The 269,772-nt window shown below is 50.6% G+C and overlaps 7 protein-coding genes, 1 non-coding gene and 1 pseudogene across 33 annotated transcripts; 4 read left to right on the top strand and 5 right to left on the bottom strand.

Annotated features, from left to right (window-relative positions):
- Positions 1–2,516: 2,516 nt before the first annotated feature.
- LOC114694089 lies at positions 2,517–3,674 on the bottom strand (annotated as a pseudogene).
- Positions 3,675–40,695: 37,021 nt separating this feature from the next.
- Positions 40,696–80,487, top strand: Emid1 (EMI domain containing 1). 9 transcript variants are annotated; one of them, XR_005092062.1, is made up of 16 exons: positions 41,165–41,293; positions 48,245–48,358; positions 48,705–48,808; positions 58,507–58,584; positions 59,535–59,596; positions 62,742–62,862; positions 63,234–63,323; positions 64,075–64,221; positions 65,287–65,385; positions 65,531–65,583; positions 65,923–65,985; positions 66,090–66,134; positions 69,969–70,013; positions 75,753–75,837; positions 76,977–77,067; positions 79,772–80,487. XR_005092062.1 is itself a non-coding variant. In XM_037208106.1 (15 exons), the coding sequence occupies exons 1-15, from the start codon at positions 40,811–40,813 to the stop codon at positions 76,982–76,984; spliced, it is 1,341 nt and encodes a 446-aa protein (XP_037064001.1). In that variant the 5' UTR covers positions 40,699–40,810; the 3' UTR covers positions 76,985–77,067. The 9 variants fall into 9 exon arrangements, 8 of the variants coding, with proteins under 8 accessions (XP_037064003.1, XP_037064001.1, XP_037063999.1 ...); XM_037208106.1 differs by lacking the exons at positions 41,165–41,293; positions 79,772–80,487 and adding an exon at positions 40,699–41,037; XM_037208104.1 differs by lacking the exons at positions 41,165–41,293; positions 76,977–77,067 and adding an exon at positions 40,711–41,037 and having other exon boundaries at positions 48,711–48,808.
- Positions 80,488–80,676: 189 nt separating this feature from the next.
- Rhbdd3 (rhomboid domain containing 3) lies at positions 80,677–87,157 on the bottom strand. Of its 5 annotated transcripts, none has more exons than XM_028870621.2 (9): positions 86,789–87,157; positions 86,438–86,589; positions 85,712–85,929; positions 83,897–83,932; positions 83,390–83,579; positions 82,333–82,716; positions 81,459–81,621; positions 81,088–81,372; positions 80,677–81,003 (listed from the first exon to the last, which is right to left on the bottom strand). In XM_028870621.2, the coding sequence occupies exons 5-9, from the start codon at positions 83,535–83,537 to the stop codon at positions 80,826–80,828; spliced, it is 1,158 nt and encodes a 385-aa protein (XP_028726454.1). In that variant the 5' UTR covers positions 83,538–83,579; positions 83,897–83,932; positions 85,712–85,929; positions 86,438–86,589; positions 86,789–87,157; the 3' UTR covers positions 80,677–80,825. The 5 variants fall into 5 exon arrangements, with proteins under 5 accessions (XP_028726454.1, XP_028726453.1, XP_028726456.1 ...); XM_028870620.2 differs by having other exon boundaries at positions 86,718–87,157; XM_028870623.2 differs by lacking the exon at positions 86,789–87,157 and having other exon boundaries at positions 81,088–81,333; positions 86,438–86,711.
- Positions 87,158–87,237: 80 nt separating this feature from the next.
- Ewsr1 (EWS RNA binding protein 1) lies at positions 87,238–115,243 on the top strand. Of its 7 annotated transcripts, none has more exons than XM_028870606.2 (18): positions 87,243–87,337; positions 91,852–91,888; positions 92,021–92,072; positions 94,218–94,341; positions 94,839–94,856; positions 99,303–99,489; positions 101,394–101,561; positions 103,369–103,580; positions 104,534–104,714; positions 107,424–107,461; positions 107,993–108,025; positions 108,381–108,499; positions 112,230–112,359; positions 113,332–113,454; positions 113,823–113,985; positions 114,221–114,318; positions 114,463–114,715; positions 114,841–115,243. In XM_028870606.2, the coding sequence occupies exons 1-18, from the start codon at positions 87,325–87,327 to the stop codon at positions 114,878–114,880; spliced, it is 1,989 nt and encodes a 662-aa protein (XP_028726439.1). In that variant the 5' UTR covers positions 87,243–87,324; the 3' UTR covers positions 114,881–115,243. The 7 variants fall into 7 exon arrangements, with proteins under 7 accessions (XP_028726446.1, XP_028726445.1, XP_028726439.1 ...); XM_028870607.2 differs by having other exon boundaries at positions 107,427–107,461; XM_028870610.2 differs by lacking the exon at positions 94,839–94,856 and having other exon boundaries at positions 87,244–87,337.
- Positions 115,244–119,197: 3,954 nt separating this feature from the next.
- Positions 119,198–124,036, top strand: Gas2l1 (growth arrest specific 2 like 1). Its single transcript, XM_028870624.2, is given in 7 exon segments — positions 119,198–119,302; positions 119,985–120,637; positions 121,865–121,972; positions 122,056–122,152; positions 122,238–122,409; positions 122,732–122,898; positions 122,901–124,036. Coding segments are annotated over 7 exon segments (2,076 nt in total). The 5' UTR covers positions 119,198–119,274; the 3' UTR covers positions 123,752–124,036.
- A 129-nt stretch (positions 124,037–124,165) lies between these two features.
- On the bottom strand, positions 124,166–126,726 carry Rasl10a (RAS like family 10 member A). Its single transcript, XM_028870625.2, has 3 exons — positions 125,911–126,726; positions 125,027–125,151; positions 124,166–124,795 (listed from the first exon to the last, which is right to left on the bottom strand). The coding sequence occupies exons 1-3, from the start codon at positions 126,127–126,129 to the stop codon at positions 124,528–124,530; spliced, it is 612 nt and encodes a 203-aa protein (XP_028726458.1). The 5' UTR covers positions 126,130–126,726; the 3' UTR covers positions 124,166–124,527.
- Positions 126,727–147,025: 20,299 nt separating this feature from the next.
- Ap1b1 (adaptor related protein complex 1 subunit beta 1) lies at positions 147,026–205,531 on the bottom strand. 8 transcript variants are annotated; one of them, XM_028870627.2, is made up of 23 exons: positions 205,306–205,531; positions 180,602–180,664; positions 177,322–177,427; positions 174,351–174,486; positions 173,225–173,470; positions 171,908–172,098; positions 170,686–170,907; positions 168,395–168,515; positions 167,162–167,257; positions 165,811–165,926; positions 165,358–165,523; positions 160,338–160,436; positions 159,470–159,729; positions 158,806–159,007; positions 158,199–158,219; positions 157,527–157,688; positions 152,404–152,549; positions 150,737–150,866; positions 150,400–150,484; positions 149,784–149,870; positions 149,543–149,697; positions 148,933–148,941; positions 147,026–148,071 (listed from the first exon to the last, which is right to left on the bottom strand). In XM_028870627.2, exons 2-23 carry the CDS (start codon positions 180,636–180,638, stop codon positions 147,997–147,999), a joined length of 2,868 nt encoding a protein of 955 aa, XP_028726460.1. In that variant the 5' UTR covers positions 180,639–180,664; positions 205,306–205,531; the 3' UTR covers positions 147,026–147,996. The 8 variants fall into 8 exon arrangements, with proteins under 8 accessions (XP_028726460.1, XP_028726461.1, XP_037064006.1 ...); XM_028870628.2 differs by having other exon boundaries at positions 147,027–148,071; positions 205,257–205,464; XM_037208111.1 differs by lacking the exon at positions 205,306–205,531 and adding an exon at positions 204,790–204,964 and having other exon boundaries at positions 147,027–148,071.
- LOC114694116 lies at positions 151,895–151,989 on the bottom strand. Its single transcript, XR_003734648.1, has one exon. It is a non-coding gene; the product is annotated as a small nucleolar RNA SNORD125 (small nucleolar RNA).
- A 41,771-nt stretch (positions 205,532–247,302) lies between the features above and the next one.
- Nefh (neurofilament heavy) lies at positions 247,303–257,765 on the top strand. Its single transcript, XM_028870626.2, has 4 exons — positions 247,303–248,324; positions 250,086–250,285; positions 251,283–251,407; positions 255,402–257,765. Exons 1-4 carry the CDS (start codon positions 247,442–247,444, stop codon positions 257,173–257,175), a joined length of 2,982 nt encoding a protein of 993 aa, XP_028726459.1. The 5' UTR covers positions 247,303–247,441; the 3' UTR covers positions 257,176–257,765.
- The last annotated feature ends 12,007 nt before the right edge of the window (positions 257,766–269,772 follow it).

Raw genomic sequence — 269,772 nt, forward strand, 5'->3', positions numbered from 1 at the left:
CTCAGGGCCTGAGGAGGCCCCACCCCAGCACCGAGGCAGGAGGGCTGACCACGCCCGTAGGTCAGGGCATGTGCTTAGACCTGAGAGCTCAGGTTCCATTCGAACCCCTCTTACCATGGGGCCTCTGTGCCCAGGACATTGGGTTGTAGGTCTCTACCTGCTGCACATCATTAGTTAAATGGTAGCTGTTGCTTTTATTCTAGAATATACCTAGGGGTTAAGAAAACAGATGTGTAAGCTTGGTGTCTGGGCAGGAAGAAGAGCCACCCTGTGATAAAGACAGGTAAGTCGCAGGTATCATAAAACCCTGGTGAGTTTTACATGGTTGGAGTCCAGTGATGTCAGTGTGGGCCATCAAGGCAGGGCTACTGGGCATTGGACAGACGGCCTGAAAGCCCGCAAGACTCTGGTCTGAAGAGCACCTTCTGTGCTAATACCCTTATATCCTTGGCTGAGTGTGGGAGGCGGCCCCAGAAAGCTGCGGGGACAGTGTTAGGACACTGAGGCAGGTGAGAGGACCGAAAGGGGACCGAGATGGGTCAGGGCTTTCCCATAAGCCAAGGAGCCAACAGCAAACCCAGCTGCCTGTTGAGGTGGGCTGCCTGAGGGCTGGCTGCTCCTCTGAGTCCCAACTCTAGATTCTCAGGAGTTGATTTGACTGCATTGAGTGTCCCCAGCCCCGCAAGGTCTTCCTGGGGCACAGGCCAGTCCAGCCAAAGAACCCCACCTGTTCAGAATGGTGTCCAGGACCCCTGGTCAAAATGCAAGACCCTAGCCCAGTCCCAGGCCTGTCATACCAGCTTCCCCTGGGAAGTGCCCATCATGTCTGGCCACTGCTTCATCCATTTGGGAATGTTCACTGCAGTCAGTTCTGGAAGGAATTATCCACACAGCCAGCTTCTTGTAGTCCCCACTTTGTCTACCAATGGGACAGGGCTCATTTGTTACTCAGCTGCAAAGACTTCCGGCCTGAGACGCGTCACAGGACAGAGGAGTGTGGTAAGCTGTGAGCAACATGGCGGGTGTTCCCAGAGACTTCTCTAGAACCTGTGCCCTCTCCTGATTCTGCCCCAGGGGGGACACATCTGCCACCTTTGTGGTGACCACACCCTGGAAGGCCAGCTCAGCTGGAGTGTTTCTCTTTTCTGAGCTTTCCTGTTTTCCGAGAACCACTGTCCTTCCGTGATGAGAATATTTGTAATGGCAGGAAATGGCTGGTGAGAACATGTGGGGCGGCCTTGCTGATAGATTTCAGACGCACTGGGCAACAACAGAGTAATAAATGAATGAGACCAGAATGTGCCACTGTCCTGCCCAAAGAACCCACTTCGGGTTGAGACAACAGGAAGAGCCCCCCAGGCCCATTTGAATAGAGTTTGGGGCCACCTGACCTTGACCTGAGGTGTCACACTTCCCCACAGCCTCTGATCCATCACCAGGGCGGCTCCAGTCCCATCCTTTGTTACAGGGCAGGGGAAAGGCTGGACAAAGGTGACCTTGTCTCCAGACTTGCGAGTCACATGGCCATATCCTCTCCCAAGTGGGCCATGTCTGTTGAGGCTGTAGGCAGACTCTGGGGATCGGAGAACTGAGACGCCTTTGTTCCTCCGGGTCCCCACAGGGGTATGTTTTTGCTCAGCGGAAGGGGACACTTTGGGGATAGACTGTGTCAGCTCTAGAATACATCAACTTCAAGGACAGCAGCACTTGCCTGCAGCCAGAAGTCACTTCTGCTCTCTAGCTGCTCTCAGAGCCCCAGGCCCCCACAGAAGGGGCCTCCACCTGCTACTGGAAGTGGACAATGGATTGGACATGGAATCCCATCTCCAGGGCGGCCAGCTGCAAGGACACCCTGGGAAGTGAACCTGTCAGCTCTGTGGGGGCGGGGCGGGGGGCTGGGGTTCGGGAGGAAGGACTTCAGAAGACAGGAGATTGGAGGCTGGAGGTCCTCAGGAGAACACAGAAAGGTCTACATTAGGCAGGCTTTTGCAGGAGTAAAGCGACGGAATCTTCTCCACTCACGGCCAGGAACGGAGCCGCTACCACTGCTAATTCCAGCCACTAAACAAAGCATGATCGGGGACACTGTTTCATGCGCTGATCGTGGGATTATATCTTGTTAAGTGGAGGAGGCTGCAAGGAATATTCAGACCTCCAATTTAGCCAAATACAGGGGCAGTGTTTTAAGGGCTTGTGTGAGCTGGGGGAAGCTGCTGGACATGCCGGGGCTAGTCACAATGGCGCAGATAACTCCCGCTCTCTACAGTACTGACTGTGGCTCTGATGCTGTGCCAAGCGCTTCACAGACATCACTCGATCCTTCCTTTGTTTGTTTGTTTGTCTGGCATTTATCACTGGTCAAGATGACCTACGAGCTTGAAGTCTTTCAAAGGCCCCAAGATTCTTTTGTTTGTTTGTTTTTTGTTTTTGTTTTTAGAGACAGGGTTTCTCTGTGTAGCCTTGCACCTTTCCTGGAACTCGCTCTGTAGCCCAGACTGGCCTCGAAGTCCCAGAGATCCGCCTGGCTCTGCCTCCCGAGTGCTGGGATTAAAGGCGTGCACCACCACCGCCCGGCGGTCCCAAGATTCTTGTGCTGAACCAGACAAAACAAAGAATGCCCATCAAGCCAAAGTCCACCAGCCACTAGAACAGCCATTTTCTGTTGACAAGTGTCCCTTGAGGTCTGAGGTGGGATGCCGAGAATCATCCAGTCTACCTTGGGACTGTAGAAGACAACTATCATTTTTCCTCAATCATTATAGGAATTTTTTTTCTTAAAGAGAAGTGATCCTTTTTCTCCATGCCTCTCATATAAAGCTGACTGAGTTGACTGCTTTGGAGAAGAGATGAAATCCACATCCTTTTCTGATTCCTCCGACTCTTCCTTGGCTGAGGCCACAGCAGCAGCAGGAACAGCCATGGTGGCAGTAGCCACAGAGGCAGATGTGCCAGCTAAGAAGTCTTGGCGGGACCTTTTCAGCAAGTGGGAAGGTGTCCTCTGTGTCAGCAAAGCCAGGACCCAGGTGTATGCTTTGATGAGAGAATATGGTTCTGAGGCTGTGACTGGGTAACCAGTCTGCAAACATGGTCAACACTCCAGGAAGCCCGAGCAGAGTCTGCTCGGTGATGTCAAGCACTGTGGGGCTGTAGATGCTGCTGGTGTCGAACTGCTGGGGGATCAGCCCGGAGGAGAAGTGGGAGATCTTCGCTGAGGGCAGCAGCGTGCCTTCACTGGCTCCCACCTCTGGTCCTCACCAGCTGCACATCTCTCGGAATGTCAGTGGGACCCTGGGATTTTAGTGTGATGCCTAAAGCCTAGAAGAAAGAAAGTTCTGGGGTGCTGCGGTGACCTTACATGGGCTGCAGACGGCACCTTGTTGGCCAGCAGCAGGTTCCTGACCTCAGTGAGGTCCTCCTTGTGAACACCAAGTCCATGTCCTCTGGATGTGTGGCCAGTTCCTCCACAGCTGAGTGGGTTTCCAGATGTTCCTGGTGGCCTTGCACAGCACGGTGTTGTTGCCTGTTGGCACCACAGCCTTCCCTCAAAGGGACGTGCAGGTCCGCAGCCTTACCGGGAGCCCAGACTGTCTGCTCCCACAGTGAAAACGTTTGGAGTTGTCATCCAAAAGTTGTGAGTAGTTGGACTTCCAGGTTGCCCTGCCTTCCGTGGGCATCATGGGGATGCGTCAGGGATCTCCACAAAGGGTTTCACCACCATGGTACCGTAAGAGGATGCCCGGCAAGAAAGCCCCTGGTTGCACGAGCAGATTAACCAGAGGAAAACACAGCAATCTCAGAGAAGGGGTCGAGCAGGGGAGGTCATGGCCAGGATGCAGGATTGAGCCAAGGTCCAACAACTCCAAAACGGGAGCTCCTGCCTCCTGCTGTCCTACAGCGCCCCTCACTGAGCACAGGAGTCCCCGATAGCTCATCACAGATGTGTCCAGGCGGCCCAGGAAGAGTGTGGGCTGGGACGAAGACGTAATCTAACCTATTCCTGTTCCTCTATTTGAGGACAGACACTCCTTTAAGAATCAGATGAGGGATGAAGAGATGGCTCAGCAGTTAAGGGCACTGGTTGCTCTTGCTGAGGACCTGGGTTCAATTCCTGGCACCCACATCTGTAACTTCAGCTTCAGCAGACAGATGTGCACACATGTAGTGCACAGACATACATACAGGCAAAACGATATACATTTTTTTAAAAGAATCAAATGAATGTATGCAGCCCCTTCCCCCAAATGACGGCACCCGCAGAACTTTGCATGACAGCCCTGGAGGTGCAGACATCGGGAAGCCCTCCATAGACTTCAGGCTTGTGGCTTATCTCCTCAGTAAGCCATGACAAACTGGGTAACAGCAACCATGGTAGTGGGCTTGGATCCATCTTACAAACCATTTACACCCAGGGCTTGGCAGTCTGCTTACTAAATACCCCAATACTAAATATTTCATTATTTAATCTATTTCAGAATTTAAGGAACACTTAATATTATGGGCTGGAGGTGGCATGTGTCCTACAGTGCACATGTGAAGGTCAGCAGACTACTCTGTATTCGGTTCTCCCACTTTCACGTGGATTCTGGGTCTTGAATCTAGGTCACCAGGCTTTCACGACAAATACTCCCTCTCACTTGCCTTCCTGCACAGCTTGGGTCCCAGAACCGTGGTGAGGGGTGTTGAAGGAATGAAGACACACAGACCCAGGAACACAGATGGACGGGGGTCTCTGCTGGGAAAGCCGCAGCAGCCGGGAAGCTCAGCACGTTATTCTATCCATTTGAAAAGGAGGCAGGGTTATTCCACACAGCTGGACAAGGAAATGGGGCTATCACATACAGATAAACAAGGAGGTAGGGTTATCATATGCTCTGGACAAGGAGGGAGGTCAGCTCATCTCAGTAGGAGCAGTCTCTGTAGGGGAACCGTCTTTGGTGGAGAAAGCTACATGGACATTTCCTTCGCACAGTGTCCACATTCACACTTGGACCCCAGGAAAGCTCTGCCATCCCTCTGAGCCTCCTCACCCATGGAAGCCTTTTCCATCCCTGTGGAACTAAAGCACCGGGGTCCCTGACATGGCCATGCTCACGTCAGCAACACAAGTTCCTCAGGACTTCACTTGTTTTCGACTCTTACCTTCTGAGCCAACTTGCCGGCCTGTTGCTCAGTAGTTTGCTTGGTTGTTTTTGGAGACAGGGTTTCTCCGTGTAGCCCTGGCCGTCCTGGAACTCCCTCTGTAGACCAGGCTGGCCTTGAACTCACAGAGATCCACCTGCCTCTGCCTCCTGAGTGCTGGGATTAAAGACATGTATGTGCCTCAGCAGATAAAGGTGCTTGCCCCAAGCCTGACAATCTTGGGAACCACACAATGAAAGGGGAAAACCAGTTCTCACAAATTGTCCTCAGACCTCCACATACATGCCATGATATACCCAGGCACACCCTCCCCAATAAATGTAATACAATTTATTTATTTGTTTATTTATTTATTTATCTATCTATCTATCTATCTATCTATTTATTTATCTTTTTTTATTTTATTTTTTGGTTTTTTGAGACAGGGTTTCTCTGTGTAGCTTTGTGTCTTTCCTGAATCTCGCTCTGTAGACCAGACTGGCCTGGAACTCACAGAGATCCGTCTGGCTCTGCCTCCCGAGTGCTGGGATTAAAGGCGTGCGCCACCACCGCCCGGCTACAATTTTAAATGTAATAAGAAAAAGATGGACACCAATTTCAGTCACCAAAAAGGCCCGTGGGTAAAAGTGCCTGCCCTGCTTGCTTGGTGCCTGAGTTCAGTACCCAAACCCATGAGCTCCCAAAAATTGTTCTCTGCCTACAACATGCATTTGCACATGTGTGCATGTGTACACACACAATAATTTTCTTTAGTTTTTTGAGACAGGGTTTCTCTGTGTAGCCCTAGCTATCTTGGAACTCACTCTGTAGACCAGGCTGGCCTCGAACTCACAAAGATCCGCCTGTTTTTGCCTGGGATTAAAGGTGTGCACACCACCTGGCAAAAAAAAAAAAAAAAAAAATTTAAAGAGAAACCAATTTTACAAAACTTGGACGATGTCATGAGATACCACCTTGATCCCCGCCCCCAACAATGAAAAACATGTGACAGCCCTTTGCTTAGGGACCATGTAATAGCAGGTGTCTGCCCACAGGCCTTTGCTCGCTCACTGTCTTCTTAATCCCCACAGCAACTGTATGGATTAGGTCTGGTCTCCGCCCCGACTCAGATGGAAGAAATGTGGTTCCGAGTTTAAATAACTCATCCTTGAAGCACTCGTCACAGCCGGCTTGCTTTCCTGAGAGACAGCATGGATGAGTCTGGAGTGTGGGGAAGGGGAAGGAGGCATGGTGGGGGAGCAGAGGGGACCGGGCTGGGGACCCACACACACCCCATGCAGCATCCTGGCCCGAGAGAGCACATCCTGCTCCCTCAGTCTGGTCTGCCCAGCAGGGGAGGGCAGCTGCCTTCTGGGGTTGTCTGTTCCTGCCCCACCCCCAGCTCCGAGGAAGGAGCCCAGATCCAGGACAGCTGGCCGCCCTCACAGTGGTTTCCAGCCCAGGTTCTTTTCATTAGAACCAGTGTGCCACCCTCCACAAGTCTTTGTCTCCTCTGTAACACCCATGGGTTGGGCCCGCCCCCAAAGCCTCCCAGCCCAGCCCCGGGGTAAAGCCCTTCCCGCCCTCGGGGAGACCCCTCCAGTCTCGAGGAGCTTGCTTGTCTTTCTTCTGCAACTGAGTGAGGCAGAGGGTGGCCTTGGATGGCCAGGATGGGCCACAAGATCCCCTCCATCTCAGCGGACTCTCCGTCCCAGAAACACTCCCAGCTGGAGCCGTGCGTTATTTGGGGACACGTGCAGGACGCAGCTTCATGTCACACCCTGTGCACGTGACGTTGGCCAAATGACCTTCCTTTGCCAAGGAAACCAGGGATTTCCTACCAGAGAAACCTGACTCTGGCAAGGCTCAAGGCAGACTCTGCCGCCACTGCTTCCCAGACCTCAGCCAAGCTACCGTCCAAACTCCACGCTCCCATTTATTACGTAAGCAGAACACAGCACCATATGGTGGCGCTCCAGAAATCCCTGCAGCTGGGAGGCCGAGAAAGAGGATCATGAGTTCAAACCCAGGGTATGCTCCATAGCAAGACCTAGTAAACAAAACAGAGCACCTCATATTTAGCTCAGCCACTGGCCTGTGCCTTGTTTGGTTGTTTGTTGTTTGTTTCCAAGACAGGGTTTCTCTGTGTAGTGTTGTCTGTCCTGGATCTCGCTCTGTAGACCAGGCTGGCCTGGAACTCACAGACATTCACCTGCCTCAGCCTCCTGAGTTCTGGGATTAAATGTGTGTGCTACCATGCCCAGTCTTTTTAGATAGATAGATAGATAGATAGATAGATAGATAGATAGATTAATTTCATGTGGTGTTTTGCCTGTATGTCTGTGTGAGGGTATCAGTGTGTCAGATCCCCTGCAACTGGAATTATAGACAATTGTGAGCTGTTATGTGGGTGCTGGGAATTGAACCTGGGTCCTCTGGAAGAGCAGCCAGTGCTCCTAACCGCTGAGCCATCTCTCCAGCCTTGGCCTATGCATTCTTAACACGTTTTAATGGTTTTTAGCAGTAACTAAGGATCAAAGTCAGGAGAAGACCCATGGTCCCTATTCTTGTGATTTGATTGGTTGATTTTGTTTTGTTTTGAAAAATGATCGCATGCAGCCCAGGCTGGCCTTGTACTTGCTGTGTAGCTGAGGTTAGCCTTAAACCTGATCTGATCCTCTTATCTCTACCTCCTGAGACCTGGGATTACAGACACACCACCATGCCCAGCCAGTGGTCCCTAGTCTGAAAATCAGGGCTGAGTCCCAAACCAGCCCTCACAGGGACTTTGAATGAACACGCCTTGGGTGGACGTGGCCTCGGATCAAATGGCAGGAACAACACACACGCAAGGGCAGTGTGCTTCTTAGAAAGGAACTCCTGCCGGCAGTGGTGGCGCACGCCTTTAATCCCAGCACTCGGGAGGCAGAGCCAGGCGGATCTCTGTGAGTTTGAGGCCAGCCTGGTCTACAGAGTGAGATACAGGAAAGGCGCAAAGCTACACAGAGAAACCCTGTCTTGAAAAAACAAAACAAACAAACAAAAAAAACCAAAAAAACTCCTGACTTGGTTCCTGTCCGATGTCCCCTCAGTACACTCAATATAGGGTGTGTGTGTGTGTGTCTATGTGTGTGTGTGTCTGTGTGTGTGTCTGTGTATGTGTGTGTGTGTCTGTATGTGTGTATGTGTGTGTGTGTGTCTGTGTGTGTGTCTATGTATGTGTGTGTGTGTGTCTGTGTATGTGTGTGTGTGTGTGTCTGTGTGTGTGTCTATGTATGTGTGTGTGTGTCTGTGTATGTGTGTGTGTCTGTGTCTGTGTGTGTGTGTCTATGTGTCTGTCTGTGTATGTGTGTGTGTATGTGTGTGTGTGTCTGTCTGTGTGTCTGTGTGTGTGTGTGTGTCTGTGTCTATGTATGTGTGTGTGTGTCTGTGTATGTGTGTGTGTGTGTGTCTGTGTCTGTGTGTGTGTCTGTGTGTCTGTCTGTCTGTCTGTGTCTGTGTGTCTGTATGTGTGTATGTGTGTGTGTGTTAGGCCATGTGTGCATGTGGAGGTCAGAGGACCACTTGAGTGCGTTGGTTCTCTCCAGTGTGGGTTCTAGAACTCAGGTTGTCAGGCCGCCCCAGACCCCCCCCCCTTATTCTCTGAGACAATCTCTCACTGCACCTGGGGCTGGCTTCGCCTGTCAGCCCTGGGGTTATAGGGGTGAGCCTTTGTTTGTGGGTGCTGGGAAGGGAACTTGGTTCCTCTGCTTGCTCAACACTGAGCCCCCCGCCCCAGACCCCACAGCCATGTGAGTGTCGCCTGCCCTTCATTTCAGGGACGCGTCTGCCGGTGAGCTCGGCCTTGCTGCCTTCTTCCTTCAGCGAATCCCATTGTCTTTTGCTTCCGTTAAGGCTGTGATTCTCAACCTTCCTAACACTGCGTCCCTTTAATACGTTCCTCAGGTTGTGGTGACCCCCCCCCCCAACCATACAATTATGTTTGTTGCTCCTTCAGAACTGTCATTTTGCTACTGTATGTTTTGGAGATTGCCGAAGGGGTCGCGACTCCCGGGTTGAGAACCGCAGGATGAAGGGCACAAACACAGACGAACTTGAATGACTTCCAGTTCCTCCCAGGCCCCAGGTGGGCAAACAGACGGCCGAGGCACCTGGCCCGGCTGGCGGCCTGGCTCCCGGCCTGCACAGCTCTGGCAAGCCTCAGGCCTGCTGAGAAGCCCTGGCCGGCCGGGGAAGCCTTGCTCACTGTGCCTCCCTGTGGCGAGATCTGAGATCGTGAGGAAATGTGCGCTCTGGACCTCAGCTTCCAGACACCGCCCCTGCCTCCTGCATTGAAGTCCTGAGTTTCTTGGCCTCTGGATCCTAAGCCTGGACGCTGCGCTTACACTTTCCCCTCACAGTGACAGAACCTCTCACACTTGGAAGAGGAAAATGGTACACACACACACACACACACACACACACACACACACACACATGCACACACACACCCCTAATGTCAGTTACTCTTATGTCCCTGTAACAAATACCCAACGGAAAACAGCCGGGGGTGGGGGGTGGGGGGTGGGGGGTGGGGGTGGGTGGGATTCCTTTCCTTCATGGTTTCTGAAGTCCAGTCCTTCACACTGAAGAAAACATGACGGAGAAGAGGTGTTGGCATCACAGAGTCCAAGGGTGAGGCCCACGCAAGACATCCCCCTGTGCATCTCCTTGGAGCCAGGAAAGGCATCTTTCTGCTTATCAAAGGAGCCCAGTCATCAGCAGGCATGTGATGGGATCAACCATCCTTATCGATGAAACTCAGTGTCGCCCTGAAGTTAACTGGCTAATGCACATGACAGGGTCCCCATCATGAACACATAATGTCATATAACAGTGTGTGTGTGTGTGTGTGTGTGTGTGTGTGTGTGTGCCATATAGTCTCAGTCTCTCTCTCTCTCTCTCTCTCTCTCTCTCTCTTTCTCTCTCTCTCTCATTTGCTTTTTCAAGACAGGATTTCTCTGTGTAGCCCTAGCTGTTCTGGAACTCGCTCTGTAGACCAGGCTGGCCTCAAACTCACAGAGATCTACCCGCCTCTGCCTCCTGAGTGCTGGGACTAAAGGCGTGTGCACCACCACACCCTGCCAGTTTCTGTCTCTTAAAAAACAAAACAAAAACTTATTGGGCTGGAGAGATGGCTCAGAGGTTAAGAGCATTGGTTGCTCTTCCAGAGGACCTGAGTTCAATTCCCAGCAACCACATGGTGGCTCAGGACTGTCTATAGTGGGATCTGATGCCCTCTTCTGGCATAAAGGCATATATACAGACAGAGCACTTATATACATAAATAAATAAATCTTAAAATTTAAAAAAAAAAAAACATTTATTTATATTTGTATGTGTGTGAGAACCTCTGTGAGTTTTTGTATACCACGTGCATGCAGGAGGCCAGAGAAGGTGTCAGATCCCTGGAACCGGTGTCCCAGGTGTTCGTGAACCACCATGTGGGTGCTGGGAACCAAATCCTGGTCCTCTGCAGGTTCAGCCAGTGCTCTCAACGGATGGCCGCCTTGCAGCCCCGCTGTTTGTTTGTTTGTTTGTTTATTTATTTATTTTTATCGCGTGTATGCGGTGGTGTGGTGGGGAGGTGGCGGGTATGTACGTGTAAATGTCTGTTTCTTCCGGAGCTGGAGTTACCGGTGGTTGTGAGCCATCCATCACGGGTGCTCAGCTAAGTCGTGTCTCCAGCCTCCCTCATGCCCTTCAAAGACGGAGTCTTGGTGGCCCATACTTCAGTTCCAGCACTGGGGAGGCAGAGGCAGGCGGATCCACATGAGTTTGAGGCCAGCCTGGTCTACAAAACAGGACAGCTAGAGCCACACTGGAAACCCTGTCTCAAAAAGCAAAACACAGAGCCTTGTTAGGTTGCCGGGTTAAAGGATGTGTGCAAGGCTGCGTGTGCAAAGGCTGTGTGTGCAAGGCTGTGTGTGCAAAGGCTGTGTGTGCAAAGGCTGTGTGTGCAAAGGCTGTGTGTGCAAAGGCTGTGTGTGCAAGGCTGTGTGTGCAAAGGCTGTGTGTGCAAAGGCTGTGTGTGCAAAGGCTGTGTGTGCAAAGGCTGTGTGTGCAAAGGCACTAAAGTCGCAGCCAAGCTGTCAGTGGGCACCTCTGGAGAGGCCGGAGGAAGTGGGGGCTGGAGGAGGAGGAAGGGGAAGGGGAGGAGGAGGAAGGGGAAAGGAGGAAGAGGAAGGGGGAAGAGGAGGAAGGGGGCAGGGGGAGGAGGGGGAGGAGGAGGAAGAGGACAGGAGGAGGAAGGGGAAGGAAGAGGGGGGAGGAGGAGGAGGGGGGAGGAGGAGGAGGGGGAGGAGGAGGAGGAAGGGCCAGGAGGAGGGGGGGACAGGAGGAGGAGGTGGGGCAGGAGAAGGAAGGGGAGGAAGAGGAAGGGGGAGGAAGAGGAAAGGGCAGGAGGAGGAAGAAGGGGAAGGAGGAGGAAGGGTCAGGAGGAGGAGGGGGGAGGAGGAGGAGGAAGGGGCAGGAGGAGGGGGGGACAGGAGGAGGGGCAGGAAGAGGGGCAGGAGGAGGGGGACAGGAGGAGGGGGGACAGGAGGAGGAGGGGGAGGAGGACGGGCAGGAGGAGGGGGAGGAGGAGGAGGGGCAGGAGCACTCCCACTGTATTTGATGTCTTTCCTTGTGGCTCAAATCTTTTGCATTTATGAATTTCACGCACCATTTTGAAAATACCACGACATTGATCTTAAAAAGAATGGGGAGGCACTAAAAGCATGGGCAATGTAAGTGTCCCTGTCCCTCAGAGACAGCAGCCATGCACATTTCCAGAGCACGAAGGAGAAGGAGAATCGTGTACCCTGCTTGGGCAAGTCACCTAGGGCTCTGCCAAAGTTGCTGGCCTGGCACCGCTTTGCTGCCCAGCATTACCCACGCCACTGTCCCGCCTCACCCCAAATCACCCCCCAGAGACACCTGCTGGGGCGAGGCACATCCCCAAAAAAGTTCTTTTCTTTGTAAACTACAAAATAAACATCTCCAGCCCCCACCCCCACCCCATGCCGCTGGCAATACACGTGTTTATGTCTTTGGAAAGAGAAGGAGAGGGATGAAAGAGAGAGAGAGAGAGAACAGCTTTGGCAAGGTCGCCTCCAGCAGATGACGCCAAGTCAGTAATGAGCCCTCAGCATTTGGGACGTTTGGCCTGCCAGGGGGTCTGCAGCAAGTTGATGGAAGACAGCCGAGGGAGGCTCCAAGGCCTTGGGATGCCCTCTGGAAGGAGGCTGGCAGCATCTTTAAAACTGAATCAGGCTCTGGGGGCCCATGCCCAGAACGCTTCCCACACCAACCCTCAAGGCGCAAGCGCAAGCGTAAGAGTGGGCAGGGTTGGCTTGCGGAGGAGCGGGGAGTCTGGTCACCCTGATGGCTCCTTAACACCTGAGGAGCATGCCTCCTGCTGAGCTGGACACACTGTCACTTCATTTGACCCTGTGGGGCTTGACGCAGAGATCCCAGTCAGGCCTTCTTGGGGGTGTAACCAGGGAATGAGAAGGGCAGCTGTCACCCAGATGCACATGACTACAGAATCTCGTCACCAAAGGCTTAGCCTTCTCTCTCTCTCCATCAGGGACACTGAGGCCAGAGAGCAGAATCTGTTCTGCAGGTCCCCGCGTTGGTCAGTTTCCTGGCACGGTAGCAGATGTCTGAGGATGAGGATTGACCAAAGGCTAACCTGGGCTTGTAGAGTTCGAGGTTGCACCCGTGGCCAGTGACCTGTGGCAGCACGTTACGGTGGCAGCACGTGCCGAGGAAAAACTGTCACCTCTTGGCCCGGCAGCAAGACAAGAAGGAGGAGCAGGCCGTGGTGGCCCATCTTGAATGCCAGCAGAGTTCAAGGCCAGCCTGGTCTCCAGAGCAAGTTCTAGGGCAGCCAGGGCCACACAGAGAAACCTGGTCTTGAAAAACCAAAGAGAGGGAGAAGGAAAGAGGTCCCCCCCAACCCCCCTACCTCTGCGCCCCCTCTCTGTGGTCCCCTTCAAGGGCACACCCCCTACAACATAAAGACTTCCCACTAGGCTCCACCTCTTAAAGTACCACTGCCTCCATATACCAAAAAATCGGGAGTCAAGTCTTCAACACGCGGCTTTGGGAGACATTGCAGACCCAAACTGTAGCAGTTTAACCATGACTTTTCCCACCACGTATCCATGGCTGCATGGAGAGTGTAGAAAGAAGCGGACTAGGAAAACGGGGTTGAGGAAGAGGGCTCCATCTGGATGAAGACTCTCCAGGGCTGCTGCTTTGAGGTCACCCACGCTTGGACACCTGAGCCTTGGTGGAGTGGAGCTTTAGTTTGCCACTGAACCCTTAGGAGGGAGGTAGACCTTCCCAGCTCCCCGGGGAAGAAATTCTCATGTCGTTCAAACCACAGCTCCAGCTCTGGCTGGAGAGGGTCACACAGTCCTGCACCAAGGGGCAGATTCATGGAGGGATGCTCGCTAACCAGGAGGTCAGGAGGAGAGGTCACGCCGGTCAGGAATCTAGCTCTACAAGAAAGAAAAGGACATTGGGAAATGAATGGGGGGGGTGATGCAAACCTGTGGCACCAGAGAATTCTTAGGGAGCAAGGACTCAGGCTGCAGCTCATAGGGCTGGCTTCCCGGGCAGACGACCTTGGCAGTCTCAGGCCTGTGTGTACTCAAACGGCTCCAGATTTGGCTCTGGGTGTCGGCCTCCTGAAATGCTTCATTATTTTTCCAAGAAGAAACTGTATATTTTCATTTTACATTGGTGCCCACAAACTACTGTCAGCCCTGAGTCCAGAGAACCCCACTGCTGAGGTTGGGCCTGATTCCCTTCTAGCACATACCACACACATATTCGTGTGCACACCAAACTTGTGTACTCACCATACATGCATACACTCCCCAGTACAAGCATGCCCTCTCAGTCTTCTCTCTCTGACACCGCATGGCTCTTTTTTTTTTTTTTTTTTTTCCTTTTGAGACAGGGTTTCCCTGTGTAGTTTTGGTGCCTGTCCTGGATCTCACTCTGTAGCCCAGGCTGGCCTCGAACTCACAGAGATTGGTCTGGCTCTGACTCCCGAGTGCTGAGATTAAAGGCCTGCGCCACTGATGCCTGGCCATTTTTAAAAACTATTTATTTTTTATTTATTTTATGTACACTGGTGTTTCACCTACATGTGAAGGATGTTGGATCCCCTGGAACTGGAGTTACAGACAAATGTGAGCCTCCATGTGGGTGCCGGGAATTGAACCTGGGTCTTCTGGAAGAACAGCCAGTGCTCTTAACCACTGAGCCATCTCTGCAGCCCCCACATGGCTCATTTTACCCACAGTTATTTACTGAGCATCATAGGAGCCTGGCATGTGATGAGCTGGGGACGAGGAACCCCTGTGACTTACAACAGCCACACGGTCTTTGGTTTTGTGCCTCGGTGGGGGCTGGCCCTCTGGAGGTTACTTGTCCTACCTCCTGTTCACTGAGCGTGAAGGACTCCCCCCTGACCTGGGACTCTGGCCTACACAGCGTGTTGATCGTCGGCCTCGTTGATCATGGTCTAGAGCAGTGGTTCTCAACTTGTGGGTCTTGACCCCTCTGGGGTCACACATTAGACACTTACAATTCGTAACAGTAGCAGAATTACAGTTATGAAGTAACAACTAAAGTGATTGTATGGTTGGGGGGTCCCCACAACATGAGGAACTGCATTAAAGGGGCGCAGCATTAGGAAGGCTGAGAACCGCTGCTCCAGAGCGTCTAGCGAGTCTTAGGAGCCGCAGAAGTCATAGAGGCCCGTCCTCTCAGCCACAGTGAGATGAAGCTTTCAGAGATCAAGAGAGACTACGATCAAAGGGTTTTGATGTCGGGCTTTCCTTCCTGCCTCAGGCTGTGGTAAGCGGCTGTGATACGCACATCCTGCTTCCTGCCTCTGCTGGCAGCCAGATTCTCTTCATTTCGTTGGTTTTTTTTTTTTTTTTTTTTTTTTTTTTAAACCACATCGTGCCAGGGCCTTGGCAAGAGCTCGCCCTTGAGTTTTGCAGACAGCATCTCACTGCGTAACCCAGGTAGCCTCAAACTGGCCATCCTTCTGTCTCAGCCCCAGAGACGCTGTGATTACAGGTCTGCAGCCATGCCCTAATCAGGAGCTGACTTCTGCGGGCCTGGGGCCTGGGCCTCGGCGGTGCTACACAGGCACGCTCCTACTGATGGTCCCCAGGTCTATTTCAGTTTAACCTCGCCTCAGTTTTCCTAGTGATGGAATTGCTGGCCTTTGCCACCAGCCTGACTCAGCAGCCAGATTTTCTTTGGCCCAGGCAATTCAGAATTCTGTAGTGATGTAACTCACCTGGTCTCAGGCGAGGCCCAGAAAGACCTGCCTATAAAACAGCCCAGCCATGTGGGCTTCGGAGGGCCAGGTGGAGCTGCCTTCTCAGACAGGGACAGTGTGCTCAGGATGACCGGGTCACAGCTCTGCCACTTACTTGAGACAGGACTAATACACCCTCCTGACCTCCTCTGGGACCCGAGCCGTGAGCTTCCTCCTGTTTCTCATCAAAACAGTGGGCAGGACTAAGGCACCCAGTGGGTAAACTGCTTGTCACACAGCATGAGGGCCTGAATTCAGATCTCCAGCACCCAGGTTAAAAAGCCACGTGTGGTGGCTTGTATCTGCAGTCTGAGCCCTGAACAAGAGCCTCCCTGGGGCTTGCTGGTCAACCAACCTAGGCAATCAGTAACTCTGGGTTCAGAAAGACCCTGCCTCAAAAAATAAGGTGCAGAGTGAGTGTCTACCTGACATCAACCACTGCCCTACACACACACACACACACACACACACACACACACACACACACACACTCACACCCCACAGCAGGAAACCATAATGACAGGTTGGAAAGAGGGCTTCCCATGGGCACTGGCCCTGATTCTCATGCGTTTTCCCCGGAAGGCCTTGGAAAGCCATGAGTGGTTTGTGTGGATCAGGGGGCCACAGTTGTCTGATCCCATGGGAGGATCTGTCCCTCAGTGTAGACTTTGGCCCTCCCAGGAGCAAGAGGTATGTTGGCTCCTGTCCCTGGGAGTCCTTGTGACTGACTGTTGTCGCTGCTGAGGACTTCAGAGTGTAAACTGAAGCGTTCCTGGAGCCTTGAGCTGGACACCCCTCCTGCTACCCCGTCTATGGTTACTTCAGCCAAGGATCTTTGGCACTGGGAGGGCTCCTGCCTCCTTCAAGGATGTCAGGTGGAGCCCACACCTGGTGGGGAGGCCTCGGGCCCTTCAGGGAGACTATGAGAGAGCCTCATTGGTCTGGCAGGCCCGAGGGGGTGTTTCTGATAACGTGCATTCCTGAGGAACAGGTCCAAGTACGACATCTTGACCACACTCTGGAAAGATGGCACGGGTGGTCACAGCTGGAGACCCACCCTCCTGTGGAGGCATCCCTGAACAACCTGGGCAGGCAGCCCACCTCACCTCACCCACTTCTTCCAGGACAGGTGGCTCATGCCTCGTGGGTGCTAGTGCTGGCACGTGGAACGGTCACCTCTCTGGTCCTTGGGCTCCTGTTGGCCCATAAACAAAGGGTGTGTAAGCCAGTGTGCAATGCCTTGGTGGCCACCTGAGGAAGGAGAGGTCTCAGTCCCTGGCTGCTGGCACTGGGCGAGGCAGAAGACATCACAGGGCCAGTAAGTGGCAGACCACTGCTGCTCACATAATGGCCGGGAAGTGGACGACGTCGAAAGGGAGGGACCAGGGCCAGGAATACCCTCAGGGCGTGCTGACCACGGCCTACTCCCGCCCACATCAAGGTCATCACATTACAAAACCATCAGTGGATTAACCCAGGATTAGGTCGATACCCCCAAGACCCTGTCACCTCTCCAAAGCACCAGCAGCCGAGGACCAAAGCCTCAAACACACAGCTTTCAGTGGACATCGTGTATCCAAACCCTACCAGGAGGTTCCCGTGAGCACTCGGAATCCTCGGCACTGCCAAGGTCAGGCTGTTGCCATCTCCCACAGAGGGACGGCAGCCACATCGTCTCCCCTTTCCTTGTCTCTCTGACCCCTGCAGACTAGACAGCCCCTCCTGTTGGCAGTTTCTCTGTGCTTCTAGAGTAATGGGGCCTCCTATGGCCCGTCTGCCACTGGCCTTTCCAGCTCATGAATAGTAAGTCAGGCTAGGGGTTCAGCTCCAGGGTAGGGGCTCACCTGGTGTGCACAAGCCCTGAGTCAGACCCCTAGTGCAGCAAGACAAAACCAATCTCATTAGTAACATCCAGCCGGCCTAGCCTTGCCATGCCTCAGGTGCCCGGATGTACACACCACCCCCCCTTCTCATGCTCAAAGGACTGTCACCACGGCCCGCTCCCAGCCCTTGACTCTCAGACACGCGTATAACATCTTTCCAAATTGAGGCCCATTCCTTAGTCTGGGCACCCCACTCTCAAAGGTACTTTGGGGAACGCCCACACCCCTGGACAGGGGCTCTGCTCTTTCCTGTCCTCTTGTTCCCCACCCTCTGCAGAGAGGGTTCATTGAGATGATCAGAGGGCGGAGGCAGGTACAAAGATGGCACTCTGCTCCCCTGCCTCAAGACCTAGTCGGTCCTAGTGACTACAGGGTCTTCCTGTAGCTCCAGCTCTCCAAGACGCCTCTTCCCGCTGGCTGGCCTCAAACTCACGGTGATCCTCACATCTCGGCCTTCCGAGTGCTGGGCTTATAGGCACGGGTCACCATCCCTTGTTTTCTCTCACTTTTAAAAAAGATTTATTATTATTGTTGTTGTTGTTATTAATTTGGTTTTTTGAGACAGGGTTTCTCTGTGTAGCCCTGGCTGTCCTGGAACTCACTCTGTAGAACAGGCTGGCCTCGAACTCGCTGAGATCTGCCTGCCTCTGTCTCCTGAGTGTTGGGATTCAAGCATGTGCATTTTTAATTAATGGGGGGAGGTAATGTGCACATGAGTGCAGATGCCCACAGAGGCTGGGGGAGTCGGATCCCTTGGAGCTGGAATGTAGCACACACCTTCAATCCCAGCACTCAGGAGGCAGAGGAAGGCAGATCTCTGGGGGTTCAAAGGCAGCCTGTTCTAGATAGACCCTGTCTCAAAAGGAAAAAAGGAAGGCATAATCTCTCCCTCCTTAAGGTCCCCAGCTTTTTGCCCATTCACATCTGCTGCTGTCTTCCCCAGGTGTCGACCTGCTTCCTGTTTCTTTTCACATCTCATAAACGTTTGGTAAACACTGACTGGATATCTTCAGTAACAGACTCGAACAACTCCCCCACTCTCCGGGGCATGTTGCTGTCTTCCTGTCTTAACTGACTTGGTTGGGTTGATTTTAGTGAAGTCTGGGTCTCTGAGAAAGTATGCCGGCTCCCCTGGGCATGCGCAGGGTCATCCCGGGACCCTCCTTGTCCTTCCCTGGCTTTTCACATAGCTACGTAGCTGTCTTTGTTGGACTCACACTGTGATTGGTTCCAGGGATGATGGATTGGTCTCCTGGAGTGGAAACCATTCCTCAGACGATCTAATCTAATTAAATCAGGCCCCCTTTATGGGGGTTCTCTTTGAGAGTTTTTACAGTCCCTTGAGGGATCCACTCAATTGTTGTTGGTTTTTTTTCCCAAAAAAAAGCCGTGTGTGTGTGTGTGTGTGTGTGTGTGTGTGTGTGTGTGTGTGTGTGCGCGCGCGCGCGCGCGCGCACGCGCCTGAAGAGGCCAGAAGAGGGTGTGGATCCCCCGGAGCTGGAGTTGTGCACCCCCTGACCTGGGTACTGAACTCAGGTCCTCTGAAAGAGCAGCCAGTGCTCTTAACCCCTGAGCCATCTCTCCAGCCCCGATTGTCTCTTTCCATCCTGTGACTGTCTAGCTGGCCTGTGTCTTAGCTTGCCCCCCTCGTGGAGGTATTTATGGCAGCCTCCTCTCAATTCGCTGCTGCTATCTGCGTCTAAATCGCCTGTCACCAAGATCTCCACCGTGCTCAGCCTTGAACTGCCGACTCTCAGACCCACAGGAAGTGAATTCCCTTGGAAGTGCTTTAGCTCTCCCGGCTGTCTCTGGTCTAACCTCTGCACGGCTGCTCTGCACCAGGGTTCTCTCAGAGCGACACCCTGCCTTGTGAAGGGGGCTATGGGCAGGGCAGCCCCCTCACGGCATGGAACCTCTACCCTGTGAGCCCGCAGGAGTGAAGGCAGCCGGTGCACGTGGCTGCTGTCCCTGAGGCAGGCCTTCCACACCACAAGGGAGGCTGGCGACAGAGTCCCAGGCCCCCAGCTGCTTTTCCCACATTTCAGAGCTGGGGGTGCATTATGTGTCCTGCCCTTCCTGGGGAGAGAGGGAGGAGCTGTTCTCAGCCACCTCTACCATGATGCTGGACCCAGAGGGGGGGGGGAGGGGAGGAGGAGGAGGCCTTGCTGTTCGGAGATTCAGTCAGGTGGTCTCTTCATTTGCTTCAGTAGGTGTTTCTCCATTCCATGTGTCCTTATTTAGGACAGTTCCCAAAGATCCCGAGTGTTCTGCCCAACGGTCTCCACTAGCTATATATAGCCGTTTCTCTGGGAGACAGTCACCCCCACCACCGTCTCCGAATATTCAGTATAACGAAGCAGAGTAACAAAAACATGGCCATGCCCCGGTGAGCTGTCTCCCAGGAAGGTAGGGTGACTCTGCCAGACAGTCGCTATTGTTCTCCCCATTAGCAGAGTGAAAAGGTAAAAGCCACCGGACACCATCCAGCCTGCAGTCTTGAACAGCTGTAACAACACAAGAGGACAACCAGAGCCGGGGTGCCCGGCAGGTCCTCACACCACCTGCGCAAGGCTGTTCACAAGGCAAGATGCTTCTGGACTGCTGGCCCCCCAAAGATGTGTCCCCATCGAATCCCTGAATCCCTGGACCCTGGGAAGGAATCCTTAGCTGGAAAAGCGGTCTTTGCAGATACAATTAGATGGAGGGTCCGGAAATGAGATGGTCTCCTCAGACTATCTGAGCGGGCCCCAAATCCAAGGACAGCTCTTCCTCAAGAGGCACCAGCAGTCAAGTATTCTGGCGCATGCCTTTAATCCAAGGCTTGGAAGGCAGAAGCAGGGGATCGCTATGAGTTCAAGGCCAGCCTGGTCTACACAGCAAGTTCCAGGCCAGCCGGTGATACATAGTGATATCCTGTCTCAAAAAACAGCAGTACGGGTGGGTGGGAACAGCGCCATGAGAGAAGCAGGCTAAGGCACAGGCCAGGTAGACGTTGACAGGAAGGGACAGCCGCGGGGCTGAGAGAGGGCTCAGTGGTTCAGAGATTGTGGCTTCCAGAGGACCTGAGTTTCAGGTTAGCCGGAGCGCTGCAGAGAGACCCTGTCTCCAGCAGGGGGCAGGAGACCGGAGGGCTGGTAAGACAGGTCGGCAGTCAATGTCCTACCACACAAGTCTGAGGGCCTGAGTTTGATCTCTAGAACCCACCATAGGAGAGCACTGACGCCCACAAATTGTCCTCTGCCCTCCATCTGAGTGCCAATGGCACGCTGACACCCCCCCCCCACATACCCATACCTCCACCCGGCCCACCCCCAACCTGCATGAGCATGCCCATATACACAATAAAAGACAAAGGGAGCCTCCTGGGGAGAAGCTGAGGAGGTAACTGTGGGGACTGAGGTGGAGCTGGACCTGCTGGCCCACACCTGGGATCCCAGCACCGGAGGCTGAGGCAGGAAAATCGGAGTTCACCACTGGTCAGAGCTTGTCTAAAGCCAAGCCAGAACTTGTCTAAAGAAGAAAGGAGGCCGGGAGTGAGGAGGCCACACGCCAAGGAATGCCTGTTTAGACTGCTGTAACAAAACTCATTGGCCCGGAAACTCAGAAACAACAGAATGTAATGCTCAGGTCTGGAGGCTGCGAAGTCTGAGACCCAGGTACCTGCAGATTCTGTGTGGGGTGAAGATTGTCCCCAGCCTCCCAGAGTTTATTGCCTTTGGGCTATAAAAAAGCTCCCCTGGGCCTAACTTGTAAGGCCGGGAATCCCAAAGACCAGGCCTCGGGTATGTTACAATATGTCGCTGTGGGGATTAGATTTCAGCATTTCGATGGGAGATGGGGGCATTCAGACCCTGGCACCCGGGCAGGAGCCGCAGGAGCGGAGAGGGCAAGAGTTCACACGGTGCCGGAGAGATGGCTCAGTGTCCACGGTGCCCACGCTAGTGCCCGTGACTCCAGGCCCAAGGGCTCTGCACCCCCTTCTGGCCTCCATGGGAATACACACACACATACATCATTTAAAAAATAAATAAATAAATAAAAGGCTGGCTGCTCTGTGGCCCTAGTAGCCCCTCAGAACTTTGGTTGTTTTAAGCCTGAGTGTGTGGTAACTTGTTGCATTATCCTTGGGAAATTAGTGCAACGCGTATAAACACATGTGTGCGAGGACGTGTGTACACTCTCATGGATGTGTGCACTGTGTGTGCATGCTTGTGGAGGCCAGAGGCCAACGGTGGGCAATCCTCCCCAGCGGCGCGCCACAGCATGATTGTTATTTTGGCAGTACGAGGGATCGAACCCGAGGCCTCAGGCATGTAAGGCACCTACCGCTAGGCTCCAGCCTGGCACACATGAGCCATGGGAAGTGCATCCGGGTGTCACACTCATGTGACATGGTGATGGTGACTTTACTTGTCCCACATATCTCGGTCACGGTATGTTCCTGACTCAAGGCCTGTGTGCCCATGGCTCTTCACCCAGGAATGACAGGCCCTTTCATCCTTCAGCTCAGCCTGTGAGGATCCTCTCTGTACTCCTTCGCCCGGAGCCCTGGCACCTGGATTAGGCAGGTCCCCCTCCCCCAGAGCCCTGGCACTGGATTAGGCATGTCCCCCTCCCCCGGAGCCCTGGCACCTGGATTAGGCAGCCCCCCCTCCCCCAGAGCCCTGGCACCTGGATTAGGCAGGTCCCCCTCCCCCAGAGCCCTGGCACCTGGATTAGGCATGTCCCCCTCCCCGGAGCCCTGGCACCTGGATTAGGCAGGCCCCCCTCCCCCAGAGCCCTGGCACCTGGATTAGGCAGGCCCCCCTCCCCCAGAGCCCTGGCACCTGGATTAGGCATGTCCCCCTCCCCCGGAGCCCTGGCACCTGGATTAGGCAGCCCCCCCTCCCCCAGAGCCCCGGCACCTGGATTAGGCAGGTCATGCCAGTTATTTTCTGCTGTACCTTCACGCTGTGCCCTCACAGGTCATAGCCTGGTTTCTCTCATATCTTCCAGTTTGCAGCTGGTCCCACCAGCCTCCTACACTGGCCACGCAGCACCTGTGCCTGCCTGGGCAGACGTAGGTGGGATGAGTGAATGGTGCCAGGGATGATGCCCAAGGCCACAGAACTGCCATTGAGTCTCCTCGGATTCAAGCCCACCACATCCCACCCGTAGCAAAATTTCCAAGCTGCCATTAATTCAGACCCCACACACATGGTTCTTGGAGAGAAAGCCACTCGGACAATCTGAGCCTTTGTGGGAGCAGTGGGAGGCCACTCGCATGGAAGCCAGCCTCACATCAGCCGCCGTTTCAGAACCATCAGCTCCAAAAATTAGGGATTCCACAGGCGTGCTCGGAATCTCTGGGCCCAGCAATGAATTCATGGGAGATTAAAGGATTGTTGTGTCTCTGATACATTATTATGCGGAGTGGGCTTTGCTGAGGATTTCACAACTTGAACCAGAATCCTCATTAACTGGGACCTTTTATCTGTGTGCAATTTCTAGTAGAGATGGGTTAGGAAGTGAGCTGGTGCCTCCCCCAGGCCCATTCCAGGGGTGCCCTGATGCACACCCCGCCACCGGGCTCTTCTGAGGATGGTGTGGCCATCGGCCAGCTTCCTCAGCTTTACAGGTAAGCACCAACTCTATCTGGCCTCTGGGCCTCTGGAGTCCCCATCTTCCTAATAGTGACTTCACCATGTAGAATGATGACCCCCCCCAAGGTGGCCTTTGGAGCCTCCGTGGCATGTGGGGAGCTGGAAGACCAGGGGGTATGGGTTTGTGTGCAGCCGACCAGGGCCTGGGCCGAGTGTGGCTGTCTTCTGTTGCCCATGGTAAGCAGGCTCTGGCCTCTCCAGCACCAACCCCCGCTCCTAGGAGCTGCCTGGAAATGTTGGGGCTCCCTTGGGCAGCTTCCATCCTGGCTGTATTGACAACAGAAACTTTGTGGGGGATATCTCCAGGGCCCTCATCAAATGCTGGCTGAACCACCTTGAAGTTAGCGTGGAAGCTTCTAGCATTTTAGCAGCTCCTTCCCTTTGTCACCTGGGTTTAAATGCACGACACTTGTGCACACAGCTGCTGCCTTTCCCTAGTGAGGCCAGGTCTCTGCTCCCCAGCCCAGGTGGCTCCCAGGCCGAGCAGAAGCCAGGTGGCTGCCCTTCCTGCCCTTTGTATAGAGTGTTTTTCTGGAATGCTGCCATCTCTATCTAGAAACTCTGGAAACAGAACAGGAATTGGGTCAGGGTTCCAGGCATCCCTAGGAAAAGTATTCCCCAAAGGAGAGTGCCCTAGAGAACACTGTCTCCAGGCTTCCTTCCTCCAGGCCCCTGAGGTCTGCTTTCCCTCAGCCCTCCAGCCAAGAGCACGGCAGTTCACACAGCCCAGTGCGGCTAACGCTGTTCCTCACCCACCTGTCTCTGGCTCACACAGTCCAATGCGGCTAACGCTGTTCCTCACCCACCCGTCTCTGGCTCGTAGGAAAAAAAAAGACCAACTGTTAATGCATGTGGGGAGACTGAGCCCTCGCCACTTCCTGGCAAGAAGGTTAAGAAAACAGCCTGGGGACTCAGCCCTGTGACCCCACTCTGCTTCTGGGTGTGTCCCCCCCCCCAACACCGAACACAGGACCTCATCGAAATCAGGCATGCTGATTGCCTGGAACTCTGGGCCGCCTGGTGTTTACGTGCCCGTGTTCACAGTGCTTACCTCACACTAGCCAAAGCGAGGGACAATCTCGGTGTCCACCGACAGATGAATGGACGACTGAAATGTCTGCCACAGCCGTACACTGAAGCCTCGTCATGGGTGTGCCGTGGGGACGCTCTGCTGAGCAAAACAAGCCAGACACAGAATGATAAGCGCTGTGAGAGTTCTCTCATATGAAATAGTTCCAGTAGAAAAATTAGAAATGGCGGCAGTTGGGGCCTGGGAGAGGGGCGTTAGTATCCAACCGATGCAGACTTTTTTTTTTTTTTTTTTTTTTTTTTTTTTTTTGCATTGGTGTTTTGCTGCATGTATGACTGTGTGAGGATATCAGATCTTGAGTTACAGACAGTTGTGAGCTGCCATGTGGGTGCTGGGAATTGAACCCAGGTCCTCTGGAAGAGTAGTCAGTGCTCTTAACCACTGAGCCATCTCTCCAGCCCCCCCCCCCCATGCAGACTTTTAATTTCAAAATGAGAAGCGTTGTCAGGCTTGGTGGCGATCAGCACTCAGGCGGAGGCAGGAGGAAGGCTAGTTCCAGTCAACGTGGGCTGCAAAGTGAGTTTGAGCCTAGGCCAGATTCAACTATATAAGATTCTCCCTCAAAAAAAAGAAGGGGGGGCTGGGATGTAGCTCAGTGGTAGAGCACTTGCCTAGTACATGCCAGGCTCTAGGTTCAATCCCCAGCGCCCCCAGAGAGATGGAAGAACAGGGCAGAAGCATCCCGAGAGGATGACAGAGAAACAGGAGTGTTTTCCCACCACAGTCCACTCTGAAACAGCTCAGATGGTAAACTTCATAGTGTGTGTATTTTACTACAATAATAATAATAAAAACGCTAGAGGAAACTGGCATGTGCTACTACCGAGTGAGCTTTCAAGACATGATGCTGAGTGGAATGTGCACGCCTTTGATCCCAGCACTGGGGAAGCAGAGGCAGGCGGATCTCTGTGAGTTCGAGGTCAACCTCATCTACAGAGCGAGATCCAGGACAGTCAGGGCAATACAGAGAAATATTGTCTCAAAAAACAAATCTCGAATGGTATGACTCCACTTGCATGAGGAATCAGAGTGGCCAGACTCATGTAGAAAGCAAAAGGGTAAGAAATGGGGACTTCTTTTGAGTTTTAAATTAAATTTTATTTATTTTGTGTATGTATGTGTAGGTGTGTTTGTGTGCATACCATCATACGTGTGTGGAGGTCAGAGGACAACTCGCAGAAGTCAGTTTTCTCCTTCCACCATGTAGGTCCTAGGGATTGAACTCAGGTCGTCAGGCTTGGTGGCAAGCCCCCTTACCCACTGAGCCGTCTCACTGGCCCTGAGGAGTTATTTTTAATGAGCATAGAGTTTTAGTTGTTTGGGAAGAGCCGGTGTGGTGGGGCACACCCAGAATCCCAGCACTCAGGAGGCTCAGACAGGAGGATGAAGAGTTCTGAGCCAGCCTGGGCTACAGAGTGAGACCCTATTTCAAAAAAGGTCAGGCCTGGGCTACCCTCACAGGAGTGGGCTGGGGCTCTCCTGAGACTGTTTATTGTTGGGGCTTCCTTTCTCCTTGACTTCCACTTCCAGCTCCGGGATTCTGTTAGAGCAACATAAGACAGACTAAAGTCAGTAGTTGATTACGAGTTTGTTTTTTTTTTTTTTTTTTAATCCCTTTATTAAGCATCCCGGCATTCATAGCTGCTTATCGATTTGTGGCAGCAGCATTTTGAAGTAAATTCTATCACACTCTCACTTCACCAATGTGATGACTAAGACAGGGAGGCCAGAAGCCTGGTGTGAGGAGCCAGCGGCGGGGCCGGGATTCAACTGGAGGCCATCGACTTGGGGGCTGGCCGTCTCACGGCGCCCTTCCAGAAACCCTGCTCAGAGTTGCCCCCAGGGCCCAGCAAACAGGCTCCAGATGGCCGCTCCCCACTCATCAGGCTGGGCTCAGCTTGAAGCCCCCAGCCATTTTCTAAATGTATCCCAGAGGCTGCTCTGGGAATGTCTGGGACTCTCCCCTGCTGGGGCGGTAGGGACGGAGGAGGCCCTGGCCACACCAGCGGGGACAGTCAGTCAGAGGGGCCTGGAAGGAGTTGGTCCCAGTTCTGGCTTCATCTGTGCGCTCCTGGAGGCCCTGAAGCCTGGGTCCTCACACATGGGCTCACTCTGTTCCCTCCCACAACACAGAAGGGAGAGAAAAACAGCAACTTTTTTTAATTTTATTTCATTTTTTTTTTAACTTTTAAACAGTTTTATTGAGGTAGCATGACATAAAAAATAAGAATATCTTTAAAACAAATAACTTGGCAAATTTTGATACATAGATACATTTGTGAGACATCATCTTAGCCAATAGAGTAGACTTTTTTTTTGTTTGTTTGTTTTTTGTTTTTTTTTTTTTTTTTTTTTTTTTTTTTTTTTTGGTTTTTCGAGACAGGGTTTCTCTGTGTAGCTTTGCGCCTTTCCTGGAACTCACTTGGTAGTCCAGGCTGGTCTCGAACTCAGAGATCCGCCTGGCTCTGCCTCCCGAGTGCTGGGATTAAAGGCGTGTGCCACCACCACCGCCTGGCTATAGTAGATATTTTTGTCACTTGCCAAAGTAACCTTGTGTCCTTCTCTAGTCCTTCCTCACCCCACTCCATCTTCTGCTGATCCCCATACTCCACTATTGAATTTTGAGGGACTTCTGGATAGAAGTCTTTTTTTTTTTTTTTAAATGCCAAATGCCGTTTATTGAAGGAGGGAAGAGGTCTTAAATACAGGCTTACAGCACAATGGGAGAACCCCGGAGGGCAGAAGTTTGCTACGGATGTTTTACAATCTTGCATCTAAGCTGTTAACGCCCATTATGCAGGATACATAGACAAGGAACTTCCCTTAAGCCTTCAGAAGGGTGAAACCCAGCAGGGAATTAGCATAGGGAGGATATCAAGGTCAAGGTCAGCAAGCAAGGCAACAGTTACCCAAAACAGGGGCCAGGACCCTGCAGGTCCCCCTTTTACTAAAAAATGAGCTTCTGACTTAGGTTGAGTGGGACGTCAGCAGGTCACCTTACCCGTCATGGAGACGCCTGCCCAGGCCACACAGGTGCTCAAAAAACAGCAACATTTTAACAGTTTTTAAAATTTGTTTTATTTTTGTGTGGGGGTGGTTTTTTTTTCTGCATGTATGTATGTGTACCATGCACATGCAGTGCCCGCAGAGGCCATCAGATTCCCCTAGGACTGGAGTTATAGATGGTTGTGAGCTACCATGTGGGTGCTGGGAGTCAAACCCAAGACCTCTGGAGGAGCAGTCAGGGCTTATAATGACTGAGTCATCTCTCCAGCCCCCTTACATTTGTTTGTTTGTATGTTTGTGTCTGTCGTGACATCTGTGCGTTTGTCTGTTGTGACATCCATGTGTCTGTCTGTTGTGACATCCGTGTGTCTGTCATGACATCCATGTGTCTGTGTCTGTTGTGACATCTGTGTGTCTGTCTTGACATCCCTGTATCTGTTGTGACATCCATGTGTCTGTCTGTCGTGACATCCGTGTGTCTATCATGACATCCATGTGTCTGTCTGTCGTGACATCCGTGTGTCTATCATGACATCCATGTGTCTGTCTGTCGTGACATCCATGTGTCTGTCTGTCGTGACATTCGTGAGTATGTCATGACATCCATGTGTCTGTGTCTGTCGTGACTTCTGTGTCTGTCTTGACATCCCTGTGTCTGTTATGACATCCATGTGTCTGTCTATTGTGACTGTGAGACCAAAATGAGCCATCTTCGAAATAAGACCAAAATGCTTTCACCCTAAAATTAAGGCCTAAGATTTCTCCTTTTGAGAACAGGCCAGAAGTTACTGAGACCAGTCAGTTCAGATTCCAGAAACCAGGAAGTGTAAAAGTACAGAGTCACAAGGTAGTCAGGAGGTAATGGCTACCGGACTATGGAATGTCCTCTCCCTGGCCCCCTAGGCAACTGCTTGACCATAGAATGTCCCAACCCTAGTTTCCATAGTGACTGTGTAATCACCAGATGCCCCCATCTGGGGGCAGCCAATGAAAAATGGTGGTGGGCAACTACTTCCTTAGAAGGAAAACTGAATCCACTGCGTTGGATGCATTGGACGAAGTCCCTGCCTAGGCTTGTATTGCTTTTGGATATCCACGATTAAACCTTGCTTTTGCATTCCGGCATGCTCGTCTTTGGTGGTCTCTCTGGGGGTCACGATCTGGGCACAACAGTGACATCCATGTGTCTGTCTGTTGTGACATTCGTGTCTGTCTATCTTGACATCTGTGTGTCTGTCGTGACATCCGTGTGTCTGTCTGTCGTGACATCCATCTGTCTATCTTGACATCCATCTGTCTATCATGACATCCATGTGTCTGTCGTGACATCCGTGTGTCTGTCTGTCATGTACCTTCCTTGCAGTTGCCCTCCTCTTATTCCCTCTCCCACTGCTCTGCTTTGTTGTTGGGGGTTTTGCTCTTTTGGGGGGCCACCACCCAGTTCCCAAATAAATCACACAGAGGCTTATTCTTACTTATGAATGCCCAGCCTCAGCTTGGCTTATTTCTTGCCAGTTTTTCTTAAATTATCCTGTCTACCTTTTGCCTCTGGGCTTTTCCCCTTCTTTTACTTCTGTAAATCTTACTCTTACTCTGTGGCTTTCTGTGTAGCTGTGTAGCTGGGTGGCTGGGTGGCTGGGTGGCTGGGTGGCTGGCGGCTGGAGTCCTCCTCCTCCAGCTACCTTTCTTCCTTATTCCTTGATCTTTTTTCCTCCCAGATTTCCCTTCTATACATTCTCTCTGCCTGCCAGCCCTGCCTGTCTTCTCTCCTCCCTCACTATTGGCCATTCAGTTCTTTGTTAGACCATCAGGTGTTTTACACAGGCACAGGAACACAGCTTCACAGAGTTAAACAAATGCAACATAAACAACAGTAACACCTTAAAATAATATTCTCCAGCACCCCCTCCTCCCGCAGACAGCCCCTTCTACTCTCCTGTCATGTGTATTTCTAGCCAGATCTGCTGTGCAGACAGCATGGGCATTTGTCTTTCTGAGTCGGGCTTATTTCCCTCAGCATGCTGATCCCTACTCCCATCCATTTTCCTGCAAATGATGTAACTTTGTTCTTTGTCGATGAGCAGAACTGTGTATCAGACCCACCTTTTCCCTCTTCACCTCCCACAGATGGGCTTCTAGGCTGGCCCTGCATCCCAGCTACTAAGAGTGGAGGGCGATAAGCATGGATAGATGCGGGTGTCTGCTGCTGCAGTCTGTCAGGTATGTACCTGGAGTTGATCTCTGGCTCATAGGACGGCTCCATCTTTTGTTTTCTGAGGACCCTCCACACTGATTTCCATACTTGTTCACGTTCCCTCCAGTACTGTGCAGGGGTCCCCAGCCACACCCATGCCCATCAGCAGCAACACTTTCTCTTCTGGGCAGTTCTCAGTCTCACAGCTTTGGTGGCTGGAAGGCTGAGGGGTGGGCTTCTTGAGTGCCAAAGGGAGACTGTCCTTTTGCGCTCCTGATTTCTGCGGGTCCTGGCCACCTCCTCCCTGCCTTCATATTCTTCTACCCAGGCCTGAGTTCCATGTTTACAAACAGTCATAAGGAATCAAGGTACACACACACACACACACACACACACACACACACACACACACACACACACACACAGTTTAGCCACATAGGCACTGGAAGGCGCCACTAGCAAATCACTCCAGATGAGTCTGAACTACCCCCACCCAAACCTGCCACCCTGCACTGGGGATGGGGGGTGGGGCCTTCCCTGGGGCTCATCATCTCCATGTAGGAGGAAAAGGGCCCCCACAACTGCAGTGAGCTAAAGGCAGGGCCTCTCTCTCTCTCTCCCTCTCTCTCTCAGTGTGTGTGTGTGTGTGTGTGTGTGTGTGTGTGTGTGTGTGTGTGTGTGTGTGTTACAAGAGCAGGAATGGAGCTGAGCTAGCCCAGTGAGGACTAATCCCAGCACTTTCAAGGTAGAGGGAAGAGGATCAGGAGTTCAAGGTTAGCCTCAGCTACATAGGAATTTCCAGGCCAACCTGGGCTATGCAAGATCATGTGTCAAAAACAAACAGAACCAGAATGGATCTCTGAAAGTTCTGCAGACCATAAGTGTGAAATCAGGACTGCTTTCCCTCTGAAACCTATGGGGGGGGGCGGGGATTCTTCCATGCTTCTAGAAGTTTCTGATAGCACCAAGTGTTCCTGCTCTGTGGCTCCATTACTTAAATCCCTGTTTCCCTCTTCCCATGAACACACACACACACACACACACACACACACACACGCACCACTCCCATCTAGGTCTTGCTGTGTACCCCACACTACACAAGAACTCCCGATCCTCCTGCCTCAGCCTCCTTCGTGCTGGTTTGCAGGCATGTGCACCATCCTGTCTGGTTTGTGTATCTCTTATAAGGACACTGGTCTTTACAGCCTCCCCCAAACCCCCCAAAATCTTGGACCCTTAGTCATATCTGCTGAGACCCTTTTCCAGAATAAAATCACTACACACCATCGTAGGGACACTACCTCCTCCAAATCTTAGGGGACACCACCTCCACCTCACCCACAACCTCCCCTGAATCTTAGGGAGCACCACCTCACCCATGACCTCCCCTGAATCTTAGGGGGCACCACCTCACCCATGACCTCCCCTGAATCTTAGGGAACATCACCTCACCCATCACACCTCCCCCGCTCCAAGCACTATCATCGATGGGTGGCTGGGTGGGTCGCCCTTCCCTGGTCTCAGCCTCCAGCACTGATAGAGGAAAACGGACCCACGTTCCCCACATACACTCTGACAGTAGCTCCCAGGACAGCAGGAATCCGCTCAGTCTCAAACCCTCTTGGTCCCGTCTGGCCTCTTTTGCTTAGCGCTTTTGCAAAGGACATCCATGTTGTATCGGGTGCCAGCACGACTCCTTTCCATGGTTGAATTGTGTGAATAGCACCTGTTTTGTCTCCTCACACATCTTTGGGGATGTTTGGGCAGTTTCCCTTTTGGTTAGCCTGTATATTGAGCATACACCTGAAAGCGGTGAGTCTATTTTTAACTTTAAAAGAAAAAAAAAAAAACTTTTTTTGGATCAATGCAGGAATCAAATCCTTGGGTTTATTTACCTTTTTTTTTTTTTGGTTTTTCAAGGCAGGGTTTCTCTGTGTAGCTTTGCGCCTTTCCTGGGACTCACTTGGTAGCCCAGGCTGGCCTCGAACTCACAGAGAGCCGCCTGGCTCTGCCTCCCGAGTGCTGGGATTAAAGGCGTGCGCCACCACTGCCCGGCTCCTTGGGTTTATGTATGGTATCACTGAGCTTCACCGGCAGTCTAAACTTAAAATTTAATTACAATGTAGTAATGTCACAAGTAACAAATTGGAAATGAGAAAATGTTGGCACAGACGTAGTGTCCACAGGGACATCTGGGGTCCCTCCTCGTCAGATGTTCCTTCATATTAGCTGACTCTGAGTGTGGAGCAGCCACAAGCACAGAAATTGCGGCAACCCCTGCCCGGCACAGAGGGCTGTGCTCGGACTGCGCGTGTGGCTATGAAGGAAGTCATTCAGCGTAGAACCAGCTTTGACTTCAAAGGACAAGCAGAAGCCGAAAAAAGGAAGCTTTTCACTGCGTTCGGTGGGACAAAAGTCCTGAAGCCAAGCCTGGGGGCAGCATTAAGGCAGGATGGCCGGGTTGCCGGAGATTCATTTTCTTGTATTTGTAAAAAACCGACTCAGTGGCATTATATTGACATCATGTTTTACTGCTCGAAGGTTCTAATTAGCCACTGAAGGGTGACCGTGGAAAAAGAATGATTTCTTGAAGGTCAGCGATTGTCAAGCAGAGTCCAATCAAGAAGGCGTCTTAACTCCTGAGGACGTCTCAGAATGGGATTTGGGGGTGAGGCTGTGGGGAAGGCTGAGCCGGAAGCAAGCAGGAGCCTCAGTCCTGAGGGGAGGAACGAGAGAGCAGATAGAGCAACACTCCGACGAGCACGAGGCCCTGGGCTCAAGCAACAGCACCTCAAAAAGATTTCTCTCGTGGGGAAGCGGTGGCTCACGCCTTTAATCCCAGCACTCAGGAGGCAGAGCCAGGCGGATCTCTGTGAGTTCGAGGCCAGCCTGGTCTACAGCATGAGATCCAGGGCAGGCACCAAAACTACACAGAGAAACCCTGTCTTGAAGAACCCAAGCCAAACAAACAAACAAAAGATTTCTCTCTGACATTGTGCCAGGTGTGGTTGGCAGGCAGCTGTCTCAGCTGTCTGGAAGGCCTGGTCTACATAGTGAGTTCCAGAACAGCTAGGGCTATATAGTGAAACCCTGTCTAAAAAAAATAAATAAACAAAAATTCAAATTAAAACCACTCAAACTGAAAAACCTGAAATTCTGCACCATTCCTGATGAAGTCTCCTGCTGCATAAACACCTACTGTGTTCTTCATTCCCAAAGCAATGCTTTTTATTTTATTTATTTATTCATTTGGTTTTTCGAGACAAGGTTTCTCTGTGTAGCTTTTGGAGCCTATCCTGGGACTCACTTGGTAGCCCAGGCTGGCCTCAAACTCACAGAGATCTGCCTGCCTCTGCCTCCTGAGTGCTGGGATTAAAGGTGTGCGCCACCACCACCCAACTGCAATGCTTTTTAATTTTTACGTTATATACATAGGGGGTTTGTTTGTTTTGTTTTGCCTGCATACGTGTGTACCACATGCATGCAGTGCTCCCAAATGCCAGGAGAGGGCATCAGATCCCCTGAAACTGGGATTGGAGGCGGTTGTGCACCTTCGTGTGGGTGCTGGGAACCAAACCTTCCTCTCTAGCCCCCCTAAACAGTGACTGATCCTTCCAATGAGGATTCTCCAGCCTTTTAAAAGGCGTTCTGCTCATTCTAGGAAGTTCTGCCTGTATATGGGAAGCACTCCTGTGGGCTGCCTGGCAAGCAGTAGGCCCAGTCCCACTCCATCACCCGGAGCAGACATTGCTGACTACAAAAATCCTTGGAGACGGTCTGTCTGTTCCCGAAAGGCATTTTCTAGGAATGGACGAGGGATTGACGGTCCTTCCTGCGCAGGAGGAAGCCAGCTCCACCTAGTGGCAACGTTTGCTAATTGCAGGCAGAGAGCCTTCTACCCAGAGTCAGGTTTGTGAGCACAAGCGTGGTTTGTGCCAATAGTTCAGTGTGCTGAGGGTTGAGGTAGGACAGTGAGTTTCAGGCCAGCCTAGGTTACATGAGTTTTCCTTGCTTTGGCTAGAAATATTGACTGGTCAATAGACGTACTTCAGGAAACAGTGGGTAGGAACCTCAATTCTCCCTCGGCGTTCCCCCACAAAGGCCGGCCTTTATGTGCCAGTTTCTCATTCTGTACACTACGTACAACACACTTTGAGCTCCGCGTGGGCTGTATTTCCTGAGCACCTCAGTGCAGGGTCCCGGAGCTAAATCCAGGCTAAGCCTGGCTCAGCGGCTGTCAGCTAGACTGTGGTCCACACACCCTGGCCTCCCTCTCCAGAGCCAAGTCCGTCCTCCCGGGGCTGTGACCACGCAGCAGGACCAGATAAAGACTCCATGCTGCACCACGGAATGCAGACCCGGACGGCCCTGCTTCCGGCTCTCCTGCCCCCACAGTTACATCCCTCCCTTGGTTTTGATGCCCAGGCTTCACCTCTCTCCCGTGTCCTTCATCCCTGTCTCTCTCATCTCTATTTCCATGTCCCGTGTGGTCTGTCTCCTGTCCCTCCTTTTCTGCCATGGTCTTCACTCCTTCTCTTCCTTCTCCTCCCTCCTTGGAGCCAGGGGAGGACACCAGCTCTGTTCCTCCAGTAGACTTCGGGTAGGAGAGAAGCCCTGGCCAGGCTCTTGGGAACATGCTCTCTCTTCCGGTCACAATCCCCCTCTCCCCGCGTTTCCAAGAGGCCTCTAGTCAGATGAGCCCCGAGCTCTGGGAGCCCTAGGTGAGGCCTGCTGAGGACCAGCACAGAGGCTCCTAGGTGGGTGTCCCTCCTTAGGAGCTGTTTCTGGGCTTGGGGACATGTACCAGTCTTTTTTTTTTTTTTGGGGGGGGTGTCAAGACAGGGTTACTCTGTGTAACAGTCTAAGCTGTCCTGGAACTCGCTTTGTAGACCAGGCTGGCCTCAAACTCACAGAGATCCACCTACCTCTGCCTCCTGAGTGCTGAGATTAAAGGCATGTGCCGCCGCCGCCGCCGCCGCCGCCGCCACCCGGCTGACCTGTCCTTTTCTTTTGGTCCACCAACCAGCTCCCAAGTCATGACACAGAGACTTCTTAGTTATGAATGCTCGGCCTAGCAGTTGTGGCTAATCACGTGTTCACGTTTGTGCAGCCTTGCACTTCACGTCCCATGCACCATTCGGCGTGGTTAAGTGAGAGGCTCCAGCATGGAGGTCCCAGAGGCAGTGTTGTGTCACTACCACGCAATTGCCGGCATTTTCTCCCCCAGAGACACCTTCCGAGGCCTGCCTCCATGGCCGGGGGCTCCCTGTCTGTGCCTCTGCATTTGTCGCCTGTGACTGATTCTCCCCTCAGCAGTGTGCAGGCTGGCCGTCCGGTCCTGGGCCACAGCCCCTCCGTGTATGTGTGCACACCACTGCCTGCTCACCCCTTCTTCTTTGAGGTGCCGGGGCAGCACCTCGGCGGCCTCTTGCATGCCAGGCAAGCACTCCACCAAAGGCTGGCTGTTGGAGACAGGATCTTACGTAGCCCAGTCTGACTTTCACCTCAAAGCAATCCTCCTGTTTCTACTTTCCAAGCTCTGGACTCACAGGCCTGTGCCACCTCACCCACCGGCTTTGTTGAGACAGAGTTTCACTAAGTTACTCTTGAACTTGGGGTCTTCCTGCCTCTGCCTCCAAAGCAGCTGGGACTACAGAGGTGAGGCACCACCCTGGATACACTTTGATCTTTCTCATGGTAATGCAGTATCCCACTGGGGTGGGGTGGGGGTGGTAGGGAGGGTGGGGAGGGTGGGGAGTGGGGTGCAGTTGTCAGCCTCTTGTGACGGGCATTTAGAGTGTTCCCAGATCACTGCTGCTATAGCCAGCTCCTTGTGTCCTTTGCAAATCCAGCTGTGAGAAACTTCTCACTGTAAAATGGCTGGGTCAGGGGTGTACAGCTGATATCGTGCTATGAGTTGAAAGGCTCCGAAAAGAGCACCCACGAAGGTGACATGTCCCCACATCCTTGCCACCACATCTTATTCAAATAAATAAGTCCCCGGCATCAGTTTTGCAGGGTTCTACCTGATGGTGCTTTCAACTTCTGTTTTGTTGTTAGAGGCAGGATCTGGTTGTGTGGCTTGTCTTCTCCATTGCTTGTATTCCTCCCCCGCTTTTGTCCTGTTGTTTTCCTGTTGTTTGTCATTCTGAAATCACCATCTGTTCACAACTTTAGTCTGTGTGTCTATTGCATTATCAATCAAATGTTATTGGTTCATAAGAGCTCTTTACATGTGGAGGAAAAAAACAGCTTTTTTTTTTTTTTTTGACAGCATCACATCATGTATTCCTGATTGCCCTGGAACTCACAGAGATCCGCCTGGGATTAAAGGCGCACACTGCCACCACCCGTCCTAGAAGCAGCCTCTGTGATCTGACTACAGGCTGTACATGAATGTTGTTTCTTTTTATTTTTCTGTGCAGCAGTTTTTTGTAGCCGAGGATATTTTGCATGATTTGTATATTTTCTAGAACTCTTAGAAAGATTGCCAAGGGGGTCTAGAATCTCTGCCTGTTTGTGACCCAGCAGGGGAAGCAGACAGACATTCAGGTGGTTGTAGCTGGGGAAGGCCAGTGGATGCATGGCCTTTTGGGTTTGAGACAACTTCAGGGGATGATGTCCGAGCTGAGATGGGAGGAAGGGATGGGTCTTGCAGGCAGGGGGAGGGATGGAAGAGGCCTTCCATAGGCCGGAAAGCTCCCAGTAGGCTGGGCACTGGGAGACGTTTAGAGGCTGCCATGTGTGGAGACAGAGGGAAGACATATGCAGCTCTCTCCCTGGGGAGAACAAGGCTCGCCTCATATACCCATACACCTCACATGGGTCCCCTGCCTTAAGGAGGAACCCAAGGCTTGGAAGGTCAGAGACAAAGTGAGAGACCATGGAGACCAGGGCCTTGTCCACAGGGTACGGGTAGACTGCAATGGACCAGAGAACAATAGAGAGGGGACCCAGAGCCTCCTGACAGGCTGGATGGAAGGGGAGAGAGAGCCGGCAGCAAACATCTGGACCCCACCCATCCAGCTGTTCATCTGCCTCAGCCTCCCTGGGCCAAGTCCTGGGCTAGCATCGATGTCTCTCGTGGCGTGATTACCTAAAGGGCCCCTTGAGATGACTCAGACCAGCCACAGGCAGCCAGAGCCACTGCCAGACGGGCAGACTCCCACCCCGGGAGCTTGAGAGGTTGAGCACCCTGGCCCTGCCCCCAGGCTCCCATGGGAACCGACACCAACAACGTGGGGTCCTCTTTTCCAAGTACCCCTCCTCCTGCGTGTCTGTCTCTTTTCCTCCCCCCCCCCTCGCCGGCTCCTCTTCTGCATATTTCTGGCTTGCTCCATCACGGCCTCTGCCCCGGTTCCTCTTCTGCATATTTCTGGCTTGCTCCATCACGGCCTCCGCTTCTCATTTTCCAGGATGTGTATAGGGATTGAGGTGGGTGGGGTCTCATGCAGCCCAGACTGGCCTTGAACCCTCGATCCTCTGCCTCCACCTCCCAAGTGCCAGTGTTACAGGTGTGTGCCACCCCACCCGGCTGCTGTCTCCTCCTTCTCTGAGTCCCCCACCCCCCACACACACACCCCACTTTCTGCTACTTGGTTTTCCACATTCCTTCAAAGCAGCCTCCATTGATGAGAACCATTCAACTCCCCCCCCAGGGAGGGGGGAGGTCAGGAGAGGGGCCTCCCAGGGCCTACTCAGTGCCACCTGGGACTAACATGGCAGCCAGCAATTTCAGGCTCTCTGGTGTGAGCATTGCCTCTTCTCTCCCTCTACTCTTCCATATCCAGCTAACTTCGGGGAGCCATGGTCTTCATCTGAGACGCATCCAGCAGGGGCGGACTTGACCTCACTGCAGCTGGGACGCGCACACCTTTCCACGCTGAGGAACACATTTGTGGGCCCCAGGGTCAGCAAGCAGCCTTCTGACCAGCCTTGTCACTATTGATTTAGAATTGAAACCCGGTGGAACCTCAGTTAATGTCCCTTCATCCCAACTTTAAATGACACTAAATACATCAGCCACTCGGCTGCAGTATGGATGCCCAAAAGGCTCTTCTCTCCACTCCTACATCCTCAGTCCACACTTGCAGAGTGGTACGAAACGAGAAAGAACCCCGGAGGGCAGCTAGGTAGCCGTGTGGAGGATGCGGGCCAGAGGAAAGACCGAGGGAGAAGGGAAATGGACGTTGTCAGAAGACTTCTATCTCTACCCCTTTGTAGTTAAAAGAGCACATTCCAAGTCCTCCTGTTACCCCCATCTTCCAGATGGGGAAACTGAGTCCGGAAAAGTTCCAGTAGATGACTGAGAACCCTCCAGGGGAGACGCGCTGTCCCACCATGCTTTCTGGTGACTTGTGCTTTGTCTGCCACCCTTAAAGCCCAGGCTGCTCCTCTGGAGGGTTCCAGAGAAGGGCAGGAAGCCCCTCAGTTCTAATTTATGATTTCCTGACAGTTTCCTTCCCCTGCCCGCCAGCCCCAGCTGGGTGAGAAGAGCAGTTCACTTTAGGGCAGCTGCAGCCTGTGGGCTGAGTTCACCCACCCACCCAGCCAGAGTGCCTCCTTCGCCCACCCCTGGACACAGCCAGTCCTCACCAGCCCGAGGTGCGAGCTGGCGCTTTCCCAGCCTGGAAGGATCTAGAAGGCCCTGCCTTTGATCTGAGTAGCCTTTGATGGCAGATATATGGTGCCTGAACGCCTGGGGCTGTGGGCATGGATCAGATCTGCCAGGGCCCTGTTGCTGGGCACAGGGCTTCAGTGCAGCCTGGGCTAGGAGGCGGTCTCATGGGACAAAGTGGGGTCAGGAACAGTCACGAGCTGAGGTCCAGCTGGAGCTCCCAGGGGAAAGAGGCCATGACCTAGGTTTGTTTGGGACAAAAGCATTTCCTGTTTGGACAAGGCTGGGTGGGTGGCTGTTCCCCGCACCCCATGGCCAGCTCTAGGAGGTTCACGTGTGTGTCCCCTGTGGTCCCCCAGTATGTGGATCCAGGTCCCTACATGTCTTCTTCAGTCCAGATGGGAGCCCAAGTTTGTGCCAAGTCCCCTCGCCCCAAAGAAGCCTCCTGCAGGACTTGGCTGGAGGAGGTAATATCATCTGATTACCAGCGCAGGGTCCTACCCCCCACTCTCCAGCAACCCCGGAGGTGTCCCCACACCTGGGGACAAATTGCCCACTCCCGGTTGGCAGAAGCTTGGGCAGGAGACAGAGCAGGCAAACTGCTTAGCACAGCCTGGCCTGTGGTCAGCTGGGGGTCTCGGGGGGACAGCAGGAGCTGCTAGCATTGCTGGGAGCTATGATCTGGGATTGGCAGGCAAGGAGACGGGGCTGCTCGGGAGAGGCTTCAGGCATAGGGACAGGCCCTAAAACATCAAGCCAACACCAGCACATGCGCGCGCGCGCGCGCGCGCACACACACACACACACGCACACGCACACGCCCGCGCACACACACACACACACACACACTCAGTGAACATGGAAACCTCCACTAAACCAAAACCAAAAGCCCCTCCCTGGAGACACATCCTGCCTTTCTGCGCCTCTGTAGAGAGACCCAGAGAGCCCGCTGTTCACCCACATCGGCTTCCAAGCCCTAACCACCTCAGGGAAACCAAAGCTCTCTCACTTTCCCAGGAGAGGGGAAGAGATTTGTCTTGGGTCAGACGGCTCTCGGTGGGCCCAGAACAGCCTGGTTGTGTTATAAATCAATATTCCAGACTCTGGGGCTCTGGCCTCAGTAAGTCAGGCCCTTCCCTGGTGTGAAATGTTAATAAGAGCTCTTTGGAGTCTCATGCTGGGAAAGGGATCTTCGAGAGCTGCTGTGTTTGGTGGGTCAATTAAGGAATGTGGATGTCCTAACTCACAGGAGTGTCTCAGACATGCTGCTAATGGCTGCTGGGGCCTCCTGGCTGCCTTCTGGCTTGTTGAAAGTGCTGCAGCATGCTCTCCGCTGTGCCCCTGGGGTGATGGAGTTTGATCCCGGCCACTTGACTGGGACCTCAGACAGACCTGGGCCCTGCAGTGGGACCAGCACGTAGGGGTGGAATCAAGCTGCTGATCTGCCTGTGGGGACAAGGCAAGGTGACAGACTCAATTCCCAATACTGTACAAAGTAAGACAAGCAAAACCCCCAAGGCCTAGCCAGTGAGGCAGGGGACTGGCTGATTTAGTGTCAGAAGACAGCATATACCAAGTGCCAGCAACCTCAATGAAGGAGACAGACACCCCTTTGGGGCAAAGTTAGGCCCGTGGTCATGCCCTTGGAGGAGGCTGAGCGGGCATGAGAAGTAGGGACATCATAATCCTGCTCAAAGACCTATAAGGACCAATCAAAAAACTGAGGTTCAGACACAGGGAGGACTGTGTAAGTCAGTGTGGCCAGACTGTCAAGAGACAAGGTCTGAACTCAGCATCTATCTGGCCCCTCGGAGACAGGGATGGGGCTCTGTCTTCCACTCAGGACTCTGGTTATGTCTGGGTCCTGACTCTAGCCCAGGACCTGCTCCTGCCCACGGGTCCAGGAGAGGCAATCCAGCAATCAGACTGTTTTTGATTCCTTCAGAGATGGGCGAGCAACCAGGAGATGGCCCTTGCCCAGCTGATCTGGGTCCCACGCAAGACTGAGCAGGACAAGGGTTCCCTGCTCCAGGCTGCTCACTCCCACCCCCGCCCCAGGTGGGGGTAGACACTCTGCTGAGAGTTCCCTTGGTAACTCTGCGCTCATCAGGTAGCACACACTGCTATCAAAAATACATACTAGAGCTGGGCACAGTATCAAACACCTTTTAATTCCAGCACTCAGGAGGCAGAGACAGAAGCAGACAGATCTCTGTGAGATGAAAGCTAGCCTGGCCTACATAATTAGTTCCAGACCAAGCCAGGGCTATATGGAGACACCCCATCTCAAAAAAGAAACAAAACAAAACATACTACACACACACACACACACACACACACACACTACACATACACATGCATATACAAACATGCCATGCACTCATACAAGCATCCCACACGTACACATACACATGCCCACCACCCAAGCACATACATTGCACATTCAAATATGGCAAACATAAGCACACATTGCCCGTGCACACACAGATGCAGCACATGACATGTATTTGGCACCGTTCATGCACACAGCATCATGCATACACACAAACATCGTCTCATATCTGCACAGGATCCTGCTCACACAACACACACACACACACACACACACACACACACCTACTACGCCTCACGGAACATGCTTGAGTCCCACCCGGACCCCTCCACTCTCAGCCCGTCCTTGCTGTACAGAATGGGAAACTGAGGCCCACACCAGAATGCTGCCTCTTCTTGTGCTTATGAGGCCCCCGACACTGAGATGCAAGGGTTGGAGCCCTGAGGCTGACTCTGCGGGTCCCCTCTCTGGGCCTCCGTGTCCTCACATGTAAAGCAGCCTGGGCCTGGGCGTCTTCTGCGTCACTTGGACAACTTTGCCGGCCCAGCACAGAGTGATGAAAAGCGCCAGCTCGGGCAGGATGTGCGGGGTGAGATGCCCGGGACAATGGCACAGCTCAGGAAGCCTTTGTTGGGTCGACTGGGCGGATCCCGCATGTTTCGGGTTCCTCGGAGATGTCAGAGCGGGTGCCTCGGGGCGTGACTACTCGGGAGTGGTGGGTTCGGGTCCTGGCAGCGTCCGGGGGCCGCGGCCAGGGCCTTGGTCTCCCGGTCCGTGGCGCAGGTGGGCACCTGGAGGGCGTCCTGGCGGGGGCGCGGGCGCGGGCGGCTTCCGGGTTGGCGGGGGCGGGGGGCGAGGGGCGGGCGAAGCCGAGCGCCCCCGCCCTGCTCCGCCCGGAACCGGCTCTGCGCGACCGCGGCAGCGGCGGGGACGACAGCATGGGCGGCCCGCGGGCCTGGACGCTGCTCTGCCTCGGGCTCCTGCTCCCGGGAGGCGGCGCCGCGTGGAGCGTCCCGGGCGCCCGGTTCTCCGGTCGCAGGTAAGTCTCCTCTAGGTCTGTGCAACCCCGGGACAGGGGTGGGGAACCGGACCCCAGCTCCGTGCAACCCCGGGTCTGAGACGGGGAACCGGACCCCAGCTCCGTGCAACCCCGGGACTGAGACGGGGAATCGGACCCCAGTTCCGTGCAACCCCGGGACTGAGACGGGGAATCGGACCCCAGTTCCGTGCAACCCCGGGACTGGGACGGGGGACCTGACCCCAGCTCCGTGCAACCCCTGGACTGGGATAGAGAACAAGACCCTAGCTCCGTGCAATCCCGGTACTGGAGCGGAGACCTCTCTCCCACATCGGTGGCAGTCCGGGACTGAAGCAGGGGTTCTCATCTCCATACCATAAGGGTGGGGGCGGAGACCTGGTCACCCAGTGCTCTGGAGAGCCTGCTCACCTACCCATGTAGGAAAGGACAGACAGCCTCCCCTGCTCCACCCCTGAGATCCCAGAGCCACCAGAAGGTAAACCGATGCCATTGTAACCAACCCCCACCCCACACACCCAGGACTTCTGTGGGCCTGGCCCAAGGGCCCCGTTCCTGCACGTGTAAAATGCCAGGGTCACCCTTTCGCCAGCCATTCAGGGCTCCCCCTCCCCTTTTCCCTGTTGCTGGCTTTTTTTAGTGCCCCATCTATTTATTTCGCTTGGAGGAAGGCCTGGGGTGGAGTCTGCGCAGTGGGTCAGTGTCAGAGGCCCCCCCTGGGACCTGGCATTTGGTTGGAACTCCCAACAGCCTGTGACTCTCTGCCGGCCTTTGTGGAGTCTTTCCCAGGACAGGGTCCTGTGGGGCCTTTTCTAGACAGTGTCTTTCAGGACTGAAGAATGTAGGGAAACCCGCCCCCATTCCATAGAGGAGCAAACTGAGGCCAGTGACGGCCCACGGGCTATTAGTGGAAGAGCTGGCATTCAGATTTGCCTTCTGGTCTCGATGGCAGAGTCTGAACCTGCCCCGGCCCCGGCCCCTGCTCAGCCTGCAGCCCCTGGCCCCGTCTCCGGGACAGACCATGGGGACTAGCCAGGCCTCTTGGGCCTTTCAGCCCATTCAAAGGCCTGTGAGGGCCCCGACCCCCTGCGGACTCGGTTCTTTCATTCTTTTCAGAAATGTCCCTTTCTCAGTGGTCAGAGGCCAGCAGGTCCCCGGGCAGCTAACGAAGCAGGTGACCTTAGTAGGCCCAGAGGGTAGAAGCCGCAGAGGCATCGGGGGCCAGAAGAGCAGTTAGTTGTCTGGCATGGGGACAGCTGTGTGGCAGGCGTCACAGCACCACCTACCGTGTGCCAACCACAGCTGGTTTGGGTTGGCACTATTCCTACATCTGTAGCCTCTAGAACCTTCCCAGCTGCGGTCCCAGGCTCCTTCTTCTTGTGATCTGTCTCATAGAGAAACAAAGGTCCGGAGATTACCTGTCCCTGTCCGTTGAGCGAGCCCCCAGAATCCCAGATGCTGACGCGAGAAGGATTAGGAATCTGGGCTTCCCAGAGTCAGACGGGGTGATGGATGAGAAAGCTCACAGCCATAGTCCCCACCCGCCAGCCCAAGGCCACACCTTCCCGGCTGTCCTCGGCATCCCCCGGGGCTTCCTGTGTGGGAACTTTGCCTGTGGGCAGGTATCTGGCCTTCACTAGGGTCCGCTTCGGTCTCTTTACAGAAGGCGGTCACAGCGGTCTGTGTCACACAGTGTTCTCACTCCCATTTTGTAGACACAGAGAATCACAGCCGCGGGCCTCAGTTTCCTCTTTTGCTTGGTCTTGTGTTTGAAGGTCTGCTCTGAGAGTGAAAACCAGTGCAGGCCGCGCACATGGATTCCCACTGTGACCAACTTTCGGTAGGGTAGGGACCTAACACTGGAGTTAGCTGTGGTCCCGGCTGCCAGGACTTCCCCCTCATGGCCCTGTCCCAGCATCTTGGAGACAGCAGCATGGGGATGTCGCGCCCCAGTCAGCCCTCCCTCCACTCCCAGCCAGGCGCCCCAGGCACCCCTTGGCAGCTGAGGGACTGAAGGCAGAAAAGGGGCTTTGTGCCTGAGGAGGGGGTGGCCTGGGAAGGCATCCAAGGGGCCACCCCAACCCCAGGAATGTGGTGAGACTCTGAGCCCCCTGCAACTAGGGTGCCCAGGGGCTGTGCGGGGCCACCTTGGAACACGTCGAGGCCGCCAGTCGGCGTCCCCTAGTAGGACTGCTTCCTGCCTCTCTGTGCCGTCCCCCCCAGGCTCAGCCCTGTTTCTCTGAACAGCTCCTGCATTCACAGATCCCAGTCTATGCCCACATGGCTAACCCCAGGCAGGTGCCCTCTCTCAATGCCCTGGCTGTCATCAGCCATGGCTGTCTGTGACACCTCAGGCCAGGAAGAACTGACCCCAGGTAGGGCTCACCGAGCACTTTGCGTGGAAGCCATTCTGCTCTCCCCATTTGCAGATGGGCACAACAAGGTCGGAGCCGGTCAGGACCATGTCCGTGACAACGGCAGGAGACTGCATCGCAGTACTGGAGCTGCACGCTGGTGCCGTTCGGGGGCTGGCTCTTCGGCGTCACCCCACCCCCACTGGCCTGTCTCCGTTCTTTCCTCTCCTTTTCATAACGGCCCTTGGCCCCCGGCCCGCTTGGCTGCCTCCTGCAATTAGTTCCTATCGCTGTTCCGGATCACAGCCCTGGGCCCTGTGGGGACAAAGTCCCCTGGGCCCCTCGACACAGGGAGTGGAGGGCGGCGTGCAGGTCCACTGCAGAGGACCGCCGCCCGTGCCAGGCTGAGCTGGTCTGGCCTGTTTTTATTCCCTTCTCAGCGGCCTCTGGAGGCTCTGGAGGGGCTGAGTGGGCAGAGGTGGGGGACCAGGAAGGGATGTGTTGTCTCCTCCCGGCCCTGCCGGTGACCCACCTCACAGCTCAGCCTCACCTGACTCCTGGGCACCTTTATCCCTGACCACGCCTCGGAAGGAAGTCCTCAGGGATGGCAGGGTATCTGAGTATTGCATCTCTCTCTGAAAACCTTGAGTTTTGACTTCTCTGCCCTGGCTGCTGTGTTCTCGGTCATGAAGTCATTCAACAAACACTTCTGAGCAGCCCTGAGTTGAATTCATCCCAGCACTCACGGAGGAGAATATAGCTCAGGGCTACTGTGCGTGGCTGAGGAGCCCTCAGTCCTGCCTGGACCTTGGGATTAAGACTCAGAGGCTGAGTGGGAGTTGCCAGAATAAGGAAGCAGGGCTCTACCAATAGATCCTGAACATCCAACGTGGGAAAGGGGCAGCATGGCCCATGAATGCTCAATAGATGTGAGCCGCTCGAAGGACGGAAGGAACGGGGCTTGCGGGACAGTGGGGGGTCGTGGTGGACTTTGGGGTCCATGGCAAGCGGTGACCATATCCGATACATGCTTTGCAAAAGGCTTCTTACAGAGACCACTGAGATGGCTCAGCAGGTGAGTGCTGTTCAGTTCCCAGGACCCACCTTAGAAAGAGCAAACTACTCCCACAAGTTGGCCTCTGACTTCCATACACAAACTTGGCATGCACACACACACACACACACACACACACACACACATACACACACACGCATACAATATGCACGTACATGCACGCACAAATGTACATGCACATACATGCATACACATACATACTTACATGCACACAAATATGCAAATGCACGTGCAAACATATATACATATACACACATACATGCATAGGAATGCATACAGTCATACACACACACACACACACACACACACACCAAACCTCCCGCTATTTCTGGAAGTGGGCAAGGGCAAGGCTTGGGTTTGTGCTCTGGCCCCTGAGGCCGACCACCAGATAGAGAAGGCAGTCTGCTGTGGACCTTGAACTCCACCTGGTTTGAGTGTCCTTCCTGTGTAAAAACATCTGGCTAGCTACTGGCTCCAGATGTCCCACACGGGATTCAGGCCGAGTTCGGCAAATAGCTGGGAACAGCACGAAACCGTTAATTAAGGAAGACAAAGAAGCTCCTGTCCCCTGCCCCCCAAAAGAACACCTGAGATGATCGCAGGGTTTCTAGGACTGCCCCAGCCTAGTTCAGAGCTGGGTGTGGGGGGTGCATGTGAAGTGTGGCTGTGTGTGCTTGTGTGCACACACGCTCTAGTGCCTGTGAGCCCTGCCGGGCCTGCCTCTGCCAGGGTGTGTGTGTGCACACGTGTGCATGGTGAGACTATCTGGCACTAAGGTCAGAGGACATGACCTTAGTCTGTCTGTCCACAGGGAGTGTGTGTGTGTGTGTGTGTGTGTGTGTGTGTGTGTGTGTGTGTGTGTGTGTGACACATTTGCATGGTGGGCAGTCTTTTCTTCAGGAACATGTGAAAATGTAAAAAAAATTTGTTAAAAAATGTTTTAAAAAAACAATGAGGGGCCGGGCGGTGGTGGCGCACGCCTTTAATCCCAGCACTTGGGAAGCAGAGCCAGGCGGATCGCTGTGAGTTCAAGGCCAGCCTGGGCTACCAAGTGAGTCCCAGGAAAGGCGCAAAGCTACACAGAGAAACCCTGTCTCGAAAAACCAAAAAAAAAAAAAAAAAAACAATGAGGGGACAGAGCCCCAGTGATCACGCCCTGCTCCATCTTGTCCCTGCAGCTCATTCCCTGCGGCCTCCCAGGATCCCCTAGCATGGCCACCCATCCAGGGCCATTGAGGTCACCCATGAGCTGCAGGCTCCGTACAGACTCCACCTGACCTCCAGTGTGGGCCTTGATCTTCACATACAAGTCCATGTGTGTTGTGGGTCTGTGCACGTCCTCACCACCGGCACATTTCCAAGCTTTTGTAGGCACACATGCCCTCGAGAGTGCTTCCATCAGTGTGTGCACACCAGCATCCCCATGCTGAATGTGTGTTTCGGTGTGTGTGTGTGTGCCTGTGTGTGTGTGTTGGTGTGATGTGTCACACGTGTGTGGAGATCAGAGGTCAACTCTGGGGAGTTGGTTTTCTCTTTCCACCTTTATGTGGTTACGAAGGATTCAACATAGGTCATCGGGGTTTGCCTCTGAGCCATTTGCCATTCTATTTTATTTTTCTGAGGTGGGAGTCTTGTTTTGTCGCCTAGGCTGGGCCAAGCGATCCTCAACCTCAGCCTCCAGGGTACACACAGTGCAGGTCAGACCACCGGGCCTAGCTAGGGAGCATCATCCGTTTCCCCCCACTCCCTGACGCTCAGACCCCCTGTGGTTAACCCCCACTCCCTACACCCCCTTATCATGTAGAATTAGACCGCTGGGTTGTGCTTGTCACCACTGTGTGTGTGACAGGTCAGGTACCGCCTACTGATCCCGATGTCCCCTCTGTGAGGTAGCTAGATACAGTGTCTAAGCACAGATGACCGACCCATCAGGATACCGAACTGCACACACTGGGCACTTACTATATGCTAGGGGTATATAAATGGTTCTCTACGAAGCCAGAAAGACATGCCTCCATTCTAGAGAGGAAACTGAGACCCTGGGAGGAGAAGACAACATGTCACCAAGCTGGGGCCACAGAGCCAGATTTGAGCCCAAGAATGTGGCCAGCGGGGCCTGGCCTTTGACTCCATTCCGGGGCCTTGGTTCTCATCTCCTCCGTGTGTTGGTTGAGACATGGTTGGTGGCTCTGTGAAGGCACCGGCCTGGGAACCTGCTGACCTTGGGCTCAAGGCCGTGAAGGGTAGTCTGCAGGGGAAGACAGCCCAGGCTGAGAAAGGCCACCTGACACCGTCTCCGCCTTCCTGAGCCCCAACAAATTACCCTGGGCTCCTGACCTCAGGCTGGGCTGAGGGCTGCTGAGCACCTGGAATGTCCCTGTCCCCTCCCTGCCCCAGCCCAGCGGCCCCCACCCCCACCCAGCTGCCCTAGCTCCACCCACAAGGAAGGGAAAGTCTCAGTCTGTGGGGCTGAGGACTGTCCCTTAGCCCTCTGGCCTCGCCGCCAGAACCAGCCAAGGAGAGGAAAGTCCAGGGAAGGGACAGTCACGCTCAGCAGGAGCAGGGAGGTGAGTATCGTCACAGCGCTGGGAATGGTACAAACCTAGGACTAGCTTGAGCCGCTACCAGACCATGGCGGAAGGCTAGGCCCTGTGGACTAACCTGAGAACCCGCTGTCACACACAGCCCAAAGCTGCAGAGCAAGGGCCCTTCCGAAAAGGGCGAGAGCTTGTAAAATGGCACATGCCTGCGGTCCCTGAGTTAGGAGGCAGAGGCAGGAGGATTGCTGAGACCAGCGTGGGATACTTACTGAGAACCTGTCTTAAATAAACAAGGAAAAATAAAGAGATAGCTTCCGTGCCTGTGTGGCTAGGTGCGCACCACCCTAGCTTAAACTATCCGGGTCAAACCGCCACCCCTGGGGCTGGCCGCTGTCTACCTCAGACACTGGCCGGAGCCTGCTCATTGCCCTTGCTGCCCACGAGGAGCTGCCCTTCCTTCATTTAAGTCTTGCACCCTGATGAAAGGGCCGCTTCCCACACGGGGAGACCGAGGCTCTGGAGCTGAGTGCTCTCTCTGTGGGTGGTTGTTGGTCACGGCCTCAGTGCCCGCTCACCCCAGAGCCTGCCTCTTCACCCCTGACTGGAAATGTTTCTCCTGAGAAATAACTTTGAAAAGGTATGCTTCGAAAAGGCTTCCACTGGTGGCAAGGGGTGACGGCAAGGGGTAGCTCAAGGTTAAAGTCCAGAAACGAGGAGGCAGAGCCCCGATGATCACGCCCTGCTCCATCTTGGCCCCTGCAGCTCATTCCCTGAGGCCTCCCGAGATCCCTTAGCATGGCCAACCCCATCCAGGGCCACCGAGGTCACCCATGAGCTGCAGGCTCTGTGGAGACCCCAGCTAAAAGGCACAGAGAGCCCAGTGGTTTCCCTGCCTGGGCTCCGGAGAACACATGGTCCCCTTCACCCAGCCTCTTGGAGTCCTGGGCCTGCCGCTTGAGCGTCCTCTCTGTGGGTTTTGTCTCAGGAACTGGTGCTCCTACGTGGTGACCCGTACTGTCTCCTGCCACGTGCAGAATGGCACCTACCTCCAGCGGGTGCTGCAGAACTGCCCGTGGCCCATGGGCTGCCCTGGGAGCAGGTGAGTGTCACTGTGGTAGGGAGGGAACGCTGTCTCTTCAGGGTGGGGCACAGCATGGGCAGCGAAGGCCTGAGTGATCTCAGGAAGTCTGGGGGCCTCAGGAGAGGTGAGACAAAGGCAGGCATTGTGGAGGGAGGAAACTTCAGGGCCTCTGCACGGAGGGATCGTTCTAGAGCCGTGAGCAGCACAGTCCAGCCAGCCGTTGAAATCCAGACCCCATGGCCAGGGTGGGCAGTAAAGAGCTAAAGCCAGGGGTGGAATGGAAGACGAGGGCACCAGGGCGCCCAGGGCAGCGGGAAAGCTGGTGGAGGACTGTCTGAGCTGGGACCCCTGGCTTGTCTTTCAGCTACAGAACTGTGGTGAGGCCCACGTACAAAGTGATGTACAAGACAGTGACTGCCCGCGAATGGAGGTGCTGCCCTGGACACTCGGGGGTGACCTGTGAGGAAGGTAGGAAAGCCTGGGACCTGGGACCGTTTGTGAAGTGCCTCCCATTCAGACGATGCCTTCTGTCCCCTCATGGCGACAGCTGGCCTCTAAGGGGCCCGGGGAATTTTCATATCTGCTGTGTCGTCTCCTTCTAATTTTGAGATCTGTTGTGTCGCCTTCTTTTAAGTTATGCCGTCCCAAGTCTTTCCTTCTAACTTGTGTCAGCCAGCTTTCTGTCAATATGACAAAATACTTCGTGCACTGCATTTACATAGCTAAGGTTTATTCCGCTTCACGTTTGGAGCTTCCAGCCCAAGACTGCTTGGCCTGAGGGCTTTGGGCCCATGGGCAAGACAAGACATCATGGCGGGAGTACATCTCATGGCTAATGCAGAAAAGGAGCGGATGTGGGTTCAGGTTCTAGTGCCCTGTAAGTGCACGTTCTCAGTGGCCTAGAAGTCTCCCACTGGACCCACCTCCTTGTAGTCTTGAACTTTCTTTTTTTTTTTTTTTTTTTTTTTTTTTTTGGTTTTTCAAGACAGGGTTTCTCTGTGTAGCTCTGGCTGTCCTGGAACTCGCTCTGTAGACCAGGCTGGTCTTGAACTCACAGAGATCCGCCTGCCTCTGCCTCCCAAATGCTGGGATTAAAGGTGTGCGCCACCACCACCCGGCTAGTCTTGAACTTTATGTAGCCAAGGATAACCTTGAACTTCTGATCCTCCTGCCTCTGCCTCTCGAGTGCTGGTTTACAGGCGTGTCCCACCATACCCAGGTGCTTCATGCATGTGGGGCAAACATTCTACCAACCGAGCGACATCCCCAGCCCATAGACCCCACCTTTCCAAGGGTACACTGAGTGCTGCTCTGAGGACCACAGTCTCAATATCTCAGCCTCTGGGGACCTTCACCATCCAAGCTCTGCACTGGGAAGCTCTGCACTGGGGGACCCCATCCAGATGTTCCCACAGGATATCAAAGCCTGAGCCATTCCTTTGAGTCAGCTAAGAAAGAGGGACAGTGCCCCCCACCCTGCGGCAGGAGAGACTAAGACCCCACAAGGTCATGGGTGCTCAGAGCTACTTGGCAGAGCTGGAACTCAACCGCTCTGCCTGGTTCTGTTGTCTTGGGTCTTTGGGGTACACTCATGTGCAGAATGTGTCCCATCCAGGGGGACCCTTTCACACACTGCCCATCTGCATGTTCAGCGTGGGGTGGCTCAGTCAGTACTGGAGCCTGCAGCTCTCCTGGGCCTTCCTGCCTCTTGCGCTCCAACCTGCTTTACTTGCCCGGCTGAGCCTACAGCAGCAGATGTGAAAGAACTTCATTCCCAGGCATGACCCTGGCGGGGGGTGGGGAGGATTCAGTGGCCCAGAACCAACCTGAGACCCTGGCCTTAGAGAAGACCCCTACAGCACAAGATTGTGTCCTGGGTCCCGAAACAGGGATATGAAAGTGGAACTCTGCATCAGGGGAGCTGAGTGAAGCAAACCCCCCACCCCACCCCACCCCCGCCCCATCCCGCCAACTCATGCTGGAGAAACTGAGGGCAGAGAGGTGGAGCTGAGGGCCCAGAGTCCGTTGTGAACGGGGATCGAGTGCTTGCCTCGCCTATACAAAGCTCTGGGTTCCAGCCCTATCATGGAGCTGTCTATAGGAGAAGATTTGCCAGTTCTGTGGCAGGGGTCTCGCGTGGAGCTGCAGAGAAATGGGGTGTATGCCCTAGATCAGGCACCCTGCTGAGGGAACCCTGCCGTCAGGGGGAGGCTAGAAGCCTGGACCAGTGCCTTCCTCACCAGTGGAGAGAGGGGAAGGTTCCAAGGGTAAAGAAAAGCCAGCTGCCAGGGTGCTGAGGAGACCACAGGGGTGCTGTGGGCAAGTCCCAAGGTGTGGGAGCTCAGGTGAGGCCTTATCAGACAATGGCTACTGTGTCCTTGGGGCCTTGATGAGCAGGGGAGGGTAGAGGACATGTCGAGGCAGCTGCTGAGGCTGTGTGCCAGACCACTCCCAATGTCTACCGCTCTCTGTGGGGCCTTCAAGTCCCAACCTGGGCACAGGGTACCCAGGGCTTCCTCGCCAGGCCGGCTTCACCATCCACTCGCTGTGGGAACGCTGAGCTCGGAACTCCCCAGGCATCATACAAGAGCCCTGGCCTGGAGGACTGAGTCCATGCAGTGTGCCTGTTCAGAGTCGGGTGGGGTGAGGTGGTGGCGCACACCTTTAACCCCAGTCCTTGGGAGGCAGAGGCAATCGGATCTCTGAGTTCCAGACCAGCCAGGACCGCATGGTGAGAGCCTATCTCAAAACAAAACAAAAACAGAGTGTGTGGGGGTCTTCAGTAAAGGGCACCAGACTGTCGGGTCCACTTACGGCAATCCAGGCTCCCCGTCTGAACCTCAGGGTCCACACCCATGAGACAGTTGAGTTTGAGATTGGAGTCTGCTTTTCCAGGCGTTGTTACTGGGGTGAGGGGGTGTGTCGGGTTTCGTGATGGGACAAGAGGGCTGTTCCCACCTACAAGGCTGAGGAGAACAGAAGCCCGATCCAAATGTTCTGGAAAACTGTTCTGGGAGTGGGGGTGGGAGGCGTGGGGACACTGCTGGCCCACCCTGGGCCCTGCCCTTCCTCTTACAGCTGGATTTAGGCCATGCTCACCCAGCTGCTTCCCCTGATGACGGCTGCTCCTGTGGCCACCCCATAGCTGTGACACGACCCACAGCTTCACCGCCAGCAGCGGCAGGGACTGGAGCAGCCGCAGAGGAAGAGACCGTTGCCGTTCCAGATTTTTTTCTAAGGGGGTGGAGGGGACAATTGTGCCTGGCATCTTTCACACACTCCAGATAAATCTTCCTCTCCCCTCTGTGCTGGGGGCACCATGGTGACCCAGCAGGTACGGGGACCCATTGCCTCAGCAGCGGCTCAGAAGTGAGTGGGATGGTGGGATGGGGACGTTCGTGCTGTGATAGTGAGTGAGGACAGTCTCAGTCACCAGTGGGGTCCCATGTTACAGATGGGGATTATGAGGCTCAGAGAGGAGAAGGGACCAGCCTGGGGTCACACAGCATGTAAGAGCTAGGGTTGAGATCCACCCATCTTTTGGTCCTTTCCAGGCTTTGGGAGGAGGCAATATGGGTAAAAATGACCTGGCTCAGGCTCTGCCTGGCCACCTACTTGTGGAAACAATGGATGAGAAAGATCCAAGGCCAAAGTATACTACGCAGGCCGGGCAGGCAGAGAGCTGGCGCAGTGCCTGGCTGGAAGCGGAGCAGAGTGTAGCGGTCACCTCTGGGCCAGTGTCTGAACCTGTGCAGAGGGCGGAGAGGCTGCCACCCCCTCCCTGCCCCTTCACCCCGAGACTCTGCTGCAGGGCTCCCTACAGACTTACTGCCCACCAGTCCCATAGTCCAGATGATAAAAATAAGGCTCCCAGAGGGTGTGAGGGTCACATAAGGTCACAGAGTATGTAAGTATGGTGACCAGGTTCTCTCCAGCGGCATCCTGTCTCAGCCCCTCCTGCGGTGACCATGACAAGGGTGAGGAAAGCCGCCAATGTCGTCATGGTGAGGCTCAGAGAGGGGAAAGCTGTGGGCCCATTCAAGCCAGGTCGGGTTGGCTCTGGAGTAAGGGCAGAGTTCTGTGAGGCTGGTCTTAGCACCCCCAGATGGAGAAACCGGGGCTCACCCTCCTCCGTCCATGGGTTCCCTAGAGACACGTGGCTTCTCTTCCTTGGTTCACTGCCTTCCGATATGTATTTCTCTGCCCTACCTGGGACCCCCACAGCCCCTGTCCTCCATGGTGGGTACCAGAGATGGACATTGCTTGAGAACGCACAGCCCGGAGTCAGGCAGTGGTGGTGCACACCTTTCATCCCAGCACTCGGGAGGCAGAGGCAGACGGATCTCTGTGAGTTTGAGGCCAGCTTGGTCTACAGTGCGAGATCCAGGACAGGCTCTAAAAAAAAAAAAAAAAAAGGAATGCACAAACCCAAAGCCTCAGAGCAGATGTGAGACAGGTTGAGGCCACACCCTTCCAGGGCCCCTCAGCTTCTCCACTCTCTTGGGAGGGCTGGGTACATCCCACGTCTGTCTGTCTGTGCCAGCCAGGTGCCCGGTACAGAGCCAAGCCTCTGCTTTATGGGCTCCGAGTTCTGGAGGCTGACTATCCCGCCCATGGCCACCACCCATCCTCTCCCATTCCTGTCCAGAAGGCTCAGCCAATCCCAGCTCCACGCTAGTCCACCAGGGCACTGTCCTCCCACATTCCCGTGACACCCACCTTCACGCGCACACACCCTTTGCCCTGCGCTCCACTGGCCTCCCTGCCCTGTGGCCTTGCAGTGGCCAGCTTGTCTGCCTGTGGCCACCTTGGTGCTCCCAGGGAGGGCTAACTAAGCTGGCGCCCTGCCAACATGGCTCCTTCAGCTCCAGTGCCTGGGATGCGCCCGGCGCAAAGTGAGCACGTAAAAATGGAACGAAGCCTGCCCACCCTGAACAGGCCAGGAACACAGCAAGCTTTCCCAGAGGCCCCCCTCGTTGGGCTGGAGGGTTCTTAGAGCTGAGAGCCCCAGCTCTGATCCTAAGCCCTGGCTTAGGCCACTGGCTGGTCATCCGCAAATATTTACATTTACAAAGTAAATTCACACAGGAGACATGACCTAGCGAGGAAGGCTGGAGCCATGTGGTCGGTGTGGTCACGACGCCACATGGGCCTGGGGGGTTGGATGTGAACAAGCCCCCCCTCCCCGCTCTGCTCTTTAGAAGGAAAACTCACAGAGTTGAGGGAGCCCAGAGACACACCCCCAAAATGCTTCCATCCTCATTTCCAGTTTGGGGAAGGCTCGGAACCCAGCCCACCTTGGCCCTGCCCCCTGGGCCTTGGTGCTCCTCTGTGCCCTGGTCAATGGAAGGACACTTGGCACAGGAAGGGAGGCAGCTTTGGGGGACACAGGGCTAGAACCTGCGGAGCACACCAGCCTTGTAGGAGTCTGCACACTGAGCGATGAGCACGCCAGCAGGGCTTTGGCATTGGTGGGTGACCTGGTCTGTTTAGGGGGACTTCCTGGAGGAGGTGACATAGAAACCATAGGTGTAGGAATTGGGGCAGGGGAGGTCTCCATGTAGACAGCTGGGGACCTCCTAGATAGTGGGAAGTGGCCCAGAGTCAGTGGAACCTGTGAGGGCCAGCCTTCAGGGCCTTTGTAAGACACAATAAAAACGGACCTCAACCGTGAGCCTGCTTTAGAGTCTCTGGGCAAACATCAATGGGAGGGATGGAATGTCTTAACCACAGCAGGCCATGCCCCAGCCCACAGCGTCTTTACTAAGCTGTGAACATTAAAGGCCCTCTTACAGTGGGCCATGTCTCCAAAAGCATTTTTATCTGTTTATCAGAACTTTGGGAGGTTTGCCTGATTTCTGTGAATCCTGAATGAAAACAATATTTTCTAGTCCTTTTTGAGTTTTATGGTTTCCTTAAATTTTTTTTTCTCTGCTTTGTAGCTGGGTGTCTTAGTTAGGGTTTCTTTTCCTTTTTTTATTTTTTATTTTTTTTGTTTTGTTTTGTTTTGTTTTTTCAAGACAGGGTTTCTCTGTGTAGCTTTGTGACTTTCCTGGAACTCGCTTTGGAGACCAGGCTGGCCTCGAACTCACAGAGATCCGTCTGCCTCTGCTTCCCGAGTGCTGGGATTAAAGGCGTGCGCCACCACTGCCTGGCTTAGGTAGGGTTTTCATTGCTGTGAAGAGACACCAGGACCACAGCAACTCTTATAAATGAAACCATTTCACTGGAGTGGCTCACTTACAGATTCAGAGGTTCAGCCCATTGTCATCATGGTGGGGAGCATGGCAGCGTGCAGGCAGACATGGTGCTGGGGTAGTAGCTGAGAGTTCTACATCTTGCAGGCAATAGGAAGTCGACTGAGACACTGGGACTATCCTGAGCATAGGAAACCTCAAAGCCTGTCCCCACAGTGACACACTTCCTCTAACAAGGCCACACCTCCTAATAGTGCCACTCCCTATGAGATTATGGGGGCCTAACACATTCAAACTACCACACTAGGGATGGGTCCCAGGGCCTGAGCTAGGCCAGCAGCCCGTCACTGAACTAACCACACCCCTAGCTTATACTCAAACTTTTTTTTTAGATTTACTTATTTTTATGGGTCCCACACACACACATGTGTGCATGTGCACCAGATTTCCTGGAGCTGGAGTCACAGATGGTTGTGAGCCATCATGTGGGTGCTGGGAACTGAACCTGGGTCCAATGCAAGAACAAATGCTCTTAGCCACTGAGCATCTCTCCAGCTCCAAAACACCTTTTTAAAAACAAATTTTATAATCTGTGTGTGTGTGTGTGTGTGTGTGTGTGTGTGTACACCTGTGTGCACATTTGCACATGTGAATGCAGGTATCCAAAGAGACCAGAAAATGGTGTTAGATCCCTGGAGCTGGAGTTACAGGAGGTTGTAAGCCAAACGATGTGGGTGCTGGGAACCGAACTGGAGTCCTCTGAAAGAATAGTGAGTGCTCTTAACTACCGAGCCAGTCTCTCCAGCCTCACCTAAACATTTCTGAGATCAAGTCTCTCTCTAGACCAGGCCGGCCTTGAACTCACAGAGACCCACCTGCCTCTGCCTCCCAAGTGTTGGGGTTTCGGGTGTGTGCCACCATGTCCAACTAAACGTCCTTTGCTAATTGAAACTCACAATCACTTTAAGCTACTCTGTCTGTACTGCTGCTCCAGGTATGTGTGTGCATGTACATATGTGTGTATACATGCATATATACACATGTATATATGTATATACATGTATGTATGTGTATGCATATATATGTATGCATGTATGTATGTGTGTACATATATGTGGATATGTGTATAAATTGTGTACGTGTGTGTACAAGTGTGTAAGCATGTGTGTACATGTGCATGTGTGTGTGTATATTGTGTACACGTGTGTGGGCAAGCACATATGTATAAATATGGAGGCTGGAGCTTGATGTTGGGTGTCTTCCTCGCGCTCTCTCTCTCTCCTTTTCTTTTGAGACAGGGTCTGCCTCTGGCCCTGCAGCTCACTGATTCAGCTAGCCTGGCTGGCGTGTAAGCCTTAGGGATCCTCCTCCTTCCTATCTCCACCCCCCAGCGCTGGGATCAGGTGTGTACTACCACACACAGCTTTCACACGGGTGCTAAGGACTGAATCAGGTCCTCACGCTTGCACACGGCACTTCATCAATGGAGCCGTCTCCCCAGCCCCTCTGTTCATGGTTCTGGTTCTTTATGGCTCTTGGCCAAATGTCCCAAACCAAACTGTTTGGAAACATGATTTCCAGCCGCAGGTCCGCTGGTCAGTCACTCAGGGACACCCCGGGTGCTGGTCCTCGGCGCAGCTGCGTCCATCACCTGCAGTATTGGTTTGTGCTTGCTGGAGTTTACTCTTTGCTAGCCCGAGGTAGGAGTGTGCTCACAGACAAAGGTCTTATCACGGTGCTTGCAGTCCTGCAGGGCTCCCAGGACGTTCCTTGGCAGGTACAAGACAGACGAGGTCCTTGTCCTGGTGGGCAGGAGCTGGAGTCAAGGGACAGACAAGCGGTGGTCATCTGGGGAACTGCTCCAGTCAGTACATCTTTGAGGGTATGCACACACAGAGTGCTGTGGGCAAAAAGGGGAGAAGAGGCTAGCTATGGTGGTGCACACCTCTAATACTAATGCTAGGGAGGCTGAGGCAGGGGGATTGTAAGTTTGAGGCCAGCCTGGGCTACATAGGAGACCCTTCTCTAAAATCAAGAACTGATGCTAGGCATGGTAATACCTGTGATCACGACACCTGGGAGCTAGGCATGGTGGCACACACCTGTGATCATGATACGTGTGAGGCGGAGGCAGGAGGATCACAAATTCAAACTCATCCTTGACCACACAGTGAGTGCTAGGTCAGCCTGGGCTCTATGAGACAAAACTCCCCGCCCTGCCGGGCGGTGGTGGCGGCACACACCTTTAATCCCAGCACTCGGGAGGCAGAGGCAGGCGGATCTCTGTGAGTTCGAGGCCAGCCTGGGCTACCAAGTGAGTTCCAGGAGAGGCACAAAGCTACACAGAGAAACCCTGTCTCAAAAAAAAAAAAAAAAAAAAAAAAAAACTCCCCGCCCTAAAAAAAAAAGGGGGGGGATTAAAAGACAGACTGGTGCTGCTTTGGATCAGTATTTTGCAAAGAATAAAAAGGTGGCATTTTACACTCTCACCTGGGACAAAAAAGCTAAAGGACTGCAACAGGGTTTGTCTCCTGCTGGACGCCGGCCTTTCCTGCCGGGTAGAGCTGCAGAGTCCCACCCTGTCCTCAGCTCTGCTTGGCTTCCCTGAAGACCTGAGGGAGGACCATGAGTAAGTCACGTCATCCCTCTGCCTTGGGTTCCCCCAGAGGAAAGCAGGGAGGGGACCTGAGGAGGATGCCTGCTTCCCATCTGTTAGAACCATATGGTCCCATTTTGCAGTGGTAAAACCAAAACAAGACATGTGGGGGTGCCTGGGATGTGCAGGGCTGTGTGTGTGTGTGTGTGTGTGTGTGTGTGTGTGTGTGTGTGTGTGCGCGCGCGCGTGCAACTGCTGTGGCTGTCTCTTCTAGAACTGTGCTGAGCCATGCAATGCACTGGCCTGCTTCACGGTGGAATCTACTCTCCTCCGGCACCCCCATCTTGGCCACTGTCCTGGGCTGCAAGCCCCCACTCCTGTATCCTGTACGAGGTTCTTACCCCCGTACCTGAGCAAGTTACAGGTCCCTGGGACTCTTAAGAAATTGCCCAGCCTGAGCAAAAATCCCATGTGCACACTGGGACCCGGAGCAGGGCCAGGCAGCCTCCCTGCCGGGGGCTGGCCAGAGAGACCCGTCTGGTTTGGATTGCCAGCGGCGCCTCTCACTCCCTGCCTCAACCCACAGCCCATGTCCAAGCAGCCAGGCTGGTGCCTTATTTGGGTCTTGTCTCCCCCCCAGGATGACACTTCATGGCCTTAAAAGGCAGGCGCAGGGGGCTGAGGAGGGCAGTTACCACTGTTGGCTGGAGAGGCCCTCCAGCTGCGCCTTCCGTCCTTGGCTTGGCCGGCCGGTCCCTCCAGCTGTGTGGAAAACCAGGCCCATGAAACCAGAGCAGCCAGGCTGGATAATCCTTCTGGGTGCAGAGGGGGCAGACTCCTGGAACAGGCAGCCAGCCTCTCCCTGGCTTTCATTTGAACATATCACTTTGGTCTTTTCTCACTAAGTGGGGTATGGAGAGCAAGCTCAATCATTTATTGAGTATCTACTGTGTACCTGAGCCCTGTCTATGTACAGAAGACCTGTGCACATGTCACCCTCTCCTGGCCTTGCCAGATAAGAACAGAGGCCTTAGTGTTGTAGGTCAGAGAGGACAGATCCCACAGATCAGTAGGTAGAGGAGCTAAGCTTGTCCCTTGGCTCTGCCATTGGCTGGGCTCACTGGGGAAGCCTTCAGCTTATGTGTGGCCCCCACAGGTGGCCGGCCCCTCCCACCAGCCCATCGAGGAGTCAGCCTCCTTTAGTCCTGCCTCCTTATTGCTGTGTGACCCAGGGAAGTTACCCCACCTCTCTGTGCTTCTCTGTGCATTAAGGGAAGCAGAGATCCCCGTTAGGGCGCCAGCACACACGGCTGTCTGGCGGGGCAGGGCTGGCTCAGGTCAGCAGACCCTTAGCCCACTTCCCTCCATCGCAGGCTCCCCTGGCTTCCCGGAGCCCACATGGCCAGGAAGCACCATGCGGCGGATGGCAGTGCGGCCCACAGCATTCTCAGGTGGGTCCTGGGGCAGCCTGGGGCATCTCCGGACTGGAGGAGATCGAGGGTGGACCCAGGGCAGTGTGCGGCAATTGTCCCTGGAAGTCATCTGGGTCCAGAAGTAGAGGATGAAGGGTAACACGTCTTTACCTCAGCCCCTGGACAGAGAGCCTCAAGGCCGAGGACGTACCCGGAGGGGAGTCACGCTGAGACCTGTCACCCCTGGGTTTTTGTACTTCCAGCCCAACACCCCTGTTTCCTCTCTGTACTGGGGACCCAGAGGCTTCAGCCAGATGCTTTCAAACCTCACAGCTGCCCACAACACCACTCTTAGGAGTAAGAAAACCGAGAGTCCACCGAAGCCTTACCCTGCCCAGGGTGCCATAGCCAGGAGTGGGCAGCCCTGGCTCCTCTGAGCTGTGTGGGTTATTGTGCTGGGCACTCACTGCACCTTGTCACAAACTCAGTTGCCTCCAGTGTGTCATTTGTGTCACACACAGGGCTACAGTGAGGACCAGGGCCGGCAGTTTTCACACGCCTCATTAAAAAAAAAAATAATAATAAGTCAGAAAAGCTGGAGTGTGGTTCTGTGATACAGCCAGACAATGGTACCTGTGAGGCCAGTAGCATCCCAACTGTGGTCTGTTGGTCCCCAGAGCGGGTGGGCCCAGGCTCCACCCCTGCCGGGTAGGAAACAACAGAGTTTCCTGCCTGTGGCTTCTGGAGTTGGCGTTTGGATGCTGAGACCTGAGACGGTCAGAACCAGGGCCCCGGAGCCTGCAATGGGAGGAAGGGTCCTCTCTGGAGGCTCTGGAATGGAAGGAACCCCGAGGGGTGATGCCCACCTGGGCTGCAGAGTCACTGCTCCCCACAGATTAGGGTCATTAGTACCTGTCTCCCCCAAGGGTGAGGACTCTAAGGGGACCTAGGAGTTCTAGCCTTAGCCTCAGCCTTCCCCCTTCCCACAGGTTGTCTCAACTGCAGCAGAGTGTCTGAGCTGACCGAGAGGCTGAAGGCGCTGGAGGCCAAGGTGGGTGAGCAGCTCCCCTCTTGTCCTGGGCCTTGGAGACCTTGCCTCCCCCACTCCTTCCTGCACCCCCATGCCCATCCTCTGAGCTTCCGTGCTCGGGTAGACTGCTTTCCACAGGCATGGCCCATCCCCTGCCTGATGTCCATCCAGCTCTTTGTCCTCTGCTCCTCAGTTGCTGTCCCTATGAAGCTGCCGCACAGCCCACAGCCCGGTGCGCCTCCCTACAGCCCGGTGTGCCCTCCCTACAGCCCGGTGCGCCGTCCCTACAGCCTGGTGCCCTCCCTACAGCCCGGTGTGCCCTCCCTACAGCCCGGTGCGCCGTCCCTACAGCCCGGTGTGCCCTCCCTACAGCCCGGTGCCCTCCCTACAGCCCGGTGTGCCCTCCCTACAGCCCGGTGTGCCCTCCCTACAGCCCGGTGCGCCGTCCCTACAGCCCGGTGCGGCCTCCCCACAGCCCGGTGTGCCCTCCCCACAGCCCGGTGCGCCCTCCCTACAGCCCGGTGCGCCCTCCCTACAGCCCAGTGCCCGTCCTTACAGCCCGGTGCCGGTCCCTACAGCCCGGTGCCCGTCCCTACAGCCCGGTGCGCCGTCCCTACAGCCCGGTGCGCCCTCCCTACAGCCCGGTGCGCCCTCCCTACAGCCCGGTGCGCCCTCCCTACAGCCCGGTGTGCCCTCCCTACAGCCCGGTGCCCTCCCTACAGCCCGGTGCCCGTCCCTACAGCCCGGTGCCCGTCCCTACAGCCCGGTGCCCGTCCCTACAGCCCGGTGCCTGTCCCTACAGCCCGGTGCGCCGTCCCTCCAGGAGGCTGTAAAACCCCCTCCCATGAGGCCCAGCTTCAGGCAGATAACACATCCCCCAGCACAATGACAGACCCTGCCTGGCCCTCATCTTTGTCCCTTATCCTGCCCCTCCTTACCGTTATACATAAATGAAAATGCCCGTTACACATCTCACGCTATCTCAAGATAAAAAGTGTTCGAAGGTTACAAAATAAGACAGTTAAACACGATCCTGAACGTAGGGTCAGGAAAAATCAGAAATCCAGAAAACCGTTTGCAGAGACTCCCTGTGTTCCAGAGAGAAAACGGAGAGCTTTTGAGACAGGATCTCACCATGTAGCCCTGACTGGCCGGGAACTCACTATATAGACTACACTGGCCTCCTACTCAGAGGTCTACCTATCTTTTTAAATCATGTGTTTGTTCATCCATTTGTTTATTGTATGTATGCGGGGTTCTCTCCATCCAGCCCGTGGGTGTTAGGAACCAAACTCCTCAGGTCACCAAGTTCAGCGGCAGGACCTTTACTCAGAGTCCCCTCACCAGCCCCCTCTCTTCTTTTGAGAGAGGGTCTCACCTATCCCAGGCTGGCTTCAAGCTGGCTGCAGAGCTGAGGATGACCTCCTGCCGCACCTGCTCTGTGCTAGGATTGCAGGTGTGCACTATTTATGTGGTGCACTATTTATGTGGTTTATGTGGGACTAGGATCAAGCCCAGGGCTTTGTACAAGCTAGTCACGCCCTTCACCAGTGCACTAAAAGACCACCTGTTCTTTTTCCCCTTTCTTTCCTTTTTAACTGGTAGTCTTAATTAGGGTTCTATTGCTGTGAAGAGACGCCACGGCCACAGCAACTCTTATAAAGAGAACATTTCATTGAGGAAGCGGCCTACAGTTTCAGAGGTTCAGTCCATTATCATCATGGCAGGGAGCATGGCGGCGTGCAGGCAGAGATGGTGCTGGAGCAGGAGCTGAGAGTTCTTACATCTTGACTCACGGGCAACAGGAAGTGCTCTAAAACACTGGGCGCTATCTTGAGCATATATGAGACCTCGAAGTCCCCTCCACAGAGACACACTTCCTCCAACAAGACCACACCCACTCCAACAAAGCCACACCTCCTAATAGTGCCACTCCGTTTGTGGGCCCATTTTCCTTCAAACCACCACAGGTGTATTGCTGTGTAGTGCAGGCTGGTCTTGAACTCTAGATCTTCCTGTCTCTACCCTCTTAGTAATTGGGATTACAGCCATAAGCTGCCACCTTTTTAAAAAAATGTATTTCTTTGTGTATGGTGGGCATGTGAGAGTGCTGTAGTGTGTGTGTGTGTGTGTGTGTGTGTCAGAGGACACTTTGGGGTGTTCTTTTCTGCTACTCTGTGGGTCCCTGGAATTGAACTTAGGTTAGTAGGGTTGGCTGTAGGAACTTTTACCTGCTGGGCCATCTCACTGGCTCTAAGCTACCACTTTTTTCGTTTTGTTTTTCGGGACCGGTTTCTCTGTGTAGCCCTGGCTGTCATGGAACTCGCTCTGTAGACCAGGCTGGCCTCAAACTCACAGAGATCTGCCTGCCTCTGCCTCCCAGTGCTGGTATTAAAGGTGTGCGCCACCACCACCCGGCAGCTACCACTTTTTAGTCATCTTTTTCTTCCAGGGTTTCCGGACATGCGTAGACACACACTGTCTTCTTGCTCTGCTATAACCCTCCTCTGGGAACTTGTCCTGATCAGATGTGAGGAAGTTTAATAAAGTGTTAACTGTCATAGGGAAATCTGGAAGCCAGATTCCTGAAGGAGAAGGGGCAGTTACATAATTACAGACCCTCCGCTGTGAGGACAGACCACCGTCTTTTCCTGACCCTGGGTCAGGAGCTTGGCATACCTGCAGAACCTTCTTCTTTGCCCTAATGTGGGTGTGGGGTGTCAGGCCCTCCCAGTTTCCCCTGCAAAATCTCAGTGCTGCAGCACTTACTTGGCGTGCGGGAGGCAGTAGGCCAGTCTTCTGCATGCATGCACTCTCTCTCTCTCTCTCTCTCTCTCTCTCTCTCTCTCTCTCACACACACACACACACACACACACACACACACACACAGCTCCTCCCAACCCGCTGTGGAACTTTAACAGAAGCAGCATACTCTTATGGCCAGCAGACCCCATGATCACGGAACTCAACTTGGGTGGCAGGGGCATTGGGAATGACTGTTTCACGGTGCATATGATCAATGGTGACACTTGTAATGACATTCTGGGCCCCTTTGAGCCCAAGGTCTCCACTCTGCCGGCTTCTTGGGCCTCCTGACCCCCAAGGCCAAGGCTGGACTACCCTAGTGAGTTCCCAGCGCCTGCCCATCTCTGTCTTCCTCCACAGGTGGCTGTTCTGAGTGTCACAGAGCAGACAGTGTCCTCGATCCCAGCTCCCCCTGAGGACTCTGCCCTGCTTTGGGGATCCCCAGCTACCCAGGGCAGCCCTGGAGATGGAGACCTGCAGGGTAAGAGGCAAAGCAGGGTACATCCCCCCATGTGATAGTTCAAGTGGAAGAAATGCCCCATCTGACCCCTCAGGGACGGTCTTTGTCCTCCCAGCTCTCCAGTGGACCTGACTGGAAGTACCTGGGGACTCCTGAGCACTGGAGTCTGGGCAGCAGACAGTTCCAATTCAGGAGGGGGGTCTGGGATCTTCCCTCCCAGGCCCAGCAGGGGTGCTGATGCCTGCTTAACTGCTCCAGGGTTTACTAGGAGCCAGTGGGAACGGGAGGGGCGCACAACTACCTCAGGATAGTCAGGGCTGTCTGAGGGACCAGCTCGGGTGAGGGTCAAATGCAACCCCAGAGCTGCCAAGTTCATGTTCTTTACTCTGCAGACAGAGTTGATCCTTGGGAGCTGCCTGGGCCCACTGGCCCCAAGGGAGACTCTGACAGCCAGGGCTCAGTGAGGATGAGAGGCCCACCAGGTACGTGCCCACGGGGCTGCCTCCCAAGCTTCTTTTTTGTATTGTGTTGTATTGGTTGGTTGGTTGGATTTTCTTTGTTTGTTTGTTTGTTGTTGTTGTTGTTGTTGTTGCTTTCATTGTTTGAGATGGGGTCTCCCTATGCAGCTTTGGCTGGCCTGGGGCTTGTTAGGTAGACCAGGCTGGATTTGAACTCATGGAGGTCCACCTTTCTCGGCTTCCCAAGTGGTAGGATTAAAGGCGTGCGCCCCACAGCTGGCTCTCTTCAGCTTCTTTAGGCATGCCTCCTGCCAGGGGACTCAGAGGATGCTTTCAGTGGCATAGTCGAGGTGGACAGGCCTGGTCCACTTACCGGGCCGTGGCTCGCCAGCCCTGCAGTGGTGCCCGTTCATGCCTGGGCTGTGAAACTGTCTTGGTCCACTTGACTCAGGCCCTTCAGCAGACCCTGAGCTGGGCACTGGGTGGGACCAGCCCAGTCTTTGCCTCCGGGATGGGGGATAGCTAGGCCAATGAGAAACAACAGTCCCTGACCCCTCTGACCAGGTTCTGTGGAGGACACTGGGAGGTCTGGGAGCCCTATAGAAGGAAGCCCAGAACTGCTTGGCTGAGCTAGAGGGCACGATGCTGTGTTCTTCCCTGACACAGATGGCCAAGGAGGACAGGCCTATGCACTTCGGAGCCTTTGGAACCCACTGCCCCAGACTTCCTTGTCCCTGCCCACCCTGTGCCCACCAATCCCTGTTCTTAACCGCAGGTCCACAGGGACCCCCAGGACGCCCTGGCCAGACCGGAGCTGCAGGCATTCCTGGAGAGATGGGCCCTCCCGGCCCTCCCGGCCCTCCTGGGCCCCCAGGCCCTCCAGCCCCTGCTGGGCCACCCCATGCCCATATCTCCCTGCATGGTAAGTCCTCCCTGGGGTCCCAGTGGGTTGAGGCAGGGTAACCGAAGTAGCCATAACCCTGGTACCTATTACCATCTATCATGTGACATCTATCATGTGACATCGTGGGCCGGGCTTGCTCACCTGTCACCCTGTTGTTCAGCAGGTGCTGCCAATCACAAAGGAAGGTCACGTGCCACGTCCACACCCTGGGGAGAGGGAGAGGGGTTTCATGCCACACGCTCAGAAACACCTGGCATTAGGCCCTCCCCGTGCGTCAGAGCTGGCTGCAGTCCAGTGCTCAGAGTGCCGGAGAGCTCAACGTCTAACTCAAGACGTGCGCTCTGAGCTCCCAAGGCCACAGCCCTGGTCCTGCTGCTCAGGGTGGCTCCGGCCCCCTCCCCCAGCCGAGCACCAGCATGGATCCCAGGCATCTCCTGCGGGCAGCCGGGCCTGACCCACCCACACGCTGCCAGAGGTTGGAGCGGTCGGACAGCTCAGTGGCAATTTCAGCCTCAACCGCATTGTTCTTATTTATATTTTTTTAAGACAGGGTTTCTCTGTGTAGCCCAGGCTGGCCTCCAACTCACAGAGATCCGCCTGCCTCTGCCTCCTGAGTGCTGGGATTAAAGGTGTGCGCCACCACTGCCCGGCTCCCATCCTTGGTGAGTGACTGGGTACCATTCCTTATTCATTCTCTCACCTCATCGTTTATTCTGTCTCATCCTTCTTGGTTTTGCTCCTGGCCTCAGTGTCCTTGTTTGTACTGTGCCGATGACCACAGTGCCCCCCCCAGGGGAGCCCCCATGATCCTCAGTGCAGAGCCGCCTGAAACACGGTAGACAGTTGGTGAAAGGCTGCTTTCACTCTGGTGCTCATCGGCAAGGGACAGTACCGGGTGACCAGCTAGGCTGTGGCAGGGTGAGAGCCAGGGTCCCCTTCCTCTGTACCTGGCAGCAGAGACCGGTGCCCCTGTCTGTGCCGCAGGCTGTCCCATAGGGCAGCCAGAGCCAAGGCGGCAGAGGCGGCAGGCGGTGACTGTTCCTCTCCCCCAGCTCCACTCACTCACTCTCTTCCCCTTGCCAGGAGATCCATTTCTGTCTAATACCTTCACCGAGACTGGCAGCCACTGGCCCCAGGGACCGACGGGGCCCCCAGGCCCTCCGGGCCCCCCAGGGCCCATGGGTAAGTTGAGTCCAGCCTGGGGTAAGGGTAGGGGTTGATGGGAAGCAGCAGCACTGAGCTGTGGCCATTAGGAAGGAGACAGCGGGTGGGGAACTGCTCAGCCTCGAGGTCCATTCCGTTCCTGAAGACACTCTGTTTTGCTCAGGTCCTCCTGGACTTCCTGGCCCCGCGGGTGCCCCTGGGAGTCCTGGACACATGGTAAGTCATTATCCAAGTTCTACCACCCATGCGTAACTCCATTCACCCATCTGTTCATCCGTCCATTCAGTAAGTACTTTGATATGCAAAGTGCTTTCCATAAATCTTCTTAACTCAATTCACCCAACAAGAAGCATCATTATCCCTTGAGGCGGTGAAAAGGGGGATTCTTCAGGCTGCAGCCTGCACATGGGGTGGGGACGTCTGACCTGCCTGCTGCTGTGTGCTGGGCATACGATGAGGCCTGGGCCAAGCTGGGGCTCCCTCCCCATTTCCTTTATCCCCAACTCCAGTCCTACCTACCCCAGCACAAGGCTGAGGCCCTGTCTTGTTGTTCAGGGGACCCCAGGCCCTTCTGGACCCAAAGGAAGCTCTGGCCACCCGGGAGAGAAGGGTGAGAGGGTGAGTATACCGATGACCTTACGTGGGGGATTCTGGGGAGTCCCAGGGGTCCGAGATGGTAGCTCTCACCAGCTAACTTAATTCTGTTCCCTCCTCTTACATAGGGACTGCCTGGGGAACCTGGCCCCCAAGGGCTAATGGGGTTGCAGGTAAGTGATGCAATCTACCCCCTACCCACCCCTCCAGGATCCCATCATTCTAGGTTCCTGAACCTGGAGCATCCGACCCTCTGTGTGACTCAGAAAAGCTCCCCTTCATTGCTAGGACCCATGATCCATCCTTTCAACCTGTCTGGCTGTGGCTCTGTATCCATTTCTTTCTCTACATGCCTCTGTCTCTTTGACTCTATCTTTCTCTTTGGTGGTGGTGGTGGTGGTGGTGGTGGTGGTGGTGGTGGTGGTGGTGGTGGTGGTGGTGGTGGTGTTTTCTTTTTTAGTTTTTTGAGACAGGGTTTCTCTGTGTAGCTCTGACTGTCCTGGATCTCTGTAGACCAGGCTGGCCTCAAACTCATAGAGATCCTCCTGCCTCTGGCCCCTGAGTGCTGGGATTAAAGATGTGTGCCACCACTGCCCAGCTTATATTTCTCTTTTTCATTCTTAATGTAGATTCGTCCTTTTCTCCCTTTAATGTAGCCAATTTTTGCTTTATGTGTTTTGAATCTTTGTTATTAAGCAGATACATGTTCAGGATTTCAACGCTGCCTTTGCCTTTGTGGAATGAATATTCATCTCTCTAGAACACTCATCTTGGATTCTGCTTTGTTGGCTCTTAGAGGAACCACACCAATGCTGTAATGCTTGCTGTCTGTGTCTGTTGGTGCCAGTGTATTTAAAGCACATCTCTTGTAAATAACACGAGTCTTGCGTTTTCCAGAGTCTGCCGTTTAGTTCATTGATATTTTCATCATCTGCATAATTATCAACGGGGTTCTGTTTAAGTCAACCATCTGCAGTTGGTGTCTGTTTATCTGCTCTTTTCCCTGTTCCTTTTCTTGCCTTCTTCTGTAGTTATCGCTCTGCTTCTGAGCCACGTCCTCACTCACCTTCCTCAGGATAGAGCACTTTGGGGTCCATTGCGCCCACTGATAGCTTTTTAGCAATCCCCCCTTTTTTGCAATCCCTATTTCTGTTGGGGTTTTTTTCACAGTTGCTGAGAACAACATTGTCCTTCCTTCCTCACGTTACATGATTAACACATGCGTCGGTGTTAAAGCAGTTGTGAGTGTGTGTGTGTGTCACAGACTCGTGTAGGTGCATTGAACGTGTGTTCCATTCCATCCTCCCCTGTGCTGTCGCTGCTCTGTATTCTGCTCCTGCATTTACTATAACACCCCACAACACTTGTTTGGAGAGAGCTGAGAACTGACCCAGGGCACTTAGCAGCTTTGTTAGCAAGTAATCTATCAGGAAGCTACATCCTCAGACATCATCATCATCACTTTAAAGTCAGCTGGCATTAAAAAAATAAAAGATAGCCAGGCAGTGGTGGTGCATGCATTTAATCCCAGCACTCAGGAGGCAGAGCAGGCACATCTCTGTGAGTTTGAGGCCAGCCTGGTCTACAGAGTGAGTTCCAGGACAGCCAAGGCTACACAGAGAAACCCTGTCTTGAAAAGAAAAGAAAAAAAAAAAAATTTAAACGCTGCACACTCTGCAGCCATAGTTTGAAAAATTATGGTTTGAAAATATTACCAAAAATAAAACAACAAAAAATAATTCCTGAGCCCATATTGACCATGTACGGATTTTTAAAATCATTGTTCGTTTTTTTTTTTTTTCTGGTTACTGGGGATCAAATCCAGAGCCTTGCCCATGCTACGGAAGCACTCTTATCACTGTATTACATCCCTAACCATCTTTTTTATTAAGATTTATTTTTATTTTTCTGTATCTGTGTGTGAGTGTATCCCATTGGTGGTGGGGGGATCCTTGGAGGTCAGAAGAGGGTGTCATGTGTCCTGGAGATGGGGGTACAGGTAGTTGTGAGCCACCCAACATGGGTACTGAGGCCTGAACTCCGGACCTCTGGAAGTGTAGCAAGTGCTCTTAACCACTGAGCCATCTCTGCACCCCCCCCACTCCCCCATTTGAGACAGGGTCTGACTAAATTGCTTATACAGGCCCAGGTTCAAGAGCTTGTAATCTTCCTGCTTCAGCCCTTGAGTAGCAAGGATTCCACACCTGTGCCATCAGGCTCAGTTCTTATTCATTCTTAAGCAGTACAGTAACAACTGTTACAGAGAATTTACATTGGCATCATAAAGAAGCTAGAGGCAGATGAACTCTTCTCTGTACACCTACAGGTTACATACAAAGACTAAGCCTTTTATTGGGGGATTTGAACACCTGTGGATTTTGGTACCCACAGGAGAATGAATTCCACATGAATACAGAGGGATGACTGTAGTTCTAAATTTGCTGATCATGTATCATTTCTAATACTATACTTTTCTGTAGGTCCAGATTTCTGTCTGTCCTAGTTAGCTTTCTGTGGCTGCGATACACATCATCACCAAAAGCAGCCTGGGGAAGAGAAAGTTCATTTGGCTTACAGGTTACAATCCGGCACTGAGGGAAGCCGGGGTGTGAGCTCATGGCTGGAAGTAAAGCAGAGACATGGAGGAGGACAACCTACTGGCTTGGTTTCCCTGGGACATGCTCAAGCATTTAATTATTTATTTAAAAATAAATTTTCCTGGCCAGGCGGTGGTGGCGCACGCCTTTAATCCCAGCACTTGGGAGGCAGAGCCAGGCGGATCTCTGTGAGTTTGAGGCCAGCCTGGGCTACCAAGTGAGTTCCAGGAAAGGTGCAAAGCTACACAGAGAAACCCTGTCTCGAAAAACATAAATAAATAAATAAATAAATAAATAAATAAATAAATAAATAAATAAATAAAAAATAAAAATAAATTTTCCTGCCAGGCAGTGGTGTGGTAGTGCATGCCACCATACTCTTTAAAAAAATTTCTTAATCTTTAAATTTTTTTAAATTTAAATTTTTTATTTTATTTACTATTATGTGTGTGTTTGATGGGGTGGGGGGCATGTGTGGAACAGGACAGATTTTAGAAGTCATCTCTCTCCTTCCACTGTGGGTTCCAGGAATTGAACCACCAAGGCTCTCTGGCTTGCTCAGTTTCACCGAATCATCTTGATGGTCCAAAATATTTGTCATAGACATTTTATTAATTTTTTAGATTTCATTTTATGTGTATGAATGTGTTTGTGCACCACATGCATGCCTGCTGCCTGCAGAGGTCAGAAGAGGGTGTTAGATCCCCTGGGACTGGAGTTACAGATTGGTTGTGAGCCACCATGTGGATGCTGGGAATTGAACCCAGGTCCTCTGCAAGAGCAAGGAGTGCTCTTTACCTCCGAGCCACCTCTCTAGCCCTTGTCATGGGCATTTTAAATGCCTTGTCTCCTACTTACAGCACCTAGTTAGCTACGGATCTGCTTCTGTTGACTGGTTTTTCTCTTAAATGTGCATCACATTCCTGTTTTTTCATATAGCTATCGACTTCCATATGCTTAATTGGACGAGAGAGGTAATGTCTGAGGAACTCTGTTCTGTTATTTGCTTGAGAAGTGCTGAGTGCCCCAAGACAGCTAGATTACAGACCTCACTTCACTCTTTCAGGAATTGAGCTTCATCACAGAAAATCCATTTTGGGTTTGTTCTTGGTCCTAGCCCTGGCGTGTGTTCTTTAGCTTAAGGCCTGGATTTTCTGTGATTTCACGACAAAGCATTGGGTGTTTCCAAACTCTGTCTCCTATGTGATGGAAGTTATGGAAATCTGTGCTCAGTTCTACCAACCTGTTGTTTCTTCCCTGGGAGAAATCTCCCTGCCCCCAGGATCAAACCCAGCGTCTCACTTACGCTGGACAGCTGCTCCACCACCGCCATCACTCAGAGTGGTGAGTTTTTCTCCCTCACGCCGCCCCCACCCCCACCCCCACCCTTACTTCTGACTCTCCTTTCAGGGAGAACCTGGCCCCAAAGGAGACCCTGGAGAGAAGAGCCACTGGGTGAGCTGCAGCCCTGCACCTGCCTCCCCTGCCTCCCCTGCCTTCCCTGCCCTCCCCCTGCCCTCCCCCTGCCTCCCCTGCCTCTCCCCGACTCCTCCTACCTTCCCCTGCCTCCATCTGCCTCCTCTGCCCTCCTCTGCCCTCCCCTGCCCCCACCTGCCTTCCCTGCTCTCCCCTGCCTCTCCCTGCCCTCCCCTGCCTCTCTCTGTCTCCCCATCCCCCGACCTCCCTTATCTCCCCCTTCCCTCCCCCTCCCTCTGTCTCCCCCTCCCTCCCCCTGCCTCCCATCCCCTGGGTGCTCAGGAAAGAATCCTCTCACCAGTAGATGCTGGGATTGAGGGTGTCCTAGTACAGGAGCCCTGCTCCATTCGTCTCCTGGCACTCCCCGCTAGGCAGGGCCAGCCCTCCCAGCAGACCCCCCCCACACACGCTCTGTCTCTGTCTCTGCCTCTGTCCTCACCCACTTACCCTCCGTAGCCTTTCCAAGCCAAGACGACTCTGCCTGTTCCTGCTGGGCCGTTTAGGTGACCCAGACTGCAACTCCGCTTCCAGGGTCCCTCCTGCAAAGTTTTGGCTTTGTCCTATTGTCTACAGAAGGAAAGGGCCTGTGAAGACAGCATCTACCCCAAGCAGAAAAGGGACCTTAGGAAAGTCAGGAAACAAAGAAGGGAAGCACAGGGGGTCCATAGAATAAAGGGCTGGGGACCTAGAAACCAACATACACATAGAGACCCCAGGAAGCTTGGGAAGCCGAACCTTGAAACCCTTATGTATATGGACATGGTTAATGAGGGCAGGAGAGCCAACTCTGTTGTCCCCAAAAGATCTGTATGTACTAGGTACTATCACACTTCAAGCAGTCCACAAGGGAAGCCTAGAAACTGTCATATGCACAGAGAACCACGGAAAATGAGTTGAGGTGAGCTAGATACTACCAGCTACAAAGCCAACTGTAAACAATAGAAAGGAAGGTCTAGAAACTGTCACATGCATAGCAGACAGTGAGTAAATGGGAAGAGAAACCTAGGAACTGACACACTCAGAAATCTCGAGATGCATGTGAGGTCCTGGGAACCTTCAAGGTCATTGGAGATAACTAATGAACAGATCTGGGGCCTGAGAATCTACTCTGCCCAAAGACGCAAGAGCCTAGAATGAGCCATGCCCCCACATGATCCCACACCTGGCAACCGTTGCTGGCGTGAGTGGAAAATAGGTAGGGTTCCAGTAAACATCCCCACAAGAGAGAGCCTGAGTACTCTTTAGAAAGTGGCATCCTGCCTTCCTGTCGGTCCTGAGAGCCGTTGGTGAGGGTGTGGCCAGCACCGGCCACGATCCATGTCTTCACTGTTTGTCATGGAGTCAGTGATGGATACAGCCGTGGTAGTCCTCATCCCGCATGAGTGCACCTCCGTGTATCCCATGACTTCCAGGGGCCCTGCTACCTCTCCAAGACGCTTGCTTCCCCGCTCTCCAACTCACTCTTCCACTCCCTGTGGTCCCTGACCTTTGACAGTGTGGATGTGGACCCGGCAGGGAGACCCCTGGGAGCAACCCTCAGCCTCCCCTCACTCTCCCAGAGACCCTGGGTTTTTTCACCCATCCCAGAAGGTATAGGAAAAACCAGGTCACAACAGAGCCAGGCTGTGCAGTCCCTATCCCTGCATGGGGAGCCTTGGGCCACCCCAGGAGAGACCTTGAACCCAGGACCACCCAGGGGAGGGGCCCCCAAGAGGTAGCAGGACCCCCACCTGCCCACCTTCCTCTTTTTACTACCTGCATTTCTGCCCCTGCTTGCTGCCTGGGAGAGGCTTCGCTGGGCTGGAGATGCATGAGGCTTCTGGGCTGAGGGACCAGCTCGGTTGGAGGTAGGTAGGGATTCCTGGTACAGTGGAAACATCCTGTGGACACCTACAGACGCACCTCACCTACCAGCGCCCCCTAGGGGTCGTGCAGCTTTCAGAGCTGCTTACCAAGTTTAGCTGTAGCTCAGTAGTGTCACCAGGTGGCCACAGTCATGTACTGCAGGGGCTGACTGGCCTGAGTGACTCCACCTAGTTAAGAGGGAAGCCCTTATTCAGATAGGGAAACTGAGGCCCAGCTCTTCAGAGCGCGCTGGTGGCAAAGTGGGGCCAGAAGTGAAATGGGCAAAGTCATCTAAATCCCCAGAGGGGCTAGGGAGCCCACTACTGCTGAGGGCTGGGCAGTGCAGAGAGATGCTTTGCAGAGTCAGTCCCCAGAAGTCACCATGGGCTGGGGCAAACACACTGTGTCAGCAGCCACAGGACAAAAGGAATTTAGCTGTGTTGGGGCTGTAGTGCATTGGTGATGACAGGAACATAACCAGTCACGGGGTATTCAGACAGAGAAGCAGGGCCAGGGTATGCAAAGGGCCTGGGGTCAGAGTGAGCCTGGGATGTTCACGGAGTTGCCGGTACTTGGAGCAGCAGTGTGACAGGCAGGAAGCGAGACAGAGGCTAGAGGCGTTCAAACCTTAGGAGGTCCTGTTAAAGAATTCGAACTTTGGTGGACCCTGGGGCATTTGTTTAAGTATTTCTAAACTGAAAGCCAGGCATGGTGGTTCACTTTGTAATCCCAGCATTCAGCTGGCTGAGGCAGGAGGATGGCCACAAGTTCAAGGCAAACCTGGATTACAGAGTGGGATACTCAAGGATCTCAGAAACAAATAAGATTTTTTTTTTTAATTAAAGAGTGAGAGGGAATGGTGTGGTCAGGTTTTTGTTTGCAAAGTATGTCTCTGAATGCCAATATGGAGGATGGATTGGAAACAGAAAAGGAGTCGAGAAGGCCGTGGGCATCCTGATCAGAGACCAGGGGCTGTAAGTGGGAGCATGGACAGGCAGCAAGGCAAACAGTGTGTGTGTGTATGTGCAGTGTGTGTGTGCAGTGTGTGTGTGTGTGTGCACGTGCGTGTGTATACAAGTGTGTGGTTGTGTGTGCCCATGTATCATTCTCTGCCCTATTCCTTTGTGAGCTCATTATTTTTCAGCTAGGCTAGCATCCAACAACCCCCTTTCTCTGTACCTGCCCAGCGCTGAGGTTGTGGGCATTTGGGTGGTTTTTTTTATGTGAATCTGGGGCTCTAAATTCAGGTCCTCGTTCTTGGTAAGTGCTCTTACCATTGAACTATCTTCCCAGCCCCAGGATCATCCATTTTCACATCCTGCTCCATGATACTCAAAGAGGGATTACTTTGGCATGTGACCTAGTACCCCAGTACCCCAGGCTGAAATGGCAGTTCAGTGACCCATGAAGAGCTCAATCTTTTATGATATTGACAGGACAGCTGGAACATAAAGAATAGCCCCAGGGAATGAACAAACTCATAATGGACGCATTGAAGTCCTCTTAGTTGCTTAGATATTCTTATGGGGAACCGCTTCAAAGGGTTGGATGGTAAGCCAGGTGTAGGGGCTCATGTCTGGAATTCCAGGCCATGGGAGTTTGAAACAGAACTGGTGTGATTTTGGGGCTAACCTGGGCTATAGAGTTGACATTATATCTCAAAGAAAACAGAACTGCATCCCAGCATTTGGGAGGCAGAGGCAGGCAGATCTCTTGAGTTCGGGGCCAGCCTGATCTACAGAGCGAGTTCCAGGACAGGCTCCAAAGCTACATGGAGAAACCCTGTCTTAAAATTAAAAAGAGAGAGAGAGAGAGAACTGTTGTGAGTTTGAGGTTAACCTGGGCTACAGAGTGACATATCTCAAAGAAAACAGAAGGCAAGGAGGGGAGGAAGGAGCAGGATCTGGAGAGACAGCAAGCGTGAGGACCCAGTTTGGATTCCCAGGATCCACATAAATGCTGGGTGGGCTTCAAAGCCCACCCCTAATTCCAGAGCTTGGAAGGCAGGAACAGAATTACCAGAGCAAACTCTGGGTTCAGTGGAGAGTTCCTGCCTCAATAAACAGGTGGGGAAAAACCTCTGATGTCAGCTTCTGGCCTCCAGACACGTGCACACACGAGTGTGCACACAAATGTGAACACGGTGTCCATATATGCATACACACACCACACACACACACATGTCACATGAAAAGGGGGTGGGGAGGATGGCTCAGTGGGTAAGAGCACTTGCTGCACAAACAAGAGGACCTGAACCCCGATCCCTGGCACCCACACAGAAGTCGGGCATGGCACGAATGCCTGTAACCCCAGCGTTGGGAACTGGAAACAGGTGGAGCCAGACTAGCTGAAACGGCACACACTGGGTTCACCGTGAGACCCTGCCTCAAAAATGAAGGTAGAAACCAAAATAAGACGGAGGGCCTGCGGGGGCTCTGGGGTGAAGGTGCCTGCCACAAGACTGAAGGAGGCCTGCGCTTCATCTCTGGGGCTCACGTGATGCGAGGAAAGAACTGCTTCATTTAATTTGTTCTCTGATGTCCACACACATGCTAGGACCACAAGTTGACCTATGACCTCAGCACGTACACTATGGCATGATCACACACACACACACACACACACACACACACACACACACACACACATAATCAAAATCTGAAATACAATGGAGAGCGAAGAGGAAGACATTCTCCTCTGGCCTCTGTATGAGTCCTCATGGGCATATATATGCACACACATGTGCATACACACACACAAGGAGATGTGTGCATACTGTGCATCCCTTCAGTCACCCTATACTAAATGCCGAGAGACTCTTCTAGATGCTGGCCGGCCTGGGATAGTTTGGCCGTCCTGGTGCTCTGCCGGGAAACACTCACATTCTGGAAGTTGTTTAGAGAGGGGACATGAAGTGCTGGGTGAGACCATGCACCCTGTGCTCGGGAGGGAGAGAACAGACTGGGGGGCGGGCACCCAAGAGCGCTCTCTAAGTGAGCCCCTGCTTTTGGGGAGTCGGGACCCCGGTGGCTGGGGGGTCTTAGAGAAGGAGCTTGGTGGACCCACTGCCACACCCCTGGGAACACACTGGGAGGGGCTGGGCTGAGGGCTCTCCCCAAGGTGTATCAGAATGGGGGGCTGGCGCTGGCCGAGAGGGGAACAGTCTCCCCCGCTGGAGGGGACCAAGCTGGAGCCTCAGCTCGGCCGGCCAGCCCCATCTTCAACAATGCCATTCAAGAGGTTTGATTTTCACTTACTACTCACTCTGGCGTGAACGGTCACTAGCTTGATCGCCCCGATAGAGTTAGTTAGGGTGAGGCGAACGTGAGGACTTAAAGAAAAAGTCAATCTGAAGAATGTGAGTGAAGAGAGAGATTTCAAAGATAAGAATTTAAAATGAGGAGAGATAGAGAGAGGAAGAGAGAGGGAGGGAGAGGGAGAGAAAGACAGACAGACAGACAGACAGACAGACAGAGACAGAGGGCTCCCAGAGTACCGGTGGCCCAGGGATGTCACCGAACTGTGCAGAGGATGGGGAATGGAGGTGAGAGGTCAAGCTGGCTCCACAAGGCCTTGGGAACAAAATGGGTGGCAGGCTCTGGGGCAAGCAGAGGAATGCTCTCCGGAGTGGCGCAACTTGCAGCCAGTTGGGATCAAATGGAACTTTCTGAGGGGGTCTCCAGGGGTCGCTTCCTCCTGCCTTGCCTCCCTCCCATCCCTCTCCGTCTTGTTTGGCTGTCCGTGGGTCCTGGGCTGTGGTAGGTGGTTCAGGGTTACAGGTGCTTGTCCTGGGTGGGGCAGGGGCCACTGGCAAGCTTTGCGGGGTCCCCTCCTGACCCCCCGTCACGGCTGCATCTGTCTCTTTCTCCACAGGGGGAGGGGTTGCACCAACTACGCGAGGCTTTGAAGATTTTAGCTGAGAGGGTTTTAATCTTGGAAACAATGATTGGGCTCTATGGTGAGTAGAGACAGACAGACGGCCAGCCAGCCCAGCCCCTGCTTACCAGCCTCCCCCAAACCCTCCTGGGGTGTAACTGGCCTGAGTCCAGTTCTGAGGCTGAAGAAGCATAGGCTATAGAGGCTACCCCACCCTTCCCCTCTCCACAGGGGAAGGTCCTGCTCCTGGAATCATCCTTGTGCCTCTCTCTAGGTAGCGTGGGTGATGTAGTTTATAGGACTTCAGGAGCTTGGAGACAACAGAGTATGAGATTTGCAAGAAGTCATGGGCAATGAAACCAGACTCCTAAGCCACATGTGGTGGGTGGCTTATGCTTTTGATTCCAGCACTTGAGAATCAGAGGCAGGAGAATCTCTGTGAGTTCAAGGCTAGCCTGGTCTACAAAGTGAGTTCTAGGACAGCCAAGGCCATTGTTACACAGAGAAACCCTGTCTTGAAAAACAAAACAAGAAAGAAAGAGAGAGAGAGAGAGAGAGAGAGAGAGAGAGAGAGAGAGAGAGAGAGAAAGAAAGAAAGAAAGAAAGAAAGAAAGAAAGAAAGAAAGAAAGAAAGAAAGAAAGACCAGACTCTTGATCAGTGAGGGATTGTGGGTAACAGCCAGACTCTAGCCATACTGGGATCGTGGGTCATACAGTCAGAGCCCAAGCCCACAGGATTATGGATAAAGGATGTAGACTACTTGGTCTTTCAAGTCATGAACAATGCAGCTAGATCCCCAAAGTGCAGGGAACTGTGGGTGACAGAGGCAGACTCAGGACCCAGAGAACTCTGGGTAACAGGCCACTTGCCAGTTCCGACCAGCTTCCCCATAAACTTCTGGAGGCTCTCCCAGGACCGGCCTTCCTGAGCCCAGGTATCCATCCCACAGCGAGCATTGTAGTTCTAATGTGTCCTGAAGCTCCCTGTCAGGGCTCAAGGGAGCCAGATCCGTAGCCTGGCATTCACCCTCCAAGTTCCCATCCGCCTGGCTACCTGAGGAGCTAGGCACACCCTCTCCCCACCTCACTGAGGTCTGGTGGACACTGGTCCAGACCCCTGCCCCGACGCCCACCAGCATCTCTCTGCCTCCGTCCCCTTGGCTCCCGGCCCAGCCCTTAGAGGCCAGACTCGCACGTCCGCTCTTCTCAATCTCCCATCAGGCTCCTAGCTTACAGAGCTTCCTGCAACAGCAGGCCCAGCTGGAGCTCCTGGCCAGACGGGTCACCCTGCTGGAAGCCATCATCTGGCCAGGTAATGGCAGGGTGGGCAGGCAGGGGCAAACCCTCCCAGGAAGGGCCTGGGGCAGGCTTGGGCATGAAGAAGATGCCTCCCAGTGCTCGGTCTGGGCCAGAAGACACTGGATCCTTCCATTCATCAAGGAAACAGAGCCTGGCACAGGGAACTAGCTTTGCTGTTCCCGGCAGTCACCTATCAGCACAGGCTCCAACACGGCCAATAGATGGAGCCCTGCCCTTGTACGTCTTAGGGTTGGGGTAGGGGCTGGCACTGGTAGCAAAAGCCAAGAAGAGCTCAGTGACAGGGTAGATATGACTCTGGCCTGCTGGGGACATGGCTCCATGGTAGAGCACTTACCTCGTATGTACAAGTCCCTGGGTTCAGTTGTCACCATGAGGGAGGGAGACAGTTCATGAGGGGGACAGTCCAGGAGGGCTTCCTGGAGGTGGTGTCTCAGTGAAAACCAGAAGTAAATGTGGTGAGTCTGGCCATCCCCATAGAGAACCAAGTGCTCTCTCTGGGCTGGGGCCTCAGAGGTCATGAAGAGGCACTAACCAGCCTTCAGTACCCTTATTCCCCATAGCTCCATCTCTAGGATGCCAGGGCACACTGCTACCTCCCAGGGCAAAGAGTGGGTTTCCCATGTGAACGCCCCCCCTAACATAGAAGGGCAAGGATCATAGGTGATTGAACAAGCAGAGGAAGATCAGAGGTTAAGATGTCTACAGGGTTTCCTCAAGGTTTCCTGAAGGTGGAGACTAACACTGAGCAGAACTGGACTGGGAAGGTTCTAGAAGGCTGGTTCAGGCAGCATGAAAGGCAGTTAGGCTTCGGGCTGGGGGTGGGGGCCGTCCCTTCCCCCGCACCATAGCTGGGGTGGGGAGATGGGGCTGGCCAGTCACAGGTATGGGCCGCTTCTCATTTGCCCACCGAGAGTGTCCCCCCCCCTCCCCCCACACTGGCTGTCCTTTGCCCCTTCCGGCCTCTGTCCTGTCTCACAGCCCATATGCACATCCATGCCCAGAGGCCTCCACATTGTGTCCAACCTCTCCTCTCATAAAGCTAAGAACTGAGAGCCTAAGTGCGGAGGAGGTTCAGGGTTAAAACCAGTCCTTTGTGCTACAAAACCAGGAAGCAGCTGCTGAACGCTAGGCTTAGACGGCGCTGTGCCCTGCGAAGTAGCGGGGCTCTGGGGAGCGGTCTGTCAGTCACTTTACAGACTCAAAGGGGGTACCCAGGGATTGGGCCCTCCTTGCTGGACTTCTCGTGTGGGGTCAGAGAAGATGCATGGTTGTGCCTGGCTGTGAGAGGGACAGCCTTGACAGGAAATCTAACGTGAGATAAGATCTGGAGGTTAGAGTGTGTGTTGTCCAAGCCAAGAATGGTGGCTACATGCCTAAGATCCCGGCACTGGAAGGCTGAGACCGGAGGATAGCAAATTTGAGGTCAGCCTGGGCTGCTGAGCAAAAGTTTGTCAACAAAACAAAACAAAACAAAACAAACAAAACAACAACAACAACAAAAAAAGTGCACACAGCCTGTTTCTAATTCCCCACCATTAGCCATATGGCTTCTCCAAACTTCGAGCCCCTACCCTGAAGCCTCTCGGCACCTGTCCTCCATCCCCATTGCTTCCAAATGACCTGAGGGACCACTGGGAACCAAGAGCCGAACTCCAGAGTCGGCTCAGCACTTTGTCAGGTGTCCCCCCCCCCCCCCCCCGCCCAGTATAGTGCAACAGTAGATGGACAGATGGATAGCATAGAAGAGCTGACTAGGGCCACTGTGACCTGTCCTTAGCTGGCCGTGCTTGTGATAGCCCCCGATGATGGACACAGGCACCCGGGAAAAGCCAGGCCCCTCTAGTAGCCCACCCCTAAGCAGCCCCTTCCACGGGAAGTGGTCCTCTCCAAGCTTCCAACTGTCTGTCCAAGAACAGGGAAAGGCGTGGCCAAGTACCAACCCTCAGGCTCTCCCCCACTAGAAAAACAGCCTACCCTGACCTTCTCCCCAGCTTTAGGGGCTACCAAAGGATACTCATGGGCTTCCCAGACCAGAGAGCTCCTTCTTGGGTTTTGAAGGATGTTAGTTTTCTCAGGGGGCAAGCATACTATGTTTTAGGCTTGGGGTTCAGCTTACATGCAGATCAGGGCATATCTCACCACACACTCCCTTGGTAACTGACTTCGGTCTTTGTTGGTGCCGCCTAGGGCCTCAGAGTTTATCTGAAAATGTCCCAGATTTTAGAAATGAGGCAACTGGGGCCCTGATGGGGTCCAGTTTCGCTGAGGCTGTTCAGGGGCAAAGCCTGACTCTCCTAAACCCTTTCCTCCAAATGGTGCTATACCCCACGGAAAGAGGACATTTCTTCTCTAGCTTCAGTTAACTTGCTCTGAAGTTTGGATGATGCAGAATTCACCTTCACTCCAAAGAAGTCTCAAAATTATCCATTATTTGGGGAGAGTTATCCATATGTCAAACATGTAAATGTGGTGAGTCTGGCCATCCCCATTAGAGAAATCAGGCATCAGGCGGCCAGTGCTCTCTTGGGGCTGGGGGCTCAGAGGTCATGGGGAGGCACTAACCAGCCTTCAGTATCCTTATTCCCCACAGCTCCATCTCTAGGATGCCAGGGCACACTGCTACCTCCCAGGGCAAAGAGTGGGTTTCCCATGTGAACGCCTCCCTAACATAGCCTCTCTCCTCTTCCCTCCGGCAGAACCAGAGCTGGGATCCGGGGTAGGCCCTGATGGCACGGGTACCCCCAGCCTCCTTCGAGGCAAGAGGGGAGGACACCCAACCAACTACCAGATCGTGACCCCCAGAAGACGCAACGAGAGGAGCTGAGGATGGTGGTGGCTCTTCCTCCCCCAGCCTGGACTTGGCCAGCTGCCTCCAGAGACTGCCAGTTCCTATTTATTAATATCCTCAGGGACCCCTGTGCCATCTTGGCCTTAGGGGTAGGCAGGCAGGTCTCAGTGATGTCAGTCTATACTTGACAGACTAGGCAGGGACTAGTCCTGAGGGGAAGCCTCCTCAGAAGTCAGGCCTCACTTGCACCTGGTCTATTTCCCTGTGACGTGGGGTGAAAAGGCCTTAAAGGGCAACAGTGGAGGCTCAAGGCTTCCAGTGTTCCGACGTAGGGCCGGGGACTCTGCCTGGCCCCGCAGACATGTCAGGATGGGGGCACAAGTCCCAGTTCCCCCCCTCCTTAACACCTTGGGGAGTCCCGTTTCCTGGTGCTGATTCCCACCTGAGTCCAGGCTGCTTAATCCCTGACTGAATGGTTGGTGCTTCTTACTCAGTTCTACCCAAGCCCCCACCTCCCGTGTCCCAGGTGGGGACGGGGTGTGCAGAAGGGACCCCCACTCCAGGTATCTGCTGCAGATGCATGGATTGCTATGTACTGGACAATAAATGTCCCTGCCTGACCCACCCAGTTTGGTCTCTGTGTGCTCAGCCAGAGGGTCCACCTAGGCTGAGGATATTGGGACAGGAGCCCTGTGGTCCTAGACACCACAGGTCACCCTCCTGCCATCAGCCACTTCTTCACTGCTTGTCCACTCCTTCATCCTCCCCGACGCCAACACAGAAGAGCCAGACATGACAAGGGCCACTCGGAGGCCAGGTTGAAAACATCAGCTTTTATTCTTAGAAAGTGTCAGAACATGCTGGGGCCCACTCCTGCCCCCGGGGATGCCTTCAAGCCCCCAAGCCCTCAGCAGACTAGGCTAGGACTCAGGCCAGGCCCAAGACCCTCCTCTCTTCTTGGACTATGAGGGCCCAGCGCCCTTGCAGTGGGCAGGACCACTCCTCCCCTCGGTCACCAGGGCCTCAGTGTCCACCAGCCCCTCAACCAGCAGAGACACTGCACCCTCCACACGTCCTGTGGCTGCCAAGGCTACTGCGGCCTGCTCAGTGGGAAATCCCATGTGCTCCAGCTGCTGCAGCCTGTGAGATGGGACAAGGGAGAAGGTGTCAGGGCATGCATGGCTCCCACATCGGGAAGCCGCACCCCTGGCTACCCTGCCTTACCGGAGAGAAGACACGGAGGCCTTGGGCAACCACACCGAGCTCTGGGGACTCTGCACTGATGCATCAAGGAGCGAAGCCTGGATCCCTTCCTGAAGCATCTGCTCATCCAGGGCTGCCCACATCGGGCTTCCTGGAGCAAAGCTGGACGCAGCCCAGTCCGAGCCCCTCTCCGAGTCCCCCCGTGTCAGCTGCACAGGCCCTAGGCCTGGGGGAAGCTGGGCAGAGCCGTCACTGTGAGACCAGGAGCTTGGGGAAGCAAGGTAAGGAGATCCAGGGGTGGCAGGCCTGCAGGGACAGAGGTGGGTGGCCTGGGCTGCCAACCACTGTCACAACTTCCACCATCCAATGCCGAGCCCTGGTGTCACGCTCACCTCACTCCAGCAGGAAAAGTGACAGGCAGTTCAGCCAGATTGCCCGGGGTGGGAAGGAGCCGCAGTGGCCAGCCCCGGGCCAGAGTCCTGCAAAGGACACTGCCCTGTAACACCTGCAGTCTCCGCTCTGAGAGCTCCAGCCACCGGAAGGCCCCAGCAGCATCTGCCTGCCCAGGGCAGGGCGCAAGTCAAGGAAACCAAATGAACTGGGGGGAGGGGAAGGGACCATGCGTCTCCTTGCTGCACTCCCCAGGACCCCCTGAGCAGCTGAAGCCGAGGACAAAAGGGAACTGCCTACCTGGAACTACTCAGCCAGCACAGAAGCCGGCATGGGCCTTCCCCACACTCCGCTTTCCACTCTGCTGGCCAGTGCATAACCCTGTGTGCCTGAAGACAGGTGCCCCCTGGGCCAGCCAGACTTGAGTAGCTGGTGTCTGCATTCTGAACCGGTCCCCTGTGACTGCCTGAAGGGTTGTATGGCCAACCTATTTTCCCATAGCTTGGGAGCAAAGCTTACGTTGAAGATACCTGTACCATGGGCCCTAACTCGGTCCTCTGTTCCCAGAGAGCCCCAGGCTCGCTCCACCCTGAGCCTGCCTCTTTGCTAATCTTAGCTTTGATGCCTCCTTCACACATGATCCTGGTTAGTAACTTCTAGGGTCCCTTCAGCTCTCTCCAACATCCTATGGGGTCCTTTGATTGTAACTGATACCTCCTCTTGGCCATGAGCTCTGTCCCCAGCCCAGAGCATGGCTCAGAGGAAGATGTGTCACCAGACACTGCTTGGGCATGGATTCCCTAAGCCATTTCCTTCCAAGGCACCCCAGAGGCCCAGCCACAGGTCCACATGGTCCCTGGCTCAGGCAAAGGATACAGGCCAGGCCAGCAAGAAGGCCACAAAGGAGCTGCAGGAAGGGCGGCTCAGAGCTGAGTAGCAGGGTCAGGGCCAGCAGCAGCCATGGGAGCAGCCACGGTGGCAGTGTCCCCTGAGGCCACCCAGGGTAGTAACTCTGCCTTGCCAGCATGGCCAGATGGACAGGCATATATCCACAACCTCCAGCTGCACTGGACACCCCGAGGCCTGTCAGCAGCACAGCCAGCAGCCCAGCAGCCAGGGCAAGCAGGGCCGAGTTGTGCAGGAAGCGCAGGGTGCCCAAATGGCACTCCTGCCACCAGCCCAGAGTGGGCAGGAGCAGCAGGCTCAGGAGCAGGCCCGGCAGTGCGGTGTGGCCCAGAGCATGGGTCACTAGCCGGTGCACTGGGAACGAGAAGGGGGCCAGGTTAGAGGGATGGGTTAGCCTTTACGAGGGCCACCTGGTGGGCCAGCCTCCCCAACCAGAAGCCAGTATGTGAACTATCACCACTCATCACTGGTAGAGGGGACCAGAGGCTTCTCAACACCACAGCTACTCTACCCACATGCAGTCTTCTCACTAGCAACCAGCTGCCGAGGGCTGCTGTGTCCCAGGCCCAGGGAAGCTGTCTGTCAGTTCCCAAATCTTGGTTGCATCTGGTTAGTAGCACGCATTCTAATGAATCCGCCTGCTAGAACCTTGCACTCCCACAGAGCTACCTGACCTTAGAAAAATCGCTTCACCTCTCTGAACGTCATTTGGGCTCCTCAGATGTAAACTGGAGGTTTTGTGGGAAGTACATGTTTGGCAGAAAATTTTAGTTCTTATTTCCAGGGAAAGCTGTCAGCAAGAGATGCTATGAGAACTCCTACTCACAGCTTCCCACCTCTGTGCCTCCTTCAGAATCCTCTGCCCCCCTTGACTGTGGATGAGCTGGGCATGTCTGCAGGAGAACGTGCCCTGAGACACTGTCCTAGCCTCGTGACCACCACAAGGTGTGCACTGACTCCACTGACTGGCCTCAGGCCCTAGAGAAAGTCTCTAGCTTCCCTCAAGGATCATGCAGCTGGTCCTCACCCTGCCAGGGGTCCAGCAGCAGCTCTGGAGCCAATGTGAGGCTGGGACCAGCCCCCAGTAACCACAGGCAGCTCATCAGGAGCATCAGGACTGAGGAGGCCAGGGGCAGTGCCCGGGGCAGTGAGCCAGGAGAATCCCGGGCATGCATAGTTTGGTTGATGGTAGTCAAAGGTGGTCCTGAGGCTGTGCGCTGGGAATAAACAAAAAGAGTAAGAAATTATTCTTGCTGCTTTTATGTGACTCCCTCTCAACTACTTTACCAATGGCCCCACTTTACAGAGGCAGGTCCAGTAGCTTGGCCAAAGTGGGCTCAAGCCCCAAGCGGTGTGCTTATTAGCCACGTTCCTATCCCACCTGCCCATGTATCTGGGATGGGCGGGGCCATGCATAAAGTCCTGATGAGGCCAGTGTGGTAGAGCACAGCTGTGATCTTAGCACTCAGGAGGTGGAGGCAAGAGGATCAGGAAACAGGTCATTAGAGATGCAGACCAGTGAGAGAGCGCTTACCTGGCATACATGGGCGCCTGGATTTGCTCCCCAGTGCTGTAAAAAGAATAAAATAAACATTTAGGTCTTGGCTATATACTGAGTGAAAAAACCAGCCTGGGTGACGAGACCCAGTTTCAAAGAGTCAGGTGGACCCTGAAAAGGAGTCTCAGTGGGAGATACAGGGCCAAAAAAGTTGAACTGTGGCCCTTCACTGCCAAAAGGATGTGTACATTCCCCCTGGGAGTGGCAAGGTCAAGGCCAGCTCCAGTCTCCCGCTTGCCTCCCTCTGTTCTAGTGTCCAAGCCTCAGGGAACCCAGATGGCTCAGGTGCCCTCCAATGGGACAGGCAGCTGTGGGGAGCCCCTCAGTCCAAGCCGTCCAGAGTGATTCAGAACTGTGGCACTATTTCCTCCCCAGCCTTGGCCCTGGCCCTAGTGTCTGCTCCAGCCTTCTGCTGTGTGTCCGTGGGCAAGTTTCCCAACCTGGGAAATGGTGATTAAGACACGTTTTGCTTACAGGATCATATAAGAAAGGAAAAGATTGGAGGCCCACAGCTTTCTCATCTTTAAAGTTTTGTTTATTTTAAACAAAGTCTCGGGGCTGGAGAGATGGCTCAGTGGTTAAGAGCACTGACTGTTCTTCCAGAGGTCCTTTGTTCAATTCCCAGCACCCACATGGTGGCTCACAACCACCTGTAATGAGATCTGGTGCCCTCTCTGGACACATGCAGGCAGAATACTGTATACATAATAAATTAATAAATCTTAAAAAAAAAAAAAAAAAACAAAAAAAAACAAAGTCTCAACCTGGAACCCAAGCTAGCCTGCAATGTGAGATTCTCTTGAGTCTGCCCAGGCTTTGAGTACTGGGTCACAAATCTGCACCACTGCACCTGGTTCGGCCCCCAGCTCCTTCTCAATAAACCCAAAGCACCACCTCATTATTTATGGGAGGCACAGAGATTACAAATGAAGGGCCAGCTAGCTGGTCCAAGCTGGGGGGGGGGGGCGGGCAAATAGGTCGTTCCCTGCTCACAGAGCAAAGCTTTTCTCCAGTTAGGTTTCAACCCCGGACAAATGACTGAGCCTATTTAACATAGCAAAGCGGACACTGGTGTCAGGTTCTCTCAGCAGTCTCCCGGTCCTAACCTGTTACAGGGCCCTCCTGGCTGGCATCCCCCTCCCCCTCCCCTGAACTTCTCCAGCCCAGGGGGCTGGGCTGCTATTCCCTCTCTAGTCCAGCCATTTTGGTTACCCACGCTCTTTGTATGTTGGGCCTTCTGGCGCCTCCCCCTTCTCCCTTCTCCTCCCCGTCTCCCCACACGGCCCAGCTCAGGGTCATGCCTGCTCCCAGAGTTTCCTTTTTCTCTCTCTCGTTCACCTTCCTCACACCTGGCCTTTCCTCCAGGCCGCGCAATCACTCCTGAGCAGTCCTCTCCAGTCTCCCACTGGGATGACTCAGTCGGCTTCCTTGCCAAGGCCCTCCCTCGCACCTGCCAGTTTCCTAAAGGGAAACTGTGCAAACCTCCTCTGCCTGCGGCGTCCTCTCCTCCGGCCTCTCAACAGGGGTCTCCTACGCTCTGAAGCCCAGCTCCAATGTCCCCTTCCCACACCGCGAGTCTTAGCCTAAGGAGTCAAGTTTGACCTTTCGCCCAAGTGGATTGAACTAATGGAGGAAGGAGGCTCCCTCTCATCTCAGGATACTACTCTGCACATATTCAAGGCATTATATGCGTTCATTTAAAGATTAGCCTGGCCCCAGGTCCTGCCGGGGTGAACCCTGCCCTTCACCTGTGGTACTGGGTTTAGAAGAGCAGGTAGATTTCACCCTTACCTGGAGGCAGGGTCACCTACACTGAAGCTTCCTCTTGCACCTTCTCACAACCGTTCCATCCCTGAGCACTAAGGGACGGGTCCACGGACATACAGAACTGGGCCTCGAGTCCTCTGAATCAGTCTCTTCTCTTTCTTGCAGTTGAAAATGGAAACCAGGGCCTCACACATCCTAAGCAAGCAGTATCATTGAGTCTCTGTCTCCAACCGCATCTTCAACTAATAAAATGGAACTTGTAAGCATTAAGTCGTGAATCCAGCTGCTGGCCCTAGAACACCACCCATGGATGGCAGCTTTGCCCTTTCAGATTCCGACGGGCACCCCACTGAGACACTGTGCGTCCCTCGCTAACAGACCCCCGGGTGCCTGGATCTCTCACCGGAGGAAGGGCGTTTACATCAAATGGGAAACTGAGGGCCACACACCCCGCTCTCCACTCCCCTCCCGGCCTCTCGCCGCCGGGGAGCCGGCGAGCCTGGCTTTAAGCTCCGGCGGTGAAACCACTCCCATCCTAGAAAGGTGCGACACGCCTCCTTCTCCCACATGGGCTCTCGTTTCTTCCGAGTCCTCGCCCGCCATGCTACCGTGGGTCTGAGACTAGTCTGTCTGTCCGTGGTGTTAGGAACTCTTAAAAAAGCTCCCCACTCGCGAGCGATCCGCCTCAGTGTCCCTCTGGAACCCTCGCCAGGGACCTCTCAGGCGTAGGCACCATCACACCCTGCCTACCTTACTGGGAAGCCAGGAGGACAGAATGGGAAGTCAAGGACAGGGAAGATGCTTCCGGGTGGTGCACAGAGGGGGCGCCCCGGGGTCCGGGCCCAATTCAGCTCTCTAACTTTGGGGAAAGTACTCAATTTCTTGAGCCTGGGGTCTCCTTTCTGTTAAAACAAGGGTAGTGGGTGACGGATGATGACAGGGCTTCTCAACTCCGACCGTTATCGGGGCCGGATGCGGCTTTCCCCGGCCTCCCTCCCCAGCCAGCGGACCGACCGACCGACCGACCGACCTCGGTCCCCTCCCCCGCCCTCTCGGGTCACGCGTCCAAGGTCCCGAGAAGCGCGTCCTCCCCCCCCCTACCCTGGAGGAGCGGGTGGGGGGGCCCCGCCTGGGAGTCGGGCCGCCAGCTCCAGGCCGGGACCTAGGTGCCTCAAACCCACTGCGCGCACACACGGGCGCGTGATCCCGCCCGCCGATTAGTCAGCAGTTGTTCCAGGCCGGGATCCCTTCCCCCAGGCCTCCCGCCAGCCTCCGTCTCCCTCCAGGACAGACTCTTCCGAGACGGTCCCTGGAGCCAGCGGGCGCAACCATTCCAAGCCACCGGGCCTCGTGCAGGGGACCCCTCGGGTTGGTTGGTGACGCTCGCTTCCTAGCGCGCTGGCCCCCGAGGGTGCCTTTTTAACCCGCGCGTCCCGTCTGGCTCTTCAGAGAGGGCTGGGTCACCGGTTTCTGGACCGAAGAACCAGCTATCCCTGGCTCAAACCTCCTTGCCCACCCCCGTGGCCCGGCCCGATGGTAGCGTCCGAGGTTGCGGGCTTCGCGCCTGCGCAGTGCGGCGCCTAGGGGGAACGCGAGAGGGAGACGGACGTTGAGAGAACGAGGAGGAAGGAGAGAAAATGGCGTCCACGGGTGAGTGGAGTGGGATCGCGGTCGCGCTGGCGACGGCTGGGACACCCCGACTGGGGGGCGCTCGTCTCTCGGGGTGGCAGGGGTAACTGAGTGGAGTTGCCGAGAGGGGTTGGAGTCCCCCGCCGCGACCCGACGACCTCGGGGGTCCGCGTTCCCTTCCCCCTCCCCCTCCCCCACCAGGGCGGGCTGGTTCTGGAACCTTCCGGCGCCCGCGTTGCGCGCCGGGGCCTCGCGGTGGCCGGGGCGTGCGGGGGCCCGCCTTGGCCTCCTTTGTGTGGCGGTTGTGGGTGCGGGGGGCCCCCGGGCCTCCCGCCACGTGGGCGGGGCCTGCGGCCTCGGAGGCCCCGAGGGGACCGGGGCCTCGAGTCCACCCCGAGGGCGCGGGAGGCGGGGTGTCGGAGGGCGGCTCGAGGAGCCGCGGCCGGTGGCCCGCGTCACCTCTGCTCCCGCTGCTAGCCGGAGGGCGAGTGTTCCCCGCGCCGAAACTCAACGTTCAAAACAAACGCACAAAAAGGCGTCGCGAGCGTGCGAACGGAGGGGCGCCGGCCGAGGAGCGGGGGCCCCATTATCCTCCGGCCTGGCTCGGCGCGCCCAAGCGGCGCCCTGCAGGGCCCCCCCAGCCGCAAGCCCAGAGCGGGTCCCCCCAAATCCGCATTCTCCCCACTCGGGAGGCTTCGGTTTTATCATGTAACTCCACCGCCTTCCCTGCCCCCAAAAAAGCAGTGGCTTCCCGGGGTCCTTTTCTCAGCACACGGCGCGGGGATCGGTTGTGTAACAAGGCCCCGTCTGGATCCGGAGAGCAGACTCTTAACCAGAAACGCCTGGCACTTTTGATCCGGGAGACGCAGAAAGCCTCCCCCCGCACGTTTCTGTAGACCTGCTCAGTAAGCGAGCAGGCTCGTTTCTTGGCGCTGTGGAGGCCAGGGAAACGAGACCGGTAGCCAACTTTGAAAGTCGGCGGTGGGAACTCGACGATGTGATGGGTGGTGTTGTCCTTCAATGAGCCAGTGAGTGTAGCCTAGCCTTCACCAGCGGTTTGGTGCACAGTTAACTGGCACGCTGGCGCTTTTTTTTTTTCTTTTTTCTTTCTTTCTTTCTTTTTTTTTTTTTTTTTTTTTTTTGCCTCTGGAGGAATTTGGGGGTCTGATGTGGCCTTGGAGGCAGTAGGAGAAATCGAGGGGGAGGACAGAAAGAGCTCTGGGTCTTTGATTTGTGCTTGGAAAAGCTTCGAGCATCACAGTTTGGCGACGCCAAAGATGTAGGCAGTAAACAGGTAAATGCTGGCTTTTGGTACCAGGCTTTGAGAAAGATTGAGAAACTACAGCCCAGTACATCCTGGTGGGAAATGGTTTCTTCCGTGGGTCTTCTACCCTCTCTTACCCGGTAAAACCCAAGAAGGCAATTGCAGATTTTTGCTTGGTAGATCATTGCCACTTTTTAGTCATCTTTCTTCAAATCCTATTTGCTGGTAACCACCATGAACCATATTCGAGTTATAAGCATGCTCTGCTATACCCACTCTGCTGAGGGAACCTTATGTAGGACTTAGTGTCCTTTCCTGAAAAATACAGTTTAGCTAGACTTTTTCAAAGTTGTTCTTGACGCCAGGTGGTGGTGGCTCACGCTAACTTTAGTCCCAGCAGAGGCAGCCATATCTCTTGTTCAAGGCCACCCTGGTCAGTGAGTTCTGGGATAGCCAGGGCTACACAGAGAAAGCCTGTCGGGGTGGGGTGGGGGGCAGTTATCTTGAGCTCTTCAGTCCTTAAAGCTTTTTGGTCCTAAGAAATTTACCCTCCTGACTTTATTACATTATGTAGTCTAAACCTCCAAATCTCTACAGCTTGGCTAGTGGCTGCCCAGAGTAAGCCTCTGTCTTAGGGAATAGTGGTCCCCCCCACCCCCACCCCATCTGTATCTTGTAGAATAGTGCCTACAGAGTATGTCCAGTAAAGCAGAATTACAGTGCCCAAATAACAGAACAAGAAGTAAAACATGACCAACATTCTTGAGCCCTCCCTACCCATCATAGCCCCTTTGCCTGCTTCTTTATGTACATTTGGGCATAGTTTTTCAGTTGTTAAATTATCTGGCCATTGTTTCAGTGTCATGTTTGAGACAGTAGGAGGCTTGTGTGCTGTATTAGGTAGATAAACATGAGTTGGGGGGTGGTTGCTTCCCTTAACCCACCAAATCCTCCAGTTTCATGCTGATCTGAGGTCGTTAGCTTCTTCTGTATCAGCTTTGCCAATTTTACATAACTGCTCTTGTGTAAGTCTTTTGTAAACATTGAGCTGAATGCCAGTGAGTTGAAAACCATTTTTTACACAGAAACTTCAACAAAATGAAGGTTGCAATATAAGGATTTAGATGCTTTGTTGGTGTATTTTACAAATGCTACATGGAAGTGATTCACAATTTTTTATTTCGTATAAAGAATGTGACAAGTTGCTATTCATAGTTTAATCCTAGAACTTGGAGAGGAGAGGCAGGCAGAGTTTGAGGCCAGCATGGTCTACATAGTGTGTTCCAGTACAGCTGGAGCTACATAGTGAGACCCTGTCTCAAAAAAAAGGTAACATTGAAAATGCTTCAGGATTTTGGTTGAACGTTTATATTTTTGTTGTAGGTATCTTTGGGGACAGTTCACTGATAATATTGATAATGGGGCTCTGAAATTAAGGGTCTAGAGGAAGGAAAGTAGTCACATGAGGTGTAAAAAGGTAGAAAGACAGTCCACTTTTTAAGAGATGAGTTCAGGATATTGTGAAGCAAGCTTTGGATTGCATGGAGTGGGGAAGATCCCCTTTGTGAAGAAAGATGTCAACTGTTGCTTTGGGATTAGGGACTGACTGCTTTCTGATTGGAAAAGAAAGGACCCTTTTGTTCTGTCTTAATGGCAGTACTGTCTTTGAACACCAAAGAAGACGTGTTCTTGTAGAGGGGAAATAACTAGAATTATTTTAAAAAATAATTGCTCACTGGGCAGTAGTGGCACAAGCCTTTAACCCCAGCACTCAGAAGGCAGATGCAGGCAGATCTGAGTTCGAGACCAACCTGGTCTACAAAGCAGGTTCTAGGACAGCCAGAACTGTCACACAGAGAAACCCTGTATTGAAAAACAAAAAACAAAATTGCTTTGCCTTTAAAAAAAAAAAAAAAGCCCCCAAATTATCTGACTTTAATTCAGTGGTGCTTTGAAAATTTAGGCATTTATTTTCATTACTTGATACCTGTGTAGACTCGATTTAGTCCCTTTTTGTTTGTTTTTGAGACAAGGTCTTTCACAGCCCTAGCTGTCCTGGAATGCACTGTGTAGACTAGGCTGGCCTAAAACTCAACAAACCCACCTGCCCCTGCTTCTTGAATGCCGCTGGGATGAAAGATATGTGCCAACTAACCTTTGCCTTTGATATAGTATAAATTTCATATGAGAAAGAAAATGATAGCTGGACTTACAGAGAAGAAAATTTGTGGCTTTTTTTTTTTTAAGTTGAAATCATTTTAAGTTTTAGGAAATGGCAATAATGAACCTAGAGTAATTTTTTCCCTAGGCCTATTAAGTGCTTTGTCATTTTTGCCAGTTGTTAGGGTTCTGTTAACCTGGCTTCAGTTTGTGCATGCTGCTGGAGTTGGAACCCAGGGCATCCATATATGCCAGGTTATAGACTTGGGAATGTGCATGTGTTCTGACCACTGATGTACTCCCTCCCATCCTTTGCCTTGGCTTCCCTGGGGTTTCTAGCTTTTGTGTTACTCTGAAGATAGCTCTAACAGTAGGCTCTTCTTAGATTTAATAACTGTTGGGTTTTTTTTTGTCATTCTATTTCACTGTTACTGTTACAGGGAATTGTGGTTGGTCTTACTAAAATGATAAAGACTGATAGAAGCTGGACATGCTAGTAGCTCACTCCTGTAATCCCAGCACTGGGGAGGCAGAGGCAGGTGGATCTCTGAGTTTGAGGTTATGTAGAGAGACCCTATCTCAAAAACACAAAAATGCTAGGCAGCAGAGACAGATGAATCCCTGAGCTTGAAGCCACCATAGTCTACAGAGTTCCAGGACAGCTAGGACTACACAGAGAAACCCTGTCTCAAAAAAACAGAAAGTGGGGGGAAACATTCTAATACTTTTGCATTGTTCCTTTTTATATGATTGTAGACTTGGTGCTGTTTTGTGGTCTTGGTTTCTATTAGCCTTAAGATAATGATCATGTGTTTGAATTGACAGCTGGTGGCTGAGATGGGTTTATGATCATGGGAATATGCAGGATATGCGAGGTTTCCCTGCCAACTCAACTGATCTTGACCTCATTAGCTAGCACCATATTCAGACTTCTTGCATTTAACTGGCTTTTAATTGGTTTGATGTTGAGAGATGAGATGTGCTAACTGTGACTTGTGTCTGCATATAGGTCCACTCTAATCAGTTTAAAAGAATTATTCTTGTTGCCTCAATTCTGCCTCTTTCCCCTTCCTTGTCTGTGCTAATAATTTTGTTTTCTTGTTTCTTTTAGATTACAGTACCTACAGCCAAGCTGCAGCCCAGCAGGGGTAAGTCAGTTTTCTGCAACAATACTTTGTCCACAGTTAATGTTTTAGAGTACGAGGCCTTTTGTAATTGTAAAGGATAATGCACAGTTGGAATATTCTGTATTCAATTCTCATGTTTAATTCTTTTTGCAGCTACAGTGCTTACACCGCCCAGCCAACTCAAGGATATGCACAGACCACCCAGGTAATCCCAAAGACAAGGGTGTGTGGTTATATTTTCAGTAAAGGTGTTGTTTCAGTTTAGCCAGGCTGTGGTGGCGCATGCCTTTAATCCCAGCACTTGGGAGGCAGAAGCAGATGGATCTCATGAGTTTGAGGCCAGCCTGGTCTACAGAATGAGTTCTGGGACAGCCAGGGCTACACAGAGAAACCCTGTCACAAAAAAGACAACAAAAAAAGATGTTTCAGTTCGCCATTAAAACAATAGCTAACAGATCTTTTTAAAAATTATATACAAGTAACTAGTAGTAGTATTGTCTAATCTTTAAAAACTTGATAATTTTAATTTTTACAATGAGGGTTTGTTGTAAACGAAACCATTTTAAAACTGGAAATGGGCTCTTTTTGAAAAAATTTCCTGGCTCACTGTGCGGTTGTGGCGCACGCCTTTAATCCCAGCACGTGGGAGGCAGAGGCAGGTGGATCTCTGTGAGTTCAAGGCCAGCCTGGTCTCCAAAGCGAGTTCCAGGAAAGGCGCAAAGCTACACAGAGAAACCCTGTCTCGGAAAACAAAACAAAACAAAACAAAAAAACGCTAAAAAAAGGAAAGATTTCCTGGCTCAAAGTAAATATCTCACTGTAGTCTTGATCTTTCTACATATTTTATTATGCATAAATTAATTTAGTCATCATTGCAATTCTTCCAAGGAAGATCATACTAGGACCTTTGCCGATGAGAAAATAATACTGTATAGCTATTACGTTACTTGCTAGTGGTTGCACATTGACTAGTGGAGTAATTTAAAAATTACTGTTCCTCAGCTTTTGCCAGTTTGTAAGTCTGTGTAAAAACATAGGCCATGGGCAAGAGGTAGCTCCTTGGGGAAAAAGTGTTTGCCACCCAGCCCAATAACCTGAGTTTCGTCCTACAAGTCCCACATACAAGGGAGAGAACCAACTCCTAAGTTGTTTTCTGACCACCACATATACACCATGATGGTACGTGCATATGTGCCCTTCCACCAGTCAAATAAAGTAATTAAATACTTAAAAAACTGGAGCTGGGGTTCAATGGTAGATTGTGTGTACCAGCACTGCAGAAATATGGGGTGGGGGTTCAACCAGGAGTTGGGAGTCTATTTCATTGGTAGAATGTTTGATATACTGGCTCCAGCCACTATTTCAAAAAGCCAAAGGTAACAGATTCTAGAATGTATATATTGTGTATATTAGTCAAGAATTACCTCAGCTGGGTATGATAGCACAAACCTTTAAATCCAACACGAGGAAGCAGGAGCAGGTGGCTCTCTGAATTTGAGGCTAGCTTGGCTTATATAGCAAGTTCCAGGCCAGAACTACACGGTAAGACTGTCTCAAAAAAAAAAAAAAGACCTCTAATTCTGGAATGATCATGCCAAGACGCTGATATTGACTGCCATGGGAATATTTGGAAACCATGTTTCACATTTAATTGGTCTTGCAAATAAGTCTATACAAACATGTTGATATCTGAAAGAGCAACTCATTCCTTATCCAATTTTAGGTATTATTGATGTCCAAGTTAAAAACAGTAATCTTGATATACTAATAATCATAAGAACATGAAACTGTTCTGGTTCACTTTCTTAAAATAGGAGTTCATAGTGTTTGTTTTTGTATCGTGTTGAAAATCTGGTTCTTAAATCTGACAAGAGGCTGTCTGAATCTTCATTGTCTTTCTCGATGTTCAGTTGGTGCCGTCAGTTACATGCCTGTGCTCGTATTGCTCTTGAGAGCGTTTTGCTAAGCTAGGTTAACTGAGACTTTGCTTAATTATTTTTTAAGAACTTTTTTGTTTCTAGGTTTACCAAAACATGAATGAGCTTGTATAAAGCATTTATCTATGTATGTATGTATGTGTGTATGTTTCTTTTTTTTCAAGGCAGGGTTTCTGTGTAACAGCCCTGGCTATCCTAGAACTTGGTTTGTAGACCTAACTGACCTCAAACTTGCCTGCCTCTGAACAGTCATAATTTTTAAGATGATTCATCTTATTTTTAAAATTTCTTTTTTAAACCAGAAAACAGTATTTTCTACTTGATTCTCCAGCTTATGAACTAATAAATCAGTTTGTTATTTTGCTAAAATACAAGATTCTTATGAAGATACTGCATGCATTTCTTTGGAGCAGGCATATGGGCAACAAAGCTATGGAACCTATGGACAGCCTACTGATGTCAGCTATACCCAGGCTCAGACCACTGCCACCTACGGGCAGACTGCATATGCGACTTCTTATGGACAGCCTCCCACTGGTAAGGCCGGCCTTCAAGAGAAGAGACTTGGTGATAGTATTGAGGGGATTTGCTGAAAGGCCTGTTCTCTTAGGTATATATTCTGGTTCGTCTGTTGACATCTGGGGATCTTTTATTCTAGGAAGTATTTTTTCCCCTTCCTCTTAAATTCTCCTTGAGGGCTATCCAATAGAGTGTGGGTGGAATAAGGTCCAAAAGAAATTAAACTTGTATACATTGTGTATGATATACAACAAAATGGGACTAATGTAAAAGATTGTGCTCATGCTAAGAATGAGCTTAAGCCGGGCGGTGGTGGCGCACGCCTTTAATCCCAGCACTTGGGAGGCAGAGGCAGGAGGATCTCTGTGAGTTCAAGGCCAGCTTGGTCTACAGAGGAAATTCCAGGACTAATACACAGAGAAACCCTGTCTCAAAAAAATTTTTTTTTTGGTTTTCACATCTGTTTGCCTCATCTGATAGTGTACCCTCTACTTTTTGTTTTGTGCTTTCCACAGTAGAAGGGACCAGTACAGGTTTGACTATCCTGCTCATTCTTGCATGGGAAATGCTTTCCATCTTGTCTAACCCTGTAATGTTAACCCTCATTTATTTAAACCCCAGACTTTGTAACATCACACACAAGGTGCTAATGAAAAAAGCTGCTTCAGGTGCCATTTGCAGATCCATGTCATTGTATAATTGGGAGAAGGTTTTACCATTAAATTTGGCTTTTGTCAAGCCTTTGTTATTTGCCTTCCCAGAGGTATTACTCCAACTGATTTTCCTTGCTCCCTGAAAGCTAGATTGCATGATTAGATTTATTTAAGGGAACAGACTGCCACCCTGCATGTACATGTTTGTCTGTTGCATAGCACAGGCACATTTTATTTTCTGTTTAAGTGTTATAAATTATTTTAATCCATTTTCTGTTTTAAGTGTTACAAATTTTTTTAAGACATAGTGTGTTTTAAACATAAAATAGCATTCCAGGATACTAAAAAGGAAAGCTGGTCTAAGAATACATAATATGGAATATGTGAAAAATGTGACCATTTTTTGCTGTAGGATGTTGTGTGATATAAGTTGGAGATGTAAAGACTACCTTCCAACTATCTGAACTCCAAATTATATTACAGAAAAAGTACATGGCATTTATTTCATTGACATGGATTTGTGGGAAGAATTTGCTAACCTATCTTAACTACTGTCTTTGGATGGAAGTGTTTAACCTCGTGCAGGTGTGGGGAGAACTGAAACTAAAACTATAGATTTGAGAACATCTAATTTCGATTTAGCCTTTTCTATCCTTAAGCCATTTAACAAAGTCATGACAAAGTGATTTTTAAGCAGAATAGAAAGTCTAGTCCTGATTGTGAGCCCAGAAAGTATAGAACACTGTAAGCAGAAAACGATGACTTTGGTGAGCCAGACTATGTTGCATGGTCATGAGGAGTTTGTGTATACTAAGTAATTCTAAGTTACTTGTCATACCTCACTTACTCCTGCTCACTGCTTTTAGGCTGTAAGAATCAAAATTAACCCTTACGACTTAAGTAAGAGACAATGAGTAGGAAGATCCAGACACATTATTCTGAATCCCATGCTGCCTTTACACATAAAAGTCAGTGGATAATTATCACAGAGAATGCATAGAAATACGGTGTTCTCTTCTAGGATCCTAAGTGAAGCTCCAGAAGAAAGGTAGAGATAACAGCTGCATCTCACTTAACATGATTCAAACAATTCTTAAGCTGTGATTTTTACTGTTGACTGTAAACAAATTTTCTTTGTACAATGTTTCTTACCACCTTTTTCCTTGAAGAAATCACACAGATGTGCTGTTGGTCTCTTGTTTTGTTGATTTTTGTTCATTTTGCTTGGGTGCTTATGTGGGTACTATGGATTAATTAAAAAATTACTTATTAACCAGTACCTTATTATTATATTGCTATTATACAGGCTCTTACTGCAGTTTTGAGACATATAAGTTACTGTTTTTGTTGAGCTTTTGTGAATCTTATAAGTCTTGCCATGTAGGGAGAAGTTTCATAAAGAGTAATTGGATAGATGGACTTCTGTGTTTAGATGAATGCTGTATATGGTTAACTTTAGAACTTTGCAAAGAACTTTTAAATACATAGAGCCGTAGTTGGATTTTCTTTGAACCGCCAGCTCCTCAATGACACAAAGACTTCTTAATTATAAAAGCTTGGCCTTAGCGTAGGTTTGTTCCCAACCAGCTCTTAAAACTTAAATTATGCCGGGTGGTGGTGGTGGCGGCGGTGCACGCCTGTAATCCCAGCACTCAGGAAGCAGAGGCAGGTGGATCTCTGTGAGTTCGAGGCCAGCCTGGGCTACAGAGCTAGTCCAGGACAGGCTCCAAAGCTACAGAGAAACCCTGTCTCAAACCCACCCACCACCACCCAAAAAAAAAAAAAAACTTAAATTAACCCATTTATATTAGTCTACATTCTGCCACACAACTCGTTAGCTCTGCTTGGTACTCTTCTTCCCAGGGTTCCTATTTCTTCCCACAAGTTCTACCTATCCTCTCTTGTCAGCCATTGGCCATTCGGCTCTTTATTAAAATTAAACCAGCTACACAGAGAAACCCTGTCTCGAAAAACCAAAAAAAAAAAAAAAAAAAAAAATTAAACCAATCAGAAGGTGCCTAAACAGGCAAGGTAAAACAGCGACACATATTCACGGTGTACAAAAAGATTACCCCACAGCATAGGGCTCAGTGGTAGAACACTTCCCTAGCATGTATGGGAAGCTCTGGTTCTATTACTATAAAACAACAAAATCCCATCTCAGATGAACAACATGCCAACTCAGAAGTGTTTAGGGCTCTTTTGTGAAATATATTTTTATTGGTTTTTCACCAGTTTAGACAGGAAACTAATGTCTTTGTATATAATTTTAGAGTTTCTTTTGAATGTTTGAGAAGAAAGGATTATGTGCTATAAAAAGTGATACTTTATATTCAAAAAGAAGTTGAGCCAGGTTTGGTACCACAGGCTTTTAATCCCAGTACTTGGGAGGCAGGGGCTGGCTCCTGTCTGAGTTCAAGGCCAGCGTGGGCTACAAAGTTGAGACCCTGCTTCAAAGAAACAAAAACGGGCTGGAGAGATGGCTCAGCAGTAAAGAGCACTGACTGCTCTTCTAGAGGACCTGGGTTCAATTCCCAGCACCCACATAGAGGCTCACAACCACCCATAATGATATCTGGTACCCTCTTCTGGTGCAGGGACACATGCAGGCAGAACACTGTATACATCAGAAATCTGGCAGTTGAGTTATAAAACAAGGCATTACAGTAAGCAAGCCTGGACAGTTTAATGAGACTGTCTCAGTTTTTGGTGTTTTGTTTGTTTTTGGATTTTGAATACTCACTTGGCTATTTTGGTTTCTGTGGGGTTTTTTTGTGTTTTTTGTTTTGTTTTGTTTTGTTTTTTTAAGCAAGGTTCTGCTATGTAGCCCGGGCTGGTTTAGTATTTGTGATCCTGGAATGTTGGGATCACAGGCATGCACCCACAGTCAGAAATCATTTTTAACTTTAGTAAGAATTTAGATGTGAATCCTGGCATCTGGGCTAAGCTTTTAGAGTGCATCATTTACTTGAGCCTGTTGATTATGAGGAAGGCAGGCAAAGATTCAGTACCAGGAAAGGTTGTGTACTTTGAGCTCATTTAACGGCAGATTTTAGTGCTTAATCCAGTACCTGAGAACTATTTTGTGGCCATTTTTAAGTGCTATGTCATTTGCCCTTTACCTCCCGTTCTGGGACATTTTATTTCCTGTTTTGAGGGGGGTTGTCTGTTTCTTTCTAATTAATTGAGAAACTTGCTCAGGAAATTCGCTAGCAAGATGGGTCTATAATCAGGAAAAAAAATAGCACTCTCTCCTGTCCAGTTGATTTATGTGGGGGCAGAAAGAAGCCTGTTCTCCATGGCAACAGTTTTTTTTTTTTTTTTTTTTTTTTTTTTTATAGAATATTCTGTCTTGAGGTAGGAAATGTAGCTTAGTTGGTAGAGTGCTCGCCTAGCATTCATGGAGCCCTGGGTTCCCCAGTACCAATCAACCAGGTATGATGTGCCTGTGATCCCAAGGCTGGAGACTTGAGGTGAGGGGATCAGAAGAAAGATACCTTTTGCTACCTAAGTAGCAGAAGACCAGCCTAGGCTGCATGAGACTTCATGTCAGAACAACAAAATGCACACTTCACCTTTCTTATAGATAAGTTTGAAAACAGATAAGGTAATAACACATCACTAATAACGAACTGGAGAGATGTCTCAGCAGTTAAGAGCACTGGCTGTGCTTTGAGAGGACCGGGGTCCAATTCAGCACCCACATGGCAGCTCACAACTGTATGTAGCTCTAGTTCCAGAGGATCTGACACCCCCACACGTGCATGCATAAATCGATGAGTTACTTCAGACAGTACTTAAGACTTTAAAACTTTGGAGTCAGTGAGATGGCTCAGCAGATGCGGTCAATTGCCACCAAACCTAATGACCAGAATCCATGGGAGAGAACCAACTCCCAAAACTAGTCCCGTGCTTCCACATGTGCCATGGTGAACTCCCATGTGCACACACTTTATTTTTAAAAATGTAGTAAACAATGATTGAAACACTCTTTGTTGCTACTCTTCTGCAAGGAGATTTATAGGGATTCAATTTTGTGGTGCTTTAGGGGCTGGAGAGATGGCTCAGCAGTTAAAAGCACTGGCTGCTCTTCTAGAGGTCCTGAGTTCAATTCCCAGCATCCACATGGTGGCTCACAACCATCTGTAAGGCATACATGCAGACAGAATACTGTATACATAATAAATAAATCTTAAAAAAAAAAACAAATAAAAAAATTTGTGATGCTTTAAAGTGGGCAGTTTCCAAGTTGTTTTGGTAATAAATACCAAGCCAGTGCTCTGGTGAAGAGGACCTGGAGTCTAATCCAATTCTCCTTTGTTGTAGGTTATACCACTCCAACTGCCCCCCAGGCATACAGCCAGCCTGTCCAAGGATATGGCACTGGTGCTTATGACACCACCACCGCTACAGTCACCACAACCCAGGCTTCTTACGCAGCTCAGTCTGCATATGGCACCCAGCCTGCCTACCCAGCCTATGGCCAGCAGCCAGCAGCCACCGCACCTACAAGGTAAGGCCACAGTTGCCTAGTCCTCTGTTGCATCAGCTTTGGATATGAAGGAAAGAGTAACTCTGTACACTTAGACTATCTATGACATAGTTCCCTTTGATGGCCCTTTATACACTAGGTTTTGACTGTTCACACAGTCTTTACAGCAGCCAGGGTGCAGGAGGAGCACAGCATACAGGTATTCTGGTGAAGAAATGGTGCCATATGAGAGGGCCAAAAACAAGGAATGTCAGTTGTCTGGTTTCAGAACCTACTTTGGGGGAAGGAGGAGACTGTTCTGCTTTTCTAAACATAAGAAAATTGAGTCTGTGTTTTCCCACATTGTTTAACTACCAGTAGAATTCTACTTTTGGTACTTACTTTTGGTTTGTTGACCCTGTAAATTGGTAACTGCTTTCCTTTAGGAAAAAATGGAGTAGTTGATAGTACACGGTGGGTGGGTTATGCGTCAGTGAAGAAGTAGTGGTATATGACCCAGTTACCGGTAGAGGATATTTCCACAACCTGAAAGAATTACTACCTCAGTGAAGCAGTTGATGTGATTTCCTCTATGTGATGTAGTGGTTTGGTAACCACAAGTCATAGACAAATAAATTCATAACTGGGTACCCAGCTACGTGGTATATAATAAAAGAGTCCAATAAAGTTCATACTCCATGGCCGGTTGGTAGATAAGTGGTATATATTATTACTTAACAGAAGATTTCAGGTCTTTGCTTTAGACAATGCACTTAGGTGGCTTCTGCATACAGTCTTGAAGGAACAGTGAATTCTGATTTCAATGAAGACTTTTTAGGGAATAAACAAGAGACCAACTTGTAACCTAGACTTTTTATCTGCTGTAGAGGTAAGAAATTAGCTCTGGCAAACACTCGTGAAAATTACTTCTAAAATGCACAGTGAGTAATCAGAGCCACTTGTAGTTAATATCCCATAGACAGCCTGTATAGTAGTTATATTTAACTGGCTGGTTCCTAGAAGGCCCGGTTGCAGTTGACTTAGGTGTTACAAAATTTTACCGAATGTGCAAAGTCACGTGAAGCTCTCAGGCAGTGATACATCCAAGCCACAGCAGGAGGGTATTTTGTGTATCAATTAGGTTTTGATAAGTCATTGTTTTGTGCCCCGCCCCCAAGCTTAGTTTTCTGAGCTGATCACCCTTAAAAATAGCTAGCTGTCTCTTGATCAACAGTGGTTATTCCTTTCTCACTGGAAAGAGGAAGTTTATAACTTTATAACCCATTTCGTCTCAGTGAAGAAACCCGTACTTCTGCATCTTATCTGGGTCACCTGCTGATTGGTGCTTTGTTTGAGATAGTTCTAACTCAACTATGCTACTGTAGTCTTGGTGTAAACTGTTGGGGCCATGAGGAATTGGGGAGTTCCTGAGTTAGTCGGTCTGAGCATGGGTTGGGAGGTACATCCACACACCTGTCCTGTGGAGACTGGTGTGGCAAGGTTTAGTTAATTTACAGCAGGCTAAGTGTCTTTTCTAGTCTGTTTCTAGTAAATGAGTAGCATAAACCCACAGATAGTGAAAATGTATGATGCTGTGACCTTACAAATTAAACTTCAGTTTACATTGTTGTTTAGATTTCTTGTCTTCAGAAGTTCACTTTAAAAAAGGAAAGTGTCTTCTTCCCCCTCCCCCATCACTTACTCATGTTGGCGATATAACAACGAAAGCCCCTTAGTAGCTGCTGATATAGAACAAACGAAGTATACTGTTAACTTCCCTTGGTGTTCTCTTCCAGCAAATGCTGATGGACTGATACTGGGCTTATTTTCTTTATTTTCAAGCTTGGTGTTAACGTTTCATATTGCTCACAGAACTGGGTGGGGGTTCTTAACTAGGGGCTTGGGGTTGTTGAAACTAAGTCTTACTATTTTATTTCTCCTTCTAGACCACAGGATGGTAACAAGCCCGCTGAGACTAGTCAACCTCAATCTAGCACAGGGGGCTATAACCAGCCCAGCCTAGGATATGGACAGAGTAACTACAGTTATCCCCAGGTACCTGGGAGCTACCCCATGCAGCCAGTCACCGCACCTCCATCCTATCCTCCTACCAGGTCAGTCTCTCCTTTGTGGCCAGTGAGTACTATAAGAGATTTCTTTTTCAGGTTGTTGACCAGCTAGCATTGGCTTCCTTGGGTAAGATTTGTTTGTTAGTAACTCTTGACCACATATACAGTTAATAGTCAGACCTCAGTCTTGGGTTCCCATAGTAGTGTCTGGGATCTATTATAGTTATTAAACTATTCTCTAAATACTGACCAAAAACTTAATTTTTGCTTTTGTAATTATAAGTATGAGAAACAGAAATGTCTGAAACTATCTTCACAGAACCATTAGAAACTGTCTTCTCAAATAGTCACCATGGGTAAAGTCGGTACAAGACTTCCCTTCCTACCACCCATTGCAGTGCTGGGGAGGGAATCCAGGGTTGTTCATTGCTGGACAGGTACTCGAACTCTGGACTACTCCAGCTCAAGCTCTGTTGTCCTTCATATTCTGTCTCAGTTAACCATCATAGCTACAGTGTCCCAGTTTGGTTTCTTTAAAATTAAGGAAACCTGCAAGTTCTGACCTATGTCTCATTTGAGGTAAGCATCAGATGAATTGACAGTTGTGTCTTTAAAGGTTAGTTTAATTTTAGTTTTAGTTTAGTTGTAAATAACTAAACTAGTTCCTGATTTATCTGTTTCATAGGTTAACACATTGCATACAACTAGGGACGGAAGAGAGTAGGGTTTATGCTCCTGGAGAGCAGACCCGTCCCTGTGGGGTTGAACAGTTGCTCTAGCAAGTTGTACTGGTGCACAAGACTGTCAGGTTTAACAGTTGTAGAAGGGGCGGCAAATACTTAGTTTAGTTGCACATATTTATGGTTCATTGAGAGTCTTTCTTTTTTTATTTTATTTTTTTGGTTTTTTGAGACAGGGTTTCTCTGTGTAGTTTTGTGCCTTTTCCTGGAACTCACTTTGTAGTCCAGGCTGGCCTCGAACTCAGAGATCTGCCAGCCTCTGCCTCCCGAGTGCTGGGATTAAAGGTGTGCGCCACCACCGCCCGGCTAAGTTTTATTTTTAGTAGTGTATGTAGATAGATTACCTCCTGGGTAGTTTCATAGACCTAGTACCTTTTATTCAACAACCTAAGGTTTCTTACTAGTCTTTATTCTTAGATTTCTAAGGATGTTTGAAAGGTTAAAACTATAGGAAAGCAATTTTGAATCTGAAGGAAAAACTGGCATTTTGGGTGTGGCATACAGAGACAACATGTGTTCACACTGTATTACCAAGCAGCCCTGCCTCAGAACATTAAAGTCATCATTCACCTTATTAGACGACTGAAGTAGGACACTTGCCTAGTTTGTGAGGCTCTAGATTGGAGCCTTGGTGCTGCAAAAAGAAAGGGAGGCACTGGAACTGAACACCTCACTTGAGTCTGTCCTTATGCTCAATGTCATTTTTCACTGCATTAGTCATCTCTTAAGTGCACATGTACATATTGTGAACTCCTGGATTTGCCTTAAATATGGTTGAAAACAAACATTGTTTTAAATGGGAGCTCTAAACTGCAGCTCAGTGTACACATGGGTTGTTTTAATTTTCTCTCTTCCACTTAAAGCTTTGTTATTATAAGTCAAAAATGTTGCCTTGGCCAGATAGGGTGAGACATTCCTATAATCCCGCACTCAGTTGTGTGCAGGTGGAAGAACATTCTGAGCTACATAAAGTAAGGCCCATCTCAATGAAAGACAAAAGAAAGGAACTGTTAGGACACCCATGAATGTCTTGTATTCAGGGTCGTGGGAGAAATAAGGTGCTTCCCCCACTCCCCCCTTACTGAAAATTTGTTTTTTTTTTTTCCTTTCAGCTACTCCTCCTCACAGCCTACTAGTTACGATCAGAGCAGTTACTCTCAGCAGAACACCTATGGACAGCCGAGCAGCTATGGACAGCAGAGTAGCTATGGTCAACAAAGCAGCTATGGGCAGCAGCCTCCCACTAGTTACCCCCCTCAGACTGGATCCTACAGCCAGGCTCCAAGTCAATATAGCCAACAGAGCAGCAGCTACGGGCAGCAGAGTGAGTTGCTAAGAGAAAACCAAGTATGAGTGTTTGTGCTTGGAATTTCTGAAAATGGGGAGTGCTTGTTACCACTGTTTGCTTCTAGAGTCACACTCCTGGATAATAGTTTGAATGCCCCAGTAGGGATTCAGTCAGGAGGGTGGGCACGCTGCATTGAGTAAGGCTGGCATTCTTTAGGACCTGCCCTAAACCATTAAAAGTGGGAGGGTAGCTGTAGATGGCTACTATGGTTTCTGATGGCCAAATCAAAACTGTGTGCTTTTGCTTTTGTGTGAATCCAGAAAGCAGAGAGGCTAAGTCCTTTCAGAATACTGTAGTTTGGAGGGATTGTTAAGACTTTGGGAGATGATTGGGGGTGGAACTGGTTTTTACTTTCTGCTGGGGGTTGAGCCTAGAGTCTTAACATAAGTTCTACCATGGAGCCCCAGTGCTTACACTTACATTTGGAGAAGTAACTAAAACTCCATAAGTATCTTCATTTACTGTTTAAGTTCTGCCTCAATTATTGCTCTTTTTTGGGTTTTGTGGGACAGGGTTTCTCTGTGTAACCCTAGCTGTCCTTTTTATTATTTCATCTGTGTGCTTTTTTGACTAGAATGATTAAGGCTCCTTGTTGTAACTCAGCCCTTAGCCCTAGAAAACCTGGCTCTGCTTTTGTTTCTGGAAGGTAGTGCAGAGAAACTGCTTTTGGAGACATCCTGGACACAGGAACCATGGATATATTCTTTTCAGGGCACCTTTTCCCTTTGGAAGTAGTTTATTACAGCCTATGTTAGCCTTGATGAAGTAATAGTTCTTTAAGGGAACCTTCTGGTAGCAATACTTTCAGCATAGTATAGTATATATATATGCAGTTGCTTCTAGTTGAGAGGTTCATGATTCCAAGAGAAAGGATGTCAGGCAGTGGTGTAAATGTGGTCCGTGGCTTACCGATGTGACTCTTTCCTCAGGTTCATTCCGACAGGAGCACCCCAGTAGCATGGGTGTTTATGGGCAGGAGTCTGGAGGATTTTCCGGACCAGGAGAGAACCGGAGCATGAGTGGCCCTGATAACCGGGGCAGGGGAAGAGGGGGATTTGATCGTGGAGGCATGAGCAGAGGTGGGCGGGGAGGAGGACGCGGTGGAATGGGGTAAGAGCAAACCTTTTCTCCTTTTACCTAATTTTGCTTCATCCATAGGATTTTCAATGGGAAGAAGGGACTGAAAGACATAAGAAATTTATTCTACATTTCCATGGACAATCTGTTGAGGTCAAGCTATCTTCTAAAACATGGAAATGTCATTTAAGTGGCAGTTTGCTTTTTTTCCCTGCCAGTAACCTTTGTTGGGTTGGGGTGAGCAAAGAATGGCTTTGAAACTAGAGCTTTCAGTCCCCTTCATGGTGTTCAGAGGTGAGAGCCTCTTTGGGTAATAGATTTGGGATGGAACACACACAACCTTCTAACAACCCTAGGTTTTAACTAATGAACTCTGAACGGTTGTCTTAAAATACCTGGTGTATGTACTGCAGAAAAAGGATGCAGCTGTTTTCCAGTGTTTGTACCCAGAATTGTTAAACATGATGAAGACTGGCCCTGTAACCCTTAAACCATGGCCTGAGTTGGAGCACAGAACAATCTAATAACTTTTTTACAGAGTAATGTGTATGAGTATAGCATCACTCCCTATTGGAGATTGTAAAAGTCTAAATTGGTTTGACCATTGTGATTGATGGCACGATCTGGTTTAGAAAACTGTTTAGATCAGTAACGTGACCCTACTGCCTCTGCCTCCCCTTCCCTCCCTCCCTCCTTCCCTCTATCCCTCATCCCTTTCTGGTGTCTATACTTTGATGAAGGTGAGATATAATGTTGGTGGTTAACATAATCCAGATTTAGTTATGTGTGTGTTCTGTCCCTATATAAACTAGTAAAAAAAGTTATGCAGAATGTTGTAGTGAGTATAAATTTGACTGGTGCAAATTGTTCAAAGAAAAGCTAGCAATTCTTTTTTTATAGATACAAACTTAAACAATTAGGGTGACCTATTCACATACTAGCAAATTTCTATAGTGCTGAAAGATAGTTAATGTTTTGTTTATTCTGCATAACTTTAATAAACTCTTCAGTGAAATCTTTATTGGAAAAAAGTCATTTGATAACATGCAAATTTTTATGAATAATTTGAAAAGTAAAAATTGGTTTTTCTGATTTGGAGAATATTATTCCATTATAAAGGTTTCACGTCTTTATGGATTTTTTAAAATAGACATCGACACTTGAAATTACTATCATCACGTCTCAAATCACTTAGAATTCTTAGTATTTTTCAATTGCAAAAGCAGTTTGAAGTTTATTCATCTCAGTACTCCAGAAGTAATGATTCTACGACTTTGTTAGACTGCTATTAGAGGGGCCCATCTTTCTGGATGAGAAGTCTCTCCTGGAGCCATAGAAGAGACCATGGCCTACCCCATAGGTTTTTAACAGACTGTGAAGCAGTCTGTTGGATCCTGTGGGGACAGGACACGGGGCAGTTCCCTTTCCCTTTTTTATTGTGGTGTGGTGATGGTTTTCAGTGTCTGCTCCAGGTAAGGCGCTCAATGTTGTTAACATGCCCTTTTTCATTGCCTCAGTATTTTGATATTTTCATTGGCTGTTAAACGTGGAAACTTTTTAACATGCTTTGTCGCATTTATATGCTACAGGTTACAAAGTGAGAGCCTTGTATACACTTCAATACTTAAAAAGTACCCGTACTCAGTACTCAGCCGGCAGCATAATGAAAAGTGGGACTAGACACGGTGTCCATATGGAGAGGAAAAATATACATAGAATATTTAAAACAAAATGTATTCATTGTATAAATGGAATCCTTCTGTAACTTTGGTAACTGCATACTTGTTGTTTGGTAATGAACCAGAGGAGGTATAATACTCTAGAATTGTGTAACATTAAAGTGTAAACTTTGTGTTAAAAGAGAGAGAACATTTTATGGTGTGTACTTTTAAAAAAGAAGCAAAGCTGCATGCAACAGCTTGAAATTGTATATTTAGGTATTAAAGGTGCAATACTGGTTAAGAAAATGTCAGGTCTTCCCCCCTGGGGAGCTACCTTTATTTAATCCTAGAAATACTGCCCCTCCCCCCAAAAAAAAGCTGCAACTCATATTCCCTCTCCCCTCTGTATTATAGTGTGTGTATTGCCATAGTCTTCTTAACTGGTATGTCTATAAAGTTGCACCCCCAGTCCGCTGAGCCTTGCTTTTGTTGTAAATTCTCCTTTCACAGTAACTGTTAAATCCATTAGGGCCCTGGACTGTATGGCTTTATGCTGAAGATTGGCTGGATGCGTCCTCTGATGTGTGTTGTAGACATTTAATGTGGTTGTCTCCTGCTCTATTAATATACTGTTATTTGTTAGGAAACCTAGTGCCTCATTTGGAGCTCTCTTGGGAGAGGTTGAGGGTGCACCTTTATGAACTTGGAAAGGTTTATCACAGCAACTGTCTCTGCCTTCACATTTCTACACCAAGCTCCCTGGTGTTTCAGCTGATGGGGTGGGTGTTTGGGTCTAGGGTTTTTTTTTTTTCCTTAATTTGCCAAGTATTGCACTATTAATACCAGCCCCTGACATGAAAGAAACCAGCCACACTGGTGTATCCAATCAGACAAGCAAGGTTGTATATTAAGGAAATTTGAGCAAGCTGCCCAGAAGAAAGGCATAGTGACAAGATGAGAGAGATGCATTGTTTGGAGATGTGTTTAGCCAGTGCCCTTCTTCCCCACGAGCCCCCGCAAGGCTCAGAGCGGTACTGGCTTTTAAAGGGAAAGGCCTTCATTTCTTCGTTTATCCCCCCAGCAGCGCTGGAGAGCGAGGTGGCTTCAATAAGCCTGGTGGTAAGTTTTTGAGTATTACCATGGATAGTGTTTAAAAAAAAATACAGTCAGTTTTTAGAAAACTATAATTTTTACTAGTTTCATAAGTGGTTTAAAAATGATCTATACAAAAGAGACTAATGGGTACTGCCGGCATTGTCTTAGGGGTAATAAGGTTAACCTATGGTTACAAAACAAAGGGTAACTTGAAATATTGAGCAACTGCTTCTATAATATGGGGGAGAGTACAGTTTTAATTTGGTTTATGTGGAGGAAAGGTTTTGAATTTAATTTAACACTAATTTGGCACATAAAGCATTAAGAGTGTATTTGGTTAATGGTCTAGAAACAAACGAGCAAAGGAAAAAGAAAACCCTAGCAAACTTCACAAACGCTAAAGGGGCACTGCTCCATTTTAACAGTGCGGGTCATTTTGAATTAATGAGTCCCCCATCAAATGGTGGTGTAGTAGATAGCTGTGTGTGTTTGTAAGATTTGTAGCTTGCAAGGCTTGCACTGATAATATCTTGTATGATCTTTCCTGGTTGGCAGGACCCATGGATGAAGGACCAGATCTTGATCTAGGTAACTTTAAATTTTTGAACTTTACCTTGTGCTGTTTTGAGTAAAGCCATAAAAGCAAGAGTTCAGCAGCCTAGCAGACTTGTCTTGGCAAAGACAGCTTGAGACTTCCTTTATAGTTGTCTTAAAGTAACCAAAAATTTCCAACTTGATGTGTCCTTATAATTGGTAGTTCTCTTGCCTTTGTTTGATAATAATGTCCAATTGGTTAAGAAGCCCCTATTATTAGATCCTGATGGGACATGCCTGGGAGGTTGAAAAAAGAGGATTAGGAGTTTGAGGGCAGCCTATCTCCAAAAGAAAGAAGCCACTATTAATACAGAGCGGTAATTCTGTTTTATCTTATTTTCTCTGGAAGGCCTTCCTATAGATCCCGATGAAGACTCTGACAACAGTGCAATTTATGTGCAAGGTTTAAATGACAATGTGACTCTGGATGATCTGGCAGACTTCTTTAAGCAGTGTGGGGTTGTCAAGGTGAGTGGATAGTGATCAGGTGATCCAGCAGAAATTGAGCCCACAAGACACATTTGAAGTACTAAAACCATGCTAAGGATTGTTTATGAAGTTCTCGGACTCTTGTCGCTATCTTGTGGTTGTCTCCTTAAAACACTGTGTGATGCAAAGACTCTCTGTCAGGGCTGGGGGCTATAGCCATCACTGGATGGAACACTTGCCTGGCTTGCATTATACACAAGGGCCTTAGGGCTACCAAGATAAGTAGCTTCCCCTCCTGTTAGCTGGATTTCTGTGGATTTTGAGACAAGATTTCCAAGATGGCCTAATCCTTCTGCCTCCACCTTCCCAAGTGCCAGGTTTACAGTCTGGCACTGCCACACCAACCTTAGCCAGTTTTTGTAGATGAAAAATGCTAAACAGCTAGTGGTTCTATTACTAAATCTGCTGGGTTTTTAACTTAAACTTGTCTTTTTCTGTTGAGAAAAAAAGAAAAGTATTTGGTATTCCCTGAATAGTTAATAATTTAGAGACATATTTTCAAATGATCAGTTAATGGTTCAAATGCATACACAAACACAAATAAATTGTGTGATGTGTAGAGGCATTTAAACATTTATAGATTTATTTCCCAAGGTAAGATTGAAGGTTTACCAGGATGTCTGAGTTTGAGGCCAGCCTGCTATACACAGACAAACAGTCTTGAATTTTGAGAGAGAGAGAGGGGGGGGGGGAGGGGAGAGGAGAGGAGAGGAGAAGAGAAGAGAAGAGAAGAGAAGAGAAGAGAGAATCAATCTTCATGAGTTTTGTTTTTTGGGGTTTTGTTTAAGGTAGAGTCTCACTGCTGAAGCTCCAGCTGGCCAGAACTCACAGAAATCCATATGCTTCTGCCTTCCTAGTGCTTAGATTAAAGGTGTGCACCACCACACCCGATTTAGTATTCTCTAATTACTTGGCACATAACAATTGAAATCATCCTTAGACTGAATTTTATTTTCATCTTAAATGATTTGTTTTTAGTAATATTTTATTTCACATCTTACTAAGTGGCCAAATTCTGAGAATAATAAACTAGTGAATGGGGCAAGTATGGTCGGGGACAGACACATACACACACACACACACACACACACACACACACACACACACACACACACACACACACAAAACAGGGTCTCCCAGTGAAACATCTCTGGTCGTCCTGGAATTCACTCTGTAGACCAGGCTAGCCTGATCTACATAGACCCTGTCTCAAAACAGCAACAGTAAAAAGATTGACTTATTATCTTATGTGTATGAGTGTTTTGTCTGTGTGTGTGCATGTCTGGTACTCTCAGAGGTAAGAGGAAGGTGTTATATCCCTGGGACTGGAGTTACAGACAGTTGTGAGCTGCCGTGGGTGCTGAGAATTGAACCCACCACTCTAGAAGAGCAGCCAGTGCTCTAGATAGAGTGCTAATCCTTGTTTGTTGGAAGTACCTCCTTCCAGCCTTCATCTTGTTCATGTATTTGTATTCCTTTGGGGGCTAGAAGTTCTTTCTAGTTTGATTTGATTTTTGTTGTTGTTGGTTTGGTAATGTGGTGTTAGTGGTTGTTTTGTTTGTTGTTAGGGGTTTTTTGGTTGGTTTTGGTTTTTTGTTTGTTTGTTTTGTTTTTAAGACAGGGTCAATAGAGATGACCTAGAGATGGCCATGTAGACCAGGCTGATTATCTTGCCTCTGTCTCCCCAGAGCTAGGATTAAAGGCACATTGCTACCACACCTAGCTGAACTAGAAGTCCTTGGTTTGAATGTTGTTAGCTATCAGATCTGTTCTTGTTGGCTTTTTTTCCTTGTTCCTGTTTACAGGCCTGTTGTGATATCTTATTGAAAGGTTTACCCATGTGCAACTGTTTGGTTCCTTGGTACAAGCTGATTGGTAAACTTGGTGGATTTGTCCTACAACTCTATTCTGACTCTCTATAACCAGGAAGTCAGGTTCTTCTGCTTTTTCTTTCTTTACACTTACTTTAAGATCCATGTTTGTGTAATTGTGGGAGGATACATACACGAACCAAAGAATGCCTCAGGAGGTCAGAGGTGAGAATCAGGTCTCTCCTTCCCCTATATGGGATCTGGGGATTGGTCTGTGGCAGGTGTCTGGCCAGACCTCCGCACAGTTGTCCACTCTACAGTGCAAGTTTGAACTCCATCTGTAACTAAGCTATATGGATGTATCTCTGAATGTATGTCACTTCATTTTATGCATGTAGGTGCCTCCAAAGAGGCCAGAAGAGGTTGTCAGAACTGGAGCTACAGGCAGTTGCAAAGTCTGACCTTGATGCTGTAAACTGAACATAGGTCCTTTGCAAGAAAGAATACCAAATGATCTATAAGATTCTTCTCTACCTATCTTGCATGCACACACATTCACCATATGCTGTAAGGATTTTCCATTGTCCTACCCACTCTGGGCAAAAGTGAAAACCCAAATTTCTGTGCCTACATTTTATGTTTGAGGTATTGACTGTTAGCCAGGTGTGGTGTCATACGCTTCTAATCCCAGTAGTCTGGAGGCAGAAGGAGGTGGATCTCTGAGACCAACCTAGTCTATGAAGCAGGTTCCAGAACAGGCACTAGCACCTATAACCGGGTTGTACCAGTATAACAGGGCTGGAAAGAGATGGCTAAGTAAAGAAGAGCACTTAATGCTCTTTCAGGTGAGCCACAGCCGTGACTCTGTTTGGGGATCTGATATCCTCTGCTGGCCTCTGAAGGCTCATACGCACACGCACACACATTTTAAGTCTTAAGACTAAGCATCAAAGATGACTCAGTAAGATGAAAATGCTTGCCACTAAGCTTTTTTTTTTTTTTTTTTTTTTCTTCTTCTCCCCTCCCCATTTATTTATGTTGAGGTTTTTTTTTTTGAGACAGAATTTCACTGTGTAGCTCTGGCTGTCCGGGAACTCACTTTATAGACCAGGCTGGCCTTGAACTCAGATCCTCCTGCCTCTGCCTCCCTGTATGTCTAAGCCTATATAGATTGGGTATTATTCATGTGCCTGTTTGTTGTACAATATGATTTCTGAATTCAGACCGATCACATGTAGTACTTAGCTGAAGAATAAGTCATCTTTCCAACCCTAGAGGAAGTAAAAAGTTCATGTAGTATATTCCCAGTCTCATGGTTGTCATTAAGGAAGAGTTTTTTCTTTCTGTTTTTAGAGAGCTAGGGATCAAACTCTGATCCTGTTCGTGCTAGAAAAGGGCTCTTCAGTGAGCTGCATCGCTGGCCCTGGCAGTGATTTTCTTTATAATAGTTACAAGTCCTGTGAAGCCAAATCCTGGATTGGCTTAGGTGTCTCTTTGGGCACATAATGTGGGATTACTACACAGGAAGCAAGATCAGGATGGTTGGGCCAGGAGTAGGACTCATGCTGCTTGCTCTTGGTTCTGTACTGAACACAACTGAGATGTAGAGCTGAAGAATTAAGTCACTCGTGATTCTGATACCCTGAGGTGTAGAGTTAATATGTAGTATTAATATTTAATAGAAGTTGAATGAGTCTTACTTTTTTTGGGTCTCGCTGTATTGGTCTTGGCTGGCCTAGAAATACATCTGCCTCTGCCTCCTGAGCACTGGGATTAAAAGTGTGGAGCACCACACTCTGCGGGACTGCCTTTTGACAGTGAAGGGCACTTAGGAACTACTGTGAACTTGTTTAAGCTCAAATGTTACAGTCACATCCTAATTACTGTTTTATCGATAGATGAACAAGAGAACTGGGCAACCCATGATCCACATCTACCTGGATAAGGAGACAGGAAAGCCTAAAGGTGACGCCACAGTGTCCTATGAAGACCCGCCAACTGCCAAGGCTGCTGTGGAGTGGTTTGATGGTAGGATGTGCTCCCTGTCACTGAATTCTGCTTAGAACAGTTGCGTGTGTCACCTTCTGAGAGAGTATGTGCTATACTGGATACCATTAAAACACCATTCTCGAGTCTAGAAACAGAAGGCATGTACGTAACCTTTTCTGCACCACAGTATGGGAGGAAAAAGGAATTTGAGAGCGGAAACTGTGATCCACTCCAGAAAAAAGGTGTTCGCCCTGTTGCTCTTCTGCTGTTAAAGGACACGGCCATTGGCCCTGGGTCAGGCTATCCCTTTATTGTGTCTCTTACTGCAAAGCTCAAGCTGCAAGTATTCACCAATATGTACAGACCCTGGGTTCAGTTTCTAGCTCCATGAGAGAGACTTACAGAAGGGAAAACACCTTGAGTGTTTCAAGGCCCACAGCTACCCCCAAGTACTGACAGACTAGGGCGGTTGCACACCAGGCAAGTGCTCTAGCACTGGGTTTTATCCCCAGGCCTTGGGTCTTTCAAGTTTTCATTACGTGGGCAAGCTGGTTTCAGACCTGGCAGTTCCTCTGCCTCTGCTGCTGTATGCTAGAATTACAGGAGTGTGCCGCATACCTTGCTTAAATAAATATCTTTAACAGCCTTTGTTCTGACCCCATGTAGTCTAGGCTGGCCTCGAACTCCATATGTAGCTATTGATGACTTTGAGCTTCCTGATCCTTCAGTCCTCCCTCTACTTCCAAATGTTGAGATTATAGGCATTGGCTACCATGCCCAGTCTTCGGTAAGGCTGGGGATGGATCCCAAGCCTTTGTACGTGTTAAGCAAGCTCCACCAACCATAATACATCTCCAGTCATGCCAGGAAAGACCCTAGAGATTATGAGAGGGCAGGTTTATGCTTTGGGGGGTGGGCAAGTTCAGTAAGGTGGAATCTGTTGGAAAGCAGCTGCTTGGAGAGGGAAGAGTTGGAATGTGAGGATCACTCATGTTCTGTTATCTTTTCCAGGAAAAGATTTTCAAGGAAGCAAACTTAAAGTTTCTCTTGCCCGAAAGAAGCCTCCAATGAACAGCATGCGGGGTGGCATGCCACCTCGTGAGGGCAGAGGAATGCCACCACCACTTCGTGGAGGTATTCTTTGGGCACTTTGTTTTAGCTACTTTTGTGTTACTTTCAACAGTGTTGGTTTGGTTCTTTCCAGTAATTGCTGCCCTTGAGAAACTTAGTAGAGCAGTAAAATAAGAAAAGGGTGTGTCAAATTGATACTAGACCATGAGCCAACATTGCGTGTTTGTACAATGTGGGCTAAGTGGTTAGAGGGCGTGGAAGCTCCAGGGAACCTCTGCCTGGATGTCAGTTTCATTATATGAAATGCCATAGTTGGAGGCTACATGAAATTACACAGAAAGGACAACATTCATGGGCAGCACTCTGGGTCTGTAGAAGAGTTTCCTGTAGCAAAGTTGTCATGAAGAGGTGATTGACTCTTATTGTTGCAGGTCCTGGTGGCCCAGGAGGTCCTGGAGGACCCATGGGTCGAATGGGAGGTCGTGGAGGAGACAGAGGAGGCTTCCCCCCAAGGGGGCCCCGGGGCTCCCGAGGGAACCCCTCTGGAGGAGGAAATGTCCAGCACCGAGCTGGAGACTGGCAGTGTCCCAATCCGTATGTATCTCTCCCTGCAAATTAGTAGCCTGCTAGTGGTGTCGCCCATTGCCACTTGGGGGCAGGACTGTTTGGGGAGGGCTCGGATTGAGCACTCTGGTGCTTCTGGGGTGCATTGCTGCTGAGACTTCATTCAGAGCCTAGTGTGTCATACCTGGAATTCCGTGATTGTACATAGTATGTCGTGTGAATCTCTCCACCTCCCTCAGTTCTGTTGGTGATTTTCTTTGTGCAGGGGCTGTGGAAACCAGAACTTCGCCTGGAGAACAGAATGCAACCAGTGTAAGGCCCCTAAGCCCGAGGGCTTCCTCCCGCCACCCTTCCCACCTCCGGGTAGGTACAGGTTTCCTGGAGCACCTCAGCTTCCTGGTGATTGAGTAGTGTCTGCTCTAGGACAAGGATTAGCAGATTCACCAGTGTGTCCTCAGAGCCTCGGCCTCTACTCCTCTGACTCACCTGCCACTCTTCCTGCCTTAGGTGGTGATCGTGGCCGAGGTGGTCCTGGTGGCATGCGGGGAGGAAGAGGTGGACTTATGGACCGTGGCGGTCCTGGAGGAATGTTCAGAGGTGGCCGAGGTGGAGACAGAGGTGGCTTCCGAGGTGGCCGTGGCATGGACCGTGGTGGCTTTGGTGGAGGAAGACGAGGTGGTCCTGGGGGGCCTCCTGGACCATTGATGGAACAGATGGGAGGAAGAAGAGGCGGACGTGGAGGACCTGGGAAAATGGATAAGTATGTGGTGGGGAGAGCACTGCCCCTTCCCAGCCTCTGCTGCAGTGAGTCCTGGAGCACCTGGGGGCTCGGACAGGGCTCTGTGTCCTTCCTTCTTCTGTCTAACGGGTCCCTTTGCCTTGCAGAGGCGAGCACCGTCAGGAACGTAGAGACCGGCCCTACTAGAGAGACCCGCAGAGCTGCATTGACGACCAGATTTATTTTTTAAACCAGAAAATGTTTTAAATTTATAATTCCATATTTATAATGTTGGCCACAACATTATGATTATTCCTTGTCTGTACTTTAGTATTTTCACCATTTGTGAAGAAACATTAAAACAAGTTAAATGGTAGTGTGCTGAGTTTTTTGTTTGGTTTTTTTTTTTTTTCCTTTTAAAGATGGTTATTTTAAGACTTAACAATGGGAACCCCTTGTGAGCATGCTCAGTATCATTGTGGAGAACCAAGAGGGCCTCTAATTGTAACAATGTTCATGGTTGTGATTTTTTTTTTTTTAAATAAAATTCCAAATGTTTATAAACTGTCATCCTTCTCAGCCTCTGTTTTGCAGTCTCATGTTCAGTCCTTTCCAGCCCTTACTGGATGGGAGCAAGGATTAGGGTGCTCTTTGAAAAGGTGAGCCACTGGAGACCTGTTCTCATCCCCTGGCTCCTCCAGAGTGAGCTGGAATTGTTAGGCTTTACTTGTGTCATTTGCTCCCCGAATTCTGGAAGCCTGAGCCAGCCATGGGGCCTTAAGTCATTCCAACCGCCGTGTCCTCTGCAGTGCAAACAGGCCATTAGTTCTTCAGCTGCCGCCTTCCAGACTTGACTCGGGCTCCCCCACCCAGCCCACCTCCTCTCATGTTGTCTTGGTGTTTTGAGACAGGGTTTCTCTGTGTAGTTCTGGCTGTCCTGGAACTCAACTCTGTAGACCTCAAGCTCGAGATCCACCAGCCTCTGTCTCCCCAGTGCTGGGATTAAAGGCGTGTGCCACCACTGCCAGGCCTCCGCCCTGTGCCTTAAACTCAGCTGGCACCCTTCTTCCAAGAGCTGCCCCTGTTTCAGTCTAACTGGTGGAAGTAGGGCTTGCTTCTGTCACACCAACAACCATTAATACCCACACCAGCCTCCAGCTTCGTCTGTCCATTCCTAGACATGACAAACTACGGCCACCCACAAATAAATGAGGCCAGAGCAGCTTAAGGTCACAGGTCACCCAAACTTAAAATTTTGAGTGGTTTCCCACCATGCTTGGGGCAAATCCAAGGCTTCTAATCTTGGCTGTTGCCTCACTATACACCTGCTCTTACCCCCACCCAACCCCCGAGACAGGGTTTCTCTGTGTTGTTTTGGTGCCTTTCCTGGATCTCACTCTATAGACCAGGCTGGCCTCGAACTCACAGAGATCTGCCTGCCTCTGCCTCCCGCGTTGGGATTAAAGGCGTGTGCCACCACCACCCAGCCACCTGCTCTTTCTTGATCACTGCAATCAAGTGCCACAGACCAATGCCTTCTACACAGCTGTGAGGCCTAAAGTCATTGCCACCAGGCTTCTTCCAGACAAGTGTCCTAACATGTTAACCCCAAATACCTGATAGGACAGGTCAGAGAATTTAGCATTCAATCAAGTGTAGTGCTACACACTGGACTGCCGGAACTCAGGAGGCTGCAAGAGGATCATGAATTGAGGTCACAGTGAGACTCCCAAATACTGAGGACTGGAGATAGGGTAGGGCTGGGTGGTGAAACACTTGCCTATGGGTGGAGATGGCCTGAGCACTCAGGCAGTGTAAATTCTGAATCCATCATACCAGAGGATGCCTCAGAAGGGAGGAAAGGCAGAACAGCAAGTAAGATTTCCAGAATAGCTTTGTGGTCCCTCTATAGGCCACACAGCACAGATCTTGACAAAAGGGTCACGTGGGAAGTGCCCCTCAGTACAGTCAGGGTCCAGGGCAGCTTCCGGGCCATCCCAGTCTGCCTTCCTCCTGAGGGGTACAGGGACAACACTCAAGTGGACAGGTTTGAGCCTGCTGCGTTTTGTTTTCTTGGAGGACCCGGGAAGCTGATCAGAGTCATGTCCACAGCTAACAGCAGGAATCCTGATGGCTGGATGCTCATCTGGCAGGCCCAGTCTGAACCTTGTAAATGTTTGCCTGGCCCTGGACTGGGCTCAGCTCAGCTCCAGATAGACGGGAGAGAGCTTTGTATGAACTACCAGTGTACCAGACTCCTGGAGCTGCCAGGCACTGACCTGGAGCCTGCCCGTGAAGGCTTTGCTAGGGGACTCCACTGACATCACTAGACCTCTGACCACAACCTAGGCTAGCTAGGCTGCTCACTAGCACAACAGTCAGGCAATAAAACTGGCTATACTGTTAAGTTCAAGGCTAGCTAGCTAGACAGTACCACGAGATCCTCAAAACTTCAACACAAAGCAATAGGAAGCAGGAGTCAAATTCCTGCACAGCTGCAAGCTGTGTGCCTCAACCTCCCCAGTCCTCAGTTTCTCTAGTCCACAAAACTGTCATATGAGGCTGGCAAAATGACTCAAGGGATAATGAACTTGCCACCAAGCTACAATCCCCAGGATCCCACATGGGGAAAGGCAGAACAAGCTCCCAAAAGTCTGCCTTGCATGCATACCTTGGCACGTACGTACGTACGTATGTACGTACGTACGTACGTGTACACACACACACACACACACACACACACACACACACACACTCACACAGATGTAATAAAAAGTATCTGTGTATCCTATTATTGCTGGGTAGGATGGCTCATTACAGCTTGTTCCAGGCCAGGTCATTTCTCAATATCCATATCCAATTCCCCCACCTCCAGTCCCTCACTGCCTGCTGGGTGGTTTTTAGCACTTCTTCCCCCTACAGTGCTCAGCCCCAAACCTGGGATTTCTCCCTCATCTGTCCTGACACACTCAACTCACCAAGATATATCATCAGTTCTCAACAGGCAGCCAAAATCCAGCACCCCCTCACCACTCCCACCTAAAACCACCTGACTTCCTCTGAGGCTCTCTGCCCCTCCCCACCACCCCCTGCCCACCACAGCAGCCACAGGGCCGGTATGACTACGGAGTAAGCCTCCCCTGCTCCAAATTCCTCCTTAGAGGGGCCCAGGCTACAGAGTAATACTCTGCCTCAAAATAAATTAAAATGTAATAATAAGGGCCAGGCGTGGTGGAGCATGTCTTTAATCCTAGCACTCAGAAGGCAGAGGCAGGCGGACCTCTGTGAGTTCAAGGCCAGCCTGGTCCACAGAGCAAGTTCCAGGACAGCCAGAACTACACAGAAAAACCCTGTCTCGAAAAACATATTTGGAATTTTGTTATGTTTTTGAGATAGGGTCTCACTGTGTAGCCTTGGCTGACCTGGAATTCCCCATGTAGACCAGGCTGGCCTCAAAATCATAGAGATTCTCCTGTCTGTCTCCTGGGTGCTGGGATTAAAGGTGTGCGCCACCACTGTCCGGCAATAATAATTCAATAATAATAAATAAAGCCCTCTATAGCGTCCATGTCCTTTGAAAAGCATGGTCCACAAGGCCCTGTATGAGCTGCCCTAATGTCTCTACCACTCCGGCATTGCAAACCTGTCCACTGTTCTTTCTTCACTTCTTCCTTCCTTTCTTTTTTGAGACAGGCTCACTCAGTGTGAAAAACTCGCCCTCTAGATATTTCCCAGCTTCCTCCCTTACCTCCTTCCTGGATCCGAGTGAAAATTTCAGTCTTTGCACACACCCACATGTTCCAGACTCTCCCCTCAGTAACTCATTCCTCTCTCAAACCATGGGCTGCTTTCCTGACAACTGTAAGCAGAGAGCTAGCTGCCTTTGGGGTGAGACTTGGCTCACAGTAGGTGTCCAACACGTGCCTGTGATCCTTGAGAGTGCAACAAGTCAGATCAAGGCCCTACTCCTTCAGCTGCTCCCCTGGAGATGCGCTTCCTAGAGGTGATTCCCCAGTCTTCTAGGTCTAGGGAACACAGTGGGAGCTTTACCAAAGTTCTGGACCTTCAATTGGCTGGCGGTGCCCAGCCCATCGCGCGACAGCAGGGGGCAGGATTCCCCAGATCTTATGTGCTCAGGCGTGGAGTCGCCCCTGCCACGCCCCCTCCTTTATTCTATCCATCAGCCACCTGCCTATCCCTGGGCCCCAATGTCCCTGGGCCATCCTGGAGGAAGGGCATCGGGTTATCAGGCCTGCCGAGGTCCACCAGGGACGGAGGTGACTCTGCAGTCCACGGCCCCTATCGCTTCCGGGAAGGCCACTGTCGCGGAGGGAGGACAACTAAAAGAGTCCGAACCCCTCCTCGGGAGACCCAGGACGGTGGAGGCGGTCTAGGCGCCGAGTCAAAGGTCCGGAGGGCGTCCTCGGCCGCCTCGGGGCCTAAGGGACGAGAAGGACACGTCCCCTTTAAGAGCGCGGCCCCGCCCCTTCCTGGCCGGATCCGAATTCCAGGGGGGCGGGGCGGAGCCGGCGCCGGGATGCAGCGAGCTCGGGCGGCGCCTGTGTGCGGCGGTGCGGCCCGGCTCCGGCCCCGCCGGGGCGATGCTCCCCGGGGCGGCGGGTGAGCCAGGTGAGCGCGGGGACCCCCAGGACCCCCGTCCAGGGTGCCCGGAGGTGGGCCGGGCGGGGCCGGGCCTCCGCTTCCCCGGGCTGTGTGACCTTGACCGGCCACGCACCCTCTCTGGACCAGGCCGCGAGCACTGCGGAGGCTGGCGGGGGCTCTTCGGCGTCCCGGCCTTTCGAGCGCCGGCCGGGGGGGTTGCTTCTCCCAGAGGGCGGGGCCTGCCTGGGCGCCCCGATCCCTCCACCCATTGCTCCGCGACCTTCTGCCAGCGCCTGCCCCTCCTGCGCCTCAGTCTCCTCATCTGTAGAATGGAGATGCGGTCGGCGCGTTCCAGGGACGCGGCCCGTAGCGGAGGGGAGAGGGGAAGGCGGGGACTGGTGAGGGCTGGGGGCTGAGCCGTGGGAACAGCCCCTCGCCCGTCCCCACCCTGCCCCCAGCCCCCGACCCCGCACGAGCCAGGCAGCGCACCAACTCGAGGATGGGGTCCATTGGACTGAGTCCTTCGAAGCAGGTCGTGGCACTGTACCCACTTCACAGCGAGGACGAGGAGGTGTCGCGTTGGCTCGTGGCCCGCACCTAACTTAGCATTGGCCCCCGAGTGGCAGGCCGGTCGAGGTAGACCATTCGGAGCCCTTGCGGGTCTGTCTCCATAGCAATAGCAGGCCTGACCTGTGTTCCCTGCCGACAGTGACTCCCCTGGCCCTGGGCATGGCGGACCCGGTGGCGGGCATCGCGGGCTCCGCGGCCAAGAGTGTGCGGCCATTCCGATCCAGCGAGGCCTACGTGGAAGCCATGAAGGAAGACCTGGCCGATTGGCTCAATGCCTTGTACGGCCTAGGTCTGCCCGGCAGCGGTGAGGGCTTCCTCACGGGGCTGGCCACAGGCACAACCCTGTGCCAACACGCCAACGCCGTCACCGAGGCTGCCCGGGCTCTGGCCGCTGCCCGCCCGACCCGAGGTGTGGCCTTCCAGGCACACAGTGTGGCGCCTGGCTCCTTCGTGGCCCGAGACAACGTGGCCACTTTCATCGGCTGGTGCCGGGCGGAGCTGGGGGTGCCCGAAGTGCTCATGTTCGAGACGGAGGACCTGGTCCTGCGGAAGAACGAGAAGAGTGTCGTGTTGTGCCTGCTGGAGGTGGCCCGGCGCGGGGCGCGCCTGGGCCTGCTTGCCCCGAAGCTGGTCCAGTTCGAGCAGGAAATTGAGCGGGAGCTTCGGGCTACCCCGCAGGTATCCAGCGCCCCTGCTGCTGAAGAGGATGCCGCCGAGATGGTCACTGCCTCGGGGGCTCCCACCCGCACGCCCCGAATGACGCTCAATGACCTGCGGAACCTGGACGAGCTGGTGAGTCTTCTGATGTACACATGGGGTGGCCCCTGCCCAGTCTCCCCACCCGGGGACCAGATGGCAGAGCTGATGCCCACCGATCCCTGAGCCTTGGGGGCCCACCCTCTGCAGCCTGCCCCACAGAAAGGGGGGTACATATATGTTCACTGTCGGGTGTATATCTGGTCACAAAGAAATGGCTAAGCCCAGAGAAGCAGAGGTGCTAAGTGAGGTCACACAGCCCAGCTAGGTCTTGAGGCAGATAAAACCCCAGCCTCTGGCATGAGCTCCTCTTTTTTGTGTAAAATGAGCAGCAACACAGCTCGGTGCATTGCTTCATTTGGAGGAGTGTGACTTAGGCACCTTTTGGCACACGGGTGCTAGACAGACACATTGGCACCCTCAGACCTCAGGCCGAGTGCCTGCTGCCCCTGGCCTAGGCTGTATACAGTGAGTGTCTGGGGAGACCTCGCTCTGGTGTCCTGATGGAAAGCCCAGCCCCATGGCTGCTGCTGCTGCTGCTGCTGCTGCTGCTGCTGCTGGGAACAGGAAATGCTATTGGGAGCATCAGAGGTACAGGGTACAGACTTCCAGCTCCCTCCTCCTGTCCCAAGACCTAGGTGTCCCAGCCACCCCCGCAGCTGGACTGAGAGTTTCTTTCTTATCAGGAGCTTAGGACTGTGATGTGCCTGCCTAAGACCCAGGCGCTGGATGGCTGTGGGCAGCATGGATACCCTGTCCACACCCACCCCAGCCTGGGCCTGGGTCAGCCAAGGCCCCACCTGCTCATTCCCTCTGTGTCACTGTGGGAAGGGAGGAGGGTAGCCTTCCCACAGGGCCAGCCTGTCATCCATTGCCTCTGTGGACGTGTGTGCGGCTGTGTGCTTGCCAGGCCTTTGTGCCTGTTGGGGTGTGTCCCGCATGGTACCCTCTGGTTGGGATGCTCGGATGGGAGCATGGGGGCCTCCTGCCCTCATCGGGTCCTGGCTGTGGATGGCTCCAGGGCTGTCCTAGGCTTAAGACTTCAGGGTGTTTCTTCCCGGGGACAGCCCCTGGCCTGATCACAGCCCTGTCCTCTCATTCGGGTTGGCTTCCAGAACTCTCGAGAGTTCTCAGAGCCCATGCAGTATGCTGGCAAAAGGTCCCATGTGGGAGGGAGTGGGCACTTCCTCCTGCCCAGCAGCTGCTGACTTAAAACCCCAGGAGGACTTGACCCTTGACCTTCAGCCTCTTCTCTGCCCTCAGGTAAGGGAGATCCTGGGCCATTGCACCTGCCCCGACCAGTTCCCCATGATCAAAGTCTCGGAGGGCAAGTACCGAGTGGGAGACTCGAGCTTGCTTATCTTTGTAAGGGTAAGTGGGGAGGGCAGGGCGTGTCCCGCTGCTCGGGGCTGTCGGGGAGGCCCACGGTGACCTGCCTGCCCTCTGACCTGCAGGTGCTGCGGAGCCACGTGATGGTGCGCGTGGGTGGCGGTTGGGATACGCTGGAGCACTACCTAGACAAGCATGACCCTTGCCGCTGCTCCTCGTCGGGTAGGTGCCTGGTGGGGGTCCGGCCCCTGGCCGAGCGGGCTGGTCTCCGAGGCCTCGCCCTCACCTGGCGCCTCCATGTCCACAGCGCACCGGCTGCCCCCGCAGAGGGCCGGGACTTTCTCCCCGCAGAGGGGATCGCCCACTCCGAGCCCTCGCCCTGGTAGCCCCGTCCCTGGGAGTGAGCGCCGGGGCTCCCGGCCAGAAGTGACCCCCATCAGCCTGCGCAGCACGAAGGAGGGGCCCGAGGTCCCGCTCAGGTGAGAAGCTGGAGGAGCGGCCCGGGCTGGCGGGGGAGGGGCGTCCGCTGGGGCGCGGTGACTCACACCCTGGGAAAAGTTCCCGCGCGTGGGGGCGGGCCTGGCTCTCCGTCGCCATGGTAACGCAGACACACCAACAACACAGCTGGGGCGGGCTCCAGGCGGTGGCCGGTCCAACCCAGGCTTCGGAAACCTGGGGCGGGAAGTCGCGGCCTCGGCCAGGCCGCTCACTTGTCCCTGGAAGTCCCCTGGCAGAGGCCAGGCCTCAGCAGCTCGCTCCACCCGCGCCGGTGATACACATCTCTCTCGCTCCCCGCCTCAGGCCCCGAGATCAGCTGCCCCCCCTCCCCCGCTCCCGCCGCTACTCCGGGGACAGTGACTCCTCCGCCTCCTCGGCCCAGAGTGGCCCCCTGGGTGCCCGCAGCGACGACACGGCCACTGCCTCCCGCAGGGAGCGGCCCAGCCACCGGCTGACCTCGGGTGTCCCGGCCTCCCGAGACGGCCGCCCGCCCCTCGCAGCCAGTCCCGGGACCGGCTGGACCGGGGACGGCCCCGCGTGGCCCCGGGCGGCCGAGGCGCTCAGCCGTCCGCCTCCAGCCCCGGGCGTCGCGCCCGCAGCCAGAGCCGCGAGGAACAGGCGGTCCTGATGGTGCGCAGGGACCAAGACGGGCAGCACTCGTGGGTAGCCCGGGGCAGGGGTGGCGGGGGGTCGGGGGGTTCTGGAAGGAGCACCCCGCAGACACCGCGTGCCCGCAGCCCTGCGGCGCCCCGCCCTCCCCGGGGCCCCAGCCCCAGCCCCGAACTGGCTGCCACACCCGCCAGCGTTTTCCGCACGCCACTGCAGCTTGACCCGCAGCAGGAGCAGCAGCTGATCCGGCGACTGGAAGAGGAATTCTTGGCCAATGCCCGAGCCCTGGAGGCTGCTGCCAGCCATACCCCCATGGGACCCGCCCCTGACCCCCCAGCTCCGGACTCTGCTTACTGTTCGTCCAGCTCCTCATCTTCATCCCTCAGTGTCCTGGGTGGCAAGTGTGGCCAACCCGGGGAATCGGGCCGCACAGTCAATGGGCTGCCCACGCCCCGCAGCCAGGCTCTGTCCAGTTCTTCTGATGAAGGCAGCCCCTGCCTTGCTGTGGGGCGGGCGCTGGATGCAACCAGGAGCTCTCTGACTGGCCCAGAACCCTCGCTGACCTTGGCAAGGGGGCGGATGGACACACAGCCAGACCGTAAACCCTCACGCATTCCCACACCTCGGGGACCCCGCCGCCCATCAGGACCCATGGAGCTGGGGGCTTGGAATGCCCTACAGTCGGTCACCCCAAGGACCCAACCAGATTCTTGAATGTGATGGACCGGCTCAACTGCACCCATACCCCATTCCATTTTCTTTGTGGCCTTAACCTACCCTCTGCATCAGGGACCCCCCCCTCCACCTCTTGAGCACCAGACCTCATGGGACCAGACCCCACGGGACCACATGGCACAATGGGACACCTGTTGTACATTCCGGTTTCGGGGATGAGTGTTGCTATTTAATTACTAATATTATTGAATGCCTTAGAGGAGACCGGGCTACCCCGGTGTCCTGAGGACCTGTGGTCCAGTAAACAGAACCTCTGACAGTAAAGCACTGCTCCAGCTCCTGTTTTTTGGGGACTGAGCCTTCGTTATATGTTGGGATTCTAGAGTTAACTGCCTGGAGGCCAAGCCTCAACACCCTGACCTGCCTATTCCAGAACAAGAAACAGTTAAATTGTGCGTTTAAGTTGTTTTTTATTACCTGGTAAGGCATGACTTAAAAAGTGTCTCCAGTAACCAGTCCAGCACTGGAGAGGCAGAGGCAGGTGGATCTTTGTAGTTCGATGCCAGCCAAGCCTACATAAGTGAGACTCTGTCTCAAAAACAAAAGGTGTTTCCAGTAAAGCTGTAGGAAGGCTTCAAATCCCGTTCATATTCAGGTCCTTTCCATCTGTGATTGTGACCCAATAAGGTCTCAGATAAAACTGAACTTGTCCAATGATTGGGAGTTGGCTGGGTCCAATCAAGTTCAAAGGAAAGCCTGTCGGCCTGGAGACTGGGTGGGAGCCTGCTTTTAGGAGATGTCCCTGTCCACTTTGGTCACATGAGGCTGCAGCGCGCTGGATGCAGCGCCCCCTGCAGGCGCAGAGCCGGATGCGCAGGACGTGTACGCACCAAAGCACAGCGCAGAAGCTCCCGGAAGAGACGCAGCACGTGCCAATTGTATTTGGCTGAGCACTCGAGGTAGCCGCAGCGCCAGCCCCTGCGGACTAGAGTGGCCAGTGCACGACGAGGTCCGAAGCGCAGCCGCTGACGGTCCCGCTTGTTGCCCACCACGAGGATGGGTGCCTCTGGCGCGCCCGCCGGCCTGGAGGCCCGATGGATACGAGAGAGGCAGTGCTGGAGACTGCATGGCCAGAGGAACCCTCCCCGTGCGTACAAATACAGGCGGCCCCGCCTACTGCCAGAGACCCTCGGTTGTACCAAAGACCTCATATAGCAGGAGACCTTCTCATGGGCACCAAGTGTGATCCAGAAGCACCCAGACCAGAACTACCCACTCCCCTAGGCAGACCTCCACCTCCAGCCCGGCCCTCACCTGTTTTCTGCTATGCGCTGCCTCAGGGCTTTCACATAATCGAAACTGTCGGGGCTGCAGATGTCGTAGACCAGCACAAAGGCGTCTGTGTCCTGCAAGCTCCAGTCCTTAGGGTCTGGCCACTCCTGGGGGTGAAGGCTGAGGTTTACAGCTGACCCTCCTACTCCCAAACCCCATGGTTCATCCTCAGACCACATCACCTCCCAAAACTGTACACACCCTCCCTCGGGCCAGATTTCCCAGCTGTGCCTGGATCTTGTCAGGCCCTAACTCTCCTACGGCCTGGGCTCCGGCAGACTACTACCCTCCCTATACTACTACTGCTGCCTCTCCTTGTCAGTGCGACCCCCGGCCCGCCTTCCACCAGCCAGCCGGACAGGTGAAGCCTGGGCCTAAGCACCTCTCTTCTTTCCCCTTGCAGTGTTCTTCCGGCTTGTTTTACCCATTTAGCCTCCCAGGTGCTTCTCAAAGGCCAGGCTCTCCGGGAAGCCCTCAAAGGCATCCAGCGCCCAAGACCAGAGGTCTGTCTGGGACTGTGCACAACTCACTGAGGTTTTGATGCAGGGCACAGGAATGGGGGAGCAGTGGCCCCCTCTAGAAAAGATACTCCTGTGTCTGGCCCAGTGGCTTAGCTCAGGCAGTGCTGTGCCAGATGCCGATCCAGACACCAGCACTCACGGGGACAAGAAACAGCCGCGGGGTGCCTCTAGGCTGCTCTCATGCAGTGCACCGAGACACACTCTTCCTTTAGTCCCGGAACATGCTCGGGCGCCCTGGGTCAGTCCACGTGGACACGCACGTGGGCACCAAGCGCACGGACACACACACACACACACACACACACACACACACACACACACACCTGGCCACCTACAAACCGCTACCTCGAGACTTCTGGGGCTCGAGCCGGGGCTAGCGACGTCACCATCGCGGATACTCAGGTCGTAGACAGCGCCGTCGAGCAGCACGGCGGGCCGGTAGAGGCGGGGACCGTCTGTGGGCCGGTGGCGCTCGGGATAGTCACCGAACAGGAACTGGCGGATGATGGCAGTCTTGCCCACTCCCGGAGCACCCAGAACGGCCACCCGCAGGCTGCCGCCCATGGCTGGCCCGCGCCCCCGCGCCCGGCGCCGGGGAGCTTCATGAGCCGGCACCGCGCCGTGCGCGCTCTGCCCGGGACACCCGCGTCGCGCCGCCGGCAGCAAGAGGCCAGGCCCGGGGACCGAGCGGGCCGGCGGCGGCGGCGGCGGACGAAGCCGCAGCTCGGCAGGGAGAGTGGCAGGGAGAGCGCACCCGGCGCGGCGCAGACCCGCCCCCGCCCGCAGCTCTGTCCTCGCTCCGCTCCGCTCCGCTCCGGCGGGCGCCGGGAGCCGCCGCCCCAGCCGGCCGCGCGGGCGAGCAAGCGAGCAGGGCCTCCCGGAGGCGGCGATGAGGTAACCGAGCGCCCCGCCCCTCCCGGGGAGGGTCAACGGCTCAGTGACTGCCGGGCGGGCTGCCCCATTAGTGCCTAGCCCCCCCCCCAGGTGGCAACGTGCACCCCTCAGCGGTTCCAAAGCAGGAGCCCCGGGGCGCCACCTGCCCGCTCCTCCAACACCGCCCGCTGCAACCTGGCTGTTGTCCAGGCCCAGGATGGAATCAGGCCACCTGGGGTCAGACCCGACCTCGGGCTGAGTGACCTTGGGCCAATCGTCGCATTGCGCCTGGGTCTGTGTCCCCGCATGCACCAAAGGCTGACGGCTTCAAGGCTTCCTCCTGTTTCTTGAGACCCTAAGCGCCAGATCCTTTTCTGAGCTTTCCTCTGCGTCATCTTTGAACCTGAAGCCTCGGCTTGGCGTTCTTGGTTTAGGGAGGAGGAAACTGAGGCTGGAGAGAGGTGTCTCAAGGTGAGGCGGGCAGTGGAGCACTGGCCCAAACCTGCATCTCCTCTGCATCTCTTTCCACCTTCATTACACCCACAAGGGCAGATGGCCAGAAGAAGTGTCGCAAAGCACCGGCCTGGAGGGGAGTTAGAGACAGAAGGGGTTGAGCCCGCACACAAATCTCTGCTCAGCAGCTCAGCCCCAACCACGGCCTCAACAGGTCGGAGGAGAAGAAACAGATCCACCGGTCACTGCATGGAGCCCCTCACAGGGGCGCATCATGCCATCTGAATTGGCAGGGTCCAGATCCGCCTCCGAGGGTGAGCCCCGGAGCTCCTCGGCTGTCTGGAAAGTCTGGGTTTGCCCCCATCCGGCTCTGCCATCTTCACCCACTGGGAGGAAGTCCTAGGCCTCTGCCCTCCACCCAGGTACTGTGAAATGCACACTCGTGACTTTGCACCAACCAAGGTGCTCATATATCCATATTTCAAGTCTAGCCGGTCGTCAGCATAGTGAAATGAATTAAAAAAAAAAATGTCGCCGAGCGGTGGTGGCGCACGTCTTTAATCCCAGCACTCGGGAGGCAGAGCCAGGCGGATCTCTGTGAGTTCGAGGCCAGCCTGGGCTACAGAGTGAGTTCTAGGAAAGGTGCAAAGCTACACAGAGAAACCCTGTCTCGAAAAACAAAACAAACAAATAAAATGTCTCCCCCTTAGGAGGGAAGGCTCTAGAACCATTTAGATATAGGGTTTTAAAGGCATTGACAGTGTATTCACCTGACAACCAAGAGGAAGAAAGGGCGGGATAAACTGGCCTGTGAAGGGGAGGAGGCAGACACTCCCACGGGAAGCAGGTGTCAGCGGCCAGGGGGTGTCTTCCTCCTCCCAGAGCGGACCTAGGCCTTCTCTGATTTCACTCTGGCTCCATCCGCTAGGGACTGTATGTACTGCCATACTCTAGGCCTGTCCCTTCAGACTATGGACAGCTGGCGGGCTGTTTGGTTGTTTCTCTTCTCTTCCCCTTCTTGCTGGGTTTCCCTAGAAGGACTCCACTTCCGTTTCCAGGTTCCCAGGCTTCTGGGTTTTACAGCTGCTTTTTGCTTCCAGAAACAAAGAAGGGAGTAGAAGAATTCAGCCCCTTGCTCTTAGCACCCCGCGGGGAGCAGGGCGACAGCAGGCTGGTCTTTCCCTGGGACTGTGTTCTCCTAGGGCCCAGCTCTAGATGCGGCGGGTTCCCTTCCCTGGCTGAGCGCCCATGCCCGGCGTCCTTGGGAGTCCCCAGCAGGGCTGTGGGCCGGGCATCTCCGGGCCCCAGCGAGACTTCAAAGCCTGTGTTTCTCTGTTTTTGAAAGGAGTCTCACTTGTTATGCTTGGCTGCCCTCAAAACTGTAATCCTCCTGCGCCAGTCCAGTCTTTCGGGTGCTGGGACTACCCGTGTGCAGCACTCTACCTGGCTTGCACGCGCTCTTGGAACTGGAAGATGCTATCCCTGCAACGGGCCCCCAGGATCCCACAAATCCTTTGCACACCAGTTACCAACAGCAGTTCACGCTTCTCCAGGCTGGTGTAGTCGAGCCCTGAGCTCAGCTCTCTGCCCATCCGGGTGCTGAGGGAGGCAGTGATTTGGCCCGAGTGTCCATAATGTACTCCATAAACATACAGAGAAGCAGCGAGATGGAAAGTCCTGGGCTGCTTCAGACCCAGGGGTGGGGTGGGGTGGGGAGGTGTGGCGGTGAGTGAAGGGAGGCACTAGTGGACCGAATCTGAGGGACTCGGGAAGGGTCTGGGCACACACTGTCATGTCACCCAAGCAAACCCTGAGAAGTGAAGCACCAGAGAGGACTGGGAAGCAGCTGAGCAGGCCGGGGTGCAGAGCCTCTCCCAGGTTACTGCCCTGCCTCTCAGGCGGCCATGTGAAGGTCACTCTCTGTCTGTTGGGGTTTTGTTTTGTTTTAAGACGTATCTTCAGAGCTACCTACTGTGCCACATGGCTTCTTTCTGGGTAGCCTGGTTCCAGACCTTCCCTGGGTTTCCGCACTGTATCAGCTTTGGGGACCTTTGCCCTGGGCTCCCCCAGGGCACATCACGGTTCTGCCTACAATCATAACACCACCCCAGTTGTCCCAGCACTTCCTCACCTCCCTGAGGAGCTCCAAATGGGGGTCCCCTATTGCACAGACACCAGGCACTGTGTTGTCATCATGGTGGCCAGTCACCCTCCTAAAGGGAAATGGGATTTCAGTCTCAGGCACAAAGAGCCAGCTCAGGTGCTGAAGGGAGGCCTTGGTGGGCGGGCCTTCCTCCCAGAGCTGTGCAGATTGCTTAAGCTCTCCGAACCTCTCCCAACCTCCGTTTCCATCTCTAAAAGGGATGGGAACCCAGCTGGTGGTGGCAGCACACACGTGTAACCCCGAACATAAGGGGCTGTATATATAGCAGGGCCCTGTCTCAAAATAAACACAGAGGTTATTAAATAAGTTCAAATGATTGAAGTCAATAGTCTGGACCGCCTAGATTTGCTGTGGACACGATGAGATAGTACAGAGGAAAACAGTGGGATTGGAGACAGAAAACCGTACAGAGAAAACAATCCATTTCTGTGTAAGTGTGAAGATCTGTGTGTCTACATAGTAAGCAGGCACACGTTTCTAGCTCTGTCAGCTGTGAGGACCGAAGTGACCCCCTGAATAGTAACAAGCACACTGAGACCCAGGTCTAGGTCCTGTACTCTATGTTCAATGACAGGAACCAGGCTCTTTGAGAAATGGCCAGCTGTAAGGCTGGGACAGGACAAACAACCCAGGACAGCCTGGGCAGCCAGGAAAAGAAGGAAATGCCAAAACAAATAAATTAGCACAAGGATGCTGTGTCAAGGGGACAGAGTAGGACAGGAAGGGCTCCTGTGCCTGGGGCTGTTCCAGCAGTGGGATAATGTGGCAGGCTCGCTCAGGTTAGCCGGACTCATGAGCTGGGCACAGCGCGGCCTGTGATCGGGCACAGGAGTTTGAGGCCTGTCTGGAGCATCCAGCAAGAACAAAGAAACAACAGCTGGGAAGATGTCGGTCAGAATGTGCTGCACCACGAGGACCTAAGTGGGGATGCCCTGCACCCACATAAAAGCTGGGTGAGGCAGTAACCCCGGTGCAGGGATGGTGAGCACAGGAGGGTCCCTAGACTTGGACAGACCATCTCAAAAAAAAAGATGGAGCATGAGCTTCACATGTGTGCATGCTGACCCCACACATGTACACACAAATCTATGACAACCAAAAAAAGCACAAAAACGGATTGGAAGTCCAGACTTATCTGATAAAAATGATTGAATACACAAACAATCCCGACAGAATAAACTTGGTTTTCTGAGAAGAATTTCAAAGATTGTCCCCTGTCCCCATGCACTCTCGGAGCCTTGTGACTCGTTTCCTGAGAAGAGTCTGGGGGCCACAGGGCTGGGGATGGCTGGGGCGCAGCGCTTGTCTAGCACAGCTCTAGAAGGAGAAAGAAAAAATCAGAAGGAAGCTGAGTACAGTAGTGACTCAGACCTTAATCCCAGCACTGGGGAGCCCAAGGAATTCCAGTTCAGGCCCAGGCTGCACCCTGGGAGAGCTTGTCTCAGAGAGGAACAGGTGGGGAAGGAAGACAGGAAAGAAGGAAAATCAAGGCAGGTAGATTTCCGGCCTGGCATGTGCAAGGTTCCTGTTTGATCTCCAACATGAAAGAAATGTATAAACAAAGTTTATTTATTTATTTATTTATTTATTTATTTATTTATTTATTTATTTATTATTTTGTTGGCTTGTGTGAGCCCAAAGTGTCATGTAGTCCTCACACACGTGATCCTCTTGTCCGAGCGTCCTGAAGCTGGAAATAAATGCATGTCCAGAATATCCAAGAAGCATTTTTTTTTTTCCTTTTGAGACAGGGCCGCATTATATAACGTTGGCTGGCCTGGAACTATGTAGCCCAGGCTGGTCTTGAACTTGTGGAATCATTCTGCCATCTGAATTCTGGAATAACCAGGTGTGTCACTATGATCTGTTGTAGAATGCTATTTTAAGGTGTGTTACTTTTGTTTATGTTGTAAACACACTTAACTCTGTGAAGCTGTGTTACTTTGTCTGTCTAAAATACCTGATTGGTCTAATAGAGAGCTGAATGGCCAATAGCAAGGCAGGAGAAAGGACAGGTGGGGCTGGCAGGAGAGAGAATAATTAGAAGGAGAAATCTGGGAGAAGAGGAAAGAGCAAGAGAACAAGGAGAGGAGGACGCTAAGGGCCAGCCACCCAGCCACCCAGCCACCCAGCCACCCAGCCACCCAGCCACCCAGCCACACAGGCAGCCACTGAGTAAGAAGTAAAGAAAGGTATACAGAAATAGGGACAGATAAAAGCCTGGGGGCAAAAGATAGACAGGATAATTTAAGATAAGAAAAGCTGGCAAAAAAAAAATAAGCCAAGCTAAGGCTGGACATTTATAATTAAGAATAAGCTGTGCTGGAGAGATGGCTCAGAGGTTAAGAGCACTGACTGCTCTTCCAGAGGACTTGGGTTTAGTTCCCAGCACCCACATGGTGGCTCACAACTGTCTGTAATAAGGTCTTGTGCCCTCTTCTGGTCATACATGCTGTATACATAATAAATAAGTAAGTCTTTAAAAAAAAAAAAAAAGAATAAGCCTGTGTGTGTGATTTATTTGGGAGCTGGGTGGTGGGCCCTCCAAAAGAACAAAACCAACCAAGTAGGGCAGTGGTGGCGCACACCTTTAATCCCAGCACTCGGGAGGCAGAGGCAGGTGGATCTCTGTGAGTTCGAGGCCAGCCTGGGCTACCAAGTAAGTTCCAGGAAAGGTGCAAAGCTACACAGAGAAACCCTGTCTCAAAAAAACAAAAAAACAAAAAAATCATCTGGCCTTTACCAAGCACATTTATTTGTTTGTTTGTTTGTTTGTTTACTGATTTGTATGTTGTATGAGTACTGAGTATGTACGCATGCATGCTAGTACAAGTAGTACAAGTATCCTATATGTGCGTTGAAGCCAGAGGAGTATGTTGTATGTGCCCTTTACCATCATCTAAGTGATTCTTTTAATTTTTTTTTTTTTTTTTTTTTTTTTTTTTTTTTTTTTTTTTTTTTTTTTTTCTGAGACAGGGTTTCCCTGCTTAGCTTTGTGCCTTTCCTGGAGCTCACTTGGTAGCCCAGGCTGGCCTCGAACTCACAGAGATCCACCTGGCTCTGCCTCCCGAGTGCTGGGATTAAAGGCGTGCACCACCACTGCCCGGCTTAAAAATATTTTTATTGTTTTTAATTTAAAAAAAATTATGGTGCAGCCGACCAATGGTGGCGTACGCCTTTAGTCCCAACACTCGGGAGGCAGAGGCAGGAGGATCTCTGTGAGTGCCAGGTCAGCCAGGTCTACACAGTGAGAACCTGTCTAAAAAGCAAAAAACTAAACCAACAAGTGCGTCACGCGCGCGCGCTACACTCAACTCAGGCCCTTGATGCTGAGATCATTATAAGGATGCCAAGTCTACAAAACGATAGAAACAGTTGATGAATAAAACAGTATTTTTTCTCCCCAAACACTAGCTAGTTCTGAAGTTCAAGTGTGACGTAGAGGGTGCTGCTTTGTGTATATGTGTTTTGTGTTTTTTATTTTTTTATTGTTGCTTTTGTTAGTTTTTTTCTGTTTGAGGCAGGATCTCACTCTATAGACCAGTATGACCTGGAACTCACAGACATCTGCCTGTTTCTGCCTCCTGAAAGCTGAGGTTAACTCGTGCTCTGGCAGGCACACTTTGGAAAGGGCAGAAGACAAGAAGTAGCGAAGTTTCCTGGTACAGGACAGAGTCCAAGTATATGTGGAAGTTCAGTCTATGATAAAAATGCAACTGCAGATCTGTGGAGAGAGATGAATATTCAGTGTGTGGTGTGGAGGCGACTAGGGAACTGTGAAAGGGAGGGGAGGTTGGAGCCCTACTTCATTCCTACACACAGCCAGATGGAGGGGGAGTGAAATGTGAGCACGCACATCAGACAAGTACTAGAAAGAAATATAAGAAAGCTGCAAGAAAACCCAGAGATGGTTGAGAGCACTGGCTGCTCCTGCAGAGGATCCGAGCACCATTTCCAGTGTCCACGGCAGCTCTCAACTACCTGTGACACACAAACACACGCACGCACATGCACACATGCACGCACACACGCATGCACACAAGCACACACGCACATGCACGCACGCACGCACGCACACACACACACATGCACACAAGAGGAGAAAGGAAGAAGGAAAACACCGTACTGACGTGGAAGAGGAAAAAGGGGAAACAGAGTGAGGAATGAGGATGAGTCAGTAGCACGTAACCAACAACCATAAGGAAAACAGGTGCAAAGTATGAAACCACGCCCCAGAAAAGAGCAATTGCCCAGGAATGCATGAACGTAGGGGTTTAAACAGAGTATTGCTGATTGTGCTAGAGTGCACCTGGAGTCTTAGCACTTGGCATGTGGAGGCAGGAGGGTCAGTTCCTCAGTTACATGTGGACTTTGAACTTAGCCTGGACTATATGAGACTGTCTCCCTAAGAAGAAAAAAAAGTGCTGGTGAGCTGGGTGAAAACGTACTGTGCTCCAAGCCTGAGGACCTGAGTTCCACCCCCATGGGTAGAAGAGAAACCACTCCTGAAAGTTGTCCTCTGGCCTCTACACTCATGCCACGGCACACAAAACCAACAGAAAAAGTTTAATTCAAACCAATCAATCAATTAACTAAATAAAAACAAACACAGTAGGATGACATTCTTCACATGCCAGCTTGGAATATACTTGTACAATATACATGTAGACTGTACATGTTGTAGACTGTACACGTTGTAGACTGTACATGTTGTAGACTGTACATGTAGACTGTACATGTTGTAGACTGTACATGTTGTAGACTGTACATGTTGTAGACTGTACATGTTGTAGACTGTACATGTAGAATGTACATGTTGTAGACTGTACATGTTGTAGACTGTACATGTTGTAGACTGTACATGTTGTAGAATGTACATGTTGTAGACTGTACACATTGCAGAATGCACACGTTGCAGACTGTACATGTTGCAGACTGTACATGTAGAATGTACATGTTGTAGACTGTAGATGTGGAAAGCCTCGTTCCTAGCCAGTGGGAGTGTGGCTGGCAGGTCATTTTAGCTATTGCTGTCAGAAGTGCCAATGTGCCTATCTGTGACCCAGAAATTCCTATCTGGGTTATCTGCCTGAGTACACGATGAACAAGGTGCTTTCTGCAGATATGGCTCTGACAGTTTATCTTGGTTGGCAATGTGACTGGACCTGGGATCAAGCGAGAGGCAGGCCCCTGGGCACACTTTCTTGAGGTGTGCCCACTTTCTTGCATTCTGCCTGATGCCTTCACGTCTTGCTGGTGAACAGACACAGCTGACCTTTCTCAGATTTCAAATGCGGACTGGAGACTGGTGGCTGTCCAGGAATTCTCTAGGCCTTTAGCACCAGGTTGGGTGGCTGAAAATTATTTTATTTTATGTGTATGCGTGGGGGTGTTTTGTCTGTGCACCACGTTAGAAGGGTGTGAGCCATGTGTTGCTGGGAATCAAACCTAGGTCCTCTGAAAGAGCAACCAGTGCTAATTGATGAGTCACCCCTCCAGCCCCTAAATCCTTTTAATATATACTTTTCTTTCTTTCTTTCCTATTTTTTTTTTTCCGAGACAGGGTTTCTCTGTGTAGCTCTGGCTGTCCTGGATCTTGCTCTGTAGACCAGGCTGGCCTCTAACTCAGAGATCCACGTGGCTCTGCCTCCCGAGTGCTGGGATTAAAGGTGTGTGCCACCCCCGCCACCCAGTGGCTAATGTAGCTAATGTAGTCTATCAGTTGTCTCTCTAGGAAACCCTGACTAATACAGTTGTACTGGTGACACCCATGACAAGTTTATTTGAATCACCCAAGGTTGGTGCCATCTGGATCCTCTTCATCTATCTGGAGAAGGGCACAGGGATTCCTCTGTACTGTGTCAGTAACAGGAAAACAGGTATAGTGCAATGTGGAACAGTTCATTGTTGTAAAATAGTAGTTAAAAATGTGCGCCAGGCGGTGGTGGCACACGCCTTTAATCCCAGCACTCTGGAGGCAGAGGCAGGCCGATCTCTGTGAGTTCGAGGCCAGCCTGGGCTACCAAGTGAGTTCCAGGAAAGGCGCAAAGCTACACAGAGAAACCCTGTCTCGAAAAAAAAGAAAAAAAAATGTGTTACATTTGTTTATGCCGTGGAACATTTGTTTAATAATGCAAAGATGTGTTGCATTCTTTTATGTTGCATTTGTTTAACTCTGTGAAGCTGTGCTACTTTGCCTGTCTAAAATATCTGATTGGTCTAATAAAGAGCTGAACGGCCATTAGGAAGGCAGGAAAAAGGATAGGCAGGGCTGGCAGACACAGAGAATAAATAGGAGGAGAGAGAAAAGGAGAAAAAGATAGAGGAACAAGAAAAGGAGGAGAGGAGGACATCAGGGGCCAGCCACCCAGCTACACAGCCAGCCATGGAGTAAGAAGGAAAGAAAGGTATATGGAATAGAGAAAGATAAAAGGCCAGAAGTAGCACCGGGCGGTGGTGGCACATGCCTTTAATCCCAGCACTCAGGAGGCAGAGCCAGGCGGATTTCTGTGAGTTCAAGGCCAGCCTGGGCTACCAAGTGAGTCCCAGGAAAGGCGCAAAGCTACACAGAGAAACCCTGTCTCAAAAAACAAAACAAAAAGGCCAGAAGCAAAGGTAGATGGGATAATTTAAGAAAAGCTGGCAAGAAACAAGCCAAGCTAAGGCCAGGCATTTGTAGAAAAGAATAAGTCTCCATGTGATTTATTTATCTGGGAGCTGGGTGGCAGCCCCCCCAAAGAGTAAAAATAAACAACCAACAACAGTGCACTCCATTTGTTGTACACGACTGACCTCTGGGCCAAGCAACCTCCACCTGGCAGGTTTTTTGAGACAGGGTTTCTCTGTGTAACTTTGGTGCCTGTCCTGGATCTCGCTTTGGAGAGACCAGACCACTGCCCAGCCTTTTGTTTGTTTCTTAAAATTGTATGTGTCTGGTGTTTTGCCTGTGTCTCTTTGCCCAGCAACTGTGTACAGTGCTGTGGCAGTCAGAAGAGGTGGTCAGATCCCCTGGGACTGGAGTTACTGACGGTTGTAAGCAGCCATGTGGGTGCTGCAAGCCAAATCCTGGTCCTCTGTAACCTAACCTAAAGTCCTCCTAACCCCTGAGCCATCTCTCTAGCACCTGTTCTTTTTTACTATTAATTTTATTTGTTGACAGTTTCAGACATGTCTGTCATTCAGTCCGATGCCACATGCCCCCGTACCTCTCACAATTCCTCCTCCAACTTTTGTCTGGTGGGCCCGAGTTTAAGGACAGCCACCTGCATGGGTGCAGCTGCTGGGCAGAGCATGGGCAGTTCACCAGTAGCTACACCACTGAAGACATTGCTTCTCACTCCCCATCAACAGCCAATAGTTCCCCAGGGAGGGGTGGGGCCCTGTGACCCCCTCCTTCACTCATGACCAGATGTTAACAGGCCCAGTCTTGTGCAGACACGGTGTAGGCAATCTTAGCTGCTGAGGGTTCATGATTGTGGAAGTCATGTCATACCCAGAGACAGCATTTCCTGGCCCTTATCATCATCATCATCAGTTAGGGTCCTGGAGAAGTTCCATAAAAGACCACCATCCATATATGCAATCAACAAGAACGTTTTTATTCCAGCATGCTGGGGCTGCCATCCCACACAAAGGCAAAATGGCGAAGGTCCTGAGAGGAGCCTGCAGGCTCCTTTTAAGCACAGCCAAGGGGCGTTCCTAGAGCAGTTAGGTCATTTTAGATATGATTGGCTTAAGCAAGTGACAATCATATTAGCATGTTCTAATTGGCCAGGGCTTGTCAGGGGCTGCTCAGGGCTACATTTTCCATTTTGGGTCAGGCCTAGACAAGTCCCAGGCTTTGTCCTTGAGCTGCTGTGGAGGCCGGCTGGCTTGGCATGTACTGACCATGGGGCTGGCTCAGTGGCCCAGGCTTGGTGTGTCCTGTCTCCCTTGTCCCTGTGGTCAGGGGCACCAGTGATTATTTGTCCTTTGTTGGTGGCTCTTTCAGAAACTGCTTGTTCAGTCTCAGGAAACTGAAATTAAGGCCTGATCTCTAAGAGAAGACTGAGCAGCCTGTTATGGCATCTGCTTGGTCCTCTCATATCTAGCATGTTTTGTTTTTGTTGTTTTTTTTTTTTTTCCAAGACAGAGTTTCTCTGTTTAACAGCACTGGCTGTCTTGAAACTTGCTCTGTAGACAAGTCTGGCCTTGAACTCACAGAGATCTGCCTGCCTCTGCCTCCTAAATGCTGGGATTAAAGGTGTGCACCACCACCACCTGGCTCTTCTTATGTAGCCAAGCTGTCCAGGAACTTGTTATGTAGACCAGGATAGCCTTGAACTCAGATCTGCCTGCCTTTGCCTTCCAAGTGGTGGGATTAAAGGTGTGCGCCACTATGCCTGGTCTTCAAATGGCTTCCTTATTCATCCTTAGTTTTGGTCAACCCTCTCCTTAACCTTCCCCTTCTCTTTTCTTTTTCTTTCTTTCTTTCTTTCTTTCTTTCTTTCTTTCTTTCTTTCTTTCTTTCTTTCTTTCTTTCTTTCTTTTTTTTTTTGGTTTTTTGAGACAGGGTTTCTCTGTGTAACTTTGTGCCTTTCCTGGAACTCACTTGGTAGCCCAGGCTGGCCTCGAACTCACAGAGATCTGCCTGGCTCTGCCTCCTGAGTGCTGGGATTAAAGGCGTGCGCCACCACCGCCCGGCACCCTTCTCTTTTCTTATTATTTTAAAATTTGTGTGCATGTATGAGTGCTTGTGTGTGTACCACCTATGTGCAGGTGCCTGCAGAGGTCAGAAGGGATTGGCTCATAGTTGTGAGCCACTGTGTGGGTGATGGGAACCAAACCGGCATCCTCTGAAAGAGCAATAAGTGCTCTTAACCACTGAGTCATCTCTCCAGACACCCTCTACTTCCTTATCACCCCCCCCACACACACACACACTGTCCCCTGCACCCTCGTATTCCCTCCATCTGGTTTCACATTCCATGTGTTCCTGCCCTGCCCCCTTCAGGCCTCTTCTCCCCTCATGCTGGGGCCATTCTTACTGAGTGTCTCTAGGTGGATGGAGCAGAACTGTGCTAAGATTCTGCCCACGCCTGAGATGAAGGCCGAGGCTGAGGGGGGAGAGTGACCCAAGGGTGAGGCTGGTCCAGTCCTCACGTCCTCCACCCAAACTCTCAATGCCTTCCATCCCCAGGTCCTTGTTCTTCCTTGACCATTGTCCTCCATGGGGGCAGCCATCCCGTGTCCACACTTCTGGCTTCAGCAGAGAAGGGGTGGAGACAGGGAGGCCTACAAGGCCCTAGGAGGCTCAAACATGCAGACTGTGGGGGTGGTGATCCCTGCAGCTGCTCCCCAGGGGTACACGCAGGAAGCTGGGTCAGGGGAGGAAGGTAACAGGTGACAGTCTTTCTTTTCAAGGCACAAACACTGTGCTACTCTACTGGGCAGGTCGGAGGCTCAGGCTGCATTGGCCTGGGGTTTTCCAAACGCTGACTTTCAGTTAACAATGAGGTGTGTGCAGTCAAGGGAAGGGCCTTGGCTGGCTCTGGAGACTGGAGTCCCCAGAGCAGCACACACAAGGCTGAGCTGGAGCAGTGGCAGGGAACTTTCCCTCTTTTTGCAGAAGTTAGGCCAGTGGGCAGCAGTGTGAGGCGGGGCTGGTGGGGTACCTGTGGGCAGCAGTGTGAGGCGGGGCTGTTGGGGTACCTGTGGGCAGCAGTGGGAGGCGGGGCTGGTGGGGTACCTGTGGGCAGCAGTGGGAGGCGGGGCTGGTGGGGTACTTGTGAAGGACCTTCTAGAAACAGAAGTCTCTGGGGCCAGAAAGTAACCCTGCCAGAAGAGCTCCCCGGGAACCAGGCTAGTGTGAGGTTTACGACCAATGGCAGGCCTTGGTGCTGGGTAGCTGCTGTGGAACTCTTCTCTGGGTTGCTGTCCTCTTGAAATCCAGAATAGCTGTGACTGGCCACACGAGACCCTCTTCCCCGTGGAAGGAGGGGAGGGCTCATAACTCAACCCGGGAGGTGGTGCGTGGTAGAAATGGTTGTCGTTCGCGGGGGGAGGAAAAGGCAACTTCCTCAGCAGCTGGGGTAGCTGCTTGAAAACTGTCCGAGCTCCTGGAAGCAACAGTCCTTAAATTCATGGCTTTGCCATGCTAGACTTAGGTGGAATCCTTTGGTTTCTGTTGTTGGTCCCGTCTGGGTGAATGTCTATTGCTCACGTCTTCCCAGGAAGTCACACAACACTTGGTACCCAAACTGGAACGTGACTGAACCAAAGGTAAGTTGGGAGAAGCAGCTTTGCTGTCCTGCTGTGGGTGATGAGACATACAGCGAGGCTGCTCCATTTGAAGATGGAGTGTCTGGAGGAGAGGGCATCTCCTGGGGTGGCTGTTGTCTTCGGTTTGCTATACTTCTTTTATGAATGGGGTCCACCACATGAATTCAGGGATGCCCCCCTAAGCCGTTGATGAAAGGGACTGTAAGCAGGCTGTGGTGGCTCTCGTGTGACCTTTGCAGTGGGTGACAAGACATGCATTGGAGGGCCAGCTCTGCTCAGAAAGAGCTTGCCTGTGTAAGGGAGGAAGGACAATGAAAATGTCCTCACACAGCTGTTAAATTGGCACGGATGGGATGGGAGTGTGGGCTTGTCCATTTCTTACGGCGTGTGTGTGTGTGTGTGTGTGTGTGTGTGTGTGTGTGTGTAACACAAATTAATCTGTGCTTAAGAGCACTTTCTAGTATCCAACAACTCAGAACCCACAGGAAGAATGGGACAGTGAGGGGAAGTGGGAGTGCCAGGACCCATCAGATCTGACTTTAGGACAGAAGTAATAAAGCCCCACGGTTCAGCATATAGATGGAGTCCTGAATAATAGCCCTGTACAGAAGAGCTAAGAACTGGGAACAAAGTTACCTCTGAACTCTTTGAATTGCGAAGTTTTTGTTGGTTGTTTTTATTTAAAGTTTTTTAAAAAGTAGGTGTTTGTGTGTGGGCATGTGCACATGAACGCAGGTGCCCACAGAATCCAGAAGGTGTCACATCCTTTGGAGCTGGAGTGATAGGCAGTTGCGAGCTGCCTGATGTGGGTGCTGGAACCAAAGGTGAGTCCTATGGAGCCCTCTCAAGCACTGCGCCATCTCTCTAGTCTGTTATTTATTTTGAATTTTCTAAAAATGTATTTTATGCATATGGATGCTTCGTCTGCATGCATGTCTGTGTACTACATACTTTCCGCCTTTTGTCCACAGAGGCCAGAAGAGGAGGGGGTCATAGCTCTGGGATTGGAATTACAGTTGTGACCTGCCATGTGAGTGCTGGGAATCAAACCTGGTTCTTCTGGGAGAACAGCCAGTGTTCTTAACCTCTAAGCCATCTCTCCAGCCCAGTTATTTTTCTGACAAAGGGTTTGATATAGTCCAGGGTGGCTTCTTTTTTTTAAAATTATTTATTTTTTCTATTATTAGCTTGATATAGCACAAATTCTTATCCTAATAGTGAAATGTTTCACTGAGTTGCCCAGTGATTGAGTAAAATCAAAACTTACTTTAAGCCACAGTCATCCTCGGGTCCCCCTGCTATGTAGCCTCCAGAGTGGCTTCTAACTTGCTATGTAACTGAGGCTAGCCTTGAACTCCAGATCCTCCTGCCTCCACTTTCTAAGTGTTAGGAACTTTTAGATGAGAAATAAGAGAATCTCTCACTGTTTGACTTAGGAGTCCACGGGACACGGGGATGCAGAGCCATGGACTGCTGTAACTGCTCGTTCATCCTCAAGACAAAGACTGCACATAATCTGAGGCATGTATTGGAGGGAGATCAGTCCCTGAAGGACTGGTTCATACAAGTCATTAGGTTTACTCAGCCAGTTTACTGCCAGCCGAGGTCTCCAAGAATATCCTGGGCTAGAAGACAGAAAGGAAGGACAGGCAAGACTGAAGGAAGCAGCCATGTGCGAGGTGTTTTCTGATGGTCAGGGTATCAGGCCTGGCAAACTGTGGACGCAGGGGAGTCCAGTGGATTCAGCAGGGACTCGGGACGAGTAGGAGGCTTCAGTGTTGTGCTGCAAGCCGCAAAAATACATGAAGTAGGATTTCAGGCATTTATGACAAGCTAATACCTGGAAGAAGCCAAGGGCCTTCCAGAGGTCAAGCTGAGACTCAAGGAGCCTTGGTGATATTGGCTTTTGATTATTAGCCGTTTCCTATTATGAATTTCTTATGTGCTGTTGTAGCTTTCCCATCATTTATTGGGCACCATTTCTCCTCTACTAAAGGAATATTTAGATAACCTTCTGTGCTGACAGCTATGCACGGCCAGAACCCCAGTTCAAGCCTCCCTGTAATTATCATCATTGGCAGCATCCGGCCAGGTCCATCCCCAGATGGAGGAAAGTACCTTATCAGAGATACCTCTGTACTCTCTAAGAACAGACTTCAAGTGTCCGGATGAGGAAGAGACAGATGGGGAAGTACTAGCTGGGTAAGAAAGAGATGAGAAGAACCTAGTTGAGGCAGAATTAAGGTGAGAGAATTAAGATAGAACTTAGAGGGGACAGTAGATAAATATAGAGAGAAATCAGGAAAGAAAAGAGCTAGGCACGAGGACAGAACTGAAGCTGTGTGTAGATAGAATTTTATCCCAGAGGAATAAAGTAGATGGACAAAGAGCTCAGTGTACTTAGATTCTTTTCCTGAAAACAATTCTCACCGTTGGCAGTTTCTCTTTGGGCCCCCGGGAAGAAGATTATTAAGGCTGCCCTATAATAACATACAGGAGGGTTGGCGCCCTTCCACCTCCAGGTGTGGCCAGTGGCAGCAGCGACCCTGCACAGGCGCAGCTGAAATCAACCTCACTTGCCAGAAACACAAACTGAGCCTGCCAAGCCCTGAGGGGTGGAGAGATGTGCTGTGTCCCCTAGTGACACCCCAGGAGGGTTAATGTCTACAATACATAAAGAATTAAACAAAAAACTGGACATTAAGAAAACAAACCAATTAAAAAATGGGGTACAGAGCTAAACAGAGAATTCTCGAAAGATGAAACACAAATGTCAGAGAAACACTTTAAGGAATGTTCAGTATTCTTAGTCATTAAGGAAATGCAAATCAAAACTTCTTTGACAACACTAGTCAGAATGGGCAAGATCAATACACAAACTGGAAGCTCATACTGGCAAGGATGTGGAGTAGGGGAACAGTCATCTACTGCTGGTGAGAGTGAAAATGTGTACAGCCAACATGGAGATCAGGGAGGAGATCCCTCAGAAAGACGGGACTGGCTCCACCTCAAGATCCGGCGACACCACTCTCGGACATCTACCCGAACAACTCTACATCCTACTGCATAGACGTGAGCCCAGCCATGTTCATTGCTGCTTTATTCCTAAGAGCCAGAAGTTGGCAACAGCCTAGATTTCCATCAACAGATGAATGGATCAGGAAAGTGTGGTACATTTACACAATACAGTATTACTCAGCTGTCTAAAAAATGAAATTCTCAGGTAAATGGATGGAGCTAAAAAAAATCATTTTGAGTGAAGACAAATGATATGTATTTGCTTATATGTGGATGTTAGTTTTTAAGCCTTCAATGGGCACACCACAATCTGTATAACCTCAGAAGTTAGGTATATCGAGAAGACTAGGGTGGAGGAAATGATCTTCTGAGGAAGGAGAAACAGAATAGATACTTATGGGGAGGTTTGGGGGGTCTGGAACAGAAGGACTGAACAGAGGGAGTGAGGAAGGGGGGAGTGAGGGAGGGACAGCTAAACTAGGGGACATTGGAGAGGACATGTGGAAACCTACAGTAGAAGATTCTTTTTTTTTTTTTTGGTTTCTCTGTAGTTTTGGCGCTTTTCCTGGATCTCACTCTGTAGCCCAGGCTGGCCTCAACTTCACAGAGATCCACCTGGCTCTACCTCCCGAGTGCTGGGATTAAAGGCGTGCGCCACCACCGCCCGGCCTGAATACTTTTTTAAACCTTATTTTATGCATTGTGTGAGGGTGTCAGATCCCCTGGAACTGGAGTTACAGACAGTTGTGAGCTGTCATGTGGGTGCTGGGAATTGAACCTGGGTCCTCTGGAAGAGCAGCCAGTGCTCTTAACCCCTGAACCATACACACACATGTGTGTGTATGGAACCATCTCTTCATACACACACACACACACATACATATATATGTACACACACACACACACACACACACACACACACACACGAAAGAAACCTAAGCCAGGGCACAGAGGCAGAGGCAGGTGAATCTCTGTGAGTTCGAGGCCAGCCTGGTCTACAGGGTGAGTTCCAGGACAGCCAGGGCTACACAGTGAATCCCTGTCTTGAAAAACAAAACAAAAATCCACAACAAAAACCAAAACAAACCTAAATGAAATCACCAAATAACAGGGAAACAAAGCCTCAACTAGACAACTAGACAGCTCTTGCCACCAAATGAAAACTCCAGTGCCAGGAATGTGTTACATTGTCGGCCAGAGGGGCCCCATGGAAACACCAATCAACTCAGGCTTTAGTCAAGGCTATTGTTTGCTCTGCACAGAGGGATGGTAAGGTCCTGCTGCTGCAGACAGACACTTTCATACCTGACTATCCACTTTTGGGGGGAGTTGAGCTGGTGCCTCCTGAGAGCCTTCGCCCCTACTGAATGGTGTTCATGGTACTAGAAGGTACTCTGTATGCTACCAGAGAAAGGGAGACGCCAACCCAGCTCCAAACCCTTCCTCCCATCTACAGTGGTGACCTGCCTATGGGATGCACTGGTCAATAGCGGCACAAGAGCTGCGGGACTAACAACCACTCTGACTGGATGTAAGGCCCCTCCACGAGATGGAACACACGCCTCAGGTGGTCAAGAACCCGAGGCCAGATAGGCCATAGACCTGGGAACAACCAACTACTACTGTTCTGCTAAAAGAATGGAGCAATGAAATGACTCCTAGTAACAGTCTGCTATACTCATAGATCGGTGATTTGCTCAGCCACCATCAGAGAAGCTTCCATCTGCAGTCGATGGAAACAAACACTGAGATTCCCCAGCTGGACATTGTGCAGAGAGAGACCTTGGGACATTGTGCAGAGAGAGACCTTGGAACACTCAGTCCTAAATGGGACATCTCCATTAAATCCCTCCCTTCGGGGCTCAGGGAAATTTGAGAAAGATGAGGTGGAAAGATTTACGAGCCAGTGGGGATGGAAGACACCAAGAAAACAATGCCTTCTAGCCACAACCAGAGTAACACACATATGAACTCAGAGACTGTGGCAGCATGCACAGGGCCTGTACAGGTCCAAGCCAGATGGCTTCCCAGCACCGAGTGTGGAAGTGGACACGAGCTCCCATCCCTAACCAAGAAGCTATCTACAAACCACATTTAAGGGCAGGCCCCCTGTCCAGCAGTAGACAGCCAACTCAAAATGAACTCAATGGTGTTTTTGGAGGTTTTTTTTTTTGATTTAAAGATTTATTTATTATTATGTATACAGTGAGTTCTGCCTGCAGGCCAGAAGAGGGCACCAGATCTTGTTACAGATGGCTGTGAGCCACCATGTGGTTGCTGGGAACTGAACTCAGGACCTCTGGTAGAGCATCCAGTGCTCTTAACCTCTGAGCTATCTCTCCAGTCCTGTTTTTTGTTTTTTTGTCTCAATGTTTTGTCTGGGAATTTTTTACCTCACTGGTCTTTTGTTTACATAGTATGGTTCGTTTCTAGTTTGTGTTTTCTGCATATATTTATGCTGCTGCTCCTTTTCTCTTTTTTTTTTAAAGATAACTTGTTTTTATGTGCATTGGTGTTTTGCCTGCATGTATGTCTGTGTATGAATGTATCAGATTTCCTGGAACTAGAGTCACAGACAGTTGTGAGCTGCCGTGTGGGTGCTGGGAATTGAACCCGGGTCCCCTGGAAGAGCAGCAAGTGCTCTTAAGTGCTGAGCCATCTCTCCAGCCTCCTTTTTTTCTTTTCTATGGTTGTTTTGTTCTATCCTGGGTTTTTTTTTTTTTTTAATTTGTCTGTTTGTTTTCTACAGAGAGAAGGAATGCATGGAGTTGCATGGATGGGGAGGGAAAACCATGATCAGAATACATTGTACGCCAAAAAACTATTAAAAAGTTATTCAGATGCTTTATCCAAAGAAAAAAGTTTCATTATATGTTAAACTCTGAGTCTCTCTCTCTTTTTTTGTTTTTTCGAGACAGGGTTTCTCTGTGTAGCTTTAAGCCTTTCCTGGAACTCACTCTGCCACTCTGTAGACCAGGCTGGCCTCAAACTCAGAGATCCACCTGGCTCTGTGCCACCGTCACCCAGCTAACCTCTGAGTTTCTTACAAATGTTGAGAAGCACCTGAAATAATCTGCTAGGATGAAAAATATGTCTATCCAGGGTCCAGGGTCCAGGCACTGGGCAGAGCTCTTGGGAATTTTGTGGCACTGATAATACCCAACAAGGTGGCAGAAAACCCTACAACAGCCAGTGTATAAAAAACGTAAAAACAGGCTGGGTGTTGGCGGCACAGGCCTTCAATCCCAGCACTTGGGAGGCAGAGGTGAGTTCAAGGCCAGCCTCATCTACAAAGAGAGTTCCAGGACAGTTGGAACACAGAGAAACTTCATCTGAAAAAAAAAAAAAAAAAAAAAAAAAAAAGTCGGTTAAAAAGTTTAAATGATGAAGGCGCTGTGGTGGGGAAAGGCACATTCAGAATGTTTTTGGATGAAAATCCCAGTGCTAGGGATGTTCTCTTTCTACTAGTTGATGCCTTACAAATCACAAAGGTAACTGTCCCTGCTGTTGACTGCACACTAGAACTAGATATAAGTCCCTGTTGCTGAAGACACCATAAGCTGTGCTGTAGAGCATGGATAAGCCTGTGAGGGCTGGGCTGGAAGCTTCCTCCCGGCTAGCTGGCTTTCATAACACCAGGTGCTATGCAGGCTTCTGACAAGTTGCTACCAGTGGCCCTTCTCAACTTGTACACAGGCAGCATGTTAATATGTTAACATCAGCCTACCCGGCAAGATGTGCTGGAGATTCAGTAGTGGTACAACTGTTATGAGTGCAACCAATTGCTTTGCTTTCTAACTAGATTGAAGGCCTGCTCCACAGCAGGGAACCCTCGTTTACTGTCAGACAAAAGTCTGTGGCTGGTGAAGTCTTAGCTCCTAGTGGACATGTTACTGCTGTTGAGATTATTGCTGCTGTAGGCCTTGGTCAGGAAAGCTTCTTTATGCAGCGGGGGCAGTTCTCACAGCAGAGACTATTAACTGGCTGAAGTACTGAGAATAAAGGAATAAAGGACCGTTGCTTTGGTCTATTGGCACATGCTTATTCCCAAAGAGAGCATGGGAAAAAACATAAGAGCTGAACTAAGGGGCAGGTTACTGTGGGACCCTGTTCAGGCATGATATGATGACCATTACTGTCCTGAAACCAGAGTAGCTATGATCAACTGCACATGACCATCACAAAGTTGGATCCAGCAACATTACCTCACAGAAGCAGGCAACAGGAGACTCCTCCCCTCCCCAAGGGTAACAAGAGGTCAACAATGCTGAGGTGGTGTTATTCTTGGGTGGTAGAATTTCCTGTAAGTAGTACATGTTCCCTGGGCTAATTGTTTCTTTGGTCTCTTGTAAGTGCTCTTCCTGGGTGAGTCTCTCCCCAGATGACATCGCCCCAGGAAAAGACAGGCAACACTGCTCCCCCTCTCCCCCTAGGCATTCCCACTGCTCCAAGATAGCACAAAAGAGGAGGAAACTCAAATGGAACTGCATGCCCTTCCCTGGAATCAGAGGGGACACAGCATCAGCTAGGTGGGACTTAGCATCAATGGCAGGAAGGTGTCAGAGACACCAGCAGGCAGGGCAGAATGAAGGGACGGAGAATCAGGGCAGGGACCACAGTCAGGTATATGGCTTCAGCCCAGGACCCTTGCCCAGAAGAGCCTTACGACCTGACACACTGGCCAGGGACACACTTGATGTCATCATTTTTATTCGTTTTCTCTTTTTGAAAATAAGAGTAAACATACAATATATATTCTCTATTTATACGTATTAGATATAGTTACTGTGGGGTCAGCCATTTTCCCCAGCCACCAGAAGCAGTTTCTTAGGCCGGTCTTTCTTTGTAGAGGGAAAGAAGTGTGCGTGACTGCCAAAAGCAGAATCTCTTTATTATCAAACAGCAGTGACAGGCAAACCTATCACTGTTATACACACTGAGCCTGGGGAGCCAGGGGAGGGCAGCGGATGCTAGAGAACCCACAGGAGCTCCACGGGAAGCATTCCCACTGCTGCTTGCTCCACCTTTTACCCTCATTCTGTTCTAAGAGCCCTGGACTCACAGAGGGGACACCAAGGAATGTTTTGTAGGCAGTGACCATCCTCCAGGGCACAAGGGAACAGAATTCCAGATGGCTCTGGACCACGCAGGCAGTCACAGAGCACCAACTGGTATATATGGGGTATACAGTGCTGGCCCAGGTTGTTCCTCTGGGCTCGTATCTGCCCAGCACATCTGGCCCCTGGAGTCCCAAGACTGTGACAGAGCAGTAATATTGGCACCCGGACTCTACCCAAAACAGGCTCAGTGGGGAGACAGGGCAGGGATTATGGGCTGGGACCCCAAAGGGAGTTCCATGCTCACCCCCAGGCAAAGGGAGAAGGCGGAGCACCCTGTGGCCTCTGGCCCAGCTTCTGCCACTATGCTGGCTCCATTTCCTTTGATCCCACAGCAACAGCAATGGAAGAACAGCCACTGAGATACACGGAGCTATCACTCCAGGAGGGGCCTGGCCCTGCTCCGGGCCCTCAGTTAGGCTCAAGGGAGCTTCCTGGATGGTCAGGAGCCCACCTGGCCTTTCCCCAAAGGAAGGAGGAGGTCCTGCCACCCACAGGGGCTCCACATTGGGCTGGCAGAAGGCTGGGGCGGATGCTGGAGGGACTTCAGTTCTTGAGGATAGTCTCGTAGGCCTGGTATACATGCTGGGACACCTCTGGTGCTCGACACTTCAGGGAGAGCTGCAGGAGAAGAGGAGGGCGGAGAAAGAACTCACCCCAGAGCTCTTCAGTAAAGGGTGGGAGAGAGCGGGCACCAGCTGGGAAGTGAGCTTGAGTGTCTGTGCATGCACACATGGCAGGGTGGCAGCTCAGAGTGGGGCAGATGTGAGGTAAAGCAGAGGGGGTGGCCGGCACAGTCAGCTGCGGGGAACCAAACAGACTTGCAGCCCCCACACCTGCTGTCTGCCCTGCCAGCAGAGCCACTGGCAGGAGACATGATTCACGAGCTGCCGGGAGTACCCAGACCCCACCCCCCTTTTTGGGCTGTCTGCCCCTGCAACCACTGGAGGTCAAGGTTAAGAGCGACTCTGATAGGCAATCCTGGTGGGCAGAGGGTTAAGAGGGAGCAGGTCTCTGCTGGGGACGGCAAGGTGTGTGGGGCTTGCTCTGACTCCTGCACAGGAAGCAGGTTTGTGCAAGATCACCCCAGTGCTGCCTGAGGTCTGAGCCTCGAGACTCTGGGCAGAGGGAGGAAGCCAGCCAGCCTGCACTTGTACTTGAGAGCATCCGATCTGTCTGAGGCTGCAGTTAGGAAGGAGTGGCCAGCAGAATTCTGGAATTCAGCAGCAGCAGCTCGCAGAGCGGTCCACAGGCCTCCTTTTAAGGAAGGGCTCTACATACCACGCATGTAGAAGTGTGGGAAAGCCCTGGTGTTAGTAGGCTCCATGCACATCTGCTGGGCCTTGGAAGCATCACATTTAAGCAAAGCCAAGTTACAGAGGGAAGCAGAATGCATTGGGGTCAGATCGGGAGATGAGGCATGCGCAATACTGCCAGTAAGGATGGAGGTGGGGCACAAGAAGAGAGAAGCAATCTGCTAACCTCCAAGTCCTGTACCATGGCACCAGCAGGGAAGGTGGACATGTAACAATCAGACGGAGATGTGAATTACCACCACCTCAGCTAACGTCACAGCCCCACCCACCAGCGCCAAGGTCACCAGAATTGGAAGGTAATATCTACAGGGCCACACCTACCAGGCAAGGGTGCGTGGGGGAAACAAAGCCTTGACTCCAGGCCTGGGAACAGCAGTGCAGTTTACAGAATACCCAGACCCCATGAAGCTGTCCTCCGATAGCTCTGACTTGGGGTCTAGAAGTATGGTTGCTGAGAATCAGTGTGCCCCTGGCTAGGCACTCAGGCCCCCATATGGCAGCAGGGCCAAAGTCTATAACAGTGATCCTATTTCCCTATCTGAGTTCATGTGTTTATGTCTATGTGTCTTGGTGTCTTATCTGGGTAACCTGATGGGGCTGAGCTGAAGTTTCTCAAAGTTCAGAGAACCACTTCTCACACCAGGCTCAGAGACCTTGGCACAGTGCCCCTGATATCACCGTCTCCCACAGCCCAGACTAGGAATGCTGCCTGGGGGAAGTCCTGCCAGGGCAGGAGGTGGAGGGTCAGACCTGACAGTGGGTACACGAGTTCTCACCGTGAAGTTGGGGTTGCCTGGCTGGATCCGCAGCTCTGCCAGCACCCAGATGCCGTTGGTCAACTTGAGAGACTGGTAGAGCATGTCCTGGCCCTCCACATTCCTCTTGGCGACAGTGAAGATGTTACTGCTCTGCAGCTTGTTGCTTGCAGCCTCTGTAGGATCAGACAGCCATGGAAGGCTCACATTCAGTGGGTACAGGGAGAGAGTGAGCGGAATCCTGGGGGATGGGGGGCCTCACCTGTGTTGAGTGGGCAGTCTCTGATCTGGAACTGGGCTTCATTCTCGTTGGGAATGTCTTTCCATGTGGCCAAGAACATTTGCCGGTCTGCGGGGTGAGTAGGATGGGGTGAGAGATGGGATCCTCAAAACTGGCCCCTCAGCATCACATGACAGGAAATGGGTCTGGTCCCCAATGTGCCACCTGGAGCTGAGTGAAGGCACCGCCTCCTCCACAGTTGCATCTGCTTCAGCTCAGGACACAGGCTTGGTCTTAAATGCCCTCTGCTTCCTGCCTCTCCTCTCCCTTACCCTACATCTGACATCATTTTCTTCCACCTCTGTGCAGCCTGATACTCAGACATGGCCACACAGCCCAGGCCCAGCCTTCCCTGCAGCCTTCCCCGGGTTCTGGCCCCAGCACTGAGGAGATAGACACCCGGTATGGAGACTGACCTGGCTCTCTGCAGCCCATGGGACAAGCTGAAGGGTGAGCAGCAGGACATCCAAGTGAGGTGGATGTGCTCAAGGTCCCACCCCAAGGCAGAGCTGTCTTGTTAACTCTCGTACAAGCACTGGCCTCCTCCCGCCCCCTAGCTGTCATCCTGTTGAACAGCCCCAGGGCCCTCACAACTCACCCATCTTCCCATCCTCCACGAAGAGGACATGCAGTGGGTACAAGGTGCTGAAGTAGAAGACATCAATGTTGTTCTTCACAGCCACCTAGGCATGGGGGTCCCCAGTCAGTCCCCAAGGCCTGACACCCTGAGGCCCCAAGTAGGGTGCCCTGAGCAGACCTTCTCATAGAACCCTCCCTTGCAGCCACGCCCCTCTGTCCCCTAGCCCAGGTTCCGTCTGCAGCCCAGAGCACAATTCTCTCTCAGGCCTTCCGCAGATACGGTCCGCAGATACGGCTAGCACCCGTCCCAGGCCTGACCGTGAGTAGAATGGGGTCCCAGCCCTGTGGGGACACACCTGAAGATTGTTCAGAGGCTCCATCTTCATGACTGAGCCCACGGTGCTGAGAGGCAGGGAGAGCTCCACAGTCTGGTTGGGGCTGAGCGGCGCGTGCACCTGGAGCGGCGCAGCCGGGGCCAAGCCAAAGCTGAGGAGAGAGAAGGCCCGGGGGAGGAGTGGGTGCTGACGGGACAGGGCTGGCCCTCTGTGCTCCGGAGTGGGAGGGAGGTGCCGGCAAGGAGCTCCTTCATTAAGTACGCTTTCCCAAGCTCCTGACCACCCGTGCTCCACTGGCCATGTAGAGGGGGCAAGACTCTGGGACCAGCAGCACTACAGCCCAGGCCGGTTAAGGCAGCTAATCTCTGCTGCCGTTTCTCCTCTGCACTGGACTCTGACAGGCCAAGGTGGCACACCCCTGCCCTTTCTTTAGGACCTTACCCAAAACCAGGGGCCTGGACTGCAGCTTCTCGATGGCACACTGACAGCCAGGTAGTTATTGCTAAAGCCCTGACTTCAGAGGGTCTGACCAGGCCAGCAAAGAGCAGGTTTCACTGGCTGGCCTCGAACCAACCATGCCGCCAACCGCCACAGGTTCAGGAGAGCCCCGCCTCTCTGTGTGAGTGGACCAGGAAGGTGTTTCCGGAGGACACAGACTTCTGGAAGGCGAGTCACAGTGTGTGGAGGGGGGCCAGAACGAGTGCTATGTCCAGGGGAGTGCACCGCAATAGGCCGGTTTCCACCATGGTGAAAACCACAAGTGCACACAGTTCCTTCTTCCTGAGGAGACACTGACCCTCCATGCCGTCCTCCGTGGAGGACGAGAGGCTCTGCTGAAGCTCCGCTCTCTCCTCAGGCCTGCCAGACTCCAGGGGACCAGAGCTGTACCGTGGGGCCCTGCACGCCAGCTTTGAGGGAGTGCTGTCTGTCAGTGTCGGCTGGGAGCGGGCAGGGCCTTTGCCCCAGCACACGTGTGATTACCCGTTATCAGAGGAGATAACAGCTGCCCTCCTGGACTGTCAGGTCGCTCTATGGAGACCTTGGCCTAGGATCTGCTACCCAGGAAGTGTTCAATGCAGAGGGTTTGTTATAAGCAGTCATGCATCTACAGCCTCTAGTGTCCTGTGAGGGGAAGAGGCTGGGCCGCCTCAGCCTCCCCAGTCCGCGTAAGGCTCTCCTGAGGAAGCCGCCCCTTCAGTCAACTTCTTAAGGGCCAGTTTGCTCCTCACTGGAGCTGCTCAGGAAGAGGAGTCATCAAGAGGGCCGCCAAGGTTCCCAGAGAGCCTGGCCTTGCCGGCGCATGGCGCTAGCAGGCCTGTTTTCTCACCACACACAGCACAGGAAATGTGGGGGACGGGGCGGTGAGGAGCCGGGAGCACCCACTACTTATTCTCAGAGTCCTTGTCTGATCAATCTTTTGCTCTTGGGGGAGGGTGGCACCCACTTTCTCAGAGCTGTTCCCCCACACAAAAGGGACTCAGGCCTGGGAGGAGAGGCAGGTAGGAGATGATGCAGGGACTTCCAGTGGAGGGTTGCTGGCTTGGAGCTATGATTTCTGACCCAGAACTGTTCTCTGGGCAGTGGAGGAAAGTAAGTTAGGGGAGATGACCTCTCCATTCTGTCTGGTGCTTTGGCATCCACAAAGTGGACAAGAAAGTGACTGATGTTGAGTCTGGTCAGGGGCTCACCTGTTACGATTGAACTGGATGGCAAAATCTGTCATGACCTGCAGGGCTTTGTTAGTCAGCTGCAGGTCCATGGAGATGGAGCCAACCTGGCGGGTGAAGGTGCCAGAGATCTCCAGGCCTTTGGCTTTCATGGCAGGGAGCCAGACCTGTAGGGAAGAGGATGGGAGGAGCTGTGTGACTCTTCTCCACCCCAAAGTCATAGCTAGCCTGAGATCCTTTTTCTCCTTCCTCAAGGGCCTTCTGATCAACCTGCCTCTACCACTAAGGCATGATAAATAAGCTAACCCTGTAGCCCACCCAGAACCAGGACCATAGCATAGCTCTGTATCCGAGTAGTTGAGGACAGGAAGAACATCTTCAGAGGTCAAAAAAGGCAATACAGAGAAAGACTGAAGAAAGGTGAGGAGACAGATGAGCCTTGCCAGTACCATGACAAGCCAAGGTCAGAGCTGAGTATCCAACAGTATTCTGGATCCTGGCCACAGCCTGACTTCTCTTTGCCTGTTACAGCCTGTCCTTCCCTGCAGGAGATAGGGCTGGTCTTCCTCTGAAGAAACTGGCTGCACCATGGATAGTACCAAAGCAGCTCTGGCCTACCAGTGTCCTGGCTGTCCTTAGCAGGCTCAGCACAGAATGCCTGCACCAGGAACCCTGCCCTCCTCCCAGCTGCTTGCAAGGAGCTCCTTAAGGAAAGGGTTTTACTGTTCCGTCTCCACCTGCCTCAGAGCCTCGGGTGGCGCTGCACAGGGTGCTTACCAAGGAAATGGAGGAGTCAAGCCTGCCTGTGCAGAGCAACTCCAAGTGTCATCCTTTGGAGTAAGGGGCCTCTCAGGCCCTCTGTCTCCTCGGACTGGCTTACTGGCCCCTTGATAATAAAAGGCTACAGTTCACCAGACAGCTTCCGCAAGCGCCCGTGTACAAATAGCTCAAGTCTTTTCAATGCTTCTGCCTACATCTGCCCTCAGGGCTTCCACTTCTCGAGGTACCCCAGCTTCACCCAGGTGAAGGCTGCCCAGATTTCTCCTCCCTCCTTTTCACAGCAGCTAGAATTATCTTGTAAAATGCAAACACAGTCACGAACCCCTGGAAAACTCTTTTCCACTTTGCACTGGTGTTCATAGCCTAGGACCTACTCAAGGCTTGTATTGTCCCTTCTCCCCAAGATGTCCCACTTGCTGTCTCCCACTGTTGGAAAGTTCTTCTCTGTCCCCACCTCACCTGGCAGGCTCTGAGCACCCTGTGTCCCCTGGGTCAGAAACCACCAGCACTGAGTCCCCAACAAAGAAAGGCTTGGGGTAAGAGCACTCAGAAAGCTGCTAAGCCTAGCCCTAGGCATGGCTCCCACAGAACAGGCATGTGACCCTGTCTCAGCAGGTCTCTTGTGCTTGCAGAACTGGTCCTCTCCCAACTACCATGTCACATCTGACATGGCACTCTGAGGGTCACTGTGGACTCATAGAGTCTTGAGAAAGTCCCAACAGAATTAAATCTTACTGGCTGACTGAATCCCTCAACTAGCTGCTAATTCATGCTGGACCAACTTGAAGTTTTCACATACAGGGAGCGCCATGCTCCATGTGTAGGGCACATACTTACCAAGGAAGGTAGGGAATCTTGTAAAAGGGCAGACAACCCCAGCAGTAATAGTGTTATGAAGGAAGTATAGACCCTCCCTGCCACTGCGAGTGAAGGAAGCAGTACTAAGGAGGTGGGAAAGTCCTGTCCTGTGGCAAGGACTCTTCCCCAGGAGTCTGCCTGATTACTTCTAGCCCAGTCCTCACAGCCTATTACCAGCACTAAGTGTGAGCAGGTACATCATCTCTACCAGACTAGCAGTGATGCCATCAGTTAAAATCTACATACACATACACACACACACACACACAACCAGGTGGCGGCAGCACACGCCTTTAGTCCCAGCACTCAGGAGGCAGAGCCAGTCGGATCTTTGTGAGTTCGAGGCCAGCCTGTTCTACAGAGCGAGATCCAGGAAAGGTGCAAAGCTACACAGAGAAACCCTGTCTCGAAAAAACCAAAAAACCAAAAAAGAAAACAGAAGTCTCTGTGTCACCATTTGGGGGCTGGCTGGTGACCCAAAAGAAAAAGTGTGCTATGTCCTATTGACCATTTTTTATTTATGTATTTACTTAGCTTTTTTTGTTTTTTCAAGACAGGGTTTCTCTGTGTAGCCCTGGCTGTCCCGGAACTCACTATGTAGACCAGGTTGTCCTCAAATTCAGAGATCCGTCTGTCTCTGCCTCCCGAGAACTGGGATTAAAGGCGTAAAAGCATGTGCCACTACACTTGACTTTGATCAATAGTTTTCTTCTATTTATTTCATGTGTGTACATATGCACAGATGCCATGATGTGCATGTGGAGGTCAGAGGACAACTTGTGGGACTCAGTTCTTTCCTTCCACCCCGTGGGGCTCAGAGATGAACTCAAGCTAGGTAGCAAGCAGCTCTACCCTCTGAGCAATCTCACTGGCCCCAGTGAGTGGTTTCGTTTGTTTGTTTTTGATATCACATAGCTAAGGTTGGCCTTGAACTCCTGATCTTCCTGCCTCTACCTCCCAAGTATGGCTTTTGTTAGGTTTCTAATGGGTATGGTTTGGCCTGGTGCTTGGTGTCAACAATCTGTGTAGTAGACAACTAAACACGGTTTATATCACACCCTGTGCTCTCTCGATCTATTGACTGAGACTTGTGACCTTAGAGAGTATGTAGCCAGGCCTGGTAGCTCATGTCTACAATCCTATAATCTGAGCCCTCTGGAGACCGAGGCAGGAGAATTGCCACAAGATCAAGGCCAGCATGGGACTTCACAGTGAGACTCTGTCTCACAAATGGAAGGCATACAAGTGTTCTTCTCTTTGTAGCACAGTGACATAGAAGTTGAAGATTAGGCTACAGTGTCACTGCCCTGCATTTCATTCCAGATTCTGTCACTGAGCAGCTATGTGGCCCCAGGCAAAAGCCCTGCAGTTTCTCCAGCATACAGTGAGTAACAGTGGCATATGGCTGTGGGAGGAGCCAGGAGGCTGCTGCTGTGCAAGGCTGCTGCGTGCCTGGCGTCAAGCCTGCAATGCTGTCGTGTGAACCTCTCAGCCCAAGCCTGTCACAGCCTGCCTGAGGCCCTGGCTGCCACCTCTGGAGGCGAGGCCAGGTCAGGGACCTGCAGGGGCTGCCTAGGCCCTCCTCTCCAAAGACCTCTAAGGGTGGGCTATAGCTCCTGGGGTGGGAACATGGCCTCTGACCTGTGTTGTTAAAGGACTGGGCCATCGAGGTCCTTGTGGAGCTTCCCTGACACAGGTGAACCTGACCCACACTGTGCTCTCCAAAGTCCCAGGCACAGGCATTTATATGCCAAACTTGGCTGTTCTCACCCATCCTCCAACGGCTCCACCTCAGTACCTACTGTCTAGTTGCTCACATCAGAACGGCCTCAACCCCTTCAATATCCTGCTATTCCTACTGTGAGCAAGTTCTCATGCCACAGTCTCTGTCTGGGCTCCCAAAGCTGCTGTTGCTGTCTAGGCCGCTAGGAGGACCCTGACAATCTCCTTTGCCCCTATGCAACTCCATCCACACCTTCCTTAGGGCCAAAGCTCAAATCAAACCGTTTCATCATTCAGTTTAGAACTCTCCAATGGCTATCACTGACCCTGTATCATGAGCAAGACTTAATTTGGCTTAGTTATCTACCTCTAGAATCTCTAGTCTAGCAAAATGTCTTGGTGGGTGACACCCTCAGCACACTGGGTACTTGTGGGCCGTTCTCCAGGAAGCATGATGAGGTAAGGCGGTGAGGTACTATGTTTTGGGGACGGGAGACAGGAATGCTGAGCATCCTGCCATGGAACAACTCAGGCTCCCCTGCGTCCTTGGAGCACTCGCTGTATACTTACATAAGCAGAAAGAAATAGACAGAAGTTCCCAAGACTAACTCATGGGAGGGAGGGAGGGAGGGAGGGAGCCTGTTTTATGTTTTCCTTTCTCTTTCTTTGGGGGGGGGGGGCGTGGATAAAGTCTCTATTTTGTTTTGGTTTTTGTTTTTTCAAGACAGGGTTTCTCTGTATAGTTTTGGTGCCTGTCCTGGATCTCACTCTGTAGACCAGGCTGGCCTCAAACTCACAGAGATCTGCCTGGCTCTGTCTCCCGAGTGCTGAGATTAAAGGTATGCGCTACCACCGCCTGGCTAAGATCCCTCTATTATGCAGCCCTGGCTATCCTGGAACTCTATGTAGACCAGGCTGGCCTTGAAATCACAGAGATCCACTTGCCTCTTCTTCCTGAGTGCTGGGATTAAAGAAATGCCACCATAGCTGCTGTCCCTCCCTTGGAAACAGGGTCTCACTATATAGCCCTAGCCGGCCTGGAACTCACAGAGATTTGCCTCTCTCTGCCACCAAAATGCTGGGATTAAAAGTTTGCACCACTATGTCTGGTGACATTCTACCCTTGATCCTCCTGCCTCTACTTCCCAAGTACTGGGATTATAGGTTTACATCAGCACACCTGGCACCTGTTCTGTTGAGAACTTCACTGAGAGTCAGTTGCCTCAGCAGAAATTAAGAGTACCACCAGTCACACCCTCATCCTGAACTACTGATGCCACCCCTGCTTGTCATATCACAATGACAACACACTGGCATGTCCTCTAGGGCAGATTTTCTTCCTTGTCTTCTTCATAGACTGATGGAGACATGTGGTTATTTCTTAATTTCCATCCTGGGTAGAGCCAGCAGTTCCCTTCCAAGATAAGAAGCTGTCTGTGTCTGAGACACTGGATCTAACAGTCCTGAGAACAGGCACTCTGACAAGAGCAGGCATTCCCGTCCCTCCAGGCTTTCCCACAGGCAACAGTCTGTGCTGCCTTCTCCATCTTTACTCAAATGCTGACCTGCAACTGGGCAAGCGCTGCTGTCACAGACAGGTCAAAGCAGAGGCTGTCAGAACCCGGGACCATAGCTAGAGCACAGTGAGAATGAGAGACTGTCCACAGGGCTGAACCCTTCAGCTGCCTTGTCCATCCCATGATGCTGAGTTCAGTGGGAGGCCTTACCCACCCCAATTCCGTTCCCCTCTCTGCTCCTGCCAGGAGAAAAGGTGAGGGACTTACTGCTTTAGGAGCCACATAGGATCCTGAAAGGGTGCCCACGCCACTGGTCAGGTCAAAGAGGTCACTCAGGCCACTGCTGATGGGTGCTCCAAGTCTGGCTGGTGCTGCCGCCGCCGCTGCTGTCACTGTTGCTGGAGGTGCCCCAAAGTTGGTGTCTCCAATCTGGCAGAGATCAAAGACATGCATGAGAGGCAGGGACATTAGGGGCCCATGAGGAAGCCACCTGTCTTTAGAAAACAGTGTGTGTGTGTGTATGGGGGTGGGGGGTAGGAACAGGACCACTTCCACATCAACTTTAAGTTGCAGAAATAAGACTAAGTAAGGTAGGGGGAGAAGAGAGGCGGAGCACTCCTGAGTCCCACAAGCTTTGAACCTTAAGGAGTGACCTCTGGGAGAGGACTCAACCCATAAAAGGGGAGCCAATGTACATTGCTAGTAGGGGTGAGCTAAGCATAGAGGGGCTCTCTAGGAGAGCTCATGGGCTGAGGGCCAGCAGGCCTTTGGATGACAAGGCCTCACTGTCATGGGGTGGTGAGGACACTGAAGAATTTGCGGGCATGGGCCCAGGGGCAACTGCACGCCAGGAAGTCAAAGCAGAGACCGCGCAGACCCTGGCCCACCAGCCGAGGTTCAGCACAGCTGGAGAACTGGTGACCGAGGGTGGAACCGTACCCCTTCAGGCTCATCCCCCATCTCCAAGCAGAAGCAGGCAGGGTGGAGAGACAGGCAGCGACATGCAGAGAGAAAGGCCAGGAAAGAACATGAGACAAGAGAGAGAGAGAGGTTAGTTAACTGTGGCTCTCATTGGGATGGGTCTGTTCTGAGGCCCAGGTCCCCACCCTTGGAAGGATACTACCCTTCCTCGTGGCTTCAGCCTGACACCCTCACAGCCTGTGTTCTAACCTCTCTGTAGTCTGTCCTAGGGTCTCTCATGGCCAGACTACTGATACCAAGTGCAAGGTTCAGAAGCTGCCTCTGCCCAGCACCATCAGGTGCCTGAGGAAGGGCAGGAGGAGGCTCTACTCTGACCTGCCATGGAGGGCTGGCTGGGCTGCTCTCCTTAGCTGGTGTAGCCTGAGTGTAGGTGGATAAAGGCCTGGTTCCTCAGAGCTGGGAACATCCTAAGAGGACGCAGGTGACTGAGCATGGAGCGCAATCACCACTGAGGGCAGGATGAGCATCCGACACACCCCTCTTGGCTGATGATAGCACAGTGGGTCATTGAAGCCTGCTCATCTGAAGATCATCAGTGACATCATCTGGGGGACCCAGGACATACCAGGCTGTCGAGGCCACCACCAAGAAGGTCCACAGCTCCCATCTGCACTGAAGAGGCAGCCAAAGGTGGACCACTCACTGGAGGCCCAAGGTCCAGATTGAGGAGGTCACCTAACAGGTCGCCCTGGGCAGGGATGACATCAGGCTGATCACCAGAGGCTGCTCCAGTAGGGGCTGTCTCAGGGCTCTCTGTGCTCTCGCTCCTGTTGGACATAGAGAGGGTCAGGTGGGGCGGAGGTTTCGCAGTGTCCCTTCCCTAAGACAGGCACTGGGGATCCTCACTGTCCAGGGGTGCGGGTGGGGGATGGGGCATCTACATGACTGGTCTTTCTGCCTCCCTAGTCCCACCCACCAGCTGTGCACATTCTGGCTCATGTTAGAAAGGAAACTAGATACCAGCCCCCAAGACTGTCATTGGGCCGAACCAGCCACCCAGGAGCAACAGAGGTTCTGGGAACAGGTCTGTAGCACTAGAAGTCAGCTCCGCTGGCTGTGGGGTCCTCAACTGTCCAAACTCTCCACACCCACTATCCTCCCCTGTTAAATGGACAGTCTCAATGGAGTGATCCATGGACACCTAGGATGTAGTTACGCACTGGCAGGTGGCCAGAACCCTTGTTTGTTAACTAAGGCCTTCCTTCAGGCGTGCTGGCCAGTGTACTCACGAGGCAGTGCGGGGTGGCAGACTCTTGTGCACCACTCCTCGGCCACCCTCCACAAAGGCGCTGGGCGGCTTGTGGTAGACAGAGGCCAGTGTGCCAATGTAGCAGATGAGCTCGTCTAGTAGTGTTGGCTCAATAAGGTCTGTCTCCTCTGAGATGAGGGGCTTCTCCGCCAGCACCACCTCTTTGGCAGCTACAGGGTCGGTGGAGAGCAGGCGCCAGTAGATGTAGCCACGGTCCCGAAGGTCTGGGTTGTCTGAGTCCTTGGAGGGTGGAGTGGAGAAGCCTGTGTAAGTCCTTCCCAGATGAGAGAAGGGGGTCTCCCACAGACCAGCCTCAGCATCTAACAATTGTGCTTGTTTGTTTTTTCTTTTTGGTTTTTTGAGAGAGGGATTCTCTGTGTAGCCCTAGCTGTCCTGGAACTCACTATGTAGACCAGGCCTGAACTCACAGAGATCTGCCTGCCTCTGCCTCCAAGTGCAGAGTAAAAACATGTACTACTATACCTGTCTCAACCAACAATTCTGAACATAACCAAACGCTGGCCCCTAAACCACTTTAAGGGGCATATCCTAGCCCCCAACTTTCAGCAGGGTCTCCAATGCCCTATCTTTCAGTGAACTTTTCAGCAAACCTTTTGGTTCCCATATACCCCCTCTCTTCAATTTCCCCGGTGACACCACCCCATGTAGATCTGTCTGTAACTGACTCCGGGAAGTCAGGGATCTCAGGCTACTCTGGCATCAATTCCCACAGATGCTACCCTTGGGGGCGGGGTTAGAGAGAGACTGGCTCCCAGGAATAAGGCTTCTTCTGATACATTGTGGGGAGCAGCAGGGAAGTGGGGGGGGGGACGACGGGACGGCACTACCTGAGTGGCCAGACTGAGGACCTGCTGCACCAGCTCCTGAGTCTCTGTTGGCTTCTTCAGGAAGAGCTTCACGATGGCTGTCAGTAGCTGTAGCTGGACCTGCAAGGGACAAGGCAAGGAGGGTGGGGTGCACAACTTAAAAGGAGGCTTGGTAGGTCTAAGAACAGCCAGAAACCAAGAACAGCTCTTCCGGTCTTGGGGCTGCTGCTGAGGAACTTGGATGTGGAGCTGGGCATTGTACTATCTCACAGGTAGGGTTCAGCTGGGCTCCTAGATGCCTGTCAGAGCTTCAAGTCTGTAGCTCCAAAAGAGGTTTAGAGCTTCAAAAGGCAACATGTGTAACTAGTATGCTCCTTAAAGGTGTTGATGGTACCACAGAGATCCAGAAGAGCGGCTAGTAGGGCCCCACAGAGCTAGCCTGCTACCAAAGAACTACATGCCTATCAGAAGCAGGAAGGAAGCATTCCTGACTCCTCCATTTCATCATCAGGCTATCCTCAGCCTTGCTGGTGCTCCTCACTGTGGTCCTCATGCTGACCCCCAGTCTCACCCTTCCATAGTCTCCTCCATTCCCTCATCAATGTCATCAGCTATCAGGCTGCCCTATAGCTGTAAGCTTTTTCTTTCTTGTTTTAAAGTCAGGTCTCATTATGTAGCCCTGGCTGTCCTGGACCTCACTATGTAGACCAGGCTGGCTTAGAACTCATAGAGATCCGCCTGCCTCTGCCTCCCAAGTGCTGAGATTAAAGGTGTGTGCCACTACACTGAGCTGACCATGAGCTTTTGATGCAGGGGGATAGGGTCTGTCTAGCAAACTGTGTGACCCTATACTGCTTAGGCTACTGCATAGGGAACAGGAGGCACTTAAGAATGATGAGCAGCTGGTGGTGGTGGTGCAAGTTTTTAATCCCAGCACTTGGGGGACAGAGGCAGGTGGATCCCTGTGAGTTTGAGGCAAGCCTGGTCTACAGAGCGAGTTGCTGGGGCTACAGAGAGAAACCCTGCCTCAAAAAAGAAAGCGAGAGAGAGAGAGAGAGAGAGAGAGAGAGAGAGAGAGAGAGAGATATCTATGCTGGTTGAAAAAAACCACACACACAAGACCACATATGTGGTCCTTCCGAAGTCACAATCTTTTTCAGCCTGGAACAGGTCTGTTGGGGAGGTGGAAACAATGGCCCAGGCAGCTCAGCAGCTGCAGTACTAGTATCAACTCCTGCTTGTTCAGGAGGAAGGCATGCACGGAAATGCAGGGCATTTCATCCCAGCTTGCAGGGTAGTCTGACAGCAGGATAAGAATGGAGAGGATGGGCCGGGCAGATGGCTCAGGGGTAAAGATATCTGCTGCTAAGGTTGATGACCTGAGTTCAACCCCTGGGACTCACATGGTGCAAAGAGAGAACTAACTTCCAAAAATTGTCTTTGATCTCTACTCAAGCACCTTAACACTGCCCCTCAACCTCATTTAAAAAAAGAAAACAAAAGAGGTTTCTTTTGGGAATGAGTCATCCACAGCCCCTTGACACCTGCTTGTATACGGGTCTGTAGCTCCAGTCATTCACCTTTGGTCGGGGGTGGTTCATATCTGCAATCCCAGTACTGGGGAGTGGAAGCAGAAGGACCAGAAACTCAAGGTCATCCTCTGCTACCTAACAAGTGGGAGGCCAGCCCAAGATGGATGGAAACCCTGTTGCAAAAGCACCCTTCGAAAAAAGCACAAAGAAGCTGGGCGGCGGTGACGCATGCTTTTAATCTCAGCACTTGGGAGGCAGAGCCAGGTGGATCTCTGTGAGTTCGAGGCCAGCCTGGTCTATAGAGCGAGATCCAGGACAGGTACCAAAACTACACAGAGAAACCCTATCTTGGGGGGGGGGGGCACTGGCTTCTCTTTCAGAGGACTCAGGTTCAATTCCCAGCACCCATGTGGCAGCTCACAACTGTCTGTAACTCCATGATCTGAAACTCTCAAACATATATGCAGGTGAAACACCAATGCACATAAACATAAACACACATACACACACACACACACACACACACACACACACACACACACACACACACACGGGGTGGGGGGGAAGCATGGCTCACTTCAGGTGGGAGTTGGTGTGAACTTTGCAAACCACCTACAGCACTTGATTTGGAGCTAGACTAAGATCACACCTCATCTGAACTCTGGCTCTGTCACTTCCCAGCAGTCATTAAGGTTACCTGAGTTGGTTTCCTCATCTGTAAAATGGGTGTAACTCATATGGTGAACTGCAAGAGTCAAGCAGACAACCAATGGAGATAACCCTGGTGAACCATGCTGGGACTAAAGTGTGTACCACTACACCCTTTCAGGGACTTGGTAAATGGAAGGAACATGGGAAACCTGAGTTCAGAACTTCAGGGCTGTTTTCTTCCCTACAGATTCCTGACTCAGCTTTTCCTTCTGACATCCCTAATCCCTGGCTCTTTAGCAGGTTTATTCCTGTGGAGGTAGAGGCTACAAGACTAATCCAAATATTTGGCAGTTTACATATCCCCCACCCCCCAGGCAATCCTCCATAGGGCAGAAACAGTACAGGCAAGGCTTGGCTTCTTGGGAGCCACAGATGAGCGCTGGTGTTAAAATTTAAAAGTGAAGCTACATGGAGGGAGGCGGGCAGCAGTGGGAGGTGAGTGGTAATGAGAATCACTGCTAGCATTCTGCCACGGACATCTGCTGTTCTCGTTCACTTAGCGCCCACTCTGCTGGCTTTCCTTCAGACAACTGCCATTCCGTCTCTTTCAACCCATACAGGCCAGGATGAACAACTGGCCCATCAGTCTTGGTAAATGGCTCCACAAAACACAGATTTGGGGACTGCTAAGGTAAAAGTTCTTTCTCCATGGGAGTTGTTAAACTATAAGGACAGAGTCTGAACTGTTGCCTAACTGTAGCTCCTGCTTGTGGGACTGTGACCAAGGCAGAGGCCATTTAGGGTGGCAGAGATAGCCCCAACACCACAAGGCAGGAGTGTGGGAGGGAGTGTGCTGCTTAGATACATCTGTCAGCTATGGGAACTAGCATAGCAGGCCCTGCTTTTTCCTGGACCACTTCACTTTTGAATCTGATTCTGACCCAGGTCAATACTACCACTGATGAGTACTTATTATGGGCTAGACATAGGTTAAAGGTGAGCATAAAATCATTAAGCGAGGGTGAGGCTGATGAGGGGTGTGAGCTGGGGGGTTTCGGATTCCACTGCCCATGCTTGAACCCAGTAGGTTATACTGCCTGCCCGAGTCAGGAGAAGACATTCCCTACGTCACAGCTAAAGGAACAGCAATGAAGAGACACAGACCAGACTACAGCCAATGCCTTCTGAGCTGTCAAATCAAGTGAAGAGGAGGGCAGGACCATCTGAGGTGGGAGGTCAAACCAGGACCACCTCTCTACCAAACGAAATCAGGCAAAAGCTACCCAGATCTCAGGTGTGCAATCCCTTCTCTCCAGGCTATCTGCTTAAAGCTTCATTCCTGAAATGTTCACAACTCTACACCATGCTGCCTAGCCACAGCAGCCCGCTCACAAGAACAGACTAGACACACAAATGTCCATGGGCTTAAATAAAGCACACATTGACAAAGACACGCCTTCAGATATATCCTAAGGGGAGAAGGCAACGTTCGAAGAAATCTTAAGCTGCACAGTGGACTACTACAGCATGAAGTGAGAAGGAAGGAAGCGCGTGCACGCGTGCATGCGCGCGCGCGCGCGCGCGCACGCGCACACACACACACACACACACACACACACCTCATCATTTGCAGTCCCATGCTTGTCAACACTGGGCTTCCTTCTTTATTACAACTGTTTATTATTTATTCATGGGCATGTGTGGGTGTGCATGCCAGGAGACATGTGGAAGCTAGAGGACAACCTGCAAGAGTGGGTTCTCTCCTCCTACCAGGCCGTTCCCATGACTGAACTCAGCTGCCAGCCTTGGTGGCAGGTGCCTTTGCCCACTGAGCCATCTCACCAGCCTTGTTTTCACTGACAAGGAGGTCTCATGTAGCCCAGGCTGGACTCAAACTCTCGATAAGATGACCACTGACACCTGATAAACCCTGCCTCACAATGCTGGATTACATGTGTACACTGTCGCACCCTGCCTCATGCCTGTGAATCTGCCTCCTGTTGCCACTGAAAAATCAATATTCACAGGGCTTGTACGGTCATCTGTAGACACAGGCCGAGCAATGGAAACGTCAATCCCTTGACACATACTTCCAAGCTGAGGCTGGACAAGGCAAGGCTGGCTCTATCCTTACTTTCAGTTCTCATTCTGTAAAAAAGTATCCTTTTCCTCACTTAAAATGGCCCCTAAGAGCCATGCTACAGCGCTTGTCTACAAGACTGGAATGCTCTCTGTGGAGAAATATGTCCACTAGATGAACTTCAGTCAGGCACAAGTAAGTCAGTGTGGTTGGCCACTGAGTTCAACGCTAATGAGTCAATGGTAAAGATTACATGTTGACCAGCTGGTAAAAACATGTCTAGACATCATGGGACCTAACTTCATCTCTCCTGTTCAGGAACTGTGGTGGTTATGGGACACAAATGCCAAGAACAGTAAGAGCTGGCTCAACTGAACATCATGTCTGCATGCCTATCTACTGGTACATTCCTACAATCTCCATCACCAAGAGACTAAGCATGCTAGTACCTGGGACAACGATGGCCAGGAAAGCCGTTGAGGAAGAAGTTTCATTATACAGTCCCTGCAGTGTTTCTATTTTGAACCATGTCAATGTACTACCAAAGACAAACGTGAAATTAAAACAAAGCCAGAGACTTCTGACCACCGTCCACACACACTGCACTGTCCTGTGCCCTCTGAGGCACTGCTGTGGGGGAGAAGAGGGGGACACACGGAGCCTGTCAATTAATGCCCATTCACACAGCAATGCAGTAAGAGGAGGGAAGGGGATGGGGTAGGACAGGCCAGAAGTGGGCCAGGCGATCAGTAATGGGTCTGTCCGCGTGGAGGCTCACCTGGGTGCTCTCATCATGGAAACCTTCAAGGAAGCTCTCCAGCAGCTCATCTGCATTGTCAATCCGCTCAGCATACTCGCCCACTATCCAGATCATAGCAGCTCGGGCCTCAGGCTCATCCAGCGAGTCTAGGTTCTCGCACAGTGTGGCTATGACACTCTCATACCTGGGAAAGCAGGATTGAGCCAGCAGGTGAGCAGCACAGAAGTTTGGCCAATGTGTACTGGAGGGTTAGGGGCCAAGTCAGACAGGCAGCTGCCCAGACCTGGGGAGGCGATGAAGAGGGGATGTTTTAGCTGCTGGAGTTTAGCTCCTCTTATTTTGGCCTGGAGGGCCAGCTTGGGTAAAAGAAGAAAGCAAAAAGTTTCTTCTGAGAAAGCTGCCTGTGAGATGGAAAAGGAAGAGAGGAAGGGAAGCCAGGCTGCCCTCTTACCATGAGCGGTGGGCACCTACTTGTTGGGGTACTTGCGGAAGATGTCCTTAATGACCACAATGGCTTCCTGGACCACATAGTTGACCTTGGTCTGGATGAGATCAAGCAATGTGCTCACACAGCGCTCTGCAGATTGCTGTGTGGGAAGAAGAGGCAGTGTAGGCAAGATCTCTGCACACAGTTTCCAACTGGACTAATGATCCTGCCAGGGTCAAGCGGCTTCGGCCACCTTGCCCACCTTCCCTTGATAATGGGGAGGCAGACAACAAGGGCCAAACGAGGGCCCTGGATATAAAGGACACCAGCTAGAATGAGAATACAAGACAGCCAGAGGCGTAGCTCTTGACAGTGTGAGGTCACTGGGAGCTCCTCCAGGCAAAGCCCAAGGGCTCGGTGACCCCATCTGGCCCCACCTCTCTGGCTTGTTTCATAAAACTGGCTGCTATGACTAAACCCACAATGTTTCTGTACCTACTCTTTTGCTTTTCTTTCTACACACTACACAGTAGCCCAACGGGACAGGCGTAGTGGATCTCTGTTCTACCTATAACCTTGAAGTCCAACCCTAGAGATGTAGCAGGTTACTGTTAGACCTATAGTCTTGAAGTTCCAGCCCTGGGGCATGGCCTCGGGCTACTTTTAAGACTGGAGAGGCATGTAGAGCGCTTTCTTCTCTCCCTTGTGGGCTTGGATGGTATGGACTGACTCAGGCAGCAGAACAGCGTGGGACAGTACCTCAGCCTTCCAGGATCCTGTGACAATTCTCCTATTCTGTTTAGTGAGTTTTCTTTCCTAATAAATTCCTTTTACCCTTTAAGCAGACTCCCGTGGATTTCTCATTATAGGCAGATGTCTCAGGAGAGCCATAATAAACATCAAGGGAAAAACAGCTTAAATACCTCAAGGGTCCTGAGTGGGTACGACCAGCTCTCCCAGGATACTTAAGCCACCAGCAGACCCATTGAGTTCAGGTCAAAGTCAAGGAAGAGCTCCCCAGGCAGAGTGGGAGGGAATAAAATACTAGGGCACAGGGTTTAGAGTGACTTGGTAGCTCAGTCAAGGTATCAACTGAAGTATCTATCAGGCAGAGGTCCTCCCCAGACCTCTGTGATAAGTCTAACAGGAACTCCGTGAGCTGGTGGCTGCCCTGTGGCCTTAGGTAATGCTGTAGGAGAACCATCACTACCTGTTACAACCAAGGGCCTAAAGTGAGAAAGAGGCAATTTAATCTGCATAGTTGGCACCTTGGAGGCTCTGTTGGTGACCCTTGGACTTACTGGACCACAAACAGCTGCTAGGACTAGACTGGCTTTCTGTTTTCAACAACCTTCTCCCTCCCTGGCTAGGAATGGAATCCCAGAACCTACTCACCTCCACCTTGATGGCACATCGACCGATGGCACGCACCGCCTTCCGAACAAAATCCACATCTACTTCTGTAGCGTACTCTTTGAGTTCTGCCAAGACCTGTGCTCCCAACAGAAAATGGGTTGGAGGGATCTGATGGGACCTGCTAGAACACTTCGAGTGACAGGAATGCACATGCTCCCAAAGGGATGGGACTCTGGTGCCTGTTCACAAGGGACAGTCCAGCAGAGTGTCATCAGGTTCATCAAAAGGAAGAAGACCCAAAGGGAAGGTACAGTTCTTGCTTGACACTGACAGCCACTCTATCCAGGTACCTCATTCTGTGTGGGTGGTGTTGGGGATGCTAAGCAGATACTCTTCTAACCACCACACTACATTCCCAGCCTCAATTACTGCTTTTGGGGGTAGAGGGTGAGAGCAGGGGGTATGCTTTATGCACATGTGGAAGCCAGAGGACAACCTGGGGTGTCATTTCTCAGAAAAACAAACTACTTTTGGTTTTCCTTTGAGACAGGGCCTCTCACTGGCAGGCCTTGCCAGTGAGGCGAGGCTGGCTGGCTAGCCCCTGGGATTTGCCTGTCTCCACCTCTCCAGTGCTGAGATTACAAATGTACACACCAAAGTGTGTGTGTGTGTGTGTGTGTGTGTGTGAGAGAGAGAGAGAGAAAGGGGGGGGGGAAGCGGGGCCTAGGTACCCACAGAGGACAGAAGAAGGCATCAGACACCCTGAAACTGGAGTTACAGGTGGTTGTGAGCTGTCCAAAGTGGATGCTGAGAACTAAACCCATGTCCTTTGAAAAGGAGCCATCTCTTCAGCTCCCACACACAGCTTTTTAAACAGAAGTTCTGGATATCGATTTCAGGTCTTCATGACTGCCCCTGCTTTACCAACTGAACCATATCCCTAGGTGCCTATCACTTTTTAGTGAATAAATGATAGGTAATAATAGAATAAGGAGAATTTTTTTTTAGTATATATAGGGACTATAATTATGTTTCCCAAGGTAGTCTTGATCTTAGGACCCCAAGTATCTGGGACTTCAGAGGTGCATTTGTACACAGCTTGAAAACACTCTTTAATAATAAAAATAGTAGTTGCTTCTGCTTACTTACAGACCTCTAGCACCCACGACTCTCCATGAGATAAAATGTCAACAGTGAGCATGCTGACCTAGAGACACCTAGGAAATTGTCTGAAACCAAAGCTTGTGCCCCACGCCACCATACTCTGCTTGCCTGGGCGATGTTGGCCTGGGAGGCCAGGCGGATCATAATGTCCAGTTTCTCCAGCTTCACATAGATGGGGTCATTGTACTTCACAAAGAAAACCTTCATTTCATGCTTCAAGATTTCTGGCCTGGTGGTGGGGCAGGATGCCCAGAGGGGGGAAAAAAGCCGTAAGTCTCATGAGGAAGCCATTCTACATCTACTGGGGATTCCTGGGCTATCCTGGGCTAGCGGTGAAGCTTGATGCCCAGGGAGGCAGAACCATCATCATGACCGTGTGATCACAGGCAGTGGTTCTGCCTGGTTACAGCTTGCTGGATTACATCTCAGGAAGGAAAAGGAGTTTACATGGAGAGCAGGCAGCAAGCCAGGGTTCTAATCCCAATGTATGACCTCAGCCTTTGTTTCCTAACCCACGAAATGAGAATGGACTGTGCAGGAACAATTATTTCCCCAGTCCTGGGAATATTTGTCCTGTTCATTCAACGATGAGGATGGTTAACTATGCCTAGACTATTTATAAACATTATAGTTTATGCTCTAACCCTACTTTCCTTCTGGAGTCCTGAAATATTGGAGTGTGCCCCTAAGATCACCTTAGGTGCCCTGTCTCAATTAGGCTCCCTGGGAGGAAACATTCCACACATGTTACTGCTCTCTGCTGACCTTCCAATAGAGGAAAAACCCACGAGGAAGGCCTTTCATGGATTCTTCCATACTCCTCCTCATGACGCAGCTGTAGGTCACTCTGCTAAGTCTTAGATAGGAGCACAAATGACTCCTGGGAAATGCTAGTCAATCTCTGAACACCAACACAGACTCCTGCACAATAGGTCAACTCTGGGAGATGAACCGGCTAGCATGATCCATGTCTGCTGTATGAAGGCACTTGCCAGTCTGCTGAGCTATCTGAGTGCATCCACTGCTCCTCCCCACAGTCTGCTGCCCTCAAACGTACCATGCGACACATTTTCTAAGACAAGGAAATTCAGAGAGGTCACAAAGCTTGCATTTGTCACAAACTGAAAGGTTGAGAGCAAGATACTTCTGTGTCCTTCCCAGGACAGAAATTAGTAATTCTAAAACAAAGTTATAGCCAGGATGAAGCTCTGTGCTAGGAGCAGAGGAAAGAAGAAATCAAGAGTCTGTGTTATCATACAAACTGTAGAGAGCCTGGCTGAATAAGGAGCTTTTGTGGTGCTCTTTGGGGGAGGGAAGACTCTGAGGTGGGTAGTAGGAAGATGACTTCTACAGTCAAGACTTGACAAAGGCTGCCTAATCACATCGGGCTGGCCCAGGTCATGACTGGGTGACACAGACAACTTCTTAAGAGATTACTGTGTTAAATATAGCACAGGGAACCAACCCTTCATGCTGATCTAGTTCCTGTATTCTAATAAATGCAGTGACCCAAGGGCACTGGTATATAGAGACCCACACGGTAACAGCAAAGTCCTAGTCACATCACATTGCTTAGAGACTTGAACACTTTACCCAGGTCTACCCTCCAAATCTTCACAAATGTCCCAGCTCAGTAAATATTTCTGGCCCTCTCTAAGAAATATTAAGAACCAGACTGATGCTGTGAAGGGATGCTACCTTCTGAGGCATGACCACAAGGGTCCCGGTTCCCAGCAGCAGACAGCAGAAATGAGTTGCCATTGCCAAGCCCTGCTACAGAGAGGCTGGGAGGAGAATTTAGGACATAGATCCCACCCCAGCTGCAGGGCACCCTCACTCAGAGCTGCCTTAGAGGGGAGAGGTCGTTCCAGAGACACTTCAGACCCAGTGCTGCTATGGAGTTTCAGACCTTACCCGTCTATCATCAGACCCCTTCCTTGGGAGCAGTGACTTCTCTGAGTCACCCCCTTAGGAGGAAGGAAGCAGGCTGCCCAGCATTCTGTTCCACTTCTCCCCCAGGCCTTGAGGTTGATACCAAACCCAGGATCTCTCACCATCTCTAAGGTCTCCAAAATCAAGTATTTCAATGAGACCTATGAACTTTGTCCCCAAGCAAACTGAAAATCTTCAGATATCCCTGAAGGACTCTACAGACTCTGCCGCCAAATGTCAGGGTGAATCAGCACCATGCTCGCCTTTACTTATCAGCTCTCTTTAAGGCTGACCCAAGGCTTCTTAACATTGACATCCTGACCTGGGCCAGCTAGTTTTCTGTCAAGAGTCCCCTGAGGGGGAAAGTACTCTGACTGAGAACCCTGTAGTACTCTCTAGGCTTCCTGCATGGTGACAGATGAGTTTCCCTTGAGGGTCCCTGTCTCTAGCATGTCGCAAACATGTACCTTTTCTGCACGATGAGGTTGATGTTGCGCAGAGCCACATACTGCAGCTCGGGCTCTGCTGACAGCAGTGTGACCAGGGGAGGGGCTAGCTTCTTGAGCAGTGTGCCGTAGTAGTCCAGGTCCTTGGACAACATCTCCATGAACTTCATCAACACCTTCACAGCAGACAGTACCACAGCAGAGTTGGCATGGGAGAGCCTGGGAGTGACCCGCTCACAGATGCTAGGGTCCAGCCATTCCAGTAGAGCAAAGAGAGACAGACAAGGGAAAAGTCCTGTTTCACTTATCAAAATAGCATGTCTTCTTTTTTTTTTTGAGACAGGGTCTCATGCAAATGCAGATGGGCCTCAAACTTACCATGTAGCCAATGAACCGCTGAAGTCAAAGGTTGTCCCGTGCCCCACCCCCGCCCCCTTTCCTTTTTCTTCCAGTACTAGCACTGAACCTAGGGCCTCATATATGTGAGATAAGTGCTCTCCCACTGGTCTTAACATTTCTCATCCTCCTGCCTCTACCCTCCAAGTGCTGAGATTACATACACACACCACCATGCCTGGTTTACGTGGTGCTGGGGCTAGAACCCAGGGCTTCATGTATGCTTAGCCATCACTCCACCAACTGAGCTATATCTCCAGGTAGAACAGCATGTCTTCTACAGGAGGAGGGCCTTCTGGTCTGCTGCTGCCTACTGACTCTAGCAGGCCTAAAACACTGTGAGCCTCTGCTTCCTCAGCTAAGAACTGGTGTAACGGTGTCTACTTCACAGGCTTGTTGGACACTCAAGTAAAAAGAATGAATACAGTGCCTGGAACACAGTAAATGTCCCTTCTACTGCCAAAGCATTCACTCATTCGTGTCGGTCCAGACAGGCCCGGCTGGGTGAACCAGACAATTCCTTCCACCTTCCTAATTCAGTCTCCTTGTCTGTGAGATGGCTGATGATAGGATACATTTCACAGATCTGCTTTAAACATTACATAACACGGAAGGCACCCAGCAGGTCAGGTACCTACAGAATTCAGTGGCTCTGAAGCTACAAAGCTCTTGATTCAACCCTGATGGATACTTGTCAGTTCCTGGCCAGTCCCAATCTACGATCACAGCAGGCAGGGAGCTCACTGCCTGAAGCCATACAACTGACAGCATGGCTCTGGAGAGGAGAAGCAGACTGGCTCCCTTAAAGTGTGTCTGATGATGGGAAGAAAGGGGTTTGTCTGCTCACCTCTGGGCCTCACGGTCATCCTTGGGCATGTAGTTGGCCAGACAGTCCAGAATGAAGATCTGGCCCCACTCAGTGCACTCATTAAGGGCTGTCAGCAGCTTGTTGATGGACTGTGGGTTCAAGTCAAGCAGGTTGCTACTGGGATGAGACTCGGCGATCTCTGAGAGGGCAGCCACCGCGTTTGCCACCACCTGGTGGAGAGGGTGGAGGGGTAGAGGCTGGAGGTACTGCTCGAGTCAGGGGGCACGGGCTAACGACACTGGTGGGTGGAGAGGGACATCTGTAAGGAATATGACCCCACTGCTTGGTTCTGGGGCCTCACGACACTCACTCACCCAGTGACTCCTCCGTAAAGAGAACTAAGGTGAGTACAGCTGCCACTGGGAAGAAGGGAAGAAAGGCCCAGCCCCAGGCACCCGGCAGTGGAAGGCAATGCCCACCACCAGTCCAACCTCGCTCTACTGGCTAGAGCCACTCAGGGCCGTGGTTGTCAGCTGTGCTTCTCAGAGAGAGGAGAATCCTGCAGGTCTCTTCAAGGCTGCTGAGAATGGGGAACTACAGAGGGGTTTCCCGAGTGTTTCCACCAAGACAGCTCCTTTTATGTACAGTCTATGTTTTCAACTTTCCTGTATGGCACAGTATTCAAGTTAACAGTCTTTAATCTATCAGCGTTTCTGGTGGATACTGAGTGGGGGCTGTGCCCAATGTTCTGAATATTTCATTTTTCCTTACACACTTTTAAATTTAGAACAGATCTTGTTACATAGCACAGGCTGGCCTTTAACTCTCATTCCTCCTGCCTCGGCCTCCTGATTGTTGGATTACAGGCCCTGACAAACTTCACTGCAAACAAACTCTTGTCCTCACAATGAGTGAGGGGATTCGGCTTCCCACCTAACACACCCTGGTGTCCCGTGTTCCACACTACAGTACTGTCAAGTGATGCCTCTGCAACCCCACATGGAAGAGAACTACATGCTTGCGAATTACCAAGGTGGTCCTGCACTGACTGCAGAGTCACAGCTTGCCAGGCAGGTCAGGCCAGCTCAGGTCAGATATGTTACCTTCCCAAAGTCTAATGATGAGACAAACAGGGATCTGAAAGATTAGGCAGCTTTCCTAATGCCATGTAGCCAGTTTGAGAGGGTAAAAGGAAATCCAGGCCTCATTGCCCGCAAACCAGTACAAGGAGCAGACACTAGATACTCAGCAAGGCCCCCCCTTCTAAGAAAGGGGAGAGCCAGCTAAGTGTCAAGCCAGGTCTTCTTCCCAAGCAACCCAGGAGCCTGTGGGCATCACAAGGATGTTAGCACTTACCATGGGGTTAGAGTCAGAGATGAGGTCTTTAAGTGTGTCCAGGAAACCCTGGTCTTCTACCAGCTGGGCATTGATGTCATGGAGCTTGGCTACACACACAGCTGCTGTCTTGCGCACATATGGATCTTCATCCTTCAGGCACTTTCGGAGCGGTTCACACAAGTACTCTGTGATCTTGTCAACTCGGATGCAGCCCATGGTCCTCACAGCCAGGGCCCGGATGAGGGGGTTGGGGTCCTCACAGTCCTGAGGGGAACCAGTCATTGGCCAGGGGCAGGATGAATCATCTGTGGCTTCCTATTCTTCCTGGCCTCCAGCTCTGAGCAACATCAGGCAGCTGCTGTGGGATGTCCACTGACCACAGCCAACAATACTCAAAGCAAATGGCACAGAATGGATGCCAAGCACTCGCCAGATGCTGTGTGAGCGGCTCTCTACACTCTCTGGGCTGCTGCTTCCTGATGCCCTGTTTCACAAGCAAGGAAGCTGAGGCTCTTGAGAAGGTGTGTGCTCACCCTGTCAGAGGAGAGCAGCTATCCAAACTCAAATGCTCCTGGCACCACAGTCCTCAATCTTTTCTTTTCCAGACAGGCCTGGGACTCCCTATGTAGCCTAGGCTGACCTAGAACTCATAGCAATCCTCCTTTCTTAGCCTCCCAAGTGCTGGAATTACAGGCACACACAGCCACAGAACCTCTCATTTCCCCATATGTGAGCCCTAGTGGGCTAGAGTCAGTGTCCAAATTCGTGCTTTGTTCCTCATCTAGTGACAGAAAATAGAGAAAGGAGTCATGAGGCAAGGGACAGAGCTGCTCTCAGACACTTGCTACAATCTGCTCTGGCAACAGACACAGGGAGTGAGTGGCCCAGCCCAGGGAAATAAAAGGCCAATAGGCCTGGTGCCACCTCACAGGGAATGAATAAGCCATAATCTTTGGGTTCTGAGAGAGAGGGAGCCCTCTGCTGGAGGATGAGGCCCTCAGCCTGCTCAGGCAGAAGGAAGCCTGCAGGTCTGCAAATGAGCCTGAAAATTCCAGCCAAGCCAAAGTGCGCCGGCACTCCAAAGAGACAGGGACGGTGAGCAGCCTTTCCCCCGCATTCCCACTTCCACTGGGTTTCTGCTCACCTTCACAAAGGTGTTGACAGCCATGATGGCCATATCAGGCTGACTCTTGGCATAGTTCATCAAGTAGAGGTACACCAGCTTCTTTAGCTCCAGGTTGTCTGTCTGCATGCAGTTCACCACATCAGGGAAGAGGGCGCTGCAAAATCAAAGGCGCACCAGTCAAGGCTGAAGACAGAACAGGAGCTTTTCAGGCAGCTAACTGCAGGGAAGGGATTGCAGTGAGAAGTAGGAAGAAGGAAGAGAGGAGTGATCTGAAAGGCTTGCTTTCTTCATGGGGTTCAAGCACAAGAAGAGCCCATTAAAACAGCTCCACCTCTTGCTATGTTCATGACTCTGGGAAACTCCTTCCAGCCCCTAAGTATGAGTTCCTTCATTTGTAAAGAACGAGAAACAGAAATTGACCTTGAGGCTGGGGCTGAGGCTTAGTGGTAGAACACTTGCCTAGCATACACAAGGACCAGGGTTCAATTCCCAGTACTTCTCCCTACCTCCAGAAACCCACTTCTTAGTGAGGCAGCATTCCTAAAGCATCTGGTATTTGCAGAGTATCATTCTTTTTTCCCTCCCTAATACTTCATGTGGTCCCTTATATCAGGCTGCTAGTTCCAGAGCATCTCAGAGAAGCAGGGCTGAAAGGACAGGTTTGGCACTCACTAAGAACTGGCAAGGTATATAGGACACATGCTGTGTGCCAGGCTTGGTGCTAATGATTGGACACAATCCATCTCACTGAACAGCCCCAAGAAGCCGGAGGAATGTTCCCTTTTCTGGTAATTCTGAGGTTAAGAAATGTCAAACATGAGATGCCAGCTCTGACTAGGACCTTTGCTGTACTCGGTACGACTCTTCCCAGCATGGAACCCTAACTATCCCAGAGTTACAGGCCTTGAGATGAGAAATACAAGCATCAGTTTTCTGGAATGTGAACCATCACCCTCTCTCCTAATTCTTGGGCTTCTACTGCCAAGAACAAGGTCACACAGAAAATGAAGGGGGGGCACCCAACAGACCAGGTTCCTTCAGAGCTGCAATGGACAAAGTCACCTGGAAAGATGATACAGCAGCAAGAACAGAGCCACTCTGGGGAGAGAAGAGGAAGTGAAGAGCCTGAATGGCTCTCAGGCATCATCAGCAAAGCAAGCTCTTTTGACGAGGGAGAACAAAGATGTTTCCTTTGTTAGGAAGTGACAGATATGTTCCCACTGAAGTAGAATATATTTTTTTTTTCTAGAAAGAATGAGATATGGCCGGGCGGTGGTGGCACACGCCTTTAATCCCAGCACTCGGAAGGCAGAGCCAGGCGGATCTCTGTGAGTTCGAGGCCAGCCTGGGCTACCAAGTGAGTTCCAGGAAAGGCACAAAGCTACACAGAGAAACCCTGTCTCGAAAAACCAAAAAAAAAAAAGAATGAGATTTATCCAGTGACTGATGGTAGCAGATGCAGAGATCCATGGCCAAGCCCCAGGTAGAGCTCCAGGAGTCCAATCGGCAAGAGATATTGAGACCAATCGGCAATGAGTAAGAGATACTGAGACCATGATTGGAAAAAGCACAGGGACAAATAGTCAAACTAGTTGTGAACCAGTAGCTGAGGAGCTCCCAAATGGATCAGGCCCTCTGGATAAGTGAGACAGTTGATTAGCTTGATCTGTTTGGGAGGCCCCCAGGCAGTGGGACCAGGACCTGTCCTTAGTACATGAGCTGGCTTTCTGGAACCTAGTACCTATGCTGAGACATTTTGCTCAGCCTTGGTGTAGGGAGGAGGGGACTGGACCTGCCTCAACTGAATCTACCAGGACAAGCTGAATCCCCAGGGGAGACCTTGCCTCAGAGGTGGGAATGGGGGAAGGATTGGAGGGGGAAGCCTGGGGGGTGGGAGGAGGGAGGAAAGGGGGAATCCGTGACTGATATGTAAAATTAAATTAATTATAAAATAAAAAAAAGAATGAGATTTACAGATACCTAATCCTTTAAAACATATTTATAAATCATAGTTTACTAAATGTTTGTGTATTGTGTGTGTGCGCACTGTCCACCTGGGCTCCTGTGTGCCACAGTGCACATGTGGAGGTCATAGGACAAGTAGTAGAAGACAGCCATGTGGATCCTGGAGATTGAAGTCAGGTCATCAGGCTTGGAGGCAGACACTTTTACCCACTGAGGCACCTCATAGCCCCAATCCTTTTACAATCTGTCCTAAGAAGGTCTCCGCTAAGATTCTCCTAACTGGCTGCAGGAAGTCCTTGCTAAGGTTAGCAATCGGGTGGGCAATCCAGTCAGGGAGCAGCTGGACATCAGAAGCTCTGTGGTATGTGCACGGTACTACGACATACAGACAACAGTCTGGATTCTGGATTCTGGAAGGTCCAGGCTCCATATCTGGTTCTGCATTAGCCATGTGATTGTTAGGCAGTATTTTTCCTCATTCTTTTTTTCATTTATTTGGCAGTAAAAACATCACCGCACACAATGGAAAGTGTAGAGAGCCACTGAGGAAATGTATCTGAAGGTGTTCTGCAGATTTGCCAAGGCAAATATTGAGCTGTCATGAAATCTATCACTTGGAGATTTCTCAATCCAACAGGCGGTCAAACACAACTACATACAACGTGAAGACAGCCTAGAGCAGGCGCTGAGTGTCAGAACAGAGAACAACAAAAAATAAAAAACACACTTCCTGTTCTCAAAGCAAAGCAAACCAGAATCGCCAGCTGTGCTGGGTTCACCTTCCTTCCTTCTGAGAGGGCTCTGCCACACCCTTGAATGCCCAGTCTGCCTCCCTCACTGTCCTCTCTGCCTGAGCCGTTAGCACTGCGGCCTGTCGCTCCTGTGCAAACAGAACCCTGTGTTTGCAAAGGAGGCTTGTCAAAGGAGCTGAGTGAGAGAAGATGGGAGACGAGACATCTCTCCCATGAGAAGATGGACCCTAGCTCTGACAGCATCCAGCCGTCACCAGCTTGCTCTTGCATACCTGACGTCTTTGCCCACAGTCATTGATGCAATCACTTTCTTTACTGCCTCCTTCTTCTTCTCCTTCTTGTCACTGTTAAGCTCTGCTTTCAGCTCGAAGATCTCTCCTAAGGACAGGAGACAGCAATGAGCAGTCCATTTTCACCCCCAAGATGATCTCTTGCACCAGCTTCCCAGAGAACTGGGTGGAGGTAGAGAGCAGCTTTAAGCCCTTGCTTAGGGAGGACAGTGACAGTGAGAAAAGGTGAGGAGAGATTAAGGTGATGGAAGCCTGAGGCCATGTTGGACTAAAGGAATAGGAACCAAAGTCCTGGTAACCCCCTCAGCCAGCCTGCTAAAAATGCAGAGGACATGCCGGGCGGTGGTGGCGCACGCCTTTAATCCCAGCACTCGGGAGGCAGAGCCAGGTGGATCTCTCTGAGTTCGAGGCCAGCCTGGGCTACCAAGTGAGCTCCAGGAAAGGCGCAAAGCTACACAGAGAAACCCTGTCTCGAAAAACCAAAAAAAAAAAAAGAAAAAAAATGCAGAGGACAGCAAGCTCCCCTTAGCCTTCTCATTTGCCCTCATTCTCTCAAGGCTGAGTGGAATTAGGGGTGGGTGGCGGTGGGTGGTGGCTGATCTTACATGTGGCCTTTTCCTGTTTTCCCAGAACCCTGAGCTCAAACAGCTTGCTCAGGGTTTCACTTCCTCGGCCTGGAGATGGGAATTGAGCTGTTTTACAAGGGCTGCAGCATGCAATAAATTGTTCTCAAGAACTTGATGATGTAGAAAAGAAAATGAGGATGTGTGGTTGCTCCCCACCTCCACCCCATGGAGATAGTCAGGATGTGCTAACAGGTTAGATAGTAGACAATTCCAGAACCACACTAATTTTTCCATATCCTTTCTCATTTCATATTCACAATAACCTGTCTTTCCCCGTTTTACAGAAGAGCAATGGAGGCTGTTCCACAACACATGGGACAGGCTAAGGTTGGAAACCAGGTTTGTTCCTTCCAAAGCCTATGCTCTAAATAAATCCCTTTGCTTGGCTGGCCCTCCATGGACAACCCTTTGCCTCTCTGACCCCATTTTTTGCCTGTTCCTCTCTCTAGACTGGCCAATGAACTCTCTCACTCAGTCTCAGCTGTGAAATGTCCAGCTCATTGCTTGGCACTCTGTTCTGCATCAAGGACAACTGTTGATATTAATTAGCCACATGAAGAATTCTAGTCCTAGGGTTTTTTTTTTCAAGTCACTTGGGGGTGGGGGTGAGAAGGGACTGTGGGGAAAAATGCTAAGAAAGTTCTGAGTAGATTCATAATGAGAAAAAAGAAAATGAGTTTTTGTTTGTTTGTTTGTTTTTAAAATCATGACCACAAAAAGAAATTAAATACAGTTGATTAAGAACAATGACCAGCCGGGCGGTGGTGGCGCACGCCTTTAATCCCAGCACTTGGGAGGCAGAGGCAGGCGAATCTTTGTGAGTTCGAGGCCAGCCTGGGCTACCAAGTGAGTTCCAGGAAAGGCACAAAGCTACACAGAGAAACCCTGTCTCAAAAAAAAACAAAAAAAAAAAGAACAATGACCTAGCAAAGCCTGAGCAGGGTCACATTAACAACACTGCTTAACAGGGCCAAGAATAATCTATAGATCCTGTGGTTCAAATTTATAAAGGAATACATCTTCCTCCTCAAAGAGGGGCCTGGATTCAGCAGACAAGGACAACGTTGGCCGAACTCCATAGGGATTTGGAGATTTACTCAAGCACGTGGCTGGGTGATGGAGGTCGGTCAAACCCATCCCAAGAAGACTGGTGAGCTCAGGGCAGGCTGCTCTGAGATGCCTCCTTCCTCCAGCCACTAAACCTGGCTCCTAGATCATAGAAGGCAACCAGTTCTTTCTACCCCAAGACCACACGCCCAGTCTCTGGTGCTGTAGTCTCAACAGAGTTTGTGATCCTGGTCTCACTAACTCCCTTCAGTCTTTTATTACAATCTGCCTTGGATCTTTCTCAGATTTACATCTGAATCTAGATGTCTCTATTTCTATTCACTGTCTCTCAATCTCTTTTTCACAGTCAGGGCCCCTATGACAGGGCTTCACATAAAGCAGGTTAAGCTTGAACTTGCTGTGTATCCAAGAATGGCCTTCAACCCCCGATCTTTCTGCCTCTGCCTCCCAAAGCTGAGACCCAGCACACCTGACAAGACTGTCTTAAATAAGCAACAGCTAGACCAATAAATAAAATGCCTGCTGGGGGCTGGCGAGATGGCTCAGTGGTTAAGAGCCCTGGCTGCTCTTCCAGAGGACCTGGGTTTGATTCCCAGCACTCATATGGTGGCTCACAACTGTCTGTAACTACAGTTCCACAGGATCCAACACCATCACACAGACATGAATGCAGACAAAACACCAGTGCACAGAAAATAAATTTTTTCAAAATCTTAAAAAAAAAAAGAATAAGTAAATAAAAATAAAATGCCTGCTGATGGGCAGACTTTGGATCTGACTCAGTGATTCAACAAGATTAAGAATCAGGGCTGGAGAGATGGCTTAGTGGTTAAAAGCACTTCCAGAGGACTGGGGTTTGACTCCCAGAACCCACATAGTGGCTCACAACTCTCTGTAACTCCTGTTCTGAGGATCCAACACACTCTTCTGGCCTCCTTGGGCACCAGGCAAAGACATCCATAGAAATGTTTATATATATAAAAGGAGACTAAGACTCTTGTGCTTCATCAGCAGGTACTGGAGAGGAGAGGGTAGGAAGGGCTGGCTAGAGAGGTTAAGGCACACTTCTCAGCCACAACAGCTTCCACCATTTCTTTAAAAGCAGAAAGGAACAGTTTCCAAAGACATTAAACCAGCTTAGCGAACTTCAGGGCAGCCACTTAACTGGCTTTAATACCAAGTCATGGAACTGTTGGGAAATGTTTATGATGATGTCAAATGAATAACAGGATAAAAACTTTTGCTACAACGTGAACAATGCCATAGATAAGGGCCAGCCTCCCCGGACAGCAGGGCTGCTGACAGACTGTGTACTTTCCCCAGGGAGGGGCAATGTATTGAACTACTTTTAAGCCATGGGGAACAAGGGCTTTCCCCCATGCTTAGCATTAATGTTCTTTTCTGGGTTCTAAAAGGAACACTTGGGTTCTTACATCATCAACTGTGAACAGTTTCGGGATCATCATTCCCAATGACGCCTCCAAGCCTCCACCCTCCCCAAGCTCCCCAATGCACCTGGGAGGAGAACATCTGGAAGACAGCATAGGCTGTGGTGAAGCATACAGTACCTTTCTTGGTGGTTGTGAAGTATTTTGAATCAGTCATTTTGGTCCTTTATCTGTGGCCAGACTCTGCAAGACAGAGAAGAAAAGGGTGGGTCTGTGTTCTGGTCCATTTTCAGTTAGGGTGTGCACTGGGAGGAAGAGAAGGATCCAGAACACACAAAGTAGGGAAGATAACTACTTATCTCTTTCTCCAGGCAAGTGAACTGTTAGGTCATGGCTGGTCTTATTTTGGAGGGTAACTGAGGAAATCTATCAGTGTTTTGACGGAACAAGCTTCCTTCTAGGAATCTCTCCCACAGAACAGGAGCTTAAGGTCATCTGTCTTTTTCGGTCTCATTATCTATGACACACTCCTATGGCTGTCAGTAGGCAGACAGTTGAGTAACTATATGTAACTATATGTGTTAGCTACATAGAGTAACTAATCCATGGACTAGAAATAAAAAGCCCTCGATGGTCAGTCACAGCAGCCTCCTTGCTGTGTTCATCCTGTTCAGCATGTTCTAAATATCCACCCAGCTGTGGGGCTCAGCTTCCCAAAGCTCAGGTGGGTCTATCCTCACCTCATGTATGCAAGTGATCTTGAGAAATGCAAAGTTTAAGTAGTGAGGGAGGGAGAGATGGCCCAGTGGTTAAGAGCACTGACTGCTCTTCCAGAGGACCTGGGTTCAATTCCCAGCAACTACATGGCAGCTCACAACTGTCTGTGATTCCAGTTTCAGGGGACCCAACATCCATGGCAAAACACCAACACACATAAATAAATTTAAAAAAAAAAAAGTGAGGGAGGAGGACTGGAGAGATGGCCAGGAGTTAAGAGCACTGGCTGCTCTTGCAGAGGGTACTAGATTTGGTTCCCAGCACCCACATGGCAGCTCACAACCACCTATAACTCCAGTTCCAGGAGAGTCAAACATACTCTTCTGGTCTCCAAGGACACTGCACACACATGGTGTACATACATATATTCACTCAGGCACACGCACACCCATAAAATAAATAAATAGGTATTTATGTGTACTAGTTTTGTCTGCATGTATATCTGTGTACCACATGTGTGCCTGTGGAGGCAAGAGGATATCAGACCCCTTGGAACTGGAGTTGTAGATGGTTGTGAGTCACATGTAGGTGCTGAGAATTAAACTTGGGTCATCTGGAAGAACAGCTGGTGCTCTTAAATGCTGGGCCATCTCTCCAGCCCCCTAAGTAAATAAGTCTTAAAGAAGCAAGGGGGGCCGGGTGGTGGTGGTGGTGGCGGCGGCGGCGGCGGCGGCGGGGCGGCGGCGGCGGCGGCGCCGCACTCCTTTAATCCCAGCACTCGGGAGGAAGAACCAGGTGGATCTCTGTGAGTTCGAGGACAGCCTGGTCTACAGAGAAACCTGTCTTGAAAAACAAAACAAAAAAAAACAACAACAACAACAACAAAAAAAAAACAAAAAGAAGCAAGGGGGTTTCTTCTTTCCATAACTTCCCTCAAGCTTCTTAAAAAATCTACAATTGCCGGGCGGTGGTGGCACACGCCTTTAATCCCAGCACTCGGGAGGCAGAGGCAGGTGGATCTCTGTGAGTTCGAGGCCAGCCTGGGCTACCAAGTGAGTTCCAGGAAAGGCACAAAGCTACACAGAGAAACCCTGTCTCAAAAAAAAAAAAAAAAAAAAAATCTACAATTATCTCTAGAAGACTGGAGTTTGCACACTATGACTGCACCATTTCTCAAGTCTGGCCAGGTTTCTCACATCATCTCTCAAGATATTACCCAGTTGTTGGAGTCAGGAGGTCAAAGAAAATACTGAAGCCCCCAAGTTCATCCAGCAAGCATTTACTGAGCAACTACTTTGGATCTCAACAGTTCCTCTTAATCAACAGATGAAAGATTAAAAAGGAAGTGGGAGGGATGCTGGTGAGATGGCTCAGCAGGGAAAAGCACTATGCCATGCAGATTTGACCAGAGTTCAATTCCTGGGATCTACAGTAGACTGAGAGAACTGACTCCTCAAAACTGACCTGTGATCTGAGCATGTGCATCCTCTCTCTCTCTCTCTCTCTCTCTCTCTCTCTCTCTCTCTCTCTCTCTCTCTCTCTCTGTCAAACACACACACACACACACACACACACACACACACACACACACCAGTAATAATAATTTTTTTAAAAAAACAGCTAATGAGCAGACCATGTTGGCACATGTCTGCAATACCAGCCTTGAAAAGTAGAGGCAGAAGGGTCGTAGTTTAGGTCAACCTGAGCTACTAAAACTAAAGGAAAAAAAAAGTTGCCCAGGGGCCACAACACCTTGGATAGCAGCTACTTTTGGAACTGCTCTGAGATTTACTAACAAGTAATCATTTATTGGCACCTCTGCTAAAATTAGAGGTTTAAGGGGCCAGGGAGATAGCTCAGTGGTTAAAGTGCTTAGCAATCAATTGTGAAGACCAGAGTGCTCAGAACTCATGCAAAGGATGAGCAGGTATGGCAGCCTGCCAATAATTCCCAGTCAGGGCTTATGTTCTCTTGATGAAGAAATTCCTCCCCATTTGAGAGGAAGGACAGGGTTTTATCAGCACTAAGGACTTAATCAAAGGCGGGGGAATTTTCTAATCTACCTGTAGTTTTTCATGGTAGAGAAAAACCACACAGCTGCTGGATGTAGTGGTGGCTCACCTGTAATCTTAGCATCCAAAGGACTGAGGCAGAAAGATTGTGAGGTGAATCCAGATTGGGCTACAGAGTGAGACCTTGCCTCAAAAACAAAAACAAAGCTGGGCAGTGGTGGCAAACACCTTTAATCCCAGCACTCGGGAGGCAGAGGCAAGAGTATCTCTGAGTTCCAGGCCAGCCTGGTCTGCAGAGTGAGTTCCACAGCCAGGGTTACACAGAGAAACCCTGTCTCAACACCTGAGGGTGCTGAGTTAGTAACTCAGGAGGTAAGGGTGCTTGCTGCTGAGGCTGATGACCTGAGTTTGGTCTCTGGCCCCCACGTGTTGGCCGAACCAATTCTTAAACGTTATCCTCTAACTTCCAAAGGGCAGTACACAAACACAGAAGAAAGGGAGGGGCAAGAAAGACAGACATCCAAAGTCACTTCATTTTGTCCATGCAGTTGCCTCAATGGAAGGGACTCAAATATGTAGCCTTCTTTGTATTTCTTATTGTGAGGAGGCAAAAATGAAAGGCACGATGTGACCGATGTGAGCTACAGTCTCTGCAGTCTGACTATTTGTTTCAAGTTCAGCCTGTATTATGGCAGGACAGCACCGAAGCGGCCCCCCACCCGTTTTCATCAATGGAACACTAGCATGTCTCAAGTTGCTTTAAGTACTTATGGATGCCATAGAACACGGGTTCTCAACCTTTGGCAAATGTCTATCTCCAAGAAGATTAACATTGTGATTCATAGCAGTAGCAAAATTATGGTTATGAAGTAGCAACAAAATAATTTCACGGTTGGGTTCAAGGCCAGCCTGGCCTACTAAGTGAGTTCCAGGAAAGGCGCAAAGCTACACAGAGAAACCCTGTCTCGAAAAACCAAAAAAAAAAAAATAATAATTTCACGGTTGGGGTCACCAGAACATGAGGGACTGTATTAAAGAGTCGCAGCATTAAGAAGGGTGAGAAGCACTGAATAGAATAAAAGAACAGAAGCTTCACTAACAACAGTATAAAGAAAAAAGACACAATTCTACTTTCTTTCACAAAGTTCAGAAGAACGAAGGCCCTTTCCTTCCAGAGCTGCAGGAAAGAGCCAAAGACGCCAGATCTAATGATGTAAGCCCTGCATGGCGCTTCAGAAAAGATCCAAGTACTCCAGGGGAGAGCCTCTGCTTTGCTGGGCTCATAGCATGGGCCAGGACTGGAAACAACCCATAAGGGGAGGGGCATGTGGGTTTGCCTCACAGGGGGCACCATCCACCTTCAGGCCCCACATAGGGCTCTGCACAAGGCCAGTGTTCAATTGACAGTTCTTCAAAGAAACTAAAGGGGCCGCTGGAGATCCCAGGGACACTGACAGCTCCATTAGGTAACACTGTGCATTCAGCATCAATAGCAGTTTACTTAAATATGTTCCTTTGCACTTGCACACAGCCACTTTTTTCAGAATGCTAATAATGAGAAAGCAAAAAAGATAACAGGTGTTCTGTTGTATCACAAAGGGCTTCATAGTTTAAGAAATCAGATTTGAGCTGGGCAGTGGTGGCTCACGCCTTTAATTCCAGCACTCGGGAGGCAGAGCCAGGCGGATCTCTGTGAGTTCGAGGCCAGCCTGGTCTACAGAGCGAGATCCAGAACAGGCACCAACCAAAACTAAACAGAGAAACCCTGTCTCAAGAAAAAAAAAAAAAAAATAGATTTGGGAGCATAATGCCCAAAGGGTCCAAAATAGGAAAGCCTCTGTTCCTTGCTGAGTCTAAGAGAATGATTAAGGCTGAGGGGACTATCTGGGCATGGAGGTACATGCCTGTATCCCCAGCAGTTGGGAGGCCGAGAAAGGATGAGAGCAGAGTGCAGAGTAAGACCACTCCTTAAAGCAATAAGCAAACAACCTATGAAAAATAAAGTTGGAAGAAAAAGCAAAACAAAATAAAATACCAAGCACTCCCTGGGCACCCAACTGTAGGCTGCTGGGAGCTTTCTTCTGCAGTGGAGGAGGCTGTCAGGGCCTTCCCGCCTCTGTGACACGGCCTAGAATCTAGGAACCCTGAATTCCCAGGACAAAACCTGCCAGGGATTGATTCGGTATTGCACGCAGCTGACCAGGAGAAAGGGACAGGGAAGCTTCTTTTTTTGTAGATTAAAAAGAGGACAGAAGATGGTCACAGTCTATATTCCCAGCTCCTCAGAAGGCTGAGGTAAGGACTACTTGAGTAGTTCCAAGAGTTCAGGACCTACCTAGTTAATAACAGTGAGACTCTGCTGCAGGGTTAGCCAGCACAGATCAGCAGCCAAGCTTCTAACATCTCTCAGAATGTAACAACTCCCCACAAATTTGAGCTGGCCTTAATATGCTAATTTCTGCAGCAACTATTCTGCAGATCCCTCTGCAGAGGCCCAGTGGGACAGATGATACATAAACTGTGTTCCTCCTAAGCTGACCATGTCCAGAAATGAGAGAAGTAAAGGGACACAGGGAAACGTGAGAATGATTTGGAAAGCTACCCAACGCCCAGGCTAAAGATAAAGATACCCTCACTCCACAGAGAAAGCAAGCACCCACAGCTTGCAGATCTGCTGTAGAGCGCTCTCACACCAGTGCCAGGTCTTATGTTTGGTTGTCTCTTGGATGTCATTGCAGGAGAGATCTTGCATTCTCTCCACAGGGATGGTAAAAAAAAAAAAAAAACCAGTTCAGTCCTGAAAGCACTTGCACTTGGAGAAGCCATGGGGAAGCTGCAAGTCCCTTACACTGCCAGCTGTGCCCTGTACCAATTCCTCTCCCATGAGGCCAAAGGTGCTAAGACCCTGTCATCTGACACATCTGATCAAGTACATGAACCACATTTAAAAGTAGGTGGTCTGCTTAGGCAAAAAAAACGTATAAGGTTTGTATTCTATCTTTGTGAGTGGCAGGGAACATTTTCAAAACAAGTAGTTAAGTTGGGTGTGGTAGTTCACACCCATAATACTAGTATTCAGGAAATAGAGGCAGGAGGATTGCCATGAGTTTGAGGCTCACCTAGACTACACAGCAGACTGTTTCAAGTAAACAAGGCAGTGATTTGATAATAGAAACCACTCTGGTGGAAAGAGACAGCATTTGGGACTGGGATCCCCTCAATTTTAGTATTTACAAGTAAGAAATGCCTCAAGGGACAGTACTCCTGGAACAACTGGTTTGCCCTTCAGAAACCACTGTCACTGTCCCACCTCCAGAATGCCGTGCCACACCAGACAACAAATTCCTATTAACAGGCAGTTTTACCATCTGAGCCACCTGCTCACCCTTTCTCTCTCTCTCTCTCTCTCTCTCTCTCTCTCTCTCTCTCTCTCTCTCTCTCTTTCTCTCTCTCTCTCTCTCTCTCTCTCTCACACACACACACACACACACACACACACACACACAAATAAATAAAGTTGGGATTAGGTTTAGGAAAAGTCCTTAATACTTTTCAAATGTTTTGTCTTCATATAATTTATCTAAATTTAAATGTTTTTGTTTTGTTTTTTGAGACAGGGTTTCTCGGTGTAGTTTTGGTGCCTGCCCTGGATCTTGCTCTGTAGACCAGGCTAGCTTCAAACTCACAGAGATCCGCCTGGCTCTGCCTCCCGAGTGCTGGGATTAAAGGCGTGCCCCACCACCGCCCGGCTCTAAATTTAATTTTTTTTTAAAAGATTTATTTATTTATTATGTATACAGCATGTATGACTGCAGGCCAGAAGAGGTCACCAGATCTCATTACAGATGGTTGTGAGCCACCATGTGGTTGCTGGGAATTGAACTCAGGACCTCTGGAAGATCAGTCAGTGCTCTTAACCTCTGAGCCATCTCTCTAGCCCTCTAAATTTAATTTTTAAAATAAGAAATATAAACTATCTGCTTAAGCTAATAAAATGAATTTAAATGAACAACTTTTCTCCAATGACTCAAAATTGTTAACAGAAGTGTGTATGTTCAGGGCTGGAAAGATGGCTCAGTGGTTAAGAGCACTGGCTGCTCTTCCAGAGGACCTAGGTTCAATTCCCAGTACCCACATGGCAGCTCACAACTGTCTGTAACTCCAGTTCCAGGGGATGTGGCACCTTCACACCAAAAAATTTAAATAAATTATCTAAAAAAAAAGTGTGTGCGTGTGCGTGTGCGTGTGCGTGTGTGTGTGTGTGAAAAAGAGACACATGGTCTCTTACTTATTCCCTGTAGTATATCCCAGGCTCACTGGACCATGAGTACCTCCCACCTTGCCAAGGGATTGTTGAAATTACAGACACATACACATCACATCCTAGGGATCTGAACTCTGGTCCTCACACTAATGTGGCAAGAGCTTTATCCACTGAATCATTTCCCTGTAAATGGAGGCTTTTTTTTGTCCCATAGTCCCACAGCCGCTTTTAAAGTAATCACTCAGAGACTTAATATTAATTACAAACTGTTTGGCCTATTGCTCAGGCTTATTGCTAACTAGCTTTTACAACTTAAACTCATTTCTATTAATCTATGTTTTGCCACGTGTCTTGTGGCTTTACCTGTGTTTTAGTACATCTTGCTCCCCTGGCGGCTGGCTGGCATCTGACCCTGACTCCTCCCTTCTTCTCCCTGTATCTCTGCTACGATTTCCTGCCTGACTCTATTCTGCCTTGCTATAGGCCAAAGCAGCTTCTTTATTAACCAATGGTAATAAAACATATTCACAGCATACAGAGGGGTTATTCCACAGCTTTTCTCCAGCCCAATAGTAACTTTAAATTTTTTTAATTTTATTCATGTGTATTAATGTTTTGCCTGCATGTATGTATGTGCACCACATCTGTGCCTGGTACCCTGGATCCCTTGGAACTGGAGTTATGGATAATTATAAACCACCATGTGGGTGCTAAATATCAAACACAGGTCCCCTGCAAAGCAACAAGTGCTCTTAACTGCTGAGTCATCTCTCCAGCTCCCACAATACTAACTTTTTTTTCCTTTCTTTTTTTTTTAATAATTTATTTAACTTTATTTTATGTGCATTGATGTGAAGGTGTCAGATCCCCTGGAACTGGAGTTGTAGACGGTTGTGAGCTGTCATGTGAGTGCTGGGAATTGAACCCGTGTCCTCTGGAAGAACAGTCAGTGCTCTTAACTGCTGAGTCATCTCTCCAGCCCCCCAATACAAACTTTTTAAAGGAATGACTATCGTTCTGAAGTGAATTGACTTCACTGCCTTTTTTTTGTTGTTGTTGTTGTTGTTTTTCGAGACAGGGTTTCTCTGTGTAGTTTTGGTGCCTGTCCTGGATCTCGCTCTGTAGACCAGGCTGGCCTCGAACTCACAGAGATCCGCCTGGCTCTGCCTCCCGAGTGCTGGGATTAAAGGCATGCGCCACCACCACCCGGCACCTTTTTTTTCTTAAATTACACTTACTGTATGTACATGTATACACACACACAGTTCCCAACACGGGTGTGTATGTCAGAGGACCAGTTGCAGAATTGAAATCTCTCCTCCCACCATGTGGGTCCCAGAGATAGAACACAGTTTATCAGGCTTGGCAGCAAGTGTCTACATCCTGAGCCATTGCGCTGGCTTCTATTTAGTTTCCATGTTTTAAAATGGGGAGAGCATCACTGCTGGTTTGTGTATCTCACATACTTCTTCTAACGGGATAGCATGAGAATGAAAACTCAGTGACAAGATCAAATGTAAACAAAAGCTGAGAAGTGCCTCAATGGTACAGCATGTACTGAGCATGCATGAAACCTTGGGTTTGATAACCAGCATCAAACAAAAACAGCCAACCAAACAGAATACATAAACACCCTAAGTATCATGGGATATCATTTGGATGAAGCTGCAGAGCAGAAAAAGCAAAATTAAACTATGGTGGTAGAAGTCAGGTCAGGGGACATTGGCTAAAGGGGGCCTGGAAGCTCCCTGAAGGTGATGAAGATGATCTGTGTCCTGACGCATATACTGGGCACGTGTTACTTGGTGTGAATTATACAAACATTAAGAACAATTTCTTTCTTTCTTTCTTGATTTTTGAGACAGGGTTTCTCTGTGTAGTTTTGGTGCCTTTAATCCCAGCACTTAGGAGGCAGAGGCAGGCAGATCTCTGTGAGTTGGAGGCCAGCCTGGTCTACAGAGTGAAGTCCAGGAAGCCAGGGCTACACAAAGAAACTCTGTCTCAGAAAAACAAAAACAAAACAGTAAGATCCAATGTTGGAGAGGAAAAGGTAGACTGGACCAAAATCCAGAAGAAAAAAAAAGCGTTTCTATGATATAAAAGCTAGCCTTCAAAGGTCCAATTACAAAAGGTCAATTTTCCTGCATGACCAAAACAATAAAAAGAAAAAGAGGCAAATTACAAACTCACAAATATTGTCATCCCATTGATAACAAAGGCATACTTGTTTCCATAGCATATCAAAATCCAGAACTGAGGCAGGTAGGTGGCTTATGGGGCACTCAGCCCTTGGGAAACAAGATTGAAGGAGAGTTTGAGGCCAGCCTAGGTTACATAACAAGACCTTGCCACAAAACAAACAAAGGAAACCCACCAATACAAAGAGGAGAATGGAGAAGGATGTAGACAGTTTACCAAATATAAAACATTCATGCCTAGACCTAAGAGACACAGAAACTGAAATTACAGTGTAATACTATTGAGTGGCTATGACTAATGAAAAGCTAAAAGTCTGCTAAGAGTCCATGTTGGTATAAATACAGGAAATAAGGACCTCATTGATGTCAACAAAAGACTAATTGCCTTATACACCTCTTAGAGTAGCTGGCAGTAGCTTTCAAAACTGCAAGTGTACTTAGTCACTGGTCCAGCAATTGAACTTCTAAAACTTTCTATAAAAAACAAAAAGTTGGGCGGCGGTGGTACATGCCTTTAATCCCAGCACTCAGGAGGCAGAGCCAGGAAGATCTCTGTGAGTTCGAGGTCAGCCTGGTCTACAGATCCAGATCCAGGACAGACACCAAAACTGTCTCGGAAAAACCCAAAAGTTATTTACTCAACAACCTTTGTAATAGCAAAATGCTGTGACTACTTGAACTCACGGAGATCCATCTGCCTCTGCTTCCTGAGTGCTGGGATTAAAAGCGTATGGCACTGTCTCCAGCTATACATGTTTTTTAAAAAAGTTTTATTTTATGTGTATGCCTGGTGCCTGCAGGAGCCAGGGTGAATGTGTGGGATCCCCAGGAACTGGAGTTACAGATGGTTGTGACCACCATGTGAGACCCGAGTCCTTTGTAAGAGGAGCCAATGCTCTTAACTGCCAAGTCATCTTTCCACCCCAACATGCTTTTATCATAACTATCCAAGACAGTCAATGGAAAAGCAAAATGCAAAGTATAAAAGTATGCTAGCGTCGCCATTTTAAATAAATATTAATAAAATGCAAGTATCTTACACGTTTGCAAATGTATCCACTATCCTTAAAAGGACAGAAAAGTTATCAGTGGTTTCTTCCCAAAAGGAAACTGGGTGACTAAGGAATGGGGTGTGAGACTAACTCTCCACTGATCCTTTGATAGAACTCGGAAACTCTGTGCTGTGTGTACACATTACCTGTTTAAACATAAAGCAGCTTAGATGGATTGGTACATTTATCCCAACACTAGTTCCATCAATAATATCTCATTCTTCAGCCTCAGCTTTAACTCTCCTGCCCTAGAGAACTTCCTTCCTCTGTAGCCAGAGGGACACCGGCCTCCTGGCATTGGACTCGTATCTCCAACCTCTCCACAGCCTTCTTCATGCCTCTAATTTGCGATCTGTTCTGTTTAATGCTGTCAGCCCACTGACTGGCACTGTGCCTGGCACATTCCAGGAGCTCACCAAGTGTTGGCTGGCTCAGTGAATGAAAAGACAGGTTCCCAAGGAAGCTACAAAACCAAGGACTCACAACAAATCAAACTTTGTGACAAGCACCAGACAGACCAGGAACAGAAGGCTTTGCAGTTAACTTTCAACAAATACAGCAAGGCTGAGCCAATGCCAAGATCGCTGCCATAAGTCTGGCTTTACTACACAGACAGCTGTGTGGCCTTGGGAGTAAAGTAAACCTCCTGACTCTGGCCTTACATTTTCCAACTGTCAAAGGAACTTTGGGGCCCTCTCCCGAAACACAGACAGCAGGTGAAAGGTGAAAGGAAGGCTGGGTGCTAGATCCTGGCTCACCCAACTATGCCCTGGGTTCCCCTCCTCAGGGGCCCCCAGGCTGGCCATAGTTCAATGCAGTTTGAAAACCAGTCAGGTCAAGTCGTAGTGGCGCACACCTTTAGTCCCAGCACTTGGGAGGCAGAGGCAGGAGGACCTCTGGGAGTTCAAGGGCAACCAGGTCTACAGAGTGAGTTCCAGGACAGCCAGGACTGTTGGAGAAACCCTGTCTCAGAATGCACCAGAAAAACAAAAACAAAAACAAAAAACAAAAACCCCAAACCAAACAACAACAACAACAAAACAGACCCTTCCACATTTCAAATGTTCTGATTTGCCACTCAATGAAGGAGTTTTTCCCCCATCAATGGATGTTTTTCTAAGGGGATCATGTGGTTGATATATTGTACACCCCAATAAACTTATCTGGGGGTCAGAGAACAGAACAGCCATTATATTAAACATAGGTTTAAGCAGTGGTATCACACACCTTTAATTCTAGCATTCTGGAGGCAGAGATCCATTCGGATCTCTGTGAGTTCGAAGCCACAATGGAAACAGCCAGGCATGGTGACACACGCCTTTAATCCCAGGAAGTGATGGCAAGAAGCAGAAAGGTATATAAGGCATGAGGACCAGGAACTAGAGGTCGTTTTTAAGCTTTTAGGCTTTTAGCAGCAGTTCAGCTGAGATACATTCAGATGAGGACATGGAGGCTTCCAGTTTGAGGAAACAAGATCAGCTGAGGAATTGGTGTGGTGAGGTTAGCTGTGGCTTGTTCTGTCTCTCTGATCTTCCAGCATTCACCCCAATACCTGGCCCTGGGTTTGTTTTTATTAATAAGACTTTTTAAGATTCGTGTTACAGGATCAAAGAGGGTAAAATTCAAAAGGCAGCCAGGCAGAGGCAGTAAACCTTATTAGTTTTTCCATTTATTTATTTCTCTGCCTGGGGGTGGGGGATGTATATGCCATAGCTTGAGTGTGGCAGTGAGAGGACAACTTGTAGGAGTTGGTTCTCCCTTTCCAGCATGTGGATTCCAGGAAGTGAACTCAGTTCATCAGGCTTGGTGGCCAATGCCTTTACCCACTGAACCATCTCAAGGGCCCATTTGGATTTTTGAGACAGGATGTCCTGATGGGTTTTTTTTTGGTCAACTTGACACAAGCCTAGACATATCTAGGAAGAGTTGATCTTGAGAAAATGCCCTCCCCCAGATTGCCTGCAGGCAAGTCTGTAGGCCATCTTCTTGACTTAAGATTGGTGTGGTAGACCCAGCTGACTACGGGTGGTACCACCCTGGGCAGCTGGTCCTGGGTGTACATAAAGCAGGCTGGGCAAGGCAGCAGTCCTCTGCAGCTCCTGCCTCAGTTCCTGCCCTCACTTCCTTCACAGTGGACTATGGTGTGGAGCTGTAAACTGAAATAAAACCTTTCCTTTCCAACTTGCTTTTGGTCATGGTATTTTATCACAGCAATAGAAAAGTAACAAAAACAGAGGACTTCATTATGTAGGTCAGGCTAGCCTCAAACTCATGATTCTCTTGCCTCAGCTGAGTGTTAGGATTATAGGTATGAACCACCATGCTCAGTTTATTAAGTCTTCAGAGAGAAGGAAAACCATAACACTCTGAGGAGGAAGGCCAAACATTGCAGGGGTAGGACTTTCTTCCTTTCAGGGCAGGGTCTTGTCAGAGCCGTCCAACCTCTGCATTGAAAAGCCATGTTAGCACATGTATTGCACATTGAGGGCACTTGGTGAGTCAGAGGGGAGCTGGTCCACAAAACAAACAGGAAAGAGATGAGAACCACTTCAGGAGGTCTGACTCAGGTGCCAGCGCCCATCTCTGAACGCACAGGAATTTGGGCAGGGAAAACTGTCCTCTGAAGGTCTGTGCTGGGCTTCAGCTGGGAAGCCCTTCCATGATGACAGCTGCTCAGAAACCTGCTATGTGGACATGTGAGCCTCAAGGACAGTCGGGACTAAGTTAGACTAGCAAGTGGTGCATACCTGTAATTCCAGCCCTAGGGAAGCTGAGGAACAAGGATCATGAGTTCCAGGTCAGCTTGGGTTTCATAGTGAGACCCAGTGTCAGAAGTAAAAAGACAGGAAGGAGAAAGGCTAAGAAAGAGAGAATGAAGAGGGCTTTCTTCAGCCAGGAAGAAAGCTCAGTTTTGGTGAAGTGCTTGCCAGGCCAGCATGAGGACCCCAGTTCTCCAGAACTTGTGTACAAAAGCTGGTGGTCCGCACTGTGACAGATCCCTGGTGCAAGCTTACTAGCCAGCCAAACTGGACTAATTAGTGAGTTCCAGGCCAGGGAGAGACCGTCTCAAAAATCAAGATGGATATCACCTGAGCAACAACACACCTCACGCTGACCTCAGCCTCTACAAGCACATGCATGTATTCCCACACTCATGCACCAGCACACACATGGAAACCACACGATGGAGGGGCTAGAGTGTAGTTACCCCACTTCTCCTTCATCTTAAGCAGAAAAGGCACACTTGGGTCCTTACATGTGTTCTGCTCTTTCAGCTGTGTCTCAGGGGCAGAGATTGGCTTATCTCACAGATGTCCCCTCTGCGCTCTGCCCTGCCTGACTGTGACCCTGCCCATGAGGATGAGTCTGACTGAGGCACTTCTCCCCATCGGACAATCTTTTATCTTATTTACTCCTTTCTGGTGATGTTGGTGACAGAACCTAGTGTCATACCTACAAAGCAAACACTCTACCAAGAAGCTGCAGACACCCTCTGCCCAACAGTCTTTTAAAAAGGAAAAGGGGCCGGGTGGCGGCGGCGGCGGCGGCGGCGGCGGCGGCGGCGGCGGCGGCGGCGGCGGCGCACGCCTTTAATCCCAGCACTCGGGAGGCAGAGCCAGGCGGATCTCTGTGAGTTCGAGGCCAGCCTGGTCTACCAAGTGAGTTCCAGGAAAGGCGCAAAGCTACACAGAGAAACCATGTCTCGAAACCCCCCCCCCCAAAAAAAAAAAGGAAAAGGAAAAGGGACCTCATAGGTAAGTGCAAATGTTCACTTTAAAGTTAGGGAAACCAGTAAGGCCAACTCAAAGACAAAAAGGTGAGTCATCAGTAGAGAAACCAGACTTTAGACTTTCTCTCTTAGACAATGTGGTCACCAGACTCATACAAACAGGCTCCTTCAAGTGAGCTCAGCAACTATGAGAAAATATTCCACGTTCTTTAGGCTTGGCATGAAATGCTGAACAAAGATGGTGATTACGGAAGTATGACAAACAGACATACACTATGGGCCAGACATCACATAGAGTTTTAAATTTAGTCCTCAGCGGGCTGGCTCAGCAGGTAAAGGTGTTTGCCACCAAGCCCGCCGACAAACTGAGTTGACACCCAGGACCTACCTCGTGGAGAGAAGGAATTCTGCAAGTTGCCCTCTGATTTCCACACACTTGTCATGGCATGCACAATAAATAAATGTAATAAAAGTATATCATTTAAAAAGTCCGTCTTCATATCTGTGAAGGTTTTAATAATATCACAGGCTCACAGTTAAGGAAAACAGAAGCCAGTAGAGTATAAGGCATTTGTTTGGAGTCACATGGCTGGTGACTCCCCCAACACTGTCTCAAGAGCAGGTCACATGTTGCCCTCTATCCAGGGAAACAAATACTCTTCCTGGATGAAGACCTGGTAGAAACGCATGCAGGTCAAGGTAAAGGGTCCAGGATACGGGCTGCCACATCTCCCTGCAGAACTCCTCAGATGTTGAACAGCAGGTTACTTTAGGGCCCGTCCATCTACCTGAAGCAGCAGGAACATCAGGTTTGGTAACATGCCTAGTAAAAGCCTGTCTGGATAAGCTTGCCAAGCTGTGGGTCTCTTGGGATTTGGATGAGAACTGATTAATCAAAGCAATCTCTTGAGGCTCACAGTAATTAAAGCTTCAAAATAAAAAGGACCCAAAGGTTTCTACCACATGCAAGCAAAAGTCCTTCATCAGCAGTGAGCATCAAGAGCCTCATTTCAGAATCACAGTCAGTTTCCCACTAATCTGCCAACAACAATGTGTTGAAAGAACCGCTTTCAAGAAAGAGCCACACTCTTCTGGACAAAAAATAAACAAACAAACAAACAAACAAATAAATCCCAGCACTCGAGAGGCAGAGGCAGGCAGATGAGGCCAGTCTGGTTTATAGAGCAAGTTCCAGGACAGCCAGGGCTACACAGAGGAACCCTATCTTGAAAAACCAATGCCCCACCCCCGACCCCTGAAAAAAAAAAAATAAATAAAACAAGATGGTTATAGTGGTGCACATCTTTGATCCTAGCACTTGGGAGGCAGAGGCAGGTGGATCTCTGTGAGTTTGAGGACAGCCTGGTCTACAGAGTAAGTTCTAGGACAGCCAGGGCTACATAGTAAAACCCTGTCTCAGAAAACAAAACAAATAATAGCCAGGCAGTGGTGGCACATGCCTTTAATCCCAGCACTCAGGAGGCAGAGGCAGGTGGATCTCTGTGAGTCTGATGCCAGCCGGGGCTACAGAGTGAGTGCCAGGAAGAGCGCAAAGCTACACAGAGAAACCCTGTCTTGGGGGAAAAATAAATAAATTAATTAAATAATTAATAAATAGATAAGGAGTTCTTTGGGACAATACTCATGTTAATTAAATACGAAGAAAGAAACCAGAGACCACAGAACAAGGCTCATTACAATTTCTGCTCTCCCACTGACCAAAGGGAACACTTTCTGGAGCACTGTGGCCATCGATTCAGCAGGCACAGTGTGGAGTGTCATCCATTGCAGGCCTGGGACTACGTCCACACAGGAGTTGTACACAGTAGGCCATAGACAGGATTGCAGAAGATGGGAGAGTAATCCTGACCTTCAGAAAACTGTCTCCAAAGCTCAGAGGAGCATGAGCACAGTTCTCTGAGGTGAAGGGAAGATTATACAGAGATGGAAAGATGGGTGACATACTCACCAAATGCCAGTATAACAAGGTAGAGACCCGAGAACAGTGGAGCCACCAATGCCAGCCAGAAGCAGGCTCAGTACGGAGTGATTTACAGCTGTCTCATTTCACTCTCATGGTAATCCATTTAAAAACAAGGGCCATGACACCAAGAGAAGAGCACCATGTACAAGCCCAAAGAAGCCCATGTATTAAGGAATCTGTGACTAAGGTAATTCTTTCTCTAATATATAAAAAGCCTCCACTGAGCCAAATATGACGATAGATGTACTTGGGAAGTGGAGCCCAGGGGAATGAAGAGTTCAAGGCCTGAGCTGGGCTTCATAGCAAGACTATATCACAAAACAAACAAGGACTTGGAAGAAGAGAGGAGCGGATGAGGTTAGAGAAGGAAGCACAGGGTTCAGAGATGGCCTTGGAGGCCAGTATGGTGGACTCTGCCCACAGAAGATGCAGAGGCCTCGTCAAGTGGCATCTGCCACTGCCCAGCCTTGCCTCCTCGGAGACATTTTCTTCCTTTGATACCAGCACCTGGGAGGCAGAGGCCAGCCTGGCCTACAGAGCAAGTTCCAGGACATCCAGGGCTATACAGAGAAACCCTGTCTTGAAAAACCAAAAAAAAAAAAAAAAAGTTTTTAAATTTACTTTCTTTATTGTATGAGTGTTCTGTCTACATGCATGTCTGTGTACTGAATGCATATCTGGTACCCTTGTAAATCAGTTGGATTCCTTGAAACTGGAGTTATGGGTGACAGTGGTAAGCCTTCATCTAGGTGCTGGGATTTGAACCCAGGTCCTCCACAAGAACAAGTACTCTTAACCACTGAGCCACCTCTTCAACCCAGGCTTATTTTCTAATCTGTAAGTACAATAGGCATGTTTCTATAATGTGCAGGGCCTTTGGACAATCTGTCTACTTTGTTAGGAAGGCTTTTTATCCAGATAGCTTCATGTTTCAGACCCTACTTTTTTTCATCTTGGCTCAGATGTCACTTTTTTCTTCTTCTTCTTTTTTTTTTTTTTTTTTTTGGTTTTTCGAGACAGGGTTTCTCTGCGTAGCTTTGCGCCTTTCCTGGAGCTCACTTGGTAGACCAGGCTGGCCTCGAACTCACAGAGATCCGCCTGGCTCTGCCTCCCGAGTGCTGGGATTAAAGGCGTGCGCCACCGCCGCCCGGCACTTTTTTCTTCTTTTTAAAGACAGGGTCTCTCTATGTTTTCTGGAGTTTGTTATGAAGACCAGGCTGGCCTCAAACTCAGAGATCCACCAGCCTCCGCCAGCCTCTGCCTCCCTTGTACTGGGATTAAAGGCATGGACCACAACCGCCCAGGTGATTCTCTTCTTCTATCACGTAGGGTGCCAGCAGAATCAAACTCATATTGTCAGGCATGGTGGCAAGTGCCTTTCACCAACTGAGCTGTCTCGCCAGCCCCATGTTAGTTCTTTTACTATTAGGTTTTCTTAAATCAGGGCCTCCAAATTTAGCCTTGGCTGGCCTAGAACTTGCTCTGTAGACCAGGCTGGCTTTGAACTCATAGAGATCTACCTACCTCTGCCTCCCAAGTTCTGGGAGGCATCACTAGACCTGTCTTCCCGATTTTAGACAAGTTATTATTATTTTGCTGGCCCGAGACTCACTGTGTACCCCAGGGTAGCCTTGAATTCATGATCTTCCTGCCTCAGCCTCCCAAGTGCTGGGATTACAAGTCTGCACTAATAATGCCTGATTGACCCCTTTATCTAAAAGAGGACACCTTTCCAATCTATCTCCAACACTTTTGAACAAAGTATTACATATTATAAAGTCCTTATAGCGTCTATTTTTCTTCCTCCATAATGCAGATTTCATGAGAGCTAGAAGTTAGATTTGTTCACTACTGTATTCCCACCGCTTATCCATACATCAAGCAAATAGGTGCTCAACACACATTGATAACTAAGGCTCAACTCTTGGGGAAATTTCAAGTTTTGTAAACCAGTCTCAAACTACTGTTGACTATCTTGAAATGGAAAATGCCAGACCTCCAAGCTCATTTTACAGGCAATAAATGGAAGGTTAAGCATAAAAATGACTAGAGAGAAGAAATGGCACAGGGTAGGTGACCAGGTGGCAACGTCTCAAATGGGAGAAATAGGCTAAGAGGAGAGCTCAATGGCAAAGGCCCAAGCAAGGTTCCACCCATCCTCAGGACCACAAAAAATTAACTACTTCTAAATACATAATTGTGGTAGTTTAAGTGAGAATGGCCCCTAAAGGCTGAGATGTTTGAATGCTTGGTCCTCAGTTGGTGGAACTGTTTGGGACGGATGTATGGCCTTATTAGAGAAGGTGTGCCACTGCGGGTGGGCTTTGAGGTTTTAAAATCTATCCCATTCCCGGTTAGTGTGTGTTCGTGTTCATGTTCTCTCATCCTCTCATCTCCTCTCTCTCTCTCTCTCTCAGGCTTGTGGGTCAGATGTAAGATCTCAGCTACTGCTTCAGCCCCATGCCTGCCTATGGCTATGCCCTCCACCACGACAGTCAAGGACTCGAACCCTCTGATTAAACACTTTCCTTTATAAGTTGCCTTGGTCATGATGTCTCTTCACAGCAACAGAAAAGTAGCTAAGACAATAATGGAACGGAGGTTAGACATGTTCAGGCCCCTTCCTTCAGTGAGGCAGGCAGGCCGTAATAACCTGCCCCCACAGGCTCAGAGAGAGCAGATTATAGGAGGTGGGGAACTGTGACAGGGGCTGCAACGAGAGCACCTCCAGGCCACAAGGTCTTGCAAGGACGCAAAGACCGTCAGGCCCTCGGTGTTTTGCTTCCTTCTCATTGTCTCTGTACTTGCTGATCTTACCAGGATTATCCCCTCCTGCCCTAGCTGCTCCAACTTATCCTTCAAATCTCAGCTTAGATGACATCACTTCAAAGACACATTCCCTCCATCTACCATCTTCAGAAGGTATTTATCTGCTCCTCTCCAGTGTTTTTATACATTTGCATACATTCACCAAGTACCTACCATGTAATGGAAGCTGTCTATGTGCAATGAAAGAAAGAGGAATCTTTGCAGACAAGCAAGATTTAAAACAAAAAACAAAAAACAAAAAAAAAAAAAAACAACAACAAACAGAAGTGCAGATATTAGCCAGTTCCTTAGAAGCAAATAAATAAATAAAGCCAGGTAATGGTGGTACACACCTTTAATCCCAGCACTTGGAAGGCAGAGACAGGCAGTCCTCTGTATCTCTGTGAGTTCCAGGACAGCCAGGGCTACACAGAGAAACCTTGTCTTCAAAAAACAAAAACCAAAACCAAAACAAACAAAGGAAAAACAGGAAAGGAGGACAGCAAGCATGGAGCAGGGGGAAAGGAGGTTGAAAGTTAACTAGTGGCTACAGAAGGCCTCCTTGAGGTGAAGTATGGGAAACATCAGCCGGACCAAACGAACATCTGGGGCTAGGAATGAGGCAAAGCAATAGAGCAGAAGCTTAGCAAGCATGAGGTGCTGGCTCCATGCCTCCCGGGGTGGAGGTGGAGTGTAGCTGGTGTGTCTGAAGTGGTTGTGGCTGAATGAGCAATGAGACGCAGTGAATGGGGCTGAGCACGAAGCATCAGAAGAATGGACTGCAGTTGCTGTAAGGGTTTAGTCTGGTGTAGTGGAGTCCTGAGACAAGACTTCCATTTTAACAGGCTCTGGCTGCTGTGTCTTCTGTTTTCCTCACATCTTATTAGTTTTCCAATCATTGCATTTGTTTTCTCTTTCTGCTTTGTCTCTCCCCCAAGAGAAAGCAATACCATAGCAGAAACTAGGCCTGACTTGTTTACCTACTGGCACATCCCAGTGCCAGACACTAGTGAGTCTCAATAAACACTGAATGAATGAATGCTAGACTCAGGAAGTCTGTTGTCAGAATCTCAACGCCAAGCACTTCAACTGTTCAAGATCAAAGAATGAAGCTGACGGGAGCAGACTCAACAGCTGGCTACACAAAAACTGTCTGTCCTCCGCAAACAGCTTATAAGACCAAAAACCAATTAGGGTGTAGTTCAAAGTATAAGCTGCCTCGGTCTACTCCTATACACAACAAAGCTGGTAAAGCACTTCAACATCAAAGCACTGATTAAAGCTTCTGAGGAAAGGGTCACTGAGATGGCTCAGTGGGCTTGCTATTGGAGCCGGGCAGCGGTGGTGGCGCACGCCTTTAATTCCAACACTCGGGAGGCAGAGGCAGGTGGATCTCTGTGAGTTTGAGGCCAGCTTGGGCTACAGAGTGAGTTCCAGGAAAGGCGCAAAGCTACACAGAGAAACCCTGTCTCGAAAAACCAAAAAAAAAAAAAAAAAAAGTTTTTGCTATCAAGCCTGATAACCTGTTTGAGCCCTGAGTGGGTGGGACCCTGATGGTGGGTGGCAGAAAAGAACCCACTCCCAAAAGCTGTCTTTTGACTTTCATAAGCAAAGACCATGGCAAGGGTGTCCTTGACCTCACACAAAAGAAATAAATGTAATTAAGGTTTTTGAGGGATCTGGAGAGATGACTCAGTGGATTAAAGACATTTGCTGATCTGTTGGTTCTGTTCCCAACACTCACATGCAGCTCTGTAACTCCAGGCCTAGGGGACCTGTTGGTCTCTTCTGGTCTCCGAGGGCACCAAGCTCACACATGGTGCACATACACATATGCAGGCAGTCATATACATAAAATAACTTTTGTAGAACAGCTTTTGAGTATACAGGTCAGCGGTGGTACACCTTCCTGGTGTGCTTTAACTCTCAGCACTACAAATAAAACAAAACGGAGCTGCTAAGACAGCCCGGCGGGCAGAGGCTTTTGCTGCCAGGCCTGACAACCTGAGTGGTATCCATCCCTAGAGCTCCCATGGTAGAAGAAGAGAGTCAACTCCTGGGAATTGCCGTTTGCCATCCAGAGGTGCTTTGTGGCATACACAAACACACACAGAGTACAAAATAAAAGACTGTTTAAGTGTGACTTCCAATTCTATCATCTCCTACCTTAGGGTACACTGAGAGGAACGGATTGGAACCTGGCATCCTAGCTGATGGACTCGGGAACTTCTAGAGTCAACCAGCTATACTTCTGCCTTAACTAGAAGGGGCCTCCCATCTTTAGAGATCATCCTGTTAGAGGTCCAGCCCATGGTTGCAGACACAAGGGAGCTTCAGAATCTAGAACCGCAGCCAAGCCTTTTGGCCCCACTAACAGGATCCATCCTGGCATTAGAGGTCTGTAAAGCTAAAACAGGTCAACACATGCAGAATCCAACACACTGGTTTGGCAAACATCAGCCAACACTACTGAAAGCTTACCATCTCTCTGCTCCCCAGAACCCTGGAGGCCCTCAGGCCCTCTGATGACTGGGAACAGCAATGGAGGCCTCAGAGTAGTCAAGTCCCTCTACCAGACACATTTTTCCCTATCCCACTGGGATAACATGAAGATGCACAAAACATCACCTGGAACCCTAACAATGCAACAGAATATTCCTTCATTTGTTCTTTCCCCAAACCCTTATTACACATTGACTGTGTGTGCCATACACCTCACTAGATGCTGGAGACACACACAGTTCAGACAAGTTCCTGTAAAGACAGAGATCTCTAAGAAGGTAGCTAAGTCAACAGGCAATTACACTCATTGTCATCACTGCCACAGGACACTAGAAGGGCATCAGCTCAGGCCTCTGCAAGGTGAGGTCATGAGCGAAGGACAAGCATCAAGCAGTAATTTCGGGCAAGGGCAGCAGGAGTGGGGTCTAAGCAGAGAGAAGAGCACAAGGCACTGGGTGCAGCCTGCAGAAGTGGCAGCAGCTGAACATGCTGAGAGGAAGTGGAAGAGTAGAATGGGCAAAAGCAGCCGGTGAACCAAGTGAAGTCAGAGCCTAAGGGGCCTGGATGCTACGCTAAGAAGTGAGGTCCAGCCTGAGGGAAAGGAGGACCCACTGATGGATTTTCAAGTAGGATTTTTACTTTTGGTTTTGTTTTTCAAGACAGGGTTTCTCTGTGTATTTCTGGCTGGCTTTGAACATGCTCTGTAGACTAAACTGGCTTCAAACACACAGATCTGCTTGCCTCTGTCTCCCAAGGGCTGGGATTAGGTCATGTGCCACCATGTCTGACCAAGTAGTATTTTTTTAAGGTTCCCCAGCTGCTTGGGTTATATTTTCTCCCTAGAGTATTTTTTCCTCTCTATGTAAAGTGATAAAGATGGGGGCGGGGGACACAACACACACGACTCTCTCTGGCTTGTGATAATCTCAGCAGTGTATCTTAGGAAAAAAGACCTGTTGAGAAACAAAAATGCCTTCAATGCCCTCAACCATCTGAAACACAACAATGTAAAACACCTAGCCCAAACCATGACTGTGAGCACTTCAGGCTCTGGTGCCAGACTTGAGGGTTTTTTGGGAAGTGAGCGGCGAAGACATGCAAGTCTCGGGTAAGACTAGCAAAAGATGAACATCCAAACCCAGTCCCAGTGGCACCCACAACTAAACTGTCCTCAAATACTTTTAGGAAGTGAAGTGAGAAGAATGCTCCCTGGTAATTAATGTCTCATTGGAGAGGGAAGCGCTACCCTCACGGGGCAGACAGTCTTCCTCAGACATAGGCCCCAGCAGGTATCACGGCTTAGGGTCAATAGTAACATGCTCTGCAAGATATCCTCATCTGCCGGGCGGCAGTGGTACATGCCTTTAATCCCAGCACTTGGGAGGAAGAGCCAGGAGGATCTCTGTGAGTTCGAGGTCAGCCTGGTCAGCCTGGTCTACGGAGCGAGATCCAGGACAGGAACCAAAACTACATAGAGAAACCCTGTCTTGAAAAACCAAAAAAAAAAAAAAGATATCCTCATCTAATACCTACAGACACTGAAGGTGGGTCAATAGTGTCTTCTTATGATTATTTTGAGACAAGGTCTTTTTATGTAGCCATGGCTGGAACTTACTATGTAAATCATGTGGGCCTTGTCCTGCCTCAGCCTAATGAATGCTGGCTGGCATTACAGGCATGTACCACCATATTTCCCCAAAATTCTTATTTTCCTCAGTGCTAGGAATGAAAACCAGGGCTTTGCAGATGCTGGAGAAGTGCTCTACCACTTGAATATATCTACATATTTTATTAGGATGGAAACCCAATCGAAGTGAATTATCCAGGTCACGCTACTTGGAAGCTGCCAGCCTGGGGCTGGAGCCAGGAGCTGACTGGGAGTCAGAGTGCTCTGCCCATTGGACCTCTGAGCCCTTCAAACTACCCAGTGGGAAGCTTCCAGTCAACCCACATTCATCAGATGATCTCTCCACAGACTCTGAAAGTCTGATTCTCTAGGACTAGCAAAGCCCTCTGGACAGCTCCTAAGAGGCAGAGGGACTGGTGGGTTCAAGTCAAGACAGAATACCAGAGCTCCGAGCTCTGTTTATGTTCTTACAACCTGTGACAAGTTGCTCTATCTCCAATTATCCCGTGGAAGGATAGGGATAAGGTGACACTATTAAGTTTCTGTGAGTTCAATGGAACTAGAAAAACAGATCACAAATCTCATAATAAATAAATAGAAGAGCTGGGTGTGGTGGCTCAGGTCTGTAATCAATCCCAGAACTTGGGAGGCTGAGGCAGAAGGATTGTTCTGAATTCAAGATACAATGAGATCCTGGCCAGTCTGGGGCTAGAGACCGGCAAAAAAAAAAAAGAAAGAAAAAGAAAAAGAAAAAAAGGAGGCAACCAATGTAACCTTTTTACTTACTGCTTTTTTCAAAAGCAGAAGAAACCCCTCCCATGTTCACTACAGTTCAGTGCACTCAAGGGGAAGTGAGAAGGGAGTAAGTCTTTGTGTTGCTGTCAGGGAAACTAAGGCCTAAGAGGAGCAACAAAATGTCTACAAAGGAAGAGACCCTCACCCTCCAGCCACCAAATCACCGCCCCATCTCCCAGGCACCACCACAGGCCAAAGCCCCTTCCTTTGGGTGTGTTCTTCTAGAACCTAGGGCCAAAAGATCCCCTAAGGGGTCCTGCCGCTCCCCTCTCCTTACTCCAAAAGCTCAACTGCAATGAAGGGAGTGTCTGGTATTAGTTCTATGAACTACTCTGCCATTTGGTGTCTCACAGTTCCCAACAGTCAGGAAAACCCTCGGAATCTTGCCCTGAAAGGCAGAACACTGACAGCAACAGCCTGCGGCAGGACAGCCTCCTAATGAAAGTGAATCAAATGCTCCTTATGAAGATCAGCCCAGACAAGAGACAAGAAGGCTGCATCCTGACACCAATCCAAACAATACAACGACAACTAAATATATCACATCACTCCTGGACCCCACACCGGCTCCAGGTTCCTGGCTTTGCCTCGACTACTCGAATGACCTTCCGTGTGTGATTTAACCTCCTGTGCCTCCGTGTGTCCTCGTGGGTAAAATGAGTAAAGCAATAGCAGCTACCTTACAGGAGTTGCCGTGAGCTCAGGGCACGGAGCTTCGAAGTCAAAGAGGTCTGGATAACCAGTGACAGGCATTCTTGTTGCGTCCGCACTAGTACAAGTGTCCCCATTCCGTCAACTTGTCCCTGAGGACCCAACGGACGAGGGGCGGGCGGCCTAAGGCCATGTCTAGATTTTTGCCCCATTTAGGGGGCGGTGACCAAGAGATAAGGCCCTGAACAAGGAGGCCCCGGGCTGGCCACGGAGTGGGGACGGGGAAGCGGCGCGGAGGAGGGGCCTAAGTCCAGGAGTCGCTCCAGCCGGCCTCTCCAAAGGGGACTGCGGACCTCGGAGGACGGGATGACGCCGGGCCACCAAGCCGGGGCGAATGAATGAGTACGCAGCCCTTCCACCTTCGCCCACCCACGGCTCGAGCCCCTCCAGCGTAGCGTCCTCTGTGACCTCTGACCCCGCAGACCCCCCCCCTACCTCGGACCCCCTCAGTTCTTCTATCGGGCCGGGCTGCCTTTTTCCTCACCCGCAAGTCCAAACGGCTCCGGGCACCACGGCTCGGCTCGCTCCAGCAGCAAAATGTCCGCAGCCTCCGCCTCCCTCTCCGCCGGTGCGTCGCTGCAGCCGGCCGCTCCGAGCCCCGCGGCTGTCACCTGCCGAGCGGAAGTGAGCTGCCCGTGCGCGGAACTTCCGGTGGACGCACACCCCGGGGGCGGGGTCAAGGGTGCAACCCAGGAGGGAGGGGCAGGGGATCGGGTGGGGCGGGGCCTGGAGCGGGAGGGGCGGGGTCTGTGAGAGAAGGGCGGGGCCTGGGCAGGTCAGGAGGCTTTGGCGATCTGTGCAGTCCTTGCCTAGATGCCCTGGCCAGGTTCCCTCTCAAGAACTGTGGAGTCAGAAAGGGTCTTAAAAGACTTTAAAGTCCATCTCTTTCTGAGTTACAGATGGGGAGACTGAGGCCATGAGCATAGGCCTGGTAAATGGGAAAGTCAACACGGAGCTGTATGTAAATCGGATCAGCCGTCAGACTGTGCCTGTCTGCTAGGCTGAATCTAGACTTTTTCTGCAGTCCTTGGAGAATTCATTGTTCTAGGAGGAAAACATAAGCTACTCCCAAGACTTTTCACCCAAGAGGAACTTCAGAGTAAGCTAAGGCGTACAACCTGTCCCTTTGGCCAGGACCCCAATTCGTACAGCCATTTCATTCCTGACTTTGGTCCTCTTAATTAATTTTCTCTTTCTTCTAGATAATTTGTGATCATCCCCTTTAAAACATTATAAAACCTCTATTCCAACATTTTTATTGAACCAATAATATTTGCATTGCAGAGAAAAGAAAATATACTACTAAGAAAAAAAGAAGACCAAAAAACCATGTAGGCTTCTGAGGCCATCACCTTTTAATACTTGGTTATTGAACGTATCTTCTGAATTTTTTATTTTATTTTTTTGTGTTTTTTAGACAGGAACTTGCTATGTAATGCAAGCTGGATCCAGTGTTGAGGTTACAGTGATGTACTACCAGGCCTTGTTTGTGTAGTGCTATGGATCTAACTCAGGGTTTGGGGCATCCTCAGCAATCACTCTAACTGAATTACTGTCACCTTGGCTGACCTGGAACTCTGTGAAAACCAAGCAAAGATCTGCTTGCTTCTGTCTCCCAATACTGGGATTAAAGGTGTGCACACCCATATCCAGCCATTTTTACATTCTTTAAAGCTTTGTAAAACACTGTAGCATTACAGCAAATTGTAAAAAAAAAAAAAAAAAAAAAAAATGGACAAAATAAAACCCCATTTGCTGGGCTGGAGAGATGGCTCATCAGTTAAGAACACTGTCTGCTCTTCCAGAGGACCTGGGTTTGATCCCCGGCACCCATATGGCAGCTCACAGCCATCTTGTAACTCCTAGGGGACTTAAAACCCTCTTCTGACCTCCACAGGCACATGCATGCACATGGTACACATACATATGAACATAAAATAAAAATAAATAAATCTTGCTGGACAGTGGTAGTATGCCTTTAATCCCAGCACTTGGGAAACAGAGGCAGGTGGATTTCTGTGAGTTCAAAGCCAGCCTGGTCTACATAGAAAGTTCCAGGCCAGTCAAAAGTTACAGAGTGATACCCTGTCTCAAATGCAACAACAACAAAAAGAATACCATGTACCCCTCACCCAGCTTCCCTCAATGGTGACATTTTTTTTTATATGTAGGATAACACTAATACCAGGAAATTGTCATTGGTAAAATATCTTTAATAGAGTGCCTTGGTTCGAAAAACAGGATTTGTATGAGATTACAGCTGACCTTGCTCAGCCCAGAGAAGAATGCTTGAAGAGACAGCCTGTCTCCCAAGATTATCTGTCTTGCTTGATGCAGACAATTCCAGGAAAGAGAGACCACAGACCTGCACACGGCCTGCACAACCGCACCAACTTCCTCAGTCCAAAGCCTCTCCCCTGCTCTAAAGGGTCTCAGCCAGCTCACCCTCCATCCCCTCCGGAGAGAGGCTACCCTCACTGTGTGTGTGCTAAGACAGTCTCATCGGCAAAGGTCAGACTCTCGTCTCTTTCTGTCCTTTGCCTCCAAACTAACAATCTTCATCTCAGTCACAGACTTCATTCCATTTTTAAAGCCTTTTTTAAAAATACAAAGTGGGGAACCTTTTTGGTATAGCAACAGAAGTTCATTTTCTCACAGTTCTGCTGGCTGGAAATCTAAAATCAAGACCAGGTTAATTTTTTGTATACATCTAGAATAACTGTACATGAACATACGCTGCCTGGTGATATGTCAATATCAGGTGTCTGGAGGAAACTTCTCCAGTGAGAAGTGTTGGCAGTTGTCAATCATACAAAAAACAAAATTTCATTGGGAATGTGAAATGAAAAGAGGAGAACTATTCAAGAACAATAAAATAAAACAATTTTTAAAAAACACTCTAGCAGCACCCTGCTGGCGAGAGTTCATGTTTAACAAAGAGGCAGAATCTAAACAATCCAAGGAATGTGGGTGTGGTGGGCATACTTATAACCCCAGCGCATGGGAGGCAGAGGCAGGAGGACCACCAGCTAGCTACATGTGAGCCTGGACTACACAAGAAGACTTTGTCTCCAAACAAAAATTTCCAAGGAGACCAACGTCACTGACCTGGCTCCCAAGGGAGGCCTCCAGGGGCAGGCGGCTTTTTTGCTACATCTTCTGACTGAGAATGTGGTTTCTTCATAGGCTGAGATGGTGGGAAAGGGAATTCCAAGGGGAAAAAATATTTCAGAGGTAGGGAGGCTTGCAAGGGAAGTCCTGCAAACGGGAGCTGGCTAGGCTTTGGAGGAGTCTTCGGGATTTGAAGAGCACGTCTGAGTGAGTGAGCGCTACATAGTCAAATGGATGAGGCAAAGGCCTGCTAACCGAGCTGTGTCGGAGCTGTGTCTCCAGCCCCCAATCTAACAGCTGTTACATAGTATCTATGCTCTGTGACATACTATACAAGTCATTGAGCAGCGTCTTAGTATACAAGAGGATATATGTAGGTACTACGCAAATATCAGGGTCTTGGCTCTCTAGGGATTTCTGGTTCTGGTATCAGTTCCTGGTAGACAGCAAGCTAGACTTAATTTGGACAAATTAAGTAAGTGTTCTTCACTTCTATGTCCACTAGGGGGTCGACAAATGCCATTAGCTGCCATCCTTTCCTCTTGGCACCCGCCTTTTCCTTTTGGCACAGGCCCTGCAATATGCCCGTCTAGTCCCCAAGCTTCCAGACTCTTCTTCCTATGTGATTATAGATTGGAGAACCCAGTCTTCGCATACTGCTCCTTGTTGTTTTTAGTCCTTTAAATCCCTAAACGTTGCTACAGATCCTTTTGGGAAATGACTATGTTCCCAGCCTCACTGACAACACCAGCCCTTCACTGCAGAAGGTGGGCAGCGTCCTATCCTTCTCACACTCACCGTGTGGGGCAGAGCTGGCAGAGCAGAGGGGTCTGGAGGCATCCAGGGCTCCCCCTCCCCCACTCTCTCCCCGATGCTGATACTGTCACTACACACCATTGCTGCTGCGCACAGAAGCAAAATTCTGACCAGCCCTCAAGGCTCTAATGCCTCCGGCTGCCACTCAGAGTTCTCCGCTTGCTCCAGTCCCTGGGCTGGACCAGTCTCTACTCCACAATTGAAAAGCCCCAGGCTAGAGTTGTGGATAATGAGCTCAGAGGAAGAGCACTTGCCTAGCATACTCAAAGCCCTAGTTTCAACCCCTAACAGAAGGGAGGGAGGGAGGGAGGGAGGGAGGGAGGGAGGGAGAGAGGGAGGGAGGGAGGGAGGGAGGGAGGGAACCCACCAGGCTGCAAACATCATCTGGATTCAAATCCCCAGGTGTGGGAAATCTGTCCTCAACCTAGAAAATAGGACAGCTGTGTCTCCTTGCAAGATTGCTAATAGAGACACAGAGATTAAGTCACAGCATTTATGGCCAAGGCCTGTCAACTTGATGCCCCTGATTAACAGGATCTACTGTTTGCATTGATACTGGTTCAGCTCGGCCACTTGTTGACTGTGTCCACGAGCACGTAACTCAGTTTCTTTGAACTTCAATGTCCCATCTGGAAAATGGGACTGAGATCCTATTTTATACAGATGTCAAGAAAATCTACATATTTTCTAGATAGGTCAAGTCCTTAAGGCACAGAGAGCCAGCACTAAGTAAACAGTAGTGAGTGCAGTTTCTCAAGGCACCATGTATGAGTGATGCACACCTACTTTTTCAGCATTCAGGAGGCAGTACAGACTAGGCCAGCCTGTACGGCATATTGAGTCAAGTCTAGCCTGGGCTATTTAAGAAGATCCAATCTCGAACAATGCAAAGAACCAGTCAATCGTGTGTAAGGCCTCGGATTCAATCTGCAGAAAAAACAAAACCTAAAGCAGGTGCAAAGAACAGAGCACTAAGCCCTAGTCCTGCAGGCATCGTTCTTGCTCCATAGTTGAACACTTCCACCTTATTGTGCAGCCCTTACCTGTATCCATCTACCCGCAGAACCAGACTTTCTCATCTCAGCCTGAAGCAATGTGCTCACTGACCACCGGCTCCCACTGCCTTCTCCAGTCCCTGGTAGCCATTAGTTTAGTTTTCCTTCCCTGTGCATTTGACCATTCTAGGCACCTCATATAAAGTTAATCCAATGTGCTGGATGGCCTTATGTCAACTTGACACAAGCTGGAGTCATCTGAGAGGAGGGGACCTCAGTTGAGAAAATGTCTTCCTAAGATGGGGCTGTAGGCAAGCCTGTAGGACATTTCCTTAGTTGGTGACTGGTGTGGGAGGTCCCAGCCCATTGTGAGCAGTGCCATCCCTGGGCGGGTGGTCCTGATATAAGAAGGCAAGCTGAGAAAGCCACAGAGAGCAAGTGGGTAGCAGCGTTTCTCCACGGCCTCTTCTGCCTCTAGGTTCCTGCCTTGTTTGCGTTCCTGCCTGGGCTTCCCTCAAAGGACTGTGATTCAGAATCTATAAGCCAAACAGACCCTCTCCTCCCCAAGCTGCTTTTCGTCTCGGTGCTTGGTCACAGCAACAGTAATCCTTACTAAGACATCCAATAATAGCTGTCCTTTTATCTCTAGATGATGTTTCTTATCACAACTAACGTCTTCAAGGTTCACACCTGGTGTAGCCTCTGTCAGAATCCCTTTTGTTTTATGGTGCTGCAATGGAACCCAGGGCCTTGTGTAACCTGGGTAAACGCTTACCACTAGGCTACACTCCCAGACCTCCTTTTTATTTATTTATTTGGTGTTTTTTTTAAGGCAAGGTCTCTCTTTATGTAGCTCTAGCTAGCCTGGAACTCACTCAAGCTTCACCTCTGCCTCTGACTCCTGAGTGCTAAGATTAAAGGTGTGTGCCACCACCTGAGGCTCAGACATCCTCTTAAATTTGTGTGTGTGTGTGTGTGTGTGTGTGTGTGTGTGTGTGTGTGTGTGTGCAGGTTTATGTAGAGGATGGAGGACAAGCTGCAGGAGTCAGTTCTCTCCTCTGCCATGTGCATCCCGAGGGATCAAAGCCAGGTCATCAGGCTTGACAGCAAGCCACTTCTAACTGCTGAGCCTTCTCACCAGCCCAAGCTTGCTTTCTACAGCTGAGCAATACTCCTATATATATGGAGCCTATCATTATTTATTATTTCATTTGTCTCAACTGTATGGACTTTTTAGATTGGCTCCTTCCAATAAACTCAATATTATTTATTTATCTATCTACTTATTTATTGAGACAGTGCTTCTCTGTGTAGCCCTGGTTGTCCTGGAACTCACTATGTAGACTAGGCTGGCCTCAAACTCAGAGATCTGACTGCCTCTGCCTCCCAGAGATTAATAAAGATGTACATACCAACCCACAAAACCCCCACTCTGGAAAACATTATTTGTTTTTAAGACTAAGTCTGGCTCTGTATCCAGATAGCCTTCATCTGGAGTCTCCTGAGTGCTGGGATTACAGGCATGCACTACCAAGTCCAGCAACTTTCTATTTTTATTTATTTATTTATTTATTTATTTATTTATTTATTTATTTATTTATTTATTTATTTTGTAGCACTTCCTTACTTTCTGGTAACTCAAGATGGCCCAGACTGGCCTTGTACTTCTCCTGCTCCCTGTTATCATTTTTCCAAGTGTTCTTACCGTCTTTTATTGACAATGGTGGTAGAAATCTAGCACTGCGTGCTTGATGTGCTCAATGCTATGAGGTGTTCCAGAACTTCTCAGTGGTCAGAGGTAAACCTGTAAAGTGTCAGGTCACCTGGCCATATCATCTATTACAACATAAACTGAGGGCAAACCGTGCTTTCTCCGAACCGCTTAAAAACGTTTTAAGTCTCCCAAGGCAGTGACCCTAGCCTTGCCATGGCATTCCCAGGGGCCGGGATGGAAGCAATGGTTTGGACTGGGTCCTCTCACTCACTGGGGAATGAACAGGACACAGCCCACTTTGTGTGCATGACAGGTGCCCATTGTCACCTTTCAATCTTCAGAAAAAGTCTCATAGGACTGTGAGCTGAGGAGCTCAACCCAGATCTGCTTCTGGAGATCACTCATGTTTGATCTTTTGAAGGTGGTTAAAACTTCCGGGAGCTACTTCATCAGCAAGCGTAAAGCCTAATGCCTCTCCCATGGGGTTTAAAGAGTTAGCGGCCTCATAGCAAATCTATATTTGTTTTCAATTGCTGGTAACAAATTACCACCTCTTTAGAGGCTTCAGACAACAGCCATTTATTAGTTCACAGTTCTGGAGGCACACAGTCAGCGGAGCTTGCCTGGGTTCTCCGCTGAAATTTGGCTTGGGCTGAAAGCAAGGGGTTGGCTGCCCTAGGTTGCTGTCGTTTCTGGCTCCTCTCCAGGCTCATCAGTTGTGGTACAATTCATTTCCTTATGGCCAAAAACCTGAGGTTCCCACTTTCTCCCCAATTGTCAGCCAGAGACTAGTCTGAGGCTGTGCTCAGGGCTTGCCCCATGGCCCTCCTGCTCAGCAATGGAGACCCTCCCTCAACATCAAATCTCAGGCTCCAATTCTCCCGCTTCTGCTATCAACTGGACAAAAATCTCTACTTTTAAAAGGCTCCTATAAAGTGACCTTGGTCTCACCTGGACAATCTCTCTCTCTCTCTCTCTCTCTCTCTCTCTCTCTCTCTCTCTCTCTCTCTCTCTCTCTGTGTGTGTGTGTGTGTGTGTGTATACACATGTTCTCGTGGGTATGTGCACATGTATGTGTGGGTATCCACATACATATGTTCTTTTGTTGCTGTTTTCTTTGAGACAGTCTTACTATACAGCATTGCTGGTTCTGTAGACCAGGCTGGCCTTGAACTCAGAGATCTACCTGCCTCTACCTCCTGAATGCTGGGATTAAAGGTGTGCACCACCAAGCCTGGTGCGTGTCTGTTCTTGTGCATGTGACAATCAAAAGTCAATATCAGTTGTCTTATTAGCTACTCCCCTTCCTTCCTTCCTTCCTTCCTTCCTTCCTTCCTTCCTTCCTTCCTTCCTTCCTTCCTCCCTCCCTCCCTCCCTCCCTCCCTCCCTTCCTTCCTTCCTTTGTTTTTTTTGAGACAACTTGCTTTGTAGATCAGGCTGGCCTTTAACTCACAGAGATCCACCTGCCTCTGTCTCTCGAGTACTGGGATTAAAAGCGTGCCCCTCCACTACCCAGCTTCCATCTTTTTTTTTTTTTTTGAAAAAGGGTCTCTCACTGAACCTGGAGCTAATACATTGACTAGGCTGGCTAGCCAATGAGTTCGAGAGATCTACCTGTCTCTGCCCTACAATAAAGCAGGGGGTGGACTACAGAAGTAGGCTTTCAATTCTGGCTTTAAAAAAAAAAAAGATTTATTTATTTATTTTATGCATATAAGCCCTCTATCTGCATGTATAACTTTATGTCAGAAGAGAGCATCAGATCCCACTATAGATGGTGTGAGCCACCATGTGGTTGCTGGGAATAGAATCAGGACCTCTAGAAGAGCAGCCAGTGCTCTTCCTCACTGAGCCATCTCTCCAGGAGATCCAAACTCAGGTCCTAATTCTTGGGCAGCAGGCACTTTGCTAACTGTCCCACCTCCACAAACCCTGTAATCTATCTTTTTAAAGTCCATCAAGCTGGGCGATGGTGTCTGTTTCTAATCCCCAACTCAGAAGGCAGAGGCAGACAGATCTCTATGATTTCAAGTAAAGCCTGGTCTACACAGAGACTTCTAGGATAGTCATGGCTATACAAAGAGACCTTGTCTCAAAACAAACAAACAAACAAAAAAAACCAAAAACAAAAACAAAAAAAAACCATATAAACAAAAAATGAATAAATAAATAATAAATCTGGGTGATGGTGGTGCACGCCTTTGACCCCAGCACTTGGGAGATAGAGGCAGGAGGATGTCAGTGAGTTCAAGGCCAGCTTGGTCTACAAAGTTCCAGGACAGCCAGGACTGTTGCACAGAGAAACTCTGTCTCAAAAAACCAAAATATAAAAATAAAAAAACCCCAGACAAACAAAAAAGTTCATCGAGCCATATACTAACACGCTTGAGAGAATTCTACACCATCCTAGGCCAGGGCTCCAGTCACATTCAAAAGGTAGAGAACTAGATGGGGGGTGAGGGAGCTATCTTTAGGAGTCTCTGTTTTATGCAAAGTGAAAAATTTGCAAAATGAGGGGCTTACAATAGACCACACTGCAGCCTCTTGGAGGTTCCAGGTGTGTGTGTGTCTGTGATAAAGGGTGAGCAGGTGGCTCAGATGGTAAAACTGCCTGTCTTGAGCTTGACTCTTGACTTTGATCCCCAGAACCCACATAGAAAAGCAGGTGTGGTGGTGCATATCTGTGATCTCAGCTCTCCTACAGCAGAATGGGAGGCAAGGGCAGGAGAAACGGCCAAAAGCTTGGGGGTCAGAGACCCTTTCTCAACAGGGTGGAAAGCAAGAAGGACTTGACTCTCAAAAGTTGCCCTCTGACCTCCACATGGACACTGTGGTTCTCCCCAACCCCCCCACCACCACTAAATTTAAAAAAAACAATGGTCTGGAGAGATAGCTCAGTGCTGAAGAGCATTTACTGCTGGGGGCTGGAGAAATGGCTCAGTGGTTAAGGGCAATAATAGCTGTTCTTCTAAAGGACGCAGGTTCAATTCCAGCACCCACATGGCAGTACACAACTGTATGTAACTCCAGTTCCAGGGGATCAAACACCCTCATACAGACATGCATGCAGGCAAAACACCAATGCCCATGAAATAAAAATAAATAAATCATTAAAAAAAAAAAAAGATCATTCACAGATTGCTCTTCCAGAGGACCAGAGTTCAATTCCTAGCGCCCACATCAGGTGCCTCACAACCTCCTGGAACTCCAGCTGCACAGAATCCTATACTCCTGGCCTCTGCAAGCACATGCATTCATGTGTATACACACACCACACACACACCTAAAAATAAAACAAACCTTTTAAAAAGCTTTAAAGTGCTTTAACTAAAAGAAAATTAACAAAAGTTGTGGTCTCTTTCCATAAAAACAAACAAGCAAAAAGCCACACAATATGGAGCTAGACAGATGGCTCAGTGGTTAAAAGCACTGACTTCTCTTCCAGAGGACCTGGGTTCAATTCCCAGCACCCACATGGCAGCTCACACCTGTCTGTAACTCCAGTTCCAGGGTACCCAACACCCATGGCAAACCACCAATGCACATAAAACAAACAAACAAACAAAACCCCCACAACTCTGGCATTTACAGACCTCTGAAGACCAGGTCAGGAACCAGCATGGCAGGATATCTCAGTAGATCCCTGCAGAGATTAAAGAAATGGGAACCTTCATTGACACTATTTTTATTTTTCGAGACAGGGTTTCTCTGTGTAGCCCTGGCTATCCTGGAATTCACTCTGTAGACCAGGCTGGCCTCGAACTCACTGAGATCCTCCTGCCTCTGTCTCCCAAGTGCTGGGGTTAAAGGCTTGCACCACCACCACCACCCAGCTTTAAAGGTGTGCACCACTAGCGCCTGGCTTCATTGACACTATTAACCAGGATATACCTATAACTAATCAGTTTACATCTAGCAGGCTGGGTTTCACACACACACACACACACACACACACACACACACACACACACACATATATATATCTATATAATCTGATATATATATACATATATACATATATAATCTGATTTTCATATTTTCAAATATGTATTTATGTTACATGTATGTGTATTTTGCCCGCACGTGTATCCATGTACCACTCACAGGCATGCATTGCCTGAGGAATCTCCAGGAACCGGAGTTACTATAGTTATTAGCCTCCAATATGGGTCTTGGGAATCGACTCAGGTTCTCTGGAAGAGCAGCCAGCGCTCTTAATGTCCGAGCCATCTCTCCAGCCCCATTCATGTATTGTTTCTTCTACAGGAATCTACTTGTATAGTTCTACTTACATTTACTCATTTGTTTTTACAGTGCTGGGATTAAACCAAGGACCTTGCACACTAGTCAAGTACTAAACCACTGAGCCGTACCTCCAGCTCCTGGAATAGAAATTATTACGGGATTTTACTAAGTATAGGTTAAATTTATTATTATTTTTTTCCCCTGAGACAGGGTTTCTCTGTGTAGTCTTGGCTGTCCTAGAACTAGCTCTGTAGCCCAGGCTGGCCTCAAACTCAGAGATCTACCTCACTTTACCTCTGACCCCTGAGTGCCGGGGTTAATGGAGTGTGTCACCACCACCTGGCTTAGATTAAATTTATTAATTGAATTTTTTCAGATACTTTTAATTGGGTTACCAGGTATCTTAGGTTTCTATTGCTGTGATAAAGATCATGACCAAAAGCAACTTAGAGAAGAAAGGGTTTATTTCACCTTACAACTTACAGTCTGTCTTGAAGGAAGTCAGCAGTAGCTCGAGGCAGGAACCGGAGGCAGGAACTGGAGGCAGGAACCGGAGGCAGGAACCGAAGCCAAGCTCCGAAGGACTGCTGCTTACTGGCTTGCTCAGCCTGCTTCCTTATACACCCCAGAACCACTTCCCCACAGGTGGCTTTGCCCACAGGTGGCTGGGCCCTTGCACATCCATTGTCAATCAAGAAAACACCACACAGACTTGCCCACAGGCGTCTATGGAGGCGTTTTCTCAGCTGAAGCTCCCTCTTCCCAGACGACTCCAGCTTGTGTCCAGTTTGCAAACACTGACTGGCCCAGGCAGGAGTCACCATCCTGCAAACCTTCTGTACAGTCATGGATTATACATCCATGGGCTCAGCCACCCACACATGACAAATATATATGAGGAAAAAATGTGTACAAAGCACACACAAGCTGGTGGTGGCTCAGGCCTTTAATCCTAGCATGAAGGGGGCAGAGGCAGGTGGATCTCTGTGAGTTTGAGGCCAGCCTGGTCTACAGAGTGAGTTCCAGGACAGCCAGGGCTACACAGAGAAACCCTGTCTTGAAAAACCAAGAAAAAGAAAAAGAAAAAAAGGAAGAAACCCTGTCTCAAAAAACAAACAAACAAACAAACAAACAAACAAAAAACATGCAGGAAATCTTCTTCATCCATTGCTTCCTTAACAATGTAGCCTAACCCAGTGGTTCTCAACCTTCCTAATGCTGTCACCCTTTAAGACAGGTCCTCATGTTGTGGTGACCCCCAACCACGAAATTATTTTCATTGCTACTTCATAACTGTAATTTTGCTACTGTTATGAACCCTAATGTAAATATTTGTGGAGACAGAGGTTTGTCAAAGGGGTCATGACCCACAGATTGAAAACCACTGGTCTAACCACTATTTACATTGTGTTCCTTATCCTAAGTCATGTAGAGATCAAAGTATAGAAGGGCTGGGTAAGCATAGCTCAGTGGTAGAGCACTTGCCTGGCATGTCTGAAGCCCAAAACTTTTTTTTTTGTTTTTTTCAAGACAGAGTTTCTCTGTGTAGCTTTGTGCCTTTCCTGGAACTCGCTTTGGAGACCAGGCTGGCCTCGAACTCACACAGATCTGCCTGGCTCTGCCTCTTGAGTGCTGGGATTAAAGGTGAGTGCCACCACCACCCGGCTAAAGGTTGACCAGAAGAGGGCACCAGATCTCATTACAGATGGTAGAGCAGCCAGTGCTCTTAACCTCTGAGCCATCTCTCCAGCTCCTGAAGACCAAAACTTAATCCTTAGAACTGCAAATATGAAAAACCAATAGGACTGGCAAGATGGATCGGTGGGTAAGGGCTTGTTGCCTGGCCTGAGTTCACGCCTGGAATTCCACGTGACAGGTTACCTGCAGCTAACCAACCAGGCTACACTAGAATCCTGCTTCCTCCGAAGTACTGAGGTTACAGGCGCTTGTCACCATGGCGTTTTTCATGTGGGTTCTGGGGATCAAACTCCAGGCCTCACCCTTGAGCAAAGGCACTTTGCGAGCTGAGCCGTCTCCACAGCCTCCCTGCTCTGCCTCCAGTGGACTTTTGTTTGTACTGCTTCCTGTGGGACCAACAGCAGCACCGGGGTCAAAGGGAAGCCACTGAGTCGGAGCTTATTATGACTTTTTGATCTGAGGGGGTTAGGGGAAAAGACACTCACACTCTCTCCTGACGATTTCCTTCTTAATTCTCTATTCTTCTCTGTTCTTTCTACTGTATATATTTTTTTCTACAGCTTATATACCCCAACAAAGTTTTTTGGGCAATATAGGAATTACAATGTGGTTACATTCTATTTTTCAAGCGAATGATTATAATGAATACAAGTAAAAACATGTTTTTCATCTCCTTTACATGATTAAACATTTTATGTATTACAGGTGAAAAACAAATTGTCCTAAGAACCCACATACATTCATACCCAAGCAACTTGTTAGAGATTAACCATGTAGTCAAGCAAGGTATTTTTCTCAGTCAGGACTTTGACCGGCAGGCTACATTTTGTAGTTACAAAGAAAGGGTCTTATCTTGAAAGGTAATCTTATAAGGACTCTTAAAGGAATCACAAACCTAAATTTTTATATATGAAAAAGAATCAGTCAGCTCTACTTTAAATCTTTGGGGTGCATACCCACTCATCAACAGTTTCTTGCATTAAGAGATTGAGGGCAGAAATGGGCACAAGGAATTAATCATCACCTTTAATCACCAACCAAACCTAGCAAGGAAAGTACTAGCAACAACTGGGCTGCTTTGTATTTTTGACCCTAATCTAATGAATCTGCGACTCAGCGATGTTTCCTTGTAAACTCTAGATTGTTTTCTGGGGGTGTTTCTTCTCAAAGCTATTAGCAAAACATCTGCTCTAACCTGAAGCTATTTTAAGGCTTTGTTTCAGCTAATGATGAACAGCAAAACCCGTGACTGCATTGTCGTTCAGCATTGAGAAAATTAGAGCCAGCCTGGCTCCTGGGGACTCAATTGTTTTCCTTAATCATTAACCTGAACTGTGATCTATGCAGCTCCTTAGGTGAAATGCAGAGGTCCTAGCTGTGTGACATTTCCTCGTATTTATTTTTATTCATCAAAACTCTGTATAAACTAACATGGTTATTATCAACTAAACAATACAGCTTAGGAAGGAAACCTCTTCATAATAATCCACAGGTAAAAGTGCCCAGTAGAATGGGATGTTTCCATGAGATAATCACACTACATTACAGGCAGTGGGGATCTCCCCACACCCATTCACACCATGCCAGACACCAGGGGAAAACGGCAGGGGCAAATACATAAAGGCACAGCAGAAGCAAAAGACACTCTGTGGTCTGTGGTCTCAGGGCCTTGCCTATCCGAGATTCACCCCTCAGGGATTTCCCTCCTGGTGGCTGACACCCTGAAGTCAGTTGCCACCTGCTGCTCCTCTGACATGGTCAGGCCATCGGCAGGCTTGTTTGCTTTTGGTTTTTTGAGACAGGGTTTCACAATATAACCCTGGCTTGCCTGGACCTTGCTACCTAGACCGGATTGTTTTTGAATTCATTGAGATTAGCCTGTCTTTGCCCCACCTAGGGCTAAGGTTACAGGTGTGACCACCCACCACTCGTGGCTTTCCCGGTGGATTTTTAACATACCGTTTTGGCTGGACTGACATTCCTTACGTCCCCTTTCTTGGGTGGGACATAGGAAAGATGCATGTGCAGGACTGGAGAGCAGAGGTGAAACCAGCTCTCGGTGTGTGGCTCTGGCCCGGCACCTCTGACTAGCTCATTTGTTGGTGGGAAGCTGCAGCTCTTCCCCAACCGCTCCACCTTCCCCCTGCAGGGCCTGGGCTCCACAACTCCCAGGCCATGAGCATGCGTGTAGCTTTCTGGGAAGGAGTCCTGCTTCTTTAAGACACCTCCACATCCCACCCAGGTCTGCAAGGGCCAGCCTGGGGTTCTGCCACTCACCTAGGCTCCTACCGCTTTCTGTGGGTTCCAGCATGTTCTTGCTATTTCCCATTTTGAATTCCTCTTCTCTTGTCTTTCCTGTGGACTTAAAGCTCTCACATCAGACTAAAGGGTGACAGCCTTCCAGAAAGTATGTATGCAGCTCCCCACAATCTTTGAGTTCAGACACCGGAGGCAAGCCTTTATTCTGTGACCTCAGGATTCTGCCTCCTGATTCGGAACCCTGATCCAATCAGTGTGGTTGTACTGGGTCAGAAGAAGCAGGCACCTAGAGTTCTGGGCCCCAAACCATAAGCAGTAGCCCCCCCCCCTTTTTTTTTTTTTTTTTGGTTTTTCAAGACAGGGTTTCTCTGTGTAGTTTTGATGCCTGTCCTAGATCTTGCTCTGTAGACCAGTCTGTCTCGAACTCACAGTGACCTGCCTGGATTTACTGGGGTTAAAGGCATGTGCCATCACCACCCAGCCCACAGTAAGGCCTCTTAAAGGGTCTGCTGAGTCCCAGGCGCCCCAGCTCCTTGTCACTAAGTGTCTGGAGGAGGGATGCTGCCCAAGCAGATGCCAACTACAAAAAAAAGCTATAGTTACCTGCTGAACCCTGGACCAAACAAAATGAAATGAAGATGATATGGTAGCACACACCTATTATCCTCGCATTTAGGAGGTGGAGACAGGAGGGTGTGGATGTCAAGGTCATCTTTGGCTACACAGTGTGCTCACGGCCAGCCTGGACTACAGAGGACCTTCTCTTTTAAATAAACTTTAAAAGTGTATAATCCTAGATTATTATAAGAAAGTCTTTTTTTTTTTCTTTTGAGACAGGGTTTCTCTGTGCAGTCCTGGCTGTCCTGGATCTTGCTCTTTAGACTAGGTTGGCCGCAAACTCACAGAGATCCACCTGCCTCTGCCTCCCAAGTACTGTTAAAGGCATGTGCCACCACCCAGTTTAAAATAAACTTTGATGAAAGTCTATTAGATAAAAGTTTGTTAGATTAAAAAGCTTTATTTTAATCTAATACTAGAGCAAATGAATTTTAAAAGCCTATAATCCTAGTTGGGTGTGGTACATAAATATGCAGCTCCAGTTAATGGGGAGGCTGAGTCAGGAGGGAGGATGTTGAGGCCAACCTGACCTAAACAGGGAGACCCCATTTTCTCTCACTAAAATGTCAGATGTTTCCCCCATTACAGAGGCTTTGATAAGTGGGGCACCTGGAATGGGTGGTGTCCTGGAAACAAAATGTGAGAGGACTTTGCGGGTGTGTGCTAGCCAGTTGACCCCACCAGTCTGGGTCCATAGCTCCTAGAGTGGGTCTGGTTCTGAGAGTCCGACTTGAACAGCTGCTTCCAGGGGCCCAGAGGCACAGGGAGCTCCCGGCCGAGCTGAGCGGGAGCCCCAGGGTAGGCACGCTCTAGCTCTACCCTGTGCTGGCCACTAGGGGGCTCTAAAGTCATGTCTAGGAAGGCAGTCAGTCCCGTAGGGCGCAAAACAAAAAAACAACCACCGTGAGGAGGCTTAATCCCCCCGGAAGAGTCGGGGTGGGAGCTGAATTGCCTGGAGTCTCCGGTATCACGAGGGACAGAGTTCCCTGCGAGGCTGTCAGCTGTGCCGGTGAGAACTCCGGACGCTGTGGCTACCTGTGGTCCACCTTCTACAACTAGGAGAACACAGCAGGGTTGGTAGTGTCCAGGCTTCCCAGCTGCCCTCCTGGGAAGGAATGGGTCATCACCAGCCAGGCCAGGAGGCTGGAGATGACAGACTTCATACCTGAGGATTTCGGAAGTTTCTTTTCTGATAACCAGCCACGATCCACATACCCCGTCATCCCTCAGCTTCTTCCCCTGTGCAGTAACGGGGCGGAATCATCCTTCCACCTTCCTAGTAGAGGTGCAAACAGTAGGGATGACAGTGTCTAGGACTCACCATGCTCTAGAGCACTGTTCTCAACCTTCCTAATGCTGCGACCCTTTAAACAGTTCCTCATGTTGTGGTGACCCCCCCAACCATAAAATTATTTGGTTACTATATGGCTACAATTTTGCTACTGTTATGAATCATAATGTAAATCTCCCATATGTGGCCCCGCGGGGGTCGTGACCCACAGGTTGAGAACCAGTGTTATATGGTCTAGCCTATGCAGATACATCCCTTTGTTTACACAGTGCCGCTGGGAAAGGGCAAAGCTGCTATCCTCGTCTCATGAAGACATGCAAGGCTCGGGGTCTGTGCAGGCAGGAAGCTAGTACTTCTGGAAAGGGTCTGTCTAGCTATGACTACATGGGCCTGGGCATCTTGGACACAGGATCTGCTGTTTCGGGCTGTGTGAGCCTGAGCAAGACACTTACCCTTTCTGTGCACACAGAGAGACATCAATCATTGTAGTATGTTCAGTGCATCTTTGTGGCTTGGGTTTGAACCCCACTGTCCATTTCACTCCACAGCCTGCCCCCCCCCCCCGCCCCCTTCCCTGGGGGTAAGGCCTTGAGGCAACAGGAGGTCTAGTCTGGAACTAGGATTTCATGACAAGCTCAGGTTTCTCCCAGAAGGCTGCCCCCTCACCCACCCCTACCCTCGCTTCCCCCACCCCACCCCCTCCCCACAGGCCTGCCCACAAAGCTCTCTGCGCCAGGCATTCTCCCCTGGCGCGCGCGCACACACACATACACACACACACACACACACACACACACACACACACCAGGCATTCCCCTGGCCTGGCCAGCAGCCTCTGACAGCCACCATGGCCTGCTGGCAGCCAGTCTCTTCCTGTTAGCTCTCAGCCTCCTCTTCAAGGCCTGCTGGGGCCCACGTCTCTCAACCAGTCAGGAGCAGCCCCACCGTCAGGGCTTCAGGAACTGTCTACCCCGAGTGCCCCATGGGATTGAGCTATGGCTGACAACTGCTCCTCGTTAGTTCCTCTGGAACCTTCTGGAATCAGCTGTGGCGGCTTTGCTCTTCACCTTTCCTTCATCGGGAGATGCTAGGCGCTCCATGTCAGACGCTTCCACACACCCTCTCCCCGGAGTCACAGACAGGATTTGTCGTGTCTGTCCCCCAGGGTTTCTCTGTGTAGCGCTGGCTGTCCCGAAACTCACTCTGTAGACCAGACTAACCTCAAACTCAGAGATCTGCCTGCCCCTGCCTCCTGAATGCTGGGATTAAAGGCATGCTAGAGATAAGATCTAAATACAGAATTCTGCTCCAAAATCCACATTGTTAACCAGCCTTCTGTCGTCTCTCCTCCTGTCTCCATCAATCAACACCTCCCACTTCTCTGAGGAAGGGTCTCATCCATACCAGGATGGACTGTTCTGCTTTCTGGACCAGGCACCCCACCAACATTATGCAAATCTCTTGTGTCACCTGTTAGTTGACAGTTACTATTTGCCTTGGTCCGGGGAAAAGGGTGGTCACAGCACCCAGGGAGAGAATGGAATGCCTCGGCCCTCTGAAACGAAACTGAGACATTTCCTGCATTTTTATCATCTTGTTCTTTTCTCTTGTCTTCAGTGCTGGGGGTGGAACACAGACAGAGCCTCACGCAGGTTCGGCAGGTGCTCTATGACTGAGCTCCACCCCGACCATCCTGTTCACAGCTGATGATGAATGTATGTGGTTTCGTTGCCAGGTCCTGGGTCCCACTTGCCTCCTGGGACCACGTCCTTCCAGATAATCAAGTCAAAGTGCAATGGGGGGGGGGTGAGGGCTCTCCGAAATAGACATCCCTGTGCGAGGCCTTGCCCTTAGGTGCAGAGCATCACACAGACCTTTGGTTAATAGCTGTGTGACTTGCTCAGTCTCTTCAGCAATCTGGACCTCAGTTTACCAAGGTGGCTACCCAGAGGTCGCTGTTATGAATGTCAACAGTGAAGTGACTTCTAGGCAAGCCCCACCCCCCCACTGGAGGTTAGGTGCATAGTGGGTACATAAGAGATGAGCCAGCTAGCCAGGTACGTGGCTGGCTGTTTTGAGCTTTCACAATTGACATTATTACTACTTTCTTGTTTTTATGAGACACTCTCAAACTTAACACGTAGCTGAGGATGACGCTACCGTCTCTACCTCCTGGGTGGAAGGAATACAGGCATGGCTCCCCATGGCTCCCATATGATGCTGGTGATTGAGTACAGGGCCTTAGGCATGTTGGCAGGGCACTCTACCCAGTGAGCCACACCCTCAGCAAGTTATTACTCTTCAACAATTATCACTACCAACATTAAGGAGTGGTCCTGAACCCACCTCTCAGCAAGCTTCACCCTGAGTCTAAGCGTAACCCCTAAGGTGCAAGATGGGTCCTAGCAGCCCCACTTCAGGGTCCAACCTGCCATCATCAATACCCTCTTCCCCTCTCCTCTACTTCTTCCAGATCGTGATTGTGAACTTAGGACCTCACCTGCTAGGCAGGCACTCTGCCACTGAGATGGTTCCAGCCTTCGACCTGCCCTTTGAGCCTTTTTCTGGCTTGGTGGCCCTTCAGACCCCCAGCTGTGCAGTCATTAGCCTGCATAACATTGTCATATGTAAGATGAGAGACACTAGCAATGACATAGTTTCTAAGATCCTAAGGCCACGTGGTTGGTACTGAAGCCACCTAAAAAAAACATTTGGCTTGGGGGCCACAGTGACCTGAATCCATACCCTGGATAAATGCTTGTATTTACACAAAGCGATGAAGTACCAACTCATGCTACAATGAGAATGAACTCTGAAAACTTGCTAAGTGAAAGAAGCCATACATAAGAGACAAGTATTGTATATATCTCATTTATTGACATGCCCAGAATAGGCAAATCCATAAAGAATGATTTAGCGGATACCTGGGACTATAGAGAATTGAGAGAACTGGTGTGTGTTAGTCAGATTTGTGTGACTATGGTTCTGAGGCAGTCAAGTGATAAAGAGAAAAGGTTCGTTTATAGTTTGGAGGTTCAAGTTCAAGATCAGGGGTTGAATTGCTTATGGTCTCTATGGTGGTTTGAATAGAATGACCTCCCCCCAGGCTCATATATTTGAACACTTGGTCCCAAGTTGATAGAGCTGTTTGGGAAGGATTAGGAGGTGTGGTGCTGGAGGAGGGGCACCACTGGGGGGCAGGCTTTGAGGTGTCAAAAGACTTGTGAGTTTCCCAGTCTCTCTTTGCCTCGTGGTTGTGGGTCAAGAAGCCATCTCTCAGCCACTCCTTTGCTCTGTCACTATGGACTCTGACCCTCTCAAACCATAAGCCAAACCAAACGCTTTCTTTGATAAACTGCCTCAGTCATGGTGTTTGTCACAGCAACAGAAAAGTAACTCAGACAGTCTCTGATGAGGCAGTGAGGACCAGCGGGGAAGAAACGTGTTGGGCCGAGTTGTGATGTCATAAGCCAGCAAGCAGAGAGGAGAAGGGGATGGACACAGACAGGCAGACAGACTGATATGTGGGATCTCATAATCCCAATCCCAATCCCCAAATGACCCAACTCTCACCTACTAAAGTCCACAGCACTGTCCAGAACCACCACTCACTCCCGAGACCAAACCTTCACAAATGGACTTTTAGGGGACATTGTTTATCTGAACCATTGCAGGGAAGGATAGCCAGTGGGTAGGGGGCTTCTTTTTGAGGAGATAAAGTGCTCTGGGATTAGGTGATAGCGGATGGCCTGTGGCTATGTGGTGGTTTGAAAGAAAATGGCCCCCCAAAGGGAGTGGCACTATTAGGAGGTGAGGCCTTCTTGGAGTAAGCGTGGTCTTGTTGGAGGAAGTGTGTCACTGTGGGGGTGGGCTTTAAGGTTTCATATATGGTTAAGCCACATCCAGTGAAACAGTTCACTTCCTGTTGCCTTTGGGTCAAGATGTAGAATTCTCCAGCACCACGTCTGCCTACATGCCGCCATACTCAGAGCCGCCCTGCTCCCTGCCATGATAACAGACCACACCTCTGCAACTGTGAGCTGCCACCTCAATTAAGCGTTTCCTTTTAAGAGTTGCCGTGGTCATGGTGTGTTCACAGCAATAGAGACCCCAGCAGAGACAGACTGGGATACAGCCACTGAACTCCGTACTTTAACACGGTGAATATATTATGTCGAGTGGGTTGTGTGTCCATTAACAAAAGGAAAGGGGTGTAAATGGTAGTGCTGCTTCTAGCTGGGCGACACTGGGCAAGTTTCCTTCACTTCTCATGAAAATGTATGATTTTAGGAGTTTTTAGATAAGGTCTCACTGTGTTGCCCAGGCTGATCTCAAACTTCTGGGCTCAAAGATCCCCCTGCCTCAGCTTCCTGAGTAATTGGGATTATAGGTGTGTACCGCCATGCCCAGCACTCAGGTAAGTTTTAAACCTTCTGGTGCCTCCTGTCCTCTGTAGGATGGGGGTAAAAGTCACTGGCAGGCTGCAAGAAGTGGACAAAAACCCAAGTGTGAAATCGCCAAGGACACGCAGATGCCTCAGACGAAAGCAGGACACCTGGCTCCTGGTCACGCTTACGCCCCTCCCTGCTTCCTAGCTGCTCACTTGCTCCTCCAGCTGCGAAGGCTCAGCCTCTTGGTCTTTATACCATGGGTATGAAGGTTCTCCAGGGCATCCCGGGCTGTGGCCCAGGAGACTGGCTAAGGGGGCCAGCACACGGCTGGCTTACAGAGGACGTGGTACAAATCCTCCAGAGACCACAAGAACAAGGCAAGGGCTGACCCCAAGGTCTTATTAAGGTGGCAGAGGGACCACACTCAAGCCAGGGTGAAAACAAAACCTTTGTGGGGGTCATACATCAGTCAGCTCTCCATCCCTGAGGGAAGCACCACAGACACTCAATGTATAGATAAAAGGGTTATTCTGGCTCATAGTTCAAAAGCTCATGGCTCTGGGCTCACAGTGAGATAGAGCACAGCACAGCAGGAGTTACAACAGAACTGCTCCCCTTACAGTCAGCCCATGAGAGAGAAAGAGGAGGAGCCCGGGCTCCCAGGATCCCCAGTGACTCAAAGATGTCCCACCAGTCCTACCTCTTAAAGGTTCCACCACTTCCCCAAAGCAATAGGCTGGGGACCAGGGCTCAGTCACACAGGCATCAGGGGAATACTCCAGATCTAAACCATACCAGTGACTACGTGAGCGGGCACCGACCTGCTCAAAACTCAACGTCCAGTCTCCAAATCTGCCAGACGAGGAAATCCCACCCCACGAGCATCTCACCTCCTACTTAGAAGGGTCACCTGAGAAGAGGGAACCTCAGTTGGGGAACTACCTACACCACATTGGCCTACCAAAGTCTGTGGCACATTTTCTCCCAGCCCAGTGTGGGGGATCCCATTCCTAGGTCCTGGGCTGTGTAAGAAAGCCAGCTGAGCAAGCCATGAGAAGTAAGCCAGTCAGCAGTGCTGCTCCATGGTCTCTGCTAGTGTCTGTGTCCAGGCTGACTTCCTGCCCTGAGTTGCCTCAGTGATGGAGCCTGGCCTGGGAGTTGTAAGATGAAGGGAATTCTTTCTTTCTCCAGGTTGTTTGTGGCCAGTGTTTTATCACAGCAACAGAAAAGCAAACCAGGATGCTCCCCAGACTGGCTGGCCCCCTTGGCCCCACTTGTTTACCTCCTGGGGTACCAAGCAGACAGCAGACGCTGTTCTCCAAAGACACTGTTGCCATCTATGGAGGTCCCTGAGCAGGAGTGAAATGCCACCGAGGAGTGAGGCTCTTGTTCTTTCTGGAATTGTGTCACGTGCATTTTGCTTATTGTTTGTATTTCAAGACAAGGTCTCACAGCCCTGGCTGTCCTGAAACTCTTTGTTGACTAGGATGGCCTTGAACTCAGAGATTCTCCTGCTTCTCCCTCCCAAGTGCTGGGAATTAAAGGTGTGTGCCACCACTGGCCAGCTACTGAATATGATTTTTGCCATGGATTTCCATTCATATGCTCTCCCATTTTCCAGTCACATTTTTGAGAGTATGCAATTTTATCTGTATGCAAATGCACAAATATTCACACATACACACCCTACACACATTCTCACACCCCAAAAATAATAACAAAAAGAATTATAGGGGCTATGGATGTAGCCCATTTGGTAGAGGTCTTACCTAGCATCTGGGTTCCATATTCAGCACTGCATAAAACCAGGTGTGATGGTGCATGCTTGTCATCCCAGTACTTAAGGAGTGGAGGCAGGAGGATCAGTTCAAGGTCATCATCATCATCTTCATGTTGAGTTTGAGGACAGCCTGCCAGTAAAGCTGGGGACTGGTATACCAGGCTCTAATCCACATCTGATGACCCCGGTGGCCTTGTGCAGGCTACTGTTTTTGTTGACACTCACTGAGATGTACCTCCAGCCTCTGTGCAAGCATTTGGGGAGAGTAACAGGGCCTGCCCGCTGGGTTTGGGGCCACTTGGCTGGGGCTAGCTGAAAGATGAAGTGTGTGGGCGGGGTGGGGGTTCCATGCTTAGCAGAGGAGGCACACTCAATGATGGTGGCTGCTTGTTTGGGTGATATGAGACCATCCTGCTGCAGCTAGGAAAGACCTAAAGTATCCAAGCTCCACAAGGCCTGCCTGGCTGTAATAATCAATCACTCTCAGATGGGCTGGGGCTGTAGTTAAGGAGTGGACAGGCCCTTGTCTAGTATGCACACGGCCCCACAAAACTAATGACAACAAAAACAACCAAAATAAAGGAAGGGGCGGGTCCAGCGCTCATGTTCTGCCCATGATAGGGGACCCTGCTTGCCCCTTACCCACTCCTGTTTAGGCTAGCTTAGGCTAGCTCTGGGAGGGCTGCTGGAGCCTGGAGAAGCCAGGCCTCTCACAGGCACTGCAGAGTCCCCGGTACTGCACCAGGTCGAATCTCTGGAACCTCAGTGAGTGGCTGGCAGCTGTAAATCTCTCGGTGGGGACTGCAGAGGCTCATCCTGGCAGCCTGAGCAGGCTGACTCCCTCACTCTCCTGGCTCTGCAGGACACAGCTCCTTGATGAGGCCAGGGCAGGGTGCCCAGGTCCAGACGACTGCAGTGTTCTGGTACTGATCTCAAGGCCATCTGAGGGGCCCGCTTCCCATCTGCCTCCCCTGCGTCCCTTTCCATCGTGGCCTCTTTCTCCATCTAAAAATCAAGAATCCTATATCTGGATCATTCTTAAAATTTAGAAGAGGGCCATAGCCAGTGCCTTTAAAAATTGCTCACAGATGCACACAACACAGTATTTTATACAATTTACTGGTCACTTTGCCATGCACCTACCAGGTTAAGAGCTTCTGCATTTCAGCCGCGTGATGGTGGCACATGCCTTTAGTTCCAACACTCAGGAGGAAGAGGCAGGTAGATCTCTTGAGTTTGAAGCCAGCCAGCCTGGTCTACAGAGTGAGTTCCAGGATAGCCAGAGCTGTAACGCAGAGAAATCCTGTTTTGGAAACCCACCCTCGCCCCACTTGGGGGGGGGGGGAGGGAATCTGCATTTCAAGAGCTACTCTTTTTTGATTGGTTTGGGTTTTTGATTTCTGGGCCCCTAGGGCTTCAGCACACTAAGCAAATGGTCTATCATCTCCATACTCGAAGAGCTACTACTTTCTGCAAAAACAAATTGCAAAAATAGGATAAATAGAGCATGATTGATTAAAAAATTAAGTTTTTTTTTCTTTCTTCGAGACAGAGTTTCTTTGCACAGCCTTGGCTGTCCTGGAACTCACTCTATAGACCAGACTGGCTTCACACTCAAGAGATCTACCTGCCTCTTCCTCCTGAGTAGGCTAGCCTCTAAATCAGAGATCCACCTGCTTCTGCTTCCCATGTGCTGGGATTAAAGGAGTGCACCACCACTGCCCGGCTTAAAAACCTAAGTTTTACCATACCCTTGTACATGCAGAGGGAGGTCTGGAGCAGTCATATGATGAATGCTCCACGGCTTATCTCTGGAGAACAGAGCATCATGAGTTCTCATTGCATCTGGCAGATACTGCTGTCATGGGGTTTTTCTTTTAATGGGTACTTGTTTCTTTGGGGGATTCTTCTCCATTTAAAATACAACCCTAAATTGGGCATGGTAGCAAACACCAGTGCTCCCAGCACCCAGGAGACTGAAGCAGGAGGATTTTGAGGGTGAGGTCAGCTAGGGATACACAGCAAGTTCCAGACTACACTGGGAAATCCCATTTTCAAAGAAAGTAACATAAAAAGAAAAAAATTTTAAAGCGAAATAAAATGGAATGTCTGTATAATATTATTAGCACTTTCAAATTCTCTAGGCCATTGATCCTTTTGTGGAGCATACCGGAGCCAGTCAGCAAGGGACCGAGAATAACCATGAAGACTCAGGCCTTGGAAGTCTGACTCACAATTCATCAATAGCATGAAACCATGATTTGACACTTAACCCTGGGCTCCTAAAGGCAAGGTAATAAACCCAGGTAGGCCTCAGTTTATCCTCCAAAAGGGGTAAGTGGTAGTTCTTATACCTCAAAGAGTTACTTACTTTGGTAAAATGAAATAAAAATAGTTTTTATTTGCTAAAGAAAAGACTCAAATTTGGAGGAGGGAGAACGATCGGGAGCTCAAGGTCATGCCTGGGCTACATACTGAGTGTGGGGCTAACCTGGGCCATGTGAGACCCTACATCAAAAACCAAAGAAAGAGGGAAAAAAGGAAAGGGAGAGAGAGAGAGAGAGACTGACTTAAGGGCTCTGTCTGGGTCCCTGGAAGAGGTTGTAGGTTTCATTTGCTACAGGCAACCTTTCCCCAAAGCTAGATCTCAGAGTAGACCCCTAGAAGGTCTCCCCAAGGCCAGGAGCACAGAGGACAAATGTGGCTCATGGGATTTGGCCTGGACTGGCACCTGGCACCAGCTCAGCCATGGGCTATAAAAACCCAGACATCACCTCATTGCTGTCTCATGAAAAAAAAAAAGCATTTGCCTGCATCCCTTTCCAGAGGACGAACTCCTGCCAGTGTGCTGCCTGGGAGGAGTGGGGGGCAGGATGGGGGGCCTGCAGAGTTCTCCTCCTCTCGGGGGTCAGAGGGCAGGCCCAGGCATCACAGCAGCCCTGGACTTCCTCTTGATAACCGTGACAGCCCTACTCCCGGGCACTGTGTGGGTGCCGTCCACTCTTACCCCTGCCCTGCAATCCTGTAGCCCTGTGATGGAATTGTTGGTATCCCTGTCTCCTAAGAACCTGCTCCTTGATGCAGAGGGGCTTGCCTGGGTTCTGGCTACAGCCTGGATTTGCCATGCCACTAACTCCAGAACTGGAGATCTCAGCTTCCCAGGAGCCAAGAGGCCTCTGATGTGAGCTCAGCTCTCCTCTCTCCATATGTAGTCCAGGTGGGCCTTGAACTTGCTATCCTCCTGCCTCAGCCTTCTGAGTAGCCAACATTACACAGGACTGTCATATCCACCCTGCTAGTCAAATTCTCCTTCAAATTCCACGGGGAATTCTGGTCTGAATTCAGATCTGAACCCCACTCCTGAATACTTTGGTATTCCTTTCAGAGGTGTTTGGTTGCTCAATTGGTTAATGGTGGCAACTGTTCTACCATTTGGTCAATCTCAGACCCACTGCCTGGCCTTTCTCTGCATGCTCAGCCTCCTGAGAGCTCACCTCTGCAAACCTCATTTCCCAAGCTCCTTTGCCAACCAGCTCTGGTGAGGTCCAGCCAAGGGAAACACTGAGAGGCTTGCACTGACTTGGATGTGTAGGGACTAGGATTCCCTACACACACACACACACACACACACACACACACACACACACACACACACACACGACATGCTCCCTATCTAACTCCCACTGGGCTGGGCCTTTTCAATTCCCCTACTGATCTCCCTAAAGGGCTCTTTTCCTCACAAAGCAATTACTTCAAATCCCTTCCCTCACACACACACACACACACACACACACACACACACACACACACACACACACGTTTTAAAAATTGGTGTAAAACAGCTGGGCGTGGGGCTCATTTTGCATCACAGACCCTCTCAGGCTGGAGCTGTAGCCTAGCTGGTGCTTGCACAGTATGCATGAAGCCCTGGGTCAATCCCCAGAACCGCATAAACCAGGCATGGAGGTGGAGACAGGAGAATCGAAAGCTCAGGGCTACCCTTGGCTACATGTTGTCTCTAAATAAATAAATAAGATATGGCATCTTCATTAGTTTTTGAGTTCTCTGAGGCATCACACACATTCACAGGCCTCATGCTGTACCCCCAATCATCACTGCCAATTTCCCAAATCCTGTGAGCTGCTTGGTTGTGACTTCTACTTACAGTTGGCAAATACCTGCTCAGGCATTCCCTTCCCTGACCACCCCAAATCCCACGGGGTTAACGTGAGAGGAGAGATCAAGCCCATTTCACTGGGGTGAAAATTGAGGCTCAGGCAGGCCCAAAGCTCTTGAATAGTTAAGGAAGAAGCAGACCTAGAAACCTGACTCCCGACCTGCGCTGCTGTGTCTGTAACCCCCACTTTCTGTTAGCCCTCCCTCTTCTCCATACCTGTGCACACACCCACTGCTGCCCCCTCTCCAGGTGCCAGTGAATTGCCCTCATTTGATTCCTCCAGTTGCGTGTCACCTGCTGGGAGGGGGAGGGGTGGGTGCTCTGGTCTCTGCTGGCCACATACCTAAGGACACCAGGCAAAAGCATAACAATGACAAATCCTGTTGATGAAGGCTCGGTTCCAGTCTGTGGGAAAGAACCTGAGTTCTCTCTCTCTCTCTCTCTCTCTCTCTCTCTCTCTCTCTCTCTCTCCCTCCCTCCCTCCCTCCCTCCCTCCCTCCCTCCCTCCCTCCCTCCCTGGGTTTCTTGAGACAGGGTTTCTCTATATAACATCCCTGGCTCCCCTGGAACTCACTCTGTAGACCAAGCTGGCCTCTAACTCACAGGGATTCCTTCTGCTTCTGCCTCCCAAATTCAGGAATTAAAGGTGTGCGCCACCACTGCCCAGCCTAGAACCCGAGTTCTAAGCACTGGTTCCAAGGCCTTGATGCCTCCAGGAATCAGACACACACTGGGCAATGGAAAAGCCCCACATCTCTATAATTAAAACCACTCAGTCTTCTCTTACAAAGTGCTTCCTCTAGTCCTCTGAGAGTGGAGAATCCTAGGGAGACTCATCCACTGGGGTGGGGTGACCTAGCTGAAGGGTGACCCCCTAGAACCTGATGAAGCCTTTAGCACAGCAGTGACCAGGACAGTGAGCCAGAGTGTGGCACCAGCAGAGAGCTGGCCGGGAAGCTGGCCACTGGGGAGGCAAAGCAGCCGCAGGAGGAGGAGCCCGGAGCCCAGGGTGTGAGTACCAAGGACGGCAGTGGCCCCCACCACTGCCAGGGCATGGTGGGCACACAGTGTAAGCCATGAACAGCCTAGGGTGGAAGGCATGTCACAGGCTCCAATAAACACACATTGGATGTGTCTGGGAGTGTAAAAACCTGTTTAGAACGATTTCATCCTGGTTGCTTTTCAAGGAGGGCTTGGGTAGCCGGAAATGGGTGACTCGACATTTCCTATCAGTCTCCTTGTCCAGTCAGGCTAAGTACAAGGGTACTGAGGGGAAGATCAGGGCTCCAGGCTGCTGGAAGAGCCAAACACACCGACAAACGCTTTGAACAAGAGAGATGAGTGCTGAGCAGGAGAAACAGTCTTCCCTTGAGAGAGCACAGCAATTGGTTGGCTAGGATCAAATGGTCATCCCTGAAGACCTACAAACAAGTAACTGACTGAGCAGATTGTATTTATGTGTATAGGAAAATACAGTTGTGTTCATACACACTTATGTGACAACAGAGAAAAAGGGAAATCACATCATAATCTCCAAAAAAATTTTAAGGGGGCTGGAGAGATGGCTCAGCGGTTAAGAGCACTGGCTGCTCTTCCAGAGGTTCTGAATTCAATTCCCAGCACCCACATGGTGGCTCCCAACCATCTGTAATGAGATCTAGTGTCCTCTTCTGACCTGCAAGCATACATGTAGGCAGAACTCTGTATACATAATAAATAAATAAATCTTTAAAAAAGTTTTAAAAAGAGAGGACAGTGTTAGACCGATCATGGCAGAGGAGAAATGAGAGGGGAGGCTCACTCATCCCATCAGGGAAAATAAGAAAAGTTCTCATTGTTTTGAGAACAGACAGGGGCTCACCTGTATTTCTGGCTGTCCTGGAACTTACTGTGTAGGCCAGGCTGGCCTTGAACACATAGAACCTGTGTCCTGTGAACCTTGAACCTGCCTCTGCTTCCTGAGTGCTAGGATTAAAGGCATATCTCTCCATGCAGTTTTTTATTTTATTTTATTATTTTTTTGGAGACAGGTTCTCACGTAGCTCAGGTAGGTCTTGAACTCCTGACTGGCATTACAGACATGTGCCATTATGCCTGGCTTACAGTGGAGTCTGGATGAGCAGTGAGTGAATGAGAGGGGCCCGGAATGGGCAAGGGTATAAAACGGCAAGAACAATAGTCAGAAATATGAAATCCAACAGATTATTTCAGAACTAGTAGGAAGGAAGCTGGCATTGAGAACACTGGGAAGCTGAAGAACAGCCTCGTTTACCGGAACTATGGGCTTCAGATCCCGGTTAAACCAGAGCCAGCTGAGTAACCTCTCTGCTAAATGAGCCATAGTGTCATCGTTCTGAGAGCAAGTGACTGCAGGAAGATTCTGTAGGACCGCCCTCCCCAGGAGCACAACAGCCATCGAAGAACAGACTGTCAAGCTCTTGGCGGTCCCGTGCCCTCCTCACAGACCCCCAGTGTTGGGACCCACTCCGATGTCCCTCTTCCCTCCCGCCATGGAGCTCGGGTCATCTAGAACACGTGGAGATACCACCACCTAAGTGCTGTGTCGCCACCTCCTCAACCACCACTAACACCCACAATCCACCTCCCTGCTGCTGCCTGGGATGTTAGGCCTGAGGCCTGTGATTGAGGCTCAAGGATGCTGGGCTGGGCCTTGAGGGAGCAGGAGACCCATGTTTATGGACACCCACTAGTGCTGAGCCCAGCTCAGGGGTCCTACTTTAATAGCTCAGGTTGACTCTTTTTCTGGATGAGAAGGCCAGGGGTCAGAGGTCGGAAGAACTAAGGAAGCCAGGAGTCCTGCCTGATGCCACAGGGTTCCAAGGCTGGGTAGGCATCTCCTCCTCCACTACTGTATACCTCTCTCTAGTCAGCTCCTGTTTGCCTGGTTATCATGGTCCCCATGCAGACACATAAACAATTCCAAGGACTCATGGGTAGGAAGACATGGAGGGGAATCAGAAGTATGGATATCAGTAGATAGCCAGCTTCCCAATTACTTACCATGGATAAATGGAGAAACTGAGGCACAGAGCCCGCCCCCCCCAACACTGGAAGACACCCAGTCCAACTTATGGGACAATCTGCCCTAACATCCTGGAATCCTGCTGGGCGCCCCAGGCTGTGGTCTGGAACAACTTGACTGTCTGCACACAGAGACCTAACAGAACTCTCCAAAAGGATTAGTTTGCCAGGAGTTTTCCTGGAGAGCGCCCAGACAGAGCCATAGATCAGGCTCTGCAGCTACTGGCGCAATGCAGGGAGCAGGCCCAGGGCCCAGCAGATCCCCCACGGTGGCCCTGGCTCTGCAGAAGGAGGGACTTGCAAAGTGATGCTGGCTCAGCTGGCTCCAGCTCAGTGACAGCTGGAGCCCAGAGTGGCCCCTGGGTGCTGCCTGGTGATCTGCCCTGCAGCGAGGCGGAAGAGGGGGCAGGAGGCAGGCCCCAGGCTCTGACTTCCGCAGCTGGCCCTGGAAGGACACCAGAAGCAGGCTGGGGCATCTGGCTAGGAAGGGCCAGGTAGAGGAGGTCAAAGGGAAGGTGACAATCCAGGGCTAGACCCTGTGACATAACTCACTGACAAGGTAGCTGGGATGGCGTCATAAAAGGCCCTCTGTGGATGCCCATCACTTTGTGACAGCAGTTGAGAATACTGTTCTGGTGCAGAGCAGGGGCAGGGAATATAGGCACTGAAGTACAGACACTGCCAGTCACCGCGGTCCCCAGCACAACCTGACAAGGGGCTTCTGGTCAACCCCATTTACAGAAAGGTAACTAAGGTCTGAGTAAGGCAGTGATGGTCTGCAGCGCTGTGGTAAGGTGCCTCCATCCCAGTACCTGGGGAACTTGCCACACTCCTCATCCGAGTTCCAAGCACCGACAGGGAAGATAAGCCCTAGGGAGTTCCTGTTCTGTTTCATGCATGGTGCCTTGAATGACATTGGCCCCCAGAAAACAGTTACAAAGGATGAAGGGAGACGCCCCGGGGCAAGGAGGAACGCCAACCCCTAGCCAACCCATGGTGTGATCTAGCCAGCACCTGGAAAGGCCCTCCATTCCCACTTGAGAGAAAGCCCAGGGAGGCCATACACCATGCTTGCCCCTCCCTCCCCTTCCCCTGCAGCTGAGAGCAGGCCAGGCCCCTCCCCTCCTCTCAGCCTTCTCCAGAGGAGGGAGGACAATCTATGTAACACTGGAGTAATGAACATTTAGGGTACATTCATGATGCACCAGACATGCAGCTTCTCATCTAATTCTCCAAGCAATCAGCATTTATTGTACAGTGAGGAGTGTCATACTTTTCCATTCAAGTACAGCATGTACTTGGACCATACTCAGCCTCCATACTCTCTTCTCCCAACTCTGAGTCTTCTTCCTTCCCCATTTTCCTTCTGTTTCCACATTATATATAAATGACCTTATACATCTACATAAAGTCTAGGACCCGGGGTTGGATTGATGTCCCAGGGTAAGAGTTCATACTGTTCTTCCAGAGGACCTGAGTTCGTTTTCCAGAACCCACATCAGGTAGTTCAATGGCCTCTAACTCCAGCTCCAGGACAAATGATTTCTCCGGCCTCTGGTTATCTGTACTCATGTGCACATACCAACTCTCTCTCAATCTCTCTCCCTCTCCCTCCCTCCCTTCCTATCTCCCTCCTGCTTGTGGATTCAGATGAGTGATCTCAGCTATTCCCTGCCTCCACTTTGCTCTGCCATCACGGACTCTAACCCTCCGAAACCATATGCCCAATCAAATTCTTTTCTAAGTTGCCTTGGTCATGGTGTTTCTTCACAGCGATACAACAGTGACCAAGACAGTGTGTGTGGCCCATTTTCTTTTCTTATACTCTTGCTGGGGACATAAACATCAAGGCTGATTCTATAACCCAGCTGTTGTGAATAGTGTAACAAAAACATGGATGTGCAAGTGTCTCTGTGATGTGTTAAGGGTCTGTCAGGTAGCAGGGCATGGTGGCGCACACCTTTAATCCCAGTACTTCAAGAGGGAGAGGCAGGGAGATCTCTCAGTTTGTGGTGCCCTAATCTACAAAGCAAGTTTCAGGAGAGCCAGGGCTACACAGAGAAACCCTTCCTTCAAAAACTAAAAAGGGGGAAAAAAGCAAACCTGAACTAAATTTGTTTTATCAGTCCCTAGCACTTGTGTCAGAGGCCTGGCGTGATGGTGTATACCTATATTTCTAACCCTGCGGAGGGGAAGGTGGGAAGATCCCTGGGGCCTATTGGCCAGCTAGCTGAATCAGCAAACTCCAGGTTCAGTGAGACCCTGTTTCAGTAAATAATGCAACAAGTGACTAAGAAAGACACTTAACATTGACCACTGGCCTCCACAGCCATACACACACACACACACACACACACACACACACACACACACACACACACACACACACACGAGAGCCCCAATTCTGGATCTTCCACAGCAGGACCCCACCTCTTCTTCTTCTCTCTGACACCATCATAATGACCCAGAGGGAGGGGCTAGACAGTGCAAAGTCCCAGGAACTCCTCCAGGGCCCAGACAACATGGACACCCCTACCCACTACCAGTTTTGTTTACTGAGAGTTTTCTCCCCAAATCCCAGTGACACCAATGCTTCCCACTGGATCCATAATTTCTCCACTTGACAAAGGCAGAAACTGACATCCGGAAAGGAGAAGTTGCCTAGGGTACCTAGCCAGAAGTGGTAGTGCTGGCACCCAGCTTTGGGTTAGTCCGACTTCAGAGGGAGGCTCTAGATCACATGGGGAACAAGCATTACAGTCACTGCAGACATTTGGATCTGCTGAGTAAGGTAGCAAGCTCATTAGAAATTCTCAGGCCTGGGGAAAGAGCTTGGATATCTGTGTGAGTTCCAGGGGTCATGCCCAGCAGCGTGGTGGGGAGACAGAGAATAGGAGGAGGAGGAGGGGGAGGAGGAGGAGGAGAAGGAGCAGGTGGAAGAAAAGAGAAGGGAGAGGAGAGGAGAGGAGAGGGAGGAGGAAAGAAAAATACTCGGAGGATGTAGTTTGCTGAATCTCAGGTTGTCTTATCATCCACAAAGTATTCAAGATGGAAGGCTGGCTGGGGTGTAGCTTAGTGGTAAGATACTTGTCTAGTGTGTATGAGGCCTTACATCCCATCCTTAGCCCCAGGTGTACACACACACACACACACACACACACACACACACACACACACACACACGATGTGTGGAGAATGGTGGTACAAGTCTGTAATCCCAGCACTGATGTCTAAGGGTTTCTATAGCTGTGACCAAACACCTTGACCATAAACAACTTGGAATTCATTTCAGCTAAATCTCAGCAGATCCTCCATTGCTGAAGGAATTCAGGGCCAGAACCTGGAGGCAGGAGCTGATGCAGAGGCCACGGAAGGATGCTGCTTACTGGCTTGCCCCCCATGGCTTGCTTAGCCTGCTTTCTTATAGAACCCAGGACCACCAACCGAGGTGGCACCACCCACAATGGGCTGGGCCCTCCCACATCAATCACTAGTTAAGAAAATACACTACAACCTTGCTCACAGGACAATCTTGTGGGATCATTTCAGCTGGGATACTCCATATTCACCAATGCCCACCCATGCCCAAATCCTGGACCCTTAGATGCACGAACCACTTCCTGATCCCACAGGCTCACAGACTGGGAAGGACCAGATGTAGGCACCAGTGACTCCAGTACATGCCTAGGTCCTAGGATACACACTTAGGAAATGAGCAAGACACACAGCACCAGGGAGGAAGGCATCCTGGGAGAAGGCAAGCTCCCGATTGGGACAGGGGTCTTCCAGAGCCAGGCTGTGAAATTTCCAATTCTAGTTCTATAATTGGCAGGTGCTATTCTTTCAATGCTAAGGATAGGACTTAGGACCTCATGGGTGCTAGAAAGCACTCTCCCACCGGGCTACACTCCCAGCCCGTGCTGGAAAGTGGCTTAACCCTTTTCCAACCCCAGTTAGCATCAAAGCTTCACAAGGTAACGTGGCCTGTGAGACATGACAGCATGGTTGTTTATGGGGTCTGGATGGGTGGCTAAGACCAGACACAAAGGAACTTCTGCTTTAGGGACACTGGGTTAGAAAGGACATCCCTAGGACTGCTTCGGAGATTCTGATCTGGATGATCTGAAGGAGCCTGGGACTCAGCATAACAAATGGTACTGAATGAAGGAGCTGGGACTCAGCATAACAGTACTGAATGAAGGAGCTGGGACTCAGCATAACAGTACTGAATGAAGGAGCTGGGACTCAGTATAACAGTACTGAATGAAGGAGCTGGGACTCAGTATCAACACAGTACTGAAGCGGGAGAGTGTGCATGTGTGTGTGTGTGTGTATATGACTGTTTGGGTGGGGGGGGGCATGTGTGGTCAGGGCTGAGGCAGAGACTGTAGACGCTTCCCTGGCACGTCTTCCATGTTGGCATCTTTTGCCTTTGGGCAAGAGCCACACTGCCGTCAGGCTGTCCATGTCCTCACGCAGCCCGTCTGCAGGGTGGCAAGGCAGAGTGCTGACCCAGAAGGACGAGCTTCATACCCACCCAGCCTGGAGCTGCAGGGTCTTGGTATTTATTTATTTGTAGGAGACAGGGCCTAATGTATCCAAGGCCATCTTCAAACTTGTGACCTGAGGATGACCTTGAACTTCTGATCCTCCTGCCTCTGTCTCCCAAGAGCTGAGACTGCAGACATGCCCACCATGCCCAGCTGATGTGGTTCAGGGGACCATCTGAGTTGCATCTCTAGCCCCCACAGGCCTCATTCAAAGCCAGGCCTTGCCTCGTTGACCTGTCAAACTTGACCACCAGGAATGAAATCTTATTTGTTAGTCTGGTTTTGCTTTATTTTGTTTTCAAGACAGCGTCTCACTATGTAGCTCTGGCTGTCCTGGAACTCACTATGTAGACCAGGCTGGTCTCTCGGCCTCCCAAGTGCTGGGATTAAAGGTGTGAACCACTATGCCCAGCCAGGAATGAACTTTTAAACCAAACGTTAATTATTTCAAGTTCCAACAACTCCCTCTAAACTCTGGCGTTGACTGTTCTGGACTGTGGACTTACGTCCTCCTCCTCTGACACTGAAGCATCCGTGTGGTGTGGCCACCACCTCTCCAGCCCCTCTCCCTACAACCCTGGCAGGCCCGATGTTCCTCTCCTCCTGAGTGTCCCACTCTGTAGGAGGATGACCCTGCACACCCGGCAGAGCTGCCTCGGGTACCACTTGTCAGCAACCGGAACAAGCCGGCCGCTGCTCACATGCTGAAGGGGCTGGACTGCTTCCTTGATGACTCAGATTGACACCGTGAAAATCAATCATCCCCCTCATCATCACTTCTGACTTAGGCCTCTCCGGGCCTGGGCATATCAGCAAGCTGAGCTCATCATCACTCTGACTTCCTGACTATGCCGTCTGGGAAGTTGCCCTCTCCCGTGCCTCCCAAGACAACCTAGAAAAGATAAAAACCTAAAAGCAGGAAGTCCAAAGCCATTGCTCAATTCTCCCTGCTTGCAGCAAGGTGCCAGCCTGAACCACAGAGCCAAGCCTCCAGGCAGCTGCAATGAACTGGAGAGGTGCTGGCTCCACTTGGCCTTCCTGGGAAAGCGATGTGTGACGGCAGTCTCCCAGCTGAGCCTGCCTGCCGCACAGCCCAGAACCTGGACTTGAATCCCACTTTGCACCGCATTCTAGCTGTGGGATTTGGGGCACGTTACTCGGCCTCTCAGAGCGTAAGTAGGTATAGTAACAGAATTTACTTCATAGGGTTGCAGGTACGAAAGGACAGGCGTGAGAGGCTCCGGCTGGGGTTGTGGCACTGGTCTACAATCCCAGAACTTGGTGGCAGAGACCAGACAGAGAACAAGTTTGAGACCAGCCTAGGCTACATAGAAAGTTCAAGGCCAGCCTAAGCTATGCAGTAAGATCTTGCTTTAAAACAAGAGAGGCTCCGAGGTTAAGAGCATTGGCTGCCCTTCTAGAGGACCCAGGTTCAATTCCTAGCACCCACGTGGGCAGCTCACAACCACCTTCAATCCAGTCCCAGGAGATCTTCCATCCTCTTCTGATCTCCACAAGCACCAGGCACACACAGTGCACACACACACACACACACACACACACACACACACACACACAGAAAACATGCAGACACATAAAATAATAAAAATTAATAAAAATAAATAAAGCCAAGAGCTGGGGGTAGAGCTCAGAGGCAGAGCACTGGCTAGCTAGCATGAACAAGGCCTGTGTTTGACTCAGCATAAATATAGAAATAAATAAATATCATCTCCCTTTCCACAGACACAAGCTTCACGGGAGCCGCTCCTCAGCCTCTTGCTGTAGGTAAGGAGAGTTCTAAGAGCCGCAAAGGACCTGTGATGAGCAAGCCCCACTGACTCATTAGATAAAGGTCCCCCAGGACAGACAAACTAACTCTTTCTTTCCCCATCTCAGAAGCCATAGTCAGCAAGCCACACGACCAGAAGAGTTCAGAACAGGTGTTGGAGCTGGTGGGGACGGGGTGAGCCAGACCTGTGGACCCACCCTCCAGCACCCAGCCTCTCCACCGGGTCCCAGGGCATCAGCTGTGTGGGCGGGATCAGCTACGTGGGCGGGATCAGCTGTGTGGGCCGGATCAGCTGTGTGGGCGGGATCAGCTGTGCGGGGCCGGATCAGCTGTGTGGGCCGGATCAGCTGTGTGGGCTGGATCAGCTGTGTGGGCCGGATCAGCTGTGTGGACTGGATCAGCTGTGTGGCCTGGATGCAGGGCTAAGGAAGGCTTCATCAGCGCTAGGCAGTCCCAAGGTGGAAGGCCGTGGGTGGAGCCACGCAGGGAAGGTGCCAAGCTGCACACTTCTGTCTTGGCCGCTGGGGCGGGAGGCTGCCTCCTCTTTACTACGAATCAGATTGCAGTCAGGCAAAGAGAGGACACGTCTTAGAGAGGAGAGGTGGGGGGGGGGCAGGAGGACCGGAGGCTGAGGAGGAAGGAGGGGACAGAAGAGGAGGGGAGGGGAGACAGGGGAGGGGGGAAGTGAAGGAGGGGGAGGGGACGGAGCAGAGAAAGGCAGGGGCAGGGACAGAGTCAAAGGATGCAGGGTTTTTATGACCACTGAAGAGAAAGAAGCAAACAAACAAGCCGATTTCAGACACAGAATTGCTGAGCCAGAAAAGGAAGTCTACGGGTGGCAGAGTGGGCAGCGCCTGAGCCTCGGCCAAGGTGACCGCACGGCCAAGGTGAACACACGGCCAAGGTGACCGCACGGCCAAGGTGACCGCACGGCCAAGGTGAACACACGGCCAAGGTGACCGCACGGCCAAGGTGACCGCACGGCCAAGGTGACCGCACGGCCAAGGTGAACGCACGGCCAAGGTGAACGCACGGCCAAGGTGACCGCACGGCCAAGGTGAACACACAGCCAAGGTGAACACACGGCCAAGGTGAGCACACACACACCAATGGTGAACACACACACAGCAAAGGTGAACACACACACAGCAATGGTGAACACACACAGCAAAGGTGAACACACACACAGCAAAGGTAAACACACACACAGCAATGGTGAACACACACACAGCAAAGGTGAACACACACACAGCAATGGTGAACACACACACAGCAAAGGTAAACACACACACAGCAATGGTGAACACACACAGCAAAGGTGAACACACACACAGCAAAGGTGAACACACACACAGCAAAGGTGAACACACACACAGCAATGGTGAACACACACACAGCAAAGGTGAACACACACACAGCAATGGTGAACACACACACAGCAAAGGTGAACACACACACAGCAATGGTGAACACACACACAGCAAAGGTGAACACACACACAGCAATGGTGACCACACACACAGCAATGGTGAACACACAGAGACTGATGTGCAAGGCTCATCTTGGCTCCCAGTTTTGGAGGTTCTAGTCCAGCCAGGGTCAGTTGAGCCCACTGCTTTGGAGCTCTGCGGGAAGGCAGCGTGATGGAGTGAAAACCTCACTCCGAGACCAGGAAGAAGAAGCCATAAGAAGCCAGGCAGGGTGGTGCACACCTGTAAGCCGAACTCTTAAGCAGGAGCTTCAAGAGTTTAAAGACAGTCTGGGTTGCAAAATTAAGACTTTATCTCAAAACTAACAAAAACGACTATAATACCAGCACTCAGGAGGCTGAGATAAGAGGATCAAGAGTTCAAGGCCAGTCTGGGCTACAAAGTGATGCCCTGCCTCAGTGAACCAATAAAAATGCCTGTAATACCAACATTCAGAAGCTGGGACAGGCAGACAGACTTTAAAGTCAGCCTAGACTATATGGCAATACCTTGTCAAAAAAGAAAAAGAGAGGCTAGGTCCTGGCTAGGTTTATGTCAACTTGACACAGCTGGAGTCATCTAAAAGGAGAGAACCTCAACTGAGAAGATGCCTCCCTAAGATCCTGCTGTAAGGCATTTTCTTAATTAGTGATTGATGGGGAGGGTCCAGCCCACTGTGAGTGGTGCCACCCCAGGCTAGCAGTCCTGGGTTCTATAAAAAAGCAGGCTGAAGCCGAGTGGTGGTGGTACACGCCTTTAATTCCAGCACTTGGGAGGCAGAGCCAGGCAGATCTCTGTGAGTTCAAGGCCAGCCTGGTCTAGAGAGAGAGATCTGGGACAGGCACAAAGCTACACAGAAAAACCCTGTCTTGAAAACCCTGGGGGGGGGCGGGGGGGAAGCAAGCCATGAAGAACAAGCCAGTAAGCAGTTCCCCTCCATGGCCTCTGCATCAGCTCCTGCCTCCAGCATCCTGTCCTGACTTCCTTCAGTGATGGACTACAATGTGGAAGTGTAAGCTGAAATAAACCCTTTCCTCCTCAACTTGCTTTTTGGTCATGGTGTTTCATCACAGCAATAGAAACTCTCACTAACACAGAGAGACAGGGGGAGGAAGGAAGAGGAGGAGGAAGAGGAAGAAAGGAGGGGAGGTAGGGAGGGAGGAGGAAAGGGAAGATGGGAGGATGAGGAGAGGAAGGAGAACCTGGACTCACCCTCCTTTAGGAACATGCACATAGTTTCTGAAGACCTCTGAGCAGGACTTCATTGCTTAAAATTTTCATCATCTTCCAGTGGCAACTTCCTGGGAAGTAACCCTCTAACATGGAATATTCAGGATCCAAGTCATAACTGGAATCACCTTAAAGCTACCCTTGAACATTCTAAGCTGAGATCTGGGAAGGATTGAGAACTGTCTCAAGGAGACACCTGGGAAGGTGGGCTTATGGGATTCAGTGACATCATCATCTAATGTGTGCCTATCATACACAATAGAGGCTTAATAAGCAATTAATGGACGGGTGGATGGAAGACTATGTTGTCTTATTTGCTGCTAAATGTTAAGAATGCAGGAAGGAAGGCAAAAAGTAACTTCAACCACAAGGTCTTAGAAGGGAATCATTCTTAGTTCTTGCTGAATCACGTTTTTCTAGAGAACTGATAGAATTCATCCATCCATCCATCATCCATCCATCCATCCACTCACAATGACAGATTGGTAAGGATACTGCCAGAGATTAGCACTGGGGACCACAGAACCCAGGACCCAGGACAGATTGGTAAGGACACTGCAGGGATTAGCACTGGGGACCACAGAACCCAGGACACAGGACAGATTGGTAAGGACATTGCAGGGATTAGCACTGGGGATCACAGAACCCAGGACACAGGACAGATTGGTAAGGATGATGCAGGGATTAGCACTGGGGACCACAGAAACCAGGACCCAGGACAGATTGGTAAGGATGATGCAGGGATTAGCACTGGGGACCACAGAACACAGGACCCAGGACAGATTGGTAAGGATGCTTCAGGGATTAGCACTGGGGACCACAGAAACCAGGACCCAGGACAGATTGGTAAGGACACTGCAGGGATTAGCACTGGGGACCACAGGACCCAGGACAGATTGGTAAGGATGCTGCAGGAATTAGCACTGGGGACTGCAGGACCCAGGAGGGGATGATGACCTAAGCAAAGGGTGATGGAGGCCACAGACAGCTTTCTGAAGGACTGACCAGGGTTCCAGCATTAATACCCATTTTATAGACACAAAAGTCACACCTGGTGCCTCTTAGAATCCATATGTTACCTGCAATCTGACGGTCACCCCTTCACCCCACATTCCCTTCATTCCTTTTCGCTATCAACTGCTTATCAGATGTCCTACACCCAAGAAAAGCATGCGCATTCTGCAGCCAGCTGAAGAGACTCAAAGGAACAAAGATCTAATGGCAGAATTCAAGCAGGATGAAAAATGAATGGAGAGCAGTCTGGATGCCAGGGGGTCCCTCCCCAGGCCCCCTCCCCACGACATTTTCCGGTGCCTCCGACAAGCCACTGCCCTCAGCCTTCCTGCCCCTGCCGACAGCGGTGTGGCTGGACCTTTAAATCGGGAAACTGCTTCATCATGTTCTGCTTCGCCATGAGAAACTAGAAACTCCCTCCCCCTCCTCCCCAGTGCACTCTCCTTCCAGCACAACGTGGTTAAAGGGACAGTGCCATCTCTTCCCCAGCTCTGAGGGTCAGGCTGCAGCCAGGGGCTGGGGACAAATGAGAGCGCAGGGAAAGAGGGGCAGGCGGGGGTCTTTTTTTGGTCAGTCTGTCAGTTTCTGTCTCGAGGATCCCGCTAGAAAGAGAACCACAGTAACCTGGGGTGCGGTGGGACTTGAGGTAATTTCCTGGGAGAAGTTCTGATCTGAGGTTGTCTGCACCGGTTCCCGGCGCTTGTCAGCAGCAGGCATAGTCCGTGTCTGCTCCCGGCAGAGGAGGTTGACAGGGAGAGCTTTATAGAAAGCCATGAACTGGACAGGACATGCAGGGGTGGGTCACTCACATGCAAGGGTAGGTCACTTTGAGACCTACCTGCCGTCTGACTCATCCACCCCTCCCCAGTTCCCATTGGGCACAGCACAGGGGTGAAGTTTGGAAGAGCTTCAAACCTGCCCACTCTGTAAGACCTAGATCAACCCTGCCCAGTCATCTCTGTCCCTGGTGCTGAAGCGATAGCGGCCGGAAGTCTCCGCTAACACCGCATTTGACAGGAAAACCAAACCCATAGAACAAAGCAAGGCCGCCAAGTCTGAGCCCCTCCGCGGCCCTTTTACCTGAATCCTCTGTGGGGCTCATGAGGGTGGTGGACTTTGGTACTGAGAAACCACCCTACCACTTCCTCGGGATCATGATGGATGCCTACGGTACTGGCTTATCTATTGTGGGGATAGGAGTGAGATGGCAAGATGAAACTGAGAAAAGCCAGACAAGGAAGGAAGGAAGACAAATTTCTCGGGTGTAGGAACGTGGGTGCTAGATATTCACTGGCAATGTGGGCTCCCTTCCCAAAATTCAGCCAGAGACCCCCCCAAGAAGGAAGCTCCTGGGGGCACTTGGGGGTTTGGAGTTGCATCTTGTCCGTTGTACACAAGGGGAAACCAAGCAGGAGAGAACACAGTTTGTACAAGGTCGTTCAGCTAGCAAAGCACAGAGCTGACCTCCACCCCCTCCGCCCCGTTTGCAGAACCTGGCTTGGGTGTTCTCTGGGTCCACACTCAGGGCAGGGGCTTGCTGCCTGCCTACTCAGGGACCCTCTGCTTCTTCGCCGACAGTTTCCCTTGCTGGGCAAGACAGTCTCCACTCGCAGTCTCGGTCACTGGACTTTCTGGAGAACATCAAGTCCCCCTCCCATCCTGCGTTCTCTTTCTCCTTCTGCAGTTTCCCGTGTTTCCTCGGGGTAGCTCTGCAGTCCTTTCAAACTCCATGTCCCCCTCTCCTACCCGAAGTCAGCTGTAGAGTTCCTTAAGCCCCTCGGGGTGGCCGCTCTACCTATCAGGGGAACACAGCACCTTCACCTAGGGGGGTCCCCATTTATTCTCGGTAGCGTCCACGGTGCAATGCCGTTCAGAATCCCTCCGAGGGTGGTTGCGGTCTCTGCACTCTTCATCTCAAGGTCCTCTCTAACTATCAGGGAACCTTGTGTCGCCTCTCATGAGGGGGTCCTCCCATACTAATCATTGCGGAGTCTCCCATCGCTTCAACCCGCAGGCACCCTGCCCCGTCAGTTCTCAAGCCCCTGTCCCGATTTCGGGGGCCCTCTCTTAATTCTGAGCACACCAATAGGGTCTTCCTACATGCACCTGCAGGTCTGCACTTGTCCGCTCCGGAAGTCCTTTACTCCTTGGTCTGACCTCGGGAGGCTTCACTGACGATGCGACGATTCCCCTTCACTCCTGGGTCCCCCCCCCGCCCCGCCCCTCTCACTGCGGCGGAGCCGGTCGGCCCGGGGCCGCGGGGGAGGAGGTGGAGAGGGCGGGGCCCTCCTCCCCAGCCCCCCACTGCCGAGGGGCCGGACCCGGGCACCGCGGATATAAAAGAGCCGGCGTCCCGGAGCTGCCGCAGTGCTGCCCGCCCCGTCCCGGCCCCGCTCTCCCCGCTCTGCCGGCGGCCGCACCTGCTCCGGCCATGATGAGCTTCGGCGGCGCCGATGCGCTGCTGGGCGCCCCGTTCGCGCCGCTGCACGGAGGCGGCGGCCTGCACTACGCGCTGGGCCGCAAGGCCGGCACCGGCGGCACGCGCTCCGCCACCGGCTCCTCCAGCGGCTTCCACTCGTGGGCGCGGACGTCGGTGAGCTCCGTGTCCGCCTCGCCCAGCCGCTTCCGCGGAGCCGGCGCCGCCTCGAGCACCGACTCGCTAGACACACTGAGCAACGGGCCGGAGGGCTGCGTGGTGGCGGCGGCGGCGGCGCGCAGCGAAAAGGAGCAGCTGCAGGCTCTGAACGACCGCTTCGCGGGCTACATCGACAAGGTGAGGCAGCTCGAGGCGCACAACCGCAGCCTGGAGGGCGAGGCGGCGGCGCTGCGGCAGCAGCAAGCCGGCCGCGCCGCCATGGGCGAGCTGTACGAGCGCGAGGTGCGGGAGATGCGCGGCGCCGTGCTGCGCCTGGGGGCGGCGCGCGGCCAGCTGCGCCTGGAGCAGGAGCACCTGCTGGAGGACATCGCGCACGTGCGACAGCGACTGGACGAGGAGGCCCGGCAGCGCGAGGAGGCGGAGGCGGCGGCGCGCGCCCTGGCGCGCTTCGCGCAGGAGGCGGAAGCCGCGCGCGTGGAGCTGCAGAAGAAGGCGCAGGCGCTGCAGGAGGAGTGCGGCTACCTGCGGCGCCACCACCAGGAGGAGGTGGGCGAGCTGCTCGGGCAGATCCAGGGCTGCGGTGCCGCGCAAGCGCAGGCGCACGCCGAGGCGCGCGACGCTCTCAAGTGCGACGTGACGTCGGCGCTGCGGGAGATCCGCGCGCAGCTCGAAGGCCATGCGGTGCAGAGCACGCTGCAGTCGGAGGAGTGGTTCCGAGGTGCGCGGGCGCGTGGGGTGGGAAAGGGGGTCGCCCCCTCCTGGCGGGGCAGTGAGCAGCCAATGGGTTCACCAACGAGCCGGTAGAGGAGTCCGCCCGGAAGTAGCTGGACCCTCTGCAAAGTGCATGCCACCTCATAAAGTAGCGGTTTTACTCTGGCCCTCCCTTGGGGCGCCCCAACCGTGCATTTTCCTTTAGTTGCCTCCTTACATTATTTATATCCGTACTTAAACGCTGGGCTAACCCTTCTGCTCCTCACACCGTTAGGCGGACCCCAGTTTCAGACCAGTCTCTCTTTTGAACAGAACAAGCCCCATCTAGACCCAGGGTATCAAGCACCCGCTTGCCCTGTCAGCTCTGCCCACCCTTTGTCGCACCCTGCGCAGAGGGTGGGTGGGGCAGGAGCATTCTGCTGACACCTACCATTCTTCTCGCCACTACTCGCTCGGTGCACAATGTCCCCACGTTAGTAATCTGCTGTGTAAGATGAAAGGAGCCTTCCATTTTCACGCCCTTTCTGGCCAGTTTGGAACCAGCATGTGGACCTCATGACTGCAAGTGGCCGAGGCAGCTTCTGTGTGTGCTATTTAATATACCCTTCTTCCTCTCAAAAGCTGGGACCTCCCGTCTCCCTTTCTCCCCCAACTTCTAGGGGTTCTGAGTCAGCTAGACTGCAGTTGCCCTGAAGCACTGCCCAGTAGCTGCAGGGTGACCTTGACCACATTGACCCTCTCTGGTTCTTGTTTCTTTTTGGGACTGGGGCACGGAGAAACTGGGCTTCCTAGTCTCGGATGCACAATCCTTCCTGACATTGTTCTGGAGGAGAGTGCAGAGCTCAGGTGCTTTCCAGAGGTGTCTGCGATCCACAATAGCTGAGAATCCTCACTTGGGTGGTTTCTGAAGTTTGCTAACGTCAGGCAAAGCCAGGAATACTGGGACTTGGATGCTCGGAATTCCCTTTCATGCTCCACGCCTCTGCAGTGGCGGTGAACCGCCCCTTCCCCCATCTCTGCAGCAAGGCTCCTCCCAGAGGGGACCTCTTCTTTTAGGTTTGCCCTTCACCCAAGCAGAGCATCCAAGGATATATGTTCCCACCAGCTGGCCTCTTTCTTTCCGCCAGGATCAGCTCTTGTATGTGGGATGTTCCCTTGCCAGAGATTAAGGCCAATTTCTGATTTCCACTGGAAGATCTGAGGAGCCAGTTGGTGACAGAGGCCAATGTACGGCTTCGATTGGCTCAGGATGTGCTAGAGAATGAAGTCAGGTAGAGGAAGGGACAAAGGGCTGGTACACAGGCCTTGGGCTCCCCTGTGACCTTGGACTCTGCAGAAATCTGCAGGAAGTTACCATGGCTACGTGGTAACTGATCACTCCCACAGCTTTCGTGCCCGGTGAGATCACAGGAATGTTAACTTCCTCCGCAAGCCTGCAGACCCCAGCTGAACCTCTCAGTATGCCAGCCCTTTGTTAAGGAGCTCTGCCAGGCACCGGAACCGGGAACGGGGGGCCTTCCTTTCTCCTGAGTGCTTTATGGATCCAGTTGAGGGAGACAGTCTGTTTTCCAAAGCCAAATAGACTAGATTTGAATCCTGCCACTCACTAGCTGGGTGGCTTTGGACAAGAGCTACTTGACTGTTACAGGATGGGGTGGATTAACTTCTTGGCACATCTTCAACCCAGGTTGTATCACCTTCCAAATCTGAGCATTGGAACCCAAGTTCAGGTGTGCCTAACCTGTGGCCTGGTTCCTCCCCTGTTCAGTGAGGTTGGACCGACTGTCAGAGGCAGCCAAGGTGAATACAGATGCTATGCGCTCGGCACAGGAGGAGATAACTGAGTACCGGCGGCAGCTGCAGGCCAGGACCACAGAGTTGGAGGCCCTGAAGAGCACCAAGGATTCACTGGAGAGGCAGCGCTCTGAGCTAGAGGACCGGCATCAGGCAGACATTGCCTCCTACCAGGTGAACAGGGGGGCGAGGGGGGTACTTTCTTTCTTAGAGCAGGACCCTGGTCTCTGAGTCATCGCATTATTTTTTGTTGTGTGACCTGGAGTTATCTGCCTATCTCAATTAAAATTCCTTCTCTGAGGTGAAAAGAACGAAAAATAGGAGCAAAAATCACTGCATTGTAGAGCTGGGAAGGTCGCCACTTTCAGGGTTAGCTCAGTGGTAGACTTCTTGCCTTCCTAGTATGCCTGAGGTCCTGGGCTCCATCCTAGCACCTAAGGAATAATATACCACTTAAATATAAATGCTCAGCATAATCCTGGTTAGAGCAGGTATTCTAAGACTAGTCACCAGTGTCCCCAGGGTGTGGCCTGGGGGCAGCATTGGCAGATTTCATCAATCAAAACCGGTCTTGGGGAGAAAAGTGTCACTTTCTTGGAACTGGGTAAACAAGTGAACGTTTGATTACAGAGCCATTAGGACTGGAGAAAACTCAGGAGGTAAAGGACAAGGTTCACTTGAAGCAGTGCTCAGGGGGGAGACGTTTCGTCTCTGGTCAGTATGTTTCTGGGGACCCTCTGGCTTGCCAGGCAGTCAAAGAGCAGACACTTGCCAAGCATTGACACCTGCAGGCACTTCTGGAAAGAATAGAAATCAAAGTAGCTAAAACTGCTCTCTCCCCAGGGCCCTGTGTCGGATGCTGCTCAACTGTTCTACCCCTGGGCTACACCTCACTCAGCCCTTGCACGGAGCACTTTCTGGGACGTCTGTAAAAACTCACCCATCATTTTACTGACTGAGCCAGTGTCTGTTGTATCTCATTCCAGATCTTTCCTCAGGCTGAGGTTTTTGATCCGAATTTTTTCATGTCTATACATGAGCAGCTTGCGGTTTTGACAGGGTCGGGGGCTTTGTCCCCGGTCAGGTGGCTGAGCAGGGTGGCCCCAGCTTACCCGGAACTGAGGGCCAGGTACTGGCTGGCAGATGACTTTGCCTGATCTGTCATCCCCAGGACGCTATTCAGCAGCTGGACAGTGAGCTGAGAAACACCAAATGGGAGATGGCGGCGCAGCTCCGAGAGTACCAGGACCTGCTCAATGTCAAGATGGCCCTGGATATCGAGATTGCTGCTTACAGGTGAGACAGCCCAGGGGCCTTGAGTGGTATAGAGCCCTGTGTTCTCAGAGCCTGGAGGGAGTATAGAGCCCTGTGTTCTCAGAGCCTGGAGACAGTATAGAGCCCTGTGTTCTCAGAGTCTTGAGACAGTATAGAGCCCTGTGTTCTCAGAGCCTGGAGACAGTATAGAGCCCTGTGTTCTCAGAGTCTTGAGGAGTATAGAGCCCTGTGTTCTCAGAGCCTGGGGGGGAGTATAGAGCCCTGTGTTCTCAGAGTCTTGAGGAGTATAGAGCCCTGTGTTCTCAGAGCCTGGAGGGAGTATAGAGCCCTGTGTTCTCAGAGCCTGGAGGGAGTATAGAGCCCTGTGTTCTCAGAGCCTGGGGGGAGGGAGTATAGAGCCCTGTGTTCTCAGAGCCTGGAGGAGTATAGAGCCCTATGTTCTCAGAGCCTGGAGGGAGTATAGAGACCTGTGTTCTCAGAGCCCTGAGGGAGTATAGAGCCCTGTGTTCTCAGAGCCCTGAGGGAGTATAGAGCCCTGTGTTCTCAGATCCTTGAGACAGTATAGAGCCCTGTGTTCTCAGAGCCTGGAGACAGTATAGAGCCCTGTGTTCTCAGAGCCTTGAGACAGTATAGAGCCCTGTGTTCTCAGAGCCTGGAGACAGTATAGAGCCCTGTGTTCTCAGAGCCTGGAGGGAGTATAGAGCCCTGTGTTCTCAGAGCCCTGAGGGAGTATAGAGCCCTGTGTTCTCAGAGTCTTGAGGAGTATAGAGCCCTGTGTTCTCAGAGCCTGGAGACAGTATAGAGCCCTGTGTTCTCAGAGTCTTGAGGAGTATAGAGCCCTGTGTTCTCAGAGCCTGGAGACAGTATAGAGCCCTGTGTTCTCAGAGCCTGGAGACAGTATAGAGCCCTGTGTTCTCAGAGTCTTGAGGAGTATAGAGCCCTGTGTTCTCAGAGCCTGGAGGGAGTATAGAGCCCTGTGTTCTCAGAACCTTGAGGCTGCATAAAACTCCATGTTCCCATGAAGTACTGAGCCTTCAGTTTCAAGTTGTGTTTAGGTAGCCTGCTACTCTTTAGAGACAGAAGTCTTTTGGTTTTTATTTTGTCTTGTTTTTTAAACAGATGTTACTATGTGGCCCTGTCTGGCTTTGAACTCACTATGTAGACCAGGCTGCTCTCTAACTCGTGGAGACCATCTACCTCTGCCTCCCAAGTGTTAGGATTAAAGGTGTGCACTACCACAGCCTACCTAAAACATAAGTATTTCTATTTATTTTCATTTTTTATTTGTGTGTGTGTGTGTGTGTGTACATGCATACACGCTGTGGTGCATGTGTGGAGGCAGAGGACAACTTTGTAGGGTCTCTTCTCTTCTTCCACCTTCATGTGGTTCTGGGGATTGGAGTCAGGCCTTCAGGCTTGTGCATCAGGCATCACTACCCCCATGGCCATCTTACCAGCCCAAAGTATTTCAGTTGTGAGCCTGAACCTTTAACGGCTCAGCTATCGCTCCAGTCTTAATTCTAGTAAAATACATTTTAATGATATATGATAGGCAAGATGGTTAAGTGGTAAAGGCACTTGCTATACAAGTCTGAGGGCCTAAGTTTGATCACCAGAATCTACTGCAGAAAGAGAACTACTTCCTGATGTCCTGTTGTCCATAACAGTGCATGCACACATGTATCCACACCCATGTACACACACAATAAAATAAGAAAAATGTAAAATCCGTATCTTGCTGGGCGGTGGTGGTGGTGGTCGTGGTGGTGGTGGTGGTGGTGCACGCCTTTAATCCCAGCACTTGGCTGGCAGAGGCAGGTGGATCTCTGTGAGTTTGAGGCCAGCCTGGTCTACAGAGTGAGTTCCACGACAGCCAGGGCTGTTACAAAGAGAAACCCTGTCTCAGAAAATCAAAAACAAACAAAAATCCATATCTTAAAATTTGCCATTTAACCATTTTTTTTTTCAAGACAGAGTTTCTCTGTAGCTTTGGAGCCTGTGCTGGAACTTGCTCTGTAGACCAGGCTGGCCTCAAACTCACAGAGATCCACCTGTCTCTGCTTCTCAAGTGCTGGGATCAAAGGTGTGCGCCACCACCGCCACCCAGCATCCATTTAACCATTTTAAATAAACAGTTCGGTGGTGTTAAGTACATTTGCATATGCAGCACTCACCTCCATCCATTCCCAGAGCTGCTTTCACCATCCAAACTCAAACTGCATACCCCTTACAAGACTCCTCATTGTCCCCTGCCCTCCGCCCCTGAGAAGGAGTCTACTTCCCAAGAGGCAGAGATCTTGAAGCTGACTTATTTTCTTTTAATTGCATTTTATTTATTTATTTGTGTATGTGTGCCTGCACGCACACACATGGAGGTTAGAGGGGGTGTGTGTGTGTGTGTGTGTGTGTGTGTGTGTGTGTGTGTGTGTTTGCATGCACACACATATGGAGGTCAGAAGACAGTTTGGGGAGTTGGTTTTTTTGCCCCCACCATGTGGGTCCTGGGTATGAAACTTACCAAGTCCTCGGGCTCAATGGTAGGTGTGCTATCTCTGAGCTATCTCATTGGCTCAAGAGTGACTTGTTTTCTTTCTGACTGTATCTACCCCGAACCCAGCTAGTCAGAGACTTGCTTTGGAGGAAGAGGTGCTCAGGTAGTCGGGGACCATTATAAGCCCATCCTTAGCTCACTAGGCCTGCAAAAATGAGTGGGGGATGCAGAAACAGCATGCATGCCATCCATGGGTTGTCGGGAGGCTCAGCCAGTCTTGTTCACAGGGAAATCCAGCCGACACAGGTTCTTCTGGGCAGTCACAGTGCTCACGGAATGGTAGCCATGAGAAGACCAGTCCCCAAAGATGAGCGCCCCCAGTCTAGCAGGGCTGACGTCAGGAAGGCCGCTCCTGGTTGGTGACCTTGGCTGTCTACCTCTTGCTCTGGTCTAACCTTCTGCTCAGTGCAGTGCACTAGCCAGGAGCCAGAGTGACCCTTGAGTCAGACCGGCCAAGGCCCTGCCCCAGGCTGCTGGATTGAGATCTGTAGTTTAGCGGGAGCCAGGGTAATCTGTCAGCCGTTAGATTTGGGGACAGTGCTCTAGGGGAAACCCCCATACTTCTCTAAGCAGGAGCTCTGCCAAGCCCTTAGTACTCCTTATGTCACAGAAACAGCCCTCGGAGGTGAGGACTCTGGAGGTCGCCTCTCTGCCAATGAGAAAGGAAGGCCTTAAGGTCGCCATCTAGCGAGAAGCTAAGTGAGAGGAGAAATCCCAAAGGCTGGCTGTGAAAGGTGCCAGGACAGCTCTAAAGGGCAATATTCCAAGACCTCTCAAACTAAATTTCTAAGTATGGGCTCATTTATCCTCAGCTTTTCTCTTTCAGACACGGGAGGGATTTAATTTTCATTTGTGTGTGTGTGTGTGTGTGTGTGTGTGTGTGTGTGTGTGTGTGTGTGTGTATGTATGTAGAGGTTACACACAGCTTTTGGTAGTCTAGTCAGATCTCTCTTTTTCCAAACCCAGTACCTCATACGTACTGGACCAGCAATATGCCACAGAGCCATACCCCCAACCCTCCAACTTTCTCTTGAATTGGGTTTTAGTTGAGAGACAATAAGTGTACGTTTATCAATGTAGGACTTTTCCTTTGAGGACCATTCTTTAGGGAGATGGTTCCTCCCATAAACAGCAGTGCAGTCCCCTGAGGGTCAGGCTCCGTGGGTGGTCACCGGAACGCTTTGTTAAGTAACTTTCTCCATTCTCAAAGTGCTTGCTGCTGAGGCTGTGACCCCCTGGAGGGTGTGTGCTTAGCATGACTCAGTCCTCAGCAGCAGAAATGAGCAAAGAGAGAGCAACAGGGAAGGAGAGAGGAAGGAAAAAAAGAAAGGGAAAGCAAATGAAATTCCTCCCATTCACCCAAGCCTGTCACTGAATGCAGTGGGGCTTCCGGAAAACCAAGGAAGATTCCAAACCTGCACATCTGCTCTGCGTTAATGGTGTGTCTCATTATCCATTCTGCAGAAAGCTCCTGGAAGGCGAAGAGTGTCGCATTGGCTTTGGTCCAAGTCCCTTCTCTCTGACCGAGGGACTCCCGAAGATTCCTTCCACAGCCACTCACATAAAAGTCAAGAGCGAAGAGAAAATAAAAGTGGTAGAAAAGTCAGAGAAGGAAACCGTGATTGTGGAGGAGCAGACAGAAGAGATCCAGGTGACTGAAGAAGTGACGGAAGAGGAGGAAAAAGAGGCCAAAGAGGAGGAGGAAGAAGGCGAGGAAAAGACTAAAGAGGGAGGAGAAGAAGAAGTCACCTCTCCCCCTGCGGAAGAGGCCGCATCTCCAGAAAAGGAAACCAAACCTCCTGTGAAGGAAGAGGCCAAGTCCCCAGCTGAGGTAAAATCACCTGCTGAGGTAAAATCTCCAGCTGAGGCCAAGTCACCAGCTGAGGCCAAGTCACCAGCTGAGGCCAAGTCACCAGCTGAGGCCAAGTCACCAGCTGAGGCCAAGTCACCAGCTGAGGCCAAGTCACCTGCTGAGGCAAAATCACCTGCTGAGGCCAAGTCCCCAACTGTGGCCAAGTCACCAGCTGAGGCCAAGTCACCTGCTGAGGCAAAATCACCTGCTGAGGTAAAATCACCTGCTGAGGTAAAATCTCCAGCTGAAGCCAAGTCACCAGCTGAGGTAAAATCTCCTGAGAAGGCCAAGACCCCTGTGAAGGAAGGAGCAAAATCCCCAGCTGAGGAGTCCAAGTCCCCTGTGAAGGAAGAAGTGAAGTCCCCAGCTGAAGTAAAATCTCCAGAGAAGGCCAAGTCCCCAGTCAAGGAAGAAGCACCGTCTCCAGCCCAAGCCAAGTCCCCGGAGAAGGAAGAGGCAAAATCACCAGCAGAGGTTAAGTCTCCTGAGAAGGCCAAGTCCCCTGTGAAGGAAGAGGTCAAGCCTCCAGCTGAGGTGAAATCCCCTGAGAAGGCTAAGAGCCCAGTGAAGGAGGAATCAAAGTCCCCTGAGAAGGCCAAGACTCTAGATGTGAAATCTCCAGAAGCCAAGACTCCAGTGAAGGAGGAAACAAAGTCCCCCACAGACATCAAATCTCCCGAGCAGGCCAAAAGTCCTGCCAAGGAGGAGGTCAAGTCCCCTGAGAAGGCCAAGTCCCCTGAGAAGGAAGTTCCCAAGAAGGAAGAGGTGAGGTCCCCTGTGAAGGAGGACGTGAAAGCTAAAGAACCCCCAAAGAAAGCAGAGGAAGAGAAGACCCCTGCTCCACCAAAAACAGAGGAGAAGGCGAGCAAGAAAGACGAACCACCCAAGAAGGAGGCTCCACAGGCCAAGGTGGAGGAGAAGAAGGAAACCCCCGTAGAAAAGCCCAAGGACTCTGCAGGGGAGGCCAAGAAGGAAGAGTCTGGAGATCAGAAGAAAGCAGCGACCCCAGAGAAGGAGACCCCTGCCAAGACGGAGGTGAAGGAAGAGGCTAAATCCAAAGAGAAGGCAGAGGCGACCAAGACGGAAGCGGATGACACCAAGGCCAAAGAACCCAGCAAACCCGCAGAGAAGGAAAAGCCACAGAAAGAAGAGACGCCAGCAGCACCAGAGAAGAAAGACAGCAAAGAGGAGAAGGTCACCGAGTCCAAGAAGCCCGAGGAGAAACCCAAGACGGAGGCCAAGGCCAAGGAGGATGACAAGGGCCTTTCCAAAGAGCTCAGCAAGCCCAAGACGGAAAAGGCTGAAAAATCCTCCAGCACAGACCAAAAAGATAGCCAGCCCCCACAGAAGGCTGCAGAGGACAAGGTCACCAAGGGGGAGAAGTAAGGCAGAGACAGAGGGACATCCACAACAGCCAAAGAAACTCAGAAGGGTCCCAGTACTCAAGGGTCAGCGTAATCAATTTTATTTCTTCCTTTCCTCTCTGTAAGAAGAAACACTGTTTAGATGATGGGTATGCCCTCACCAAACAGGAATTTCTATTAGGATTAAGTTAGCAAGAGAAGATACCCTGAGCCCTGGCCCCCCCCACACCCCAAGCCCACTGCAGGTGATGGACAATTACGATAGCTTATTGTAGCCGAACGTGATGTATGCTGAATGCTACATGAAAACCACTTGACTGAAAACTGCCCCCTCCTTTCCAAATAAGTGCATTTATTTCCTGTATGTACAACTGACAGATGACCGCAGTAATGAATGAGCAGTTAGGAATGCATTATGCTTGAAATGTAACCTATTCCCGAATGCCTTCTTGTTTTCCAAAGGAGTGGTCAGGCCCTTGCCCAGCACTCTGCCCTGGAAGAGCTGCAGCAGGTGAGGCGGGGCACTGGCCACTGAACCATGCCACGGCGCACTTTCCACTGGAGTCCACTTTCAATTGCTCCCATGCAATAAAACCAAGTGCTTCTAAAATAGAACTGTGGCTGTTCTTATTTGTTCTCTTCCCCTGGGAAGGCTTGAGGCAGGGACAGGAGGTCTGGATGTCACACCAGATTTGTGCCGTTGGCCTAGGGGATCATTCCGTAGTATGGTCTGTGGATCACCTTCATCAGCATCGCCTGGGAGCCACAGACTCCTGACTCCACGCTGTGGACATCACAGCCTGAGAGGGAGGCACAGGGAAAGTACACGCTTTGCCAAACCCCAGTTTACCCTAATAAACACTGACGCTGGGGTGCCTGGGAACAGTGAGCCCCAGGAGGATGCTGGATGGTCCATGGACTCTGCATGTTAGATGAGAAGTACCTTGTGTATAAGAGGCCACACATGGCTAATTCATCTGTGATGAAGACTACAGTCACCATCACCTCAGTTACATCCAGTGTGCTTCTCTGGGCATGGATTTTATTTTTTCAGTACCCCACTCCCACCCCTTTTATATTTTTATTTTGAGACAGTGTCTTACTTAAATGCCGGAGTTATCTTGAACTTGTATTCCTGTCCCTCCCTCCCAGATCCCTGGGGTTACGTGAATGTACCACTATGCCTGGCTCAGGAAGTAACTTTAAAAGCTCTGGTCCTCGTTCAGGTTTCCATGGCATCCTCACTGTTAAATCCTTGGTGAGACTGGCATGACCTCTTGTTCTACTTGCTCAACACCTCTCCCAGGAGTTGCTTCTCTGCCCCCCACCCCACCCCACCCCTGCCCCAAGCCAGATGGCTCTCAGCTATCATGTTTCTAATTTTCCTACCTCTGGTCACTGATGATTGGTCCAGAACGGCCAATGAAGCTCTTTTCTGGGATTTTAAACTTGGCACCAGAGTGGCTGCTAGCAGGATGTGGGTCAGGAGCTGTGGGCAGCCATGTTTCCAGACCTATGGTAAGATATTCTGAGAAGGTGGAATGAATAGGGACAAGACACCAAGAGAACCATGGTGCATTTCCTGATGATCCAATCCACAGCTTGTGGCCATCTCTTGAGGTGATAAATCCCCCTCTTTACCAAAACTCTTTGGGTTAAGACGCTGCTTTACAAACAGAAGCGTTCTGAATGATGCAGTGACTAAAGGTGTAGTTTGGTAGAAACTAAGGGTGATACCTCAGGGAAGGAGCAAGTGCTACCTCTCCCCATACCTCAAAGTTCTGGTCAACACTCCAGGCTAGGCTCCACATACCACCTTTGGCACCCACCTCCAATCTGCCACGAAGACTGAATTATTAAGAGAATGCCAGGGCAGTTTAGGGTAGTCACCTTTAAATTAAAAAGTTGTTTTTTGTTTTGTTTTTCAAGACAGGGTTTCTCTGTATAGCGTTTGGAGCCTGTCCTGGAACTTACTCTGTAGACCAGGCTGGCCTCGAACTCACAGAGATTCACTTGCCTCTGCCTCTCGAGTGCTGGGTTTAAAGGTGTGCGCCACCACCGCCTGGCAAGAAAGTCTCATGTATCCTAGGGTTACCTCTAACTTGATGTGTTCCCGGATGACTTTGAATTCTTGCTCCCACCTCCTGAGGGCTAGGATTACAGGCACTATGGGCCCTGGCAAGTAATCACTTATGAACATGGCCAAGGATTCGCAAAACCGAGCATTAGTTTTCTGAGCTGTCTACCCTGGAGAAACCAGACATCCATATGCCCTAGCACATAGCCACATCTGAACAGTAAGTGGAGACCTGAAAGGCAAGAAAGAAAATCAGGCCAGGTGGTGGTGTCGCACGACTTTAACCCAGCACTCCGGAGGTAGAGGCAGGTGGATCTCTGTGAGTTCGAGGCCAGCCTGAGCTACAGAGCAAGTTCCAGGACAGGCTCCAAAGCTACACAGAGAAACCCTGTCTCGAAAAACCAAGAGAGAGAGAGGAGAGAGAGAAGAGAGAGAGAGAGAGAGAGAGAGAGAAGAGAGAGAGAGAGAGAGAGAGAGAGAGAGAGAGAGAGAGAGAGAGAGAGAGAGAGAAAATCAGAACTTCCAATCCTCTTGTCTCAGCCTCCTGAGTACCATTATTACAGGCACGTGCCACTTTACCTGGCTCTCCCCAATGCGACTTGCCTAAAAATGTTACAGTCCTCTGAATACCCCCAAATTTCTTATAATGATGACAAATACCATGGTAAGAGGTAATCATGAGATTACATAAACTATCTGTAGTCTGTGTAGGTATCACTCTTGAGACAGGATCTCATGTAGTCCAGGCTAGCTTCTAATTTACTATGTGGAGAATGACATTGAACTCCTGCTCTTTCTTCCTTAACCTCCCAAGAGCTGGGATTACAGGTGTGTACCCCCCCACCCCCGTGTATGTAGTCCCAGGGATCAAATCCAGGGCTTGCGCTCTCTACCAGCAGAACTATATCTTTAGTCCCATTTTCCAAGGTGGTGAGGAAACTTGAGGTGGGAGCCCAAAGCTATTCGGCTGGTTTGTGGATTAAATGAATTAGTGATTAACTCAAGTCGCCAACAATGCATTGGTGGTGTATTAAGTAAGGAAGGAAATAAAAGGTCAAATCCTTAAAGTGATGAACCCCATTCAACCAAGAACAGTTTCAAGTGACCCCAAGGTGTGTTAGTAACTGTGAAGTGCTGCAAAAGTTCCAGTCTCTTGGGATGTAAGAAAGGTTTTCAGAATATTGCATCAGGTAAGTGATAGAACCAGGATTCCGCTCTAGAATTTTAAAAAATTACTAAACTTAATAAAATTTACATTCGGCAAAGCTTCAGGGCACAGATCAAGAACACATATGTGAACTGTGTGTGGTGTGTGGTGCACACCTGTAATCCCAACACTCAAGAGGTGGAGGTGAGAGAATTGGAGGTTCAAGGTCATCCTAGCACTACATAAGAAGTTGGAGGGGCTGGAGAGACGGCTCAGTGGTTAAGAGCACTGGCTGCTCCTGCAGAGAACTCAGGTTCCATTCCCAGCACCCACATGGTGGCTTATAGCTGTCTGTATAGAGCTCCAGTCCCAGAGGACCTAATGCCCTCTTCTGGCCTCCACAGGCACTAGGCACACACACTGTGCACAGACACACATGCAGATAGAACACTCACACACATAAAATAAAATAAAAATAATTTTTAAAAAAGTTGGAGGGCTGGAGAGATGGCTCAGTGGTTAAGAGCACTGGCTGCTCTTCCAGAGGTCCTGAGTTCAATTCCCAGCACCCACATGGTGGCTCACAGCCATCTGTAATGAGATCTGGTGCCCTCTTCTGGCCTGCAAGCATGCACGTAGGCAGAATACTGTATACATAACAAAAAAATAAAAAAATAATAAAAGAGAATTAATTAAAAAAATATTCCTCGAAAAAAAGTTGGAGACAGCTAGCCTGGAAAAGGTGAGACCCTGTCTGAAAAAATTAAAAGAACAACTAGAGTCTTTTTTGGGTCTACTCACTACTAGTAATGACACACTGAACACTGGACACACCAGCAACAAACAATCTGAACAGAGGTTTTTGGGTTGTTTGTTTGTTTGTTTTTAGATAGAGTCTCACCTGTAACCCCAGCTGGCCTGGAACTTACTATGGAAACCAGGTTGGCCTTAAACTTAAAAAGATCCACTGCATCTGCCTCCTGAGTGCTGAGATTAAAGGGGTGTGCTGCCACATCTGGCTGAACAAGCATCAAAAAAATATTTTAGAATAGCGTTAAAGGGCCACCTGCAAATGTAGATCACTGTGAGTGTAAGGCTAACCCAGCCGACACAGTGAGTTTCAGTTTCAAAAAGGGAATCCATTTAGGTTGAAAGACACCCTGTATTTGTGTATTTACAACACTAACATATGGTTTTGTTTTTTCTTTTGTTTTTCTTTTTTTTTTTAAAGATTTATTTATTTATCATATGGTTGTGAGCCACCATGTGGTTGCTGGGAATTGAACTCAGGACCTCTGGAAGCGCAGTCAGTGCTCTCAACCTCTGAGCCATCTCTCCAGCCCTGATTTTGTTTTCTTGAGACAGGCAGGGTCTCACATAGCAATTTGGCCTCAAACACATTACTTAGACAACAAGGGCCTTTTACTCCTGTTCCTGCCTCCATTTTCCAAGTGCTGGGGTTTCGGTGTGGACCACACACCTGCTCTTACTATTGTTTAGAAGGTAATACTACCAAATGCAGTTTACAGATTGCCGACAGTCCCTATAAAATTCTCATGCCTGGGTCGGTGAGGTGGCTCAGTGGGTGAAGGCCCTCACAGCCCAGCCTGATGGCCTGAGTTTGATCCTCGGGACCCACCAAGTTGGAGCGAAAGAACAAACTCTCAAAGGTTGTTCTCCTACTTACACACACACAAACACCTGCATGTGCATGCACACACACACACCTTCAACAATAGTAATTAAAATTTTATTGTTAAACATTTTTACTTTTTCATAAGTGGAAAACTGATTCGCAAATGTCTATGGGACTGCACAGGCTCCCAAATGACCAAATAATGAAAAAGAACAGAGCTGGAGCGCTCGCGCTTCCTGACCTTCTGAAAACAGGCCACAGTCACAGTAACGAGACATAAAGACAGATACATCAAAGGAACTCAGGGGCCAGACAGACTCTTACATCTACACTCACTCATTTCTTTGTTTTGACTGTGACAGGGTCTTGCTGTGAATCCCTGGCTATCTGAGTACTTTCCATGTAGTCCAGGCTGGCCTTGAACTCTCAGCAATCCTCCTGCTTCAGCCTGCGGGGTGCTAGAATTACAGGCATGCACCACCATACCTAGGAGATTAATTGATTTTTGACAAGATTGCCAAGATAATTCAATATGGAAAATAATAGTATATTTCTTCTGGTCTCTGGGACAATTGGATATTCATACGCAGAAAATGAAGTTGGATCCTTACCCTATTTCATATAAAAACTCTCATTGGATCAGTGACACAAATATATGAACTAAACTCTTAGGAGTGGCCATCAATATGGCCCTGCAGGTAAAGGCACATACAGCCAAGCTGGACAACCTGAGTTCAATCCCCGGGACCCACATGGTAGGAGGAAAGAACAAGCGTCCTATAAGTCATTCCCTGACCTCCACACAGGTGATGTATGTGGGGACCCCGGAGCACAATGGCAAACAGCACACAATTGTCACATGTTCGTTACAGCAGCTGTTCCAGGAGCCTCTGGTGATTCTTTTCTCTGTCGCTTGCAGTCCTTGCTGAGAATTACATCGTTCCTATTTGGGAATAACACCTCCGCACTCCCAGACTGTAATGACCTAAGCAATGGTCCCCAAAGATACGAAAGTTCTAGCCACCAGAAAGGGACTTTGCAAGGATGATGAGGGTAAGGGCCTCAAGATGTGGAGATTATCCTGGATTATCTGGGCGGGCCGATGCCATCAGAAGGGTGGTAAGGCAGAGGCCAGAGAACTAGAGCAGAGAAGAAGGTGCTATGATGAGGGACACAATTGGAAAGATACTCTTGGAAGATGGAGGGCTGGGCCACAGGCAAGGTCAACAGGGTAATTCTAGATGCGGAACAATACAGGGAACAGAGGTTTTCCCTTAGAGCCTCTGGAAGGGACCGGTCCTGCCTGTCCTGCCAAGCTTTTTTTTTTTTTTTTTTTTTTTTTTTAACTTTAGCCCAGTAATCCTAACTTCAGATTTATTATCTACAAATTGTAAAGTAATACACGTGTGCTAAGTTGTCATGTGTGTGGTGATTGGTTGCCATAGACAAAGAAACCTATAAAGATCAAATACCAGGGGCTGGAGATGGCTCATCAGTCAAGAGCACTGGCTGCTCTTCCAGAGGACCTGGGTTCAATTCCCAGCCCCCACATGGCAGCTCACAACTGTGTGACTCCAGCTCCAGGAGATCCAACACCCTCACAGAGACATACATACAGGCAAAACACCAATGCACATAAAATAAATATAAATAAATCATTTAAAAAAAAAGATCATATACGAGGCCAGAGAACGGGGCTTCCTGCTGGAGGGACAGGGCATTATCCAGTAAGCTGTCTTCACCTACAGCCCTCTTTCCAAGGCAGAACACACAGGACAGAGGATAGGCGAGAGCCTCTCCCCCTTTACAGTCTAGATGCCGAGTAAGGTGCTAAAAGTAGATTTTGGGGGGTGGGGCAGCATGGTGGCACATACCTTTAATCCTAGGGGAGGCAGAGACAGGAGGATCTCTGTGAGTTCAAGGCCAGACTAGTTTACATATCAAGTTCTAGGCAACCCAGGACTACAGGGTGAGACCCTGTCTCACACAAACACAAAGCAACAAATGATTATTTATTATGGTGTGTGTGTGTGTGTGTGTGTGTGTGTGTGTGTGTGTGTGTGTGTGTATGTATGTATGTATGTACATGTATAGACCCATGTGTGCTACAGTGTGGAAGTCTAGGAACAACTGGTAGGAGTCAGTTCCTGCCTTCCACTATGTGGGTCCTGGAGATCAAATTTAGGTCACTAGACTGGCACAGCGAGTGTCTTTGGCCACTGAGTCATCTAATCATCGTGTGTATGCACAATGAGTGGGCACACATGCGTGAGGAAGTCGCAGGACATTTTTGTGGAGTTGATTCTGCCCTTCCACCTTTCCATGGGTTCCTGGGATTAAACTTGGGTCACTGGAGTTGTACAGCAAATGCTTTTACCCCATTGAGCTATTTTGGTGGCCCCTAAAAGTAGGTTCTTAATCCCCACAACCACTGCACAGCTATCTCCACTTAGAAATGAGGATTCATCCCAACACCAAAGATGAATCGAATAGCCTGTCCAGGGTCAAGCAGCTACTCACAGGTGAAAAGCACCCAGTGGGCCGTTATGACACCAAAATGTACCTCCTGACCAGCCAGCTCCTCCGAGTAGACCGACCTGAACAACAGTATTGTTGAAATGGCTCACAGCCCAGAAAAAGTGCCAGCCTGGACAAGCATTAGCCTGCAGCTACCGGGTAAGCCTTTTAGATGCAGACAGACTTCTCTATTTCCAGCCTGAGGCAGCTCCAGAGACAGCCATTGCACCCGGAGCCAGTTTTCTCTGCTGGAGAAATGAAGGGAGGGTAGCTGGATGTAGTGGTAGGTTACTAGAGTCCCAGCCAACCAAGGCAGGAGGTTCAAGGCCAGTAGGAGCTACATATTGAGACTGTCTCAACCTACCCTATCCATGCCAAAAAAAAAAAAAAAGGTAAGGAATACATGCACACTGTGGGAGCCTACAGGTTTCCTAGTGAGGTCTGAGCTTGCTTTACACAGCAGGGCTGCATTAGGAGATGGCTTGACCACATACATGCGTGGTTATCAGGTGTTTGGCTGTGCTAGGGGGCAGTCTTTTGCTCCACCCTTGGCAATCCTTTAAAAGCCCCTTAGAAGGGACAGAAGGGGTTGGTGGGTTTGATCCAGGCCTGAGGCTCTCCTATGGGGTTTTTGTTTGTTTGTTTGTTTTTCGAGACAGGGTTTCTCTGTGTAGCTTTGGTGTGGAACTTGCTTGTAGACCAGGCTAGCCTTGAACTCACAGAGATCTATCTGCCTGCCTCTGCCTCCCCAGTGCTGGGTCTAAAGGTGTGTGCCACCACTGCCCAGCTTATCCTGTGTTTCTATCTGTCTCTCTCCCTCTATATTCCTATCTAAATATTTCTCACTTCTCCCTCCTCAAGAGTACCCTGGGGGGAAAAGTGGGAGCGGATCTCTCTCAGTACATTGGCAGCCCGTTAACTAGACTGGAAGTGTGAAATTGCGATTAGTTCAGGGCCTTACCTAAAATAACAACCTAATGTCTGCTTTGGTTAGAGGATGCTGAACCCATGAGGAGGGCAGAACTGGGCACAGACAGAGTTCCTCTGTAGCATGGCAAGTGCACCTTCTCTGGAGAGGGCTTTTCTCAGCTTTGTCTCACCAGCGTGCTCAGTAAGAACGCCCTGAAAAAAACAAGGGTCATTTGGGTTTGTAGGGAAACAGCCAAGTGCAGGCTGTGAAGAAAGCCAGGGAGAAGCTAGGTGTGGCAGCGAATGCCTATAATCCCAATATTTAGGAGGTGGAGGTGGGGTCAGGAGCGCAAGGACATCCTTAGCTATTGCAAGTTCGAGAAGAAAGACCAAGAATATGGAGTCCAGTTTTTAGAAAGCCAAGGATGGTGCCCTGGCCAGTTTTTATATCAGCTTGGCACAAGCTACAGTCATCTGAGAGGAGGGAGCCTCAATTGAGAAAATGCCTCTGTAAGATTGGGCTGTAGACAGGAAAGCCTGTAGGGTATTTTCTTAATTAGTGATTTATATGGGTAGGTGGGTAGGTGACCCCCCACTGGGGGGTCAACGCTGGGCTGGTGGTCCTGGGTTCTATAAGAATGCAGCCTGAGCAAGCCATGAGGAGCAAGTCAGTAAGCAGCTCCCCTCCGTGGCCTCCGCATCAGCTCCTGCTTTCAGGATCCTGCTGTTTGAGTTCCTGCCCTGACTTCCTTCAATGATGAGCAGCGATGTGGAAGTGTAAGCCAAATAAACCCTTTCCTCCCCAACTTGCTTTTGGTTGTGGTGTTTCATCACAACAACAGGAGCCCTGACTAAGACAGATGGCTCAGTGGCACTTGCCTAGTAAACATGACCCCTGTATTATTGGATCCCCGGCACTGCAATAAATAAAAGGCAAGGAACATGTATGGGTTTCCTGGTGCAGGGGAAGTGCTGGCAGGGGCTGCAGCCCGGGGTGTGTTCCAGCTCAGAAACTGCAGACTGTGGACAATTCCAGCAGGAGCAGCTTCTGGAGGTCCTTCCCTATCTGCACACTCTAGGCATGGACGGCTCCACTAAGCACTCTGAAGGGGCTGATCGTCCTGAGCTTGTTTTACTATCTTTCTCCCTAAGACCAGGAGATCCCTTTGCTCTGCCTGCTCTTCGGATGGGGACAAGCTGTAACCTCGCGAGCAGAGCCCCTGCTGGCACTGGCCAGCGGTCTTTGAAACCCAGCCCCTGCCTCGGTCTAGAGGTGAGCTTTTGTGCTGAGTCAGTTTGGCTGTCTTCCAGACAAGACCAAAAGGGCGGCCGCAATGCAGGGGCCATTAGAGGAACTATTTTTAGACCCTGTTTTAATCGTATTCAGCACAGGCAGTGAGATGCAGGCCTGAAAGTAGCCAGACCAAGGAGATGCCAGCAGGGACAAAGTCCCAGGCAACTAGGTCAGGATAAGAAGCACCCAGATGCTCAGACTGCTTACGACAGCAGAGAAGGACCTGCTTAGAAAAACTGGCTCTCCTGTGCTCTGTCACCAAGAAAACTGAGAGAAGGGAAGGGACAAAAGTACAGTGCCTTCAAAGAAAGGCTAGGGCGAAATGGACTTGGGGAGCTTGTTGAAAATATACTTCCTTGGCCCATCTTAGGTCAGCTGAGTCAGAAGATTAGGAGTAGGGCTTGGGAACATGCTTTTTGGATCAGCTTGTAGACAGGTAAGTCCTGTGTAGTTTGAGGGCCTCTGGCTGGAGTGCCTTCCTCTGGTAGTGAGAGGAAGGAGACAGTGTGGGTGGAGAGGTGCAGAGTGGCGCTAGACATTGAAGGCTACCCTAAGGTTCCATTCTTCTCTTGCTGGAATGAAGAACCTTGGCAGGTTTTGGAGTCTCCCAGCTTGCCTTATTTTTTTTTTTAATTCATCTTTAAGTGTAAGGTGGTGGTGCTGACATGTACATATGTACATGAGTGCCGGGACCTGTGGAGACCACACACACCGAATCCCTGAAGCTAGAGTTACAGGTGGTTGTAAGCCTGACATGGATGCTGGGAACCAAACTTGGGGGCATCTACAAGAGCAGTACATGCTTTTACTCTTAACTGCTGAGCCATCTTTCCAGCCCCAAGCTCCCCAAAACCTTTTTTTTTCTTCTTCCTTTCCTCCTCCTCCTCCTCTTCTTTTTCCCAAGACAGGGTTTCTCTGTGTAGCCCTGGCTGTCCTGGAACTCACTATGTAGACCAGGCTGGCCTCAAACTCACAGAGATCTGCCTGCCTCTGCCTCCTGAGTGCTGGGATTACAGGTGTGCACTCCCCAAAATCTTTATCTTTGAGATGCTCAGCTGCAAGGGCAGAAAGAGCAGTTTCTACACAGGAAGTCCATGCTGTCAAGGATAATCTACACAGAGTAGATGTGTTTGCAAAGTGCTGGGTTGCACTGTTCTAAAGGGAAGAAAGGCTTGAAAAATCTTGACTGGAACCATAATAAAAGGTACAATTAGTTTGTCTTTGAGTTAGCAAACTAGGTTATATTTCCAACAACAGTTATTATTGTTGAAATAACGTGTTAGGTAGTCCAGCTGGTGTCAAACGTCCTATGCTGCACAGTGACCTTGAACTTGTGACCCTCCTGACTCCACTTCATGCTGGAATTATAGGCATACACCACTACAGCTGGTTTATGTGTTGTTGAGGATCAAATTCAGGGCTTCATGAATTCTAGCAAACACTCTATGAACTGAGCTATATCCTTAGCCTACAACCACAGAATACTTCTTAATTTGGGGGCTTTTTTGTTTTTGTTTTTTGAGACAGGGTCTTTCTATATAACCCTGGCTGTCCTGGAACTCATGATGTAGTCCATGCTGGCCTTGAACTCAGAGATCCACCTGCCTTTGCCTCCTGAGTACTTGGATTAAAGGTGTGACCCTCAATAATTATTAAATATTTTTCTATCTTTGTAGAATGGTTCTTTCTTTACCTTTTGGTGTTGAGGAATGACACAGAGCTTTGCATGTGCTCTACCACTGAACTATATTCTCAGCCCTGTATTCTTCTTCTTCTTCTTTTTTTAAGATTTACTTATTTTATGTATATGAGTACTCTATTGACTTTACATCAGAAGAGGGCATCAGATCCACTATAGATGGTTGTGAGCTACCATGTAGTTGCTGGGAATTGAACTCAGGACCTCTGGAAGAGCAGCCAGTGCTCTTAACCTCTGAGCCATCTCTCCAGCTCTTAAACTCAACTGTGAATTTAGTACTGGTTGGGGCAGAGAGCAGAGTTTTTCAGACAAGTGTCCAAACTCAGGACAAGGAAGGCTGTTCTTTTTTCTATGAGCTGAGGGCTGAACCCCAGGCCTCCAGTATATGAGGCAAGTGCTCTACACTGAGCTTCACTCTGGGACCCCAGAGGAGACAGTTTTGCAAACATTTTCCTAATCTTTTGAGAGTCAAAACACTACTTTTTTCAGACAGGGTCTCACTGTGAAACTCTGCTTATCTCCTCCTCGGAAGTCCTGGAAGTAAAGACACACATCAAGTCACTTTCATAAAGAATCTCAAGTGTTACCTGGTCTCACTCTCCTATCCAAAAGAACTAACCTTGCTTAGCTTCTGAGCACTGACATGCTTGTGACGTCCAGGGTAGTATGGACAAAGACTGGTTTCAGTCTTGCTATTTCAAGGGTATTGTCACTGGTTAGTAGTTCTGCATATGACTCTCCAACACTGATCTAACTGACTATGAAAACTTGAAATATTTAGAATTATTCTCTGTGATGTCTATTTGTTTTCTCTCTCTCTTTTTTAATTTTTAAGATTTATTTATTTATTATGTATATAGTGTTCTGCTTGCATGTATGCCCGCAGGCCAGAAGAGGGCACCAGATCTCATTATAAGAGGGTTGTGAGCCACCATGTGGTTGCTGTGAATTGAACTCAGAACCTCTGGAAGAACAGCCAGTGCTCTAAACCACTTATCCATTTCTCCAGCCCCTATTTGTTTTCTCTTTAAGGTTGTTGCAAGTTAGGCATTTAAAACATCCAACTGCCAAGTATTAGGCCATTAAGGGACAAAGGCAGGTCCAGTAGAGAGAATGAAGGCTGAGAAAGGAACATTTGGATCTACTGACTTTGGTTTCTCCCGCAACTTCCTAATGAGTAGAGATCTAGGATAACAAACACCGAGATACTGCAAAACTAATAAGGCAGGTGTGGACAAACAGGCGGCACTTCTCTAGAACTGACATTTCTCAGTCACCTTTAAAAAGCTCATCCAAGCTAGAGGGCGGTGGTGGCGCACACCTTTAATCCCAGCACTTGG

This window comes from Peromyscus leucopus, chromosome 7, assembly GCF_004664715.2.
Source record: "Peromyscus leucopus breed LL Stock chromosome 7, UCI_PerLeu_2.1, whole genome shotgun sequence".
In the NCBI taxonomy this organism is placed as follows: Eukaryota; Metazoa; Chordata; class Mammalia; order Rodentia; family Cricetidae; genus Peromyscus; species Peromyscus leucopus.

Coding starts and splice junctions, on each gene's coding strand:
- Ewsr1 (XM_028870606.2), top strand. Junction 112,360..113,331: donor TGCTGTGGAGTGGTTTGATG/GTAGGATGTGCT, acceptor TATCTTTTCCAG/GAAAAGATTTTCAAGGAAGC. Junction 113,455..113,822: donor GCCACCACCACTTCGTGGAG/GTATTCTTTGGG, acceptor TTATTGTTGCAG/GTCCTGGTGGCCCAGGAGGT.
- Rasl10a (XM_028870625.2), bottom strand. CDS start 126,129: ATGGGCGGCAGCCTGCGGGTGGCCGTTCTGGGTGCTCCGGGAGTGGGC. Junction 125,152..125,910: donor CGAGCCCCAGAAGTCTCGAG/GTAGCGGTTTGT, acceptor CTTCACCCCCAG/GAGTGGCCAGACCCTAAGGA. Junction 124,796..125,026: donor CAGCGCATAGCAGAAAACAG/GTGAGGGCCGGG, acceptor TCGGGCCTCCAG/GCCGGCGGGCGCGCCAGAGG.
- Nefh (XM_028870626.2), top strand. CDS start 247,442: ATGATGAGCTTCGGCGGCGCCGATGCGCTGCTGGGCGCCCCGTTCGCG. Junction 248,325..250,085: donor GTCGGAGGAGTGGTTCCGAG/GTGCGCGGGCGC, acceptor TCCCCTGTTCAG/TGAGGTTGGACCGACTGTCA. Junction 251,408..255,401: donor ATCGAGATTGCTGCTTACAG/GTGAGACAGCCC, acceptor TCCATTCTGCAG/AAAGCTCCTGGAAGGCGAAG.
- Emid1 (XM_037208103.1), top strand. CDS start 40,811: ATGAAAAGCGCCAGCTCGGGCAGGATGTGCGGGGTGAGATGCCCGGGA. Junction 41,038..48,244: donor TCTCCCGGTCCGTGGCGCAG/GTGGGCACCTGG, acceptor GTTTTGTCTCAG/GAACTGGTGCTCCTACGTGG. Junction 48,359..48,704: donor ATGGGCTGCCCTGGGAGCAG/GTGAGTGTCACT, acceptor CTTGTCTTTCAG/CTACAGAACTGTGGTGAGGC.
- Ap1b1 (XM_028870627.2), bottom strand. CDS start 180,638: ATGACTGATTCAAAATACTTCACAACCACCAAGAAAG. Junction 172,099..173,224: donor TCTCTGACTCTAACCCCATG/GTAAGTGCTAAC, acceptor CCTCTCCACCAG/GTGGTGGCAAACGCGGTGGC. Junction 152,550..157,526: donor CCTATGTGGCTCCTAAAGCA/GTAAGTCCCTCA, acceptor TCTTCCCTACAG/GTCTGGCTCCCTGCCATGAA.
- Rhbdd3 (XM_028870621.2), bottom strand. CDS start 83,537: ATGCATGCCCGGGATTCTCCTGGCTCACTGCCCCGGGCACTGCCCCTG. Junction 81,622..82,332: donor CCTTCTTGCTGGCCTGGCCT/GTATCCTTTGCC, acceptor CTGGGCAGGCAG/ATGCTGCTGGGGCCTTCCGG. Junction 81,373..81,458: donor ACTTTTCCTGCTGGAGTGAG/GTGAGCGTGACA, acceptor CTGTCCCTGCAG/GCCTGCCACCCCTGGATCTC.